General features: G+C 37.0%; 2 protein-coding genes across 8 annotated transcripts; one reads left to right on the top strand and one right to left on the bottom strand.

Moving 5' to 3' along the window:
• The first annotated feature begins 57,347 nt into the window (after positions 1-57,347).
• On the top strand, positions 57,348-117,203 carry LOC106059678 (uncharacterized). 5 transcript variants are annotated; one of them, XM_056028352.1, is made up of 5 exons: positions 57,348-57,686; positions 58,337-59,107; positions 69,167-69,238; positions 110,240-110,695; positions 111,249-117,203. In XM_056028352.1, the coding sequence occupies exons 3-5, from the start codon at positions 69,171-69,173 to the stop codon at positions 112,774-112,776; spliced, it is 2,052 nt and encodes a 683-aa protein (XP_055884327.1). In that variant the 5' UTR covers positions 57,348-57,686; positions 58,337-59,107; positions 69,167-69,170; the 3' UTR covers positions 112,777-117,203. The 5 variants fall into 5 exon arrangements, with proteins under 5 accessions (XP_055884327.1, XP_013072814.2, XP_013072813.2 ...); XM_013217360.2 differs by lacking the exon at positions 57,348-57,686 and having other exon boundaries at positions 58,274-59,107; XM_013217359.2 differs by lacking the exons at positions 57,348-57,686; positions 58,337-59,107 and adding an exon at positions 64,346-64,754.
• A 474-nt stretch (positions 117,204-117,677) lies between these two features.
• LOC106059676 (adhesion G protein-coupled receptor L4-like) lies at positions 117,678-230,726 on the bottom strand. Of its 3 annotated transcripts, XM_056028349.1 has the most exons (22): positions 230,345-230,726; positions 175,463-175,617; positions 172,903-173,042; positions 168,953-169,095; positions 162,415-162,745; positions 159,668-159,729; positions 159,281-159,625; positions 158,764-158,870; positions 157,901-158,086; positions 153,205-153,388; positions 152,929-153,048; positions 152,158-152,450; positions 150,402-150,454; positions 146,682-146,811; positions 144,756-144,859; positions 126,817-126,919; positions 125,060-125,213; positions 124,849-124,915; positions 124,477-124,543; positions 124,262-124,359; positions 123,175-123,343; positions 117,678-122,957 (listed from the first exon to the last, which is right to left on the bottom strand). In XM_056028349.1, exons 1-22 carry the CDS (start codon positions 230,430-230,432, stop codon positions 122,793-122,795), a joined length of 3,264 nt encoding a protein of 1,087 aa, XP_055884324.1. In that variant the 5' UTR covers positions 230,433-230,726; the 3' UTR covers positions 117,678-122,792. The 3 variants fall into 3 exon arrangements, with proteins under 3 accessions (XP_055884324.1, XP_055884323.1, XP_055884325.1); XM_056028348.1 differs by having other exon boundaries at positions 159,281-159,729; XM_056028350.1 differs by lacking the exon at positions 159,668-159,729 and having other exon boundaries at positions 159,281-159,558.
• Between the last annotated feature and the right edge of the window lie 7,932 nt (positions 230,727-238,658).

The raw sequence follows: 238,658 nt of genomic DNA, 5'->3' as shown, positions 1-238,658 counted from the left end.
TTTTATTAATAGTAAAAAAACAGAGAAGAACTTATTACTAAGGAGGAATGTAAATATTTGAAAATATATTAATATATTTTTTTCTCCAAAAATAATTTTATTATTAAAATTATATTACTACTTAGGTTTTTCAGTCATAGGCCTATAAGCTATTTAAGTTTTAAATAAAATGTTTACTGTTGTTTTAAAAGAAAAAAAATACATTAAGTATGCATATATGTATCGAACAGAATTAAAATAATAATTGATAAGCAGTGTTCCATACTATGTAAAATATACTTTCATATAGTACATGAAGAAAGGGTTTCTTCCTTGAGGCCTTGAATGATAGATAGTCTCTGTACAAAGCAATTCAATCAATTAGATAATCATTCAATAACATCAGTTAGGCCAGGTTCACATTGAACCATACCTTTATTAATAGCAGTTCATGGGATACGCAGGAATATTAACAATGCAATTATAATAACATGAATAAATCTCCGTATCCTGTGTGCGGTATCAAGTCGTCAGTCGGATTAACAAAACAACAGTATCGGCAACACTTTCGGAACTTACGCGTCCCTTCTATTTGTATCAACTGAGACTGGGTTGTAGTTGTTGATAGTTTATAGTTCATAGTTGAGATAGGGTTCTAGTTGTTGAGAGTTTGAAGTTCATTGTTTCTGATATCCATCCTGAAAATATTGAAACCTGCCATTTTACCTGCCTGAGTGGCCTACTTCAGGGGTCGATTTGAGTTTGTTTTTCCACACAAACAGTTTTTGTAACATTTTAAATAATAGCTATTGGTTTTAAAAAAAATAGAATCGACACTCATTTTAAAGATGAATGAATCAATGAAAAAATAACCTACAATAGAACATTGGGAATTAGGATGGAAGACACATCCCGGCTGAGGAGTTACAATCCTGTGAAGAGGCTTGGTTCAACTTTGTGAATAGACTTGGTTAACATAATTTTAGGAGCCTTTAAGAAGTCATAGTAAAAAGCTTGCGAGCAGATATTGTTACAAACATGTCAGATGTTTCGTGCAAAGCAGCGTTTCTCAAATTTTCTATAGTGACACCTCCTTAAATTTAAAAAAAAAAATAACGTTCGCCACCTGGCGCCTCGTGGCTTGTCACATAATGGCTAGTCCACAAGACTTTGTAAAATAATTCGATGGATTCTTAACAGAAGAGCTTGATTGTACTTAGCTCATCATTCCCTGCTACGGAAATGCATTCTCTTGGCGTAGATCCCGCATCAAGCGTTTTCTTGGCACATAGCCTATGTTCAGAAAGAAGACCTAGAACGGGTCTGTTTTAGTCCCGCAGAAGACATCTACAGAATGATGGTACGAGATCCTCGGGAGGAGAAACTTAAGGACGTTAGAACGACAAGTAAGTTCTAGGCGCATTGACAAGGACGTAGTGAAATGTTTTCTTGTTCTATTTTGTTGCTGTCTTTTAAATTTGTTTCTGTATCTCAAATCATTGTTTTTGTTTTGTCACATTTTACTTTATCGACATTTATATTTTTTTAATGAATCTTTCGCATTATTACGAGAGACAGACGATCTAGGCACCGGTAAGTGTTATTATTTCCATTTTTTTCTCCAGACAATTTTTTTTACCTTCACATTGTAAGTTCATTGTATTATGATTGTATGTGTTTTAAGTAGTCAAAACCCCACATTTTCGTCTGTTAAATAAGGCTTTCACATTCTGCTGGATTACTTGTTTAAAAAGTCTTGCACAGACATGAGCACAAAATATTTGTTTAATCCCAATTATGACGTTTCTAATTTAAAAAGAACAATAGCGTGGAACAAAGGTGAAACACAAGATTAAAAACTAACACACACACACACAAAATAGCGATTCAAAGTGAAATTCACGTGGCAATGTCTGTACTTGACCTGGTTTACTTTCAGTCATCGCCCCCCCCCCCCCCCTTGCAATGTTGGCTGGCTATTTGAAACAAGACATACAAATTGAGGCCATGTTCACGTGGGATATATTATCACGAGTGTCACATGGAAACCTTACACCGTAATTCTTATTTTTAAGTGTTCGTTTTGACAGTAATGACAAGTCAAAGTTCATCAATGAGAGAGAGAGAGAGAGAGAGAGAGAGAGAGCAATTGGAAATGTAAAATTTAAAGCACTAGATTTTAACTTAGCGATACGATTGGTGTAGAAAAAAAACACGCTTACATTAAAGCGCACTAAAAATTGAAAATAAATGAAAAAGAAAAAAAAAAGCGTTGGGTCAGTCTGGTCTTAATTTAAGTAAAATTCACACCCAACGCTTTTCCCCTCTTCTCCCAAGTGCGTTTTACTGTATGAGTGATTTTATATGTGTAATAATTATATATGTTTATAACTATCGGTTAGACATATATACCACTGCTGTATGAAACGAACTGTATTTTATTAGAAGTAAAAATATTTGTGAAATTGGCAATTGAGACAATGTTAAGAAACAAATCCTATCCAAAGTTTTCAGCCTTTGATTTCATCTTTACATTAACATATATTTTACACTAGTTTTCTTTAATTCTAATCACCCAATTCTCTACACATGGCTTATTTCCCTTAGCTTAGTGAATTTTCTATATAAAACAAAATTTAATAAAGTAGAACTAATTGATTAAATAATTGTTTGATTTTTAGCGGCCCCGAAAGAGGAAAAGACGCTATTAGTTTTCTGTGGTCTGTCTGTCCGTCTCAGAAACTAGAAGAGAAAATGAAAATCGGACATCATGATATCTTAAATCATTCAAAGTTCTGATGCAACGGCTACTTAATTAATTCTTTTCTGAAAACGAAAATCTAATTTTTTAAATCACTTATGCAAGCAGTTTTTTCATAAAAATACACCATTTTTACAACTATTCACTATTAATAGTAACAAATACTAGAGGCTTTTTAGTAAGGGATATAACTATTTACCATTTCTTAACACATTTATGCAAATGGTTTTATATTTTTGATCAGAAAATATTATTTTTTAACAATGGTATAGCTAAGTTAAGTAAGTTCTGTTATACTAACTACTACATTTACAATATAAGATGTTAACTTTTTTTTTAAAGAGAAAAATAATATTTAGGCCTACTATGTAAATAAGTTGGACATAATTCAAAACAACAATTAATAAGTAGTTTTTCATATTATCGCGTGAACTGTAGAGTGCACACATGTTCGTAAAAAAAAAAAAATAAAGGAATTTTTTACGAAGATGTTTTTTTTTTTTTACTGAAGCTTTGAATAAGAGATTGACCCTTTACAAAACAATTAGATACTCATTATAAGACATTAGTTAGGCCAGGTTCACATCTAACTTCACATTCACTTTCACCTATCCCTTGGTCTGCTGGACCTTTGGGGCACCACACAGGATCTGTCAACCTTCTTTCTCCATTCTTCTCTGTCATTTGCCTTTGATAGAATTTTATTATGATATTCTTTCTGAAAATATTAAAAACTGCCTTTTTACCAGCCTGGGTGGACCACTTCGGGGGGCCGATTTTGAATTTGTGTTTCCACACAAACTTTCTTTGTAACCTTGTTTTTTATATTGATACTGTTGTCGTCGAGCGTGAGCCTATATACAAAGTTTGATGACGATTGGATGAGTAGAAGTGGTCGAAAAATTGATTGTAAAATCTAAACACCACCAAGCACCATAAAGTGTTGTAAAAACAGCCTGATTTCCTACAAAGATCTAATATCTATTATCTAGTCGTAATGACTTGAGAATTAGATTCATTGGACTAGAAAACTGTACTGAAAATATCTTTTAGTACGATAACAACTATTATATTAATTTATTTTCTAAAGGAATGTGGTGAAGAAAGACTTGTAGACTAGATTCTCTTGAACTTTACATTCTCTTGTAAAGCTTATATCTTCTAACTATCTGTCTATCTGTCAGTCTAGTACACATTTCATACACATTCTTTCTCCCACTTCCCATGCTCGGATCAAGTTGAAACTTTACAAAATTATTCATTGTTCCTAACAAAATATGAATCAATCAAAGAAATTAAGCGATTAATCAATTCGTTAGTGCTAATTAATTAATTTTGTAATTTTTGTTTGATATTGCTTAAGGGAAATAAACCTTACAATATTGATATTTGTGGCTAAAATATACAGTTCTTCCCTTTTGATAACTTTTTATTTTTTTTATTTTTTATTTTGCTTGTGTTTTTCCATTACAAAAAAGGTTGAAGTTTTTTTTCAAGTCATATTTTTCCGTACAGCGCCACCTGGCGCCTCGTGGCATGTCACATAATGGCTAGTCTCATATTCAAAGGCTCTGCTCACAATTTTTTTTTGTTCTTGAATTTCGTTCTCCATGTTTTTTGACTGGTCGCATGCCTGGCGAGCAGATGTGTGAGGGCGTCATTCCGGTAACAATTTCACCATCAGGAGTAATGGACAGACGAGAGTTACTTTGTTTCTACATCAACCCCCCTACCCCCCTTTAAATACGCATGCCCACTTCATTCAAGCGCGAGGAGAGGCCCGTGCGGGCTAGCCAGCTGCCCCGTGGTCTCCATTGTTGGACGTTGGAAGAAAGCCCCTTGTTTAGATTGAATGAGATGAAGGTCCAGGACAGCCAACTTCATATTAAATAAAAACAGCAATAACACTGATGTATGATTTAAAGGCAGGTAACTCTTTTGGGGAAAAAAAAAAGTCGAAACGGAAATTGATTGAAAGAGGGAAGAGAGAGAATGGGGTGGTGGGTTAGAGCGCGTGGCAGGAAGCAGGTAGGTAGGCCCACATTAAGATCATAGACAATTACTGAGTTCTAAAAGCGCATCCGGTTTAGTGCAATGCGTCCGATACTTAAAGTGCTGGCATTTTTAACGGAAGTCAGAAAGACGCCATTGTTATGATGATAAAGGAATGTCAAATGTTACCACTTGATCGAGGGATTGACATTGATATGATGATTTGTGTGTTATGTCATAAGGCACGTCATGCTGATCAATGAGGCTAATCAGTTCAATAAGTGGAGCTTAAGATACATTGAGATGACTAGATCTATGAGATGACTAGATCTATGTAGAAAGTGCCTTGAGCACGAACCTGAAAAAAAACAACAACTAACAATCCAAATAGTAGGCCTAATAATAAGTACAATCAAACAAGTAAGTCTATTCAAAATAAAATTCTAATTGTACTATACATCTTTTTTTACTCATAATGGGTTCAAAAAGATTGGTGGAAACTGGAAGGACGGGTATATCGAAAATGGGTCTAAGGATTTCCCTATAAATATGGCAGTTTATATATATCTTTTTTAAAAAATACCTATCTAATATTCTAATGTAATATCTACATACTATGCCTACAACTATGTCTACCAACAGTTTGGTCCTAAAAGTCAACGACCGATAACAACACTGATGTTTCACACGTCGACACTTCAGCTTCCAGACTTTTAGCTTGAGCCCGAGGATACTCATACAATGAACGAGACCATTTGTATAGTTCGTCCATCGTGGTTCGATGTTGACCACTTTTGTCATTCGGAAGGGGGGGGGGGGTGAGGGCTTTGCATTGGAGTTTGTGCCTACTCATGTGGCTGGTGAGACATATGCGAGCCCGGAATGTTCGGCTGCACACTGGGCAGGTTATTCCACCTGGAGCTAGTGTCATTGGAATAGCTTCTCTGGCGTTTTTCTTCTGCCAGCGTTGTTCTCTTTTCCTCAGCAACCTGTGCGCCAGTTTTCACAGCGAGACGTCATGATGCTTTGTCATGTGCCTCTGTCTCCCATGTGGCTGGGTCTATGTTGAACGCCTTCAAAGAAGCTTTGAGGGTGTCCCTAAAGCGTTTTCTATGACCGCTTTGTGACCGCTTTCCTTCCCTTAATTGGCCATACAAGAGTCGTTTAGGGATGCGGCGGTCTTCCATTCTGCAGACGTGTCCTGCCCATTGCAGCTGGGACTGCATCAGGATTGTGTGAATGCTTTGCAGACCCGCTCTTCGAAGGACTTCAGTATCTGGTATTTTTTCTTGCAATTTGACATTCAATTTTTTTCTTAGACATGTCTTGTGGGAGTGGTTCAGTTTCTTTGCATGTTTTCTGTACACTGTCCACGTTTCTGAGGCATAGAGCAATGTAGGGAGGATGACAGCTCGATTGATCCCTAGCTTGGTGTTTGTGGTGATACCACGTCTTTTGAGACATTTTAGACAGTCTGCCATAGGATGCACTGGCCTTTGCGATACACAGATCGATTTCACTATCGATCTTTCAGTTTCTGGAGAGTGTGCTGCCAAGCACTGCATTTATATTCTGTTCTTCTGCAGTGAATGTCTCTTACATCCATTCCCTTCGTTAATTTAACATCATTCTATCTGCTCGCACTGGGATAAATATTGCGTTGCATATGCAAGGAGAATAAATTTCTGAAGCTCAGAATGCCGGAAAACACATGCTGCCTTAATTCCTAGACTCTCTAGCTGGCTAAAAAGGGGGGGGGGGCGCAAAAGTACACATTTTTTGGTCTAGAAGGCACCACTAGTCTATGTTTGAGAAACACTGATATAGAATATCATAAGTCAAAGGTCATCTTAACAATATTACGGCGACACTAGATTGAAAAATAAAAGTAACAATAAAAATAAACTATTTTGTTTCATCCAATCACAATGACCTTGGTCTATTTAGTGTTTTTTTAAAAGCTATTTAGGTCAAGGTTTCATGGCTTCACTCCTGACGTGTCGTTACTGACAAAACCTGGTGGTCATTACCAGGCAAGTTTTGTTTTAAGGAGATAACACGACGCCCCGCAGCGCGCTCAACCTAACGTCTTCACTTCTGTCTTAACAGGTTAGTGCAGGACAACAGAAGGTGGGGAGTACCTGTCACGTGAGAAAGGGGGGGGGATATGATGTCATTCTACTGTTAAGAGTTGGAGGCTATTATGTCATTAAACTATTCAGACGCGGGTGGATTTGATGTCATTGAACTTTTCAATGGTCTGGGGATATGAGGTCACTGAAGTGGCCTGAGGCTGGGGATATGATGTCATTGAACGGATATGATGCCCCATAATGTCATATTGTTCATTGCTGTCACCTCTGTAACAAAAAAAAACACAACTAAATGGAGAGTTGACTGATCCAGAAACCGTTGCAGCACTTCAGCTATTGGACTAGTCACCTGAACACTTCGAACATAACACTGAGATACTGAAAACAGAAGGAAAAAAAAGTCAGGTAGAAATGTCAAGCACATAGATCTACGTGCAGATACATTAGTTTGAATAAACAAATGACTCTACTACTATCTGTAATCAAACAAGGGATTCTCAAAGTAGGGACAGGCATCGGCATAGATCACAACTAGCTTGCTAATGATGAGATGTCTAGTCAGGACATCAATGCTTGTATGGCCATGTCGAGTTGGGAAATAGAAGCTAGTAAATACCAGGCTCTGTACTACGATGGTTCATTGTTTCACTACATTCATACTTGGTATACCAAATGTTTTCTGTTTGGACAGAGCTTTGGGCTCATTTGAGGACATACTACTCTTTAATTCCACTCTGTATGACGTGTACACATAACAACACTTCTTGTATTCTACTCTGTATGACTTGTACACATAACAACACTACAACTATTGAAAAAAAACGGGCTCGCTGACGTGCGAGACTTCAGCTTTGATTTGAATTCGTTTTTGTTTACTCACAGCTAAATCGCCGAGGCGCTAAGTCGTTGCGCTTGCTACAGAACACCCTAGTTAACCGTTGGCCTCGAAACAAATGAACTGAATTATGCTCCCTGTGAGCCACAATGGGGACTTTATCTATCTAGACTCAATGCGTCAATTAAGTCTTTGATTTCTGCTACAAAAAGCACAAGCTGTTCTCTAGACTTGACTGCATTTAAAAGCACAAGCTGTTCTCTAGACCTGACTGCATATAAATGCATAAGCTGTTCTCTAGACCTGACTGCATATAAAAGCACAAGCTGTTCTCTAGACCTGACTGCATATAAATGCATAAGCTGTTCTCTAGACTTGACTGCATACAAAAGCACAAGCTGTTCTCTAGACCTGACTGCATATAAATGCATAAGCTGTTCTCTAGACTTGACTGCCTATAAGCCTCAAGTTACTCAACGACTAATCTTATAATCCTACTGTTCTGATTGAGTGCATGTCGCTTCTATCTAGTCACCCACCAGTCTGTTGTTGGGCTGAGCAAATTCGCTAGACATTTATTATACAAGTATTTGGGATCTAACCTGATAATGTAATCTTCAGTCAAGTATCTGCACTAGGTAAGACTTAGCACACCACACACACGCACACGAGTGTGGTCAATGTTTCTTTAATTCCTACAATGTTCTAGTACAAGGTAACTGATCCAAGAAGCTAACCAGGTCAGCTAGCCGCGCTGATGTGACCGGACGATGACGGGAGGTAACCCAATTAGACAAGGAAATGGACCACACAAAGTTATCACCCATCTCAGTTAATGAAACAAAAACAAAAATTTTGGCCATTGTGACGAATGTAATATGTACCCGATGTAGATTGCTGGGTTGAAAATATCTAGGTTTTAGGATAGGACAAAGTTTATGTTTTTTTTTTGGACTGTCAGATAGATAGATGACATACGGTCATCGGGACAGTGTTTGTGATGTAGCTGGAGTTAGGTCATCGGGACAGTGTTTGTGATGTAGCTGGAGTTAGGTCATCGGGACAGTGTTTGGGATGTAGCTGGAGTTAGGTCATCGGGACAGTGTTTGTGATGTAGCTGGAGTTAGGTCATCGGGACAGTGTTTGTGATGTGGCTGGAGTTAGGTCATCGGGACAGTGTTTGTGATGTAGCTGGAGTTAGGTCATCGGGACAGTGTTTGGGATGTAGCTGGAGTTAGGTCATCGGGACAGTGTTTGTGATGTAGCTGGAGTTAGGTCATCGGGACAGTGTTTGTGATGTAGCTGGAGTTAGGTCATCGGGACAGTGTTTGTGATGTAGCTGGAGTTAGGTCATCGGGACAGTGTTTGTGATGTAGCTGGAGTTAGGTCATCGGGACAGTGTTTGTGATGTAGCTGGAGTTAGGTCATCGGGACAGTGTTTGGGATGTAGCTGGAGTTAGGTCATCGGGACAGTGTTTGTGATGTAGCTGGAGTTAGGTCATCGGGACAGTGTTTGTGATGTGGCTGGAGTTAGGTCATCGGGACAGTGTTTGTGATGTAGCTGGAGTTAGGTCATCGGGACAGTGTTTGTGATGTGGCTGGAGTTAGGTCATCGGGACAGTGTTTGTGATGTAGCTGGAGTTGAAGGCACTAAGGAGAAAGGCAGTTGTTTTTTTTTTCTGATAGACTGACTATATTTTTTAAACTGCAGTAATACTTGGTATAAATACTTGATATAAATACTTGATATAAATACTTGGTATAAATACTTGATATAAATACTTGGTATAAATACTTGATATAAATACTTGGTATAAATACTTGATATAAATACTTGATATAAATACTTGGTATAAATACTTGATATAAATACTTGGTATAAATACTTGATATAAATACTTGGCGTGCTATTTTCATTCTAAATGAACACGTGCTATTTTCCTACATAGCTCACGGTGTTCTATTCTATGATAGATCTCTAGAACCTTTTGGTGACTACAGAAAAATGGTGGAGCAGCAGAGTAGCCACCCCTGCATTATTAAACTTGAATTGTAAGTTTTCTTACACAAAATCGTAGGAGACTCCTGAGTGTCTGTCGTACTGGCACATTAGATATCAAATTCTTAAATATTACGATAGAAATCATGAACAGGACACTAAGAGATCATCACTATCATGAACAGGACACTAAGAGATAATCACTATTATGAACAGGACACTAAGAGATCATCACTATCATGAACAGGACACTAAGAGATCATCACTATCATGAACAGGACACTAAGAGATCATCACTCTCATGAACAGGACACTAAGAGATCATCACTTTCATGAACAGGACACTAAGAGATCATCACTCTCATGAACAGGACACTAAGAGATCATCACTATCATGAACAGGACACTAAGAGATCATCACTACAGGACACTAAGAGATCATCACTATCATGAACAGGACACTAAGAGATCATCACTACCATGAACAGGACACTAAGAGATCATCACTATCATGAGCAGGACACTAAGAGATCATCACTATCATGAACAGGACACTAATCATCACTATCATGAACAGGACACTAAGAGATCATCACTATCATGAACAGGACACTAAGAGATCATCACTCTCATGAACAGGACACTAAGAGATCATCACTCTCATGAACAGGACACTAAGAGATCATCACTCTCATGAGCAGGACACTAAGAGATCATCACTATCATGAACAGGACACTAAGAGATCATCACTATCATGAACAGGACACTAAGAGATCATCACTATCATGAACAGGACACTAAGAGATCATCACTATCATGAACAGGACACTAAGAGATCATCACTATCATGAACAGGACACTAAGAGATCATCACTATCATGAACAGGACACTAAGAGATCATCACTACAGGACACTAAGAGATCATCACTCTCATGAACAGGACACTAAGAGATCATCACTATCATGAACAGGACACTAAGAGATCATCACTCTCATGAACAGGACACTAAGAGATCATCACTATCATGAACAAGACACTAAGAGATCATCACTATCATGAACAGGACACTAAGAGATCATCACTATCATGAACAGGACACTAAGAGATCATCACTATCATGAACAGGACACTAAGAGATCATCACTATCATGAACAGGACACTAAGAGATCATCACTATCATGAACAGGACACTAAGAGATCATCACTATCATGAACAGGACACTAAGAGATCATCACTATCATGAACATGACACTAAGAGATCATCACTATCATGAACAGGACACTAAGAGATCATCACTACAGGACACTAAGAGATCATCACTATCATGAACAGGACACTAAGAGATCATCACTATCACGAACAGGACACTAAGAGATCATCACTATCATAAACAAGACACTAAGAGATCATCACTATCATGAACAGGACACTAAGAGATCATCACTATCATGAACAGGACACTAAGAGATCATCACTATCATGAACAGGACACTAAAAGATCATCACTACAGGACACTAAGAGATCATCACTATCATGAACAGGACACTAAGAGATCATCTCTATCATGAACAGGACACTAAGAGATCATCACTATCATGAACAGGACACTAAGAGATCGTCACTCTCATGAACAGGACACTAAGAGATCATCACTATCATGAACAGGACACTAAGAGATCATCACTATCATGAACAGGACACTAAGAGATCATCACTATCATGAACAGGACACTAAGAGATCATCACTATCATGAACAGGACACTAAGAGATCATCACTATCATGAATAGGACACTAAGAGATCATCACTATCATGAACAGGACACTAAGAGATCATCACTCTCATGAACAGGACACTAAGAGATCATCACTCTCATAACAGGACACTAAGAGATCATCACTATCATGAACAGGACACTAAGAGATCATCACTATCACGAATAGGACACTAAGAGATCATCACTATCATGAACAGGACACTAAGAGATCATCACTCTCATGAACAGGACACTAAGAGATCATCACTCTCATGAACAGGACACTAAGAGATCATCACTCTCATAACAGGACACTAAGAGATCATCACTATCATGAACAGGACACTAAGAGATCATCACTATCATGAACAGGACAATAAGAGATCATCACTCTCATGAACAGGACACTAAGAGATCATCACTATCATGAACAGGACACTAAGAGATCATCACTCTCATGAACAGGACACTAAGAGATCATCACTATCATGAACAGGACACTAAGAGATCATCACTCTCATGAACAGGACACTAAGAGATCATCACTCTCATAACAGGACACTAAGAGATCATCACTATCATGAACAGGACACTAAGAGATCATCACTATCATGAACAGGACACTAAGAGATCATCACTATCATGAATAGGACACTAAGAGATCATCACTATCATGAACAGGACACTAAGAGATCATCACTATCATGAACAGGACACTAAGAGATCATCACTCTCATGAACAGGACACTAAGAGATCATCACTCTCATAACAGGACACTAAGAGATCATCACTATCATGAACAGGACACTAAGAGATCATCACTATCATGAACAGGACACTAAGAGATCATCACTATCATGAACAGGACACTAAGAGATCATCACTATCATGAACAGGACACTAAGAGATCATCACTCTCATGAACAGGACACTAAGAGATCATCACTATCATGAACAGGACACTAAGAGATCATCATTATCATGAACAGGACACTAAGAGATCATCACTCTCATGAATAGACTTGTCCGGAGAACAATCTGTAACTAGAACTTTGTCAGCTTGTCAAAGAATTGATTTGGTCCTTGTCTTGTGGTGTATGGCTCCACTCTGTTAATTTAACGTCGTGAGTGTATTCATTCACTTAATACAGACATTTCAAGAAAGCTCAAAATGCTCTTTAAAAAAATTAATAAACTTGAATTTTAATTAACAACAGTTTATAGAAGAGAATGTCTATTTCAACACTAGATCAATTACACATTGTGAATTGGTTGAAACAAATGCAAGACGGTCCAAAAGTAAGTTTACGGTTATGACGTAGACTATTTGAAAATTGGACACTAGAACAGCGGGAAATGTGTCACACATGTTATACATAAAGATAAACATAAACAATTGAATCTCTTAAATGTATGAGTTACATTTATACTCTGTTTTATATTGGTATTACTAAGCAAGCGACTTCAACCAAATAAAATGTAGTTTAATGACTGTAAACCTACTTTTGGGCCACCATGTACATGTATTTCTGAACTCAAATGTTCTGTTGGTCTCACTATACAATCTTCTCGCATCTTTTCATGTATGTCATCAACTGGCCTCCTTTTTTATTCACTGCGCATGCTTCAATCCTCGTAAAAAAATACATCAGACACACACACACACACACACACACCATAACATAAAGCACTGTTGAATCTTTAAGAGCTGGCTAAAGAAAGGGACTTAGTGGCTGCTGTCGAGTTCAGACAGTTACCCAAGAGGAACTGCCTTTGCTCACAATCTAAGTACCCCCCCCCCCTTTTTTTTTTTTAAATGCCTATTATTTGTTTACATTTTCTTCAAAGGGAGTTACAATGTAAAAATTGAAAGTAAAAAATGTCATTTATTTCAAGCTAAGATTTCACTCAGTGTATTATGGCTAGATGGCTAAGTGGACAGAGCGTTATGCTATTACCACGAATGTCAAACGTTCCAATCTCATACTTGCCCTTTTTTTCCTTTATTTTTTTTATGATAAATAAAAGGAATATTACGTTTACTCTGCTATTTGAACATAGGTAGGAATTTATTTTAATTTAGTTTTTACTGATGTTTATACGATATGCAGATTTACATAATTAATGTTAAATTCAAAGACCAAGCGGCCATGCTTCCATGTGTCTCGCTTATGTGGTTAAGAAGAATTTGAAAAAAAAAAAACTGCCCTTTTTTTCATTTTGTTTAATAATTGGTTTACACATGTTAGCATACAGTTTAAATATTGTTTCAAAGTTGAAACTATTTCGAAAACGATAAAGGTGAAGGTGAAATGGAATTTTTATAAGAAGTAGTAGTCTTAGAGATCTAAACATGGCAGACATGATCGTCTATATAGTATCGGTATCCGCATATGGGAAGCGTTAATAAAATAACATTAACTTTGACACGAGTTTATGGTGCAGAAGGAGATTTCTCAAAAGTGATTCTTCAAATGTAGGTTTGCAGTTGTACGGGAGTTCAGTTTTACAGTAAACTCAGAAATCCCCACAGGGTATAGAAAAACGTGAATGCACACTAAGGATGTTGTCACAGTGACTACCACAGTCTACAACTTTGACATAATTGATCAAAGTGTTAAGTGGACCGCATCGACCTAGTTACACAATGTGAACCACCTCGTAAATCTAAATTTGACTATGTCACGTACTAAACTATGGAACACCGTTTGGGTCATCAACTTGGTTAGCTGCGTGAATGGGGTAATGATACTCTTATTATGGATGTGGCAAAGAGGATCTCAAAAGATAAGTAATAGGAAAGCAGAGACATGTCAGTATAGAAACTTAAGAGAAAAGTTGACAAATGAAAACACAAATCAATAATTTTAGCAAGTTTAAACAGTTTTAAAAACTTCCTTGATCCTTCAAATGTCAATGTAAAATACTTTTATTTGATCTTTTCAATGTCAGATATGACAAAACATGTAGATCGCAATGGGCCTCATTGACCAATCGTAAATACACACATTTAGCCACGTCATAATATGGATAAAACTATGAAAAATACGTATCACGTGACAGACACTATGAATGGCATACTTCGTATAGAATATAGAGAGAATCACGAGGCTAAATGTTGTTTGTTTACGATTGGTGAAGGAGGTCCATTGGCTCGACATATTTACGTGAAATATTAGACTCACCTTTAAATATTGGACTGGAAGAAAATATTTTTTTTTTATTCTAAGTGACACGACTTGAGAAAGTGCATTTCATTTTTGTGGTGTCCTTGTTTTAGTGACATGCATCGTTTTTGTCACTATGCTTTGTTTTGTTGTTGTCAAATTATCTTTCTTGTTGCTAGGGCGAGTTGTTGTTAATTTGTTGCTAGGGCGAGTTATTGTTACTTGCTGCCAGGGCGAGTTATTGTTATTTGTAGCTAGGGCAAGTTATTGTTACTTGTTATTAGGGCGAGTTGTTGTTACTTGTTGCTAGGGCGAGTTGTTGTTACTTGTTGCTAGGGCAAGTTATTGTTACTTGTTGCAAGGGCGAGTTGTTGTTACTTGTTGCTAGGGCGAGTTGTTGTTACTTGTTGCTAGGGCGAGTTGTTGTTACTTGTTGCTAGGGCAAGTTATTGTTATTTGAAAACTTATTCTCCTCACTAGTCTATTATCAATCATCATGTATCATTATCAACTTCGACCTTGTAACGAATTGCTAGCGTTTCAGAATGGTCATAGATACTTGTCTATTATAAGCCAAGACTAGTCATTGCTACTTGTCTATTATAAACCAAGACTAGTCATTGCTACTTGTCTATTATAAACCAAGACTAGTCATTGCTACTACATTTATGTCTTAAGATTGGTTTCTTTCATTTTTCGCTTTCCACCCAGGATCTAGGTTTGTTTCGTTTTTCTGCAACTGTTTACATTCTACGATTGTTACATCTGACTTTTAACCTTTTCCCAATTTATTTGCCCCTAGTTTTCTCCCTTCATAGATTCACTAGCAATAAACTTTTATAAATCACTAGCAATAAACTTTTATAAATCACTAGCAATAAACTTTTATAAATCACTAGCAATCATCTTTTATAAATCACTAGCAATAAACTTTTATAAATCACTAGCAATAAACTTTTATAAATCACTAGCAATCATCTTTTATAAATCACTAGCAATAAACTTTTATAAATCACTAGCAATAAACTTTTATAAATCACTAACAATCATCTTTTATAAATCACTAGCAATCATCTTTTATAAATCACTAGCAATAAACTTTTATAAATCACTAGCAATCATCTTTTATAAATCACTAGCAATAAACTTTTATAAATCACTAGAAATCATCTTTTATAAATCACTAGCAATCATCTTTTATAAATCACTAGCAATAATCTGTTATAAATCACTAGCAATAAACATTTATAAATCACTAGCAATCATCTGTTATAAATCACTAGCAATAAACTTTTATAAATCACTAGCAATAAACTTTTATAAATCACTAGCAATAAACTTTTATAAATCACTAGCAATAAACTTTTATAAATCACTAGCAATCATCTTTTATAAATCACTAGCAATAAACTTTTATAAATCACTAGCAATCATCTGTTATAAATCACTAGCAATAAACTTTTATAAATCACTAGCAATAAACTTTTATAAATCACTAGCAATCATCTTTTATAAATCACTAGCAATAAACTTTTATAAATCACTAGCAATCATCTGTTATAAATCACTAGCAATAAACTTTTATAAATCACTAGCAATAAACTTTTATAAATCACTAGCAATAAACTTTTATAAATCACTAGCAATAAACTTTTATAAATCTACTCTACTTCCCCCCTCCCCATAAAAAACACCTTTAAATTAAAATAAAAAAATGACCACTGGACATTAGAAGCCAATGTCTAAATAGACCAGCCGCTAATTCCACGCTCAAAGAATGGCTTCTGTTTTTGTCAATTGCATCCCCCCCCCGGGCCCCCTTTCCCCTCCTTGTCGTTGTTCTTGATGTCTAAACAGACGTTACAGATCTACGAACTTTTTTTTTGACATGGCCTGATCTGACAGTACAAACGACCCACCATGACCCCATTACTAAAAATAAAACACTTCAGAGCTTATTGAGGTCACAGTGTGTGTGTTTGTATGTGTGTGCAAGTCACTGTACCTAGATGGTAAATGGTTGTATTAGTAATTTTACCAAAAATATGACCAAAGTTTGCTTTTTTTTTTAACGCAGATCTACCACCGCCCCCACCATCTTAATCAATATTAAACGTGTACATGGGAGACAACTTCAGCAAGAGATAAAAATTGCTTGCTAACAAGGGAGATTAATCTTTAAAAAAAAAAACACGAGAAAGTTGTAGTATTAATTTACTACGTCATCGATGGCATCAAAAAGACAGTGTGGGTATTTCTTCAAGTATATCTCACATTTATTTTTTTAGCTCCGAACATTGTTTTGTAGAGTTATATTCTTTTGATGCTGCTTAATATCGTGAATGTACGATTATTTTAAAGGCACTAATACTGGTACATTTCTCATTATCTATAAATATCAATGGGGCTATTAACAGCGTTCCGGTATTACGTTCAGAATATTGAGAAAAGGTTAAATATCTGTGAGGAATCGTGTAAGATCTGGGAGAGAAAAATCTAGATTATTATCCTATCTTATTAGGTATATTTTTGGTTATTGTTTCATTTAACAGTAGAAATTCATTTCAAACATTCGTGTGAGCACACACTAACTAAGACTGGACTCTCCCTCCCCTTTTGTTTTCACATCCAATGAGCTTCGTAGAATAATAGTGTCACATTAGTGTGCACAAGAAAAGTGCTCCGTCGTTGTGATAACCACCGTGATCCACGTGACGTACACGTGACCTCCACGTTAACTTTCACATAGCTCGCGCAGTCGCGAAATTTGAAGGTCTCTTGGAGTTTGTCACAATATCCAACTCCGATAATGCAATCCTCAGTCCAGCATCTGTAATATGTAAGACTCAGCATACACACATGTGGTCAATACATCGCCAGTATGTAAGACTCAGCATACACACATGTGGTCAATACATCGCCAGTATGTAAGACTCAGTATACACACATGTGGTCATTACATCGCCAGTATGTAAGACTCAGCATACACACATGTGGTCAATACATCGCCAGTATGTAAGACTCAGTATACACACATGTGGTCAATACATCGCCAGTATGTAAGACTCAGCATACACACATGTGGTCAACATTTCTTTAATTCCTACCACGTTTCAGCGCAAAGGTAATTGTCCCAAGAATCTAGCCAGGTCAGTGATTATTAAGTCGTACTGATGTAATCGGACATCACCACCATGAAACAATTCCAGGTATTCACCAATACGTGCCTGAGGAAGATTCTTATGATCCGCTGGCCAGACAAAATCTCGAATGAGGAACTGTGGCAAAGAACAAAGCAGCAGCCCATCGAAGTAGATATCTTTCAGAGACGCTAGAGATGGATGTGTTACACCCTTCGCAAGCCTGCATCCAACATAACAAGGCAAGCTATAACCTGGAACCTCCAAGGAAAGAGAAAGAGGGGACGGTCTAGGAATACATGGCGCCACGATTCGGAAGCAGATGTCAAGCAGATGGGCAAGACGTGGGGACAGTTGGAGAGACGCCCAGAACCGAGATGCCTGGAGGAAGCTGGTTGGTGGCCCATGCCCCAGAAGGGACAACAGGCAGAGATGAGATGAGATGATGTAACCTGACAATGAGAGGAAGTAACAGCCATAAGTAAGACCAAGATTTTAGCTATGGCTTTCTATCGGCTCTTTGATTGCCTTATCCCTAGGTCACCCAATCAAGTATTCTATTTCTGTGACTACAAGTGCGTTGCAATGTTATTGAATCATACGAAATATATAAAAATATAAATCTATCTACTGATCCCACCTCAGGCAGGACTATATTCATGAAACATTTTAGGTCAAATAATTGTACGATAATGAATAAATCCCCCAATAAACTTCTTTCCTGGTGAATCACGAATAGATCTGGAGAGATCTGCCACAAGACATGTCCTTGTCGTATTAAGACAGGTGTAGTCTTAAACCGCTAAGTCATGTTTCCCATTCTCCTGCTTCATGTGTGCGGCTACCAGCGAGCGAGTACCTACAAAACATCTAAGGGAATCTAGAGGAACAGGTTAATTAGGTCGTATCTCTCATCATCAATCGATGTTAATTAGGGCGTGATCGGTTAATGAACTGCGCTTGGGTTTAGTAGACTGAAGACCCTCTCAACTAAATCATGACGATGTTATCGATCTGAGTTCGATTTGCACTAAACTTGGCAAACAAAACCTAGAAACTCACTTTCCTACTGCTATATTTAGATACACACACACACACATACATATATATAATAACAGTGCTTTTTTTTTTTTTTTTTTCAAAAACAAAATAGGTGCCGGTACTCAACGATGGATTGCCTTATTAGTAACTACTAATAAATTAATAATAAACGTTAAAATACAAGTAAAGTAATAATTTTTCCCCACATTGAAAAAGGTGCCGGTACGCCGTACCGGTGCGTACCGTCACAATATATATTTATATATATATATATATATTTATATATATATATTGTGGGTGGAGGTCATATAGACAAATAGGGGTGGAGGGGAGTTTTAAGAGACAGAGGGGGAGGGGGTAAGCAGACATATCAAAGTTTAAAGAATAGTACATGGTATAAAAGCCTATAAAGTTTGTTGTATATGTAGATCATGTGATTCTTTGCGTGGCATTGAGGACTTGAAGACGAAATAAGTACACTGTACAGCTCAACGATAGACTGTCTGGTCTCACGGTATAGACAGGTATTGTTCAAACTGAAACTGATTCATACAACGTGACGGTTTTGGTTTCAAGCATAAATGTTTTACAATGATAAACTGCTACATTGATTAATGATATCTTTAGACGTGTGTCTTCCGAGTCACTTGAGAGTTATTTCAATGAATCTGATAAGACATTTACTTTCATTGAGAAATGACGGATAGCTCCAATAGAAATACATACTTTTTTTTTATTGGGGTGGAGGGGTCCTCTAATTCTTTTATTGTCTTTTTTTTCTTTCTATAAACAGAACGTATTCCACGCCCACCAATGAGGTCTTCGGTCAGTTGACCTGTGTCTACTTAAATACCCAGAGCAGTGACCGGCCAAGTACTGCTGGACAAAGTTTGCTAATTGAATGTTTGTCCATCAGAGTGTGAAATAGTGTGACTCTGTTTAAACTCAATATTTACCCGTCCCTACATTGGTTTCAAACAATACCTTCTACTCAGCAATACATTGTACATTAGATCCCACTGTAGACCCCACAATAGGTAATAGGATCCCACTTTAGACCCCACATTAAGTAATTAGATCCCACTGTAGACCCCACATTAGATAATTGTATCCCACTTTAAACTTAGACCCCACATTAGATAATTGTATCCCACTTTAAACTTAGACCCCACATTAGGTAATTAGATCCCACTTTAAACTTAGACCTCACATTAAGTAATTAGATCCCACTTTAGACCTCACATTAGGTAATTAGATCCCACTGTAGACCTCACATTAAGTAATTAGATCCCACTTTAGACCTCACATTAGGTAATTGGATCCCAATTTAAACTTAGACCCCACATTAGGTAATTAGATCCCACTTTAGACCCCACATTAGGTAATTAGATCCCACTTTAGACCTCACATTAAGTAATTAGATCCTACTTTAGACCCCACATTAGGTAATTAGATCCCACTTTAGACCCCACATTAGGTAATTAGATCCCACTTTAGACCTCACATTAGGTAATTAGATCCCACTTTAGACCTCACATTAGGTAATTGGATCCCAATTTAAACTTAGACCCCACATTAAGTAATTAGATCCCACTGTAGACCCCACATTAAGTAATTAGATCCCACTGTAGACCCCACATTAGGTAATTGGATCCCAATTTAAACTTAGACCCCACATTAAGTAATTAGATCTCACTGTAGACCCCACATTAGGTAATTGGATCCCAATTTAAACTTAGACCCCACATTAAGTAATTAGATCCCACTGTAGGCCCCACATTAGGTAATTGGATCCCAATTTAAACTTAGACCCCACATTAGGTAATAAGATCCCACTTTAGACCTTACATTAGGTAATCAGATCCCACTTTAGACCTCACATTAGGTAGTCAGATCCCACTTTAGACCTCACATTAGGTAATTAGATCCCATTTTAGACCTTACATTAGGTAATAGATCCCATTTTAGACCTCACATTAGGTAATCAGATCCCACTTTAGACCTCACATTAGGTAATCAGATCCCACTTTAGACCTCACATTAGGTAATCAGATCCCACTTTAGACCTCACAATAGGTAATCAGATCCCACTTTAGACCTCTCATTAGGTAATTAGATCCCACGTTAGACCTCACATTAGGTAATCAGATCCCACTTTAGACCTCTTATTAGGTAATTAGATCCCACTTTAGACCTCACATTAGGTAATCAGATCCCACTTTAGACCTCACATTAGGTAATCAGATTCCACTTTAGACATCACATTAGGTAATCAGATTCCACTTTAGACATCACATTAGGTAATCAGATCCCACTTTAGACCTCACACTAGGTAATCAGATCCCACTTTAGACCTCACATTAGGTAATCAGATCCCACGCAACTTACAACAAACGTGAGCAGATAAGAGTAGAACTAGCTTCAGAATGAACGGAAAGTGTATATCTATTGGTTTATCCACTGTTGTATTCATGGCACTAAAGCCACATACCATGTATGTTATTGTGACCAATAGACCGAGCTGTTCATTACAACTAAAGCCACATACCATGTATGTTATTGTGACCAATAGACCGAGCTGTTCATTACAACTAAAGCCACATAGCATGTAATTGTGACCAATAGACCGAGCTGTTCATTACGACTGGCGGAGATATTTGTTTTGCTCAAGGAGTAACAGAAGTCCTGTATGAAGAACAAGTAATTTGAATCATCCAGTAGAAATCATGTACAGATTTAAACAAATAATTTAAATTCAACAATAAATTCATAAAAAGTAGAATTAATATAAAACTTGATAACTGAACAGACAAATTTGTGAATCCTGAAACTCGCTCGTTTCCTTTATATCTAGTAGGCCATAGACTTATATATACTAGATCTAGACTGGACATGGGGATTTTTTGAACACTACAAAAAATGTCGTGAAAATGTTTTAGAAAGTTGGATCAAGGCGTTGTTTTGTAAAGTAGTTAAAAGAAGTAAACGCTTACTATAAGCTATCCCGACAAGACCAACGTCTAATCTATCGACTCAGGACCGGACACAACAGAATGCGACATATATATATATATATATATATATATATATATATATATATATATATATATATATATATATATATATATATATATATATGTCTGTGAATCGATCGATCGCGGATAAGAATTTATTTCCGGTTTCCAGTCTAGATATAATATATAAGTCTATGATCCAGCTAGGCTTTTAACCTACATGAAACGAATTATTTCCCTTTCCTATCTTTTGTTTAGAAACTTGAAGCGTCAAGATAACAATGTGACACTAAGAATTTTTTTTTTTTATATATAAACAAATATGTGAATTTTTACAAAGCATATGTGAACTCACTCTGTCTGTCTGTCTGTCTGGTCAAAAGTTTGTGCACGTTATTTCTCCCACAACCATTCTCGGATTAAATTAAAACTGAACAATTATTAGACAAGATACGAATCAATTTACAAAAAAACAAACAAAAAAAAAACAAGATTACAAAGACAGTTTGTGTGGAAACACAAACTCAAAATCGGCCCCCGAAGTGGTCCACCCAGGCAGGCTTCAATATTTTCAGAAAGAACATCCAAAAGAAATTATATCAAAGACAAATGAGATATAAGAATGGAGAAAGAAGGTTGACAGATCTTGTGTAGTGCCCTAACGGTACAGCTGATCAAAGGATAGGTGCAAGTGAATGCAAAGTTAGATGTGAACCTGGCCTAACTAGTTCCCCTTTCAGACCTTGTGGTCTATAGGGCAGATGATGTAAAGTTCATCTGTTTTTGTGGCCTACGGTTAACGAGGGTGTCATGTAGCCAGCACAACGACCAACCGCCTTTACTTTTCCCCAACTAATATCAGGTACCCATTGGAGCTGGGTGGACTCAGAGGCGCCTAAGGATTCCGAAGTAGAAAATCCCAGTCTTCACCAGGATTCGAACCCGGGGCCCCAGTTCGGAAGCCAAGCGCTTTACCGCTCAGCTACCGCGCCTCTCCTGGTCTAACTGAAGTCTTATAATTGATGTAATTTTTTGAAAAGGCTAAATCTCTTATTCGAATGCTCAAAAAAAAATTTTTTTTTAATTTCGCAATAAAAAAAAATTTACGAAAATGACGTTTACTAGATTACTATTCTTTTTAATTTAGGTCTAACTTATAATGCATACTAATTAGCTTTTTCTCTTTAAAAAACTGCTTGCATAACTGATTTTAAAAATTAGATTTTTCGCTTTCAGAAAAAAAAAAGTATCCATTGCATCAGAACTTTGAATGGTCTAAAATATTGTGATGTCGGATTTTCAATATCTTTTCTAGTTTACGAGATCTAAACGGGACGGACGGACAGACGGACAGACATTTCGCACAAAACTAATAGCGTCTTTTCCCCTTTCGGGGGCCGCTAAAAATCATTTAATTACTAGTAGTTAAATATTTTGTTTGATACCAACAAGGTAAAATAATCTTTCAGTATTTACACCTACGGCTAAATTTGAAGGGTTTCTTACTCTTAGATAACAGGTCATTCTCCCACACCCATTCTCTAAATTTGCTTAAAATTTTGCAAAATACTGATGTCCACAGTATTTGTTGTTTTTTGTCAGAAACAAAAGCAGAAATGCTCTTTAGGACGCACATTGTAATGATCATTTTGCTCCCAAATAGATTTGGTCTTCTCAGCAGTTCAGATAACATTAGTTTTAAATGCTACAATGATCAGAAGCTACTATCCCCCCCCCCCTCGCCGCCAAGAAAGTGTTGAAAATTATCAAAACAAACATTGCTCAACATTTCATCTGTCAAGATGCAAACAGTCGATGTACTGAGGGGGGGGGGAAAGAAAAGTGAGGTCATGGAAGGTCTGCTTAATTATGTTGGAAAGGGGGGGGGAAGAAAAGTGAGGTCATGGAAGGTCTGCTTAATTATGTTGGAAAGGGGGGGGGAGAAAAGTGAGGTCATGGAAGGTCTGCTTAATTATGTTGGAAAGGGGGGGGGGAGAAAGGTGAGGTCATGGAAGGTCTGCTTAATTATGTTATGGGGGGAGGATAGCTGGCGGGAGTCCCTCTTCGTGTCCTGACTGACTGCTTTGGTCACGTCACTTCCAAAAGGTCACCACGGGGCTCTAACAGTAACCAAGTGGTTGGGTTGCGCACCAATGACTTCTAAGATTACATCCAGGCCGTCATCATCCGCGTTCCTAACCGGTCTTAGCAGTTTATGAAAAACATATTTGTATCAAACTATGTGCCCTAAGGGAGGGAGGGGGGGTACATTTTCTTTACAAAGGCTTGGAGTTGGAGGGGGGGGGTGGGGGAGCGTAGGTGACGCCGAGGTTAAAGGGAGGAGCAGGGAAAAAAAAGAAGGGTGGTTTCGCATGACTGAATCCTGGCGACCTTTTTATGACGTAGGCCCTGACCTGCAAGTAAATAATGTTGAATGCAACTTGTCATGACCTTGACCTCACCTCCCCTTCCCCCCAATAGTTGAAAAATGATTTCAAACAAATTCACGGTCGATTAGCAGTGCGTCGTTAGGCTTCTACTTCTCTGACCCCTGAGGTCAGGATTATTGTCTTAACTGGACAAAGACTGTCCACCCGTGGGGCGGACTCGTTGACTGGATAGGTTCGCCAATTATTACCTTCATTTTAGAAAAAAGGAATAGCATTAAAAATAATGTGGTAGGTCGCTAGTGATGGATCGAAACTCGAAAGTGAAAAAATACCCCCCCCCCACCGTGACGTGGTAGAGAATATTGTCATTCAAGAGACAAAGTTTACAGAGCTCATAGGTTACCATGACTACACACACACACACATAATGTTCTTTATTTTATTTTTATTCTATTTTTTTTAAACTTATATTTTGAATAAACTTGAAATTTTTATAAAGAATCGGAGCTCATTGGTGATTTTCATAAATAAAAGTAAAAAAGTAAAGTTCCAGTCTCAGACCTTGTGGTCTGTAGGGCAGATGATGTAAATGTCATCTGTTTCTGTGGCCTATGGTTAACGAGGGTGTCATGAGGCCAGCACAACGACCAACCACCTTTATTTTTCCCCCGACTAATGTCAGGTATCCATTAGAGCTGAGTGGACTCAGAGACGCCCAAAAGATCCCGAAATTAAAAATCCCAGTTTTCACCAAGATTTGAACCCGGGACTGTAGAATCTAGCGACTCCCCCTGTAGCACAATGTAATGTTTGATATTTAGTTGGAAATTAAAAATCCCAGTCTTCACCAGGATTTGAACCCGGGACTTTAGAATCTAGCGACTCTCCCTGTAGCACAATGTAATGTTTGATCTTTAGTTGGCGACACTTTCAATATGGCCTCCTTGATACTGTTTATAGTTGGTCTTAAGTTGGCGATACTTTCAATATGGCCTCCTTGATACTGTTTCTAGATGGTCAGTTTTGTGCAGGATTTCTCCTCAATATTCATCTTTTCATTTTCTTATTTATTTAAAGGTGGTTAGCTTATGTCGCTCCACATTTTCACATATCGCTTTCTCTTCTTTTTATATGTTGGTGTATTTTATTTTAAAAAATTGGGGGGGGGGGGGGGGGAGCCTTGAGATGAAAATGTAAGGAAAGAGCAGATTACTGTTTTCAGTTTACTATAAAAATCTCTCAATGAAAATTGTGGCGCCATTTAATTCGGCCACCTTGATGAGCTTTCACGGGTCAGGTTACATAATTAGTCAAATGTGACATTAACGTAGATCTCGACTTATTGAAGTATGGTTGAGTCACCCCCCATTGGTGTCTTAATAAAGAAAATGACGGCGTCGCGGAAAGAGAGCAATGGAGCTCTTAATCTAATTACAGTTCTTTGAATATGATCAATCAAATACCACCTCTTTAAATGTGATCAATCACATGATATATATTTGTTTTCAAGAGCTTTTGTTTTACTGACAACAGATTTAGAAGAATATCACTTCCAAGAATGACATAATGCTCAGTTGTATACAAATATTTCATTGATCATGGAGTTAATTATTCAACAAGTTGACAACTGAGTTAGGAGACGTAGGTCAGACAAGGGTATATCAAAAAGGATGAATATTAAAATTACTGAAAGGGAAAAAAAAGTAGTTTAGACATTTCCATGATAACGAAACAAAACACTAAAAAAGGAAAGAAAACGAAGACAATCCCAACATACAACTTTCTTTATAATTTAATGTGTGTGTATGTGTGTTTTAAACAGATACAATATCTCTGTCAGAGGTCCTCAGTTCAACATCCACCCGTGTTTAATATTCGGCCACTTCACCAAAGGCATTAAATTTAATGACCTATTTTTGGTGTTACAGGTGAATAAAATATTTCTATTTCTAGACTTGACATTTTTAAAACCAGATCATACATTTGGTTTGTACTATTTTTGCACTGCAAATATCAACATAGGGCCTGATAGAAATGTACAGAACTGCTAGTGGACCTGATAGAAATGTACAGAACTGCTAGTGGACCTGATAGAAATGTACAGAACTGCTAGTGGACCTGATAGAAATTACTGATCAAACCAAGCAGCAAGAATATGGACAGAACACTACCTGCCAAACAGACGATGTTGCCCTGGTCTCTCTACCATTCTTCCAGTTTTGGAATGCCTAGATAAGCTACCGAGACCTGATGATCTTAAAAAAAGACAATAAATTGGATGAAAAATAGAAACTCTCCAGGAAGTGTTGGCAGTTGGCATCAGAACTGAAGTAGTTAAGGTCAACCAAACACTCCTGCTCTCAGGATTGTTACCCGGCCAGACAGAACTGCTAGCAGGCTTGTGGGCCATTATAGAGCTTAACAAAACTGCTAGCAGGCCTTAAAGAACTACAAAGAACGCTATCAGGCCTTAAAGAACTACACATAACTGCTAGCGGGTCTTAAAGAACTACACAGAACGACTTAGACTTAGGTCCTCCCGCGCCGTTCGGTGCGTTGGGCGGCAAGCTGTCTCCACAAAGATCTGTCATTGGCAATATCTGAAGCCTCCTCCCACCTGGTGTCCACTGCTCTGAGTTCCTCCGTGAAGGTGTGGCGTCAGGTAATACGAGGACGTCCCTGTTTGCGCCTTCCTCGTATTGGCCTCCATGTCATCGCAACTCTTGGTATGCGTAATTCATTTTGTCGCAGAACATGTCCCGCAAACCTCATTCGACGCTCTGTCAAAACCTCCCAGTTCGGCATAGAATTGTTTGAGACCCGATCTGTGTAACTGACTCCCAAAATCCGTCTCAGCCATTTTTGTTGAGCCACATTTAGTATTTTCTCAATTTTGACAGATGACACAGAACTGCTAGCGGGCCTTAAAGAACTACACATAAGTGCTAGTAGGCCTTCAAGCACTACAAAGAACTGCTAGCTGACCTGACAGAAGTGCACAAAATTGCTAGCTTGCCAACCTTAAAAGTTTACTTTGTTCGTTGAGTGCCTGTTATTTAGAGAGTACATTTTATTTTTTCCCTTTTTTTTTAAATGTGATTTAATTTCTTCCTGGTGAAGACTCGTTTTGGTTTTGCGCAGGGCGTACATGCCAACATCTCCATAGTGCGTTGTTCCTGTGTAAAGAAATAGTTCAGAAACTTTAGATGTGAAAATGACTACAAAATACAGTCATCGCAAGGTAACGCGTTCGAGTCGATAATAAAGTTACATAAATATGTGTTATTTTATAGTTAATGGATACTTTTTTTTTGTACAGGTAACGTAATGTCTAAACTTAAAATAATATGGAAAGATAAGGGCTTAGCCCTCGGCACCAAAATCAGACTGATGCGTTCTCTGGTCATGGCCACATTTTTATATGCTTGCGAGTCATGGACGTTGAATGCAGAGCTTGAGAGGAGGATCCTAGCAATGGAATTGAGATGCTACTGAAGGATCCTAGGCATCACATTCAAAGACCGCATCACAAACCAAGAAATCAGAGACAGGGTTACTGTAGCGATCGGAGACCATGACGACCTGCTAACTATTGTAAAAAGACGAAAGCTTAAAACCTTTGGCCACATTACAAGATCTACGGGGCTCGCAAAGACCTTCCTTCAGGGAACAGTGCCAGGGAAAAAAGAATAAGAGGCAGACAGAAAAAGCGATGGAAGGACAACATTAAAGAATGGACAGGCCTGCCATTGAGAAAGGTTCTAAACAAGGCAAAAAAAGAGAGGAATGGAGAAAGACGGTCGACAAGTCTTGCTTGGTGCCCTAACGGTCTAACAGACTAAGGGATAGGTAAAGGTAAAGGTAAACGTAATGTCTCAAGCAGTTTGTCAAAATTTCTGCAATGTTCTCGCTGGTCATATTGAGGCAAGTGGCCAGTGGACTCTCATACATTTGCTTTGATCTCATACAATACTATTTTTTTAGTGTACCTTTTATATGGAAGAAGATAGGATTGTACTTGCTGATGGGCTTGTATCATAGTTACTGATAACACAACGTGAAGGTTTCCTATGACTTTTGTTAACCCCCCCCCCCTAGACACTCTTAGTTCTTAATAGTTTACAGTTACTGATGTAAAAGTAAAAAAAAAAAAAGCACAACAAAACAAAACAAAACAACGACAAAAAAAAAAAAAAAAAAACAAGTGTAACTCCATGCTCGTCATTCAATGAAAAGCTGACTTTGACATGCACTTCTTACCAAACAAAGGACCCACGGGGGCCGCCTACGAGTTTATGAGAGCATATACTTTTTTTATTGTTCTGTTATCTATTATTATAAAGCTTATATCAACTCACTCTGTCTGTCTATCTGTATGGTAAAAGGTTTTTACGTTATTTCTCCTACACGCAATCTTGGATTAAGCTGAAATTTTGCACAATTATTTTTTTTACCTGACAACACAAGAATCAATTTAGAAAATTAACCAATTAGTTAACTAACTATTGGAAATTATTATTCTTTTTTTTTTTGGCATCTTGAGCAAGGAAATTGTACTTGCCAGATTTGGTGGTATAAGCTGAATTAGTTCCCTTGAGGACTCTTGAACCTTGAGTGAACATTTTGTATGCATTTAAAAAAATGATCGTGTAATCTAGAAACATTCAGCAAGATACCCCCTTCTCCCCTCCCCCTTTCATAACTGACCCAGACAAGTGCTAGGAGCATAGAGCAATGAAAAAGCTTAAAGCTAAACAACAACAATTGGTAAAAGTATTTCCATCGCACAGATTTCTATGTCTAGGACACTGACATATATAAGGCCATGACTGATTCGAACAAATTGATGCAATTACACATAATATATACTTACAAAAAAAGTATTTTTAAAATGTTTTTTATTGTTTTATATTTATTTCATTATAATATTTTATTGTGTTAACACTTTTAGTCAACAGTATATACTCTAAATAAATAGAAATGAAATTTTAATTATTGAGCAGATAACACAACGAGGAAAAAAAAAGTTCTATTAACTCTTTCTCTCCTAATTGACGATACCAACGTCGATTCAACCCCATTAAATTAAATTAATTTTTGGTTTCATGAACTTAAATTTGCATTTTGTAAAAAGAGCATGCAATCCTTTTTTAATTCTAGACCTAGTAAAACATTTTCTGATAACAAACAAAAGCAGCTCTTGACGTTTCACCAAAACAGGATAGCGAAATACAATGGAGCAAAATGAATGATTCCATTGGAACAGGGGAAATAATGACTGCTAGAAAAAGTTAAAACATATCTCCATGTTACATCACGAGCGGGACTCGAAGACCGTTAAGGAAGACATCACACTCTGCTCCCAGGTCCACGTAAGGACAATGTCCAGAACTGACCAGAGAGAACATAAAAAGGGGGGGGGGAGGAGGCGCCTGTGTAACCACCTTTAGGAGGAGGTGACGTGAGGACAAATGTCAGCCGAATGTCCTCACCTTCGACCTTTACCGCCGCAACGATGGCGACCCTTGACCCCTAAAGCATGATAATTGCCTGGGCAGGTCCATATTCCCACAACCTCCGCGGACCTCCATTTCGTCTGTAGCAACGCTGGAGACTGAATCAAGCGATCGTCTTGACCACCAGGAGAAAAAAAAAGAAAAAAGGGAAGGGGTGGGGTGGGGTGGGGGGGTAACGTTAATCCAGGTATTGAAAAGATGCTTTTTGTGAAACCTGTCAGTGGTGCAATTGTCGTCTGCTAGTTGTTTTTTCTTTTCTTTTTTACAATGCACCCTTGACGTCTGCTCCAAGCTTCCCACACTTTTGGTGCACCCGGTCATCAGCCTTAAGAGCTTGCTGTGTATATCGCCTGAACTTGCTTTTTGTAATAGACCCACAGTTTTTTTTTCCTTGGTTCTTCTTGGGAAAAAATGATTCTCAAAAAAACATCTTTTATGGGCTTTTTTTCTTTTCTTGATAAACACAACTACTTCCGTTGTTTTTTTCATGGCATCATGGGAAGAAAGGCAAAGTAATAATTTTTAGATTGTATTACTTTTTTTTTCTTTTTACGAACTTTGACACTCACATGCACATGCTCACACATACACACACACACACACACACACGTTCATACTAATATACACAAGCAGCTGATTGTATTTTCAAAACATATATTTTGTTTTCAGACTTCCACTTCCGGTTTGTGTGATTATTTGAATTAAAAAAAAACATGAGTGACAAACTTTGATCGTCTGCTGTTCTCTGACATGCAGAAAGAAGTAATCGATACTAAACTTCAAAGCCCTTTTTTAAATAGACAAAAAAAAAAGTGTCACTCCTTTCTGAGGTCTGTGACATCTCTAAAATATTGCCGCCTCGTCTTGTCTAATGCAACATTTGCAGTAAAGTCGTATGCTCATTGTAGTGGCCACATGACACCCTCGTTATACTTTGTTTTGATAATAGATGAACCAGCACTTGGTTATAAAGGTTTCGGATAAAAAAAATTCAAAATGTTTTTTGGTACTTCAATCCCTTAGATATTTTTTTTTGTATATTTAGATTGATTTGTAGGCGATTTGTCTTGCTCTGAAGCTTATCAAAAGTAGGTCTATTTGAGTACCATTATGGTGACGAACAACAGAAAGTACTTAGTGGCTATTGGGACTACTGGTGTTGTTAGTGGCCACTGTGATTATTGGTGTTGTTAGTGGCCACTGTGATTATTGGTGTTGTTAGTGGCCACTGTGATTACTGGTGTTGTTAGTGGCCACTGTTATTACTGGTGTTGATAGTGGCCACTGTGATTATTAGTGTTGTTAGTGGCCACTGTGATTATTGGTGTTTTTAGTGGCCAATGTGATTATTGGTGTTGTTAGTGGCCACTATGATTATTGGTGTTGTTAGTGGCCACTGTGATTATTGGTGTTGTTAGTGGCCACTGTGATTATTGGTGTTGTTAGTGGCCATTGTGATTATTGGTGTTGTTAGTGGCCACTGTGATTATTGGTGTTGTTAGTGGCCACTGTGATTACCGGTGTTGTTAGTGGCCACTGTGATTATTGGTGTTGTTAGTGGCCACTGTGATTATTGGTGTTGTTAGTGGCCACTGTGATTATTGGTGTTGTTAGTGGCCACTGTGATTACTGGTGTTGTTAGTGGCCACTGTGATTATTGGTGTTGTTAGTGGCCACTGTGATTATTGGTGTTGTTACCGCCTCATTCAATAGTTATTGAGATAAGACGGCCAAGAAAATATGGTAAAACAAAGATATGCTGCGATGAAGATAAGCTTCGACAAAGACTCGAACTCCAAATCCCTCTACATGGCTACTTTACCTAGAGGAGACACGTGCACCGAGCTAACATGTGACTGGACCATCTAGGACTTTTCAAGACTGTAGATTTATTAAATATTTCTGTGCAGCCAGAAAGAAACGAGTTATCCTACTTGCTTGACCCCCCCCCCCCCCCGAGCAGACTACTGGTGATTCGTGTCATTTTTCCTATAGGCAATGTTAATTTGTGTGTGTGTGTAGCATACACGCACTCGCTTGACACTTCCTCACCCCCTCTCCTCTTTATATCGATGTCACCACTGGATGACAGTGACAAACATTGTTTGACATCACGACACGGTGACACGCAGCCTCCCCCCCCCTCAAATATTCAAATTGACCTGCTGTCCACTTAAACTGTTAATCGTGACAGACCAACCGTCTCAGGCCCAGACAACACAAAATAGCTCGCATTCCAATGTCCAGTGGGACAGCAGTTCTTAAGTGTGTGTGTGTGTGTGTGTGAGTGAAGAAGTGTTGAACCCGATACGAACCGTCCGGATTGATAACTAGATCAGGGGAAAACGTCTTCACCAGGTCACGCTCCACTAAACACTCACTCGTTCAAGCACGACTATTTAAACAACTATTCCGAAGTTTGGAAAAAAAAAAGTGGGGGGGGGCTGTAGGAAAAGTTTTTAAATAGCAGATTTATTTTCTTACGTTTTTTTTGTTTTTTTGTTTTACAAAGCGTCTATCAACTCTTTCTGTCTGTCTTCTAAACGTTATTTCTCCGACACCCAATTTCGGATCAAGCTGATATTTTGCACAATTTACCTGACAACATAAGGATCTTTAAAAAATTAACCAGTTAGTTAATTAAACGTTGGTAATTACTTTTTAATCACTTTTTAGATGCTATTTAATTTAATACAAAGGGGGATTCAGACTGAATTAAGACCCATTTTTAAAGACTATTCTTTTAGACTCTAGTTCTTAGCCCTCATCTCCCCCCCCCCAAAAAAAAAAAAGGATTTAGAGCTCACAGATCAGAACATCTATGGTTCTAAAATAATTAACCCCTTAGAGCAGTGGTGGCCAACCTTTTGGTTCCATGTGCCAAATTTTTTTCACTTCTGATTTAGATGCGCCACTTAAAATGTTAGAAGTTTCAGTCCTTGAAAATATTTAAATTTGTACATCTTTCGTTTGCCATACACATGTGTGTAATAGTAGAGGAGGGTATTTTAGAGAAGAAACAACTTTTACTTTATATTAAGTCTGACCTTGTTGACATTGTTAGTTTGCATTTATAATTTTTATTTATTATTTCTGTATGACCTATAGACTAATTATAATTTGTGACCACTGATAGCAGTTTTGAATTTCATAAAATATAAACTTAAAGTTGAATAGAGTATCACTTCACTCTCTGCTCCCACACAGTATCACTTCACTCTCTGCTCCCACACAGTATCACTTCACTCTCTGCTCCCACACAGTATCACTTCACTCTCTGCTCCCACACAGTATCACTTCACTCTCTGCTCCCACACAGTATCACTTCACTCTCTGCTCCCACACACTATCACTTCACTCTCTGCTCCCACACAGTATCACTTCACTCTCTGCTCCCACACAGTATCACTTCACTCTCTGCTCCCACACAGTATCACTTCACTCTCTGCTCCCACACAGTATCACTTCACTCTCTGCTCCCACACAGTATCACTTCACTCTCTGCTCCCACACTATTTGGAATAGGAAGAGCTCATTTCCTGACCTCGGTTTGTTTTTGATCATTTTTATGAATGAAAATACTTGCTCGCATCAGTGTGTCTGTAGCAAGATTACAGTTTCAGTAACTCTACCAGTCATTACTTTAGTTAACTTTATTTAACTGATGATTTCCTAGACATGACTTTGCTTCCTCAAATATGTCTGAACATCTGATTTTTCCTTAGAGTGACTTAGGGCCAATACGGTGTTTAAAAATGTTGAAATTTTCATCATTTAATGACAAAAAGCTTAAATAAGTAACATAAAAAATGTCCAACGCTAACGAAAAGAAAGGCATATAGATTCACACAAGAGATCCAATGCTAACAATTACACTAAACCAACGTCTTCTTTGTTTTTTGGTCTGATTAGTTTTATACAAATTCCAATCAATTCGCGCGTTGTAATAGCTAGTAAATTAAATTCCTGTGAAACTTTTTTTTTCTAAAAATTGCTTACTTTTTTTTTTTGCGAAGTCATGTTTTTTCTTGATTTTTTTCTCGGGTGAAATGCGCCACTTGTAAGTGTGCAATGCGCCTCTTTAGGCGCATGCACCATTGATTGACCACCCCTGCTTTAGAGCGTCTTTGATTCTGTTAACCCCTATGATATTTTTTCAATGAAACAATTCATTTTTCCTTTAGATCTATAGCTAATCTGAACATTCCTGAATATAACTATAATCTGTCTTTGTTTTCTAAAATTAATAAAAGTTTAATGTGTCAGTTTTGTCAATGGTTTTTTGAACACAAAGCAAATATTATATTCGGGCTCATCAACCCAGAGCACTTTCACAAAGAAATCAACCAAAGCTGTAGATTTAGTATAGTTTTCATTAACTGGGACATAACATTTTAGAAAAAAAAGTTTTTAAAAGTTTGAACATGCATGCCCACTGGTCAAGATCTTACAGTTTTTTTTTCTTGACAATAAAAAGTTGACCACTAGTTGTCTGAGCTAAACCAAAACTCTATCCTGGACAATCTCTAGTTTGAAGAACGTGTGTCTAAGTGTTCTCTTTGTCAACTCGTGAATTTCGGAAGGAAAAAAAAAGATGAAAATCTCCTAAGGACTGACTGCCAGACGGATACTTTTTTTCTGTTCTTTTATCAACATGTAAACTAACAAATATCATTTGACCAAAAAACAAAAGTCAATGTGCTATTGAGCCACTCCCAACTACCCATCTCTCTAGTATGTGTCACTAAGACTTGAAAGTCTGGATGTTCTCCATGGTTCTGAAAATGTTCTCCGCTTGTTTATATCTGACGCCACTGTCGGCCCACTGTCCCCGTGTCAGGCAAGCCGAGTACTCACTGTCGGCACACTGTCCCTGTGTCAGGCAAGTCGAGTACTCACTGTCGGCACACTGTCCCTGTGTCAGGCAAGTCGAGTACTCACTGTCGGCCCACTGTCCCCGTGTCAGTCGAGTACTCACTGTCGGCCCACTGTCCCCGTGTCAAGCAAGTCGAGTACTCACTGTCGGCCCACTGTCCCCGTGTCAGTCGAGTACTCACTGTCGGCCCACTGTCCCCGTGTCAGTCGAGTACTCACTGTCGGCCCACTGTCCCCGTGTCAGTCGAGTACTCACTGTCGGCCCACTGTCCCCGTGTCAAGCAAGTCGAGTACTCACTGTCGGCCCACTGTCCCCGTGTCAAGCAAGTCGAGTACTCACTGTGGGCCCACTGTCCCCGTGTCAGTCGAGTACTCACTGTCGGCCCACTGTCCCCGCAAGTCGAGTACTCACTAGATGAGAAAGTATTTCAAAACTACTTCACCAATCAAATGAAATGTTTCAAGGTGATCCCAGTGTGGACCTCCGTGCAATGTGTGCATGTGTAGTTTCTTTTCTTTCAAATTGAACCTCTTCCCTCCTGACTACTTGGATAGTTTTAAACCTCATCACTCCCCTCCCACCTTTTTAAAAATATCGTTTTGGTTGGTGGTCATTAGTTGTTGTTTTTTGCTTGGAAGGTTATCCTGGGGTCATCGTGTCACTTCCGCTACCGGCAGTTGATAATACCGAGCCGGGAAAAGGGGGGGGGGTAGGTAAGAGAATATTCTTACACATCGCCTGTATCATCCCCACATCTCTTCTGTCTCCTGGGACCCTCCCCCCTCTCCTGCCACACGTTTTTGTTTGATGTGAGAGAAGAAGGGGGGGGGGGAACAAGGGACAGCACTGGACGTCAGGGAGGACAGACAAAAAAAAGGAGATCCACCAAGTGGTCAGCGAAAGGTGAAGTGTGGCTTTCATTAGTGTCCGCTATACGGTCAATTACCGTCCATTATGAATATGTTTTGTCACACGGGCCCAACGGGGGTGAAATATTCCCCGACACGTTCTGCGTTTCCCAATAAATGCATGGGGCGGGAGAAAAGACACACAAAGGGCGCCACGAAATGTAAGGGGGGCAAACTAAACGTTTTTTTTTCAGACTATATCGTCGTTAATAATATGATAATGGACGTCACGCCGGTCAGTCAATTCGCATACGTCTTTTCGAACTCCATGCGAAGTCTTCGCGGGTCACCCTTGACCATTCCTTTTTTTTCCAACGCGTTGTCCATCTTTCCAGACTGAGCTTATGACACGGCGCGTTCGGGCCACTGGTCATCTTTCATCGTACGGCGAATCGCCCTGCGACAGGCTAAAGAGATGGCATCGCTAACTGTATCAACGCAAACATCAGTTTCTTTATCAAGCGAAACTATTTATCTTCAAGCCTAGAGAGCTGGACCCATAAGTCCCAAGTGTCTAGAGAAATTGGTTCCATTGAGTCTAGATGGATCACTATCTCCAAGTAGTGTCTTGATATTGTAAGAAGTTTTGTCGCCACAAAAATATGAACATCTAATACAATACATAACTTATGTAGATTAGTGTGTTATAAGTGAAAGGAATTACGCTTAGGATACGTTTAAAGAAATCTCTTTCTTATTTTTAGCGGCTTCCGAAAGGGGAATAGACACTATTAGTTTTGTGTGGTCTGTATGTCCCATTTGGATCTCTAGAAAATTATTCAAAATCCGACATCATGATATTTTAGACCTTTCAAAGTTCAGATGCAACGGCTACTTTTTTTCTTTTCTGAAAGCGAATAATTAATTTTTTAAATCAACTATGCAAGCAATTTTTTCATAAAAATACACAATGTTTACAACTATTCACTATTAATAGTAACAAAAATGGGAGGCTATTTAGTAAGGGAGATGACAATTTATCATATACTCTAAACACATTTATGCAAACGGTTTTAAATTTTTTATCAGGAAAATATTTTTTTTGACAAATGTATTGCTAAGTTAAGTTAATTCTGTTATACTAACTAATAACTTTACAAAAAAAATGTTTTCTTTTTTTTTTAAAGAGAAAAGTCTGTTTAATATGTATATAATTGGAACATAATTTAAAACAGCAATTTATAAAGTAGTTTCACTTATTATAATATGAACTGCCACGCCACTTCTCTCACTGAAAAGAATTTTTTTTTTTTTTTACGGAATTATTTGTTTTTTTCTTTGAGGCTTTGAATAAGAAATTGACTCTTTAAAAAACAATTAGATCATCATTATATGACATCAGTTAGGGAAGTTTCACATTTAGCTTCACCTTCACTTTCATTTATCCCTTGGTCTGCTGGACCGTTGGGGTACCACACAAGATCTGTCAACCTTTATTCTCCATTCTTCTCTGTCATTTGCCTTTGATAGATTTTCATTCCGATATTCTTTCTGAAATATTGAAGCATGCCATTTTACCTGACTGGGTGGATCACTTCGGTTACCGATTGTGAGTTTGTGTTTCCACACAAACTGTCTTTGTAACCTTGTTTTATATATCAATTTAATTTGTCATGATGTTAACAAACAGTTCAACAAATTTTGCCATAAAATAATTTTCCTTAGGCCACTATTAGTCACAAGAATTTCTAATGACGAACTGGCGTATAGATATTCCAATAACTGGTGGAAGTATCAGCCACTCGACAATGGTTCGTTGACCAGCTCATGACTTGAGATATTGAACATCTGTATATGAACTAGGTCATGCGGGGCAGGGCGGTAGGGTTGATGTCTACTATAGCAATTGAACCTGTCTGTAACCCCTGGCACCCGACTGTACTGCATCCCCTACCCTATCCGTGACACCCTCCCAGTTGGCCTGTCAGTCGGTCATACTGGACTCTCTTTGTCATCCCTCTTACCAAGTACGTTCTGTCCATTCACTCCGGCCACTGGCGCCCTTGCATCTCTTGGTCCTCCCCCACAGCATTGGTCACACTGCATCTGCACTCCCCATCCCTCCACACGCTGTGATTTCACTCTCACACACACACATACTTCCATTTCCCCTTCCTGACAATTAAATGGTATTATCTAGACCCATCTATCAAGCCCAAGCGGGTACATGCAACGAGATATTAAAAAGCAGGGGCCCCTGGGGGAGGTGGAGGGCTTTATGCATCTCCCTCTCCTTACCCGTCATTCATCAGTCACACGGAGAGGGGGGACAGAGAAGTGCGAGGTACCCATTGTCAACTCTCAACCTATTCTTGTGCGTATGTTGTCTTCAATGCTGGCGCATGGATATCAATTTTACCATTGTTCCTGCTTATATTTTTTTTTGCCGAAAAATACATCCGCCTCCCCCCCCCAAAAAAAAACAAAACGTATGGGGTGGGTGTAAGACGGGGGTTGGGGCGATTCTAAATCTACAATCCACCCAGTCTTTCTTCTTTCACCCCCCCCCCCCCCCGATCGTATGTAAGGAAGAGGTTGCTTCCCTTTCCCTTGACCAATCAAACAATAAACGATTGGTCCGTATCCAATGACTCTTTCGCCATTGTGGCTGTAGGGCAGATGGTAAGAAGAACCGGCTCACAAATCTGCGATTGTGCTGGCAGCATCTATTATCTCCCTTGTCCCATGGACCGGCTGGGTCGGACCATGGTATTCTCACTCAAGCGGCTGTATATTGACCATTAGTGCCAATGTCCACTTGAGCGATTCTAGAATGTGGTCTTTGAAGGCTGAACACGTCCACGTTTTATTCTTTCCTTAAAAATCGACCTACATACAGTGTACATCATTAGCTAGTTGTCTTACCAAAGTCTTACATTGTCACACCTAATTATCTGCTCTTTTGAAGGCACGTCTCTAATCCCTCCAATATATTTCAGATCAATCTCTGGACATGAACAAGTGTGTGTAGGTGCTGGAGTGGCTTGGTTAAACATATTAAGGAAATGTACTTGCTGAGTCCAAATCTAGGTACACACTGACTAACGAAATGGTTCATTTGATTTGTCTATAAATCCAATAAGAACATAAAACTTGGTTAGGCCAATAATAGAATATGCATCCTCCGTATGGGACCCCTCAACTCAAGAAAACATTAAGAAACTGGAACAGACACAAAATAGAGCAGTGAGATTCATAACAAACGAATATTCACATTTGACTAGAGTAACACCTTTAGTAAAATCACTAAATTTAGAAAGCCTTCAGGACAGAAGACTCAAAAGTAAAAATTTAATAAAATACTCTGAAAGACACAAAGATAAAGGCACATTCCTCGTCCCATATGCTAGGACAAATTTGTACAAATACTCCTTCTTCCCTAGTGCTATTAGAGCATGGAATGGGTTGCCTGAGCTAGCCAGGAAAACCAGTGACTTGGCAGAATTTAAGTCATTGGTTAATATGCATGACTAAATGCATGACGCGTAGGACGTAATCATCTTCTTTTTTGAAGTAACGTCTGTATTATATAAGATAAGAGTCTAGCTCAACGTTACGCTTATAGCATGCTCATTGTTGTGGACCGGTGGAAGGGAGGGGGGGGGAGTATCTTGAACTCAAGGTCTTGAGCCTCCATGATAAAAGGTCTACGTTCTAGACACTAAGCTAATCAAGTGCTAAAAAAATATAAGGCTTTATAAGCTATTGTTAATTAAATTTTTTTTAGCGAAAGACCTAACTCTCTGTACAAGTTGTATCTTCCTTAGGCTTAGTACACTTTCTATGTAAAAGTAAATTAATTCATTATGACTAATTGACTAACTAATTCGTTAATTTTTCAAATGTATTATGTGTTTTTATCGGTTCCCCTTCAAAATATCGCGGATAAAATATCGCAAACAAAATACCGCCGTCAAAAAAAAAATAATACAAACATCCGAAAAATATTTTTCAGTCCTTTTGCAAGAAATACTTTAGGAATACTTTCATATTGTAAAATATGAATACAGTCAATATTTTTTTTTACTTTAATTTTTATGATTATTTTTATTTTTGCAGGAAACACTTTAGATATTTTAAAATATAAATAATCAAACATTATGTAAGAATTATAATAAGCTAAACTAAATAATTTCAAAATATAGAATTTAGTTGTGTTTCAAAAGTGCATTTCGAGACCATGCAAAGATATACACCCATACTAGTCAGACACACACACACACACACACACTTTCACAAAGTAAAATTGTATGTAATGTCACGTAGAAACTCGATCACTGGCTTGTTTCGTACATTGGCAATATAACTTCAAGACGTCTGTTAAGTTGGAGGTACTTTGTCTTGCAGCTTTACTTCGTTCTCCAGCATTGTAGCTCAGAATCTTGTTCTCAGTGTTCTGTTCTCTGAGGAAGTGAGAGATTAACTTGTAGACATTAGGGTGATGACCGTCAATAGACAGCTGAAATGCATGGTGCCATCCCTCCACTGAATTGTTTGTTCGTGGGAGATTGTCCTGCACACGATCTCTAACATTCCATAATGCTATTGGAAATCTTGGAGTCGCTCTGAGTTTCCTCTCTGGCGACCAATATAGTTGTCCTCCCAAGGTACGTGACGTTTTGGCACATGGGACGTTTTGGCGCGAGATTTAATTTAATTATAATTTAATAAGCACGTAGCTTTTATAACAATGTTTATGTCTCTCTACCATATCATTGTACGTATAGTATGAATTCTATCACCGTCAAGCGAATTTTTTTTTTGGTTTTACTTATTTCATGAATATATAATAAGTCAGATTCCTGCATGGTAATGACATGCTATCCCCTCCCTTTTAATTATATGTGAGTTCTGCTAAGCGCACTTTGATATCTGCCCAAAGGACATTAAAAAATACCCCAAAAGACATTAAAAAATACCCCAAAAGACATTAAAAAGTACCCCAAAAGACATTAAAAAATACCCCAAAAGACATTAAAAAATACCCCAAAAGACATTAAAAAATACCCCAAAAGACATTAAAAAATACCCCAAAAGACATTAAAAAATACCCCAAAAGACATCCGAACACGCTAAGATACTCTTCAAAGATATTTTGTTTGAGAAATTGGGATTAGGGGTGATTGGGTTGACACATCTCCCTTTGACGTAAGTAAAGGCAAACAAATGAAGACAAAACCAGCACCGAGCACTGGTCGTTGGCGTCATGCGTCTGGCGATCATCTCCTTCGGACTGGTCATTACCTGTGACACCTAATCTGCCCCCTCTCTTCTGGGCACATTTTCCTCCTTCTATATTCTCTTTACCCCCCCCCCCCTTTTTTTTCCCCCTCTCTCGCTGGTAAGACGACACAATATCTATCAGTCTGTCCATGAAAAAGACGATCCACACAAACACAGATACAAAACAAAGAGATGTCTCACACAAACACAGATACAAAACAAAGAGATGTCTCACACAAACACAGATACAAAACAAAGAGATGTCTCACACAAACACAGATACAAAACAAAGAGATGTCTCACACAAACACAGATACAAAACAAAGAGATGTCTCACACAAACACAGATACAAAACAAAGAGATGTCTCACACAAACACAGATACAAAACAAAGAGATGTCTCACACAAACACAGATACAAAACAAAGAGATGTCTCACACAAACACAGATACAAAACAAAGAGATGTCTCACACAAACACAGATACAAAACAAAGAGATGTCTCACACAAACACAGATACAAAACAAAGAGATGTCTCATTCTTTTTAAAGAAATAATTCAATGAACGTAAATAATGTGATCAAAACATTTCGCGCCAAAACGTCTCATGCGCCAAAACGGCTGCGCCAAAATGTCATTCGCGCCAATACGGTTGCGCCAAAACGTCATGCTTCGGTCCTCCCAATAGTCCTACAAATTCCCTACAACATCTGGCCGAGCATCATTTAGTTCTTCTAAGGCAATATTTACATCAGCAGGTGGAACAAATGAGATGAAACTAACATTTGGCTAGATGCTCGCCAGCTTATCTACTCCTGACACACCTAAGATTGCTGTTGTTGCGGCAAGAGACGCCCTGGTTTCATGATGCCGCAGAAAGTCAAGATTTCTGATTATACTTTTTAACTCATGTGTAACACACACATTATTATATACCTAACCCTTGAAAGGGCACAACACTTCAAAATCATATTTTTTTAGCAAGCTATACATTTTAAAATTGGTGAAAAAGGAGGATGAGATAACATTTTAAAGTATTCTCTTTCTCTGCAAATATGGCATATACTTTTGGATATATTTATATGGAAGAAGATAGAGACCTCTCAACAAAAAATGCTGCCCAGGACCTTCATTTACTCAAATCTGGTACTTTTATACATATTTCCCTCTATTTTGTCTTGCGCTATTTTGTCGGGAAATTTCGCGCTTTTTTTGTATGTGAGCGCTTTGTTGTCCGCACTATTGTATCTGGTCATCTTTGTTATCGACACTGAATAATTGTAAAGTTTCAACTTGATCCGAGAATAGAAAGGGCAAGAAATAATGTGGTTCCACCCAGACAGACGGAGTGAGTTCATACAAGCTTTGCAATATTGGTTAAAACTTTCTACATAACACTTAACCTTTAAGCCAAAACTTAGTCTGAAAATAAATGACTTGAGGTGTTCAATGAAAAATTTTTAAGGCGGACATTTAAAAAAAAAAAGAAAAACAATAACTTTAAATGAAAGTAAAAAAATGTTTCTACTTTGTTGTTTAATTTTCGCTAATTATGAAATTTATTGCAACGATATGAGGACACTGCAACATATCTACAATTTTTTTTTATTAAATTTGATACAAGATGAAACTGAACAGCGGTGCACGTCTACAGCACATCAAAACATCCTTCATTGAACTGAACAGCGGTGCACGTCTACAGCACATCAAAACATCATTCATTGAACTGAACAGCGGTGCACGTCTACAGCACATCAAAACATTCATTGATCTGAACAGCGGTGCACGTCTACAGCACATCAAAACATCCTTCATTGAACTGAACAGTGGTGCACGTCTACAGCACATCAAAACATTCATTGATCTGAACAGCGGTGCACGTCTACAGCACATCAAAACATCCTTCATTGAACTGAACAGCGGTGCACGTCTACAGCACATCAAAACATTCATTGATCTGAACAGCGGTGCACGTCTACAGCACATCAAAACATCCTTCATTGAACTGAACAGTGGTGCACGTCTACAGCACATCAAAACATCATTCATTGAACTGAACAGCGATGCACGTCTACAGCACATCAAAACATCCTTTATTGAACTGAACAGCGGTGCACGTCTACAGCACATCAAAACATCCTTCATTCAACTGAACAGCGATGCACGTCTACAGCACAACAAAACATCCTTCATTGAACTGAACAGCGATGCACGTCTACAGCACATCAAAACATCCTTCATTGAACTGAACAGCGATGCACGTCTACAGCACATCAAAACATCCTTCATTCAACTGAACAGCGATGCACGTCTACAGCACATCAAAACATCCTTCATTCAACTGAACAGCGATGCACGTCTACAGCACAACAAAACAACCTTCATTGAACTGAACAGCGATGCACGTCTACAGCACATCAAAACATCCTTTATTGAACTGAACAGCGGTGCACGTCTACAGCACATCAAAACATCCTTCATTCAACTGAACAGTGGTGCACGTCTACAGCACATCAAAACATCCTTCATTCAACTGAACAGCGGTGCACGTCTACAGCACATCAAAACATCCTTCATTGAACTGAACAGCGGTGCACGTCTACAGCACATCAAAACATCCTTCATTCAACTGAACAGCGATGCACGTCTACAGCACATCAAAACATCCTTCATTGAACTGAACAGCGGTGCACGTCTACAGCACATCAAAACATCCTTCATTGAACTGAACAGCGATGCACGTCTACAGCACATCAAAACATCCTTCATTGAACTGAACAGCGGTGCACGTCTACAGCACATCAAAACATCCTTCATTGAACTGAACAACGGTGCACGTCTACAGCACATCAAAACATCCTTCATTGAACTGAACAGCGATGCACGTCTACAGCACATCAAAACATCCTTCATTGAACTGAACAGCGGTGCACGTCTACAGCACAACAAAACATCCTTCATTCAACTGAACAGCGGTGCACGTCTACAGCACATCAAAACATCATTCATTATACTGAACAGCGGAGCACGTCTACAGCACAACAAAACATCCTTCATTCAACTGAACAGTGGTGCACGTCTACAGCACATCAAAACATCATTCATTGAACTGAACAGCGGTGCACGTCTACAGCACATCAAAACATCCTTCATTGAACTGAACAGCGGTGCACGTCTACAGCACATCAAAACATCCTTCATTCAACTGAACAGCGATGCACGTCTACAGCACATCAAAACATCCTTCATTGAACTGAACAGCGGTGCACGTCTACAGCACATCAAAACATCCTTCATTGAACTGAACAGCGATGCACGTCTACAGCACATCAAAACATCCTTCATTGAACTGAACAGCGGTGCACGTCTACAGCACAACAAAACATCCTTCATTCAACTGAACAGCGGTGCACGTCTACAGCACATCAAAACATCATTCATTATACTGAACAGCGGAGCACGTCTACAGCACAACAAAACATCCTTCATTCAACTGAACAGTGGTGCACGTCTACAGCACATCAAAACATCATTCATTGAACTGAACAGCGGTGCACGTCTACAGCACATCAAAACATCCTTCATTGAACTGAACAGCGGTGCACGTCTACAGCACATCAAAACATCCTTCATTCAACTGAACAGCGATGCACGTCTACAGCACATCAAAACATCCTTCATTGAACTGAACAGCGGTGCACGTCTACAGCACATCAAAACATCCTTCATTGAACTGAACAGCGATGCACGTCTACAGCACATCAAAACATCATTCTTTGAACTCTTTGACGTAAGGAACAATGTAACATCTATCTATCCAAAACAATCTTTATCTCCCCCAAAACAATCTTTATCTCTCCCAAAACAATCTTTATCTCCCCCAAAACAATCTTTATCTCCCCCAAAACAATCTTTATCTCTCCCAAAACAATCTTTATCTCCCCCAAAACAAACATTTTGCACCCTAACCACTCTTTAAAATGTTAAAGCACTTTCTTGTTTCAAAGAGTTCTCAGTGTAGGGCTAACACTAGGGATTCTTAAAACCAGACGCCCTTTTTTTTTTTACATTTTTGTTACAGGCGTAAAACTATACGTGAAAAATCCTCTTTGAACTCATGTTTCTCACATGACCTCCTGACCACACGATGACCAAAACGGTGACTAGATCCTGTTTTGTCGCGCCTTTGTTTGTTTCATGCCTACTCTTTCCTCTTTTCTTCTTACCCAAAAGACACTTGCCTATATTCGTGCTTTCATGCAGGCAAGAGTTCGCTTGGGAGAGTTGGAAAAGGAGGGTGGGGGGTGTACCCAGTTATTTGATCTATCATAAAGCAATTCCCAGGAAACAATCGTAGAGCACAAGACAAAGACAGCCATGTCTGCATTCGCTTTGCAGCAATTAAACGGAAGACAAAGTAAGTACGCATGCGTGGACTGAACTCTCCCCCCCCCCTTTCTTTGCCCCCTCCCTTCTCAACAACAAAAAAGTAAAAAACAAAAAAAAAAACTCCCCAAAACTACTGGCTTGGTCCAGCTGTCAGTACAGATGATGTAGACATCATAGACCTTCAATCATGGAAGTCTCGGTGACCCTCTCCTCCCTCCGTAACCCGGTTTGAATTATTCTGACCAGGACCCCCTCCCCCACTTTTATTTTTTGCCTGCGCGCTATATCTACTCTTAACCCCTACCCTCCTGGCTCCCCAACCCCCTCCCCCAGGCCATGCATTACCCATCACCCCATCTACAGTCTTCTCACGCTTATCACAACTTAATAAGAGTGAGCACCACAGGGTGACTCCACCCTCGCCTTCATTCGTCACCATGCCGCCCCCCACCCACCCAACCATTCTTCATTACAATCAAAGTAAAAAAAAAAAAAAGAATAAAAAGCAAGATAAAGAAGACGCAAAAAAAGAAACCGGGTTTCGTTACAACTAAAGCCGGCTCTAAAAAAAAAAAGATTGTCTTTTGTTGACCGGCAGTTGGCCAATGAGGAAAGGTCAGTGGTGAAAAGTCGTAGCAGTGACCTCTCTCACATGCGGAAAAGATTGGAGTGAGCTGCCCCTGGTGGATGGAGAGAGTGGAGGTAGAGAAAATAAAAAAGGGAGGTAACAAGAAAAGATAAAAATATGGATAAGAAATTTTAACCAAAAAAATCAAATGGTATTATTATTGAAATAATTGATTGACTAGATTGTAGATCAAGACAATGGATTAAACATTTTTATTCCCCCCCCCCCTCCTTTTTGTTTTTCATTTTTTGTCTCCAAGGTTTCAGTTTCCTATGAATGAACTCAGGACGTCATTGTTCCAATACCAACATACAGAGAGACACTTCCCACAGTTGCCTCATCTGAATATCCACTGTACAGTCACCGTACAATCATAATTTCAGTAGGAACACAATATTTTCCTTTTAGATATAGCCTACTTAAAAAAAAATGAACATAACAAAAACAGATGAACAAACAGATGAACAAAACAAAAAAAACAGATGAACAAACAGGTAAACAAAACAAAAACAGATGAACAAACAGGTGAACAAAACAAAAACAGATGAACAAACAGATGAACAAACAGATGAACAAAATAAAAACAGATGAACAAACAGGTGAACAAAACAAAAACAGATGAACAAACAGATGAACAAAACAAAAACAGATGAACAAACAGATGAACAAGACGAAAAGGGGCCCTTCTATTATTGCCTGTACCTCTATTCAAGTCAAAGCTCTATGGAACCTGGATCTAGGAACCTGGACAGCTGATCTAAAAAAAAAAAACGCTTATAACGATTTTCCTAGAAATTCAACAGTTGAGGTATATAGCTGAGAATAAGAATTACTTTTCGTTGGCCACACGTGGGAAATCTCTAGTTACACCATTACAACTTTTTCCAAGTAAAAAATAAATAAATGTACATTTGGCTGGGGACTATTGTCGGTGCGTAGGTTATGGTATTATAGCACCAAAGCTTATTAAGTGCACAATTTTTGAATGCACTTTCTTGGTTGCCTTGCTTGTAAGTTTATGGAGTGGTTTTGTTATTATGCTGGTGTAACGTCGTGTGTTTGAGATTCTTCTGTGTTCCCCTGTTTTAGGGTGAGTATTTAAGGCATTACTACATTTCGAAGTTGTTTCGCTGCCTTAGAGTTTTGGGACTAGAACTTTCAATGTGTCTTTTCTTATGTCTCCACAGGGAGTTAGTTATGGGATTATCAAGATTTACATTGGAGTTTATTATCGGCAGTGGGCCAGTGTTGAACGTACTATTGTGTGGCGTTGTGTGATAGCAAGGTGCAGAATTATTGTTTAATTACTATCACCACAATATTAGAATATTTTTAGACACAATGTCATTACTCCATCAGTTGTCATTATTACTTATATTCATGTCATTAAACAGTTACATTGTTAACAGTGAGTCAATTATTTAGTGTAAGCACGAAGGTGCCTGTTGAATGTCAGGGGCCCGGGAAAACGAGCTAAGGCTTTAACACAACCCTGACAACTATATCTAGGTCTAGAACCAACATGGCGTAGTCAGCCGTATTATCGTCATTATGCCATAACTGATTAAATATAAAGTTGCGTATTATCTAGCATCTGATGGTGTCACAGGTTCCATGGGCGTAGCCAAGGGGGGGGGGGGTTCTTGGGGTTCAAACCCCCCCCGAAATGAAATCCCCCCCCCCTGCGGGGGGGGGGCGGAATTAAGTGACTGATTTTTGCTTTCATTTTGTTTATTTTAGGTGAGATTTTAATACTAAATCATCACTTACCACAGCACAGCCGAGGCAGTTTTGAGTTAAAAACCCTCTAGCAGGGGGTTTTGAGTTTAAATCCCTCTACCAGGGGGTTTTGAGATTTTAAAAACACCTATCAGGGGGTTTTGAGATACAAATCCCTCTACCAGGGGGCTTTAAGTTTAAAACTCTCTACAGGGGGTTTTGAATTTTAAACCCCCTACCAGAGGTTTTTGCAGTTAAATCCCCCTCTTCTATAAAACAAAACAAAAGAAATGCAAACAACAATCCCCAAATTCCAACAGCACAGTTGAGGAAGATTTTGATTTTAAAACCCCATCCAAAATTTACGATAACCCCATCTTCAATATACAAAAAGCAAATTACACACTCAAAATTCTATGAGCGTAGCCAAAGGGGTTTTGAGTTTAACCCCCTCCCCCTTCCAGTTGGGGTTTGAAGCTAAAAAGTACCTCGTCAATATAAAAAAAAGCAAATTACACACTATAAAATCTATGAGCGTAGCCAAAGGGGTTTTGAGTGTAAATCCCCCTCCTCCAGATGGCTTTTTCTTTAACGTTTAAAACCCCTCCAGATGGTTTTGAGTTTAAAATTCCCCTACAGAGCGTTTCGAGTTGAAAACCTCTCTCTTCAATATTATTTTAAAGCAAACTACAGTCACCAAACTCTATGATCGTAGCTAAATGGGGTTTTGAAAACAAAACAAAAAAAAAAACAGATATTTTTTAGTTTAAAACCCCTCAACAGATGATTTGACAAAAAAACTTTCCTTTTCGATATAAAATCTAAAGCGAAATACTGGCATGTAATTCCAAGAGCGTAGTCAAGAGAGGTTACAAATTTCTAACAATGGCTTGGGCTCCATTAATTAAGTGTGAATAGTCTTCTGCCGAAATTGAAAATCATTAAATGTGTCTCAACAAAGATGGCTAAGACAGATTTTAGGAGTCAGTCATAGAGATCGGGTCTAAATCAAAGAAATCATATGCCGAACTGGGAGTCGAATCCTTAGTAAGGTTGTGACGCATGAGGTTTTGCGGAACATGTTTTCCTACAAAATGAATTACGCAAAATAAGAGTTGCGGAAACAGCGAGAGGGTCTAAGTCAGTAAGAATAGCACATTAGGTTTTTGAAATAAAACTTTTTAATAGCAAGATAATGCACTGTAGATACCTCAGAATATGCATTTTGTTGGCTTTCAGTACCAGAAATAGTGCTCGGCGGCGGAGCTTCGCCCCGCGCTGGGGGAGCGCTGCGAACTCCCCCAGACCCCCTTGCTAGCAAGGGCGGGGAGTCTACAATAATCAATAAACGTCTTCCGAAAGGGTCAGAATGTAATAAAGATTAATTATGTACACACACACACACACATATATATTTTTTTTTTCGCGGGGGGGGGGGGGGGTCGGGGGGGGGTACCAAAACCCTCCCCGAAAAAAAATCCTGGCTACGCCCATGACAGATTCGATACCTGAATTCAACTGAAATTTTTTAAAATGATTTTATTATATTTAAAGATCTTACCAAGTTCTGGTGCAGCGGCGACTTTTTGTTAGGGAAACAAAACGTTTTATTTATACATTTAAATATGCAAGCAGTTTTTTTTTCCATAAAAATACACCATTTGTACAACTTTTCTCTATCAATAGAAAAAACAGTACTAACTAACAAAGACTTATATACAAGGAATATATTTTTTAAATGAATTTTTTTTTCTAAAATAATGTAATGCTAAAAATATTTGTATTACTAAATTAAATGTTTCCTCTTTATCAAGATACAAACATTTACAATAAAATGTTGACTTTTGATTTGAAAACAAGAAAAACATTTGAGAGAAAACAAAAGATTTCATTTTCATGTAAGTGGACTATATTTTAACAACAGCGTTTCAATTCGCGTAGTGGTTCCTATTGTACAAGTGAAGTACAATGTACATTATGCCACTACTTGTCACTCTATTAGATAATCATTCAATAACACCAATTAGGCCAGATTCACATTGAAACATATCTTCATAACAATCAGGTCATTGAATACATATGAATATTAACAATGTAATACTAATAACATTAATATATTTCCATGTGGTATCTCATCTTCATTTTCTATTGGAGGAGACAGGGTTGTTGTTGTTGTTGTTGTTGTTGTTGTTGTTGTTGTTGATAGTTTGTAGTTCATTGCTTCTAATTTTCATGCCGAGAATACGGAAACAACCTCCCTTTTTATCAGCTTGTGTGGACCACTTCGGGGGCCGATTCTGAGTTTGTGTTTCCTCACAAACTGTCGTTGTAAGCTTGTTTTTGTTTTTAATTATATTTTGAAACACATCTTCTAACAAGCTGCACATACGAATACATTTGCTTATTAACGCATTAGAAACATTATGACCGGCAGGCTATGAACTAAAAAAAAAAACAATTTAAAGACTTATGGAAAACAGTGCACGAGTGAAACAAAAACATAGGTCTGTATATATATATGGGTTCTCCCCATGTACAATATTTGTACGTTCATTAAAAACCGGCCTCCACCCCCGCCTACTTTTTTTGTATAAAAAAATCCCATTAGACTCTGAAAAGAATTTCAATGTTTAAAGGTGAAGTTCTTCTCTTGCCGCTCAGCATATCCTCATCGGCTAACGAAAGATTCGAAGCACAACATCAGAACAAAACTACATTCACAAGGCGATAAATAGTGTAGAAAAAAAAGTCACACTGCTAGTTACATCAGTGTTAGGTCGACAAAAGTCTTGTTTGGGTCATTCCCTGTGTGTGTGTCTGAGTGTGTATGTCTGTGTCTGTCTGTCTCTGTGGGGTATCTCTCGGCTTAGTATTTAAGTGATTGCAAGGTGTTACAACGATGTCATGGGGTAAATAGAGTGAATAGAAAACAAAAAGTCTTCAGTTCCTACCACAGAGTGATTCTATTATAATCTACAGTTTACAGTTCCTACCACAGAGTGATTCTATTACAATCCAATCTTCAGTTTACAGTTCCTACATAGAGTGATTCTATTACAATCCAATCTTCAGTTTACTGTTCCTACCACAGAGTGATTCTATTACAATCCAATCTTCAGTTTACAGTTCCTACATAGAGTGATTCTATTACAATCCAATCTTCAGTTTACTGTTCCTACCACAGAGTGATTCTATTACAATCTTCAGTTTACAGTTCCTACCACAGAGTGATTCTATTACAATCTTCAGTTTACAGTTCCTACATAGAGTGATTCTATTACAATCCAATCTTCAGTTTACTGTTCCTACCACAGAGTGATTCTATTACAATCTTCAGTTTACTGTTCCTACCACAGAGTGATTCTATTACAATCTTCAGTTTACTGTTCCTACCACAGAGTGATTCTATTACAATCTTCAGTTTACTGTTCCTACCACAGAGTGATTCTATTACAATCTTCAGTTTACTGTTCCTACCACAGAGTGATTCTATTACAATCTTCAGTTTACTGTTCCTACCACAGAGTGATTCTATTACAATCTTCAGTTTACAGTTCCTACATAGAGTGATTCTATTACAATCCAATCTTCAGTTTACTGTTCCTACCACAGAGTGATTCTATTACAATCTTCAGTTTACTGTTCCTACCACAGAGTGATTCTATTACAATCTTCAGTTTACTGTTCCTACCACAGAGTGATTCTATTACAATCTTCAGTTTACTGTTCCTACCACAGAGTGATTCTATTACAATCTTCAGTTTACTGTTCCTACCACAGAGTGATTCTATTACAATCTTCAGTTTACTGTTCCTACCACAGAGTGATTCTATTACAATCTTCAGTTTACTGTTCCTACCACAGAGTGATTCTATTACAATCTTCAGTTTACTGTTCCTACCACAGAGTGATTCTATTACAATCTTCAGTTTACAGTTCCTACCACAGAGTGATTCTATTACAATCTTCAGTTTACAGTTCCTACCACAGAGTGATTCTATTACAATCTTCAGTTTACAGTTCCTACCACAGAGTGATTCTATTACAATCTTCAGTTTACAGTTCCTACCACAGAGTGATTCTATTACAATCTTCAGTTTACAGTTCCTACCACAGAGTGATTCTATTACAATCTTCAGTTTACAGTTCCTACCACAGAGTGATTCTATTACAATCTTCAGTTTACAGTTCCTACCACAGAGTGATTCTATTACAATCTTCAGTTTACAGTTCCTACCACAGAGTGATTCTATTACAATCTTCAGTTTACAGTTCCTACCACAGAGTGATTCTATTACAATCTTCAGTTTACAGTTCCTACCACAGAGTGATTCTATTACAATCTTCAGTTTACAGTTCCTACCACAGAGTGATGCTATTACAATCCAATCTCTCAATGATACCAAACGTTCTGTTGTTTGTTTTATATGTTTTGTTCTCTACAGAATGGCAGGGTATGGAAACAGGCAAGGTTTGAACTCTGCAATCCGAAGCGCAAAAGCTATAAGTCTACTCAGCCATCGAGTATTTGACAGCACTTGACCTACAATGTCATTACCATTAACGTATTGTTGTAACTCTAGGTTAGGCACTCAACGAATAGGCATGCAACTCAACACAGTTTAACAGGAAATAATAGTTGTGTTTATTCACTAGGGTAAACACATAACATGATGATTCATCCTTCAGCTTACTCAGAGTCTCACTACTAAGTATACCAGTCCTTTGCTACTTAACCCGAATGTGGACCAACGACAGCCTTCCCCGCTTCGCTCCAGGTCCCTACTACAACCTTCAGGCAGCACCAAAAGCTGGCTTCTTCTTAGTTTCCCAAACATTCAGACTCTTCACAATCCCTGATGCACTGTTATTCTCTCCGTTCTAATCTCTTCCTGTTTACGTTCACTAGTGCGCTAGTGCGCACCTCAAGCACTGGTGCAAGGCAGGGTTACAACAGTATTAACAAATAGATCTGCATTATTAAAAAAAATACGCACTATGTAGTGAGGATGAAATAGATTTATTTCACACAAATCTAGTTTAGACTGGGCCATCAGGAGAGACTGACCTATTGACTAGCGAGCTTCCAGCTCCCTCTGTACGTTCTCAGTGGAGACAAAACAAAGAAATCATGTTCAATAGGTCGGGACTGAGTTTCTAGTTTCACTTCAACCAACTTCCGCACTTTAGCATAGATACATAAGGAAGTTGCCTTCAACTTCAAAGTTTTTAATGCAGGCAAAAGTTAATAAAAAAATTAGTTATAATGTTTTGTTTTATTATTAATTGATAGCTAGCACTACAGAAGTCTGTAGAGAGAAGGGGGGATAAGGTGGACATTAAGGTAAAGGATTAATTACGTGTCATATTGTTAGAAGAATTATAGATATCATATAGCTTTAAATAGAGAGACAATGGGAGAGACAGAAAGGCCAAGAGAGAGAGAGAGAGAGAGAGAGAAAGAGAGAGAAATGCGTCATGCACGATAACTAAAGAACAATACTCTCTTCAAACACACTAAGCACAAATAAATAAATAAATAAAATACTTTAAAAACAAACCTTATCTAAGGGAAATAACTCCACATGTACAACTATATTTCTCAATAATGTAGAAGTTATTTACCTTTTTTCGATATCAAACAAAGTAATTAACTACCAGTAAATAATTGACAAATTATTTAAATTTTTCAAAATTGATTTATGTTTTGTTAGGTGTAATAAATAAATGTTTGAAGTTTCAACTTGATCCAACAATGGGTGTGGAACAAATAGCGTGTACAATTATCTAAGGGGACAAAGCCCCACATATTTAGCTATATATCGGAATACTGAAGGATCAATTTCAATTGTTGGTATCAAACAAAATAATTAATTACCAGTAATTTTATCTTGAATTGGTTAATTTTTTTATTCATGTATTGTTAGGTACAATAAATAATTGTGTTAAGTTTCAACTTGATCCGAGAATCGGTGTGGTAGAAATAACGCGTTCAAACATTTTACCAGGCAGACACAGTGAGTTAATAAAAGCTCTGAGAAAATCGAAAAATATCTTCAGTGAATGTTTTTTTCTTTGTGAGTTTCAAAATATATTTTTTCCTCGGCCAAGGGCTTCAACTGAATTGTTTGCGGAGGGGCCTATCTATGAACATTAAGTTGACAGGGACACAGAGCCGCCTCTGTCACTTGTTTCATAAATATTTCATAACTGTCTGTTAAGTTCATTAACATATTACCCAGAAGTGGCGTGTTACTGGGAAGGGGGTGGCAGACGCTTTGAGCTATGGACTGACAGCAACTAGAGCCGGACTAAATCATAAAATTACATAAAAGTCCATACCATACCAACCAATTATAAAACATGAATTTAAATTATCCATGTAAATCAATTAGGACCATATGTAATGTACCAGGCCTTGGCATAGTTGAGCTAATTCACTATTAATCTACGATATTTCATCACTAAAAAGTGGTGACTATATTTTATTTCATATACTGTTTTTAAAAATCTTGTTTATCTATATGTCAGTGTCGTTCTGTCGGTGAGCTCTATAATAATTATGTCATATTGGAATATTTTTTTAATGCAGGCAAAACTTAATAAAAAAAAATAGTTACAATGTTTTGTTTTATTATTAATTGATAGCTAGCACTACAGAAGTCTGTAGAGAGAAGGGGGGATAAGGTGGACATTAAGGTAAAGGATTAATTACGTGTCATATTGTTAGAAGAATTATAGATATAATATAGCTTTAAACAGAGAGACAGTGGGAGAGACAGAAAGGCCGAGAGAGAGAGAGAGAAAGAGAGAGAAATGCGTCATGCACGATCACTAAAGAACAATACTCTCTTCAAACACACTATTCTACGCTATTCCAAGTTACTGCACATCTTTGTAGCATTGCCAAGGCGACATGACTGTTTTTCAGCAGCTTCTCATGAGACATGACGCATAACAACAGCAGCTGGTGCTGGAGGTCAACATATTGAGGCGAAATGTTCACTCGCCATTGCACAGAAATACAATGACATCTTTCAGAAGTGCAGTGGCTCCAGAAGACACGAGTCCTACACCTTGCATTTAAAGTCTGACGATCAGACATAACTGCAGAGCTGAAGCTTCACTTTTGACCAGCGACGAAAAGCAGTTCTTTCCCCTTTTCGTATAGAACAAGAAAACATTAAAAAAAAAAACAAAACTTATACCAAGTGTAATTGTATTAACTAGTTTGGATCAGTCATATAATTCAATTTGAAATAGACCTAGACCAACACTAATAAATCTGTGCGATTAGAAATAGTTTTTTACCAATTGTTTTTGTTTAGCGCTATCACATGCTTTTAGTAAAATGGATTGACCCGTTAAGCAGATACATTCATATCTAATATATAAAATGTTGGAAAACGGGTTTACCCGATCTAACAAACACATAATATCTATTCTATAATAGAGATAAATTTAGGTATATTTTTTTGCGGGGGGGGGGGGCGGTTGTGAGAGTAACATTAAACATACACTACGGTCTCCGCCATGCTCCAAGAAACATTTATGTCAAGTTTTACAAGATGTGTCAAACAGTTCTGATTTTTATATATATATATATATATATATATATATATATATATATATATATATATATATATATATATATATATATATATATATATATATATATATATATATATATATTATATATATATATATATATATATATATATATAAGAGAGATAGATAGATAGATAGATAGATAGATAGATAGATAGATAGACAGATATATATATATATATATAAATATATATATATATATATAGATAGATAGATAGATAGATAGATAGATAGATAGATAGATAGATAGAGAGATAGATAGAAGTCTACTTGAAATACTCTAAAGTGAACTAATTACTGCCTTATGACTACCATATCCGAACTTGCAAAGTCCTCACTGGGCAAGCGTATAATTACTGACGATAGACTCCCTTGGGCATGGTTGACGCTTAACACTAATTTGCTCTTCATAACACTCGCCCTTCTTGGTGGAGGCGCCCCTTCCATACCCCACTCTTTACCCTTGTCTCCACTCGGGGCTGGAATGAAGTTAACGCTCTTAGCCAATCACGCTGGACACATGATAGAAACTGGACACTAGTGGACACCGTGGGCTATGCCCAGTTTCATCTGTAACACCACCAAAAAAAAAAGGGGGGGGGGGTAGAGAAACGGGAGGGGTACAGTATCATGTCTTTTCTCACGTTCAGTTCAAACCCCTGTTTTCCCCATATATATTTTCGAGTCTCGCTAATTACCCATAACTCTGACAGTCAGTGAGTACATCATTATCTTCTCCTGTTTGGGAAAGATGGCGCTCGCGTCATTAAAGGGAAAGAGAGCCTCCTTATAGTGAGTCTACAATCATTTCTTTTTTTGTGGGGAACAGATCTCTTTAAATATGGCGGGAGAGATTTGGGCCCACCTAAAGAACAATTGACACCCCTGTCGTGTTATTGGTACTTAGCATCTTTAAAATAGGTTCATTAATTAATTTGTCAAACGGATCAATCGATTTCCAATAATGGACTCCATCCATTTTTCTGATTACCTGATTATCTCACGAAATAATCTGGATTAAATCGCTTGAAAAGCAATAGATTCTTGATTTTGGAAATTATTGTATTGTTTGAATCATGCCATTAAATTAAGCTTTCTTTTTGTTTTGTTTTTTTTGTTACAGGCCTGCAATTGTTTTCAATGTCCTATGACTGGGGAAGGTGTATTAGAAGGGTGATGGGCGATTTACTCTAAAAAGCCAGCAAGTGGTCAACCCTGAAAGGATGTATCAGTAGCTAAACTTAGTCATATTTCCTTATTTGTTTCATCTTTAGGTAACAGTGAAGCAAAGTCCCAAACCTTGATTAATAAGGAGAGTTCTTTATTCCCTACAATGGAAAGTATATAGCTCTCGATATTTATGTCCCTTCAAAATGTTCCAGAAAAATGGTGAAGACACGTGACTTCCATAATGTTCAAGTTGGTAGTGACCAAAACAACAATACAAAATGTGTTTATGGCACAATCAAACCAAAAACCAAAACTAAACTGTTTAAAACAAGTTCAAAATAGTTTCTAAATAAAAAAAAAAGCTGTTTGGTCACCATGAAGAAATGGACCTACTAGTTGGCCACCATGAAGAAATGGACCTACTAGTTGGCCACCATGAAGAAATGGACCTACTAGTTGGACACCATGAACAAATGGACCTGCAGGTTGGCCACCATGAGAAATGGACCTGCAGGTTGGCCACCACGAGAAATGGACCTACTAGTTGGCCACCATGAGAAATGGACCTACTAGTTGGCCACCATGAGAAATGGACCTACTAGTTGGACACCATGAAGAAATGGACCTGCAGGTTGGCCACCATGAAGAAATTGACCTACTAGTTCGACACCATGAAGAAATGGACATACTAGTTGGCCACCATGAAGAAATGGACCTACTAGTTGGCCACCATGAAGAAATGGACCTGCAAGTTGGCCACCATGAAGAAATGGACCTGCAGGTTGGCCACCATGAAGAAATGGACCTACTAGTTGGCCACCATGAAGAAATGGACCTACTAGTTGGCCACCATGAAGAAATGGACCTGCAAGTTGGCATAGAAAAAAGTTACTTCTGGTTGGCCATAGAAAAAAAAATTACTTCTGGTTGGCCATAGAAAAAAAAATTACTTCTGGTTGGCCATAGAAAAAAAAATTACTTCTGGTTGGCCATAGAAAAAAGTTAATTCTGGATGGCCATAGAAAAAAGTTAATTCTGGATGGCCATAGAAAAAAAAAAGTTGCTTCTGGTTGGCCATAGAAAAAAAAAAGTTGCTTCTGGTTGGCCATAGAAAAAAAGTTACTTCTGGTTGGCATAGAAAAAAAGTTGCTTCTGGTTGAAATAGAAAATAAGTTACTTCTGGATGGCCATAGAAAAAAAAAGTTACTTCTGGTTGCCATAGAAAAAAAAGTTGCATCTGGTTGGCCATAGAAAAAAAGTTGCATCTGGTTGGCCATAGAAAAAAAGTTACTTGTGGTTGGCCATCGTGAAGAAATAGATCTCCTGGTTTCTTCGTACATTAATCCGATGAATTGAAAATCTTTGTTGCCTGTGTGATAATTGTGAGAACCCTCTTTAAGTCAACAGTTTCTTTGCATAAGGACCGATTATATTAGTGCACTGAATCAATTGAAGGTCAACGAACAGCCGAATGTAGGTTTTCCCCTGTATTTTTTCCCCAACCAGTTTCCAAACTATCGACTCACCAACAAGTCATTCACGTGGATGTTTTAGTGGAGTCCATTTTTGTTTTTGATATCTCTCCTTTAGTTGTTCATAGTCCGTTCAAATACAAATAGTCTACATTTGTTTCCGATAGTATTAGACGTTGTTAAACTGAATGTAAATGATGACCCGTTCTAATTTTAATTTGACAGAAATCATTTCCACATCAGTAAGGACTAGAAAATAAATAATCTTAACCCAAGGATACTTGGTCCTTAGAGTACTTTGTCATAGTCCTTAGAGTACTGTGTCATAGTCCTTAAAGTACTTTGTCATAGTCTTTAGAGTACTTTGTCATAGTCCTTAGAGTACTTTGTCATAGTCCTTAGAGTACTTTGTCATAGTCCTTAGAGTACTGTGTCATAGTCCTTAGAGTACTGTGTCATAGTCCTTAAGAGTACTGTGTCATATGTTGCACTTCTTGTCTGTATTAACAATACAACACACATTATTACATTATTTAGTCTATTATTATTACATTATTACATTAGGTACAATTAGTGCCAGTTTGAACAAGTCATTCAATTTTGTTTTCTTTGAAGTGATTTTTGTATTTTATTTTTTTTCCCCTTCCTCAGCATTAGACAGTGGCGAGAGAGCGGGAGATGCGGTTGTTTGAGGCTACGCTTTGACCTGCCGCTGGACCACCTTTACGCTAAAGTGTGTGTGTGTTTGCAGTTGGACGAAGCGATTCGAAGGGGTAGGGGTGACTAGCGGAGGAAGGAGGAGGAGGAGGAGGGGTGGTGTTCAAACTCTACTGCGTCCAGCGGACCTGCCGGTTGGTCTTCTATCCAGGTCAAGAGAGTTCAACATAGTTAAGTTTTGGTTGTATTCACCCCCCCCTCTCTCTCTCAGCCTCACGTTTTCTCATTTTCTGTCCATCATGGCAGTTCTCTCCCCTACCACCCACATTTGTTCGCATGTTACCCCCCCCCCCCCGAAACTTAGTGAGACCTAAGCTTTGATCTATCAGTCCGCTAGGTCACATCGCCTCGGACGCGTGGCTTATGTCAGTGTTAGTCCATACTTCTGTTTCGGGCTCTACCTAGAAGTGATGTCACGCTCTCAATGACGTAACACAAATATCTCACCACATTTTTAATGAAATAAATTGTCATCTTTCTTGATTTGATTTAGTTCTAATTTCATTTAAGTCAAGGACATTTAATATATATATATATATAAAAGCAACAAAACACACAAACACACACTTGACTTGTGAATACATTGGAATTGTGAATTGTGGACAATTTGTTTCGTTTTATTCCAATGGATGGACTTATTTTTTCACTTAGCTCGTCTGCATGTCAATGACGTAGATGAGTGGAACTTTTTATTTTACCGTATTAGTAAGTATAGCGCACACATTATTATTATTATTATTATTATTATTATTGCTATTGTCAGCGTGTCTTCCATGCTGCAGTAGCACCTTCGTTAGGTTTTGGTCGAATTCTTTTTCAATCGTGGAAAGTTGGGAGAGGGAGTATCTGGGAGGAAGTCACAATGCATTGTGTTCCAAGATACGTAGTTATAAGACACCGTGAAGACAGCTTTAATTAAGACACCGTGATGACAGCTTTAATTAAGACACCGTGAAGACAGCTTTAATTAAGACACCGTGAAGACAGCTTTAATTAAGACACCGTGAAGACAGCTTTAATAAAGACACCGTGAAGACAGCTTTAATTAAGACACCGTGAAGACAGCTTTAATTAAGACACCGTGAAGACAGCTTTAATTAAGACACCGTGAAGACAGCTTTAATTAAGACACCGTGAAGACAGCTTTAATTAAGACACCGTGAAGACAGCTTTAATTAAGACACCGTGAAGACAGCTTTAATTAAGACACCATGAAGACAGCTTTAATTAAGACACCATGAAGACAGCTTTAATTAAGACACCATGAAGACAGCTTTAATTAAGACACCATGAAGACAGCTTTAATTAAGACACCGCGAAGACAGCTTTAATTAAGACACCGTGAAGACAGCTTTAATTAAGACACCGTGAAGACAGCTTTAATTAAGACACCATGAAGACAGCTTTAAGACACTTATTCATTTACCCTAAACACGTTTGAGACATTTTTTCTCTGCCCAACTGGTTCATTTTAAATTAGACACGCCCTATAATACAATTTTAACACTGTTAATCACGGTATGCGTCTATATATGTCTGTGTCTGTATGTATGTGTCAGTGCCAACAGTAACAATACTGATGCAATATTAAACAAATATGTTCTATACATTTTCGGGAAGAGGTCGAAGACTGAGGTCCAAGATGAACACAGTTTTACAAGGACACCAATAGAGTTTAGAGAAATGTTGTCTATATGGGAGTCCAATAATGTTTGCAAGGTCAAACGGTAGTCATTTTTTTTGGGGTGTATTTTTCCCAAATGATCGAAATCTAAATATAAAATTATAAATAAAATGATTTAAAAAAAATGGAATTCAGGAGCGTCCTGAATCAACGGATTAAAATTTCAAGGGTTTTAAACTCGTAACCATCGGTTCGACATCCAAGCGTCTCATCAGTCGGCCATCAAAAGTTCCAAACGATATGAAATAGTTTTTCCTTTGATGTTATGACGTCATTGTCTAATTCAGTTATCACCCCAGAAACACATTTCTAACTTTGATACTTGCAAACTAAATACCAGTCATCGTCTTGTAGGGATCACGAGATAAATTGTCAAAATAATTTTAAAAATAATAATTCAAGAAAAACTTCCTCAAGGTTCTATGGAACTTTAGACTGGAAATTGGAAAACAAAAAGTTGCAAGACTAATGTCGACTTTGTATGCCAACAGAAGTACAAGTTGACAAAAGTAGGCGTGTGACAAGAAAGAGTGTAACAAAACTAGATAAAGAACAGTTTAAAAAAAAAAACCAACAGAGCTTACATCAATTAGTTTGATCAGTCATGTAATTAAATTTGTAATGGATCTTGACTAACAATAATAAATTAAATATATGCCACTAGAACTGTTTTTATTAGAAAGCTTGTATCAACTCACGCTGTCTGTCTGGTCAAATATTAGCTCTAAGATGTGGTGTAATGATTTTATGTGGGTAGCTGTATTAAAAAGGGTGAAAAGGGGGGGGGGGGGGTCTTTAAAATACAAGTTATTTATATATACACTCACACACGCGCGCACGCACGCACGCACGTTTAAACGTAAAAACCTGAAGAATTGATTTTAAAAAATGTTAGTATTTGAATTTACATTGAATGTGATTCCACCCACTCTTAGAACTGGATTGATTGATATTTGCTCTAAGATGTGATGTAATGATTTCATGTAGGTAGCTGTATTAAAAACATCAACTAATTAACTCAAACAAAAAAGTGGTAGTTAAATTAGAATCTTTCGAAATGTTTAGGAGCATTTTACAATGAAACGAAAATTGCGGACGGCGTTCGTGATATTTACTTTCTGACGTCATCCTCGGTTTACGTCATCCCATTCATAAACCTAATTACAAACTAGCATTACAAATGAATATAATTTTAAAAAGTGCTAAATAGATGGTCCTACGTACAGGAGCTAGTTAGGAGTAGTCTGGAAATAAGTGCATTTTTTTTTCTTAAGTCTGCGTATTTCGTACAGGAACACATGAACCGAGCTATTTCAAAGCAGTCAATGTTCTACTGCAACTGATTCGCCTCATCTGGGCTAGAGTTCATATGCAGCTTTGTGTCCAACTGAACCGCAGGGGCCGCCTACGAGATCACATAACATAAATTCTTTTTTCTTATTTATTTGACATGTCAATAACATCTTTCACATCAGCCCTAAATAAAAGGAGAAACGTTATGACAAAAACCACAATAACAACAACAACAATAACAACAACAACCCTAAACAGACTTTTCGATTCTTTTTACACAAAAAATTTTGTAGATGTTTCTCTATATTTATTATTATTTTTGTTTTGTTTTAATTTTGTTCCTACCTGATACATCAACAATCTCTAATAGACACAGTTCGTAGCACTGCATGGTCCAATCATTCACGAAAACAAGGTGCAAGATAAAAAGAAAAAAAAATCGGAAATGACTGGCTGAAATAACTGTTCTAATTCAATACCGGTATATCATTTGTTTCGTAGAAAAGTTTTTATACACATAGAAACACATTAGAACGAGGTAAAATGTTTTTACTTTTTATAATCAATCAGCTCTTGATCTACTTTGTAGTTGGTTTAGACGAAATCTACGCACTCAAAAGTATTTCATTATCTAGCCGTCAGAGTGCACTCTAGTTTATATTTCATTATCTAGCCGTCAGAGTGCACTCTAGTTTATATTTCATTATCTAGCCGTCAGAGTGCACTCTAGTTTATATTTCATTATCTAGCCGTCAGAGTGCACTCTAGTTTATATTTCATTATCTAGCCGTCAGAGTGCACTCTAGTTTATATTTCATTATCTAGCCGTCAGAGTGCACTCTAGTTTATATTTCATTATCTAGCCGTCAGAGTGCACTCTAGTTTATATTTACTACTAGCAGGATATAAGCCACGGCCAGGGGGTCTCACTTTGCGTATTTCTGATCTAGTGGATCCTATTTAGATACGTAAAAATGGGTTTACCCGATTAGTTAAAAAGTTTCTTTCTGGAATATTTTAATAAATATACATTTAGTTATTTTTCTATTTTTAATGCGCCTTGGTTTTGGGAGGGACATTGAATCTATGCTTCGGTCTCCGCCATGGTCTAAGGAACATACATGCTAAGTTTGATCAAGATTGGTCAAACGGTTTTGATTTCTATACGGAACATATATACATACATACATGCATACTCCTTACATTGTGCTTTATATATTAGATTTTATAATGTTTCTGTCTTCCCGTATCTCATAACTATATATATAATATTGTACATATATTTAAAGTATTCTAATTTTATTTTATTGGAGGATTTTGCGAGCCTTGAAAAACGCAATGACTTTCCCTAGCTGAGGAGACATAGTGCATCAACTCATTGCCTTGCAGACCACGAAATGGAAAACATTTTGGAGCTTTAGCTAAAGTCCAGGAAAACAAAATGGACATTTGTTACACTTGGAAAATAAAAACAAAGACCGATTTGGGGGGGGGGGAGGGGTATTAGAAGATAAACTTGTTATCATCATGGGAGAAGCAGATGAGTATTATTGAGCTCATTTATGTCTTAAACAAGATTTTTCACTAGCAGGGGAGTTTACTTTTTTTTTTTTTTTTTTTGAAAGGGAAGCTTTTTTTCTCTCTCCAAGTTTGATCTAAATGAGCTCGTTACGGAAGTGAGTAAACATACAGCTCTAGATCTCGCCACGCATTACGTTCTTTCAACTATTTCCAGAAGTGTGTGAATCATGGTGGAACTCGGATTATAAGCTTGTAACTCGCGTGCTCGTGGCCAGGCCTAAAGTCTCGTCAAGTTTTTACCAGAAATATGTTTCATTGTATATATATTACATTGCCATATTTTTCATGTCATATGTCTCAAAACATATGTCTCATGTTAAATGTCGCATGCCCTATGACTTATATCATATGTATCATGTTAAATGTCTAATGCCATATGTCTCAGTGTCATCAATTCTAATATCTCTATCATCGCTTAGACTTATCATTGAACTGGGAAATAATGCTTGGAGCCAAGTAACCTCTTTTTGTGTGTGTGTGTGTGTATCGTTTCTAGCGTAGTAATTTTCATTTATATTTAAAAACAATCTAAATTATTGCTGACTCTCAGCCTCTCAGGGCTGGTACTTAGAGCTATGTTCTCAAAGAAAGATCATCGCCATTTTGTCTTCATTCGTCATTGACGTCTGTTAAATCCTGTACATTCCGGAAGGCGCTCAGGCGTAGTGCAAATTTCCTCTCGGTCTTCTGCTACTTCTTTGGCGGCCATGTTGAAATGGACTTCCGGGATCATTTATGCCTTGCAATGGTTTTGTCGATGTGGCAATGAATGCTGGGTAGTAGATCTCGGTTCTAGAGTTCTCTGGGATTACTTCATCCTCAAGCTTCTGGGATTGACAGTAAAGGCAACTTAAAAATCTACACCTACATCATAAAACAAATCGTCTGGAAATGTGAAGCAGGGTTGTCCCTCAGTACCATGACGACTTGGATTAATGTGAATTGTCAATAGCAGAAGGCTAAATTGAGGACGGGGCAAACTCAGCTCGTATTGAGCGGAATGCCGGTAATATTGACAGTGTGCGGGCGTGTGTGTGCGTGCGTGCGAGATTTTTTTTTCGACAAGTTCTGCCGGTATCTTAAGATAGAGAAATGGGAAGTAGTGAACTGGGGCAGAGGTGGCTGAAATCGACAAGGTCCAACATGCATGGGCACCACCCCTCTTCCTATCCACTCCTGGACTCATGCTCCCAGCCCTCCCCTTTTTCAAGAAAAAAAAACAGCTCTTTTCCCCATTCATTCACGCCAGTGTAACGTGACCTAATTCTAACCAGAGTTGTGGAGAAATGAGGTCAAGTTCTTTCTCCCTCTCTCTCTCTCTCTCCTTCTCTCTCTCCCTCTCTCTCTCTCTCGTATCGTCACACGGTGCGCAATGCGAAACTGTGTACACATACGTACAAGAGGTCACCAGAGGCCATTGCTTCACGTAGCGCCGACAGGGGGCTCCCAGCAACTACAGAAATTTGTTATCTTTCCAATTGGACTACTTACGACACGCAATAATAAATAAATAAAGATGAAATAGCAAGAGAGGACGGAGACCAACACACTAAACGCCTCATCTATAAACAACATCAAAATGTCTCGTTAAAGTGCTCTCACGATCAGTGCTTGCAGATACGAGAGAGAGAAAAATATATGCATCTAATATATAAGATCTTGGAGAATAGTTGCCAAGAGTTGATACAATAGTGACCTTTTGAACTGTTGTTAGAAAATATCGCAAAATTACTTCATTAATGTTGTGAATAGTTCAATACATTTTCTCATTAGCTTGGATCTAAACTAACAAGCGTAAGTATAATAATTAATTGGTGGAAATGTGTACATCGTTGAAATATTTGAATCTGGTTTTCTAAACAGCGTTTAATTTTTGCGTGTTTTATTTATTTTACTTTAATTGTGAAAAACAAATTATAATATTTTTGTTTGATTTTTAGTAAATTCAATACTTTAAAATTCATGTGCATGACTTCTGTTTAAAAAATAGTGTGCACAGTGCAGTATTATCTAGATTATCCTGTATAATCCTGAGCTATTTATCTGTAAACTAATCAGATTCTCCATTTAAAAATGTGTACCAATTGTCATGTAGTTGTCCAAGCGATTGTTATATAATGACAAACATTGTTGCCGAAAACAACAAACAACAAACATAGTGACAAACTGTTTGGAGTCAATAAGTTACGGTCTACTACAGACGTAAAGCAATTGAAACAATTTTCAACAGTAAAAAAACTAAAAATAAAAGAACTTCAAAACAAAAAAAAATCGAAATATTATTGGAAAGGAAAAAAGAAGTAAGCCCTATGACATTTCTGTTTCAAGCGAAACCTGTCTTTAAGAAATAAAACGTGCCGTCTCTACCCTATATCAAACAATTCGACAGCGGTCAGCAAATAGTCTACACTTACGTATCTCTGACTTGCTTCTCAAAGTCAATTTTTAAGTTGAAAAAAAATAAAAAAATTACCAACATTTTTTAAAAAGGAGTAAAAATTTTCTTTAAAAAGTAAAATAAATAAAAATTAAAATCAGTCCATGAAAATAGAGCAAGAATTGTAGTCAGCCTAACAAGCAGACATACAAGCAGACATACAAGCAGACATACAAGTAGACATTGACTGGACAATAGACACGAACAATCACATTTGGAGTTTCGACTTCTTTCTTAGGATGTCTATAATTCCAGTTCTGTTGCTTTCAGATTACTTGCATGTCCATGAGTTTCTTTTTCCATTGAAAAGTTTGTATGTTTGTATTACACGCGGACCCAGGGGAGGCCACCACTAGACGTCAAGTCTGCTATAACATATTTAAAAAAAATATTTTGTTTTTGATAGGTAAAGTAAAATACCCCCTCACCCCCCCCCTTTTTCCCGCCCGATATGTCATTTAGTTTTTCTTGCAGGAAATCGAAACACACAAAAACAAATTAAAAAACAAATATTATATAAATAATTGTAATAACACTATTTAAGCGCAATGATTTATATAGAGGACCAACATTATTCTGAACTTGCCTCTATTGTATTTTTATGAAGTTTATATCTGTAATCTTGTGTATAATTTTATTTTCCTTAGTTCAAATATGTGAAGCTATTTTCATCTCCAAAATCATCTGTTACTTTTGTTATCACGCAGTACGAATGACTTGGTAATCTCCCTTGTTTGTAACTTATACAATGATTCTCTCTAGGATTGTTTCCACTTGCCTGATAACAAATCTAAATTTACATTCTAACTGCGGCTCCACGAATGACGCATTCCTAAATCCTTACATTTTTGTCCCGTCAATATCTAGGGGGGTATATTTGTGTTCCGTCATTCTTACCAAATCAGAATCTGACATACTGCTTTAAATACAATCTATTTGAGAACCATTTCGCCACATCATCTTATTGTAGACCTGTAGTCTAGTCATTGATTAGCACGGCAGCGTTTTAAAACAACATTTCCGTCTCTGTCTCCACTTGTTTTATTACTCCACAAAGTGTTCAGTAAATCTTCTATTGACTTATTCATATGGTTAGATAAATGTCCATGCGACTAAACAATATACCTAACATATGATGATCCTCCTTTATATTAAAAAAAATAAATAAATTATAGCTTTCATATAGCGCTACTTTCATGCCAAGCATGCTCAGAGCGCTAAGGTCCAATCTCTTTTGTGGATCAGTGGGCGGGGGGGGGGGGGAAGAGGGCATCTGGGAGGAGGTTTTCCGTGCTGCCTTTAGACGCTCAGTAAACACAACTCTGCCCGAGCGGGGTGTCGAACCTCGAGCCCCCTTCAATGGTAGCCAAAGGTATTTGGGAGATGTTACAAATATTGTTTCAGACTTGCAAGTCTAATTGGTTTATAGATTGTAAACTTGCAAAATATAAAAAAAACAAAAAAAAACAATCATAATCAATCATCAGCTTATCTAAAGGGTAAGAACTTTGTCCTTAAAACTATATCACCAATAATGTACAAGTTATTTCCCTTATTCGGTTTCAAACAAAGTAATTAATTACTAATAATTATTTAATTAATTGAGTATTTTTGTTTATTGATTCATGTTCTGTTATGTACGATAAATAATTGTTTAAAGTATCCACTTGATCGGAGAATGCGTGCGGGAGAAATAGCGTTAACAATTATTTAAGGGGACTGAACCCAACAAAATTAGCCATATCAATGAATACTGAAGTATTAGTTTCCCTTGTTGCTATTAAACAAAATAAATATTTACCAGCTATTAATTGTCTTATTGGTTACTTTTAAAAAATTGATTCATGCCTTGTCTATGTCAAAGAATAATTGTGCGAAGTTTCAGCTTGATCCGAAAATGGGTGTGGAAGAAATAACTTATATGTATGTCATGCCAGACAGACAGACAAAATGAGTTGATATAAGCTTTGAACAAATGTAATGTAATCATGTGTGCAAAACTAGAAATTTCATTAAGAAATAGTTGACTTTAAAAAAAAAAATTAGCATCGTAATTAAGAAATATATATATAACCACTAATTGATTCACTAATTGTTTTTTTTTAATTGATTCATGTGTTTTGAATAATTGTGCAGAATTTCAACATGGTCCGAGAATGGACAGACAGACAGACAGTGAGTTGACATAAGTTGTTTTTAAAAGGTTGGGGGGGGGGGGCTGGTCGATGGGTTTGAACATCTCTAAGTATACCTACCTCTTATACTACAGACTTTTAAACATTTTTTTTTTGGTATTTTATTTCACGTTAGAATAAGGTAACTGGGGGGGGGGGGGGTGAAGAAGGAGGTGTAGCCCCAAATACCCCCCCCCCCCACACACACACCTGCACCGTGATGCACTCTCATTTTGTCTGTTGTCTTCCTTCTATTTGAGGCGACACGACCTGAGAAATGCTGACGTGTCCTAAGCCTTCAGAAAACATTCACGTCAAGAAAATAAAATATCTTTGCACTGAAACAAACTAACACAGGTTCTAGTTACATAAACATACAACAAAAAGATGCTATTACCGCCACAATCTTATCCTGAAATCTGATAGAAATATTTTGTTATGGGTGCTGTGTTTCTGATCAGAGTTAGAACCGTTGAACCTTGTGTGTAGTGAAGGGTGAAGAGAATAACATCACAACAATTGAGTAATAGTGTACTATTGCTGGGAATTCATTCTTAACTATCGACCAATCATGTTTCGTAACTCTCTGGTCCACCCAGTTAGCTGGCGGAGTTGCTTGCCCCTGTCGCACTTTTAAAGCGGTTGCATGAAGGGAGAAAAGTGCTTTTATGTTTGTTTTTAACTTTTGAAATCTTTCTCAATCCTCTCTCTCTTCTCCCCTGCCCCACCTTCTCTCTCTCTCTCTCTCTCTCTCTCTGTCATTTCCTCTCTAACATTATCTCAACAGTCGATAACCACTCCTGTCTCACTCGCACTCTATAGTCGATGCCATTACGTCATCGACACATCCTTTTTTTTTTTTTTAACCTGTTTCTCCCGAGTCTGTCCCCTCCCCTCCCTGTGATCTCCCTCTAAATACGCCGAGCACTCCTCCCCGTCTAGTCGTGGCTTGATTGTTATTTGGTTATCTCCTCGTGGAAAGGGAGCCACCACGATCTTCTTCGTCCAATTGCGCAACAAAAAAAAAGTCCCTCAATTTGTGGCGGAATCATATTTTTGGCGCATGGCTCTGACGTAACCAGATATATATATTTTTTACCGTCTCTCTCTATCTCCTCTCTTTCTTCTCTCACGTTCTCTCATTGCTTTGAACAGTTTCTCTCCCCCAATCGCTGTCTCTCTCCAATTGTTTGATAAATCAGACAAAAGTACGACCAGAGAGTTGGGAGATATGAACGACTAAAGACTTACTGTATACTAATTGAGGAAAGAAAAAAAAAAGACCAATATCTTCAAGAGGTTGTTATGCAATAATCTGGTTATTACTGTATCGTCTGGTGCCGATCTCATTTTATTTATGACAAGACTGCGTTGCGTTTGTAGACGTGGATTATAAACATTGAGGAAACAATGTTCAGAATGGACTTACGTATTGAGAAACATGGTGTGTAATCAGTGCCGTGTAATATGTGTTGTGTAATCACTGCTGTGTAACATGTGGTGTGTAGCCTTTTGTTATGTAATCAGTTTAGTGGTGTGTGTATAATTCACACAATGTGTTCTAACTAGTCTCCTTTCTCTGGTCATCTCTACAGAGACATGCTTGCCTGTGATACAACAGCCACTGGGTTTTCATCTCCTAGAGACGCATTCGCGCGGTATCTCAGGTGAGTCATTCTCATTGGTCTTCAACTCATCCTCCAACATCAGGTGTAGATTTTCTTGGTTTTAACCCATTCCCATCTACATGTAAAATCTGTTTTCACGTTACTTTTCACTTAGAGTAAACTCTAGTTTCTAATAAACTTGAATTGTTACTATTTTATTTTATTTATACATCAAAATGTTAAATATTATATTTCATTCTTTTCTTGTAACATTACATTCTCTATTACACATTCAATCATACATCTAACACTCAATCTTCCACTTTATTCTCAATCGTACATTCTTTATTCAATCTGACACATTATATCTTACATTATGTATGCAAGGTTACATATTCAATCTTACATTTTCAATCTTACATTCTCAATCTGACATTCTCAATCTGACATTCTCAATCTGACATTCTCAATCTGACATTCTCAATCTGACATTCTCAATCTGACATTCTCAATCTGACATTCTCAATCTGACATTCTCAATCTAACATTCTCAATCTGACATTCTCAATCTAACATTCTCAATCTAACATTCTCAATCTGACATTCTCAATCTAACATTCTCAATCTGACATTCTCAATCTGACATTCTCAATCTGACATTCTCAATCTGACATTCTCAATCTAACATTCTCAATCTAACATTCTCAATCTGACATTCTCAATCTGACATTCTCAATCTGACATTCTCAATCTAACATTCTCAATCTGACATTCTCAATCTGACATTCTTAATCTAACATTCTCAATCTGACATTCTCAATCTGACATTCTCAATCTAACATTCTCAATCTGACATTCTCAATCTGACATTCTCAATCTGACATTCTCAATCTAACATTCTCAATCTGACATTCTCAATCTGACATTCTCAATCTAACATTCTCAATCTGACATTCTCAATCTAACATTCTCAATCTAACATTCTCAATCTGACATTCTCAATCTAACATTCTCAATCTGACATTCTCAATCTGACATTCTCAATCTGACATTCTCAATCTGACATTCTCAATCTGACATTCTCAATCTAACATTCTCAATCTGACATTCTCAATCTGACATTCTCAATCTAACATTCTCAATCTGACATTCTCAATCTAACATTCTCAATCTGACATTCTCAATCTAACATTCTCAATCTGACATTCTCAATCTAACATTCTCAATCTGACATTCTCAATCTGACATTCTCAATCTGACATTCTCAATCTGACATTCTCAATCTGACATTCTCAATCTAACATTCTCAATCTGACATTCTCAATCTAACATTCTCAATCTGACATTCTCAATCTGACATTCTCAATCTGACATTCTCAATCTGACATTCTCAATCTAACATTCTCAATCTGACATTCTCAATCTGACATTCTCAATCTGACATTCTCAATCTAACATTCTCAATCTGACATTCTCAATCTGACATTCTCAATCTAACATTCTCAATCTAACATTCTCAATCTGACATTCTCAATCTGACATTCTCAATCTAACATTCTCAATCTGACATTCTCAATCTAACATTCTCAATCTGACATTCTCAATCTGACATTCTCAATCTAACATTCTCAATCTGACATTCTCAATCTAACATTCTCAATCTGACATTCTCAATCTGACATTCTCAATCTGACATTCTCAATCTAACATTCTCAATCTGACATTCTCAATCTGACATTCACAATCTGACATTCTCAATCTAACATTCTCAATCTGACATTCTCAATCTGACATTCTCAATCTAACATTCTCAATCTGACATTCTCAATCTAACATTCTCAATCTGACATTCTCAATCTAACATTCTCAATCTGACATTCTCAATCTAACATTCTCAATCTGACATTCTCAATCTGACATTCTCAATCTGACATTCTCAATCTGACATTCTCAATCTAACATTCTCAATCTGACATTCTCAATCTGACATTCTCAATCTAACATTCTCAATCTGACATTCTCAATCTGACATTCTCAATCTGACATTCTCAATCTGACATTCTCAATCTGACATTCTCAATCTAACATTCTCAATCTGACATTCTCAATCTGACATTCTCAATCTGACATTCTCAATCTAACATTCTCAATCTGACATTCTCAATCTGACATTCTCAATCTGACATTCTCAATCTGACATTCTCAATCTTACATTCTCAATCTGACATTCTCAATCTGACATTCTCAATCTAACATTCTCAATCTAACATTCTCAATCTGACATTCTCAATCTGACATTCTCAATCTGACATTCTCAATCTAACATTCTCAATCTAACATTCTCAATCTGACATTCTCAATCTAACATTCTCAATCTGACATTCTCAATCTAACATTCTCAATCTAACATTCTCAATCTAACATTCTCAATCTGACATTCTCAATCTAACATTCTCAATCTAACATTCTCAATCTAACATTCTCAATCTGACATTCTCAATCTAACATTCTCAATCTGACATTCTCAATCTAACATTCTCAATCTGACATTCTCAATCTAACATTCTCAATCTGACATTCTCAATCTAACATTCTCAATCTGACATTCTCAATCTGACATTCTCAATCTAACATTCTCAATCTAACATTCTCAATCTAACATTCTCAATCTGACATTCTCAATCTAACATTCTCAATCTGACATTCTCAATCTAACATTCTCAATCTGACATTCTCAATCTAACATTCTCAATCTGACATTCTCAATCTAACATTCTCAATCTGACATTCTCAATCTGACATTCTCAATCTAACATTCTCAATCTGACATTCTCAATCTGACATTCTCAATCTGACATTCTCAATCTAACATTCTTGCATTCAATCTGACACGTTGTTCTTAACATTTACGCCTGGTTCGTGAGCGCTGATTATTTATGTTCCTCGCAGACTAAAGTTGTGGTCCTCAAATCTTTTGAACTGGGGACCATTTCAATGTCCCTTACAGAGTAAATATTTTAAAACTGAGGGCCATTTAAATGTCGTACACGCATGTCACGGACCATGTCACCAAAAAAAAATCGTTGGATTCAATAGAGCCAAAACTTCAGCGGCTATATTATGCGATGCAAATAGAGTTTTCTAGGACCACGTCACGGGTCGGATATGGTCCGCAGGCCGCATTTGGGCATTACTAAGTAAAAGACTTCTATTTGTTTAGCTCTTGCGTTAGCTTGTTCCCATTACAGTCAGCTTCTTTGAAGTGTTTTAGTACCAACTATAGATGCAGCAGTAGCGGCATTAAAAGATCTATTAGAGTTTGACAGTGCCTCATATTTGTGACTTTCTTTTTTATGGTGATTGTCTTCATTTTGTGACTAATTGTTTTAATTTTATGGTACATTATTTTAATTTTGTGACTAATTGTTTTAATTTTGTGATACATTATTTTAATTGTGTGACTAATTGTTTTAATTTTGTGATACATTATTTTAATTGTGTGACTAATTGTTTTAATTTTGTGATAAATGTCTTGTCCAACAAAATAGCTTCAAATAATTCTTGCATGTTAGTTCTTTGAATACAAACATTTCTTACTACACAAGACAAGACTCTCTGATGTAATATTTATGTTTTAGTCTTAATTCTCATATACTTTAGAGTGTACATTTATTACTATTCCAAAATGATTGTTAAGGTACAAGTTTAGCAGGGTTACTATCTTCAAGCCCGATATTTTATAACTTTTGTTGATTGGCCGATTGGATCAATCAAAATACTCGATAATTCTTAGACCATGCGTTACTCGAAGAAAGTGGCCGCCTTCTTTATTTTGAAAGCACAAAGAAAAAAAAAAAAAAAACAACTTCTGACGCACACAAGTCTGACGTAATAAGACGGAAGTGACGTCAACGATTGAACAGCTAGAATGACATCTAGAATAGCAGCAGTCTTGGGGACAAAATTACCTCAAACTTGTCACGTTTCTGTAAATAATTTTTTAAAAGTTTTTTTTTTTTCTGCTGAGAGTGTGTGGCTGTGTGTGTGTGTGTGTGTGTGTGTGTGTGTGTGGGTGTGTACGATTGTGTGTATGTTTGAGCGTCTTGAAAGCACATCGTTTGGTGTTAGGATTTCCAACATTGTCTCTTTTAAACTTTAATTTGAGAAAAGTGGTCCGCTTGACCATATTGGAAGGTAAAAGAGGGGTAGAGTACTTTTTAATCTCTTTATTAGCCATTTGTGTGCAAGCCACGCCCTCCCCAGCACCCCTGGCTCTCAAATTACATCATAATAATTACAACTGGGATAGGAAGGCCAGGAAGATTGTCAAGTGCATTCCCCCCCCCCTCCTGTTTTAGAAACAGTCACTCTTGAAATAAAGTCTTATTTGACCCAACCAGTCCGGTTGTGTGTTTACTAGGATACTAGTAGGACACTAGTAGGACACTAGTCTAGTAGGACGCTAGTAGGACACTAGTCTAGTAGGACACTAGTCTAGTAGGACACTAGTCTAGTAGGACACTAGTAGGACACTAGGGCTAACGTCATGCTATTGTGTTGATGTACAATGGTTACAGCGGTAATTATTCCAGCTATTACCATCCCCAATTGCAAGCCATCTAGTGATAATACCGCACAATGTAATGCGACTGGTCAACAAAATAGCAAACCTATGTGTACTTAATGGGAGACTGTTTATTGAGACCAGATAGTATGGGTAGACAGATGGGGCCCACGTTGTCACGAGATATGCTAATTACATTGTAGATCTCGTCTACTTGGACATCTACATTCTGACTGACAACAGCGGCAGCGCTTGAGGTAACTAGAGAAGGCTCCTCTCCTGTTCCGCAATGTTCGAATAGCGCTCATAATTTATTGTAATGGAGGCACAGTTAACGTTTATTTGCAAGATAATTGTTGTATGACTCCCAGACCTTGCCCTTCCTAATGTTTGGTACCCTCATGTTGTTTTTTTTTGTTTTCTAAGCCTTTTTTTGGACACATGCGCCACAGTTTGTTCTTTAGTTCTAAAATATTGTACAGCGCAGGGAAAACCTAATCCAGACGTAACAGATGGGCCACTAGTAAGAATGATTATTGAACAATTAAGTTCGCCATTTCTTTTGTTTCTATGGTGACGCATTTAATAAGACGTGCATAAGTTATAGAAAAATTGTCACATACCTATATACATAAATACATAAATAAATAAATAAACATCAATAAAAAACAAGCAAGTAATTAGAAACAGGTTGTCTCATCATTAGAGAGACTAGCTCATATACTACAGCACCAGTAACTTAATGCCTAGATATGTATGAGGGAATTAGTCATTGTTCTGTAACTTGAAGCCTGCATGTCAGCGCATAGGTCAAAACGAGGCTGTCATCTAACAGCTCCCATGTCTTTGCGACTCATAACTAAAGTTAGCAGGGCAGTTTTGTAGTTTCTTTAGAAGGAGAACTGACCAAAATGGCCATATAATTTTCTTATATTAATAGATAGATAGATAGATAGATAGATAGATAGATAGATAGATAGATAGAGAGAGAGAGAGAGAGAGAGAGATAGCGAATGAGCCTCAGATACATGGGTGGAGAGAGAGAGAGAGAGAGAAAGAGAGAGAGAGAGAGAGAGTACGAATTGTTAATTGCACTTAGTTTTCAATGGTACAGAGCCAGCATGATTCATGTCTGGTTTTAAAACTGCAAATGAAACATGTTGACCAAATATGGGGACATTAAAACGATTAGAACACAATACTAGAAGGCAGTGGCGTAGTAACCAAGGCTTGAAGGGTTCTTTGCGCCCATGCCCATATCTAGCGAGAGCCCTCAGAAGCCCTTGAAAAATTTAAAACACCAGGTGTTTATTATTACCTGTAAGTAGAATTACCAAGCATTGATTATCACGACACTCCTACCAGTAAGAGGTCGTTACCGCATTAAGTTCATTGACTCGATTACTTGACAAAAGTAAATCCTACATTTGAATGCCTATACGTGTTGGGACATTCAGGATAACTTGATTTGGTTTCTTGTCAGACTTTTTTTTTCACATTTCTTAGGGGGACATATCATATTCTTAAAGACGGACCCACGGGTACCTTGCTACGGCACTGCTAGAATGAGTAATGAGGCAATTATTATTGTATTATTTTACGTTTTTACTAGTGTTGGGTATTGACCCCCTTCCACTTAGCTACACACATCAACACACTATTCCCCTGACATTGTCATTCCGAAACTGATTACGTACTTTATATAACATATATAACAAACGAGTTACGTAATAGACAATCACACTCTCAGACACACAAATCCACAGACACACTCTCAATTGATTAAACTGAAACTGTTGTACATATATAAATAGATATATGTCTCTCTACACACTAGTGGCCTTGAACTTTAATTATGTAATCTCGTACAACTTCTCGAGTTCTTTGTTCAGACGAGTGTTGCTTTACATAATGGAACGAGTTACGTAAAAATATATATCTTTTAAAAAAAAAACTTATCATTTTTCAAAGCTGTGCTATTTTTAGCCACTTCTTACGTAACTTGCGAGGTTCTTATTTCATCTCGTCTGCTTCCATTTCGTTTCAACTGTGCATTTGTTCATAAACTGGACCATTTAACAGACTAGACCAGATCCAAGTTCTTTAATGAATATAATTTAAAAAGGGGACATTACTCGCATCAACTTTAGGAGACAAGCATACGATATTGGAGACCATGTTAATTTTAGTTAAGATTTAGAAATTAGATACGAGAGTCTGTAAACATGTCAAACAGTTTTATTTGAATTTGTTTTCTCTCAGACAGCCTAGATCTAGTGGTCTGCAGACCATAGGTTGAGAAGCACTAGTCTTGTTAATCTGAAATGAAATACTTCCAATGTTCTAGTCAGTGGACAAAACCTGTGTTAAACTAAAATGGAGGAAAATAAATGAAATTATCTTCATTACTAGAGAGTGGCTGTCACGTTGGGTTAAATCATTGTTTTGTGACAGTTATTTTTTTTAACAGGATCTGAAAAGGTGAAAAACCGCTTTTAGTTGTGTGCAGTCTGTCTTTACGTCCGTTAGTCTGTCAGGTTCAAATTTCCAAGACTAACAGTACAATGGAAACTCCGAATTCAGCATTTTTGAGGGTGTTTAAAAGAGGGGATACGTCTAATTTTTTTTTCTGCTCAAAGGGAACTTTCTTTTTGTGTTTGTTTTAAAATTAAATATACAAACAGTTTTTTTTTAATCTTCACATAAACAAATATTACAACTCTTTTAAAAAATATATGAGTAAGTATAGGTATATATATATTTTTAAAGATATATGCTAAACATTGGAAGATAAGTGTTTCTCAATCTCTGACCTTGACGCTCCCCTAAAACAAAACAAACAAAAAAAAAAAAAAGACAAAATTATTTCTATTAATTTGAAATTATTTAGGCCTTAGGGTATTATTAAAAAGAGAACTATTTTGAGATCCATGAACTAGATCTAGATAGAAACACGAACACAACATTTTGCCAGAAATAAAATCATCCAAAAAAACCTGAAAGTCAAAATGTGTGTCTTCTGCTTCAGGTTTCTCTGGATGAATCAACACTACATTCGTTACTTTGTCTTGAGGGTATGCTCGCATTAAGTGTGTGTGTCTTTGTCTGTGTGTCTGTCTGTTCTGGAAGCCTCGTTTGCAGAGAAGATTAAAAAAAAAAGGGGCGGGGGAGTAAGAAATGAGGATTATGAGACTGTACAAATAATATGCATGTGCTTTGTAAGTACAAATTGAGTTGAATCTTACTTGGACTAAGTCGATACTAATCAGACTAGATAACGGTGTACTATTATTTAAATATAAACACGTCTGTAAGTTGTTGCTTTTTTAAGTAGCCCCCACATCGTGTCGTCAGTTTTTCTAGAATTAGTTCATTGTTCAAACCTACAGCTCGAGAGACAATTTTTCAACTCTCACACAGTGACTACTCGCTAGCTTACGGTATTTTATGACGACTAGAAAAAGTTCAGAATAAAACAGCTGGAAGGGAGATTAGTAGTAAAGTTAAACACCTGTTTAATGTACTGCAACAATTATTCTTATAGCTTTACTTTGTTAAACCCGTCCTGCACTGTATGCGCATGGCACAAATGTAAACTGTGGGTTGTAAGAAAAATAATGGTGTAATTTTAAAAACATTTTATTTTATCTTGGCGCCTGGCGGTATTACTAAAAAAGTCACTGCGGTAGCGTAGCTTCTGTTCAAAAGATATCTTCACAAAAAGGTGACCCGCGTGTAAGTTCTTGTAGGTTTCGTTTATACCGATCACCGCCGATGACCTCAAGGCAGAGGTCAGTCTCCTGAGATGACCGCTTGGGCACCAGGAGGTCACTCTAGTCCTACTATCAGCTAACTGCGTTTTTTTTTCTTTACTTTTTCTTTTTACCGCGGAGCATGATGGAATTCGTAACGGTCCGAGGAGGGAGGTCACCTGGTGACGCAAACACTTCGGCCGCATGTGGTCAGTTTGTGAGAGGGGAGGCAATTGGAGAAAATAAAGGGGGAAGTAACCGGTCATGTTTTCATACTTTTTTTTAGTTGTCCTTGACCTGCATGTAACTCCACAGATTTGCAGAAAAAAAAAATGGTTGCAAATGTTCATAACTTGATCTATATATCATGTCATCGATCCACGTATCATGTCATCAATATTATCATATATATATATATATATATATAAATCAATCACATAATTAAAGTTGATGTCAGTTGTGCGTATGTGTGAACTTTAACGTGTGTAGTCTACTTATTCCATCTATGTATCAATGAGCAAAAAACATTTATACAACTGCACCATTATAAAGCGTTGAATCATCACTTTTTTTATTTCTGTCTGTTGGGTGTGCAGCTAGACATGCCAGGTTGACAATATGTTGCATGTTACCATGTATCGCAACTTGAGGTAACCAATTGAAAAAAAAAATATCTATACAAAACCTTTGGTCATAGTGAATTATGTCACTACTAAATTAACTTTTATTTCTATTACTATTTTTTTTAAATCGCTTTTATCATTTAAAACACTTTATAATTTTGATGAGTTAAAAACAACAAGCCATCTGGTCAGATAGAATGTTTTTGTTTAAGTTTTAAACCTAACCAACAGTTCACCAAACAGTCTTACTTAGCTGCTGGTCTTTGGGTGTGTGTTTATAAAATGTCGTTCCCACACTGGTGCTGCCCCTTCCCCGCACTGACCCGACTGACCACCGAAAATGATGAACATTTTAAAAAATCTTTTTAAAAATTCATTTTATTTTAAAGCGGACACATTGAAAGTATAGAGTCTAAAGACGAATTCGAGTGAACATGAATACAAGAACATAGACACTATAGTTATCTTATACAAGAACATAGACACTATAGTTATCTTATACAAGAACATAGACACTATAGTTATCTTATACAAGAACATAGACACTATAGTTATCTTATACAATAACATAACATAGACACTATAGTTATCTTTAACAATAACATAACATAGACACTATAGTTATCTTATACAATAACATAGACACTATATTTATCTTATACAAGAACATAGACACTATAGTTATCTTATACAAGAACATAGACACTATAGTTATCTTATACAAGAACATAGACACTATAGTTATCTTATACAAGAACATAGACACTATAGTTATCTTATACAAGAACATAGACACTATAGTAATCTTATACAATAACATAACATAGACACTATAGTTATCTTATACAATAACATAGACACTATATTTATCTTATACAAGAACATAGACACTATAGTTATCTTATACAAGAACATAGATACTGTAGTTATCTTATACAATAACATAGACACTATAGTTATCTTATACAAGAACATAGACACTATAGTTATTTTATACAATAACATAGACAATATAGTTATCTTCAAATTAATTCAGAAATTCTATAACGACAATGTCTAAGAAAATCTTTTTTCCCTTTTGAAACTAATCATAGTGTGGAAAAATAAGCGAAATGTCTTCAATGGTCACTTCCTAAAGCAGGTGGACAACGACTGACCTAACCCCGTGTCCATTCATACCTCACAATGTTTTATAACCCAATCTTTAAGGGTCAGTTCTCGCTTTTTTTCCAGACGTTTTATTCTTTTTCTTTCTTCGTTTTTGTCAGTTTGAAATATAAAAAAAAAAAAGTCCAAGGTGAAGGCCGTCAACATGCCCCAGTCTTCCATTCAGGCAGACGTTAACTAGTGTCCGAAGTGATGGCGGATTAGATGGCTTGAGTAGTAGAATATTATAACCCTGGCACACAATGAGAGCCTTCCCTGGGGGCTACATGTGGGGGCCACGCGCCCCCTTCGACATAGATGGACAACAAAAAATAGGAAGCTCCCTGGCATGTCAGCGACCTTCAAAAAAAAAAAAAAAACGGAAACCAGCGGCCCGTAAAACGAAACGAAATATGAACATTTTTCTATAGCTAGATTTTAATAAATTATAGCGAAGGGGCGGGGGACTGAGCCTCGCGTGTCTATAGGAGGAGGTATTTCATAGCAGTTTTAAGAATGGCGGGGTGGGGGTGGGGATGTTTGAGGGACACATCATTCTTGGTCATGCATTAGTCATTAGTGTATAGCTCGTTTGGAGCTTCCTGCCCCCACCCACCCTCCCTGTTTCGCGCGTGAGTGGAGGTGGCGCCTCACCCACCCTTTATAGTGACTATCTCGCGCTGACTTGACAATAGAACATAGCGGTGCGAGCGACCATTGAAAATAAGAATATGAAAAAAGATTTACTAGCTCTGACGTCTCGGCCATCCCATAATATTTCCAGCGATCAATACTGATTGTTATTTCATGTTTATTGTTTCAACCCCCCCCCCCCCCTTTTCCCCATCAACAGCCCATCTTCTTCAGCACCCCCCCCCCCTTTTTTTTTTATTTGGTCTTTTAGTTTCCCATATTGTTAGAAATTCTCTGACTCTGTTCTCTTTGCTTTCAAGGCTTTGTCTTTAAGCCAAGGCATCGTCTGCGGGTAGACATTGGAATAGTGACGCACAAGCAGGCCCAAATATGTCTTCTTTTTTTCTTTATTCCCTTACTAATTATTTGCTTTTTCTAAAAATCATTTAAATGAAATATCTCATATCCTGACACGTGTTGTTATTTGATCACTTCCGGTCTCGTGTAGGGCAAGGGCAGGAAAGCGAACTACCGGGGAGTTCAAACAAAGTAGGTCCACTGAGCGTGGTGTAGAAGATTGATGGAACAAGACAAATACAATAGGAAAATAAAAAGAAGCATTCGTGTAACTGTGGTGTATCTTTATATCTACTGACGTGAAGGTTTCGCTCTATTGGAGGTTATTAAATATGTGATACGATTTTTAAAACCCTTAGAATCACATAATCTATTTTATTAATGTCTTTGTTATCTGATTAGGAACTGATATTAACGTGTGCATCTATTAAATAGGCGTCTCATCTATGAATTATCTTCTTATATAATACAGACGTTACTTCAATATTACAAGTTTACAATTGTATCTTTAAAGCTACTGTGGTCAGTCGACACAGAAAACTTTTTAATTTAACAGATTTATGTAACCACTGCAATAACTTTGTCTTAGAGAGTTTTTTTTTCTTTAATCACCGTATAATAAGGAATGAATCTAATCAGCTGCACAACTTGTCCATGCTCTGGGAACTGAACATTCCTTCGAGTGTTGGTACACGTAGAGAAGAGAGGACTTCCTCTGTCCTTCTTTGTACTCTTGCTTGATTCAGATTCAATCTCCCAATGGGATCTAGACCGAGGTTTTAACTGGACTTTCCCTGAGCAAACTTTTAAAAAGGTTACATCTACTGGTGACGTCATCTTTCCATTCCTTTGATAGTTCACAGCAATATGTTTTTGTCTAAACGCATTTAACCTCCGCTCCAATCAGCCACCAACCTCGAATCATCTTTTATGTATGAGATAACACTTTTACCTTTCACTTTAAGATTGAAGAGTTTTCCTTTTAAATTCTTTGTATTTTTTTTTTACTCTTGCTTGTTTAAAAGAACTCTGTTATCTGTTACGTCCCGTGTTATTTGTTACGTCCCGTTTTATCTGTTACGTCCCGTGTTATCTGTTACGTTCCGACAGTCAAGAAAAATAACTAAATAAAACGAAACAGAGCAATAACAGACTATTGGCCCTGGATCTACGTATGAGCAAACAAAACTAAAGCACCGCAAGGAAAAGTATCAAGTCAATAGACTTTTGGTCTATCTACAATAACAATTTGTTTATGACTTGCAGCCGCACTGACCAGGACTTCTTATCTTATCTGTTCACGTTCGCACGCTAACAGGGACAGCGTGTGATGTTAAATTACTACTTCATTAGCAGAAGATCTACAAGATTCCAACCCGAAATGTGGGAGAGATGGGGGTGGGGGGGGGGGGGGACACGAGCTCAGACCATGATGGACAAAACGTTGGACTTCTATAGGTACACGGACATCAAAAAGGAAAGTACCTACCATCAAAATGGGGGAGGGGGAGGGGAATTCGCAAAGACTTATGTCAATATTTCAATTATGTAGCTAAAAGGAAATTGGGGGGGGGGGGGTGTTATTCGAAGCAAAACAACTGAAGAGAAATGTTTTACTAGACTAACAGCTCGAGATATTTAGACGCTGGGAGACATAAAACAACAACAACAAAGGTTGATGCTGACATATTTCATGTCGGGGTTCAGGGGCGTAGATAGGGTAGGGGGGGGGAAGAATTTGAAAATCTCCCCGTGCCACCACGTAAGGCGGGCCCAAATGAGTATTTTTTACAGTATAAATATTAAATATTACGCAAAATGCAGGGCCCCCAAAGAAGTCAAGCCCCCTGGGCCCTCAAATGATGGCAAATTCCTAGCTACGCCCCTGTCGGGTTTGTAATTTTAAGCATGTGTTCGTCTGCCAGCCCCCTTGACAGTCTATCGATTGAATACAAGTAACGCCAATACAACCCTTTATATTATGAAACACCAGGCGTTAACTTAAGGAATGTTTCATGTTATGATATGTACATAGACAAGTGAGGATTAAAAAGCAAAGGAAAATGTGAACGATGTAATACAATAGTATGCCATACATGAATACGTTTATGTAGTATCACCTTCGTAACCACTTGAAATGTGACTCCAAGTGCCCACACTGCCGTCACTTCTCTCCTCCTGTTAGCGAGAGATTGCCTTGACATCATTAGGAGCTGCCTCGCTCTTCGCTGGACTAAGATGTCCAGAGTCTTTCGGCACTAGGGACTACTTATGACTATTTTAGTCCTCAAACAAACACGTGTAAAAACTAAATGGGTGGTAGGGATCAAGTGATCATGCACCCCTTGAGATGTATCGCCCCTGAATACCTATGACCTCATTGCGTTGTTATCCACTTGACTTTACGGTGACGCTAATTAAAAGAAGGCAGTTGTTTACCTGGTTGGGAAGAAAAACGCGCTGATACGTTACAGTTATAGAATACTTTGGCCAAGACCATTCTGCCCAATCCAAGATCAACGCGACCCTCTCCCATGATGCCCATCGCCTGGCTCTGCTTTTAATTAAACCAGTGGGTTAATGACCTGGCCAATCAGCGCACACACATAATCCAGCGTGACTTTTGGTAAACATGTTATTTCATTGAAGCCAATCACTGCTATGATTTCACGAGGAACATCAAAAATATTTACCATTTCTTTCTTCTTTTTTTTTCCCCCTCTTGCAATTAAATGTCACGGCGACCCCTACTGTAAAAGTAACTGTGCACTTTGACCTTCGATTACGATACACCACCGCCCCCAACCTTGTTTTTTTCTCTGTTTTTTTCTCCTATGAAACTTCAAACGAATACCCCCCCCCCCCTTCTCCCCCAATTAGTTTTCACTTTTTAGTGACCAAATGGAAATAAAAGGCGGGAAAGATTGAAGGATATGTCTTAGTGTCAACGTGTTTGTTGCAGTCAACATTGCTGATTTTGTTGACATGGACATTGAACAAACTGTTGGTATGAACCATTTAAACTGGAAGTCTTGGAGTTGTCATTTTGTTTTTTTGTGCGTCTTTTTTTTTTTGTAACGTGCAGTTACATTTGTATTGAAAGTTACCCCAGAACGTTTCGTTGATCAACTGGAGGAGCGAGGGGGGAGGGAGGAGCGAGGGGGAGGGAGGAGTGAGGGGGAGGGAGGGGGGGGGGTTCGGAGATAGGAATTATGCACCCTTCCGCACCCCAGACTGTACACACGTACACATCAACAGATTCTTAGAATCACGTGACAATGTTCCTTCAAACCTCAAACAACACGAACACTCACACAGCCAAAGAGGAATGTCCGGCAATACCAGTGGGTCTCAATCAGATACGTCTGTTTCCTCGAACAACTGTTTCAACAATTATTTTTTCTCGAATTCTTAAGAAATTGATAGATTGTTGTATGATAATAGAATACTAAACATAGGTGGCATGGGTGGGGGATTCAGACCTAACTACGAATAGAAAGGAGGGATAGACTTCTCAATATAAAAGTGACTTCTTCAAAATATTTTATAATTATTTTATAGTATGTATCATATATTCTGTTATTACAGACAGCTCCTGTGTCAAAATCTTAATGACCCCCCCCCCCGTCTAATTGTACAGTACGTACAGTACACAGTTTGAGAAACATTGCCTCGTGACATAATCTTAATGAACCCCAGTCTAATGATACAGTACAAAGTTTGAGAAACATTGCCTCGTGACATAATCTTAATGAACCCCAGTCTAATGATACAGTACAAAGTTTGAGAAACATTGCCTCGTGACATAATCTTAATGAACCCCAGTCTAATGATACAGTACAAAGTTTGAGAAACATTGCCTCGTGACATAATCTTAATGAACCCCAGTCTAATGATACAGTACAAAGTTTGAGAAACATTACCTCGTGACATAATCTTAATGAACCCAAGTCTGATGATACAGTACAAAGTTTGAGAAACATTGCCTCGTGACATAATCTTAATGAACCCCAGTCTAATGATACAGTACAAAGTTTGAGAAACATTACCTCGTGACATAATCTTAATGAACCCCAGTCTAATGATACAGTACAAAGTTTGAGAAACATTACCTCGTGACATAATCTTAATGAACCCCAGTCTAATGATACAGTACAAAGTTTGAGAAACATTGCCCCGTGACATAATCTTAATGACCCCCAGTCTAATGGTACAATACACAGTTTGAGAAACATTGCCTCGTGACATAATCCTAACCTTTAGTCAATGGACTTCGACGTAAACAAATCTCCTGGGGAAATAAAAACCTAGGAGAAAAAAAAAAACCCAACATTATTGCGTGTTGTCTACTTAAACTTGTCAAAACAGATACGAGCTCTAGCAGAGGGGGGAAAAACACAATAGAAAAAAAAAATTCTAATACGTAATAACGTGATTGTGACGGAACTAAAAATGTAGGTCACTTCTGACGGATCTCGTTCAGTGTTGAAGGGGGTCTTATAATCTTACAACTGGGCATCGTTGTTTTTTTATTTATTTTTATGACATATTTCTAAAATTCATAATTGAATATTATTACATCCTAACTCAAACCTGGCACAGAACGGAAAGGTGGTGGCGGTGGGCAGGGTTCGAACCCGGCGTCATCGAGATGATAGTTCAGAGCACATACCAAACGACCAAGCAGCCATGTATGTGTTGTCACAGATCCTAGCGCTGCGACCAGAAACATGATGCATGCAATTATTCTAATAACTCTGTTCCATCACGCACGACTTCTCCATATTTCGAAATCCTCGTGTTATACTACTTAGAGTAGGTGGGAGCCATCATTGTCCAGAATGTTCTCAATTTGAGGTACACTCTATATTTGGATGCATTTTTTTCTAAATAAATATTTTAATGGCATTGGCTTCATCTCTTTTAAGGGGGCAAGGGACTTCCGGAAACAAAAAGAAAAGACAACTCTCTCCTTTTGTCATCCTCCTATGAAGTACAAGTTCATGTCTCTTGTAACGTCTAATAGTTTTTAGATCTTTTTTGTCGACGTCTTCAGCACTTTAGCGTCTAAACTACAAGCGTGACGGCTTATGGTGATACATATGATAAAGATCTCTATAGCAGACGACATTGGACAAAACACCTGTTCATTCGTTCCGTTGACACTTTTGTGCAACAAAAACATCGACCAGACGTTTTTTTTTTTTTCTCTTCTAGTTGACTTTAGATCGTTTACGAAACAAATCTATTTTTAATGACTTTGCAACGGTATGCTTTAACCTTACTTTAACCACTGCATACGATTGGTCGAGGAGTGTGCCGGAAGTGTTAGTGAGGAGGTTGGGGGGCCAGTCCATTGGAAGAGGTTGCAGGGCAGGATGGGACCAGCTATTTGAAGGAGGGTTCATTGAAAGGAAGAGCCCACTGCACTTTAACGCTAACAAAAAATAAGCTTGACAGTAAAACACTTCTCTCTTACAATGCACTTTGTTTGTCTGCAGATAACAAAGAGGTCAGGGTGAGGCCAAAGGTTAAATGTCTTTGATGATTATTGTTAGTTACCTTTTTTTTAAAAGTGTAAACACAGTTATTGCAAAGTAAGATCATTTCAAGATATTGATACAAAACAAAAAATGTATAGAAAGAAAATAAGATGAATGAAAGAATCAGAAAAGATGTCTAGATTAAACCCAAGAAGAACTCACGAGGGAGACTTTGCAAAACGACTTAATATTTAAATTCACAAATATACAGGTTGGTAATTCAATAGCTTTTATTTCATATCAAACCAATACAAATAACCAATATATTTCTCATCAATGTATCATATAAAATGTAATAGCTAATAAACAAACAGAGTTGGCCTTAGGGGTGGCGAGTGGGGTAACTGCCCCATGTCACAACTGAGGTGGGAGGGGCGCGGTAGATTCCAATGTCATCGTCAGCTTCGGAAACCAGACCAGTTCTCATAAACTAGGATTTCTTACTCAATTTTGGAAAACCTTTTCCGGCATCTATAGGACACACATTTCAATGAAAGATTTTAACTTGACACTTTTTGTTTCGAAATACCGTATATCTAGTTTGTATCAACCATGACAAGCCCAAGAGCCCTGGGATGGACTTTCTCACTTTCTTATACTTCTCTCATGTAAGACTTTTGGTTTCCACAGTATTTCAAGACCCTCATGACAATTTCAGTAAACGATCGTAGCTCAATAAATTAGATCGAATGGAGCTGTTTAAATATTTTATTTCATTAGTTTGTTATTGAACACATTTTACGCTACAAACACTTCCACAAGCAACAACACAATAGAACAGTAGCAAAACACACACACAAATATATATAAAATTCTACGCGCATCACTTTTAAATATACAATATTGTATGCATCATATATCTGTTTATATCAAATATCACATGATGGGTCTATTAAAAATCTACGGTAAATATTGTACAATATTGTCTCAGCATATTAAAAAAAATAGTTTCCACTAGAGAACTCACAAATTTTCATGTCAATTTTTGACAAACTTTCTTCTTCACAGTTTAAATGCGGTTTTAACTCTTTTTCTCCGTAATTGTTCTCCTCGTTCCGATAGAATTATTCATTTTGCTCATTTGTATTTCACTAATTTGATATGATAAGACTTCAATAACGTTTTTGTTTGTTTTCAGTAAATGTTATATTTGGTATTGAATTATAGGGGAATGCATGCTCTTTTAAAAATACCCAAATTTAAGTTTATAAATCCAAAAATCAATTTAATGGGGTCAATTCAACGTTGGCATCGTCAGAGAAAGAAATAATAATTTTTAATGCGTATATCCCCCTGAAGATGACGACGTGCGCACCATACTTTCCCCCTGAAGATCACGACATGCGCACCATACTTTCCCCCTGAAGATCACGACATGCGCACCATACTTTCCCCCTGAAGATGACGACATGCGCACCATACTTTCCGCCTGAAGATGACGACATGCGCACCATACTTTCCGCCTGAAGATGACGACATGCGCACCATACTTTCCGCCTGAAGATCACGACATGCGCACCATACTTTCCCCCTGAAGATCACGACATGCGCACCATACTTTCCCCCTGAAGATGACGACATGCGCACCATACTTTCCCCCTGAAGATGACGACATGCGCACCATACTTTCCCCCTGAAGATGACGACATGCGCACCATACCTTCCCCCTGAAGATGACGACATGCGCACCATACTTTCCCCCTGAAGATGACGACATGCGCACCATACTTTCCCCCTGAAGATGACGACATGCGCACCATACTTTCCCCCTGAAGATGACGACATGCGCACCATACTTTCCCCTTGAGTTCATTACGTTGAGAAGAAGGGAAATCCTCAAGGTTAGAACCTACGTCCAAGTTTGAGGACCATTGATCTGTGTTTGATTACAACGAATGCGGTGCTGTGGAAAAAAAATGTATTAAGATGTAAATTAGCCTGTAGATGTGGGGCTAATCTTTGAAAACATGTTGACTGTGCATGAAGGAAAAGGACGGCCATGTCTGCTCATGTGTAGAAGAAGAGGCTAAGTCAAGCCACCATCATTTCAATCAATAAGATGGCGTCCGCTGTTAGGACTCGACTGTTCCCTTACAGTCACGTGATGAAGGGACATGAGCTCATTGCAACGGAATTATAAGTCTTCTAAAAACATTGGGGGTCGGGCTGGGGGGTTTGAAAAAAAAGGCAGAGGCGGAGACAGGAGTGCAGAAGAATGATCTCGTGCTTAAAAAAAAAGCCATTTTTTAATGTTGTCTGGAAATAGTTCTTTTCTGCAGGTGTTAATTGGAATAGCCAACATTTGTAGTGACGCTAGTAATACCAATATTCTTTTGTTGACAGCCTGAGTTTGACAAGTAACTTTTGATATTATTGATCATGTACTTGTGGTGTTATATATTTTTTTTTTTTTTTAAAGAACAGAAAAAAGAACACATTCAGTTTGCTCACCTCATATATATATGTGTATTATGTGTGTGTTTATGCATGTGAATGCCTGTGTATATATGTGTGTATGTGTGTGCCTGTGTGAGGTAGATTTTGCTTTTTAAGTCCACGTGTACCTTGTGGTTGCAAACATTGCAATCAGTGACATAATGAGTTCATGACTAAATAGGTTAATTAATTAATTTCTCTCTGTTCCTCCTTCTGCCCATCCCGCTCTGCATGTCCCGCTATCCTTATTGGACTCGCTTTTTTTTTTCTTTTTTTAATTAACTTTTTTTTTCGTTAATTTTCTAATGTGCAGCAACTCTCACTCAATCTCAAGTGGTAACTTTATAAGTTCTCTCCCTTGTCCAGCTTGTTTCGGTAACATCCCTTAGACCCGGGTTTTGACCCATCTCTGGACGGTGGGGGAGCGGGCCTCCAAGTAGGACGTCTCGGAAGTAAAAGGAACATACAGATTTTGTGTTTTCTTAGTCAATCAACATTAGTCGAGAGTAGGCTCAAATGTACATTACTATTTGGACTAACTGTAGAAAGACCAATGTCCACTCGCAGAATAATACCATCAGGTTAATGTGACAAACATTTTACAGAAGAATATTTAGTTGATAATTTAAAATAAACAAAAAAAAATTTCAATGCGAATATTTTCCTTTAGGCTTCTTTATATTTATTCCAAGAGAGAATGCTTAAACAAATAAACAAATATACTATTTAATGTCACTTAAAATACATATTGTTTTACAGCAGTTCAAAACTAGCTCTAAAAACATAGATATAACTAAACACAAACATAGATCTAGTTTTAATAAACATAGATCTAGTCACAATAAACACAGATCTAACTAAATAAACATGCTAACGTAAAAAAAGAAATGGAAATAAAATCGTTTGATTTCCAAAGAAAAAAACAAAAACCTAAAAACGTCTAAAAGTTTGAACTAAATATTGATTTTTTTTTTACTAGACGTAAATGTTTGTCCCTTGTTGATTTCCTGAGGCGCAACAGAAGCACATAAAAACTCTAGGAAGTCAAAGTATTCTGTTCAGTTCTACCAATGATTGTTGGCAGTATTCTGTTCAGTTCTACCAATGATTGTTGGCAGTATTCTGTTCAGTTCTACCAATGATTGTTGGCAGTATTCTGTTCAGTTCAACCAATGATTGTTGGCAGTATTCTGTTCAGTTCTATCAATGATTGTTGGCAGTATTCTGTTCAGTTCTATCAATGATTGTTGGCAGTATTCTGTTCAGTTCTATCAATGATTGTTGGCAGTATTCTGTTCAGTTCTATCAATGATTGTTGGCAGTATTCTGTTCAGTTCTACCAATGATTGTTGGCAGTATTCTGTTCAGTTCTACCAATGATTGTTGGCAGTATTCTGTTCAGTTCTACCAATGATTGTTGGCAGTATTCTGTTCAGTTCTATCAATGATTGTTGCCATTTTCTGTTCAGTTCTATCAATGATTGTTGGCAGTATTCTGTTTAGTTCTATCAATGATTGTTGGCAGACAGATCTGAATGGCTCAATGGCTCAGATCGTCATAGTGACAATCCTTGTGAAAGTTGGAAATGTTACTGTCTGATGAGGACCTGAATCACAACGCCTGCTTGTGTCATTGATGAACACATTCCATTTCATTCTTGAGTCAATGACTCGATAATTCCATTTCATACTTGAGTCAATGACTCGATAGTTCCATTTCATACTTGAGTCAATGACTCGATAATTCCATTTCTTACTTGAGTCGATGACTCGATAATTCCATTTCATACTTGAGTCACTGACTCGATAATTCCATTTCATACTTGAGTCGATGACTCGATAATTCCATTTCATACGTGAGTCGATGACTCGATAATTCCATTTCATACTTGAGTCGATGACTCGATAATTCCATTTCATACTTGAGTCGATGACTCGATAATTCCATTTCATACTTGAGTCGATGACTCGATAATTCCATTTCTTACTTGAGTCACTGACTCGATAATTCCATTTCTTACTTGAGTCACTGACTCGATAATTCCATTTCTTACTTGAGTCGATGACTCGATAATTCCATTTCTTACTTGAGTCACTGAATCGATAATTCCATTTCTTACTTGAGTCACTGACTCGATAATTCCATTTCTTACTTGAGTCGATGACTCGATAATTCCATTTCTTACTTGAGTCACTGACTCGATAATTCCATTTCTTACTTGAGTCACTGACTCGATAATTCCATTTCTTACTTGAGTCACTGACTCGATAATTCCATTTCTTACTTGAGTCGATGACTCGATAATTCCATTTCTTACTTGAGTCACTGACTCGATAATTCCATTTCTTACTTGAGTCGATGACTCGATAATTCCATTTCTTACTTGAGTCACTAACTCGATAATTCCATTTCTTACTTGAGTCACTGACTCGATAATTCCATTTCTTACTTGAGTCGATGACTCGATAATTCCATTTCTTACTTGAGTCACTGACTCGATAATTCCATTTCTTACTTGAGTCGATGACTCGATAATTCCATTTCATACTTGAGTCGATGACTCGATAATTCCATTTCATACTTGAGTCGATGACTCGATAATTCCATTTCTTACTTGAGTCACTGACTCGATAATTCCATTTCTTACTTGAGTCTATGACTCGATAATTCCATTTCTTACTTGAGTCGATGACTCGATAATTCCATTTCATACTTGAGTCGATGACTCGATAATTCCATTTCATACTTGAGTCGATGACTCGATAATTCCATTTCATACTTGAGTCGATGACTCGATAATTCCATTTCTTACTTGAGTCACTGACTCGATAATTCCATTTCTTACTTGAGTCACTGACTCGATAATTCCATTTCTTACTTGAGTCGATGACTCGATAATTCCATTTCTTACTTGAGTCACTGACTCGATAATTCCATTTCTTACTTGAGTCACTGACTCGATAATTCCATTTCTTACTTGAGTCACTGACTCGATAATTCCATTTCTTACTTGAGTCGATGACTCGATAATTCCATTTCTTACTTGAGTCACTGACTCGATAATTCCATTTCTTACTTGAGTCGATGACTCGATAATTCCATTTCATACTTGAGTCGATGACTCGATAATTCCATTTCATACTTGAGTCGATGACTCGATAATTCCATTTCTTACTTGAGTCACTGACTCGATAATTCCATTTCTTACTTGAGTCGATGACTCGATAATTCCATTTCTTACTTGAGTCGATGACTCGATAATTCCATTTCATACTTGAGTCGATGACTCGATAATTCCATTTCTTACTTGAGTCGATGACTCGATAATTCCATTTCTTACTTGAGTCACTGACTCGATAATTCCATTTCTTACTTGAGTCGATGACTCGATAATTCCATTTCTTACTTGAGTCACTGACTCGATAATTCCATTTCTTACTTGAGTCACTGACTCGATAATTCCATTTCTTACTTGAGTCGATGACTCGATAATTCCATTTCTTACTTGAGTCACTGACTCGATAATTCCATTTCTTACTTGAGTCACTGACTCGATAATTCCATTTCTTACTTGAGTCGATGACTCAAGACCTCAATTTTATATTTAAAAAGGCGAAGTTTTATGAAAACAAAATATTTAGATTATATAAGAGAATGATTTGATCTAATCTGACCTAGAACAAAACAAAATATTTAGATTATATAAGAGAATGATTTGATCTAATCTGACCAAGAACAAAACAAAATATTTAGATTATATAAAAGAATGATTTGATCTAATCTGACCTAGAACAAAACAAAATATTTAGATTATATAAGAGAATGATTTGATCTAATCTGACCTAGAACAAAACAAAATATTTAGATTATATAAAAGAATGATTTGATCTAATCTGACCTAGAACAAAACAAAATATTTAGATTATATAAGAGAATGATTTGATCTAATCTGACCTAGAATAAAACAAAATATTTAGATTATATAAGAGAATGATTTGATCTAATCTGACCTAGAACAAAACAAAATATTTAGATTATATAAGAGAATGATTTGATCTAATCTGACCTAGAACAAAACAAAATATTTAGATTATATAAAAGAATGATTTGATCTAATCTGACCTAGAACAAAACAAAATATTTAGATTATATAAGAGAATGATTTGATCTAATCTGACCTAGAACAAAACAAAATATTTAGATTATATAAAAGAATGATTTGATCTAATATGACCTAGAACAAAACAAAATATTTAGATTATATAAGAGAATGATTTGATCTAATCTGACCTAGAACAAAACAAAATATTTAGATTATATAAGAGAATGATTTGATCTAATCTGACCTAGAACAAAACAAAATATTTAGATTATATAAGAGAATGATTTGATCTAATCTGACCTAGAACAAAACAAAATATTTAGATTATATAAGAGAATGATTTGATCTAATCTGACCTAGAACAAAACAAAATATTTAGATTATATAAGAGAATGATTTGATCTAATCTGACCTAGAACAAAACAAAATATTTAGATTATATAAGAGAATGATTTGATCTAATCTGACCTAGAACAAAACAAAATATTTAGATTATATAAGAGAATGATTTGATCTAATCTGACCTAGAACAAAACAAAATATTTAGATTATATAAGAGAATGATTTGATCTAATCTGACCTAGAACAAAACAAAATATTTAGATTATATAAGAGAATGATTTGATCTAATCTGACCTAGAACAAAACAAAATATTTAGATTATATAAGAGAATGATTTGATCTAATCTGACCTAGAACAAAACAAAATATTTAGATTATATAAAAGAATGATTTGATCTAATCTGACCTAGAATTTAATAGCCAAACCAGTTTAATTTTAGAACCTATTGATTGCGGATCACTTGAAAAACATTTTTTAAAACCTAGATAGCTTCAGTAACAGGAGTTACAGCAGCGTATTTTGATCTGTTTTGTTTTGTTGTAACTGTGGGGGTTAAGGTCACCGGATGTTACAGCAGCAGAAATATGTTTTTGTGCTTTCAGGTTGGTATAAAATTCGATAAATATTTTTTATTATTATTTCGGCGTGTTAGTGAAACATGGTTCTCATTGACCTTGACTGACACATGATCTATAGTCTCTTGAGAACTAGGGCGCGGTAGTCTCTCGTAAATAGTTTCAGATAGAAAACATAATACACAAGGGAGGGGGTTGCTTAATGCCCGTAAGGCGCCATGCTCGTGTGTAGATTCTCATGCAACCAACTCTGTATAAGTCTTTAGACTCAATTAGAAGAGGGACAGCAGAGGGAGTCTCATGGTTAAATGGTGGATGAGAGATAAAGCGCTGGTTTAAGAAATGAAGCCTCTCGTTAGTAGCTCGGAATTGAAAATCTTTATCTCATGAATAAAAGGGTTGGTACTTGGACTGTGGCATTTTTTTTAGAGGTTCAAGAAATACAGATTTGTTTTTAAAAATCAAAATGTATTTTACACCCCCCTCATTTTTATTTTTAAACAACATTACAAACACACACACACCATCTTTTCGTATTTGGATTACTTAGAAAAAACGTTTGGGTATTTTAAGTTGTAGGCTCCAACCCTCCCCCAAAACAGTTCTCTTTTAAATTGACTACAGTGTAAAATGGTTAGACTAGCACATAAAAACAAAATAATTTGACGCTAAATCATAGTTTAAAATAGAAACAAAGGCGTTGGTGAGGCTGCACTTAGAGAAAAGAAATCTTGAGTTGGTTTTTGGTATTGTGAAATAGGCTTAACTAACATCATACTCTCAAATATTTGTTTCTAATTGAGCGAAACTATTTTTAACTACAAAAAAAAAAAAACAAAAAAAAAACTCGATTTATTTTCTTCTATTTACAACTTATCTTGCTATAAAGCATGCCAAAAATAGCCCCTAGAAAACAGGAAGTATGTCTCAAATATCGGAGTTTTCTCTTTATGCATTGTAAATAAATCAAAAGAAGACATTTCATGAAGAGCTCAAATTTAAAAAGTACATCTATACCAGGGACATATACAATACAGGCTATAGGTATGTCTAAAATCTCGACTGTGTTTTTCTTGTTATTTTAAACAACCTTAAATATGTTTAAATATGTGAGCATCAAACAAATAACGGCACAGAAATAAAGTCAGTACTTTCTATCGGAGAGAGAATATTGTCAAAGTGTACTCTCTGGCACCTTGTTGATACTCTGGTGATATGGTCTCATACTGAAACTAATACCTTGTCCCTCAAGCTCCAAGTATTACACTCTGGCACCTTGTTGATACTCTGGTGATATGGTCTCATACTGAAACTAATACCTTGTCCCTCAAGCTCCAAGTATTACACTCTGGCACCTTGTTTATACTCTGGTGATATGGTCTCATACTGAAACTAATACCTTGTCCCTCAAGCTCCAAGTATTACACTCTGGCACCTTGTTGATACTCTGGTGATATGGTCTCATACTGAAACTAATACCTTGTCCCTCAAGCTCCAAGTATTACACTCTGAGCCTATAGTAATTTTTTTGTTTTGTTTTTTTACCTAATTAGTGAGAAATTGTGCTATTGACGAAGCTATGTCTACATGCGTATCGCCGGATGCGCAGCCATCAGTCACATACATGTTAATATTGCTACTGCTTTGAAAAAAATATCAAAATTAAAAAGTTAAAAACACAACTTGGTTCATTTCAATTGATTTAAAATTTGTTTCGTCATTTCACATTTGCATGCAGAATTCAGTCTATGGCAGAATTGTGTGTGACTTTTTAGATTGTCGAAAACATGTTCAGCGGTCTCAGAAAGACGGGAATAAAGGCAGCTAACAAACCACACGCCTACGCGTGTATCCATCCGCTTCAATTGAAACAAAAAATAGCGCCGCAAGCAAACGAGGTCTTTTGAATGGCATGAATGACGTAATTTCATCTCCTCTATTTATTTTATCTGCAACTACATTTTACATCATTGATGTTTATTTTTTATAAGATTAAAAATAAATGCACATAGAAAAAAACAAACCCTATAGAGATAGAAGCATGAAAATTTAAAGGTTTTCTCCAGTATAAGACAATGTAAGCTCGTAACACAAGAGCAAGCAGATGATGTAATTTTCTGTATTTAGACATTACGTCAGCCATCCGAGGATAGCGGAATAATAGATACTGTGGAGCCAGAGGGGTGGGGGAGTCAGTTATTTTTATAGAACGCTATTATTGCAGTTTATTTTTTTCTCTTTCTATTTGCGGCGCGGCGACATTTGACCGGCTGACATTTACCGAGTTCCATCGATTGAATTGACAGGCCACGACGAATTTGAAGAAACTCCATTCAGCTTTTAATAATAGTTGCCCACATAGCTTAGCATGTAAATGTTTTTTTTTTGTTGTAACTTTAGTTTACATTTTATTGATTGATAAAACCAAATTGTGCGAAAGCTGGACACTATAAGGATCGATTCAATGTTTTAAAATATAATTTTTAACTATACATTGAAATAACATAACATTTTTAATTATGTATTGCAATTACATAACATTTTAACTATACATTGCAATAACATAACTTTTTAAAGTATATTTTGCAATAATATAACATTTTTAACTATACATTGCAATACCTTAACATTTTCAGCTATACATTGCAATACCTTAACATTTTCAGCTATACATTGCAATAACATAACATTTTCAGCTATACATTGCAATAACATAACATTTTCAACTATACATTACAATAAAATCCCAATAATTTTTTGTGCACGTGGACAGTACATCTTTGAGATTTGACGTGAAAGAAATGTAAATCTTTCCATGTTCACACTCTATTTAGTCTATTTCTATAAAACTATTGTATTATATTTATATATTATATTATTATTATATAATACTTGTATCATTATTATATGATATTTATAACAGTATTATGTCAAATTATTATTATAATATATTTATATCATGTTATATGTATATGATGGCTAAGTAGGTTTAAATGTTTCTTAATTATATAATATATAAGTATGTAACGTTGGAAGCAAGACTTTCATCTTTTCTTTCCTTTTTTAGATATTTCCTGCCTCTGACCTTTTACCTAAAAAAAAAAAGATAATTATATGCACACTGGTGCTCAAAAAACATGACCGAAGCGGAAGTAGTCACGCCAAGTGCAAGGGGCAGCTAACCGCTAGGTTCTTGTCTGCCCCATCATGACTGAATGCAGAGCATGTTAGGTGTGTGCGCGCATGTGTGTGAGAAAACGCTAGTTCGGGTCACCGGGGGTCAGAGTTACTTTTTTTTTTTACTGACCAGACATTAAATATGGACCTACAGGCATGGTGGGAAAATGCTTGTTTCAACTTCTTTCTGTTGGGTACGCCTATGAAAGAGCGTGTAAAAGATAAAAAAAAGTTAGGAGGGAAAATTAGGGGGAAAAAAGGGGGAGACAAGAGGTTTTTGTATTTCTTGAGATTTCAGATTATTTGTCATGGACTATTGTTTAGTCCTTTGTTTTAAAGTGTGCATTCATTGGTTTCTACTCCACTCATACGTTATGTCATTGACTCATACGTTATGTCATTGACTCATACGTTATGTCATTGACTCATACGTTATGTCATTGACTCATACGTTATGTCATTGACTCATACGTTATGTCATTGACTCATACGTTATGTCATTGACTCATACGTTATGTCATTGACTCATACGTTATGTCATTGACTCATACGTTATGTCATTGTTCTCCTCCCCCCCCCCTCCAACAACAAATGGTTCAAAATTAATGCACTTTGTATATGTCGAATAAAAAGAAAATAATAATAATAATAATAATAATAATAATAACAATGATGATGATAATAATAATAATAATAATAATAATAATAACCTTTATTGTTTGTATGGAAATTTGTCTTACAATGTGTGCATTACACCAAACAAAAAAACATTATAACTCTAAGAAACCAAAGTGTATGTCATTCTTCATCATTAAGTTTGTAGTATCTTATAGATTATAGATCTACCTGCAGAATTAGCGATTTATTATTTGGGGGATCTCTAAAGTATCATGATGTTTGTAGTATCGTGAGATCTGCTGTGATATAGTTTCGTGAGATCTGCTGTGATATATTATCGTGATATCTGCTGTGATATATTATCGTGATATCTGCTGTGATATATTATCATGATAGCTGCTGTGATATATTATCGTGAATAGATGCCGTGATATATTATCGTGATAGCTGCTGTGATATAGTATCGTGAATAGATGCTCTGATATATTGTCGTGATATCTGCTGTGATATAGTATCGTGAATAGATGCTGTGATATAGTATCGAGATATCTGCTGTGACATAGTATTGTGATATCTGTTGTAATATAGTATTGTGATATCTGTTGTAATATAGTATTGTGATATCTGTTGTAATATAGTATTGTGATATCTGTTGTAATATAGTATTGTGATATCTGTTGTAATATAGTATTGTGATATCTGTTGTAATATAGTATTGTGATATCTGTTGTAATATAGTATTGTGATATCTGCTGTGATATAGTATTGTGATATCTGTTGTAATATAGTATTGTGATATCTGTTGTAATATAGTATTGTGATATCTGCTGTGATATAGTATTGTGATATCTGCTGTGATATAGTATTGTGATATCTGCTGTGATATAGTATAGTGAAATCCGTTTTGATATAGTATCCTGATATTTGCTGTGATAAAGTATCCTGATATCTGTTGTGAATGTAATATAGTATCGTGATATTGCGGCAAATTAAACTATTTCAGTTACTATTGATACAAGAACTAAAAGTGTTCAGCTGGCCATTCCATCGTAACTTTTTGTTTCTTTATTTAAGGAATGGTCCTATGATTAAAATTCGATTGTCTTTATAAAGTTGTTTTTTTTAGGAAATATCTTTATAACAAATTTAATGCAGTCCAGTTCTATCACACACCTCTTTTTATTTATCTGTGGACTTTTTTTTTGCGCACAATTTATTACACAGTGTAAGAGAACTAATGCTAAGCGGACCATCGACAGCCCAACGCCTGGTTGGGGCATCCGTCTAACCAAAGATAAGGATGTCTAACACAAAGTATTACCATGGATGGCTTCTAAAGGGTCGCTTTTCTATGTCTACACTATGAAGTGAATAGAGTCTTTAACATCGACCATCCCTACACGTGATATTACTTTTGTGTTGGAATTATTTTAATGTCACGAAATTTCTTATACGATTCCTAAAAGCTCACAGCTAGTCTAGCTACAGGCAGACCAGTAGGCCTACATCAGTTTGGTGAAAATACATTTTGAAAAGCTATTTATAATTTAAATTACATATAACTTTTTTTTCCTTAACAATTTCATTTTTTTTTGTTTAAAATTATCTTGGCCAGAAAGATTTAATGCAATTATAAAAAAACAAGAAAAGAAAAACAGACTTTTGTATAAGCTATTTAAAGAACTTGAAATAAAAGAAAAAAAATCAATTTTACATGGGGGGCGAAAACGGATTATTTATTTAGAGGCGGCAGACTTTTCTTGTTCCATTGACGTCATAAAGTTATTTGTAGCAACAGATTACACAACTGCTGAGACTGTTTTACTCCACTGCTATCTAAATCGAGGCAGTGACATTGAACTTCCTAAAGAAGGCTGTGTTCGACGAGCAATCATTCTAGAGCGACTCAATTCAGCGCACGCAAACCAAACTCCTGAATGTGCTTTGATATTAGCTCTTTACTATATTAAACAGATTGATTTGTGTAGCCCCATATGTTTGCCCTAATCCCCGTGCGTCGTAATTTGTATTTGTATGTGAATATTTCTCTCAGCATCTTTCCCTTGACTTTCGTCGTAGTGGAGCTGTGACAGTTTGTGTAACCAAATACCTGCACTTTTCCTGGTCGGCAGCTGTTCTTACCTGGATATCAAGAGAAAAGCTGGTCCGTTCTTTTACACTGTTCAGCAGCTTTTCTTTGGACGACCCTTTCTTCGTGCTCCCTCCACTGGACCTTGAAGGATGACTTTAGACAGTGACGTCATGTCTTACAGTAGGACCAAAAGCAGCCCAAAAGTTTTTGTCTCTTCACAACATTGAGAAGTTTCTTTCTTTGTGCCAGCCATAGTGTTGACTTGTAAAAGTATAAACTCGCTTGTCTTCTATTCCTGGTATCTGATACCCAGCATCTTCTGTAGCATTTAGTCTCAAAGGTTGGAATTCTTCTTTCAGCCTAAGCGTTCAGTGTCCAACTTTCACAACCATATTGAAGTACAGAGACCACTAGCTTAGTTTTAATTTGACTTGAAGCTAAAGTTACTCTACCAGATTTTCCACAGCTTACAGAGGTCATTTGAAATACTGCATTCACCATTAATGTTCGGAATCGAAGACGCTGCCTATATTTTTGGGGACTACATATAAAACACAAAATTAGACACACTTGTATTAGCGGTTTTTAAGAAAATAAAATGTATCATTAAAGACATAAATTTCTTTGCTCATAATTTACGAGATCCTAATAATCTCGTCAATCTCGTTGCCTGTTTGAGGGCGGCACTGCTGCAGATCTGCCACATCACCAGAAAATTTCTTAATGTACACTGTTAAAGGGACTGCAATGCATTTTGTTTCTCTCTAACTCAAGTCAACCCCGGCGGTGTCAGAGAATCAGGTCAACCCCGGCGGTGTCAGAGAATCAGGTCAACCCCGGCGGTGTCAGAGAATCAGGTCAACCCCGGCGGTGTCAGAGAATCAGGTCAACCCCGGCGGTGTCAGAGAATGAAGTTCGTCTTTCACAGAATAAAATAGCAACACTTCTATAGTCATATGTATAGACAAGGAAAAACCTTTGTCAAATGTATCTTCTAAAATTTAGTAAAAGCTATTAGTGCGGTAATTTTACATTTTTTACTAAAATCCCCTAAGTTCTTAGTGTACATTTTTAAGGGTCATTAATCATCTGAGAAGGTTAAAACAGCATTAACCAAACCAAATAGTCATTGACCAAACCAAATAGTCATTGATGGTGTAATGAACTGTGCAATCGTGTCATCGTTTTACCATCAGATCGTCACCTGGTCTGTTACATCTGTTCAAGTGACCACATTCTAGTGTGATATACAGATCTAAGTAAGAAAGATAGTCATGTGTGACCATCACCAAAGTACACTTTGTATCATAAACAAATACATTCTGTAATATTGATCTACTCCCCACCCTCCCCGTGTATGACTGAAGAGCTTTTCCTTGAATTACGTTGGAGATGTATCTATCTATCTATCTATCTATCTATCTATCTATCTATCTATCTATCTATCTATCTATCTATCTATCTATCTATCTATCTATCTATCTATCTATCTATCTATCTATCTGTCTGTCTGTCTGTCTGTCTATCTATCTATCTATCTATCTATCTATCTATCTATCTATCTATCTATCTATCTATCTATCTATCTATCTATCTATCTATCTATCTATCTATCTATCTATCTATCTATCTATCTAACTATCTTTGACTGTATTATAAAAAACAAGTTTCAAATAGTTACACTAGTACTGACCGGTACAGGTAACCTCATGCCTACCTCGCCCCTCTCCATTTGTACCTCACACATATTTGTGAAAAAAAAATGTCCTCCTTCCCTCCTCCGCCCATTACCGCTCCCTTTGAGCCCGTCATTTCAAAGTTACACCACAACCGGGACCGGACGACCGACTGTTGCAATGCTTTGGAGAGCAAGCGCGATGACCTCGCCATGACCCCTCAAGTCCAGCTCCTGATCTAGTATTATTTTTTTAAGAGAGGGAGAGAGAGAGAGAGGTGAAGAGTAGAGAGAAAGAAAGAGAGTCATGCGGGAGACAGAGGATCAATACGATTGATTTAGCCTCTCCCCTCAAACTGTATGTAGGTCAGCGTACAAGTGTGTCAGTCTGAATGCATTATACGGACGTGTTTATGTGTGTGTGTGTGTGTGTGCCATACTGCTCGCTCATCATATACTATGAATGGCGCTGAAAATGATGCAATGCTACTTAATATAGACGTCGACTTCAAGGCGTGCCGATGCTAGCAAATACATCTAAAAATAAGATCAAAATGCTCGTCTAAACTCTGTAATAGCTCTAGTTATCTTCCCGTTTTAGACAAATATCTTACTCGAATTAGATTTGGTGGCACTACAGTGCTTTGTGTCACTTAGCAACGATATATGCAATTATAGATTTTTTAAAATGTTATTTGTAAAACTCCAAAAGTATTTATGGTTCATGATCTATTTCTAGAGTTGAAGTATTTCCGATTCTCACGTGTTGATCTGTTGTCTACGGAAAGATTGTTTGCATTACATTTGTGTTCTACACTTTCGGTGTGTTGCAATGTATTTAAAGACAAAATCGGAAATAATTTTGTGGTTCAAATTAGGTATTTACTTGGTCTATGTCAATATGAATATAATAAATATCTTTAGAGCTTCCGTTGAAAATATAATTTAAAAAAATATTTGTCGTATTAAGAAAGTAGCTTGCACTGGCCATGTACTATCATTATAACTTTATATTTCAGTGAGTGGGAGTGAGCTTTAGTTTGACACTTTTGGAGACCGTTCTATTACTTTCTGTCTCGGTGGCCCCTATAAAAAGTGATTGTAGTAGTTTTTGTAGGCTTGACACATTTTCCAACCTACAGTTGGCAGGTCCATAGCTAGTCATCAGCTATGTCAGAGAGTATTAAAATCTATACATAAATTCATATTTACATTTTACTTTAAAAAATAAAGAAGTTCTAATTTATAATTGGAGGCGCCGTGGCTGAGTGGGTAAAGCGCTTGTCTTCTGAGTTCGAATCATGGTGAAGACTTGGATTTTTAATTTCGGGATCTTCGATTCCACCCAGCTCCAATGGATACCTGACATTAGTCGGGGAAAAGTCAAGACGGTTGGTCTTTGTGTTGGCCACATGACACCCTCGTTAACCGTGGGCCATAGAAACAGATCACTTTTTTTTTTTAGATCATCTACCCTTAAGATCGCAAGGTCTGAAAGGGAAAATTTACTTTTTTAAAGTTAGAATTAGAATTTAGATTTATTCTGGAGTGTTTTCTTTATCTCTATTTCACAAAACGTCTGTAATTGAAGTTAGATATGCTGATATCGCGTGATACGATTATTTTACTCTTAATAACTAATGAATGATATATAAATTTTTTAATTGAACATTTTACACCCCCCCCCCCCCAAAACAATCCTGGTTAAGCGAATGTACAAATTTTAAACTCTTAGGGCCTCAATGCACAAAATGTTCCTGAATGTCTTGTGATGTCTACAACTCTTAGGGCCTCAATGCACAAAATGTTCCCGAATGATGTCTAGTGATGTCTACAACTCTTAGGGCCTCAATGCACAAAATGTTCCCGAATGATGTCTAGTGATGTCTACAACTCTTAGGGCCTCAATGCACAAAATGTTCCTGAATGTCTATTGATGTCTACAACTCTTAGGGCCTCAATGCACAAAATGTTCCCGAATGATGTCTAGTGATGTCTACAACTCTTAGGGCCTCAATGCACAAAATGTTCCCGAATGATGTCTAGTGATGTCTACAACGTTTAGGGCCTCAATGCACAAAATGTTCCCGAATGATGTCTAGTGATGTCTACAACTCTTAGGGCCTCAATGCACAAAATGTTCCCGAATGATGTCTAGTGATGTCTACAACTCTTAGGGCCTCAATGCACAAAATGTTCCCGAATGATGTCTAGTGATGTCTACAACTCTTAAGGCCTCAATGCACAAAATGTTCCCGAATGATGTCTAGTGATGTCTACAACTCTTAAGGCCTCAATGCACAAAATGTTCCCGAATGATGTCTAGTGATGTCTACAACTCTTAGGGCCTCAATGCACAAACACCTGCTGACGTATTTGTTCAAGATAAAATGTTCAAGTACAAATTTAATTTTACAAAATATTAAATAAAAATTATAACGGTCAAACCAGAGTTCTCACATAGTGGTCAATTAGCTAGTATTTCTTTTCCGAAGATATACATCAACTGTCAAAGTTCTAGGGAAATCGTTAGAGCCTTTTTCGTGATCCGCGTCCAGGTTTTTCTCCGTTCAAAAGGAATTTGCAAGCTGAATAGAGGAATTCAAAAAAAAAATTGCTTTAAGCAGATGTTATTACTTTTCCTGGTTTCCACTAATCTCACTAGTTCAAATAAATGTACACTGACCCCCTTACCTCCCCTGAAACTTTTAATTTTAACAAATAACCTGGTAACACCCGCCACCCAGAGGTCAACATTCGATCCCGTCCTGGATTGAAAGGAATCACTCACAGGGTAGATAACAACACATAATAATTAGCAGGAATGTTCAGATAAGAGACATACTTCTGCTCGAGCTCTTGTAGTATCGATACAGCTTCCTGTAGTATCGATAAGTTTTAGTCTCTGTAAAAACAATGATCATGTATTAAGTTAGGGGAAAAACAACAACGATATTGATCATTTAGTCGACTACTTCACTGCAGCTCTTTCAACATTGTCTCGGAATGAGATCGCTACAATTTAGAAACGAAATGAGTTTTATATTAAAACTATGGATTCTTTCCATACATTTTTCTTTGTGAGTTGTCGCGAAGTGTAATTTGTTTTTCTATAATTGTTCCCCCCTTCCCTCCCATGCAATTTATGGTTTGTCGGACCCCCCCCCCCCACCTTCCTTTCCTATCTAGAATTAGTATTACTTCTGCCTTAACCAGTATATCATTGGAAGTGAATGCCCTGGCCATGAACTCTGGAGCTTATTCTTTTTGTGTGTGTGTTTGTATCCTCCCGTAGATCACTCTCCTCTCCCCCCCCCTTTTTTTTTACTCTTCACCTTCTCAAAGCTTGTTGCTTCAGCGCCTCTCATTCTCTCTCTCTCTCTCTCTCTCTCCCTCTCTCTCTTGTATGTCAAATATTTCAATCCGCCTCCTCAGCCCTCCTCCATTTACTTTTTTCCCCTTCACAGTCCTACATAAGATATCTAGGTGTGTTTGTGGTGTTTGTAGAGAGTTTGTCTGTTCAGGTAAAGTCGGCGTAATATATAGACTCACGAGAGAAAGAGAGAGAGAGAGAGAGAGAGAGAGAGAGAGAGGGCGAAAGAGCAGAAAAGGGGCAGTGTTCCGAGTGAATGGACAGAATTTCAAAGACTAAATGCTATCACCCTCAGCTGGTAGTAGGGAGTGGCTTACTTGCAGTATTGCTCACAATGGATACAGTCACTCCCCACTCCCCTTGCCCTCTGTGTACCCATCGTTTGAGTTTTTCTTTTTTTTTTTATTATAGACTTAAAACTTAACGAACAATCGAGTTGGTCTCCTTAAAAAGAGCACATGAAAAAATGTTTTAAAACGCTAGCGGCCTGTCCCACACACAAGTAGAGACGACATTGGAATACTGTTGTTACAGACGTAGTGCCAAAGTCCAGTAAAAAAGTAAAGTACCCCTTGCGATGTATAGGGCAGATGATATAAAGGCCCTCTGTTTCTATGGGCCATGGTTTATGAGGGTATCATGTGGACAGCACAACGAACAATCGCCGTTACTTTTCCCAACCTATGTCAGAAACCCATTAGAGTTGGATGGACTCAGGGGCTTATAAAGACTTAATTGACTTTACGAAAATACTTCATTAATCAATTGGTCGTCGCTAGGGCTTATCAAACCTTTGGTTTGTCATTAAGAGAAAATCTTCAGCGTTTATTTCGTTTTAATTGAATTTATTCACTCAAATGTTCACTTTTAACTTCATTGGAAAATTAACTTGACCTTTTGCAGGAAGATGAAAAAAAAACATCAGTCAGCGTCATTTGAAATCAAAAGTACATGGAGAAGTGCGCATGTCTGGATGTTGTGTCACGTGAATTCAAAGACATCACTGACCTTTAAATTTTCACTGATTTCTATGATCTTGATTTCTTCATATAAAAAAAAGGAACAAATATGATTTTTTTAAAAATTATTCTATTCTGTTGTGAATTGGGGATGAAAACATGAAAGGTTAATTCAATCAACATGTAGGATTTGAAAAACAAAATTCTTTATGTATATATGTGTATATATATATATATATATATATATATATGACATAAAAAGAATAAATCAAGATTTTCCAATACGTTAAAATAACCCAGTAACTTTAAAAAAGTAATCATAGTAAAAAAAAAATCTTTTAAAAAATGTGATAGACTCTAGACATTGAAAACATGTGATAACATAAGACATGTGATGACACAAGATGTGATAACATAAGACATGTGATAACATAAGACATGTGATGACATAAGACATGTGATGACATAAGACATGTGATGACATAAGACATGTGATAACATAAGACATGTGATAACATAAGACATGTGATGACATAAGACATGTGATAACATAAGACATATGATAATATAAGACATGTGATGACATAAGACATGTGATAACATAAGACATGTGATGACATATGACATGTGATAACATAAGACATGTTATAACATAAGACCCAAACTGACCAATGGGTAAAATGTGATCGTTCTTTGTGAGGGTGGACAGACGTTCATTTTGGTCTCAGAATAAGTCATTTTACAAAATCCATAAACGCAAAAAGAAAAATGAACTAGGTCAATACTTGATATACAATCAATAGACGCTGTTCATCTGTACCAGCTGACACTTGTCCGGGCCTTTGTGGGGCGAAATCTTTCACCTGACAGTACACGAGACTAAGCATAGATCTAAAGCAGAAACAGTTAGATCGAAAGTAATGGCAGTTAGATTTAAAGTAGATGCAGTTAGATTTTTCTTCACCTTATAATAATTTTTTTTTTTTTTTTTTTTAAAGTTTTTTTTATTATCATCACTATTTAAAAAAAGGCTCTCTCTTCCAATTTGATAATTGTACCATGCATAAAAAATGACTTGAACTTTTCCATTTACTATGACTTAAGTCAATATAATTGACCTCTGAATCCACCCCTCCATGACAACACACACACACAGATGAACACACAATCACACTCATAGTTTTGAGCCAACTCAACGAGTCTTATAGTGTCAACAGGTAGAACCCGCCCCGCCTCGTTTCTTACCAAGAAATCAATCGGAACAAACAAAATGATTTATACCGCCACACGTAGCCTACATTAAGTTTTAGCGTCAAGATTGAGGTCGTTCTAGGGTTGACGTTGTAAATAGGGCTGGATGAGGGTTCTAAGATATTCCACGATTGAGACCTACTGACATAGGTCAACGAACCTCAGTTCACCGCCGTCCCTTTCTCACCCTCCCCTCTGAGACTCTCAAGACTTGTGTAGGAATCGATTACACGGTAATCCCTCGTAACGTATCGAACTGGCAGTAAAGTAACTTTACTATTACCTCCCTGAAGTACCCCCCCCCCTTTCCTAGTAGCCTTGCGTATACATCCCCACTCTTCTATTTCCCCGCCTCTGGTAACATCAGCTGAAGAAATGAGTCATGACTATTTTTACCATCTACATTCTGGAGGAGTCTCAGCTTGTTGGTTTCAGTGGGCCACAGGTCTATTCGTTTCTCACACAATGGGGGGGAGGGTATTTTTTTGTCTTCCTCCTCTTCTCTCTCTCTCTCTCTCACACACACACACATACAAACAAACACTCGTTTTCGTTCTCTGTCTCTTTATCCATCACTCCTTCTCTCTATTTGTACACATGTACATTTTTATTCTCTCCAAACTGTATCTGCTTACAAGATCGTCATTCTCAATATGTTATGAGTACTTCTCAACTTGTTCCTTTATGTAATTCATGTACTTCTGAACTTGTTCCTTTATGTAATTCATGTACTTCTCAACTTGTTCCTTTATGTACTTCTCAACTTGTTCCTTCATGCACTTCTCAAATTGTTCCTTCATGTACTTCTCAACTTGTTCCTTCATGTACTTCTCAACTTGTTCCTTCATGCACTTCTCAACTTGTTCCTTCATGCACTTCTCAACTTGTTCCTTCATGTACTTCTCAACTTGTTCCTTCATGCACTTCTCAACTTGTTCCTTCATGTACTTCTCAACTTGTTCCTTAATGTACTTCTCAACGTGTTCCTTCATGCACTTCTCAACTTGTTCCTTCATGCACTTCTCAACTTGTTCCTTCATGTACTTCTCAACTTGTTCCTTCATGTACTTCTCAACTTGTTCCTTCATGTACTTCTCAACTTGTTCCTTCATGTACTTCTCAACTTGTTCCTTCATGCACTTCTCAACTTGTTCCTTCATGTACTTCTCAACTTGTTTCTTTATGTAATTCAAGTACTATCAGTATCTATTTCAATTTCATTATGCCCATTAATATTTCTTCTATTATCTATCTGAATGTTTTGTCTTCCAAATATTCACCTTCTAAATCCTCCATCTACTTCTCTTATCATATCGACCTTCTCCATCTCTCTACGTGTTTTTCTTTTTCAATTCTCATACCGCCATATTAGCTCCTCCTTCTTTTCATCCTGAAATCAACAGGACTCCGTAACATCCGGTGTTAACTGGCAGACGTGAATCTATTATTTTGTTGACGCTACTTTTGTCAAAGAATTATTTCCCCTTTTTTTTTTAGTCTTCCCACCAAAATATGTTTATGTCCTATGGACTGCAGTGTGTCAGCACCTAGTTTTAATCATGTTTACTCCGTAGTAAAATATCTAACTTAAACTACTAATATGTTATGTTACACTGTCTGGTTTCACGCGCGCATAATTCTTAGGAGTTTTCTAACCTACTTTCTGGAGTTATGCAAATGTATGATTGAGCTTCACCGTAACAAACTTAGCGATTACCTGGGGGACAATGCCAGTTTCGATATTGTAAGTTTTCATGTGATTAGCATATTTATGCAAATGTTTGAACACCTATTTAGTAAAACAATCAAATAGCGGCTCGGTCTTCTTAAAAAGCAAAGGAAATGGTCTCCTGCTGACAAAGGGCGCAACTTTGTCCATTTTTTTATACGATAGTAGATGAAAGAACTACAAGCAAGATGTAGGTCAGTGGTCTCTGTGGATGTCTATTGTGTATTGATGGTTGAGCTCTCTAAATCGAGTAGAGAAAGGAGACTATTAGACTATCATTTGTTTTATTAATTAGTATATCAGACTACTTTGTATTCGCTTAAAAAAAAGAAAAACTAGAATAGGTTTTAGTGAGTCCAGTGAGCTGGATAAAATAGAACAGGTTTTGTTGACTCTAGTGAGCTGGATAGAATAGACTTTAGTGAATCTAGTGAGCTGGATAGAATAGACTTTAGTGAATCTAGTGAGCTGGATAGAATAGAATTTAGTGAATCTAGTGAGCTGGATAGAATAGAATTTAGTGAATCTAGTAATCTGAATAGAATATAACAAGTGTTTAGTGATTCTAATGAGCTGGAGAAAGATTCGCTACAAGTGAGACTTCTGTTTGAACAATACTTTGCCGGCGTCGAAAACTTTCTGTAGTTTTTTTTTTTTATAGCAAAAACTTTTTGTCTTAAAGTAAAAACAAAATGTGTAAAGTTGTAAAGAAATAAATGCACTCCATCTGCTAGCCATGATTATTATTATTAACATGATCAGTTTGCATAATAAAATTGTCATTAACATTCAACCTGTCGCTATGAGTATTGTAATAATTATCGATTGGAGCCGCATCTAATTTGGTTTTATTTAGCGGGGTACTTTATTGTGCGCACTGTTATGAACAAAGTGTATAATACATTCAATGAAGTAGGTCAGTGGATGTTTGACTAGTTTGTACTTTAATCTATTCTAGTAGAAGTAGCGGTCTTTCAAAAACATATTTTGTATTCTAGTCATGACACACTTATGTCAAGTTAGTGCTAACATGCAGCATTTACAAAAATGGAGTCTCGGAAATGTACTTCTCAACAGAAGAGTTCATTCCAGGAGAAAGGATCGAAAGCAACCTTATTTGTCTGCAAAGAAAGGAAATATTAAAATTAAAGCTGTTTCTAATTTCACCATTATTACGATTCTAAAACTAGAATTCTTAAGAAAGGTGTTTCAAACCTTGCGATCTATGGGATAGATGATGTAAAGGTGGCCCTCGGTTAACAAGGGTGTTATGTGGCCAGCACAACGACCAACCGCCTTTGCTTTTTCCCCATCTATTGTCAGAGCTTTGTGGACTCAGAGGCACGCTGAAGATCTCGAAATTAAAAATCCCAGTCTTCCACCAGGATTCGAAGCCGGGAAGCGCTTTGCACTGAGTGATGAGATATTGCCATTTTTATGCAAGAGGTGCTCCACCTGTTTCGGTTCAGGGATCTAAAAAATTTCTGACACCTATGTTTCTGACCGCACGTAGATGCCAAGAATGCATAGATCATGGGCAGAAGTTTCTAGGAGTCCGATGAAAAGACGTCAATACCGGATATGGCACACGGGTCGTAGTTTGGGTATGACTATTTTAAGCTATTGGTTTTGAAAACTTATGTAAAAGTTTGTAGTTAAAACAAACGAAGCAGAAAACTTTGTTTTGACTATTCAATAGGAGAATGTTGTGTGTTCAGCACTGTACTCAACCACATTGACATTACATGGATTTCCAAATATAATGCTAGAAAACTTTTAAGTGTAGATTGAGCTAAAGTACTACTCTCGAAGCTATTTTGTTTTGACAGTCATGCAGCCCAGTCATCTCCTTCTGGAAGCTTCTTTAATAGACCGGAACGTTCTGCCTACATCAAATCTTGTTAGCAGTGAATAGCAGCACCAATGACCACTGACCAATGCTCATTGCACGCTCCTGTTTAAACACTCTTCTGCGACACACCAAATCACATTCAATTCTAGTCTGAAGAAAAACAAAAGTTCGACTAACTTTTTGGTTTTGGAAATTTAAATACTCAGAACTTTATTTATTTATTTACTAATGTCTATATTTATTTTGTATCTGTGTTTCAGAAAAGAGACCTACCATTCTGCACGCGATCTAAGTCACTTTCAAGTCATGTATACGGAGGGAGAACTCAAGGATCAGAAACAAAGTTCCCCGCCCTCCCCACTCATCGCTTCGGTCACTCACGGATCTGAAGCTCCCCAGCAACCTTCACCGGAAGTCCTTCCTCCGGCGTCAGCCTCCCACTCTTCGCCGATGTCGCAGCTGCCATCCTCCGCCCCTATTTCCTTCGCCACCGGCACCACTAGCGTACCATCACCCCCGCAGCAACAGCAGCAGCAGCTACCTCAGACGTTGCCGACCCAGCTTCAGAAAGGCGAGCAACACCAGGGCCTTTACACTGCACCCCAGCATCATCACCACAGTCTTCAGCAGCAGCAACAGATTTACAGGGAGACGGAAAGCCACCACAACAGCGATTCCGATTCGTCTAGCGCATTTGGTGTGGAAGGAAATCGAAGGTAGGTAATCATCTATGTTCGATCATCTGTGTTCATTTCATTTCCACCTACACCTAGCACATTATGTGTTGGGGCACCACACATGAACTGTCAACAGTTTTTTTTTCATTCTTTTCTGTCTTTTGCTTGAGTAGAATCTCTTTCAGTGACAGGCCCGTCCATTCTTTGATTTTTGTCATTCCATCGCTTTCTCTGCCTGCCTCTTCTTCTTTTTTTTCTGTTAATGTTCTCTGAAGGAAGGTCTTGTATTAATAGCCCTGTATTGTCTTATTAAGCTTTTATACTTAATTTCAATTGAGGTACATCGCCATGATTATTAGGTGTCCCATGATTGCCATCTTTTCTAGCTAAATCTAAATCAGGCTGTCTTTATTTCAAGCTCAACTATGACATGACAATTAATATAAATTACATTATATGTTATTACACTTTAGACAAGACTTTAGTTGTTAAGTAACAATAAATTTATTTGATGAATTTATTTGAACAAGAATATATTTTGAACAAGAAAGCATTTGAACAAGTTTGTCAAGAACTTTTCATTTTGTTTCAGATATCGAGAGTTTGTTCCAGAGGAGCAGAAGGATTCTCAATACTGGGAGAAGAGACGCAAGAACAATGAAGCGGCCAGGAGATCACGCGAGAAGCGGCGTATCCACGATCGTGTTCTGGAAGGGAGGATCAATATTTTGGAAGACGACAACAGCAAACTCAGAAGAGAGTTGCTGGCACTGAAGAGGAAGTTTAATCTTCCAGACGAGCAGGCTGGAGTTGAGGACAGTATGGACGATGAGCCTGTCACTCAGAAAGGGAACTTGTCACCGCATCACGTACCTAACAATGGTATTCCTTCACACACCTCTCCTGTGGGCGGAGCTCCTAAACCCCCGGGACACGCCCACATGCCCTATAGTTCCCCTCCCCCTCTTCTCGCCGTATCGAGCGCCATGCACATGGGCGTGGCTATGTACTCCAACAACAGCTCGGGCGGCCTCCCGTACTTTTTGTCAGAGGCGGCATCCCGCGCCTACCAAGAAGGCACGATAAGACCTCAGGTTGGCATGCCGTCGGCTCATTATCACTATCACCTCACCCAGCATCAGCTGCCGCCCCAGCACCCGGCCTACCACCCTATGGACTTACTCAAGCACGAGCCCATTGAGGAAGGGGAGATACGTTCTCGCGAGAGGAGTAACTCCAACGTAGAGAGACGCTCGGCTTCCTATCATTTGGAGTCTCCAGACAGCTCCCTATTTAGGCGCGGAAGCGTGGGGAACTACAACCAGTATCGTTCCCCCGTTAGCCCACCCATCCCCGCCCAGAGCGCTTACCACTCTGGACACGCCCCTTACATGCAGACCAATTTTGACAGTTACTCCAGATCATCTTGGTCTCAGGCCTCCCCCGTCACCAGCCACAGCAGCGACAATGAGGAACCGCTACAACTCACTGTTCGCCGCGACAGCAACGTAAGCGGCCGGAGTAACAACGGCCCGGACGACAGCAGCGTGGAATCCGAGCACAGCGTGACGCCCGCGGAGAAGACGCCCACCTCTGTCAGTCCACCCGCCTCCTCCTTTCCGCTCAAGCTGCGCCACAAGCTCCCCAACCACGACGCCAGCTACGCCAAAGATTCTTTCTCCAGTTTGCCCTCTTCGGCGGTGACCGTAACTCCAGCCCCATATTCCTCGCATCCTTTCATGAACGGCCTCGCTCAACTGTCCGACATCAATCTCGCCCAGTCCAACCCATTGTCCCTCAGCAAATCGGACAGCCCCGCAATGTACCGGCATAGAAAAGACAGGTCAGGATCCAGAAGAGCGCCTGGCGACATCAAGTATCTGGATCCCAAATATCTCGAAAGACGGCGCCGAAACAACGAGGCCGCCAGAAAGTGCCGAGAAAACAGAAAGACTTTAACAAAAATCCGAGAAGCCAAGTCCGACTATCTGGAGACAGAGAACAGCAAATTGCGGGATGAGCTCACCAGTCTGCAGGAGGAGATGAAGCAGCTAAGGGAGCTAATCGAGAAGAAGAGGCTGGAGCAGGGCATCAAAGATGAACCTAATTCGGAATCATGAAAACTTTTTAAAACCAAATAAATGCTCAACTTGGACCAGAACACTCAATTTCTGAACTATTTTTTATCTTCACTTATAGTTCATTTACGAAACTGCCAGAAATATTTTGGACAGGATTCGATGACCAATGGGGGAAATAACTGCTCAATTATTTTAATTATAATTAAAAGATGAGTTATGCTTCTTGAACTCTATGAGAGAAGACAGATTGAGATTACTTCTGCAGCTCTGTTTTGTTTCAGTTCTGATGCGAACTATGAATGTTCTGTACACACAAATGAAAGGGATGTATTTCATCTAGAAACAAATGTTCTAATTATTCCAATACGGGTTTCCCCTTTTTGCATCAATTTTTGTTTTAATAGGTTATATTTCAATGGATTAGATCGGCCTACAGGTATATTAGTTATATTAGCATTTAAATATATCTGTAACATGTAGCCTCTGGTATTTGTTATAAATGTGTCACTTTAACCACATGAGTGATATATAATACAGCAGTTACATTTAGAGAATTGCTGCTCAGTGACTAAATGATACTTTCTGAAGTATTACTTTCACCATTTTCAATCTAAAGACATTGTGACCTGCATGTGTCTTCAACGAACTTATTTTTGGAGACATTTATATGTCTTTAAGACCCTGCACTGTTTCTTAATCAACAGGCCAAAGAGAATTGACATTAATAAACAGTCTACTAGTAAATGGAATGGACAGCCTAAGATTGGCTCTTCTAACACCAGTCAACAACATTTAAAAAAAAAATACCAATATAAATAATTTAAAGCTAACTTAACAGAAATAGCACTTATAAAATTAATCTAGAACCAGACACTGGCTCAGAAATGACCTGGTCCACTGGTACACTTTTGATCTCAAATCCTGAAAATTTACATATTTAGAGATTTTTCCTTTTTTTTGTATTGGAATTCTAGACACAATTACTTTCCACTGAAATGCCAACTATTGTTGTATTGCCCATAAGCAAATGGGCTGCTAATAATATTGTTTTATTGGTGACCTACATTTTTGATGATAGCTTACATTCCTTAGAATATTTTAAAATAGATTTGTTACAAATAAATTGGATGCTTAGAAATAATTTTTTTTCTATTGTGATGTATTATCACTAGATGGACTTTCTTTAACTAGAAGACCTTAACAACTAGGTCATGGAATAATAGTTCATAATTGGTACGTGTATGACTTTGACACTGACCAATGATACATACCACACCCACACTCAGAAACACATCAAACATACACACACACATACAGCACACACACATACACAGATCTACCCCATCATCACTCTATGTAAAAGTTCAGCTCAGCTGGAGGCCAAGGCCATTAATACTTCATTAAGTGATTAGACTGTAATAATATAATGTAATTAGTTCATTTATTAATATCATTGTTATTCCCCTTTATTTTGTTCCTCGCCCTTCCCTCAACCAATGGTCATGTGACACCCTCAAATTGTATTTATTGTCTAAGATTAGTCCTATTTGGGTGATGATGTGACATATGTTGGTGATGGTGTGACATATGTTGTTGATGATGTGACACATATTGGTGATGATGTGAGATATTTTGTGACAGTTTCATTGTAGCACTAATTCATATATTCATGCATCCATTATACATTCATAATACCATGTATATCAATTATTTAATAAACTGTTCTAGTGTGTCCAATTGTGTACTCTTGTATTATTGTTACTATGACTACCAGATTATCACTCAACCAAAAATTTCATCTGAAACCTAGAAGACAATGTTTTATACAAATAGATCTTTAGTTTGTTAGCCAAGTTTGTAAATTTGTTGCTATTCACACAACTTATGTGACTCTTCTTAATAATGTTCCCAAATGGTGGAAAAACAAAAACATTTGTCAGTTTTTTTTTTTTTTTTTATGTTATAAATTATTAATTAAGTTGTATACTCAGCTTTGTTTGATTTTTTATACAAGAGAGATAACTAAAACAAATACAAATATTTTTTTTTTAAATCAATTCAGATCTCAATGTAATTTTCTATTTCTTTTTTCATTATTATTATTATTTTTTATCATTTATGTTCTCTTTTATTTTCTTATAAAACTTTTCCAACCTGGCAACATTTTAATTTTAGTTCCACCACATACTAAGAAAAGATTCATGGTCCTCATTTAATACCCTGCCCCTTTTTTCAAGGATAAATGTCCAATTCATAGGAGCCTACTTTAAGTCTGGTTCTCTCATTTGATACATTTTTTCTGGAGGAGTTAAAAAAAATGGAATTCCTAATTGTTCCTGATTCTGATTTAAAAAGAAATTGAACCACCAAAACATAGTCTGTGATTGTACCTTCTGTTTGGTTCACCCTAAATTAATCTGGAAAGACTCTCTCTATTTGTTTCACTTCTATTTATACCTTGTATCACATTCTTCTCCTCATTTACCACAGCTTGAAGCATTACATGTTTGTATTGACTGAATTATCAGAATCATAAATTATTATTAGCCCTACAAGTTTCAAAGAATTTTTCAGTTTTTTGTAATCTGAATTTATAAAAATATGATATATAGCTTGTACAAAAATAGGTTTTAAAATGCTTATAGAATAGAGTTTATAGAGTTTTAAAGTAAATGCCAGGTAATCTTTTAAAACATTCACTAGAACTGTGTAGCAGAATCAGCTTATCTGTTTTTCAATTCTAGAGGGAAGCAGACAAAGTATTTGAAATAGAAAGTAATTTAATTTAAGAACATTTTCTGTCTTTAAATCATAGCAATTCAGATTGATTGTCCTAGATGTTTCAGAAGTAATGTGTCCCAACTGAAATTCTTTTTTTTTTTTTTCAAAATTTTGTTTAGTATGGAATAAGTTTGTGATGTTCAGCAATTGCAATACTCTTAAGTTCATGAAATGATTTTATTAGGATTATCGCAAAACATGAACTTCAATTGATGAATAAATATGAGGGGTGAAGTGAAGGGTAGAATAAAGAAACTGTCACATGTCTTTCTCAATGAAAAACTTTTTTGAAGAATAATTTACGGGTAAGATGTCAAAGTGCCAGTAAAAAAAATTATTTCTTGATAATATAACTGTTGAAACTTTCATGATATGAAAGAAAAGAAAATGTTTTTTCTTTTGTGAGCTTGTTAATGTCATAATAAAGTTTGGTTGCATATGCATTTTTGAGAATTCATATATCATAAAAGAAAAGAGACTACATGATTATGGTTGTTTTGTTCTCGGCCTTTCTCACTATTTCTGTTCCTATTTTTGTGTTAGTAGGTTCAAAATTTTATGCACAGAAACCTGTTTTAGTACTTTCAGCTCTAGTGTTCTGTCTACTGGATAAAGTTGTAAGTTAATACTCTAACCAAGCACTTCAACCTCTTTAAATTTTATCTTTGTTTGTTCTTTGATATAGAAATATCTGGAAAGTTTATAATTAGCTGTGAAAAAAAACAGTTCATTTTTTGAGTTCCTTAAGCATTTTCTACTATATACACACAATATATTCTATAAATATATATTTATTTTTTCTAGGCTATTGTGTATTGAATTGGATGTCACTGGATCACTGCCATTATTGTTTACTTTATATAGCCCACAGATAATGCACGAGTCATGAGGTTGCCGCAAGCTTACCTTACACAAATCCAATTGTTAGGTGCTCTGTGTGGAGATTGTAATTATTTGTGATGTAGAATGCATTTTTTTAAAATCCTAACTTTATTTCATATACACAAATGAAGTTGTGACTTTGTTAGAAGACTTACAAAATATTGTTCCAGTTCACATTCTTGAGCTTCTTGTTGTGTCTTGTTCTTTTTGTTTATTTCATTACTGTTTCAAATTTCTAAATATTAACGATTATGTCCATCTCCTTAGTGGAGTGCTAATGAAAACTGAAATGTCACGAACAGAAATAAAAGCATTTCATTATCTGTAGATATAACTGAAAATAATTTTCAAAAGTTGAACCTGAGAGTCTGAAACAAACTAAATTGGTTATATGCCAAAAACTGCAAAAAGAACTCAAATTAAAATAGTAAGCTTATATATGAATAAATTTTCATTTAAGCACAAAACAGAAGCTACATAAGTTTTTTTTGTTGCTTTTCTTTCCATTCTTTAGTGTCCAGTTTCTATTTCATTGTTCTTTTAATCTTAATTTTCCTTTTGTTAAACATTTTTTTGAGACCATAATGAATTGCTTTTGTTTCTGTTCAGGGTTATTTACCCTGCCATTTCATTAATGCCAACTTTACAACATTACTTTATGGGCTGGACCAGTCTAAGTCTGGACTAAACAAGTTGATTCAAACTTTACGGGTTTTTTTAACATTTACATTTGATGGGTTATTGTGTTAATACTATTGATTCTGAATATGATGGAAATAAAAAAAAAATTGAAATGAAACTTTTGTTTGTGTTGGCTGTTCTTCTTTACAAATATGTTTGTGTTGGGAGTTTTTCTTTACAAAATTGTTTGTGTAGTTTTGAAATGTTTATTCATTCGTGAATCTGATCATTTTTTCAAATTTTTCATGAACTATGTTCTGTATTAATAGTTTAACTTCTATCAGCACTCATAAAAATATATATATCAGTATTGATATTTCTTACTGTAGAAATATAAAGCTAAAGAAATGACTTGACTTCTAAGTATGTTATGTCCTAGTCCACATCTCCTGCAAGTCAGCAGGGGATGGCAGTGGGCTGGGTTTGAAACCAGGACAATCAAGGCAACTTTGGAGAGCATACCACTGAACCAGGCAGCCAAATAATTCTAGAAAAAATATGACAGAATAAAATTTCCTCCTGAGAATCAATATCCACAAAGTACACTAAGTCAAAACTCTTATAAAGTGTAAAAAAAAATTAATTAAACACCATCATTTTCAAAACAACATTTAATACTTAGTGATGTTTGATAATGCAAACCAAACCAATTAGCCTGTTAATAAGCCACATTGTAATATACATACATTATGTCTATATTGTTGTTGCCCAGACAGTTAAACCAAAATTTGTTTTTCTTATTTTAAACACTCAGCAATTTAAACTTAGTATTATAAGAACTTCATACCTCAAAAACATTCCAAATAACCCAACTGACTTAGTTCATAGGAAAGATAAAATAACCTAAATTTATTTTTGTTCAACATGTAACCCACTTTCAATATTATCTTATAAATATTTACAAAACATTTGCTGCATGTGAAAGAAAGAGGGTACAAAATATACAAATTAAAAAACAAAACAATGAATAGTCTTTTTCGGAAAAAAAATTTCTTGACATAAAAGTTTTATTTGAATACAAAACAAATATATCGACTAGAGAGGAATTTATTCGTGATAAAAACTTGTAACAATAGGGCCCATTTTAAAAAAAAATGTGTTCAAGGCTGGGCAGCCTTCACCTTGTCACATGTGCTTCAAGAGTCCAAAGACTTTTTGGATTTTGTCCCAGCACTGGAACCATTTTTCCATTTGTTTTTTTTTTATTATTGTCAAATTCAAATAAAATTAAAAGGCACTTGAAAAAAAACAAAAAACTAAACAGCTAGAGCAACGAGATATACACAACTTTGTTAGTACCCTGAAGTTTTAGAATCTCCTATCAGGTCACTTTCTGAACACTAGAAAAACAAAAAGTACAAATCCTCTAAATCCTTTACTGGCCAAAGTATCTTAGCTGCTATGACAAAAAGACTGGTTTACATCAGTTGAAAAGAAAAAAGAGTTACAACACAGTCTTTGAGAAGCCTACTATTTAACTACACAGAGGACAGGGGCGTAGCTAGAAATTATCCATCATTTGGGGTCCTGGTGGGTGTGACCTCTTTGGGCACTTGCATTTTGTGAAATATTTAATTTTTAGTGTAAAAAACACTCATTTGGAGACCCCCCTCAAGTGGGGGTCTGGGGGGATTTCACATTCTCCCCCCTCCTCCCCCACCCTAGCTACACCACTGACAGAGGAATAGCTTACTTTTTTTTTAACCTTACTAAACTAAACAATTAGTGACAATTTAACCATGTTCCTTAAAAGCCAGCTACACACCAATACATTGTTGCTGCACATAAGATTGTCATGGAAACATAAAAAGTAGTATGAGCAAAGAAAGAGAACAAAATAACCAGAGGTTATTTATTTACATCATAATTAAAACAACATACTTTTTAGACAATAAACAGTCACAAGAAAAGCAAGAGGTTTAGCCTAGTCTTGAACTCTCATTACAAAAAAAAAAGGTCAACCCTATGCTTTAATAAGGCCATTGAAATTTTTAATTAATATGACATCATCTATTTATGTGTTATAGTAAAGCTAAAATTAGCTCAGGAACTTCCTGTGAATTCAAGAAACTTGCCAGAAAGATCAGGAGAAGACTAGAATAAAATCACTTTATAAAAAAAGCAAGGATAGTTTCAAGGTTCCTTTTAGTCTAGTCAATTTAAAAAAAATTCTATTCAATTTTAATAGAATCTAAGAATATTGTTGACTTTATTCAAATGTTTGAACTTCAAGTTTTGGAATATATTCTGTTGCTTTATTTATTATGGAGTTCAGATTTGAATACAAAAATCTATAATTCATTGCAGCTTAACTATTTAGCATAGCACAATGCTACAAACAAAAGTTCAAAGCATATGAAAATATATAAAGCATGACATAAATAGCTATTTCATTCATCAACATTCTTCTTACAGTTACGAAAATATTCATATTTCTTGTGACTTCTTTTCACACATAGTTTTGTGCTCTTTTCTGTTTCAACAATAACTTATTTTTTAGAAGGAGAGTCTGTAACTCACTAAATAACTTTTTTGATAATTTTTTTAGTATTCTTACCTGGCCATGAGGTAGACAGATTTAATACAAATTTAAATCAATTATGAACAAGAATGACTAGATCAACACATAAATAAATGCTCCTTCTTCCCTAGAGCTATTAGAGCATGGAATGGGCTGCCTGAATCAGACAGGAAAACTGATGATTTATTTGACATCTGTTTTGAAGTGTAATGTCTGTAATTTACAGGATAAGATAAGATAAATGAGAGAGAGATACCTTTCTTCACTTTAAGTTACATGAAAATATCATTTAATCTTATCAGAATTAAATACTGGCCGAAGGAAAACAAAATATGGATATAAAATCTGTAAATTTAAAGAATGAGAAATGTCAAATAGCTGGAGATAAACCTGCTGTTGTGTTCCTCTTATGATTTATTCAGATATTTTTGATATTTTGAGTTTTTGGCACATTGGCAAAATTTAGGCCATGCTGTGCCCTATGGTTCATTCAAAACCCAGTAATGAGAAATATCAAACAGCCAGAGATAGACCTGTTGTTAAGCTCCTCTCATGATTCATTCCAAAACCTAGTAATGTCTGAGCTTCTCTTTGACAAACTCTTTACTTTTAATCTCAAATGACTCCCAATTATACTCCATGCTAACAAATGCATTACACTTAACTTCATGTGACTCATTAAAACAAATACAAATAAAAAAAATTGTGTAAAACTATTTTACAAAAAAAAAGTAATTTGGAAAAGTTCTTTAAGAAAATGTACAACGTTGAATCCAGAAAACACATATACATAAAGATAAGATAAATATGTATCAAATCAAGTATTAAAGTAAAAAAAAAGTAACTGATAAAATATTTTGGAAAAATAAAAATCCTAAGTACAGAAAAACTTTCTATAGTCATTTAAATTTTAGGTAAAAAAGTCACATGGATTAACTATTTCTATTTGAACCATTATTTTTTTTCAATATTTTTGTAAACTATGCATTTAATTATCACAGAAATTGTATATTTATATTTTAAATTTCGACAAAATAAAATAGAAGAGGTGGATTAAAATATAATGGTAAAAAATACATTTTTACTTTCTACTGGATAGTAAACATTTACCAATCATGATAGATGATCTAAATATTAAACAATCTTGAGTTTTTTCTCCTCTTCCTAAACTTTCTAATAACAGAGAAGTAAACAATATTTTCTAAACAAATGTATATGTATTCTATTTCTCTTGCTAAACTTTGTGCTTTAAGTAACTGACTGTGTTGGAAAAAAAAAAGAATATAAAAAACAACTGAGTTTCATTAATATCTCAGTGGTATCAACAGAAACAAAGTTGATAAGATTGACTTTGTAAGCTACAATCAATCCATAGAATCAATCCAAAGAATGCTTTAAGCAGAGGTGGTGGGAATGAAATGGTGAGGGAAAAAAAACCCTAACACCATTCAAAAGTAATATACATAAATAAAGGGCAGCAATTCACACCAAAATGGATATAAAAATGAACACACTCTCACACACACACATAATTCCCATGATGAGTATTATATAATGTCCAATAGAAAATCAAAGGAAAAACAATTAACAAAGCAATAAAATCGCCATCTATTTTTAAAGTTCCAATTATTCATCCATTAATTTTTCTATAATTGAAATAATTAAGTCTCATCTACAGCACATATAAGCCTATACTTATAAGTAAAACATAAAGAGCAATTAGCACAGTATGAGGAAAACTTCATGAATGTTAACCCAATAGCTCCTATTTCCGGTTCAAAAAACCCCTTTGAAAGTCCTAAGCAAGGAGGGATAACTCCGTATTTAAAAAATCCTAAAAAATATGTATTTTGAAAAAATAATCAAATTGAAGATCTAATACATATAAACAAACAAACAGCTTTAAAAAATAGAACTATATGTCTAGTTTTAAAAAATATATACGTTTAATACCACTAGAATATAAAAAACTTCAAAAATACTCATTACTTCAAAAATACTCATTTTCCCACGAGGAGCTTATACACTGGGGCTATGGGCCTGTTCGTTTGAAAAATTATTTAAAAAATAAAAACCTTACCGATTGTAATAAAAACAGAATCGGTAATCTCCAAAATGCTTTGTATTCACGCTTACAACGAGACTAGAAGAAATCTTCTATTTAAAAAGTTTAAATCAAGTATATTGAATAGGGGGTTTTAGAAACATTTTACAACGGTTTAGGACAAAAACGGGAAAACGTTTCCAACTGCAGAAGGAGCTAATGGGTTAAGGTTTACTTTTTTATTTGATTACTCAAATACTCAAAATCATCTTTGAAAAAAATTCTAGGTTGAAAAATAAGAAAATGTGCCCATAAAAAATGTTAACGATCTGTTTTCTGTCAACCTAAAATCATCAAATACAAAATTTTATTATCAAAAACAAAAAGTATTCAGAATTTAACTTGTGCAACAATTTACAAATGTTGTTTTAGAAAAATAGTTATAACGTAAACCCTAGTTAAAATCAGGGGCAGGCTGGATATTTGGGCATTTAGGCAAATGTATGGGGCCGTAAACCAGTGTTTGTTTTAAACCATAGTAGAGCCCTTAAAATATTATAGCTTCTTTTAAGATGGTCCCATAGACTGTCATGATTGATCTTTTATTAAAGAATTTTTTTTTTTACAGATTTTTAGGTGTAATTCTAGCTTTACACATGATGGAAGTGTCTTCCTATAATACAATACTTTATCAAGTGTAGTGTATGATACCCCATGATGCATAGCTGAGGGTTATTAATAAACATTTAGGCCATTGATCAGTTTTGATGCATTATCAAATTTGACAAAGGTGGACAGGTATGAATTGATGCTCATCCTATTCCCAGGCCCAATTTTGCCACCAGTCTGCCCCTGGTTATAATAAACTGTATTTTTGTTTCCTAAACTACAAAAATCCACTTGCAATGCATGCAATACATCATTTAAATTATGAAAAGCATAACAGTTGATGTGATTTAAATGAAAGCCAAATACTAATAGATTAGAATATGGCTTGATTGGTCAAACATTAATTTATAATTTTTTATTTGATGTCTTGTGGTCATGTTACTTAGGCCAAATGGTACATGTTGATAGCAGTGCCTTGATCCAATCAGTGGCAGTCAGTAATCTAGGCTTTTAGGAGGCACTTGGTATGTTGGTCTCTTAGGCCAATGAGTGGCTGTTGGTACTGGTCAGACGCTGGTGGTGGCTTTGGTTCATTTCATGGCTATGTTGGTTGCTGCGCTTGGTCAAAGTGGAGTGAGTTCCAACGCTACTGGATGATCGAGAGACGACAGAGTGAACAACACTGCGATACTCTTTCTGGGCCTGAGGATTGATAACAAAAAATAAATAAAAAAAAATATGAAGATGTAATAATGTCTGACCAATTAAAGCCACCTTTGTGGCCATTGGTCTGTCTATTGACTTTTAAATGACCTATTAAAAGACCATAGTCAATAAACATGTAATTTTTCAGAGACTAAATCATCTGTGTAAGCAATTTTTTTTTATTCTCCTCAAAAATGAAAGCTGCCAAATTTACCTTCTTATTGAGAACACAGTGGAAGATGAAGATGAAGAGTCCCTGCAGAGAGTTGGCAATACAGAATATATAAGCCATTGGGATGCTAGCATCACTGATGGAAAAGTAGCCTAAAGTCCAAGTCAAACCCAGAAGTATCTCCAATGCCAAGGCTCCCTGAATCCAGGCTCTGAAATAAGAAATTGAAATGGGTGTCTATGCAAAAACAAAAGTATAACTTTGTCAATAATATGAAAAGTTATTGTCTTCAACATAAATAAAAAATTAATTCTTATCCTGAGTCCACTCAACTCTAATTGGTACCTGACTTTAGTTGGGGAATGTAAATGTGGTTGGTCATTGTGTTGGCCACACAACACCCAGATAATTAACTGCTGGCAATAGAAATGGATGGCCTTAATATCATCTGCCCTAAAGATTGCAATTTTAACTTTTATAGCCAGGAGCGTGATGCCCCATGCCCCCCCCCCCCACCCCCTCCACATTATGCCTCTTACTATAGATCTTCCATTCAGCTCTAGCAAGAAGTCATTATGTGAAGATTAAAGTCAGTTATTTTGAGCTGCTTTGAAGGCAATATCCATATAAGCTTTAACCCAAACAACTGGATAAGCATTACATATATGTTGTAATCACTCAATAGTAAGATGCATAGACGTTTGGGGTTTAATTGGCTATTTCCTTAGTGACACGACAGTACATTAAAAGCTTTGAATGGAAATAAGTTAAGGGCAGATTAACAGATGAAGGTTGGACTTCTTGTAGTAACGCTTAGGAAAAGACATGTTTTCTTTAACTGACGACTGTGGATTGTGCTCTTATTGTTTGCATAAATGTTATAGTCTATAAGGCTGAATGAATTTATTCTACCTCAATTTGTTCGGTTGGTGTGTTGAAATTAAGAACTGGTGACTACAAGTAAAATCATTTCAAGTCAGCACACTCACAACTTGTTCAACAACAACACCTCCAAACAACTGCCAACCATTAACAGTTATCAAAGGGAAACAACAACAAAAGCTAAAACTATTGAAGGCTATTTAATGATTTTTGAATACATTTGTATAATTGAACTCAAATATTTTACCTGATTCCACTGCCAGTTGTTTTGTCTTTTGAACTGAAGACATACTCTGAATGTCGACACACTGTACTCATTGCGTAAGCCAGGAACAAAGCATTGACCTGAAAGTTGTAGACAAAATGAGAGACAAGTTGGGAACTTTATCTGACATCACTATATTTTATATCTCAAGCCACTGCATTCTTGCACTGGAGAATCAAAAGTAAAATGTGTCTTACCAGAAGTATAATGGCTACTGGTCCAGCAAATGCCCAAATAAAGTATCGATCTTGTTTTAACCAGCAGCTGTTGAGAATAAAACAAACATTAGAAGTTATTTATTTTCTCTGAAGTAAATTTAGACATACAAACTATTTCTCTGAAGTAAATGTAAATATTTAAACTATTTCTCTGAAGTAAAGGTGGACATATAAACTATTTCTCTGAAGTAAGGTAAACATACAAACTATTTTTCTTCAGTAAATGTGAACATTTTCAAACTATTTCTCTTCAGTAAATGTGAACATTTTCAAACTATTTCTCTTAAGTAAATGTGGACATACAAACTATTTCTCTGAAGAATTAGTTAAAGTAGCAACAAATCTATTTACAAATTTTCTGTCCCGTATCCCTCATAGTAGAACAAACACGATGCACTGACCACAATCAAGGGAACACCTGAATGGAAAAAAATAAAAAGAAAGATAACCATGACTTTACTTAAGCCACATCATTTTGCTGTTGATAGCTTCCCTTAGACCACATTATCTTTATGTTAAGTGCATCGCTCAAAAAAGAACCAAAAAGACTATGAGCACTTACCATAGCCAGCAAAATAGTAATAGGGAAGTCGTGACCGGCTGGCATCAAAGACTTGAACCAACATGAAGATAATGTGAAGTCCTTCCAGAAACATCCACATGAAGGCAGCCAGAAAGAAGAAATGAAGGAAGCCAGCTATCACAGAACATAGGACCTGAGAAGTCAGAGTACACAGTAGTCGATCATTACAACAATAGCAGTTATAGTAAGCATCATGTACCGGTAACTAAATCTAGCACCAGTGTTATTCAATATAACAAAAGATACTAAATATTTTACTAGATTTTAATTAGATTGAAATAAACATACGATCCAATTAGGATCAGTTGACCCTTTCAACAGGGTCGGCCTTAGAAAATTGGAGGCTTTAGGTAAAGTGAATACGGTGGCCCCAAATGCAATAAAAAAAAAGACAAATAAATACGCAATGAATTAAAAACCTTCCTGTATGTAGATCTATATCTAAATCAATAAATAATTTAAAATCATATAGCGCTATTTCCGTAGTATTAAATTAGAGTTCCGTACAGATACCATAAACCGATCTTTTAGCACAATTCAAGCGCCGTTAGAACTAATGTGCTTCGTGGACGATTGTTTGAGTTCTGTGCGAGGCGCCCACCACTCGGAGGTCTTAGGCGGCAGCCTAGTTTGCCTATGCCTATGACTGCCCTGCTGTCAATTTATCATTATTTGTTGTTGGCCTGATGGGAAGGGTTCATTTCGTAGAGCATTGTTTCCTGTGACTGTACAGCCGTTTTCTCGAGAGACATTATTATTCATTTAAAACGCAGGTTAGGGTGGCATTAGGCATTTTTGCTTTGGTGGTAAAGGAGCCAGCCCATTTTCGTTTGGCCGGCTTACAATGATGATATCGGAGGTGAGGACGACCAGTTTTTCTTACGCCCATCGCGCGTTGTCCGTACATGATACCTTCATCCTCCATCCGAAGGACATAATCAAGCCAACGCGGGTGGATTTGTCTGAGGATTGTTAAGATGCTGGGAAGATGTGTTTCTTGTCCTTCAATTTTCAGTGTCCTCTGGAAGCAGCGAATTTTCAGGGTCCTCTGGAGGCAGCGAAATTTCAGGGTCCTCTGGAGGCAGCGCAAGTGAAATAGATTTAATTTATTTTCGTTTTTAGCTTCGCTCAAGTAGTCCACGACTCAGTGCCCACAACACATCACTGTAAGCTTGACATATCCCGCTCAAGTAGTCCACGCCTCAGTGCCCACAACACATCACTGTAAGCTTTACATATGTCAGGTTTTGAGCTCTAATGTTATGCAGTGTACACAACTACTTGGACTTGGCATTGGGCGGCAAACTGTCTCATGGTATATGCGCAGTCGCAAAGGGCCCCCACATTTAAAAAGATACAATTTTGAAGAAAATATGCATATTAAGGAAACTAAAATAAAGAGAAATGAGATATTCCCAAGTTCTCTATTACTCTCTTTAGAAATACTGTAAATGGTTGTTTATGTAATGACAGTTTGAGGCCCTATAGAAACTTTCTATAACATGTTATATATTAGACCAATGGATGTCTTAGTGCATGTTAGTTCCTGTATGTATCATATATGGAAAGACTACAGTTCAAGGTTTATGGACAAATTTCTAATTTTTGCCACTCATAGTTGTGCATAGAAAATGTATTCTATTAGTGGTAAAAAAAAATTTTAAACGATCATACTCTACTAGAGAAATAAAATAATTCAAAGAGTAAACTTTCTTGTTCTTTATTTAAATGTTTACCTTTTGATCGTTCTGGTCGATTCCAGCCACGAAAATTATCTCCGCAATCAGCAGGCAGACGACAAGGTTCTTGTGGATAGAGTTTCTCTCCCCTTGTAGTGAACTGTAGACAAAATAAAGCAACATTAGAAATAAAAAAAAATATTAAAAAGTTATAGGTCAGTGACACTTATCTCCACGGTAACTCCACAGCTTTAGTAAGATGGCGCCATGCTAAGAAATTGTAATGAGTACGTGTTTGTGTCTGTTACGTTTCATCACGCTGTTTCTCACATACATATACAGAAGTAAGCACATTCAATTCATTCAAGACTGGCCTATCGTTCCAATATCCATTTCTTTATGTCATGTTTATCCTGGCATGCCTTGGACTCTGTTGTAGGAAATGATTCAAAGTTCTAGCGCCGATGTTATTATTTATTGTCTTGAAACATTTGTCTGTATACATTTTTAATTGAGCCCAGGTTTCTTTTTAAGACAGTACAAAATAAATAAAAAGTTAAACGCCTTGAACGTAAGACGTTTGAACTAGTTCTCTGGTTAAGAATTGATAGCTCTAATGGGCACCATCATTTTACTTACGATAAGACCTTAAACCAGCTATTGAAAACAAAAAAGTCAACCAGATCTGAGTAGATCTAAATATTTCTCGTATGTTACGGTCAACAAATATGTTTGGGACATAAAACGCTTGCTTCCTGGCCATTTTTATGTGAATGCATTAGACATGGATCAGGCTTCAGTCAAAGGATCAGATTAGACAACCACGTAACAAGCTGTAGATATTGGGAAAGATAATTATGCAAAATTTCAACTTGATCCGAGAATGGGAAGTGGGAGAAAAAAACATGTCAAACCATAATAAGGGGATACAATCCATATATACATCCACGAGTCTCATTAAGTAACTTTTTTTTCTTATTATTTCGATATCGAACAAAATAATCAATTGATGATTAATTAACTAATTGATACATTTACTGATTCATGTCTTGTCTGGTTCAATGACTATCCTCGGTTCATAGATAACTCATTGGTGACCACTGAACATTTGTTTTTCTCAGTTTGAAAGCGCGAGCTGATGTTTTCTATTAACAATATATTCTTTTTTTTTTTTCTTTCCCAAGGTATTATAAAAAAATATCGCAAAATAAATGTTCTCAAACTTGATCCAACACGCAGTTGTGACTTGCTGGCAAGTTTCAACATTGACTTTTTCATATTCAACAAGTTCAGGACAGATGTGAGGTGGGGCATGGGAGGGCGATGGGCTCCAGACATTGCATTCAAATGGAGAGAGAAATTCCAGACGAGTTTTTTTTTTCCAAATTAAAAACAATTACGTGAACGAATGTCATCTGTTGTCTATGGAATGTTCCAGAAGATCTGGATGCAGGAGCCAATGTAGAGCGTCTATTAATAGCATCAGAATAGAGGTCAAAGGGAGGTAAAAGATTATAAAGATGGCATCAGGTAACTATCGAACGTAGAATTCATCATTTGTGTCTCATTCTTGTAGCTGCTTAACTACATCTCGTGGTCTTAGTGGATAGGTCACTAGCTGTGAGGTCTCCATTTCATTGACGGGTTCGAATCCCTCAAGTCTTGTTCCTAAAACTTCTCTTAGTAACCTTAATACGCACGTGTGTATTGACCATATTAGTGACTAGCGAACTTGTACATCCAGTTTCTCTTTTCTTTGGCTAGCGTAGACCATCCATTTCATTTCTTTCTAAAGCAGGTGTATACAATCAAATCTTTTCTTCAGTTTGTCTAGACTACTCAGACTTCTCCACAGCTAAGTAACCTACCGAAGTTTAACCTTATTTATTTTTAATAGAATAGCCAGTGCAGATAGGACTTTCATGTTCTTTGTTTGTGTATTGAATCCAGCAAGACAGAGAAATCAAAACTTCAAAATCAATAAGTTTATGGTTTTATCACAAACGTACTTGTAGATAAGATAGATAGATAGATATAAAACATTTCCTGTAAACTTCATGACGTTTTCAACCTATCACTTTAGACCAACGAAGACATGCCTTCAGACAGACTAGAAACTCATTTTGTGTTCTCATTCGTATTGTATCTGTGTCTCGAGTATAACCTCCAAGATGTACACTGGAATGTCCCAGAACGTGGCACGTGCTACACACTCGCTATTTCGAGAAGAAACTCTGTTCCCTTTAGTTGTTGCAGTTGTTACTTGTTAAGATACAGACATCAACACCAGATGGCAGCACGCTATGATTTTTGTTTCAAGCTGAACTAACGTCGAAATGTATGACGATGCTGACAGCTTTATCTTACATTTCTATGAATTGTTTCCCTTGTTTCTTCGTCTGCTTTAAATATGCTGTACACAAGACGTTTGTTTCAAACTGAAGCTCATCTTTCAGGTAGTGCATGAGTGAAAACAAAGTTGGATGTCAAAGTCTTTGAAGATGTTAAGAATTGTTTGATGTTAACACATCATCAACATTCCCAAACGCAAACCAAATTGTTCTAGGAATTGAGCAGCTTCTGGTATGTTGTGTAGAGAGGGCAATAACTCAAGAAATCTCGCTAAAGATGCAAAAAAGTCAAGAAACTCTCACTGAGTGCTATTTTTTTTCCTCTGCTAGACGTCTTACTTATCTTGAAGTAGGACATAAGAAACTTCTAGGACATTGGTTTGTGTGTAATACAAACTGAAAACACAAACTGATACAAATGTCCAGCAGATACTATTTACGTCTTCTACATGGTTCAAAAATCAAAGCAAAAAAAAACAAAACAAAACAAACTGCAACAAACAAACAACAAAGCAACAACAACTAAAACCTAGACAAATTAATTCAAGAAGAAAATGAAGAAAGTGAATGATTCGGTTACAAAAGATAAAATAATGGTCGATAAATATTTGATTGCGTACCCTCATCTCGTCTGTTTCACCAAATGCACAAGATAATTTACAGACACAACATCAAGGAATGATGGGGAATGAACTTTAAAATTGCGGTGCAAAGTGTAACTGGCTCTGTTAAGTACTTCAACAAAATGTATCAATATTTTGTTTTTTCAACCATTTGTTTTAGAGACGCGTTTATTTGAAACTTATTGCTAACAAGTAATTGAATAAACTATCGTGGTGTCATGAAAAAGGCGAGATGTGGCTATAAACAGGTGATTAGCATGACCTGACCTCGGCCACTACGTCATACGTAGCTATTATTTCAAGAGATAGAGCGAAAAGAAAACAAACATGGGCACATATGATAAAAGTTGGCAAGACAAATAGATCAACAGTCCAGTCTAGGAACTGGCTTATGGAAGCGTGCCAAATGATACGATTTACATTTTTTTTTATTTTGGATATGGTCTAACAAATGGTATTTTGTTGCTTTTAATGACACCTTTATGATTAGTCTTTTGCTGGTTTTATATATTTGCACTCCTTATGTATACAGCAACTCTGGGACTCAATGTATACTTAAAAAATTCATGGAAATAGGCGTAGATCTAATTTTAATTTCCGTATTGTCCAATTAGACTTGGAAAAATGGACACGCCCACGTTGTGTCAGGAGAAAAAAAAAACTTTTCCCACTAGGCTCATCTCAAGGGCAGTAAATCTTTCTCTATTTGTTTGTTATCTCCCATTTATCTCCAATTTACATCAAATCAAAGTGACAAGGTTAAAAACAAGCATTCCACTTGGACGTCCTTAAAAACTAAATTCAATGAAATAAAACAAAACTAGAAAGGAAAAAGGGGGAGAGAACTGAGACAAGAGCTTCCAGTGAACGTGGCTATCAGCCAGGAGATATCAACGGAAAGTGTGTCAGCGTGAGTTAAGTCCCTTGAGCTGAAATTTATGGGGAAGATTTGCAAGAAAAAGATGGAGATAGCCAGGAAGTCAAGGGAGGAGAAACAAAGGAGAGAGAAAAGAAAATGTCTGAAAAAGAAGAATTAGAATTATTCAATGAGATCATTTAACTGACATCGTCCTACTTAAGTATATATTTTATGACAGTGCATTTCTGCTCACGTAATAAACTAAGTACTGTAGAAACTAAGATTGTATATTTGTTTCATGCAAAGCATCACACCCTTGGCACATCCATTTGGAAATAATTAGATCTCTTTTAAGTGCGATGCGAACACAGGTAAGCACAAATAGCATCCATGGTGTATCCATGGTGTATCCTTACCATCTTGACTTTCGTCATAGGGGGGCTGTGACAATACTCGTAACTCCCTCCACTTTAACCAGGTCAGCAGCTGTTCTTAGCAGGATATCAAGAGTGAGGCCGGTCTATTCTTTTACATTGTCCAGCCAGCTTTTCTTTGGACGACCCTTCATGCTCCCTCCACTAAACCTTGAAGGATGACTTTAGACAGTGAGTCATGTCTTACAATGACCAAACCAGCTCAGCTTTCGTCTCTACACAGTACTGAGGAATTCCTCCTTTTTGCCTGCCTTGTAAAAACACAAATCCATTTTTCTTCTATTCCTGGTATCTGATACCCAACATTTTTCTGTAGCATTTACTGTCAAAGTCTTGCATTCCTTCAGTCTTAGCGTTAAGCGTCCAACTTTCACAACTATACGGAAGTACAGAGACCACAAGCGAAGTTTTAATTTTACTTGGTAGCTAATGTTACTCATCATGATTTTCCATAGTAGGAGTAAATCCTTCTAGAGTTTCAATCAAGGTTTGCTCCAGAAATTAGTTAAAAACAGCTGGAGAGAGAATGCATCCTTGCCGCACCCCAAAAACTTTCTCCAATTTGGTTGATCAGAAGTACTGAGCTATTCGCATTTTGATATAGGGCAGTGATAACATCAATATTGTTTTGATCTATGCTGAACTCTCTAATCACTTGCCATCATGCCAAACCCGGTCAAAAGCTTTTTTATGTTTTGGTGTTGAATGCATTTTTCATTTAACAGTCCGATGTTAAATATTTGTTCCACAGTGGTGCATCCATGTAAAAACGAAAGTATTCATGTGTATTTAATGTATTTATGTTTTATTTTATCAATGCATTTAAAAAAGCATGTTTAATTATTTTCGTGAATTCTATTTCAAAGCACGCTTGTTGCACAAAGTAATTGTAACAACATGCAGATGGTACGATGTGTTGTTATGCCGGGGATTTTACTTGAATTCAATAGTTATAAAGAATGACGATCTAGAATCACAATTAACGATTCTTTGATAAAACAAAACTCTGGAACTTTATTTAAATACAACGTAAGTACAGTTTATGTACAAATTACAAATCAATGAGCATGAAACATATTACAAAGGCTTTTCAAACAGAGCTCCTAGAAACGTGACTGTCTATAAGGACATTATTTTATCGACTGGCGTTACTTTCTTACTCCCGCCAATTCTCTGGCGCTAATTCTTTAAAAAAATGTCTTTGTTTAATTTCAAATCAACCAATAGATTTCAAACATACTAATCACGTCCCTTGGGTAAATCCTGACGTGCTGTCAAGTGTCTAAATTTGAGGGGTAAATCCCGAGGCTCATGTCGAGGGCTTATATTTCTTTCAAATGTGAAATGTACACACAATTCTATAATGTAATCTGTGACAGTAATATTTATGACAAGCATTTAGTTAGAGTGACCTTTCAATCTCGTACTTGTGACAATGTTTCGTTTGTCTGACTCCTATGTCTCCTAATTGCTCTCTCTTTTTTATTTTCCAACGTTTTTTCTTGAGTAACCTTCATATTGCCTCCACATTTCTCTATATTGTTTTCTATTCTTTTTCTCTTTGTAGTTTATTATTTAATGATTCAGTAATGGATTCTGTCAATACAAATGTGAACTAAGAAATGATTCTGTATGAAATTCTCCTAGAGTCCAAAACTAAAATTTGGTCAACAAATCTCGACTCTATTCAGCGTGAAGTTAAAGTTAGAGCTTCTTCTCTGCATTGCATTTATAGGTTTCAGAAATCACGCCCAAGGTGTCGGTGAAGAATCGAGGCTAAAGCCCCCTTTGAGATCCTTTCAAACAGTGGAAAGTCCTTTTCTGAAATGAAAGATTTGATCTTCAATGACTTCCCTTTCTCGTCAACTGATAAATAACAAAACGACTTCTTAAGATTCACTAAGTTCCCCGAGCTGATGACAGAGGTTAAGCGTTTAGATGCCAATATTTTTTTCCACTACTTTGGAAGGACAGCCGAAAGGAAGCCAATATAGGATTTAAATTGCCTCTTGTTTAAAACCCCAATCTGTGCTAAGTACTTCGTACTGTGGTATTGGGCATAATGGGGGAAGGCTTCGTTTCACTTTCTTGACATGCCCTGTTCTTTTGTTTTTTTTTACAATTCATTTCCATAAACTTCTACCTTATCCTCTTTTATTGGTGTTTAAACACCACAGCCTAGAGGCTTGTGTGGCCAACAAACACTACAGTCTAGAGGCTTGTGTGGCCAAACAACAATAAGATGGGTTCAGTGTACTAAATGAACCTATATTGAAAGGTTAAGGAGCCGTTGTTTTATTTTGTTTACTATCATAGAACTCCGATATCAAATCAATGCAAATCAATTTTGTTGATAAATATCAATTAAATTAGCAGAATAATATTTGCTCCACCGTTCTTATCAGACTTAAATAACTACATAGGTCTGTGTCAGAAGTTCACATTTTATCAGGCATCAAACATTTGTTCAAGTACTAAATATAGTAGTCAGTTTAAAAGTACATTAACTGGGAACTCTCGCCACTTGACCTCACTAGATAGCCACACCCAGAACACGCCACCTGACCATCGGAATCACACAAATCCGTCATCAGTAGACCTGGACGTGAGGCCTGGACGAGAAACCAGGTCGTGATGCCAGGCTTATCTCATATCTTTGGCTTTCAACAGCTTCTGCTCATCTTCAGGTTCATTATGGACACCGCCCTTTCCTTTCAAATGATTCTCAAATTTGAGTGTCTGGATCTCAAAGTGAGTTTGTGAGAAAGAGGATGACATTGACCGGGCTGTAACAAAGCACCAGACAAAGCACCAGACAAAGCACCAGACAAAGCACCAGACTTTCGTTGTCACTAGAGGATCAATGTAAACGAATGACAACAGCCTTTTAAAACATCTTCAATATATTTTCTTGTATTAGAATAGGTTTGTATTATCATGCAAGATAATAATATTTCTTCTTCTTCTTTAAATTTCCAGACATTATTTCAAAATATTCAACTTTTATTGAAAAAAATTTTACTGAAAGAAAAAAAAAAGCTTTAATCATTGCTTTAATCATTGACCACTACCTCATAACGTTCAAAAACTTTTATATGAAATAGATAAAAAAAATCACAGGAGTGTGGCAACTTTAGAAGTTGAATAAAAAACTATAATTAAATATTAGTCTTAGGGCATTGTGACTACTGACCTCAATGACTTTTGGGAAAACACATTTCAGAAAATCAAACTCAAGAACAAGAAAAAAAAAACCTAGCTTATTTGAAGTGTATTTGTATCAAATAGCTTGGATTAGTCATTTATTTAAAATTGTAACAGATCTCGACTAACAACTAAAAAACTGCGCCATTAAAAATATTTTCCCCAATTGTTTTTGTTTAGCGCAATTTCATGTGTTTAGCTTTCTCGATGCGCTATGATCCTATCAACCTGTCTCAATGCGCTATGATCCTATCAACCTGTCTCAATGCGCTATGATCCTATCAAGTTGTCTCAATGCGCTATGACCCTATCACTTGTCTCAATGCGCTATGACCCTATCACTTGTCTCAATACGCTATGACCCTATCACTTGTCTCAATGCGCTATGACCCTATCACTTGTCTCAATACGCTATGACCCTATCACTTGTCTCAATGCGCTATGACCCTATCACTTGTCTCAATGCGCTATGACCCTATCAACTTGTCTGGACCAGTTGGAAAAGGGTAAAAGAAAGAAAGAAGGAGGTATCGGGGAGACCTCTAAATAAAAGTATTTATTAAAACCACTCTGCCAGCGAGTCGCTTATGAAAATTGATGGTTTTATAGTCATCTATTGTTAGCTTCAAACTTTAAAGCGGTGACCTATAAAGGGGGCTAATTCAACTTATAAAAAAACATCAGTCAAGTACATTTCTTTTTCTTTTGCGAGATACCCAACAAAATAATTTATAACCAACAGTTAATTAACTAATTGATTTTTTTTTAAATTAATTCTTGTGTCGTCAGGTGAAAGAAATAATTGTGCAAACTTTCAGCTTGATCTGAGATTGGGTGTGGGAGAAATAACGTGTACAAACTTTTGACCAAACAGACAGACAGTGTGAGTTGATATAAAGCTTTGTAAAAACATACTTCAGAAAAACATACTCAAGAAAAACATACTTCAGAAGATTGTTGTCGTCAGCCATGTGAACAATGATTCCCCAACTGCACATTGTTAGGATATCTTCAATGACTTTTGTTAGGATATCTTCAATGACTTTTGTTAGGATATCTTCAATGACTTTTGTTTTCCTTTAACGAACCTAAACCCTGGCAGGCAGTGCCAGAGAATGATTATTAGCTCCTTTAGCTCCTGATTCTTGATAATGTTAAGATAAAAATAATGAAAATAGACAATTGCAAACACCTTTATGTAATGCGAATTTTACTTTAGTTTTTTTTTTTTTTTTTTTGTTTTTTACTTTCGTTGTGGAATTGCAAAAGATCTTAAAGCTGAAAAGCAGAAAAAAAGTTGGTAAGAAGAATCGCTGTAGAAACAGACAGTCTATAGAGTTCATGTGTTGTTTGAAAAGTCTGGCATTTCTGACACAATGTCAGAGCTGTTCCCAGAAATCTTGCGTGTCTTTGTGCTACGTAGCACATAAAAAATTATCCCAACCATTTCAATTTAAAAAGAAAGAAAACAAATAACTCAACACCATCAGTTAATCCTGTCAGGTTTGACATTTCAAACTTTAAAAAAAAACACACTATCAGACGACTAGGTGAGTTCACTTAGGTCATTAAACTCACATCAGTGGAGCAGCACCCTGTCATGGTGCTATCTTTTAATCCTGCCATATACTTGCATCAAATTGTGGCTTGAAGAAAAGTCGCGGACAGAATAAAAAATGGGAGCAAAGGTTTTGAATGAATACAACGAAACAAAAACAAAAAACCAGAACCGATTTGTTTCCGATAACTCCACAATTGTCAAGTGACATGGGCGTTACTCCATGACTTCTTGACAGTTATGTGACTTGAAATGTTGACATTTGTGTGATACTGACGCCAGGGTGAACATAGTCCAGTGACGTACCTAGAATTCTGAAATTCTTTTCTATTCTAGACTTGTACTTTTTGTTTCAATTTAATCTGTAGTTTAAAAAAACACACACACACTTCTACTTGTATCCATTAGTTGGGTTTAGTCCTGTAATTAAATTTGGAATAGATATAGACCAACAACACACACTTCTACTTGTATCCATTAGTTTGGTTCAGTCCTGTAATTAAATTTGGAATAGATATAGACCAACAACAATATATCTGTGCGATTAATAATATTGCTTAGCAAAAGTTTTTTGTTTAATTTTATTTCATGCATTTAGCTTCCTCAATAGGATATGATCCCATCAATCATGTGGACAAGGTGGGAGGGAAGGGGGGGGGATGGATATCTGGGTGATTTTTTTTTTTACCATAAAGGATTTTTAAAAACATAAAAAAAAAAGGAACAACCTGAATTTGAACTCATGGCTCACGCCTCCTCGTGCCAACGCGCTACCACTCTGCTAGTTAGGTTCTTATGATTGAACAATTATATGTTGTTGTTTTTTCAATTTAGAGCGGCGTCCTATAAAGAGGACTGATTCAGCTTGTATCATCACTTCAGTCACTTGTTCAAGATACCAAACAAAATAATTAATTAACAATAATTAACCAATTGGTTATTTTTTTAAATCATGGATTCTTATTTCGTCAAGTAAAATAAATAATTATGCAAAATTTCAGCTTGATCCGAGATTGAGTGTTTAAGAAAAAACGTGTACAAACTTTTTACCAGACAGACAAAGTGAATTGATATAAAGCTTTGTCAAAAAATGAACATCCCATGACCGCACAAAGAGTAACATATTAAACTAATAGAGAAAAGAATTAGCACCAAAACATTTAGCAGCATAAGAATTCTGAAAGTTAAAAAAAAGGACCCAAAATTTTACAAACAATACAGCACCATGCAGAATGTTAAAGTAAAACAGCATCACAAAGATTTCAGAAGTAAAATAGCATCATTAGGATAGAAGAAATAAAAGAGCATCATTAGGATAGTAGAAATAAAAGAGCATCATTAGGATAGTAGAAATAAAAGAGCATCATTAGGATAGAAGAAATAAAAGAGCATCATTAGGATAGAAGAAATAAAAGAGCATCATTAGGATAGTAGAAATAAAATAGCATCATTAGGATAGAAGAAATAAAAGAGCATCATTAGGATAGTAGAAATAAAAGAGCATCATTAGGATAGAAGAAATAAAAGAGCATCATTAGGATAGAAGAAATAAAAGAGCATCATTAGGATAGAAGAAATAAAAGAGCATCATTAGGATAGAAGAAATAAAAGAGCATCATTAGGATAGAAGAAATAAAAGAGCATCATTAGGATAGAAGAAATAAAAGAGCATCATTAGGATAGAAGAAATAAAAGAGCATCATTAGGATAGAAGAAATAAAAGAGCATCATTAGGATAGTAGAAATAAAAGAGCATCATTAGGATAGTAGAAATAAAAGAGCATCATTAGGATAGTAGAAATAAAAGAGCATCATTAGGATAGAAGAAATAAAAGAGCATCATTAGGATAGTAGAAATAAAATAGCATCATTAGGATAGAAGAAATAAAAGAGCATCATTAGGATAGTAGAAATAAAAGAGCATCATTAGGATAGAAGAAATAAAAGAGCATCATTAGGATAGAAGAAATAAAAGAGCATCATTAGGATAGAAGAAATAAAAGAGCATCATTAGGATAGAAGAAATAAAAGAGCATCATTAGGATAGAAGAAATAAAAGAGCATCATTAGGATAGAAGAAATAAAAGAGCATCATTAGGATAGTAGAAATAAAAGAGCATCATTAGGATAGTAGAAATAAAAGAGCATCATTAGGATAGTAGAAATAAAAGAGCATCATTAGGATAGAAGAAATAAAAGAGCATCATTAGGATAGTAGAAATAAAAGAGCATCATTAGGATAGTAGAAATAAAAGAGCATCATTAGGATAGTAGAAATAAAAGAGCATCATTAGGATAGAAGAAATAAAAGAGCATCATTAGGATAGAAGAAATAAAAGAGCATCATTAGGATAGTAGAAATAAAAGAGCATCATTAGGATAGAAGAAATAAAAGAGCATCATTAGGATAGAAGAAATAAAAGAGCATCATTAGGATAGAAGAAATAAAAGAGCATCATTAGGATAGAAGAAATAAAAGAGCATCATTAGGATAGAAGAAATAAAAGAGCATCATTAGGATAGAAGAAATAAAAGAGCATCATTAGGATAGAAGAAATAAAAGAGCATCATTAGGATAGAAGAAATAAAAGAGCATCATTAGGATAGAAGAAATAAAAGAGCATCATTAGGATAGAAGAAATAAAAGAGCATCATTAGGATAGAAGAAATAAAAGAGCATCATTAGGATAGAAGAAATAAAAGAGCATCATTAGGATAGAAGAAATAAAAGAGCATCATTAGGATAGAAGAAATAAAAGAGCATCATTAGGATAGAAGAAATAAAAGAGCATCATTAGGATAGAAGAAATAAAAGAGCATCATTAGGATAGAAGAAATAAAAGAGCATCATTAGGATAGAAGAAATAAAAGAGCATCATTAGGATAGAAGAAATAAAAGAGCATCATTAGGATAGAAGAAATAAAAGAGCATCATTAGGATAGAAGAAATAAAAGAGCATCATTAGGATAGAAGAAATAAAAGAGCATCATTAGGATAGAAGAAATAAAAGAGCATCATTAGGATAGAAGAAATAAAAGAGCATCATTAGGATAGAAGAAATAAAAGAGCATCATTAGGATAGAAGAAATAAAAGAGCATCATTAGGATAGAAGAAATAAAAGAGCATCATTAGGATAGAAGAAATAAAAGAGCATCATTAGGATAGAAGAAATAAAAGAGCATCATTAGGATAGAAGAAATAAAAGAGCATCATTAGGATAGTAGAAATAAAAGAGCATCATTAGGATAGAAGAAATAAAAGAGCATCATTAGGATAGTAGAAATAAAAGAGCATCATTAGGATAGAAGAAATAAAAGAGCATCATTAGGATAGAAGAAATAAAAGAGCATCATTAGGATAGAAGAAATAAAAGAGCATCATTAGGATAGAAGAAATAAAAGAGCATCATTAGGATAGAAGAAATAAAAGAGCATCATTAGGATAGAAGAAATAAAAGAGCATCATTAGGATAGAAGAAATAAAAGAGCATCATTAGGATAGAAGAAATAAAAGAGCATCATTAGGATAGAAGAAATAAAAGAGCATCATTAGGATAGTAGAAATAAAAGAGCATCATTAGGATAGAAGAAATAAAAGAGCATCATTAGGATAGTAGAAATAAAATAGCATCATTAGGATAGAAGAAATAAAAGAGCATCATTAGGATAGTAGAAATAAAAGAGCATCATTAGGATAGTAGAAATAAAAGAGCATCATTAGGATAGTAGAAATAAAAGAGCATCATTAGGATAGAAGAAATAAAAGAGCATCATTAGGATAGTAGAAATAAAAGAGCATCATTAGGATAGTAGAAATAAAAGAGCATCATTAGGATAGAAGAAATAAAAGAGCATCATTAGGATAGAAGAAATAAAAGAGCATCATTAGGATAGTAGAAATAAAAGAGCATCATTAGGATAGAAGAAATAAAAGAGCATCATTAGGATAGTAGAAATAAAAGAGCATCATTAGGATAGAAGAAATAAAAGAGCATCATTAGGATAGTAGAAATAAAAGAGCATCATTAGGATAGTAGAAATAAAAGAGCATCATTAGGATAGAAAAAATAAAAGAGCATCATTAGGATAGTAGAAATAAAAGAGCATCATTAGGATAGAAGAAATAAAAGAGCATCATTAGGATAGAAGAAATAAAACCACCATTCCGCCAATCTGTCTTTCTTAACTGAAATCTGAATACATAGTTCTTTCTTATACTATCGTGAATCTGAATATCTAGTCCTTTCTTATACTATGGTCAATCTGAATATCTAGTCCTTTCTTATACTATGGTCAATCTGAATATCTAGTCCTTTCTTATACTATGGTCAATCTGAATATCTAGTCCTTTCTTATACTATGGTCAATCTGCATCCCTAGTCCTTTCTTATACTATGGTCAATCTGAATATCTAGTCCTTTCTTATACTATGGTCAATCTGCATCCATAGTCCTTTCTTATACTATGGTCAATCGGCATCCATAGTCCTTTCTTATACTATGGTCAATCTGAATATCTAGTCCTTTCTTATACTATGGTCCATCTGCATTCATAGTCCTTTCTTATACTATGGTCAATCTGCATCCATAGTCCTTTCTTATACTATGGTCAATCTGCATCCATAGTACTTTCTTATACTATAGTCAATCTGCATCCATAGTCCTTTCTTATACTATGGTCAATCTGAATATCTAGTCCTTTCTTATACTATGATCAATCTGCATCCATAGTCCTTTATTATACTATGGTCAATCTGAATATCTAGTCCTTTCTTATACTATGGTCAATCTGCATCCATAGTCCTTTCTTATACTATGGTCAATCTGCATCCATAGTCCTTTCTTATACTATGGTCAATCTGCATCCATAGTCCTTTCTTATACTATGGTCAATCTGCATCCATAGTCCTTTCTTATACTATGGTCAATCTGCATCCATAGTCCTTTCTTATGCTATGGTCAATCTGCATCCCTAGTCCTTTCTTATACTATGGTCAATCTGCATCCATAGTCCTTTCTTATACTATGGTCAATCTGCATCCATAGTCCTTTCTTATACTATGGTCAATCTGAATATCTAGTCCTTTCTTATACTATGGTCAATCTGCATCCATAGTCATTTCTTATACTATGGTCAATCTGCATCCCTAGTCCTTTCTTATACTATGGTCAATCTGTATCCATAGTCCTTTCTTATACTATGGTCAATCTGCATCCATAGTCCTTTCTTATACTATGGTCAATCTGCATTCATAGTTCTTTCTTATACTATGGTCAATCTGCATCCATAGTCCTTTCTTATACTATGGTCAATCTGAATATCTAGTCCTTTCTTATACTATGGTCAATCTGCATCCATAGTCCTTTCTTATACTATGGTCAATCTGCATCCATAGTCCTTTCTTATACTATGGTCAATCTGCATCCCTAGTCCTTTCTTATACTATGGCCAATCTGAATATCTAGTCCTTTCTTATACTATGGTCAATCTGAATATCTAGTCCTTTCTTATACTATGGTCAATCTGAATCCATAGTTTTCTCTTATACTATGGTCAATCTGCATCCCTAGTCCTTTCTTATACTATGGTCAATCTGAATCCCTAGTCCTTTCTTATACTATGGTCAATCTGCATCCATAGTCCTTTCTTATACTATGGTCAATCTGCATCCATAGTCCTTTCTTATACTATGGTCAATCTGCATCCCTAGTCCTTTCTTATACTATGGCCAATCTGAATATCTAGTCCTTTCTTATACTATGGTCAATCTGAATATCTAGTCCTTTCTTATACTATGGTCAATCTGAATCCATAGTTTTCTCTTATACTATGGTCAATCTGCATCCCTAGTCCTTTCTTATACTATGGTCAATCTGAATCCCTAGTCCTTTCTTATACTATGGTCAATCTGAATCCCTAGTCCTTTCTTATACTATGGTCAATCTGAATCCCTAGTCCTTTCTTATACTATGGTCAATCTGAATCCATAGTCCTTTCTTATACTATGGTCAATCTGCATCCCTAGTCCTTTCTTATAATATGGTCAATCTGAATCCCTAGTCCTTTCTTATACTATGGTCAATCTGCATCCCTAGTCCTTTCTTATACTATGGTCAATCTGCATCAATAGTCCTTTCTTATACTATGGTCAATCTGAATCCCTAGTCCTTTCTTATACTATGGTCAATCTGAATCCCTAGTCCTTTCTTATACTATGGTCAATCTGAATCCCTAGTCCTTTCTTATACTATGGTCAATCTGCATTTTATTTGTTTTTTTTCTTCAATTCTTCTAGTAAAATAATAAGGCCTTCTTCTGTACTACTGTCCCTTTAGCCACAAACAAAAAATTAACCCAATCCCAAAAAATCCTTCTCTGTCAAGCAAACGTAACCAGTTCGAGTCTCGATCTATAGACATCTACATGTCTGGTCGTTGACCCAGTGATAAGAGCTTATTGTCGTACCTTGTCACTTGTCAAATAACAAGACCAGAAGGGGGACGCTGGCTATCTGATCTACTGCAGATACAGGCGCACATACTTGCCTGACCTAACAAGCCCACAGGGGCCGCACTTTGCATTACAAAACATATTTACAGTTTCAGCGTTATCACGCATGTAGCTTGTATTCTTTTATCACGAGCGTTATCTAGTGTGATGGCGCTGCAATCTGGGAGGTAGGGAATTATGGGATACATGCCTGTCACGTGCTTGTATCAACATAGAAAAGATTGTCCCATGAAATAATGGTTTTGCAAGCAATGTTTTATATCAGCCTATGGCATATTGTTAGATGAAATGATGCAGATAAAAAGTTCAAAAGACACACACACACACAAAACCCAGATACAAATAAAGGGGAATAATGAATACGGCTTGAAAATAGTTGTACACCTATAATGATAGATCGCACTCTTGGGAAAATGCGAGAGATTTAAGTCAATATACGATTAAAATTTAAAAAATATAACTAAGTCATAATGTTTCAATAATTATTTAATTGTTCTGAATACTAAAAACTCACAATATGTCTATATACTTTGAGCACACACAAACAAAATATATTTCGTGACCAGCTGCCGCGAGCTTTCAAAAGGGATATAGTCCCCTTATAAACAAAAATTTAAAAGAAAAAAAAGGGTGTTGGTGGAAAAGAATGAAATAGTTATCAGAGTTGAGAGCATCTTGTTAAGATACGTTGTTTCCAACTTGCTGATGGATGGGCTGCTCTGGTTTACTTTGGTAAGAAGAAGCTCATCTGTACATGTTTACCCATAACTCACAGGAAGATAGCAGTAATGTATACACACTATTAAATTATAGCATTTCTTTTCCGAAGTTTTTGTAAGAATTACCTCCCTTTCGTTAGAGCATAACAGATGAACTTGACATTAGCACAAAGGTCTAGGTCAGTGTCATGGGAGCTGTGACTTCTAGGAAGCGAGTGATGCCACGGGGGCATCATGGGGCATGCATATGAGATGGATGCGAGTCGCCCAATATGTTTGTTTGTTTACACAAATGGACCACTCTTTCCCACGGCGATGACTGGATCCAGGGGGCGCGCATTGCATTTCAAATAACGTCAGAATGATCCAGATATGTGACTCAACGTGGACGCCCGATTAGAAACACCTGTACACCCAATAATATCAAGAATTGTTTCCAGCAGATGTGTATGTGTCGATCTGTGCACGCACTTTTCAAATTTATTAAAGAACGTGTCTTAGTTAGTAACAAATTAAAGGCGCAATATGAGAAGGCTATGTGACAGCTATTTAGCAGCTACCTAACAGCTACCTCGCAACTATGTAGCATCTATGTAACAGCTGCATATCAGCTACGTCAAAACTATGTAACAGTAATGCAACAGCTACCTATCAGCTACCGGTACGTCAAAACCAGGACTTTTTTGTGACGGTACGCACCGGTACGGCGTACCGGCACCTTTTTGAAAAAAAAAAGAATACTTTTCTTGTATTTTAACGTATATTATTAATTTTTAGTAGTTAAAAGTGAGGCAATCAACTACTGAGCACCAGCACCTAATCACAAAAAAAAAGCACTGTTAAAAACTATGTAACAGCAATGTAACAGCTACCTATCAGCTACCTAACAGCTACCTAACAGTTACGTCAATTGTGCTTTAAACTTTGAAAATCTACCTTCAACCCGGAAATTCTACAATAAAACTCGAAATTATTTTTAGATTAAAAATGGATACTAAGAGTGACGTAAGTTGACAATTGATACGTAGACGTGTAAGATGGTGACAGTAAAAGCTAGGGATGTTAAATGTAAGATTAGTCAAGACGTCCAGTAACATGATTCAAGAAGTTAAGTGTAAGATGATTCAAGTGTAAAATGATTCATAATGTCAAGTGTAAGATGATTCATAATGTCAAGTGTAAGATGATTCATAATGTCAAGTATAAGATGATTCATAGTGTCAAGAGTAAGATGATTCATAGTGTCAAGTGTAAGATGATTCATAATGTCAAGTGTAAGATGATTCAAGCGTAAGATGATTCATAATGTCAAGTGTAAGATGATTCATAATGTCAAGTGTAAGATGATTCATAATGTCAAGTGTAAGAGGATTCATAATGTCAAGTGTAAGATGATTCATAACATCAAGTGTAAGATGATTCATAATGTCAAGTGTAAGATGATTCAAGTGTAAGATGATTCAAGTGTAAGATGATTCAAGTGTAAGATGATTCATAATGTCAAGTTTAAGATGATCCATAATGTCAAGTGTAGATGATTCAAGTGTAAGATGATTCAAGTGTAATATTATTCAAGTGTAAGATGATTCATAACGTCAAGTGTAAGATGATTCATAGTGTCAAGTGTAAGATGATTCAAGTGTATGATGGTTCAAGATGTCAAGTGTAAGATGATTCAAGATGTATGATGTTCAATTCAATTACAACTCTTCTTCTACTCCTGTTGGTTGCACTTACCTGAAACACTGGAAAGTGACCCAACTAGCCAGTAACGCTGTGCAAGAAATCACACATCCGATGATGGTCACTAGATTCAACAAAGATTCATGGACTTCATTGACCTGAGGAGCAGAACAGTGACCGCTGGACTTTACAGTTCATTGATCAAACATTGGTTGTGATACGTTAAAATAATATTACAGAGGGAGGTGGAGTGATGTTACCTGGGAATGTGATGGTAAAATGTCACTTCGATAAAGAGGATGTGTTATTACTTAGAAATACGATGTCACCTATGGACTGGGGGGGGGATAGGACGTAACCTAGGGATCAGGTATTGATTGTTGGAAGCTTCTTTTTTTTTACTTTAAATAATTCATGAACGAACATTTAAAAAAAATCACTTTCGTTTTAGTTTTAGGAACATCAGCGCCCTGGGTGGCCCCAGTTTATCGCCTCGAGATGGTTCTTATCTCTAGTTTAGTTCATAGGTGAAACAAAGTGGCTACCCGTTTAGTTGAATGTATATTTAGACTCACGCATTTTCTTGTTTTCAATGTTACATTACTGAGATAGAATTAGGCAACAGTGTCTGGGGCTGGAGAGAGACATAAATAATGCAGATACCGGCTGAACCTGCCAACTCTTATTGCAACAGCCTTCAGCCTAACACAAATATACAGGCCAATTACAAAGAGAAAGCAGCTAAACACTGACTGAGGCTTTCTTAATATAGGGAAAGGAGTGTAGAGAGAGATAGAACAAGTCTTGAGGGAGTGGGAGGCTTTTGTAGATGTTTTCAACATGGACTTTGGTTAAGTTTTGCTAAATATTCCAGATTTCCTCATGAAATGTCTTGGCCTATCATTGTCTTTAACACCATTGTTCTTATTATTTTGTAAAGCAAATAGAAATATCTGTGATGAAGGTGGACAGTGAATAGACGACTAATTGAGTTCAAAGAAATAGATTAATTTGAAACAGATAAATGATAAAACTAAAAGAAAATAAAAAGAAATAATAAAAAAATGTTTAGCTCTACTAGTCACGTGTTCATTTGTCTATTTATTAAATCTATTACTACTCTTTTGTATAAATTGACAAGCATATTGCATTCATACTTTAATAATACAAACAATTTATAAGGAAAACAACTACATACATACTTACATACGTACATATATATATATATATATATATATATATATATATATATATATATATATATATATATATATATATATATATATATATATATATATATATATATAATAGAGAGAGAGAGAGAGAGAGAGAGAAAGATATCAATACTGCAAATTATATTTAACTTTCTCTATATAAAACAAAAGGTGTAGTCTTCAATGTTAACGTGCATAAACACAAAATCACCGAGAAACCAACCAGAAACCTAAGCACGAATATTGTGACATACAAGGTCATACGACTCTAGTAGTCAGCATTAAACACACAAGATGCATAGAAAAGTCCTTTTCTGAAAGTGCAATTCTTAGTTTCTAAACCTATGACATGTTTCTTGTTCAAGACAAAAGAAATATCTGAACCATGGATCCAAAGCGTAAACAAAAATTGTCCCTGGAGTTTCAAAAAATTGTCAAAGACTATAATAATACTAAATGTCTGTCAGCGGAACAATTAATCAGAATTTTCGTTAGATTAACAAACTTTCTAACATACATTTAGATACGATAGCACCGCGTTGCACAACAGCGGAGCCTAGGAACAGGGGAAGCCGACTAGCTTTAAGTCTTGGTGACCATCGTAATAGTTTCTTCGATAAAGTCTCGGCCAAACTCTGCTTCCTTTATTTTCTAGTATGAAGTTATTTGTATGGCATGACAAGTGACCGGAGGGTTAGTGTCAATGTTAATGTCACTCAACAGATGCAAGACGTAGCCAGTAAGACTTTTGACCAGTCCAATTTACCTTCAGGCCGTGCACGTCCAGCAGGATGGCGAAGCTGGTCATGTGATCACACTGGCACGTTGTGTGACTCATGTTGCTTAGTGACTCCACTCTTAGGCAGCCTTCCTGCGACCAGAAGCCCCCAGCCTCTCTGGTGAGAGAAACAAGTTATCATTTTGTCATCTTCATTTTTTTAAAGTCAAAGTTTAGGCAATAGTTTTAACCTCTACAAAAACGTCTTGAGGCAAGTTTTTACCAACATAGTAATATATAAACATATTATTAAACTAATAGCCTTAAATATGTATTTCATTCATAAGACCAATTATTGATTTCAGAACGAAGATGTATCCCCCAAACAACAAAAACAAAAAAAAGGTGCGAAGTCTCTCTTGTACTGATCACGTTCAGTGCTCACGTTTAGTTTCAATTTGATCTGATAATTAGTTTCTCCTCATTAGTGGAGCTCTTCACACCAAGAAAATCATTTTTAAACATAAACTGTTTTGAATGTACTGACGTAGGAAATAATTATTTGACACGAGAGCAAGCCAAAACACAGATCATTTGTCAAGAATCTTGTGCCAGGAGTTCTAGGGAATTCTACAAGTGAAAAGTTAAACCAGAAACATTAAACTCAGTTTCTTCAGTTTCGTGGAAGTTTGCCAGATAGGATTTAAAAATAGAAACGAACTAATTTTATTTCACCTTTAAACAGATGATTCTAATTGTCATAGCAGACCAAAACTTTTTTTTATGGTATTCATATTACTTTCTTATTCAGATCGGTTAGAAAATTCACAGCTCTAACTTACTTATAACTTATATGCCAACTAATTCATAACTCTTATTACTTATAACTTGTATGTCAACTAATTCACAACTCTAATTAACTTATAGCTTGTATGTATGAAAATTATTTATTCATCTTAAATTTGAGATCAAAAGGAAATCCACTGCCGAGGACAAACGCAGAAGGCGAAAAGAAAATCTGAATCGACCACCTGCGGACAATAGTTATGCTTGCCCTGAGTGTGGCAAAATATGTAGGTCACAGCTGGGGCTGCGCATCCAAGGCAAAAATTGCATTCCTCACTAATCTTCGGATTCGAAGAAAAGCCTTAGTATTATCTTAAATACATCGAGGCTTGCTTGTCAGTCTTTTTTAATATATTTTATTTAGTTATGGTCGTAAGTTCTAGCTAATATAAGAACAATAACCACAACAACAACAACCCAAACACTTGTATTGCCAAAATATGAAAACTAAATCTACTTGTTTCCAAAGAACTACAACGAAAATAACATTATTGGAGGACATTTCTTCCACATGATATTCTCTGTATATTTTGTTATTGAAACTGCAACACTCTTTAGTTTTTTTGTTCTCTGAGAAGTTCCAGATATCATTACAAGAGAAATAGTGTGATAAAAAGTTCATGATAAGTTTTTAGTTTAAAATGTATAGTCTCTTTAACAATGTGCTAAAACTAGGTCACGACTGGAAATAGCGCGTGGTGTAACGTAAACTAAGTGGATAAAACAAGGCCGATAACATTTAAATGTTGTAATCATAGACATAAATAAATATAGACTGGAAAAAGGAAGTAACTTCATGTAACTTGAAAACATGTAGATCTATTGTATTCGGATTTCCGAATTATGAAAAGTTGCATGATCTCCATTCTTAGAGATTAAACAAATCTACACTGCCTCCTTATATACAATATATATAGGTGTGTATCAAAGTTAAAAAAGCACTTTTATACTGCTCATAAATGCTTTATAATAAAATACACAAAATTGCAAGTCGCAAATTTTCGTTTCATAAAACTCTTTAATTGGCCAGTCTATATTTATGTATGTCTATGGTTGTAATCTATTCATTAATAATGTTCTTTTCAATTAAAGTTAAAAATGTAAATAAGGACTTCATTTACTTAAGTAGAAAAATATTTGCTATGGGGAAAAAATAACAAGACATTTAGAGGCCAGGTCTCATTGATATCTATTATAGGGGGGGGGGCTACTTATATCTTTATACAACATAAAATAGTCAAAGACGAATCAGATGGGAAATTAATGGTCAATATAATGTTATCTCTTGTCTCTTATTCTATTCCAGACATTAAAGTGTATCTAGGGAAGAATATTAAGAAAACGTCTAGCTTTAAGATTAATTTTGATTTATATAGATGCTTATGTAGATAAATGTAAGCTTATGTAAATATATGTAGACTTATGTAGAGAGATATAGGGTTATTTACAAAGATGTGGGCTTATGTATAGAGTTGTGGCCTTATGTAGAGAGATGTGGCCTTATGTAGAGAGATGTGGGCTTATGTAGAGAGATGTGGGCTTATTAAGAGAGATGTGGGCTTATGTAGAGAGATGTGGGCTTATGTAGAGAGATGTGGCCTTATGTAGAGAGATGTGGGGAAAAAATAACAAGACATTTAGAGGCCAGGTCTCATTGATATCTATTATAGGGGGGGGGGCTACTTATATCTTTATACAACATAAAATAGTCAAAGACGAATCAGATGGGAAATTAATGGTCAATATAATGTTATCTCTTGTCTCTTGTTCTATTCCAGACATTAAAGTGTATCTAGGGAAGAATATTAAGAAAACGTCTAGCTTTGAGATTAATTTTGATTTATATAGATGCTTATGTAGATAAATGTAAGCTTATGTAAATATATGTAGACTTATGTAGAGAGATATAGGGTTATTTACAAAGATGTGGGCTTATGTATAGAGTTGTGGCCTTATGTAGAGAGATGTGGCCTTATGTAGAGAGATGTGGGCTTATGTAGAGAGATGTGGGCTTATTAAGAGAGATGTGGGCTTATGTAGAGAGATGTGGGCTTATGTAGAGAGATGTGGCCTTATGTAGAGAGATGTGGGCTTATTAAGAGAGATGTGGGCTTATTAAGAGAGATGTGGGCTTATTAAGAGAGATGTGGGCTTATGTAGAGAGATGTGGGCTTATGTAGAGAGATGTGGGCTTATGTAGAGAGATGTGGGCTTATTAAGAGAGATGTGGGCTTATTAAGAGAGATGTGGGCTTATGTAGAGAGATGTGGCCTTATGTAGAGAGATGTGGGCTTATGTAGAGAGATGTGGGCTTATGTAGAGAGATGTGGGCTTATGTAGAGAGATGTGGGCTTATTAAGAGAGATGTGGGCTTATGTAGAGAGATGTGGGCTTATGTAGAGAGATGTGGGCTTATGTAGAGAGATGTGGGCTTATGTAGAGAGATGCGGCCTTATGTAGAGAGATGTGGGCTTATTAAGAGAGATGCGGCCTTATGTAGAGAGATGTGGGCTTATTAAGAGAGATGCGGCCTTATGTAGAGAGATGTGGGCTTATTAAGAGAGATGCGGCCTTATGTAGAGAGATGCGGGCTTATTAAGAGAGATGCAGGCTTAGTCAGATAAATGTAAGTTTATAGAGAAAGACGTAGACCTGTGTATATAAATGTAGGCTTATGTAGAAAAACTTAAGACTTCTATTTTTAAAGATATTGTAAAAATGTAGACTTGTGTAGGGTAGATATTTGCGCTACATTGAAGTCTTTAGAATCCAGTAGCTGTTCAAACTAAAAGCTAAACGCAGTTTGTTTACACTTGAAAGATCATGTTGACGTTCTTTAATACCCCCTGTGGCCCCCAATAGTCATGAGCCTAGGAACCTCTTTGCGCCCCATGGTTGCTGCATCGCTGATTATCTACTCACCCTTGGCTTACGTTCCAGAATGAGCACAGAGTAATCTGATCATGTTTCTTTGCCTGGAGGAAAAAAAAAAGTATTTATTACAATCAACGGCATGATACAGAATTGTGTGACCAGACAAAATAACGCGGAGAAAATAGCGCCGACAAAATAACGCGGAGAAAATAGCGCGGACAAAATAGCGCCGACAAAATAGCGCGGACAAAATAGCGCGGACAAAATAGCGCGGACAAAATAGCGCGGACAAAATAGCGCCGACAAAATAGCGCGGACAAAATAAGATACAGACGCTTGATTTGTGATTAAGATACAGACGCTTGATTTGTGACTAAGATACAGACGCTATTATTAGAACTAATGTTTGGTAGATCGTAGCCCAGAGAGCAAACAGCATCGGGAATACTTTCACTAACACTGTGTCTAAAGCTTGATACAGACATTGCCCTTAGTTATTTCTAGCCTCTTTATTTAATATTAATAGAACTCGATGGAAGCTCTATTCTGATTAAACAAAAATGAAATTTATTTTCCCTTTGCGCAGGTCCACCTCCCGGGAGAGGGGGGGGGGGAACAGTACTCAAATAGGACATTTTGCAGAAGAGGGAGGCTTCAAGCTTTTTTTAAATGCATCTTGTATACGCATCTGAAGGTTTTTGGCAAGCGGGGTGAAGGCAGAAGGACCCACACGTACCCAGCTGTCTCAAGGCCCCAAATATTTCTAGCGGCGGGTCTACTTTGTGAACTGTAAAGAGGGAGTGGATCTGCCTTGTGTTTGTTCCATAGCCATTGGGCTGGCAGAGGCGGCAATACACATTTGGGTGGTTAAAACTTACTTTGAGCCATGATTCCTTTGCCATTATTATCCTATAAGGAGAGATGCCCAATTTTTATCGGCCAAGGGGGCGAAATAAATACCCTGTCACGGGCATTGTCACTGCAAAGGATCGTCCGATAGAGCTGCGTCTCTGTCTGTTGATAGATTTTTCTTGGTTGGCAAAGATTTTGCGGAATGGAAAGCATCTCGTTACGGCCTAATGCGGCCGGAGAGCCGTAGTTTGATTATCACTTCTATAAGAGGTTACTTACACAGCGCTCCCTCGTCTGCATGTGGAACTCATATGATGGTCAGAAATAATGACCACACAAGTCTCTCCATACGCCAAAGGAAAGGGTGTGTGACTACACGAAACTAAAAGCTATGATCACCTAGAGCGGCTTGCAACCCCCCCCCCCCCAACACACACACACAGCGACACAGGTCAAGAGTTCAACGAAGGATTGAAGATTGAAATATTTGGTCGAGGAAAAGCTCTGAAGTTTTATAGAGACCCAGGACCTTCAGTTTACAGCCGAGTTGCTGCATTGAGAGACCTAAGACCTTCAGTTTACAGCCGAGTTGTTTCATTGAGAGACCTAGGACCTTCAGTTTACTGCCGAGCTGCTTCATTGAGAGACCTAAAACCTTCAGTTTACAGCCGAGTTGTTTCATTCTAAATCATTTTCTTAGAAATTTTGATAACTCAATAGACAAAACAACGGGATGGTTCCTTGTTACAATTGAAACACACATAGATTCAGTTCTAATTATGTTAATTAAAGCGACACAAAACATCAGGTTTTACTTTAAGAGGTTAGCTAGGCTCCTGTGTGATTGTGTAGTATAACCAGACACCTGGACCTCCATAAGAGACAAAAAGAGGACAACAAAAGACATGTAATACAATGACTTCAGTTACAACTTATGAATTATGTAAAGTACCTCAGTTAGTCTCATGGTGAAGGTAATTGGTTTAGGTAACTTCCTGATGTGTCCATCTTTCCCTAAGGACGCACTGAGGATATAACTGGCTATTCGAGGCCTGGATTGAATTTCTTCAACTTCATTTTCACCATTTGTATTATCAGTCTCCTCATTGTTTGACTCTTCCTTGCTCTTCTCGTCTGTCTCATCATCATCTGATAAGTTCTTCTCTTTCGTTTTTTTCTTGGACATGCCACCCAGTAAACTGGACATAGAGTAGTGGGTAATGAAGACAGCTTTGGCCAACGAGCCTGTAGGAACAAATAGTCGTGGACATTATTAAGTACACTAGAGGGCTAACAAACAAACCTAAATATAGAACTATACAAATCTTAAAAGAGCGTCCCACTTCGGTTTGAGTAGAGACTCGAGAGCGGTAAGTTCAATTCTGATGAGTAGATTTGTTATTTTCAGTTTGTGTGTATTTCCTTACGTACTTTAGAATTACATGTAATGTGAAATGTATGTAGAGTAATGAAAATCAATGTCTAATATCAGCAGTCCAGATAACATTTCCATCAGGAACAAATAAACAAAATGATGGTCAAAACAAATCCAAACAATGTCAACATTGTGGGCAAACAAACAATATAACCCCGATAAACAAGAAATCAAACCCACAATGCCAGAGAATATGTTATTGTCAAATCAGACGAACATCAGTCCAGACCCAAGTCTTCATCATCAACAACAATGATACAAATTGATGCAACATCTTCGTTGTTTTACCTTCGCTTTGATTGACCAAAGTCTCTTTGGGTATTGACACTGTAGCAAAGTCTGAATTAGACTCATAGACCAATTCTTGTTGCTCCATTTTTGTAACGTCCACAACTTCCAGTCTAAGATCTGAAATAAAAATTAATTCATTTGACTACACAATTTTTTTTAATGTAATTGAGAATGGTCAGCGTCTAGTATTTAACTACATCTATCTATCTACAAGTCGATTTCATTTTAGGTTAACTGTCTAATTGAATGACTAAGTCTCCACTAAACACCTACCTATATTGTCTGTCTTTGTAGTGATTACTTTTGGCTCTTTGATCTCTTCCACCAATGATAGCGTGGCGTTCTCCATGGCAACCAGTAAGGTGGAGGCCGATCTCACCTTGTCATCAGGCGACATCTTTTTCCAGACTTTTGCCTTCTTTTTAGAAACAAGAGTGCTTCCCACTTTTGCAAAGTTCTGAGGAATTCGCAGAATGTAACAAATAAAAAAAAGCTGTGATAATAATTAAGTTCAATAAAGACTGTCTTCCCACACTACAAAATCTAATCAACATCCACTGGTGAACTAGAGAGATGATCAACTCTGTGTACATTCTGGAACGTAAGCCAAGACCGAGTGCATCAGTGAGGTAGCAACTATACATCTAAAAAAAAGGGCGCTGGTTTGAAAGTTTTCTCTCTTAAATAGTGATAATATTAATAAGCGAGAAAGAGAGAGAGAGAGACAAAGTGACAGAGAAAGACAAAGAAAGTGAGACAGAGAAAGAGAGAGAGACCGAGAAAAAGAGAGAGGGTGGGACAGAGAGAGAATGAGACATTAAGAAAGAGACAGAGAGACACAGAGAGAGACAGAGAGAGAGACAGACATACAGAGAGATAAACACAGAGAGAGAGACAGGCAGAGAGAGAGAGACAGAAACAGAGATAGGCAAACAGAGAGAAAGACAGAGAGAGAGAGAGAGAGAGAGAGAAGCAGTGAGTTCAAAAGAGAAATTGTAAGCTACTAACGTCAAATGAATTTGAATTGTGATGTTAAAGGGAAGTATTTCACCTTTATTGCTTCTGAGATAGAGCAAAGTTTTCGCAGGAAACACTTTTCTCATAACTTAATGAGCCAATATTCTCACTACTTAATGAGCCAATAATATTCTCACTACTTAATGAGCCAATAATATTCTCACTACTTAATGAGCCAATATTCTCACTACTTAATGAGCCAATATTCTCACTACTTAATGAGCCAATATTTCACTACTTAATGAGCCAATATTCTCACTACTTAATGAGCCATTTTCTCACTACCTAATGAGCCAATATTATCACTACTTAATGAGCCAATTTTTCTCACTACCTAATGAGCCAATATTCTCACTACTTAATGAGCCAATATTCTCACTACTTAATAAGCCAATATTCTCACTACTTAATGAGCCAATATTCTCACTACTTAATAAGCCAATATTCTCACTACTTAATAAGCCAGTATTCTCACTACTTATTGAGCCAATATTCTCACTACTTAATAAGCTAATATTCTCACTACCTAATGATCCAATATTCTCACTACTTAATGAGCCAATATTCTCACTACTTAATGAGCCAATATTCTCACTACTTAATGAGCCAATATTCTCACTACTTAATGAGCCAATATTCTCACTACTTAATGAGCCAATATTCTCACTACTTAATAAGCCAATATTCTCACTACTTAATAAGCCAATATTCTCACTACTTAATGAGCCAATATTCTCACTACTTAATGAGCCAATATTCTCACTACTTAATGAGCCAATATTCTCACTACTTAATGAGCCAATATTCTCACTACTTAATGAGCCAATATTCTCACTACTTAATGAGCCAATATTCTCACTACTTAATAAGCCAATATTCTCACTACTTAATAAGCCAATATTCTCACTACTTAATGAGCCAATATTATCACTACTTAATGAGCCAATGTTCTCGCTATTTAATGAAACAATGTTCTCACTACTTAATGAGCCAATACTTTTCTCACTACTTAATGAGCCAATCTTCTCACTACTTAATGAGCCAATATTCTCACTACTTAATGAGCCAATACTTTTCTCACTACTTAATGAGCCAATGTTCTCACTACTTTATGAGCCAATATTCTCACTACTTAATGAGCCAATGTTCTCACTACTTAATGAGCCAATATTCTCACTACTTAATGAGCCAATATTCTCACTACTTAATAAGCCAATATTCTCACTACTTAATGAGCCAATATTCTCACTACTTAATGAGCCAATAATCTCACTACTCAGTGAGCCAATATTCTCACTACTTAATGAGCCAATATTCTCACTACTTAATGAGCAAATATTATCACTACTTAATGAGCCAATGTTCTCGCTATTTAATGAAACAATGTTCTCACTACTTAATGAGCCAATACTTTTCTCACTACTTAATGAGCCAATATTCTCACTACTTAACGAGCCAATGTTCACGCTATTTAATGAACTAATTTTCTCACTACTTAATGATCCAATATTCTCACTACTTAATGAACCAATATTCTCACTACTTAATGAGCCAATGTTCTCACTACTTTATGAGCCAATATTCTCACTACTTAATGAGCCAATGTTCTCACTACTTAATGAGCCAATATTCTCACTACTTAATGAGCCAATATTCTCACTACTTAATAAGCCAATATTCTCACTACTTAATGAGCCAATATTCTCACTACTTAATGAGCCAATAATCTCACTACTCAGTGAGCCAATATTCTCACTACTTAATGAGCCAATATTCTCACTACTTAATGAGCCAATAATCTCACTACTCAGTGAGCCAATATTCTCACTACTTAATGAGCCAATATTCTCACTACTTAATGAGCCAATAATCTCACTACTCAGTGAGCCAATATTCTCACTACTTAATGAGCCAATGTTCCCGCTATCTAATGAGTTATTATTCTCCAATACTTAGTGGGCATCAATGAATTCAGTTACTTTAACTCAGCACACACAAGTAAGCCTGAATTAGTCTACTGTCAGTATCTATGTTTTAGCCCTAGATAACATCATCAACCAAGGGGAGATAACTTCCCGCTGATTCAAGATGGGAGATAAGACTGCAGAGTTGAGTATCTTGACACATCAATACATTAACCTACACAAGTGTTCACGAGTGAAGATTTATTGAAGCTAGAGATTTTTTTTTTCACGGGCAGTAAATAAATAATAAATACATACAGAATCAAAGATGAGTTTTTTTTTTAAATAAATATATATCAGGTCAGTAGAAATTGTATTGCAACGAAGGAAAGTCCAAAATGTCCACTACAATATAGAGTAGTTTATGCTATTCGGACACCTATAGGCCCAAATTTGAAAGCTTGACTTTGACAGCGCATTATTTTACAATGGTTTGACATAGAAAAGAAAATGACGTATCAAAATCTTCTTTAGTTAATGGAGAATAAGGATGACTACTTATATTTGTTCCCCAAACCTATATTTGTTATTATATTTAAGGTCAAAGAGGCCGTGTGTTTTCATTTAAATCGGACACATTTGACCCACATTATTTGATTCCCGACACCATAATTTATTTCGGACAGTCTCTATATTTAGGCATCAATAAACTCAGATTTTAATTCTATATTAACATTAACTAAATTTTAAGATCCCCAGGCATAGCCTCTCATATGAAATCATTACGATGTTTTCAAACTATGCATAAATACGAACACAAAAAATTAAAATATGAACACACTTATTCTACCAAAATTAGGTCACTGGAATAGTGATTTCTGCACAGACTTTTAGACTTATTCTATGTTTGTTTATTTTATGAGTGTTGAATGTTTGTGTTTTTTGTTTGTAGTATAGTAGGCCCCCTACAGGTTACGATAGCCATTCTTGCCTAACTGAATCCTCTATATTCTCTCTATATAAATCTAGATCTATCTAGTAGGTCTAGATCTAAGCATTTAACTTCATTCAATGTACCAATCTCACTCCAAACATTTGCCCATTTATTCTCTATTAAAAAAAACAACAACAAACGAACAAATATAATATAAGATCATTTTTATTGATGTCCAAAACTGGCTGTCCGAAATAAATTTTGGTAAGAAAATCGTAATTTAATTCGGACACCGTATTAATTTTTTTTTTGGTATGGAATTAGAAAACTTGGCTTATGAATCAAATAAAGTATCTCCAAAAACAGAATAAATATTGCCAGGCTCATTATTATAGACTTAGCTAATCAAAAAATATAGTCTTAACTCTAGGAAGAGGTAAATTCATCCTGGTAACATAGGAAAAAACAACAACCTGACTAACAAATTTGAAATTCGTTTTTCTTACATAAAAAGACAGCTAAATGGAAGGAAATTGGGTTAGAATAATTGGAAAATGGACAAGCACATTTATACAGCGTGATAGTTTTATAATACATATTAAAATAATTATTTAATGACCACAAAAAACAGCGAATGTCCGAATTCATGTAATGTCCGAAATAAGTAAACTACTATAAATACCAACCAAAAAAAAAAGAAAAATATAGGTGACTTTTAGCTCACTACACCATTGCTGAAATATGAATAAATTCAAGGCTATATCTCACTTGACTATATCTCATTCTAATGATACATCTTCATTTGTACCATTCATTTAATATATGTGGGAATGTGCATAAGCAGATTTGCATATGTAAGTATCAAGAAGGAGGTGGCAAGGCTCGAATGTAGAAGTAAGCTTTGGTTTGTTGACATATGTTTTGTATTGCCTATTAACATTTTTATTTGTAAATCTGAGTCTGTAAAAACGTAGTACCCAGCTCTCATAAACTTTTCATTGCTTGGCGGGCTCTGTATTTACATAAAGAATAGACTTACATCAAAACCACTTACATGAACTTAAACACATCAAAACTCAACGAAAAACATTAACGTCAAAACACAAAGACTTACATCCACAATAGTTTTGACCTCTGAGGCATTCTGGATGTTGTCCACCTTCATGGCGTAGGCAGACATGATCTGTGACGTCACGAGGATATCCTCGAAGGTAATGTTCTCGGACTGGGTCACAGTCACCAGCTCTGCACTCACGGCGATGGTCTGTTGCACGTCTACGGAGTTATTTTCTGGCACATTCTGACCCGAAAAAAAAAAGAGAGAATTGCACATTGTATCAAGTTGTTGTTGTTGTTTTTTAAATACTAGAAGTGTAAACATACGAATATGAAATATGAACTATTTTATTGAAAGAGGTAACAAGTTGGAACGAAATAGTAGATACAGAACTGATAAAGAAATAAGTTCGTTATTAAAAAAACAGACATGAAGGTTAAAAACTACTTTGGGAAATAAAGGGAGACTATTTGGAAGTAAAAGAGATAACAGCTATCAGTTTACAAATTTATCTTATCTTTTCAATTTACCCATTTTTTTTCAAATGTAAACACAGTTTTCTAGAAGGAGGCGCGGTGGCTGAACGATAAAGCGCTTGGTTTCCAAACTTGGGTTGCTGGGTTTGAATCCTGGTGAAGATTGGGATTTTTAATAATGGGATCTTTGGGTGTCTCTGAGTCCACCCAGCTCTAATGGATACCTGACATTAGCTGGGGAAAGTAAAGGCGAACGGTTGTTGTGCTGGCCACATGACAGCCTCGTTATCTCTGGACCATAAAAACAGATGACCTTACATTACACAGAACAACGAAGAATGCAGTATTTCCCGTGACAACGCAGCCACGCCTGTGACCTACATATTTTTCCACATCCAGCGCAGGCTAGGACAAAATATGTGAGCAGTCAAAACATATTCTCACCTGAATGATTGCCTTAAATATTTTTGAGGCGCAATCTTGGACATCCGAAGCCTCACTCCAACATGTTACACCTTTGCCATTATTTATACAGGGCCACGTAGCAAACCCTAAATGTAGTAGAAAATAAAAACACAAACATTAGACAAACATAGGCAAAAGTCAGAAAATATTTTAGACATATGCTACAGAATTTCAAAAATGTTTGTAAGAAGTAAAAAAAATCTTTGGTTCTGATAGGTGACCATTGTAATGACGTCATTTGTCGACAGCAGACTCATTCCATTTCTTTCCCTACTCTTTCTCACAATTTCATTCTGTTTTATAGTTGTATGATATTTTAAACTTTTCAATGAAAATATTTCCAGCAACATAGAGATAAGTGGCTAGATGTTTTTGGTTGGATTTGAAACAAATAGCCAAGACGTAAGATTTCACTTTAGCAACGAACATGACAAATATCCAGCTAGTTGACAATAGTAGTAATTAGCCATGTTTACAATTAATTAGAGTTACCTACCTTCACCACTTGAGCAATAAGTTTGAGCTGTTTTGCCTTCTCTTGTTTCTTCCCAGGCATATGAACTCGCTCGTGTTTGTGGACACGTCTGACTGCCAGCTTTGTAGAACTCTCTGGCAGACGCGACCCGCTCCATCTGGCTCCCACCAGTGCCTGGTATGTAGCATCTCTCGTACATCTTGGCGGCTTCTTCCCAGTTTTCAGTGGTAGGTGATGGAGGCCTCACGTCAGCAGGAGGTGAGGTAGGGGGGGTCGGTGGTCTTCGCGTTGTTGTTGTGCTAGTGGTAGATGTGGTGGATGTTGTTGTGAATACAGACGTGGTAGAAGTAGATGTTGATGTGGTAGAAGTAGATGTTGATGTGGTAGCAGTAGATGTTGATGTGGTAGCAGTAGATGTTGATGTGGTAGCAGTAGATGTTGATGTGGTAGTGGATGAGCTCCTAGTTGGCCTACAACAAAAATGTTCGACTTTTTAAAACAAAAATTAACATTTTAATTTGCATTGACTATTGAGTTGACATTTTCTAGTGCCCCCAAGAGTTGATAGTTACCAGTGCCCCCAAGAGTTAATATTTACCAGTGCCCCCAAGAGATAATATTTACCAGTGCCCCCAAGAGTTGATATTTACCAGTGCCCCCAAGAGTAGATATTTACAAGTGCCCCCGTGAGTTGATATTTCCCAGTGCCCCCGTGAGTTGATATGCACCAGTACAACTTCAAAACTCTATCATCAAAATCACATTATTAAAGATTGAAATGTGTTAAACTATGTAATTACTTATTTACAAATATGTAGGTCACACCTGGGTCTGCGTAGGGACCTGAATGACTACACGCTGCTTACTCAAAGACGATTCTGTCAAACCAATCAAATTTCAGGTATTTGAAACTGACCTACACAAGACTATAAAACCCCTACTTGTTAGAGTAGGCCTACACGTGCTATGTGAATATCGCCATCATTTGGTTGTTTCTTGAGTTGAAGCTGAACATAGTACAGTCTAGTGTGTCAAAGGCATCATTATTTGCTTACTTTTCAGGACAACCTTAGAGGGTTGCTGGGGCACAGCTGCAAACATTTAGACATTTCATGCTTCTGACTTTGTCACGCAGACTTCAGCTATCGGCCTTTCTTTTATTTCTTGATGAAAATATATTTTTGTTTTAAATTTCAAACTTTATAGTATAGGAAGTTTACGCTTCACAAAAACTCGTGGGTGGCCCCTTAGGGCATGTGGTATTCACATATTCTGTTGTATACCAATATTCATAGGTAGCATTTCAAAGAAAAAGATGAACACTAACGTCCTACAGGTAAAAAAACAAAAGGTTTTGTCTGTTGAGGTAATCAATATCTAGAACAGGTTTTAAACTACACAAGTGTGACATTGTGGAATGCCAAAAGTAAAAGTGACATCTTGGGCTCACATTTAACATTTTTACAAATGACACTTATTTGGGAGATAAAAATAAATTCAAAAGTCGTGTATTTTTACATGTATATGCATTGTTAGCAATTATTTAGCACAATTAATATAAAAAAAAAAGGTTCATTTTGAAGACCAAAGTCATATCAACACTTACAAACGTGAGGCACATGCAAGATGAGTTTTCAAATTTTCAAAAGCTCTTATGTTTTTTTGTTTTTTTTTTACAAAGTTTATATCAACTCAATCTGTCTGTTTGTCTGTCTGATGAACTTGTACACGCTATTTCTCCCACACCCGTTTTCGGATCAATTTGAAACTTTGCACAATTATTCATTAGCAAAGAAAAGACACAAATCAATTGAAAAAAAACAATTAGTGAATTATTTACTAGTAATTAATTATTTTGTTTGCTGCTAACAAGTGAAATTAATCCTTCAGTATTCACATATATGGCTTAACTTGTAGGGTTTTGTCTGCTTAGATAATTGTTAACGCCATTTCTCCCCTACACATTATCAGATCATGTTGATACTTTAAACAACAATATATAGTTCCTAACAAAACATGGATCAATTAACAATTTATTCAATTAATTATTGGTAATATTTTTTTTTGTTTGATATCGAATAAGGGAAATAACTACATTATTGAGATATAATTGTAAAAGCGGAGTTCTTCTCCATGATATTTTTTTTTGTTTAACAAAGCTTGTATCGAATAACTATGTCTGTCTGTCTGGTAAAATGTTTTTACACGTAATTCCTCTTGAACCAATCTCGAATCAAGCTGAAATTTCGCACACTCATTCCTTAACCTCGTAACACAAGAGTCAATAGAAAACGAATTAATTATTTTGTTTGGTATCGAACAAGGGAAAGCAACTGTACTTGACTGAGGTGGTGGTAGATAGTGGATTAAAGAAAGTAAAGTTTTCCCTTTCAGACCTTGAAATCCATGGGAGCAGATGATGTTAAGGTCATATGTTTCTTTGGCCAACGGTTAACAAGCAGGGTGCTATGTGGCCAGCACAACGACCAAACGCCTTTGCTTTCCCCAACTAAAGTCAGGTACCCATTAGAGCTGGGTGGACTCAGGGGCGCCCTAAAAATCCCGAAATTCAAATCCCTGTCTTCAACGAGAATCGAATCCTGGACCTCAGATTCGGAAGCCAAGCGCTTAATCATTCGACCACCGCGCCCCCATAGTCCCCTAGGCAGCTCGCCGCTTTAAAGTTTAAGATTGGTTAAAGCGTCGCCTTGAGCCCTCCAGTACTAATTCACGTCGCCCCCCCCTTTTTTTTTCTCTTTAATAATGAATTTAAAAGCGTTTACAGTAATATTTATACAGATACCCCTTCAACCCACCCACCCCTTTCCCAAATGGTCTGAATAAGTGATAGGATCGTAGCATATTGAGAAAGTTAAAAGCATGAAATAGCGGTCAACAAAACCATTGGTCAAAATATTTCTAATCGCACAGATTTAGTATTGCTAGTCTAGATCTATTACAAACTTAAATTTCACGACAGATCCAAATTGATGCAATTACACTTAATATAAGCTTTGTTTTTCTTTTTTTAAAAAGTATTTTAAAAATATTTTTTTGTTGTATATTTTGCTTGTTCTGAAATCTAAACGTGACAAATAAACCAAGAATTAACAGCTATTGACTTCCATGGCTGATAAGAAAAAAAAAAGACTTACGATTTAGAATCATTGATATGTGTTGTGAGGTTTAGGGTTTGCAGTGTTGCAGCTGTAGTCTCTGCCGCGGTGGTGCTGGTGGTAGTTGTAGCCTCTGCTGTGGTTGAGCTGGTGGTAGTTGTAGTTCCAGAAGTGGAAGTGGAGTTGTGTGCTTGGCTTGTCTTCGCAGACAACTTCCCTCGTGCACTGCCTGTAGGAGTGGAGCTTTTAGAACCAGAACTGTAGCTTGAAACTTTCTGCGTACTATCCGTGGAGTCACTCTCTTTGAATGGCGTTGTTGTATTGGTGTCATCACTCTCCGTGGTTCCGTTTCCAGGCGGTCGAGGTGTAACTGAAAATTGAAATATGACATTTTGTTTTGAGTCTTGGAAATTTCATTTACGCGGTTAAATTCTAAATGTTTTTTAACAAACCGAAATGAAAGTGTTTGCAGCTGTCTTTGATTAGTTCTATTTCTAACTCACTGATAAAAGTTGTCTTAATAAAAAAAGTTTTTATTGACTATTTTATTTCCTGAGCTAAACATAAAAATATGTAATGAAGTCTGTGTTAGGAAAAAATATGTGTTTTCAGATAGGTGTAGACGAATTCTGCATTAATTACAAGTGTAATGTTTTGTAAGCGTCATCAAAATTTAATTTTTTACATATTTTCTTTTTTTTTCTGGGCGGGGGGGGGGTGTCTTGGTGTAGATATTAAAGCTAACGTTACCATCAATGGCACTCTAGGATCACCCAATTTTATTTGAACAAGAAATGTAATGAGATCGTTTATATACGCTAGTTTTAAAAGTACTTGTTTAGTTTTGATTGAGCCTGTTTTGAATGTGTCAAGTTATAATTTGGCTGAACTCAACTTCTCACAGTAACAATTAGCTGTAAAACAAACATCAGTTCTGACAGAAGCATCGGGCCAAAGATCCAAGCAGAGCTGTTGTGTCAAACTAACTACAATCTAGAGGGCAGAGTGGTAAAGTGGATCAAATACATTTTACCATTTAGTACAATCAGATGTACAACATTGTAACAATATTTGATGTTTGATTTATTGATTAACAACCCCACTAAATTTCCTTAATAACCCAATATTTATGTAGAAAGGCTTCCGTTACGTAACAATCATATATCTGTAGTAGTTGTAATGTATCTATAGTAGTTTTAATGTATCTGTAGTAGTTGTAATGTATCTGTAATAGTTTTAATGTATCTGTAGTAGTTTTAATGTATCTGTAGTAGTTTTAATGTATCTGTAGTAGTTTTAATGTATCTGTAGTAGTTTTAATGTATCTGTAGTAGTTGTAATGTATCTGTAGTAGTTTTAATGTATCTGTAGTAGTTGTAATGTATCTGTAGTAGTTTTAATGTATCTGTAGTAGTTGTAATGTATCTGTAGTAGTTGTAATGTATCTGTAGTAGTTTTAATGTATCTGTAGTAGTTGTAATGTATCTGTAATAGTTTTAATGTATCTGTAGTAGTTTTAATGTATCTGTAGTAGTTTTAATGTATCTGTAGTCGTTTTAATGTATCTGTAGTAGTTTTAATGTATCTGTAGTAGTTTTAATGTATCTGTAGTAGTTGTAATGTATCTGTAGTAGTTGTAATGTATCTGTAGTAGTTTTAATGTATCTGTAATAGTTTTAATGTATCTGTAGTAGTTTTAATGTATCTGTAGTAGTTGTAATGTATCTGTAGTAGTTGTAATGTATCTGTAGTAGTTGTAATGTATCTGTAGTAGTTGTAATACATCTGTAATAGTTGAAATGTATCTGTAGTAGTTGTAATGTATCTGTAGTAGTTGTAATGTATCTGTAGTAGTTGTAATGTATCTGTAGTAATTTTAATGTATCTGTAGTAGTTGTAATGTATCTGTAGTAGTTGTAATGTATCTGTAGTAGTTGTAATACATCTGTAATAGTTGAAATGTATCTGTAGTAGTTGTAATGTATCTGTAATAGTTGTAATGTATCTGTAGTAGTTGTAATGTATCTGTAGTAGTTGTAATGTATCTGTAATAGTTTTAATGTATCTGTAGTAGTTGTAATGTATCTGTAGTAGTTGTAATGTATCTGTAGTAGTTGTAATGTATCTGTAGTAGTTGTAATGTATCTGTAATAGTTTTAATGTATCTGTAGTAGTTGTAATGTATCTGTAGTAGTTGTAATGTATCTGTAGTAGTTGTAATGTATCTGTAGTAGTTGTAATGTATCTGTAGTAGTTGTAATGTATCTGTAACCTCAATGATCGCTTAAAGCTCAGCTAATTAAATAGTCAATGCACTCCATAACTTTTTGTTCTCTTCTTGAACTTGAGTAGTGAGCCCAGCATGTTGAGATTGGCTCTTCTTGAGCTTGAGTAGTGAGCACAGCATGTTGAGATTGGCTCTTCTTGAACTTGAGTAGTAAGCCCAGCATGTTGAGATTGGTTCTTCTTGAACTTGAGTAGTGAGCACAGCATGTTGAGATTGGCTCTTCTTGAACTTGAGTAGTAAGCCCAGCATGTTGAGATTGGCTCTTCTTGAACTTGAGTAGTAAGCCCAGCATGTTGAGATTGGTTCTTCTTGAACTTGAGTAGTGAGCCCAGCATGTTGAGATTGGCTCTTCTGACCATTTTCTTCTTGTTTGTAATTCTTTAAGTTATCGTGTGCAGAAATTTAGTTTTGTTTATTAGTTTTGTTTATTAGTCTTGTTTATTTGTCTTGTTTATTTGTTTTGTTTATTAGTCTTGTTTATTTGTGGTGCAAGAAACTGGATAACTTTTAACAGGATATTGCTTTCTAGTTCAATATCCAGAATGATAATGATTTAAAACATAATTTCTAATAAAACTGAACAAACCTAATATATTTTAACTCTAAAAGTTTAAAAATATAATAAACTTGCCTAAATGTGACCCTGCCGGACGTACGGTTCACAGGGTCACATATATGCATGGTTATTGTATTTTCAATACAGTCGTTTACACTCTTTGTTTTTGAGTCTTAAAGTTTAACCAAAAGTAAAAAATTTGAATAAACTTTTCATCATTGATGAACTCTATAAGACTAATTACCAATCTCACACTAAACATGAAACTCTGGACACATGGTGTTAGCTAGAAGAATAAAAATATATATGACTTTATTTCTCAAAGCATTGTTATAGACAGTACAGTAAATAAAAAATATAATATTTTAAAGCTCTGTTAATATATTATTGATTCTGTTAATACATAAATACATCTACAAGTATCTTTTGTCCAAACAATGACATAATGTCAACAGTCACAAATCTTTGGTTAGGATGACACACAAATGTACTAGAGTGTATCGTGTGACATAGGTACATAAAACTATTTGGTCCAAATGTACTAGAGTGTATCGTGTGACAATGTACATAAAACTATTTGGTCCAAATGGTCTAGAGTGTATCGTGTGACATAGGTACATAAAACTATTTGGTCCAAATGGTCTAGAGTGTATCGTGTGACATAGGTACATAAAACTATTTGGTCCAAATGTACTAGAGTGTATCGTGTGACATAGGTACATAAAACTATTTGGTCCAAATGTACTAGAGTGTATCGTGTGACATAGGTACATAAAACTATTTGGTCTAAATGGTCTAGTTAAGTCTGGAAGTTACTAATTTAGTCATAAATGAAGTGCAAGTACCAAGTGTTTAGTGATGTGTCGAGCTTTGAGCAGTGACGTGACAATTTCAATTAAAATAAGTGAGACTTTGTGTGTGTGTAAATGTGCAGAGTAGTTCCACAACCAAATTTATGTTTTCTGTGACATACTATATATATATGTGTCACTGTAATCGTCAATATATATAAAATAAATTATGCCTAATTAGGTTATTTTTTGAGATTTAGAAACATGACATAAATATGTTGCCCCAAAACTAATAGATGTGTCAATAGATGTGTCAATAGATGTGTAAATGATGAAAACAACATTATGTGTTTGTCTTGCAGGATGTGAATTGTAGAAAGTGAATCAACATTTTTAAACTGACATTCAAATGTCCACCCTTAAGCTCAGTGTTTTGATCCCGATACATTAATAGCGACTGACAACGATATGGAGCTGCCCGATCTAGTCACAAAGAGCACTTAATATTCCATACACACAATTATTCTCTTTATCTCTCTATCCATCGCTCTGAACTCATTTCGCTTTGTAGCTTCTTTGTTGTTTTCTTTTTTCACATTGATATTGTTTTATCAAAATAATCTATTTCCTGCATCAAAAACTAGTCAGCTATAATAGTAATGTATCTATGTCTGGCAGAGAAAGCATAACATACAATTAAATTTAATCTATTTGTAAAGTTAAGTTTTAAAAAACTGTTTTCAATTCTGTCATCGCATTAATTACAAAATCAAGCCAATAAAAAATTAAACTTCATTTTGATATGCAGTAATAACTAATTATTGATCTCAGCGCTACAAGTACATAGACTACACAAGTGAGCACAATTTGGTCAAGGCACGACTTTGCGACATCTAGAATTGCACAGTTTACGACTACTTACATACAGCAGTAGAAACAGTCAACTTGTTCTCAAAGTCTACAGGATGTACGCAATAGAGTCAAATCAATAGTTCATTCATTCGTTTGAATAGTTCTATTAACAATTAGTAAGAAACATAGCAAGGTAACTACAGCTTTTTAAAAAAATTGTGATTGTAAAAAACAAAAAAAAAACAAAAAACAAAAAATGAAATAAAACATTAAATTAACATTTTTAGAATTTTGTTTTTGAATCTGCTTGATATCTATACAAACATTTAAAAATAAAAATATTGAATATTTCAACAGAAATGCGATGTTTGGATGAAGCTAAACAAATGTTTCAAGCACTGATTATATTGGTAGTTCATTGTGAGACTAGGTGGCTCCTTCACTTCTGATGACGTGAATTATGTACAGGTTAAAGGTTGATTGAGACGATCTATCTCAAGACGCAGTTTCTCTCTGGAGCTCTCATAATACTGGTTCTGTTGCTGGAGAGCTGCTTCGTACAGCCCGGCCACTCTGGTGTAGTAGGCCATCTTGGCCACATTGGCGTTGATCTCACTCTGGAGATACTGCTTGTATAGTGGGTCGTCCGCGCTGTGCAGTCGTCTGATGACACGCCCGTAGTCCGTGTTGTCACTGTCCACGGCGCATGGGCTACTCTCTGTGACAGTTTGTGGCGTGACTGCTGGTTCTTGAGGCGCGGGCGAGGCATAGTCACGCTGGACGTATGATGGCTCATTGTCTGGTTCGTCCGAAGTTTGGATTGCTTCTGTAAGATCAGCTGGTTGAAATGTTGAAGCAGCAATGGACACTCGCTGAGACACTGAGGAAGACATGTAAAAATTGCCCTTCTGACAGAAGCCTTGGTCAACACTTTTGTCCTGCATGCTTCAACATCATTCAAAAGTTAGTTTTTGGGTGAGTCAATACTTTGTCCAGACATGCTGCGTAGGTTAAAGCGTGAATTAAAAAAAAAAGCGACCATTTTTTTTTCCTCAAAAGATCGCGCAGACCAAAACGACCATTCGAGTTGCACTAAATGTCAGTCGAAACTTCATCAAAACTTTAAAGTGGAACAATGTAAATGAAACAATTCATTACGGACGTCTGTGTCCATGGAATAGAAGGTTTACATTGTAAATAGATTCTTATAGTCCAAATTTAAATAGTTAGTACAATTCTAGTCGTGCAAAAAAAAAAAGGTTTCAGTTTTTTTTTGTTTTAAAACGTAACTATGTGACAAGATCTAGGTAGCGGGGATTTTAGAACGTAACTATGTGACAAGATCTAGGTAGCGGGGATTTTAGAACGTAACTATGTGACAAGATCTAGGTAGCGGGGATTTTAGAACGTAACTATGTGACAAGATCTAGGTAGCGGGGATTTTAGAACGTAACTATGTGACAAGATCTAGGTAGCGGGGATTTTAGAACGTAACTATGTGACAAGATCTAGGTAGCGGGGATTTTAGAACGTAACTATGTGACAAGATCTAGGTAGCGGGGATTTTAGAACGTAACTATGTGACAAGATCTAGGTAGCGTGGATTTTAGAACGTAACTATGTGACAAGATCTAGGTAGCGGGGATTTTAGAACGTAACTATGTGACAAGATCTAGGTAGCGGGGATTTTAGAACGTAACTATGTGACAAGATCTAGGTAGCGGGGATTTTAGAACGTAACTATGTGACAAGATCTAGGTAGCGGGGATTTTAGAACGTCCATGGATTCTTTGTTTCGTTCTCTTGTCATGGGTTTCAACACAAATTTATGTTTTATTTGGTGAACAATGCAGCTACTTGTAAAGTAATATTATTTATCGAATAAGAAAATCTGTTCACTTTCACGTCTGCCATTGACTAGAAATAAAAAAGATTTTTGCACACATTATGTAGCAGCAGGAGAGAGAAACAAAGAGTTGATTTACTGACATGAACTTATTCTCGTTGTATCAGCTGACAGCTTGGCGAAATTTAAAATTAAAACTCTCAATTGTTTGTGGCTGTAATAAAAAATATAACATGTAAATTTACCTTTGTGAAATTCACAAATGAATGGGTATATAACCTCTTGGTCATCACGGAAGTCAGATCTTAAAACTAATCTGCCAGAGTTGAGTTCGATAGTTGCAGAGAGTTCCCCTTTCTTAGTGCTTTGACTGTTTTGGAACCAAGGACTGAAAAAAAAAACAAGAATGATATTTCATAATGTACAGTCATCAACGTAGGTCTACTAAGTGTATACTCGTGTACAAAACCATCTTCAATACGTAATACATGGAGACTTTAAAAGTCTTATTTCATTTCAACGCCACGGACACTTTTACAACGACATACTTTGGAGACAACACTATTACATTATGTAACAAATGTAAACATAGTCGACCTTCACCTTATGTCTCGCACGTTCTATCTTGTGACCTACCACAATGTTCATTTTCCTGACTTTCTGAATAGTATCCATCCATTTTAGGGCAAAATAAAATATGCCCTGACCACGCAAGCCAGTGGAGATCACACCCGCGCCATTCTTAATGTTGACCATCACTATGTATCCACAAGGCAAGCTAGACAGAACTATTACCTCATGTTCCCGGCACCAAAGATACAGCCGATCGTATTTATTCGTTAATTCTCTATGTATCTATCACAGGCATGTCAAACTCATTAAGGTGTATGGGCCACATAAACAACTTAATATGACCTGAGGGGCCGCAGCAAACAAATCAGTTGCAAAACAGTCTACTAGTTTTATGTAAATTAGAACAATATAATAGATTACAATAATTAATGGCATACCTGTCCCTTAGCTAAATTTGTAGTACTACTTGGTAATACAAAATTACTATGATTATGCATTATTTTCTTTGTCTTAATGCTTGACATCTTTTCTGGGATACAAGTATATTAATGTCAGTTTGATGTTTGTTTGCCAATGACACTTTTATCCAGTGGCGTCACTAGGGTAGGTGTCACCCGGTGCGGTCATCTCAGGGTGTTAACCCCCCCTACCCCAAAAAAAAAAAAACAACACATTTCGTGTTTTTTTTGTTTGTTTGTTGAGCCATCATACACATACCTTATTATTAACTATATTCATTGATTGTTAAACAACTATAAAAAGAGGGTCAGTTAATCAGGCAATAGATCTTAAACTGCGCCTCTAAAGGCTATAATTTTAGAACAAACAAAAATTTCCATTGTACCAAATATTTTAGGCAAGAAGCATTTTCTGAAAAAGAATGTTGACCACATTAAGTGAATGTTATACATATCTATTAAATAGCTTTTCTGTTGGTTCTTAAAATTTCATGAATTCCTTGTAGGCTCCATACACCAAAGCTAAAAAAAAAGTAAAGAACTCCTTTCAGAACTTGCGATGTATGGGGCCATCTGTTTCTATGACCAACGTTTAACGAGAGTGTCATGTGGTCAGAACAACAACCAATTGCCTTTACTTTTCCTCAACTAATGTAAGGTACCCATTAGAGTTGGGTGGACTTTATGACTCCCAGTCTTCTCCCAGTCTTCACCAGGATTCGAACCCGGAACCCGGTCAGTCACCGTGCCTCCATACACTGAAGCTACTTTTTTATAGTTCGTATGAAACGAAGTCACAAAAAGGATAATTGAAAGCATCTAATAACGATTCCAGGTGTAGGACATATGGCTGTTGGTCGTGCGGTTTGCGCGCTGGACTGTCGTTCGGATTTATCGACGGTCGAGGGTTCAAACCCTGCCCAATCCCATCCCCCGTCGTCCTGCGGGAGGTTTGGACTAGGAAGTAAACTATCTTCAACCCTGCAGGAACATCCGAAACATGTAAAGCAGTTTACAAACATTTTACATATTTACCAAATGTTGCAGCCGTATTTAATGTTTTTAGTTTCTGACACGTTGAAACGTGAACAAGATTTTCTTTTCATATTTGGTTTATCCACAGCCGTAACTTTGCTTCTAAGCACTTCACACCATCACACGCAGTTGTGACAATGTTTGTCTTTACCTTGACGTTTCAAATTCAAGTCTTGCACGTGACCAGTTAGATCAATTGCAAATTCCAAATCCTGAACCCATTCGTCAGTTTGGAAATGTTCAACAAGTTCACCTTTCATGTTCAGAAACAATACAATTTCCTCACGCGGTGCAAAAAATCTCTTCAACACTTTATGACATGAGAGCCAGCGGACTTCTATATTGTAGAAAACACAATCAAATTCGTGTCCAATGTCATCCAGGAACATTGAAAATTGGCGATGATTTAAACCACGGGCACGAATAAAATTGAGAGCGACTGAAAACGGTCTTATGACATGTTGGAACTGTAATTGCTTTGCGCAGAATGTTTCTTGGTGATTGATGCACTGAAAATGGACACATTTAAAATTAGCATCAGTCTAACTTATTTTTGCAAGTAGCTTTTTATCAAAACCATTTCATTTCATGGTTGGTGCGCCATCCGTTGTCAGACCAGCTAGCTTTACCAAAGATTAATTGTACTGCAATATCACCTCCTGTTATTTCTCAAAAACATCTTCTCTTGTTGTGGTGTTATGCATAGAACAGAGCTCAAATAGCTCCTCATGTATCTCAAAATTCCTGTCAAAGGCCATTATGAATATAGCCAACTGTGCTATACCCTTTACATCAGTTGACTCATCGAGAGCCAATGAAAATAATTCAAAATCAACTATTCTATTCTTTAATTGTTCCCGCAAGTTGACTGACATGTCATTTATTCTATCTGCCACAGTGTTCCTAGATAACGCTATTTCTTTGAATGCTTTCACCTTTTCTGGACAGAATTACTTCGGCTTTAACGACACACTCCTTCATAAAATCACATTCACTCAATAATTCGCTATGGCTTGCAATGAACAAAATGTAGCTGCCTTTCACTGCCGACTGCAGAATAGTTTTCAATTCAAGTAGCTTGTCATCTCTTATTTCGCAGCGTAATAGTTTAACATTATTTTGATATTTTTAAGGTGGCCACGCGGGCCGCATGCTAAGTGGTCGCGGGCCGCATGCATCCCCCGAACGTTTGACATGCCTGAATCTAACGAATATTAAACATTTGGGATGTCAAAGTTCTCCTTTCAGACCATGCGGTCTTTGGGGCAGATGATGTTAAAGTTATTTGTTTCTTTGGCCAACGGTTAACGAGCAGGGTGTCATGCTGTCAGCCAACTGAAGTCAGGTACCCAATAGAGTCGGGTGGACTTAATGACTCCCAGGCGCCTTAAAAATCCCGAAGTTCAAAATTCCAGTCTTCACCGAGATTCGAACCAAGGAACCCAGGTTCGGAAGCCAAGCGCTTAACCACTCAGCCACCGCGCCCCAACTTTTCGTATATTTTAATAAGAAATAAGATCTTTGCTCGCGTTAAAAAAATAAAACACCTTTGGTATAGGCCATTTATAAGTTTTTTCTTAAATTACAAAGAGTTTTCATAGTGTGAGCGTTCGTTTTACTGTGGTAGCTGAGTGTTAAAGTTCTCGGCTTCCGAACTTAGGGTGTTTGAATCTCGATATAGACTAGGATTTAAATTGAGGGATTTTAAGAGGCCCATGGTCCAACAAACTCTAATGGGTACTTGACATAAGTTTGAGAAATGAAATTGGTTGGTCGTTGTGCTGGGCACATGTCAGCCTCTTCAACATTCCTCGTCCCATATGCTAGGACAAATTTGTACAAATACTCCTTCTTCCCTAGTGCTATAAGAGCATGGAATGGATTGCCTGAGCTAGCCATGAAAACCAAAGACCTGGCAGAATTTAGGTCATTGATTAATATGCATTACTAAATGCATGACACGTAGGACGTAATCATCTTCTTTTTGAAGTAACGTCTGTATTATATAAGATAAGATAAGATAGAAATAGATATCCTTTACATCGCAAGGTCTGGAAGAGGCGCCATAGTACTTTCACTTTCTGATTGACTGTAATCAAATCTTATCCATCAATAGGTCTAGAACTTACGTTATTTTCGTATCAATTTGTGTACGGCCCTTCTCAGTCCATATCCAGTTTGATCCAGTATTTTCTTCTCTGGTCAGCCCCACCCACCACTTCTTGTCATTTATTTCATCGTTCGAGATCAAATACTGTTGTACATCATCCTGGAGAGTAGAAGAGAAAATAGTCAGTGGGATACCTACTGTAGTGCTGACATATAATATTGTGTGTAGCTATACACTATCTATATAATGCGTTTGTATTTATTTGTATTTTCTATTTGCTTGAAATTAAATAAAAACATCTTTTGATGGCTGAAGAACGTTTGTTCAGCCAACAGTTTTTGTGTATAAATATCAGGAAGGAAAGAAAGCAATACTAATGTACAGTCCTTTTTTTTAGCGCCCCCCCCCCCCCCGAAAGGAGAAAAGACGCTATTAGTTTTGTGTGGAATGTCTGTCCGGCCGTCCGGCAACCTTTTTCTCCATTCTTCTTTGTCATCTGTCGTTGATAGAATTTCATTCTGATATTCTTTCTGAAATTATTGAAACCTGTCTTTTTACCTGCCTTGGTGGACAACTTCGGGGGGCCGATTTTGAGGTGCGGTACTGATTGATGGATTGCCTAACTTTTAACTACTAATAAATTAATAATAAACGTTAAAATACAAGAAAAGTATTAATTTTTCCCCCATTGAAAAAGGTGCCGGAACACCTTTAATATAGCAAGTTACAAGACGCTACGTTTCGGCTCGGTTCAATAGAATGTATTACTTCAAAGATGTGGGAAGAATGTAGTCCTCTGCGTGTCTAAGCAGTCCCAGTTGCGACCGACATATTTGATCACAAGTAACGCAGACAAAGCCGTTGTTTAAAGGTGGTATATATATTTACAAAGCTTCCATCAACTCACTCTGTCTGTTTGGATGGAACTTTGTACACGTTGTGTCTCCAACTTCTCAATCTCGGATCTACTTGAAATTATTCATTGCCTCTAACAACACGTGAATCAATCGAAAAATGGACCAATTATTCTAACAATTAGTCATAATAAATTAATTTTGTTTGATATAGGGTCAATACTAGTACTAAATACAGTACTAACGGGCTATTACCCTTGTGTAGAGAATTAGGTCATCGCCTAAAAATGTGTTACTAACAATTGATAAATATAACTAAAAAACCTTATATTTTCATTAGCACTAAAGGAAATGACCAACCAAAGTGCCAGATTGAGGGTACTAGAGTCCTCGAGTTCGAATTCAAATCGAGCAACTTTAAAAAAACAAAATGGCTTCTCCTCCCCATCCCTAGAATTCCTCTCCCAGTTAACCAAGTGATTGGATCAGAGCACACACTGAGCAAAGCTAAAGGCATGAAGTTGCGCTAAACAAAAACAATAGGCAAAAAAAGAAAAATATTTTCAATCCTTTAAAAAACAACAAACCACAAATCTAAGGGAAAGAACTCCGTAATTACAACTATATCTTTCAATAATGAAGAAGTTATTGTCCTTATTTAATATCAAACACAATAATTAATCACCATTAATAGCTGATTTATTTTTCATTGTTTTTCATATATTGTTAGATAAAAAATATTTTTTTAAAATTTTAACTTGATTCTATAATGGATGTTGGAGAAATGTATTCAATTATCTGACGAACCTACAGAATTAGCCGTATCCCTGAATACTGAAGGATTAATTTAACTTATAGGAAAACAATTAATAACCAGTAACTGATGGACTAATTTTTTTTTTTTTTTTCAATTGATTCGTGTCTTGTCTATGCCAAGAAATAAATTAAAATTTCCACTTGATCCAAGAATGTGTGTGAGAGAAATAAGTTCTAGCATGTACAAACTTTTTACCAGACAGACAGAATTACTATAAACTTTGGCTGTAGTTGTGATGACTAAGACTACAACTGCTTCATTCATCGGATTTCATCCTGATTGGAAATTTGTTGAGATTACAAGGACTCTTTTCTCAAAAATAAAAGCGACATTCCACATAAAAAGAACAGACACAACAGACAGAGAAGTTTGTTGAGTGACTACACATTAACGTCTTGATCTTTTCACGTGTCTGACAGAGCAAGGAAAGAACGAGTTTTTGTACTGCTCAGTTTTAGTCTTGATGGACCGAAGTCGCCCGATTCACTAAGACTTGACGAATGAATGCACATACATCGAGAAATACTTTGTGCTATTGTCAGAGTGCTGAAATGACATTGATGTGATGCCTTTCGAGTGCTGAAATGACATTGGTGTGATGCCTTTCGAGTGCTGAAATGACATTGGTGTGATGCCCTTAGAGTGCTGAAATGACATTGGTGTCATGCTATCAGAGTGCTGAAATGACAGTGTGATTCTGTCAGAGTGCTGAAATGACAGTGTGATTCTGTCAGAGTGCTGAAATGACAGTGTGATGCTATCAGAGTGCTGAAATGACACTGGAGTGGTGTTAATTTTTTACCTTAACTCTTTCAACAGAATTTTATTTTATTTCCAGATTTTGTTTTTTGAAGGCTGGGCTTGTATTTGGTAGAAAAACAATAATCTAAATATAAGTTCCCACTTACCTTCTCAGTTTGACTTAATAGAACAGAAAGTTCAGCATTGTCTGATTGACATTTCTCTACAGCATCAGTCCATGTTGCTTCTTCTTCCACAAATTTATAACATCCTCTGTGGAGTTTGGTCCAACCTACTTGACAAGTGACATTGATATCATTCTCTGTGGAAACAAGTTGTTTCTTTACATTTCTAAAAACATATTTTTGTTGACGTCAGCTTCATACCTAGGTATTTTAAGATAATAATTTCTTTTTTGAGAGTTTTTTTTTTGTTTAAAGATGAACTAAAGTTTTCAAAGCATGGATAATTTGGACTAAAAAACAGTTTGTCAGATCGAAAAAGCGTATAGAAAGTGAGATAAATGAAGAGATAGTCCAACTTTAATAAGAGAAATATTGACTAGATTTTTTTCTGCAAATACTTAAGAGTTTTCACTCTTCTATTAGTCAAATAAAATATCAAGGCCAGATATGAAAATGTTTCGGGAAATCCCGAATGACTGAAGTGTCTGAACACTCGTAGATTTCTTCTTAATGAGCTTCCTGTTAAGCGTCCATGGCAACAAGATGGCCACGAGAAGAGATAATACAATCGCGTTCCTGTTTCCCTTATCGCGCCGTCTGGTCATAAGTCTGCCAAGGGGAGAGCACAACTTCATATTTCATGAGAAAGAAATAGGTTCCAGTAATTTTGTTTCCCTTCTTTCCTATGTTTAGTATTATGTAAGTGGTCATCTAAAATACTGAAGAGAGAAAACAGCCAATAAACCCCTAGTGGTTTTTTTTTTGTAGTGTAGAAAATTATAAGACCATATAAACATTTAACAATTCTAAATGCTGATAGTAAGCTCATAGACAATGAATATTTTGAAGTTTCCAATACACAAATCTGTCTCATGATTTTTAACATCTTACCGTCACACGCACTGCCGTAAATCCGAAGCGTATTACGAGCATGCTGCAAACGTACACTTCTTAATTAATCACAACATTTTTGCCAACCGTAGAAATGAGAGAAAAAAGTATAGAAAAAAAAAAACAGCTTTAAAGTTTCTGACCAGTGGAAATTCAGATATATTTTTTTCCCTTCTATGGAGGCCCCTTTCTTACGGATTCCGTAGCCCCATCTGCCCTTCCTTAAAGCAGGCCCTAGCTACCGCACACATTATGTGTGAGATCATTTTATTTATAGTTGCTGAAAATTTCCAAAACATTTTTTCAACAAAGAAATTCAAGCTTACCAAAACTTAATGACAAACACATACCAACACACACACACACACACCCAAACAGGAAGAACTAATGTACATGTAAACATCAGCTTGGGTTTTGCTTGGTATTTTAACTTGTTCTGTTTTAGCACCAATCAGAGGAGCAGAAATACCGGCAATAACCAAAAGGCAGGCGACCCAATGGCAGACCAGGAATACAATGGATTGATGATGTAGAGGCAGATCTGCAACAACTTTTAGGAATGAAGAAGAATAGCTCAAGAGAGATCTGAATGAAGGATGTGTTGAAGTGGAATATGGTGGCGTGTGTATCTCTCTACCACTTTGATGGATGGACTATTATGCTGAAATTCTGAAAAAGTCTACCCTGGTGGACATCTGTGTGCATAGTTCACAACATTGAGACATGTAAACATTGAATATTCGACGTTTCGGAGTAAGCCTTTGTTTTCTTTGTTGATTTTCTACCCGCTACTTTCAATGTTTCCCCACTCTCACACCAATCAGCTGATAGTCAGACAGTTAATTCTAAGAACAATTAAGTTTACTCATTAAGTATGACAGCAACACAGGTCTCTATTTGTCCAGAGACACTTTACAGTACGCACAATGACACACTAGCAATGGTTATAATAATAGTGATGAGATGATGATCATAATGATAATGATGGTGATGATGATAATAATGATGATGGTGATGATAATGATGGTGATGATAATGATAATGATGGTGATGGTAATGATAATGATGGTAATGATAATGATGAAGATAATGATGAACAATATAATATTAAATGTTTCATTTACCATTCAAGCTTTACTTAAATCATAAAACAACGAATGGCATTTAAAAGCCAATAGAAAGGGAACGTGAAGACGCCTTTGTTAGTGTGCTATGAAATGACAAGACTAGTTTATCTTTTTCTTTAAAAACAAAATAATTCCTTTCCAAATTCCTTACAAAATGTTCTGTCAGCATTCGAATTTTCTATAACATTTTAGACTCTTTCTGGCTTCCTAAACAAATCTGTTCAAACTTCTGCGCCCACATAACCTCATTAGCTACCTCCACCCTCCCAAACAACACTGATACAAGTTCTGTTTTGTATTTTACTGTTTGATTCAGCTCCTGAGTTAATTTGACCTCTGACATCAACAGCTGCGACCTCGCAAACGCCTTCCACATGTCTACCCCTATTCGGCCCTGCTTTAAACTTTTTTAAAAATTCTTCATTACATCAAGCGTGCTCTTGTCAGACACAGTGCCATTGACACTGTGGGAATAACAGAATGGTCTAACTCAAAATGTGGCTTACAACAAAAATAGTCGACTTGAGCCAAGTACTAAAAGAGAGAAGTCAATTGACGTGTTAATATTAAAGCACAAGAACATTTACTTATTTATTTATTTACACACTTTTTCCCCCTTCAAACTTGTATGGAGCCAATGTTAAGCAATACTGCACATTTTCTTTGATAGGGACTGAAAGGTTGCATTGCTCAGGGTAGTTATTTATAACCTGACGTAAAGGGCGTTTTGAAAAAGGGACATAATTGAAAAGCAGAAGAGATCGGTGTGACATCGTTTTTATTTTTTTTACCATTCACTCTGTCTGTCTGTCTGTCTGGTCAAACGTTTGTACACGTTATTTCTCCCACACCCAATCTCGGATCAAGCTGAAATTTCACACAATTATTATTATTACCTGACAACACAAGAATGAATAAAAAAATTAACCAATAGTTAATTAATTATTGCTAATAAATGACTTTGTTTGGTATCTCAAACAATGGAATGAAATAGTACTTGACTGAAGTGGTGGTGTAAGCTGAATTAGTCCCCTTTATATTAGGCTGACGTCTTTTGATAAAGCTACACTAAAGAATCAGACTTTTTTTTTGGTCAGCTTTATGATTACAATAGCAGTCTAAATGTTGGCACATACTGGTTTGAACAGATGTTTCTTTGCAAGATCTCTCTCTATAGTACACATTATGATTTATATATTCTGACAAGGAGCAGAAAAGGATCATTAAGATATAAGATTACAAGATGTCTGCCAGCTCTGTCTTATGCTTTGTTCACAAAATGTATTTGCAGAAATTTTTTAAAACATAATTATTTTCCCGTAGATTTCTGAATTGAGTCTCTTGTATCCGTGTCAGAAAGGTGATATCCATTCTATAGTGTTTATCTTTCATGGCGCCCTAGCTACTGCTAGAACGGCGTTGAATGATGGGTATTTGAAGTAGAAGAAGATTTAAAAATAAAATGGCTGCTTAGAAAGTCGACTTTCCTTTATTCCCATGTTTCCACATCAACACCTCCCTTTCCCCAACTCAATCGCACACAATGCTTTAAAGTTTCGCGGCAAATCCGTAACGGAAACATCTTGAGCAGACGTAAAGATTTCTTTCAAACAAGGTGGAGTTGGAAATGATAGACTTATGACGTAGTCACTGAAGGAGGCAACACCCACTGGTCGACTGCTTGGCTGGGAATGTTGATTCAATTAGTACCAACGTGCTTCACTTGTTGCAGATAGCAAGGATGTCAACTCAAACAGCTGGAGAACCTTTGAATCCCAGGAGATGTTTTTACACACACACACACCTGAGATAGAATAGCTCACACTCATATTTTCTTCTAACGTAAATGAAAAATGTATAGAAGAGGATAATGTTTACATGATAAGTACCTATCCTTGATGATAAATCTCCCTAAAGATAGGCCCAACTTTATCTCAGTGTACAGCGTGTTCAGAATGCGCAGTTTTTAATCAGCACTAACCCATATCCTTTCAGGAAACAGATAATCAAGCATTTCCTGACATTAAATTTCATTGGTGATTCTCATAATCATAGTTATCTTCTCTTTGTTTCTTATTTAATTTAAAAAGATCTTGCTTACTTTCTTTAAGCAATAAAATACCTTAAGAAATAAAAGAAGAGTTAGCGATAAGAAGAAATGTGGTGGGGATGTAATGCAACTTAGAGAAAAAAAAAAGGTAAGAAAATGAAAAGAGGAAGATCGTGAGAGATTTTGAAATAAATCTAAAAAAACAAACAAACAACAAAAAAAAAAAAAAACAAACAACACTGCCAATGAAATTGGATTTAAAGATTGCTAGTGAAACTAAATACTAACAATAATTGTATCCTTGTTGATGTCTAAGAGCTGAGCCGAAGGCTCTTCGAGCTCTAAGTTTGAAAAAAAACCTGCTTGGACGCCAAACAGTAAAAAAAAAAAACCTGTGTGAACACACAGTTCTGTTTGGGAGAGACCCTAGACAATGCCTATGTAAGGCATTGCTGTTTACCGATGCGTTCGGCCCCCGACACGTGGACTAGAGACACGGCCGAAGGCCGGGACTGCACCGGGGACTTCTGCCATTTTCCTTCAATGTACCAAGCTAACTGTGCGGGATCCGCCATTTATGTAACGGTCCCTTTGAGGAACAGCGCATGGATTGGTGACGTGTTTGTGGGGACTTTGTTACAACCCCGCCCGTGCAAGGGGTGGACTCTCGTCTACCCGTGGGCATCCCCACGGGAGTCCTGTTTTGCTACCCATTTCGCCTAGCCATTTCCTCAAATGGCCGTTTCCACGCGGGCGCCACGATGAGGCAGGGCAGCGTGCCCGCGATAATTGTATCCTACATGCGCAATAGTTCAGAACGTCCATTCAGAAGTGCTCAAATGTACACACACGACTTGATGCTTTTTAAAATGCATAACGTTTCCTTTTCCAGTATTTTGAAAACCGGATACACCAAAGCCTCCATTTACAAAATAATCCTTAGACAAAGAGCATAGAACATGTACATATCTTTACATATGTTTTGAAAACAACTTTGTTCATTCGTTAGACGAGGGGTAACACATTGGTCAGACTTTGACCAAGAGTGCAGCATGGGGTTCAGTACACAAAAAGGAAATTCTATTTTTGGTTGTAAATGTGAAGGAAATTGTGAACTCTCGTGAAGTATAACATACCAGAAGATGTGTATAATGTGCACACAGTCATTTGGTAACAAATCAGTAAAAGGTTTTCGAAAATGTCCAACACTAAATTTTGTATAATTCTATTTAGAGTGGGGGGGGGGGAGATTCGTATTTCTAGACGTTAGAACACTTAAGTTCGTGAAAGTTTCTGATCCACTAGGTCTCACTCGGATGATTACAATTAGTTTATATTAAAAATCCACTTTCATTATCATCTGAGATATCCATTGGAGTAGCTCTAAACACATCAGAAAGGAAACACTTAGTGGAATTGTTCAACGCCCGAGAATGTCTTTAAAAAATGCCAGTGAGATTGTGAAATATTTTTGTAACGGAAAGTCTTTGTTTATGTGCATACATGTATGTGTGTGTGTGTGTAAAATGTGTATGTGTGTATATTTCTCGTGGTGTACACGCCAAGGTCCCAATAAAGTGTACACAGGAAGTTTATTTATACATTCGCTACTCGAAAGTTCGAGTTTATACAGAGAAGAGGCTGCGTGGTCGTGCTGTATGCGCGCCGGGCTGTCGTACGATCGTCTCGATGGTCATACCGCTGCCATCCTCTGGCTTCCTGTTAGAAGTAGATTATTTTTTTTTTAAAAAAAAAAGCTCTTGTATTTCGAAAACGGCTCTATCGATTTTCCGAGAAATTTGGCATTTTATGTTGGGGGAAAATATCACTATCGAACTGAAGGTAAAACTTGTTCATCTGACCTATATAATTATTCACAATTATTTCATCCTCTTCAAAGGAAATTAGACTTACGTTGTTTTTTTGTTCAAAGACATTGTTCCGAACGAAGTCAAAGAAACGAATAGTTTTGGACTCACTACGTCACTACGGTGAAAATAGTCCTTGCAAACATGAAGCATTTCAAGAACTAATGCTAAATGTCAGGCCACCCTCAGCTTTATCAAGTAGGAATTGATTTAAAACAAAAACTTTTGTACTTTTCTCGCCTTCCTCCCTGTAGTTGTAAGTTAAGAAAAAAGAATCAACCTGGAGGTGAACAGATCTAGGAACGGATCACTGCAATAAATCTGCTTCACTAACTCTTGTCGACACAAGATAGACAACTGTGGGAGATGACAGCTAAATAAATGGTTTTAAAATGCTGCTGTTGCAAGTTTTTTTTTTGAAGAAGGATCTACCACGTGTCGAAGTGTCGTCTCATGGAAAGTCGTAGTAGGCATTTAATAGAGCTAATACTTTACGTGGAATTTGAATAACTTAAGTTTATACATGTGTGGCAGGGACTTGAACCTTGGCGGATCGAGAGAAGAGTGTGATCAGGGAGAGTCTAAACAGAAGGAAACAACTCCACTGCTTTGTGATTTCATGATTTCTGGACTTAATTGAAGATTTTCAAACATGGAGGAAAACCTAAAAATAGCACAGCGTGTTGGTGTCTCCGGTGTAGAAACTAAAGGAGGCGTGGTTAAGCTTTGCTTTTCAAAAGGTACACCATCAGTTTCTGTGCACACTTTAACACTACAGAATGAATTTCTTTAAGCACTTTTGTTTGTGACTATTATTTACTTGGCAATGTTTAAAATCCATCTAGAGTCATTGACATTGTTTAGTTTATCGTGAAAATCTCCAAATATTTCCAGTGATCTTTTTTTTAGTGACTCGAGCTTCTTTTGTTCATATTGCTCTTGAATTTTGTAGTCACGTGACATAATTAAGTGCCCACACGCATATAGAATATCTCGCTAATACCTAAATGTGTCACAGTGTGAAATTCGATTATTTTAATCGAGTCGTGGCCATACATATCATTTTCTTTTTGTTCAAGAAGGACAACTCTAAATGTCACCACGCCTACACTATACGAGTCAGTTCTTTCCCTTTGACGAACTCCTATGAACCCTAACCTTTCTAACTCTAGTTTGTTGCATTGTTCCTGATGAAAGGAAATCAAGACTTCCTCCCCTCCGTGAGTCCTCGGCTCACCTTTCTATTGTTCCCCCACAACCAAGTGTGAGTACAAGCCTCTTTGTGCTGACATTAAGATGAGCTGATTGTACAAATGTTGTATCCAACACGTGGTTTCCCGTTATGACGTAAGTGGCCAGGCAGCAGAGTCAGGAAACTGGCAGTCTGAGACCAAAGTTCTTTGGCAATCAAACACAAAGGTAGAGGAGGCGTCCACAATAGTTCAGGAATTAGATTTAAAAATAGTTGTATCCAGCCCCAAACCACGTGTCTGTTTGTGTGTCCACTAGGTGAGGTGAGCGGCGTCATGCGGGAGATCTAGCTAGCATGTCATTTTAATTTTAATTTCTTATGGAACTTCCGAAATCTATCCAATAATAAAACCGAGTATTGAGGAAGTATTAACAAAGTATTGACACAATATTGAAACATTTACAAAGTATTGACAGTATTGACAAAGTATTGACAAAGTATTGACGAAGTATTAACAGCGTATTGACAGTATTGACAAAGTATTGATAAAGTATTGATAAAGTATTGATAAAGTATTGACAAAGTATTGACAGTATTGACAAAGTATTGATAAAGTATTGACAAAGTATTGATAAAGTATTGACAAAGTATTGATAAAGTATTGACAAAGTATTGACAAAGTATTAATAAAGTATTGACAAAGTATTGATAAAGTATTGACAAAGTATTGATAAAGTATTGACAAAGTATTGACAAAGTAATGATAAAGTATTAAAGTATATTACATCTTGATGTGTGTCAGTTTGTGAAAGCAACAATCACAACCGTCATTGCCTAGTCAGCTCCAGGTTCCGTCTCTGTAGTCACACGTTTAGGCGATGAACTGCAGTACTCTGCACTTGAACTTAATTGAATTTCCTACACGGCTAACCCCGCCCCCCCCTCCCTTTCACCTATCTTTCTGGCTACATTAGCACAGCCCCCTCTCCAGGACCAAGAAACACTTCACTTTCTGTAGACTGTCTGTCACGGCCGTTCAAGTGGCCACTAGTCTCCTAAATATAACAGCTATATAATCTGTCACTTTTTAAAAACGTTCACCAGAGCACGCGCCGACTGCAACGTAGAAAGGAGCACATTGTAGCTGTAGTCTTTTAGTTTGGGTTGAAGTCAAATTTACTGGGAGAAAGCGAATTTAAGATTTGCCGTGTGTGTGTGTGTGTGTTTCTGAAGTAACCATGAGTAAGTCCAGTGGAGGTGATAAATAGGGGAGGGGGGGGGTGAAAGTGTGAGTACAAGCTGGACACGACTGACAGAAAGACCCTGGAGTTTAAGCTTTGTTCAATTGTTGAGATACTATTTCATTTGTGTTACGACATTGGGCCTACATGTGTCTTGAAGTCTTGCTTTAATCAGAATTATATTCTCCCAGGCTTTCCGGCTCATTAGGGCGGCACACTCTCTCCATATTGAAGTCACAACTCAGTTCAAAGCTGTCTATAGTATACACTATACAGTATAAAAATAAGTTATACTATAAAAAAGGTATGTTTATTTTTTTGTTTAAAAAACGGTTACGTTGGACAAGTTGTTTGGAGCTACAACCTAACGACCACAAATCCACACGATATTAATAGCATCACAACGAGAAACTTCGTATTTAGCTAACCAGCTTTATATAGGCTACTAACTTTAAACAAAACAAAGTGACGTACTATTGAAGGCATGTAGGCATAATAAAGCTGGTGGTAAAGGATGAGAGGCCGTCTAGACTGCACATGACCTATGTATAATAGACTACACATGACCTATGTATAATAGACTACACATGACCTATGTATAATAGACTACACATGACCTATGTATAATAGACTGCACATGACTTGTGTATAATAGACTGCACATGACCTATGTATAATAGACTATACATGACCTATGTATAATAGACTACACAGGACTATGTATACAAGACTATACATGACCTATGTATAATAGACTACACAGGACCTATATATACAAGACCATGACCTATGTATAATAGACTACACAGGACCTATATATACAAGACCATGACCTATGTATAATAGACTACACAGGACCTATATATACAAGACCATGACCTATGTATAATAGACTACACAGGACCAATGTATAGTTTATGGTGTAGCTCTGTTTTTAATTAAAGCAGCAATGTCTTTTTTTCCCCGCCATATTCGGCTAGAGACAAAAAAGGCGTTTGTCTCAGCGTCACTTCTGACCGAAGTACACAACGAAGCCGAGTGTTTTCATTCAGATCGTTGAAGTTTTGAAATGGTGAAGTCTGTGACAAATATGTGCCAGAAAATGAGATGTCTCTCTAGAGTCTAGACTAAAAAATCTGGGCATCACTGGTCTAGTAGCATAAAGTAAATTGGTCTGTGTGTATTTATGAAGGTCACGGTCATATTACTAGTATACTTCTTTATGTACTCAGGATTTTGCGTATCTTATTTTGTTTTTTTTTCTAAGTGTTTTGTTTCCATTTGTACGAAGTAACAGAAGATCCTGTTCCCCTTTTAAAAAATGTAATAATTAGATATATGAAAGAGATATCCGTTGTAGCATGAGAGATAACTCTTACAATGAAAGTGGGAATGCTCTGACGTTGACAAGAAGGAGCCGAGTCGACCTAGAATCAAGATAACTCCAGCTTTCTGGCAACAAAAGGAACAACTCTCGAGTATAACCTTTGATAGTTAGCTCCCTTAGATAAAGTCGTTAAAGTGAATCATTTGCCAAGTTGCCAGCGAGCGGAGATTACGCTGAAATCATCTGCCAGGTTTGTAGGCCTGATGAAGGTTAAACTTGAAATAAAAAACAGAATCTCGAGTTGAAGGTAAAAAACACTGCAAAGTGATGCCGCCCATCTTGTGAATGGAAAACACAAAGCCAAATGTCTCATTTCAGCATTTTGCTATTCGGTTTCTATTTTAATGTAGAAAGGGCTTGGCAATTAGCTTACAGATAAAATGCTATCGCATGGTCAATAAAATGTGACTATAAGAAGTATCATCCTCTATGGCCCTTGACCAGCCAAATTAAGTGGCTACTCTTTGACAAGCTACCTTCCTTTTAGCTACAAACTACGGGGAGGAAATAGAGATATCTTTAGGCGTATGTCAGGAAGGAGGGGGGGGGGAGAGCTTATCTTTATTAGTTCCGACAGAGGACGAAATAGGATAAGAATAATAAAGGGCAAGCGATAGTGTGCAAGGGGCGTTTAAAAATAGATGCATCAAGCCAATGAACATAGCGACGGACGTTTTCACGCTGCTATTATAGTGACAAACTAAAAACAAAACCTAGAAACTAAAGACAAAACCTAGAAACTTAAAACAAAACCTAGAAACTAAAAACAAAACCTAGAATCTAATAACAAAACCTAGAAACTTAAAACAAAACCTAGAAACTTAAAACAAAACCTAGAAACTAAAAACAAAACCTAGGAGCTAAAAACAAAACCTAATTAAATATATGCAAGAATTATACTATCCTGAAGATTAAGGATAAGTGCAGTATTTCAAATGACCACACAAACAGTTACGACCTGCATATTTTACGCCACATCCAATTATGATCCAATGCCAACGTTTTCGAGGAGTGTAACTATACAAGGGTTAGGGTCAAGGTTTCTCTTAAATTTAAACTACGAAATCACGGCCATAGCTCTACCAGTGATGTCACAGCTCGGAGTAAAAACAACAAATTCTGGCAACCTTCAACAGAATAAACTAAACCTAATATACGTCGAGTTCAAGGATTAGAACATGCCAGGTATAGCCAGGACAGTGATCCAATTCGTTTTTGTTTTTAATTTATTATTATTATTTCTTTTTTTTTTTTTTACAAACTATGATTATGAATAGCTTTTTGTGCAAAATAAAATCCTTCAGTTCTAAGTCTCAATTCATGAAGTAAATGGCAACTTCAATTTAATATTTACTTGGTCAGTTATTTACTTGGTGACTGGTGAAATAACATCCTGGGGCTTAAGTACCGTCGCCATAGATATCACACCGTAATCATAAAAAAAAAAAAGTTGAGCCAATGTTTGAGGCAACTCTAAATGTTCCAAGGGCGACAACTCGCGCAGCAGATCCAGCCTGGAAATGATGCACTTGATGCTCCTGAGCAAGCTGACCTTAATGAGGCGTACATCCATACGTACACCTCCTCATACAGACACACATATACACTAGAATGTACATCCCCATCCCCAGCCACATACAGACACACATATACACTAGAATGTACATCCCCATCCCCAGCCACATACAAACACACATATACACTAGAATGTACATCTCCATCCCCAGCCACATACAAACACACATATACACTAGAATGTACACCCCCATCCCCAGCCACATACAAACACACATACAAACACAATTCAGTTGATAACCAAATGTTTGCTGATGTTTGATGTTCCAAGAGCCAGGTGGAAAAAAAAAAAAGACTAGTTTATTGGCTGGTATATATTTTTAGATATAAATCTGTACACCCTTAGATCTTACATGTAGACATGACAGTAACATCCATGATATTAAATTTAAAAAAATAAAAAGAAATGGTAAAACTTAAATCTAAGTGTTTATCACTTAATTGTATTTCACAGAACCATGACGTGTATTGTAAAAAAAAAGGGGGGGGGGTGCTGTGGAGCTCACGCGTCGTGTTATCTAGTCAGATATATCTGCACTAACTTTTACGCTGGATTCTAATCAAAGTCATTTTCTTCTTTATTCGACTGTCAATTTTGGCTTTTCCCCTGTGTTTGTAGAGCCACACACTCTTCTAGTAGCATTTTACGTACGTCAGAGAAGAGTGTGGATGTTTGTAATGTTGTTGTTTTTTTATTTCACTCGACCATTTAAAATAACATACCAGCACAATGTACCAGCACAATGTACCAGCACAATGTACCAGCACAATGTACCAGCACAATGTACCAACACAATGTACCAGCACAATGTACCAGCACAATGTACCAACACAATGTACCAGCACAATGTACCAGCACAATGTACCAACACAATGTACCAGCACAATGTACCAACACAATGTACAACGCAATGTACCAACACAATGTACCAGCACAATGTACCAACACAATGTACCAACACAATGTACAACGCAATGTACCAACACAATGTACCAACACAATGTACCAACACAATGTACAACGCAATGTACCAACACAATGTACCAGCACAATGTACCAACACAATGTACCAGCACAATGTACCAGCACAATGTACCAACACAATGTACCAGCACAATGTACCAACACAATGTACAACGCAATGTACCAACACAATGTACCAGCACAATGTACCAACACAATGTACCAACACAATGTACAACGCAATGTACCAACACAATGTACCAACACAATGTACAACGCAATGTACCAACACAATGTACCAGCTCAATGTACCAACACAATGTACCAACACAATGTACCAGCACAATGTACCAACACAATGTACAACACAATGTACAACGCAATGTACCAACACAATGTACCAGCACAATGTACCAACACAATGTACCAACACAATGTACAACGCAATGTACCAACACAATGTACCAACACAATGTACAACGCAATGTACCAACACAATGTACCAGCTCAATGTACCAACACAATGTACCAACACAATGTACCAGCACAATGTACCAACACAATGTACCAACACAATGTACCAGCACAATGTACCAACACAATGTACCAGCTCAATGTACCAGCACAATGTACCAACACAATGTACCAGCACAATGTACCAGCTCAATGTACCAACACAATGTACCAGCACAATGTACCAACACAATGTACCAGCACAATGTACCAACACAATGTACCAGCACAATGTACCAACACAATGTACCAGCACAATGTACCAACACAATGTACCAGCACAATGTACCAACACAATGTACCAGCACAATGTACCAACACAATGTACCAGCACAATGTACCAGCATTAATTGTTTGATTAGTAGTGTTTTAACGATTATAAAATACAATTAAAAAAAAAAAAATGTCAAACAAATACAATATAAACTGTATTATTAGAAAAGCGAAACAATGTTGCCAGATGTCGTTTGGTGATTCTTAACAAAGGTCACGTTAGAGTTAGAATAAAGCTGTTTCTAGACCAAGAAGGATGCTTTCCACACACACATATAAGTGTGAGCAGTCACAGAGATGTATAGATTGCTCTCGCAACAATGTGCCTTGTGTTGTAACGAAGGAAGACACGTGCGTGTCACGCAGACGACTTAATAGTCTGGTTGGGATGTTAGAGTTTCTGTTCCTGAATGCTGGGATTTGTAGTCAAGTTCTGACATTTTTTGTTCTGTGTATCGATTTTTTAAAAATTGATTTTCTTTAATATATTTGTCTTTAGGGTTTTGATCTGATTAATATCTAATTTTTCTTAACATTAGGAATCGCAAATATTACAACAAAGTCCAAACTTATTTTTTACAAAAAGTAATATCACATGTATGTTAGACTTTGCCATTGTCAATTAAAAAGAACTGGTAAGGTTAATGTTCTTTCAGCCATTATTCAAACTTGAGAGAAGGCATGGATTAATTCCAAGCCACACCTCCGTACCTCAGGGCTCACTCTATCTGCCAAAGCTTATATCTTTTAGACTCCAGTTTAGAGCCACGTATTTAGACAATTAAGATTAGAGTTACGTATTAAATTTAGACAATTAAGTTTAGAGCCACGTATTAAATTTAGACAATTAAGTTTAGAGCCATGTATTAAATTTAGACAATTAAGTTTAGAGCCAAGTATTAAATTTAGACAATTAAGTCCCAAGATGGCTGAGTACAAGTTTGCATTCAATTCCTACTCACACTTTAAGTAATTCTAAACCACAAATACAAAACTCAAAACCGAAAGTCGAATCATTTGAATCTTTTATTATAAGTTAAAATTTGACCTTAGTCGTTGAGCTAATGGACCTCATTCGCCAATCGTAAACAAACAACATTTTGTCATGTGATAATATTGATAAAACAGCGGAAAAAACTCACGTGATAGCCATTGTGTATTAAAAATTAGATCGTATTTTCTATAGAAGAGATAGAGAATCACGTGGCTAAAAGTTGTTTGTTTACAATTGGTGAATGAGGTCTATTGGAAGAGGTGTTAGAGCGTTGTGCTATTAACTCGAATATCGTGCGTTCGATCCCCATACCGGCCATTTATTTTTATTTTTCAATGACGAAGAATGAATGTTTAGTTTACTGTATTATTGGAAAAAGTATGAATTTAGTTTACTTATTTTAGATTATTTTTTTAGTTCTAATTTTAGAAAACCAAATGTACATTGACCTGGCCAAGTGAATGTAGTGTTTATGACGTAATGTCGTACATGCCAGATATGCTAACATACTTCATTATCTTATCTTTACAAGTTTTGGTCCCCCGACCCTAGGAAACCAAAAAACTTATCTGGCGCTCGCTACATGCCTGCCGTCTCAAAACTAGACTGCGAGCGTCAGAAGAGATAATAGTCTAGGTCCGGCATGATCAGCACGCGCTTCTAGAGCCACTGCGTTTGCGCAAGCAGACGTAGTAAAATGCAGTAGTTTATCTCTGAATCTACACGTCATAGCGTCGTGTGTTACGTGGGCATTCGCTGGAGTTCATTTCCTGTCATTGCAGACGAGATAATCAGTAGTCCTCGTGTGTGTGTGTGTAGGTGTAAATTATGTAACGAAGATAAGTATAAAGGTCGAATGCGATGGCTGCTTTGAAACAGGACAAACTTTGAACAATGCTGTGCTGATGCGTGACTTGCTAGCTAGTGCTCCAAGAAAGGGAAATGGGATAATATTTGTTGCTATAAAGTGAATGAATCCATTCTTTACTGAGCTTTGTGTATGAAGTGTATGTGTTTGTGTTGCTGATGTAACTCTGAGGAAAGTAGGGCGGATGTTTTGGTTGTGTAGGCGGAAGAGTTTCTGACGAAACCACGAGGTGGACTGTCGTAATTAAAGTTAGTTTAAAAGACTGGCGTAAAAATGAAAGAGGAGACGTGTGTTTGTTGTGAGATTGTGCTTAAATTATTTCATTAGTCTTAATACATAGATCTACCTTCTAGCTGGAACTGGGTATATTTATAAATATAAGTTTTGTTCAAACTTGTTTTGAAAGAAGTCTGTTCAGGTTTATTTCGAATTTAATAATCGAATTAGTTGCATTAGCCATTTTGGAGCTACAAACCAACACAGTGTTAATATTGCCATTGCCAATGCAGAGCAGGAGCACTAGATCCCTTGTTATTCTCCAATGCATCTTGTTCAGCTGGTACGGAGACACTTCTCCTTTCTTTATTGTAAAACATTTTTTTTAAATAGCATTCTGTAAACTTGTGAAATTCTGTTGAGGCTTACCTTTACCTCTACAATTGCCACACATCGTCTGTAAACACAGGGCCGGTCCTACAGATTGCGGGGCCCTACGCGAAACGGAATGCGCGGGGCCCAGTCTAGGTAGGGATAAGGATAAGAAGTGAAAATTAAGATTTTGTATTAGAAAATAAATTCGTCTTTGCATTTTATTCATACTTTAATAAGTACAAAATCACTTTCAAATGAATTATACGAGCCATCTGCAGTAGATAGTAGTTTACCAATAAAAAGCCGATAAACATTCAGACCTGATCTTTCGATTTACTATCGACTAGCTAAATATCGCTCTTTTCTTTTTGAAAGAGGTCGAGATAGATTTAGATTTATATATATATATGCCAGTAACTATTAAAGTAAATTAAGTCTTTGAACTTCTTGTTTTGGTTAAAATTCGCGTTTTCCATATTGAATGAAACCCCGAAACGACAATTTAGTCTATTTTTTTAAGGAAATTTACATGAGTTTTCAGAAGATATGAATAATTTCAGGAGCTTTTATGACTTTTTCGTATATTTTGCAATTTCAGGAGAATTCCACGAACCCTTTAATAATAAGTTAAATTTAAATTTAATAATTTACACATAAAATTCGCGCGGGGCCTATGAAAGTGCGGGGCCCACTGAGGACGCATAGGTTGCAGTGGCCTAAGAACGGCCCTGTGTAAACAAGGTCAGTTCAAATGATCGAATTCTCTTAAGCAGTACGATAGTAAAAGATAATAAATACCGGTAACTCTGTTTCAGAAGTTGACCTTGTAACCCCCAAAGAGTTTGTTCCCCTTGCAAATGCTTTGAGATTACAGGGTGTGCAGAGCCTTCTATTTCTCGCTGAACTACGAGAGACATTTTATAGAAACGACTTTGACAAAATGTTTGTCTTATAGAAAAACCCAACAAAATGATAGCCGATATCACAGCCATTGAACGTAAGTAAGGTTAGAAAATGGCCGATCCTGGACGTTTAAAAATGTGAGTGTAAAGGAAGAATGAGTGATTAGCGTAAGTGAAGCAGACTCGAGCTGTAGCATTCAATGTGTCCACATTCCAGCTGGCATTGAAACACTCAGACAAGAATGGATCAGAGTTGAATGTGTGTAAATGTGTGTAAATCTTAGTTTCTAGATCTAGTTGTTGGAAATGCCAATCATTTTGTTTTCATCTGAAGACTATATACATTTCCGAAACACTTTTCACCGACCTATTGAATCTTTTTTTTTCCTTAACTCTTTTCTTTAGAACAGATTTCTTGTGATTCATAAATTCTTATCTAGACATAAACATAAAATAATAATGCTAGTTACAAACAGTAGTCAACCTACAGTCATTGACGGTATATTAATACTACAAATGAACTCTGACAACAACAAAAATTACATAAGACTATTAAAACCTATTGTCAAAAAAAAAGTCTACATACAATAGAAAAAAAAAGCAAGAAAGAAACACAAAACATCTGGTTTCAATTCACTTAACACTTGTACTGATATATATTTTTATGTGTGACTTCTTGAGACTCCATTAAGTGTGACCTGATCAAATGGCTTGCTTCCAACAGAACCAGGGGGGAGGGGATACTTGAGAGGTCTCTTTTAAAAGTACTTAGAGGGTGAGACCACTGAGTTTAGGGCGTACGGAGTAGTTCTAAAACTGGATTCTAGTGTTCCCTAGATTCACTACTACAGAAATACCTGATGCTGAAGTCCTTTGAGAGCGGGCCTGCAAAGCATTCACGTTAATGAATTTGTGTGTGTGAGAGTTTCTATGGTGACGGTGGGAAGAGGTTAGCAATTGGTTGTGAATGATGCAACATAGGTGGCATTGTCGTCACTTGATCTTAGTTAGGACAGACGACCCCAGAACGTAAGACTGAAAGGTTGTGTTATTGTAGTGAGTTAGATTTTGTTAAAGAATATTATGACTAAAGTCTACTACACAATATTATGACTAAAGTCTACTACACAATATTATGACTAAAGTCTATTACACAATATTATGACTAAAGTCTACTACACAATATTATGACTAAAGTCTACTACACAATATTATGACTAAAGTCTACTACACAATATTATGACCAAAGTCTACTACACAATATTATGACTAAAGTCTACTACACAATATTATGACTAAAGTCGACTACACAATATTATGACTAAAGTCGACTACACTATATTATGACTAAAGTCTACTATTATGACTAAAGTCTACTACACTTATTTCATCTCATTCAAACAAACCGAAGTGCTCACATGGTGGACAAAGAAAACGTTCCAGGCACCTCCGACGGAACCAGATGTGACGATATATGTTTGAGTGCCAGATGACAACGATGTCTTTTGAGACTGATTGTCACGATGTGTTACTTGATGTCACGATGAGATTGTATTCATCAAGCAATGCGTTTCTGATGTTATAATTTTGCAAAGATTTCTCCTTTATTTAAACAACTACCGAACACTCAATATCTTGATGTCGGAGATACAGATGTCAACTATAAAATAGGACATAATAACGAAGATTGTGATAACAAATCTATTCTCCACAAATAGTTCATGTACATTATTGAACAAGTGTTCAGAATGTAAGAACTACTTTATAAAGAGTTTGATAAGCTTCAACATTTTAAACGATTTTTTATTTCCTTACACAGAACTTTATCATCTACAAAACACAATTTAAAAAAAAAAGATCAAAGATTTAATTCTAGAAAAAATTGTTCCGCCGCTGGACCACCCGCCACCCACAGCAGTGCGTATCCTAGGCAAAAGTCTGAGTCGGAGTGTTGAGCCCCACCCCAAAATGTTGTCCAGATAAAGCCCATGTGGGCCACTTGACAGAAAGCTTTGTTATCGAGCTACTCAAGAGAATAAGGCCACCGAACCATGTGCATACGGCCATTAGTGGACTAAAATATTGCTTGTTCAAGTTGCAAATACAAAAAGAAAAAAAAAACTCGTTTTCATCTGCTCTGATACTGCCAAGACTATCTTGCCACACTTAGCGATATCTCTCATTCTGAGGGCTTGCTCCCGAAAATAACAAAAAACCCGTAATCAGCGCATGCGCAACTCCAGGACGGAAGTCAATGAATATTCTCGCGTACTGTGGAAGACAATCTACGCGTTTAATTCATTGTTTCCAAAATAAAGCTGAAAGGTTGTAAACTTTCTCATTTTGTCGAATCTGGAACTCTAAGGCGTCTACACACGGGCGTGGAACTTTAGAGATGGAGAGATGGAAGCTAATAGGCAGCTATTTTGGGAACCATCAGATGACTTGATGTTCTCCGAAGATAACTGGAGTTGATGGGGCGAAAGAAATGGGAAATGATTGAGAGTCTAAAAGAATATGAAAGATAAGAGTGTTGATGAAAAAGTAGAGGATGGCAGGTGCAAGGGCGGATTTAGTTTGCGACCATGGCCCAGATTGAAGTTTTTGTTATTTTTTTTTAAAGTCTACTAAACTCTTTTTTAGGCTTGGTAAAAAGTCTGATAAAAATTTAAAATGCATGTAATCTTTAAGGTTATTAGTTTGCTTACAATTTGTTTTTACTTTTACAGGTATTATAAAGGTGAATGTGATGTAGATTTTAATAGTTTAGCTACATTATAGCATATTTATAAGATACATCGGAGCTAAATCTAAGCATAGAATTCACATTTATAAGACACATCTGAGCTAAATCTAAGCATAGAATTCACATTTATAAGACACATCTGAGCTAAATCTAAGCATTCAATTCACATTTATTAGACACATCTGAGCTAAATCTAAGCATAGAATTCACATTTATAAGACACATCTGAGCTAAATCTAAGCATTCAATTCACATTTATAAGAGAAATCGGAGCTAAATCTAAACATTCGATTCACATTTATTAGACACATCTGAGCTAAATCTAAGCATAGAATTCACATTTATAAGAGACATCTGAGCTAAATCTAAGCATTCGATTCACATTTATAAGACACATCTGAGCTTAATCTAAGCATTCGATTCACATCTATAAGAGACATCTGAGCTTTATCTGTGTATTTACAAACATCGTGTTATTCTGAAATAGAAGCGCTGTTTGCTTTAAGAGCGACTGTTACGTTTATTTAACCACGAATTAATTAATTAGTTTTTGATTGATTCACGTTTCTAAGGGACAATGACTAATTGTAGATAGTTAAAACTTGATCGGAGAATGAGGAGACAAAAACTTGGACGAAATGTTGTACCAGACAGACAGGCGGAGTGAGTTGATTTAAGCTTTGTAAAACAAAAAATAAGTTTTGCAAGCGAGCACTAGTTCCAAAAGTTGATTTGACATAGTTTTAAGCAGTTTTTCTTCTGGTTAAATCCACCAAGACCTGACCTCTGAACCTAGTGTGCAGCTTCCAGTCAGGCAGTGTGTTCGAGTATCAAGTCACATTGTTGAGAGTTCACGCTTCAAAAACGTTGTATCTCTTACATGGCAGCTGCACCAAGGGCACAGCACTCAGTGTGGGAAGAAGACTCTTATTTCCCTATGCAATACGAAAGAATGCTGATTTTAACGCGAAATATTTGATGAGTCTTCAGGAAATTTCTCCTGTTAATTTGCAAACCTTCATAGAGAACTCGACAGTTTAAAATCGCAACCAATATGGCGGGTCTCATTCATCCAGTTACTGTTTCTCAGAAAGCAAATGAAAAAAAAAACAAAAAAAAAACGGCACCATTGACAGAGTATATGTTACTCAATTTCTGAAAATATATGTATACATTTGCTTTCAAAGTTTTAGCTATGAGAGATTAAATAGTGACTACATTTTAGTCAATGACTACATATATATGTATACACTTGCTTTCAATGCTTTACCTGAGTCAGATGGTGACTACATTTTAGTCAATGACTACATGTATATGTATACACTTGCTTTCAAAGGTTTTGTTGTTAATGCCAGATAAACTCGTAGTGTAGACTCTAGATCAATGGTGCCCAAGCCATCACCCGCGGGCCTGATTGGGCCCGTGACGTGATGATATCCGACCCACTTCAGCTCCTCTCTAATAATAATAAGGCTTGTGTTCAATTCCGAAGATTAATATGGAATGCAGTATTTCTCTTGGTTACGCAGCCCCAGCCGCGACCTACATATTTTGCAGTCATAGCCATTGTCCGCCGGTGGTCGATTTAGATTTTCTTTTAGTCTCAAATGTGTATCCCCGGGCCTTTGTAAGTGATCTCTAGCTGTCACGTTCTGAAGCCGCATGCAACCAGATCCTCTCTTCTATGTCTTCTCTATGCTAAGATATAAGCTACTATAAGACAGATGTAAACATTTTCTGTTCCGAGAAGCATCACGTGACACGTCTATGGTACCTAAGCCGCACACAATTTGTCCAGCAGTTTTAAATCATTGTCAAATAATTGTTTCTCCGCCATATTGGTCTACATGTTCAATATCTGCTAATATTTGTGTCTGAAGAGACCAGAAAACGATTTCAACAGCCGGCATAAGTCACGTTTACAACTTGTAGTATTGACACGTCAGACTTCAATTGTAATTATTTGTAAATGAATAGTGTGAGCAGCTGTACATATGGTAATTTCGAAAATGAAATTGTAACTATGACAAATTGTAAAAAACTCGGTATATATTGTATTTCTTTTAAGTTTCTACAAAAGTTGACCTATTCCGCACTTCAATCTATACTCATATTTCTTAGTTTATTGAAAGAAAATATTGATACATTTTAAAATATTTAAAAACAATAACAATATTTTTTTATTATTTAATAATAATTAAATATAAAAAAAATACGCTTTTTAAATACCTTATCACTATAGTAACAAACAATTTAATAAGTTGTTTCCCTTAAATTCCAAATGGGAAAGATTTTAGATTAGTAATATCTGTTCAGACAATAGGTTTGAAGCTTCTCTATGAGCCTATTTATTTTAATGTATAATTTGCTCTTGGATTATAATGTGAATTATTATGTAATACATAGTGTGCGTTCCTTCTGTTGATGATTTCTACTTGAGGATTCTAATGTTTTAAGTCGTGAACAAGAATTTTGTTATTTCTTCAACTCAAGAAGTCTGCCCGGCTTACAAAGTGGAGTTTTGGGTTGTCAGATTGACCTTCTGAAACTACCAGGACGTACTAACCACTTTATTTGCTTGTAACAAATTACTAGCCTATAGAGGCAATGGAAGAGAGGCTATGGAAGCAATGGAAGAGAGGCTATGGAAGCAATGGAAGAGAGGCTATGGAAGCAATGGAAGAGAGGCTATGGAAGCAATGGAAGAGAGGCTATGGAAGCAATGGAAGAGAGGCTATGGAAGCAATGGAAGAGAGGCTATGGAAGCAATGGAAGAGAGGCTATGGAGGCAATGGAAGAGAGGCTAAAGAGGCAATGGAAGAGAGGCTAAAGAGGCAATGCAAGAGAGGCTAAAGAGGCAATGCAAGAGAGGCTAAAGAGGCAATGCAAGAGAGGCTATGGAGGCAATGGAAGAGAGGCTATGGAGGCAATGGAAGAGAGGCTAAAGAGGCAATGGAAGAGAGGCTAAAGAGGCAATGCAAGAGAGGCTAAAGAGGCAATGCAAGAGAGGCTATGGAGGCAATGGAAGAGAGGCTATGGAGGCAATGGAAGAGAGGCTAAAGAGGCAATGCAAGAGAGGCTAAAGAGGCAATGGAAGAGAGGCTATGGAGGCAATGGAAGAGAGGCTATGGAGGCAATGGAAGAGAGGCTATGGAGGCAATGGAAGAGAGGCTATGGAAGCAATGGAAGAGAGGCTATGGAAGCAATGGAAGAGAGGCTATGGAAGCAATGGAAGAGAGGCTATGGAGGCAATGGAAGAGAGGCTAAAGAGGCAATGGAAGAGAGGCTAAAGAGGCAATGCAAGAGAGGCTAAAGAGGCAATGCAAAGAGGCTATGGAGGCAATGGAAGAGAGGCTATGGAGGCAATGGAAGAGAGGCTATGGAGGCAATGGAAGAGAGGCTATGGAGGCAATGGAAGAGAGGCTAAAGAGGCAATGGAAGAGAGGCTAAAGAGGCAATGCAAGAGAGGCTAAAGAGGCAATGCAAGAGAGGCTAAAGAGGCAATGCAAGAGAGGCTATGGAGGCAATGGAAGAGAGGCTATGGAGGCAATGGAAGAGAGGCTAAAGAGGCAATGCAAGAGAGGCTAAAGAGGCAATGGAAGAGAGGCTATGGAGGCAATGGAAGAGAGGCTATGGAGGCAATGGAAGAGAGGCTATGGAGGCAATGGAAGAGAGGCTAAAGAGGCAATGGAAGAGAGGCTATGGAGGCAATGGAAGAGAGGCTATGGAGGCAATGGAAGAGAGGCTATGGAGGCAATGGAAGAGAGGCTAAAGAGGCAATGCAAGAGAGGCTATGGAGGCAATGGAAGAGAGGCTATGGAGGCAATGGAAGAGAGGCTATGGAGGCAATGGAAGAGAGGCTATGGAGGCAATGGAAGAGAGGCTAAAGAGGCAATGCAAGAGAGGCTAAAGAGGCAATGCAAGAGAGGCTATGGAGGCAATGGAAGAGAGGCTATGGAGGCAATGGAAGAGAGGCTATGGAGGCAATGGAAGAGAGGCTATGGAGGCAATGGAAGAGAGGCTATGGAGGCAATGGAAAAGGGTCAAAGAAAAAGGAGCCACTTATTTACTATTCTATCAACATCCACACATCAACTCGTTCTCAACTTTCCACTCCTGAGATTTGGTATCAACACATGAAAAAATCCTCACTTCTATATATATATATATATATATATATATATTGCATTTGATATTCTTCTTATCTTGACTCCATTCATGAGGTGCGAGAGACAATCTCATTCTGTGATCCCCCCTCGATAAGCCATTGTCTCATGCACTGACAGAAGACCGAAGATAAAAACTCTATTGCGCTGTTATCTTGGCATGATAGGAACTTACTGGATAAGTAGGGTGGCTTATATCGTAAATTATGATGAGAACTGTAAAGTATGCCATATAAAAAATGTAATGTTTCTATATAAAAACAGTGTTTATGAAGCCTAAACAGACAGAATTAGGCTCACGATGTGTCGCATAATATGCGCTTTAAAAAAAAAGTGGAAGGGGGAGGTAGAGAAAAAAAAAGATAAACTTGAAACTGCGTGACAATGTGGTTTATGTTTTTAACGTTTGCCAGTAAGTTATGAAAAGATTTATTATTCAAACGATAAAGGCTGGAAGAGGAAAAAAAAGGGGGGGATGGGGTGCAAGGAAAAGCAATCCCGCCCCATAGTTTCTCAACTTGGGTTTAAACAAGACATTGATTGTATCCACTTATCTGATGCGAGCTGGGATTACTGGACATTTTGGAAGGCAGTCAAGAAATACCCATAACTTGGATCTAGAGAGATGTTGTTTAACTTGTTTTTTTTTTTAATTTCACAACTAGATCTAGAATTATAAAAAAAACAAGGTTACAAAGACAGTTTGTGTGAAAACACAAACTCAAAATCGGCCCCGAAGTGGTCCACCCAGGCAGGCTTCAATATTTTCAGAAAGAACATCGAAATGAAATTATATCAAAGACAAATGAGAGATAAGAATGGAGAAAGAAGGTTGACAGATCTTGTGTGGTGCCCCAACGGTCCAGCAGATCAAAGGATAGGTGCAAGTGAATGCAAAGTTAGATGTGAATCTGGCCTAACTAGTTCCCCTTTCAGACCTTGTGGTCTAAAGGGCAGATGATGTGAAGTTCATCAGTTTTTGTGGCCTACGGTTAACGAGGGTGTCATGTAGCCAGCACAACGACCAACCACCTTTACTTTTCCCCAACTAATGTCAGGTACCCATTAGAGCTGGGTGGACTCAGAGGCGCCAAAGGATTCCTAAGTTGAAAATCCTAGTCTTCACCAGGATTCGAACCCAGGACCCCTGGTTCGGAAGCCAAGCATTTTACCGCTCAGCTACGGCACCTCTCCTGGCCTAACTGAAGTCTTATACTTGATGTAATTGTTTTGAAAAGGCTCAATCTTTTATTCGATGCTCAAAAAAAAAAAAAAAAAAGGAAAATAAAGTTTACAAGATTACTATTCGTTTTAATCTAGGTCTAATTTATAATGTATACTAATTAGCTTTTTCTCTTTAAAAAACTGCTTGCATAACTGATTTTAAAAATTAGATTTTTCGCTTTCAGAAAAAAAAAAGTAGCCGTTGCATCAGAACTTTGAATGGTCTAAAATATTGTGATGTCGGATTTTCGATATCTTTTCTAGTTTACAAGATCTAAACGGGACTGACGGACAGACGGACAGACATTTTGCACAAAACTAATAGCGTCTTTTCCCCTTTCGGGGCCGCTAAAAATGAACCATGTTTTCGACATGAACAGAAACTAGATCTAATTAGTGAACGTAGTTTTACAGAAACATAAAATAACAATTATAACATACTCTCATCCAGCGGCGGACTGGGTGTTAAATCTGGCCCGGGCATTTCTAAACTATTCGGCCCTTACATTGTATATTATATGATGAATATCCATTTCTAGGTCTACCTGTCCTCAAAGTCATTATGTTAAGGTTGATAATGTATTGATACCTGAACGATAATGCACTCTGTATCTTTTTAAGAAGTATAGCAGGCCTTGCGTTGCTTTTTAAGTGCTAAAAGTGTGGGCCCTAAAAGGATGAAGCCACTAGTAGCACTGTCTTCAGATGTAGACTATTACATTATTTTGGAAAATGTGTTAGATTAAATTAGCATTATACTATAGTCTGTACGAATTTTTTTAAAAACACGACGCCCAGAGGATCTCTTTTACAATAAAATATTATTATTATTAAAAAGCTTAATATGTTCTATAGTGGCATTCATGAGACCCTTTAAGTTGCCCTACCGGTCCATTTTGGGTACCGGGCCACCGGGCATTTGCCCGAACGCCCATATAGCCAGTCCGCCCCTGCTCTCATTCTCTGTTTAAAGCATCAGTTTATATACAGTAAATAATTATTAATAATTGTATGTTCCTATAATTCTTTATATTGAAATATACCCCCGCATGCCCTCCCTTATCTCGTAAAAACAAAGTTTAAAAAGATAGATTTACAAACAGCATGCCATGATATGATCAGATCTGATCTTGACGTACCATCCAAAGAGAAGACAGACTTTCCACAAAGATGATCTCTCAGTAAATAAGAACTACACAATAAACATTTGAAGAAGTACAAAACGGTTTAAAATGACAGAAAATAAAACGGTTGTTGTCTAAAGTTGGCGACCAACGTTTTGCTCATTCGACTAGCACTTCGTTATGTGGTGACGCCAAGAGTTGCACATCAATGCGTCTTAATGCGACCAGCGAGACAAACAAATGAAATAACGTCTGCTGAATCTTTGCAGCAGATCTAATTCATCTGTCGTCTGCAGCGAACCGACACGTCTTCTCGTTTCCTACATTTTAAATTGGACAGCAATAGAGTTTGTCTTCTTACAAGACACACAAAGAAACGGTCTCAGCCGTGTTTGTAGGGATCGTGAGGCTGTGCTGATTGTGCTGTGTGTTGATGAATACTTTGTGATATTAACCCAGCTGGACCACGCCCTGGCACTAGGTAACATTTCACATTATCTATACTTCAACATACTGTTACGTATTTCTGAATCTTCTGGCTAGATGTATTAGTTGGCACACAAATAAAAACACAGCAAAGAACTTGACGACTAAACTTTCAGTTTCATATAACTTTAATGACTATTAACTCTAACAATTCGTTACTGTAACATGTAGCGTAGAAGACTGTACAATATCTGTCAGTTTACAGTTAGCTATACTTCGTTGCACTGCATCTCTTCACTTCGTTGCAATTCCTCTCTTCTCAATTTGCATCGAGCCGTATTCCACAGAACAGACCAACGACACACTTCCCAGTGTCGCTCCAGGTCTCCCAAAGCTGAACCAAGTCGTAACAGACCAACGACACACTTCCCAGTGTCGCTCCAGGTCTCCCAAAACTGAACCAAGTCGTACTCTAGTCTACCACATCAGAGCCGCACACGTCTTACATCGACTGTATCGACTGTAACGGCTCAAGTCCACTGTAGTTCGCTGTATAGACTTTAACGACAGTAGTCCACTCCAGTTAACTCTACCCTAGTTAACTTGCATCGAGTCGTACACATTTCTCTTCCACAGAGCCGCACACGTCTTACATAGTCTGTATCGACTGTAACGGCTCACTCACGACTCCATACGACTGACTTTCACATTAACTTTCTGGCTTATATAGAGTCCCTAATCGCTTCTCCAAAGTTGCACAAACACTCCTAGTATTCTCTGGAATAACATGTCAGGAAACGTCACATCCTGTCTTTATTTATACACGTAGATTCCAGAAAACACTCGCTGCAGTGTCATCAAGTCGGGGTCACACGTAGTGACCTTTATCTGTCACTGTTCATTAGTAATTGTCCCCCTACTTAGATCTGTTCGTCCCCTGGAACAACACGTGTGGACACGTCACATCCTGTCTTTGTTTGTACATGTAGATTCCAGGGAACACTAGCTGCTGTGTCATCTCGCCGGGGTCATACGTTGACCTCTACCTATCACTGTTCATTTGTAACACTGCCCCCTTCTTAGATCTGTTCGTCCCGAACAGATTCTACTTCATCACGATACTGATGAAATCGATCGACGATCAAGTAGGAAGCTTTGGAGGTTGCCCCCTTCTCAGAGATGTTCTTTCAATCTGGCCGTTGTCCATCTTCTTTCCATAGAAGAATGGGAGCCAAATCCTCATTTTTCAGCAGTTCCTCACAAATGTTTTCATCAATCTTGGTATGGAAACATCGACCTTCAGATGACGACATTGGGCACTCTTGTCGAGAAAATTCATCAGCATTCTAACGAGTTCGTGCTTCACTGGCTGAGTTTTACATTTTCAAGCATCTTTTTACAGATGGGTTAGGGCTTTTTCCAGAGCTTCTTCAGAGATGACCAGGTTCATTACAGTACAGCATTATTCACATGTTCTTCTTACAACAGCAACTGACTTTGGGTTTGTACGATGCCTGTTGGGTTGCTCTTCTCGCACAGTTTTATTTGTACAGTTCTATCTCAGATGGTTACTCACTTCACAGTTCTGGCATCTTAAACTAGTTCTGTCATTCTTGCTTCTGACTTGATTATCGTTCTTCTAAAACCTCTGTTATACTTCATCAAACCTATTCTAATGAGGAATGTTCTTAGATTATTCTTTAGTGGCTTCATACTTTCAACTGATTCGTAAGGCTTTCTTCTTTGGTCTGATGGTTCCGGACAGAATCTTTCTAACAACATGGGCTATGGTCGTTAGTGCAGGTGGGGGTCTATCAGTGGGAGAAGTGGTGGGCCTGTTTTCTAACAATATGGGCTATGGAGTTTCATAAATGCAGGTGGGGGTCTATCAGTGGGAGAAGGGGTGGGTTTGTATCTTGATCTTGTTGGGGCCATCCACATTGCACTCTGCATGTGTCGCTTTCTCCGCTTCCTCCATTTGATATTTCTTTGGTTGCGTTGATGTCGTTGTCTTACTCTCTTGTCAATCAATGCTGATGGCAGCCACATAGCACATAGGAAGGTATTGCATTTCATGGCTGTAGTCATCAAGACTGTTGATCTAACAAGTTGTTTCAGCATTATTCTTCGATGGGTGCTTTGCGAATGAGCTGCAAGTCCACTTGAAGGCAAGTTGTCAAACACGTCATCACCTTCATCCGAGTCTGGAGGACTCGACTGTGGGGCAGGTTGATAACATTCAACGTGCAAAGGTCCATCAACTTCAGCATCAGTTTCTATTGTAATTCCTTGACTATCACCAGGGCTTCTCACGCCTACCTTGATAGCTGCACAAGCTTCTGTTAAGTCTAGAGCTTGTTGGTGTATTTCTTGGCATTCACAATCTTCTTGCATAGCTACGTACGTACAGTTCTTGTCAAACGCATGAGTGCAATAATCAAGCTTCGAGTTCCTCTCGTAGACACTGGCAGATAGAAGACAGAAGTCTTTAAGGCCCACAGCAACAGGCTTGGACGCAGACCCAACGTTGTCTTGATCTGTTTGGCTGGTTGAGGTACTCATATCAGGTTTATCTGTAGCTAAAGCTTCGGTCAAACTATAGGTCTCTTCTATTGTTTCTTCAGCGGTCTCATTCTGCTTTTCGTTGAAATAGTAACAGCTACCGTCTCTTTTCATTTCTTGTGGGCCACATTCGTTTGGTTTACTATCACAGTCACAGACAGCACAACCATCACCAGCATCCCTATCGTAATTGTCTGTATCGCCACATTCTTGGTTGGACAATTGTTCGCTGTTCATCAATGGTGTAGTTCTTTCATCTGTCGACTCAATCTGATACTGCTGAGTGTTCAGTAGCTCGTTCATCATGATTCTCGTTTGATCTTTTATTGTATCTGTTTGTTCTTCAGTCTTGTTGGGCGTGGTAGCTATTTGTTCATTCTCATTCATGACTTTGATCAAATGGTTAAATGAAGAAAATCTAGTGTTGATTTCTGATTCTATCTCCTTAATGCTCTCTTTCACCGAGTTCATTTTGTATTGCAAAGTTCTCAGGAGCTCCATCGTATTAGGTTTGATTTCAAATTGGCAAGTGTCTGGATTCTCATCTTCCTCCAACAGGGCTAGTCTGAGACGTGCTGTTAGCGTTTCCTTATTTCCGTTAAGCTGTAGACCTCTTTCTCGAACCTCTTGTCTAAGTTCTTTCATGTCAAGTTCATTAAGAAGTTTGATGGAGCACATTCTAGCCAGAAAGATCCCACTTCTGACACCAATTGTTACGTATTTCTGAATCTTCTGGCTAGATGTATTAGTTGGCACACAAATAAAAACACAGCAAAGAACTTGACGACTAAACTTTCAGTTTCATATAACTTTAATGACTATTAACTCTAACAATTCGTTACTGTAACATGTAGCGTAGAAGACTGTACAATATCTGTCAGTTTACAGTTAGCTATACTTCGTTGCACTGCATCTCTTCACTTCGTTGCAATTCCTCTCTTCTCAATTTGCATCGAGCCGTATTCCACAGAACAGACCAACGACACACTTCCCAGTGTCGCTCCAGGTCTCCCAAAGCTGAACCAAGTCGTAACAGACCAACGACACACTTCCCAGTGTCGCTCCAGGTCTCCCAAAACTGAACCAAGTCGTACTCTAGTCTACCACATCAGAGCCGCACACGTCTTACATCGACTGTATCGACTGTAACGGCTCAAGTCCACTGTAGTTCGCTGTATAGACTTTAACGACAGTAGTCCACTCCAGTTAACTCTACCCTAGTTAACTTGCATCGAGTCGTACACATTTCTCTTCCACAGAGCCGCACACGTCTTACATAGTCTGTATCGACTGTAACGGCTCACTCACGACTCCATACGACTGACTTTCACATTAACTTTCTGGCTTATATAGAGTCCCTAATCGCTTCTCCAAAGTTGCACAAACACTCCTAGTATTCTCTGGAATAACATGTCAGGAAACGTCACATCCTGTCTTTATTTATACACGTAGATTCCAGAAAACACTCGCTGCAGTGTCATCAAGTCGGGGTCACACGTAGTGACCTTTATCTGTCACTGTTCATTAGTAACTGTCCCCCTACTTAGATCTGTTCGTCCCCTGGAACAACACGTGTGGACACGTCACATCCTGTCTTTGTTTGTACATGTAGATTCCAGGGAACACTAGCTGCTGTGTCATCTCGCCGGGGTCATACGTTGACCTCTACCTATCACTGTTCATTTGTAACAATACATTCACCAAACATGCTGGAACCATATCAGTGAAAACACTGGGGCGTAGGGCACAACAGTTTTTGAACGACATAAGCTCCCTCTAGGACCGAACATTCCCTTTGCCACACAGGGGGGTCAGGGAGGTCAACGATTCTGTTGTTATGTGGCGGTGGCAATGATTGAGAACAATGAGAATTAACACACTAGGTTTTAACAAGTTTTTTTTTCCCGAAACTATTCTACTCTTTGGCAAACACACACGCACGCACTCAAAAACATAAAGAAGTTTGATTGGTGTTTAGGAAGGGCAGGAAGGGGTGGGGTGCACTAATGCGATTGTTTTTGTAAAGAGGGGGCTTAATTATTCCAATCCTGATGGTAGAGAAGTGTTTAAATGTTTATTGGTACCAAGTGTGAAGGTCAAGTGTGTTGTGAAAAGGAGGAACTAAATAGTAAAACAAAATGTCCACGTGGTTACGATTCTGTCAAAGATTTTTTTAAGCCACGTGTTTGACCTTCATCTCAAGTAGACAGACAGACAGACAGACTATACAATCAGTTTGGATGAAATCATGTTATTGGGAGTTACTGATTTGTTTTTTGTCTTGACGCTTAAGACTCACCCTTCTTAACTCACCATTGTTTTCTTGTACGCGAATCGTTCAGGGGCAAGATAAGCCCCACTCTCTGATACAGTCATTGACCTTGGATAAACCTTAGCAACGGCTGAGGCAACAACAGCATCAAACAACGGCCTCCCTTATGAGAGAGACTTGAGTCGGGGGTGGCAACTGACTACGCCCTTACCTGCTCCCTGACGCCCTTTCACCCTCTCCGTCTTTCACCTCCTGACTCTTGACTCACGCCAAACGTTTCATTTATTTGTTTACCTCATTACCTCGAACTGAAACAAAACACTTTAGGTTGCTTCCTGACCTATGACCTCCTCCTCCTCAGAACTCATTCCCCGTCGGTCCATGCTGTCAATAGAGTGACGAGGTGAAGATAAAATTTGTAAAGCTGCAAATTGCTGTTTGTTCCTTTACAACAACACCGGAACATTGAGTCCAACTTTTGATTTACCGGAAGTAGTTCAGGGACACGAGATGCACCGTAGACAACGACATTTCGTGGAAATAACAAATACAAACGCCGAAGATTAACGCAGAATTTCTCGCTGGCTTAAGCTCTATGGTCTATGGTAGCTATAGTATCTGAGTCGATAAACTTATTTTGTTTAGCCGGGGGGCAATATACCTTTAGGCAATATAAGTTAAAGCTTAGGGCCCCAACTTGGTAGGGCCCCCACCCCAAAAAAATTCCAGGGATTGTTGCAATCATTTTGAAGAAAGAGCAAAGATAAACACAAATCTTAAGGCCTTATCAAGTTGAACAATCAAATATTTGGAAAGAAAATGAGAAGAAAAAAAAACACAAGTGTGAGGCAACTAATTTTAATTTTACACCACTCCCCTGAACAAAATAAGAATACAAAAAGCCTGAAAGTTGTACATGTTTTTGTTGTACACTTTATTTTGGTGTACATCGTTTTCATGTAGTGTCACGATCTGTTGTTACACTGTTTTCTGTTACCATGCGACGACTTAGGAAACAGAGAATCTTTTACATGTTTCTGCACACACACTGCACACACACACACACTATATATATATATATATATATATATATATATATTTTATATATGTGTGTGTGTGTGTAGAAACGTGTAAATATATATATATACATATATATATATAGTGTGTGTGTGTGTGTGTATTGGTGTGTGTGTGTGTGTATTTATTGCTTTGTTTAGCTTTCTTAATTAAAGAGGCCAGGGTTGTTGTTTTTTGTTACGTGTGATTACGTGTGTATGTGTGCGTGTGTGTGTGTATGTGTGTGTGCCAGGGAGTGAGTATGTATCTTTACCTCGTGAAAGAGAGCCGACATTTGCAAGCAGACCGCCGACGTTATTGACATCTCCAACAGCTGGTCTCACAAAGAAACAAAGACACTGAGGCTGTCGAACAGGGGCGGCGGTTGGTGTATCCATGGAGTGGTTGAATGAACACGTTAACATGCAGCAGACAAACTGGGCGCCTGTTCAACAAAATATACGCCCTGTTGCAACCCGCCAACATTCCCTTCCAAATTTAAATCTCGTGAGTTTTTTTTTTTTTTTTTTTCTCATTCACTTTCAGGTAGCAGAAGTTGAGTAGAAAACTTAAAAAAACAACTTCGGACTAATCTAACGAATCAAATTTTAGTTAGAGGCTAAAGACTAGCTTCTGTGTTTATGAATGAACTGTACAAGATTGAGATCTAGTTTTCTTGTTAATCTTTCAATTTCCAAAAAGATTGTCTAGATTCGACCTTACGACATTCGAGTTTCGTCTTAAAAAGAGATCTTGAAATTGGTCCAAATCGCCCATACTTAATTAGTAAAAATCATTTCTGTAGATCAGTGATTCCCACAATTTTTTCTAACCTGCAAGCCATATACATTTCTGACAATAGATTTGAAAGCAGAAACCAAGCAGTTGGGAAAGTCGTAGGGACAGTTGAAGAGACTCGCCAAGAACTAAGACGCCGGGGGGGGGGGGGGGAACTTGTCGATTTCCTATGTCTCAGACAGGGCCACAGGCAGAAATGCGACACGATTATGTTTCGTTGAGTTTCCCTTTCATTTAACACTTACTGTAGCGAGGAATGCATTGCTTAAGCAGGATATAATAATTGATCCACTTTAATCTTGGAGCGTCCTAAGAACATTCTTGTAAAGTGGCAAAGACATCATTGTTATTGAAGCAGCAAACATCCAAATGTAGAGAAGAATCTCTTTAAAAAACGTGATTGGCAATGAGTTTGTTTCAGACATTAACTCCGTGGGAATGTAAAAACAGCACTCTTCAAACAACAACCATAGAGACAGACAGACAGACAGGCGTGCTAAGTACAAACTAATAAAGCTGACATTAGGGCGTAGTTATTTTATACCACCCTCTGCCTATTTGTTTAGACATAATGTCCATAACATTGCCTCCATAATAGACAGACAGACTTGTGGCCGTATAGACGAAATAACAGATAGATAGATAGATCAGATTAGATAGATAGATAGATAGATAGATAGATAGATAGATAGATAGATAGATAGATAGATAGATAGATCAGATTAGATAGATAGATAGATAGATAGATCAGATTAGATAGATAGATAGATAGATAGATAGATAGATAGATAGATAGATAGATAGATAGATAGATAGATAGATCAGATTAGATAGATAGATAGATAGATAGATAGATAGATAGATAGATAGATAGATAGATCAGATTAGATAGATAGATAGATAGATAGATAGATAGATAGATAGATAGATAGATCAGATTAGATAGATAGATAGATAGATAGATAGATCAGATGAGATAGATAGATAGATAGATAGATAGATAGATAGATAGATAGATAGATAGATAGATAGATCAGATTAGATAGATAGATAGATAGATAGATAGATAGATAGATAGATAGATAGATAGATAGATCAGATTAGATAGATAGATAGATAGATAGATAGATAGATAGATAGATCAGATTAGATAGATAGATAGATAGATAGATAGATAGATAGATAGATAGATAGATCAGATTAGATAGATAGATAGATAGATAGATAGATAGATAGATCAGATTAGATAGATAGATAGATAGATAGATAGATAGATAGATAGATAGATAGATAGATAGATAGATAGATCAGATTAGATAGATAGATAGATAGATAGATAGATAGATAGATAGATAGATAGATCAGATTAGATAGATCAGATTAGATAGATAGATAGATAGATAGATAGATAGATAGATAGATAGATAGATAGATAGATAGATAGATTAGATTAGATAGATAGATAGATAGATAGATAGATCAGATTAGATAGATAGATAGATAGATAGATAGATAGATAGATAGATAGATAGATCAGATAGATAGATAGATAGATAGATAGATAGATAGATAGATAGATAGATAGATAGATAGATAGATAGATCAGATTAGATAGATAGATAGATAGATAGATAGATAGATAGATCAGATTAGATAGATAGATAGATAGATAGATAGATAGATAGATAGATAGATAGATCAGATTAGATAGATAGATAGATAGATAGATAGATAGATAGATAGATAGATAGATAGATCAGATTAGATAGATCAGATTAGATAGATAGATAGATAGATAGATAGATAGATAGATAGATAGATAGATAGATTAGATTAGATAGATAGATAGATAGATAGATAGATCAGATTAGATAGATAGATAGATAGATAGATAGATAGATAGATAGATAGATAGATAGTTGCCTGTGTTAATATTAAAATTAACATTGACAAACAAATACAATATAATTAATGTTTCTGTTTTGTGAATTAAAATAAATCATTCAGAATGTAAAAAAAATAATTTCTTAAATCATTAAAACCTAAACAAAGATTAATGTATTCATTTTGTTTTCACTGGCCTATACTACAGAGGTGAATGAATGTTGCACCTGCGAGCAAGACGGTGTAGAGATTATACGATCTTAAGTCACGTGATATCAAAGTCAAAGGAATTTTTTGTAAACTCTAAGATTGAAGAACACAAAATGAACGTAAATGTGTCTAAGATCTGCCTTAAAGTTGAAACTAGAGCGTTAAACTCGGGTTAGAGGTCACGAACTACATATGTTTATGAAGAGAACATTTGTGCTATCTCTGGTCTGAAGTTCCTCAAAAGAAAACTACCCGACATTCCCTAGTTTCCAAGCCGGAACTAATCAACTTTCTAACGTCTGCTGTTACTTTCTTTTCGTTAGGTTTAAACAAAAAGAATTTCTTCTTCTAACCATTCTTGTTATTGTATTGCATGTTTTATGGGATTTAAAAATCTTTGGAGTAGTATACAACATGTTACAGTTTTCTCAGACAAGTTGCTCAAGCTTAAAAAAAAAAGGCCAGGTAACAATTGTTTAACAAGTTTTATATTCTTTTTTTTTAAAAAGTAAATGCACATTTTATAGCAAAATTGCATTCTTTGATAAAAAAAAAAGAACTTGGTTTAAATCCATGCTTTAAATCACATTTGCAATATTGTCATATATTCATTCTAATTTTAAAAAAAGCTTGTCGGATTACACAATATTACAGTTGATAAAAGAATCAATGTATTAAAAGACATCACTATGAAACTTTTTAAGAAGACTTAAAAGTATTTAGAACTTTTCAGTATTTTGAAGTTGGTTCCTCCAAGCCCAAGGTATCTACAAGACAGAGAGTGATGTTCTAAAAATATTCTTGCCATCGACTTGTTATTAGTACGCAAATTGTTTTCATTTCGTTTCATCAAGGCTTTCTATCTCCGGTTTGGTATTATACTAAGCCACCAAGAGCGAGAGGATTCCAGCTGTATGGCGGTGCCAGATCTCACCACAAGTTGGATTTGAAACCTGACCTCGAGATACAGTAGTGAACAACAAGGATGTGACAAGATCATCTTCTTCTCTTGCATCTAAATAACCAAACTGTGCATTTCAGTAAATAATGTAACCCCCCCCCCCCTCCCGTTACAATGACGTTCTTGTCAGCTAGAAACACACATAAGGGTGTAGCATTCTGTGACCTCTCAATGAACCCGTCATTTCAGTGACATCAACCAAAAGTACAGGGACTAAATAAATTGAACAGAAGTATCTATCCAGATAAATGTACTTGTGTTTTGTTACATGTCACTGCATTCACAGCATGGCTTTCGTTCTTTAGTTTGTTTCATAGTATCCCATTGGAGATTGTCATTTAAAAAAAAAACTCAAATTTCTCGCTTTGTGGTGTATCCGCGATGTGCGAAGATGACGTAGGTGTTGGTCAAGACCTACGTTCTCATTTGTGTGCACTTTCTAAGCTCTTCATTTCAAGTAAAAACTTATTTCACTCATGAAAGATTGATCAGACGTTCACTTTAGGACGTAAAACTTATTACAAAAACAAATGGGCAACTAACAAGCAATAATGCATCAGATTTGAATTGTTTATTTGGCTGGCCTGTACATTATATCGGAAGTTAAATTTTGCATCCTTGAGATAGTTTACTTTATCTTTTGCCACTCTGCCTAGCTCAATATCTGTCTGTTTTCTGGCCTTAATGCCTTCATGTGTGAGTGTCAATGTCAGATCACTCTATAGGCACGCCTGTCTGGCGTACAACATTTCTTTTAAGACTACGCTTACATGTTCATCTCAAACTATCTGCAACTTGCACCAAGATCCGTGAGCTAAGTGTTTCTATTAGCAGTTGGCCTAGCCCCCGACTTATCCTACCTTCTGCCACCATGCTCTGTTAGCCTTGCAACGTGCGTAATTCATGATTAGAGAGATGACCTAGATATAAGAAACGACTACAGGAAAACAGATTTCTAGAAAGGTGAACGGCCGCCTAAACCAAGCCCCATTTTGATATGGACACTCGGTAACATTAAGAAATATAGTATTTCAAACTCTTTCAATTAAGTCTAGTGTCCAGATTGCAAGTCACTTAGACGGTTAGTTTGTCATATGATAGTATTAATTTAAGCACAAATTAAACGACAGACACTCTGTAACAGTATAGTAACGTTATGAGAAGGTTAAACTCACATATAACTTTCAATCTTGTTCTGGTGACTGGCTTAACTGTACAGAATAATAACAAGCGAAATAAAAAAAAAAGCTTTTAAAAGGGAAGGAATGGCACATTTCATTTAAGCTATAGGCCCTACCTCTGAATATAGCAATATTTATTTACCTTTCTCTATATTAAACAAAAAATAATCAATTAATTTATTTATTAACTGGTTAATTTTGTTTTTTATTGATTCATGTTTTGTTAGAGGCAATGAACAAGTTTCAGCTAGATCCATGAATGGGAAGTGGGAGAAATCACGTGCACCAAACAGATAGACAAAGTGAAGTGATCTAAGCTTTGTACAAACAGGTAGAAGTTAACCAAAGTTTACTTCTGGTAGTGAATATGATAAACTATCTTGATCAGGTCAATTTAGTTGCCTTTGTCCACTAATGATGCTTAAGATATTCATAGTAACAAAGTTTTTGTTTTTTTCTATTATCGCGTGCAATACTTCTGCTCATTTCAACACTGTAATTAGTGATGACCTCAACATGACTAGGCTTGTTTCCATTGTACAATGAGTTCTATAAATAGAACCACTAGTTCCTTGCGTAGCAGGAAACTGATGATGTAAAAATAGATAGCCTCAATAGAAATACAGATTAGGAAATTATTTCTCCTCAACCGCCAGAGAGTTCATATATTCGTACCAAGACAATGATCTTAGAATCCCCAAAGATCAAATGAGATAACACAACCAATTATTACGTGAACAGATTTCTAACATAAAATTTCCACAAAACAGTCGTCATTTTTTAATTTGCTTACGAATCTATTTCTTTCAATAATCATGAACTACGGATATTAGTTACTAGCAAACTAGCATTTCTATGCTATGCTATGTGAACATGGCTGGCATGTAAGCTATGCTATGTGAACATGGCTGGCATGTAAGCTATGCTATGTGAACGTGGCTGGCATGTAAGCTATGCTATGTGAACGTGGCTGGCATGTAAGCTATTGTTACAAATGAACAGTGATAGGTAGAGGTCAACGTATGACCCCGGCGAGATGACACAGCAGCGAGTGTCCTTTGGAATCTACATGTACAAACAAAGACAGGATGTGACGTGCCCTCACGTGTTGTTCCAGGGGACGAACAGATCTAAGTAGGGGGACAGTTACTAATGAACAGTGACAGATAGAGGTCACTACGTGTGACCCCAACTTGATGACACTGCAGCCGATGTTTTCTGGAATCTACATGTATAAACAAAGGCAGGATGTGACGTTTCCTCACGTGTTATTTCAGAGAATACTAGCCGTGTTTGTGCAACTTTGGACAAGCGATTAGGGACTCTATATAAGCCAGAGAGTTAATGTGAAAGTCAGTCGTATGGAGTCGTGAGTGAGCCGTTACAGTCGAGACAGACTATGTAAGACGTGTGCGGCTCTGTGGAAGAGAAATGTGTACGACTCGATGCAAGTTAACTAGGGTAGAGTTAACTGGAGTGGACTACTGTCGTTAAAGTCTATACAGCAAACTACAGTGGACTTGAGCCGTTACAGTCGATGTAAGACTTGTGCGGCTCTGATTCGGTAGACTTGAGTACGACTTGGTTCAGCTTTGGGAGACCTGGAGCGACACTGGGAAGTGTGTCGTTGGTCTGTTCTGTGGAATACGGCTCGAGGAAAGTTGAGAAGAGACGAATTGCAACGAAGTGAAGAGATGAATTGCAACGAAGTATAGCTAACTGTAAACTGACAGATATTGTACAGTCTTCTACGCTACATGTTACAGTAACGAATTGTTAGAGTTAATAGTCATTAAAGTTATATGAAACTGAAAGTTTAGTCGTCAAGTTCTTTGCTGTGTTTTTATTTGTGTGCCTACTAGTACATCTAGCCAGAAGATTCGGAAATACGTAACAATTGGTGTCAGAAGTGGGATCTTTCTGGCTAGAATGTGTTACATCAAACTTCTTAATGAACTTGACATGAAAGAACTTAGACAAGAGCTTCGAGAAAGAGGTCTACAGCTTAACGGAAATAAGGAAACGCTAACAGCACGTCTCAGACAAGCCCTGTTGGAGGAAGATGAGAATCCAGACACTTGCCAATTTGAAATCAAACCTAATACGATGGAGCTCCTGAGAACTTTGCAATACAAAATGAACTCGGTGAAAGAGAGCATTAAGGAGATAGAATCAGAAATCAACACCAGATTTTCTTCATTTAACCAGTTGATTAAAGTCATGAATGAGAATGAACAAATAGCTACCACGCCCAACAAGACAGAAGAACAAACAGATACGATAAAAGATCAAACTAGAATCATGATTAATGAGCTACTGAACACCCAACAGTATCAGATTGAGTCGACAGATGAAAGAGCTACACCATTGATAAACAGCGAACAATTGTCCAACCAAGAATGTGGCGATACAGACAATTACGATAAAGATGCTGGTGATGGCTGTGCTGTCTGTGACTGTGATAGTAAACCAAACGAATGTGGCTCACAAGAAATGAAAAGAGACGGTAGCTGTTACTATTTCAACGAAAAGCAGAATGAGACCGCTGAAGAAACAATAGAAGAGACCTATAGTTTGACCGAAGCTTTAGCTATAGATAAACATGATATGAGTACCTCAACCAGCCAAACAGATCAAGACAACGTTGGGTCTGCGTCCAAGCCTGTTGCTGTGGGCCTTAAAGACTTCTGTCTTCTATCTGCCAGTGTCTACGAGAGGAACTCGAAGCTTGATTATTGCACCCATGCGTTTGACAAGAACTGTACGTACGTAGCTATGCAAGAAGACTGTGAATGCCAAGAAACACACCAACAAGCTCTAGACTTAACAGAAGCTTGTTCAGCTGTCAAGGTAGGCGCGAGGAGTCCTGGTGATAGTCAAGGAATTACAATAGAAACTGATGCTGAAGTTGATGGACCTTTGCACGTTGAATGTTATCAACCTGCTCCACAGTCGAGTCATCCAGACTCGGATGAAGGTGCTGACGTGTTTGACAACTTGCCATCAAGTGGACTTGCAGCTCATTCGCAAAGCATCCATCGAAGAATAATGCTGAAGCAACTTGTTAGATCAACAGTCTTGATGACTACAGCTATGAAATGCAATGCCTTCCTATGTGCTAAGTGGCTGCCATCAGCAATGATCGACAAGAAAACAAGACAACAACAACGACATCAACTCAACCAAAGAAATATCAAATTGAGGAGGCGGAGAAAGCGACATATGCAGAGTGCAACGTGGATGGCTCCAACAAGATCAAGATACAAACCCACCCCTTCTCCCACTGATAGACCCCCACCTGCATTTATGAAACTCCATAGCCCATGTTGTTAGAAAACAAGCCCACCACTTCTCCCACTGATAGACCCCCACCTGCACTGATGAAACTCCACAGCCCATGTTTTTAGAAAGATTCTGTCCGGAACCATCAGACCAAAGAAGAAAGCCTTACTATCAGTTGAAAGTGTGAAGCCACTAAAGAATAATTTAAGAACATTCCTCATGAGAATAGCTTGATGAAGTATAACAAAGGTTTTAGAAGAACGCTAATTAAGTCAGAAGCAAGAAGGACAGAAAAGAAGTAGTTTAAAGATGTCAGAACTGTAGTGAGTAACCATCTGTGACAGAACTGTACAAGAAGATCAACCCAACAGACATCGTACAAACCCAAAGTCAGTTGCTGTTGTAAGAAGAACATGTGAATATTGCTGTACTGTGATGAACCTGTGTATCTCTGAAGAAGCTCTGTAAAAAGATGCTGGAGAATGTAAAACTCAGCCAGTGAAGCACGAACTCGTTAGAATGCTGATGAATTTTCTCGACAAGAGTGCCCAATGTCGTCATCTGAAGATCGATGTTTCCATACCAAGATTGATGAAAACATTTGTGAGGACCTGCTGAAAAATGAGGATTTGGCTTCCATTCTTCTATGGAAAGAAGATGGACAACGGCCAGATTGAAAGAACATCTCTGAGAAGGGGGCAACCACCAAAGCTTCCTTCTTGATCGTCGATCGATTTCATCAGTATCGTGGTGAAGTAGAATCTGTTCGGGACGAACAGATCTAAGAAGGGGGCAGTGTTACAAATGAACAGTGATAGGTAGAGGTCAACGTATGACCCCGGCGAGATGACACAGCAGCGAGTGTCCTTTGGAATCTACATGTACAAACAAAGACAGGATGTGACGTGCCCTCACGTGTTGTTCCAGGGGACGAACAGATCTAAGTAGGGGGACAGTTACTAATGAACAGTGACAGATAGAGGTCACTACGTGTGACCCCAACTTGATGACACTGCAGCCGATGTTTTCTGGAATCTACATGTATAAACAAAGACAGGATGTGACGTTTCCTCACGTGTTATTTCAGAGAATACTAGCCGTGTTTGTGCAACTTTGGACAAGCGATTAGGGACTCTATATAAGCCAGAGAGTTAATGTGAAAGTCAGTCGTATGGAGTCGTGAGTGAGCCGTTACAGTCGAGACAGACTATGTAAGACGTGTGCGGCTCTGTGGAAGAGAAATGTGTACGACTCGATGCAAGTTAACTAGGGTAGAGTTAACTGGAGTGGACTACTGTCGTTAAAGTCTATACAGCAAACTACAGTGGACTTGAGCCGTTACAGTCGATGTAAGACTTGTGCGGCTCTGATTCGGTAGACTTGAGTACGACTTGGTTCAGCTTTGGGAGACCTGGAGCGACACTGGGAAGTGTGTCGTTGGTCTGTTCTGTGGAATACGGCTCGAGGAAAGTTGAGAAGAGACGAATTGCAACGAAGTGAAGAGATGAATTGCAACGAAGTATAGCTAACTGTAAACTGACAGATATTGTACAGTCTTCTACGCTACATGTTACAGTAACGAATTGTTAGAGTTAATAGTCATTAAAGTTATATGAAACTGAAAGTTTAGTCGTCAAGTTCTTTGCTGTGTTTTTATTTGTGTGCCTACTAGTACATCTAGCCAGAAGATTCGGAAATACGTAACACTATGCTATGTGAACGTGGCTGGCATGTAAGCTATGCTATCTGAACGTGGCTGGCATGTAAGCTATGCTATCTGAACGTGGCTGGCATGTAAGCTATGCTATGTGAACATGGCTGGCATGTAAGCTATGCTATGTGAACATGGCTGGCATGTAAGCTATGCTATGTGAACATGGCTGGCATGTAAGCTATGCTATCTGAACGTGGCTGGCATGTAAGCTATGCTATCTGAACGTGGCTGGCATGTAAGCTATGCTATGTGAACATGGCTGGCATGTAAGCTATGCTATGTGAACGTGGCTGGCATGTAAGCTATGCTATGTGAACGTGGCTGGCATGTAAGCTATGCTATGTGAACATGGCTGGCATGTAAGCTATGCTATGTGAACGTGGCTGGCATGTAAGCTATGCTATGTGAACATGGCTGGCATGTAAGCTATGCTATGTGAACGTGGCTGGCATGTAAGCTATGCTATGTGAACATGGCTGGCATGTAAGCTATGCTATGTGAACATGGCTGGCATGTAAGCTATGCTATGTGAACATGGCTGGCATGTAAGCTATGCTATGTGAACGTGGCTGGCATGTAAGCTATGCTATGTGAACATGGCTGGCATGTAAGCTATGCTATGTGAACATGGCTGGCATGTAAGCTATGCTATCTGAACGTGGCTGGCATGTAAGCTATGCTATGTGAACATGGCTGGCATGTAAGCTATGCTATGTGAACATGGCTGGCATGTAAGCTATGCTATGTGAACGTGGCTGGCATGTAAGCTATGCTATCTGAACATGGCTGGCATGTAAGCTATGCTATGTGAACGTGGCTGACATGTAAGCTATGCTATGTGAACGTGGCTGGCATGTAAGCTATGCTATGTGAACGTGGCTGGCATGTAAGCTATGCTATGTGAACGTGGCTGGCATGTAAGCTATGCTATGTGAACGTGGCTGGCATGTAAGCTATGCTATGTGAACGTGGCTGGCATGTAAGCTATGCTATGTGAACGTGGCTGGCATGTAAGCTATGCTATGTGAACATGGCTGGCATGTAAGCTATGCTATGTGAACGTGGCTGGCATGTAAGCTATGCTATGTGAACGTGGCTGGCATGTAAGCTATGCTATGTGAACGTGGCTGGCATGTAAGCTATGCTATGTGAACGTGGCTGGCATGTAAGCTATGCTATGTGAACATGGCTGGCATGTAAGCTATGCTATGTGAACGTGGCTGGCATGTAAGCTATGCTATGTGAACGTGGCTGGCATGTAAGCTATGCTATGTGAACGTGGCTGGCATGTAAGCTATGCTATGTGAACGTGGCTGGCATGTAAGCTATGCTATGTGAACGTGGCTGGCATGTAAGCTATGCTATGTGAACGTGGCTGGCATGTAAGCTATGCTATGTGAACGTGGCTGGCATGTAAGCTATGCTATGTGAACGTGGCTGGCATGTAAGCTATGCTATGTGAACGTGGCTGGCATGTAAGCTATGCTATGTGAACGTGGCTGGCATGTAAGCTATGCTATGTGAACGTGGCTGGCATGTAAGCTATGCTATGTGAACGTGGCTGGCATGTAAGCTATGCTATGTGAACGTGGCTGGCATGTAAGCTATGCTATGTGAACGTGGCTGGCATGTAAGCTATGCTATCTGAACGTGGCTGGCATGTAAGCTATGCTATGTGAACATGGCTGGCATGTAAGCTATGCTATGTGAACGTGGTATGTACGCTTGTAACTTTTAAGCTACTTTGCCTCAACCTCCTTCTCACAAAAACAAACGTGTCCTCTCTATGAGCCTGCATACTAAACTGTCTATGGAGTCAACTGGACATTATGTTCAACTCCATTCGCTCCCCCCCCCACCACACTCGAGTGCACAAAGCAAACAATGTTTTGTGGGTAAATGATTGAGGGCGACGTGACCTTAGCCTGGAATTGATAAGTATGTATTCTGTTTGTATGGGCGAGGTTTGAAAATAATGTAGGCAGATAACTCATGATTGTTTTTCTCATCACCAGTTAGGATTTGTTCCCCTTGTTCCACAGACTGAATGTCTAGAATAGTTTAGACTTGTTTCTCTTTGTTCCACAGACTGAATGTCTAGAATAGTTTAGACTTGTTTCTCTTTGTTCCACAGACTGAATGTCTAGAATAGTTTAGACTTGTTTCTCTTTGTTCCACAGACTGAATGTCTAGAATAGTTTAGACTTGTTTCTCTTTGTTCCACAGACTCTATATCTAGAATAGTTTAGACTTGTTTCTCTTTGTTCCACAGACTGAATGTCTAGAATAGTTTAGACTTGTTTCTCTTTGTTCCACAGACTGAATGTCTAGAATAGTTTAGACTTGTTTCTCTTTGTTCCACAGACTGAATGTCTAGAATAGTTTAGACTTGTTTCTCTTTGTTCCACAGACTCTATATCTAGAATAGTTTAGACTTGTTTCTCTTTGTTCCACAGACTCTATATCTAGAATAGTTTAGACTTGTTTCTCTTTGTTCCACAGACTCTATATCTAGAATAGTTTAGACTTGTCTCTCTTTGTTCCACAGACTCTATATCTAGAATAGTTTAGACTTGTTTCTCTTTGTTCCACAGACTCTATATCTAGAATAGTTTAGACTTGTCTCTCTTTGTTCCACAGACTCTATATCTAGAATAGTTTAGACTTGTCTCTCTTTGTTCCACAGACTCTATATCTAGAATAGTTTAGACTTGTTTCTCTTTGTTCCACAGACTCTATATCTAGAATAGTTTAGACTTGTCTCTCTTTGTTCCACAGACTCTATATCTAGAATAGTTTAGACTTGTCTCTCTTTGTTCCACAGACTCTATATCTAGAATAGTTTAGACTTGTTTCTCTTTGTTCCACAGACTCTATATCTAGAATAGTTTAGACTTGTTTCTCTTTGTTCCACAGACTGAACGTCTAGAATAGTTTAGACCTATTTCTCTTTGTACCACAGACTTTATGTCTAGAATAGTTTAGTCCTATGTCCTTTTGTACCGCAGACTTTATATAGAATGTGAATCCTGTACACCCCCAGACAGCTTTGCAAAAAAAAAATAATTGAAATCCGTTTTAATATTGGTGGGAAACTCTTTGTTTTTATTTCAATGGAATTTAAAAAAAAAGGATGTGAAAAAAAAAAGTTATCGAAAAACTTGTTTTTCTATTGAAAAAGAAAACAAAAACAGGGGAGACTAGTCTGTCTGGAACACGGTGAACCAAACTACATTTCAAAAACTGTTCCCTGTCTCAGCATGAATGTCTGTCTATCATACAAGACAAGTTCCAGAGTTTCTGACAGTTCTCTATACACAAAGACAACTTGAAGATAGCCCGGGACTTCCCTATGATGACTTGTCACACCCCGTGAAGCAACTTCAGAATAAATTAGGATGTGGAACTCTTGTCTGTAGTCTTTGGAAATCTCCGTGGGAAGCGTGCAGGGTGTGGGGCCCGGGGGGGGGGCTGTTATTTTGTGAAGTAACACTCTCTTTTAATTGTTTAAAGTATACGGCTGGGACTATTTTCGTGTTTTATTGACATTTGATTTATGATGTTCCCTTGCGTAGTTTGTGTACTGGGACAAATATTTGTAATACTTGCAAACAAATAAACGCGGGGAGTTACTTGTCCAGTTTTATTTTGTTACCTCCAGAGTGGTGAGAGAAAGGTTGGAGGAAGGTTTGGAGTAAGGGAGGTGGTGGGGGACCGAGGGTCAAGCTACAATCAAAGTGTTACTCTGCTGACTGTAGTCTGTGATGTTCTACTTCCTCCTATTTAGCTCATTATCTCCACTTCAGACTGATATTGCACTTACTATAGAGACAAACGGCAAAAACTTACTATAGAGACAAATGGCAAAAACTTACTATAGAGACAAATGGCAAAAACTTACTATAGAGACAAATGACAAAAACTTACTATAGAGACAAATGGCAAAAACTTACTATAGAGACAAATGGCAAAAACTTACTATAGAGACAAATGACAAAAACTTACTATAGAGACAAATGGCAAAAACTTACTATAGAGACAAATGACAAAAACTTACTATAGAGACAAATGGCAAAAACTTACTATAGAGACAAATGGCAAAAACTTACTATAGAGACAAATGACAAAAACTTACTATAGAGACAAATGACAAAAACTTACTATAGAGACAAATGACAAAAACTTACTATAGAGACAAATGGCAAAAACTTACTATAGAGACAAATGGCAAAAACTTACTATAGAGACAAATGACAAAAACTTACTATAGAGACAAATGGCAAAAACTTACTAGAGACAAATGACAAAAACTTACTATAGAGACAAATGGCAAAAACTTACTATAGAGACAAATGACAAAAACTTACTATAGAGACAAATGACAAAAACTTACTATAAACAAATGGCAAAGTCTTCGACTCCGAAGATTAAAGATGCGTGCAAGTGTTTCACATGACTGCGCAATCCCAGTAGGGACGTGCATGTTCCCCCCACATCAGATTCAGCAGACAAAACCGCCCTGTCCAATCTCCGCGGGTCTGTGTACGTTTTCTTTACGACTTCTGCGCCTGTCTTCTACGAGGGCTTTTTTTTTGGGGGGGGGCCTCACATGTGTGTACCGCGGCTTCGTGAGAGTTCTCCGTCTCTTTCACTTTCAGGTACCATCTGCTGCCAGCTACTTTCTCTATACTCTGTACCAGTGAGGGCAAAACGGCGCCTGGGTTGATCCCTTAGAAAGGAGGGGGGGGGGGAACAGGAACATCTGTAACGCCGTCCGCCCTTAAGCTCGCCAAAAAAAAAAAGATCACCCATGCAGGATAAATGTCCGACCCTACACCAGGGTCCAGCAGAACATGGTCATTTGTAAGGTAGTCCTGCCATTAGGGAGCGATGGAAGCGTTCGAGGACCCTTAGATGCCTTCTGCAGAGCACCCAGGTCTAGGAATCATTTAATACACATGTAATATGCATTGTATAAGACTTTAATTAAGTCAAGATGAATGCCTAGAATTCCGAGATGGACTGCTGCTTGGTCGTGCACTGGACTGTCGTTCGGTTGTCTCGATTGACCCGGGTTCATACCCTGCCTGCTCCCTTCCCAAGTCGTCCTGAGGGAGATTCTGGCTAGGATGTAGATATCTTCAACTTTGGTTTATATTGATTCGGATGTACTGTACATTTTGGAAAGTTCTGGCTAACGTGACTTATCAAATTAAAAAAAATATATTTTACAAAGCTGAATCAGCTCACTCCGTCTGACTCTCTGGTACAAATTTTGTACACGTTATTTCTCCACTTCCCAATGTCGGATGAAGTTGAAACTTTGCACCATTAACCATTGTCCCTAACAAACAATGAATAAAAACAGTAACAACAGCAACAGCAAACTAATTAATTAGCGGTCATTAATTGATTTTATTTGATATAAAAAAGGGAAGTAAATGTCACTGTATTTCCCTTGTGTAAACGTAATTGTATATATATATAAGTTGCCTTTTAGATTTGTAAAAAATGTTCTCATTCACTTTTTTGGCAGAGCCCTGTGATAGTTACACCCTTACCCGCCCCCACATGAGGGTTTGCTATGAAACTGGAAACATACCAATTATTTCTTTTACTATTTAACTTTATCGTGACGGAAATGTCCTTTTAACTTTGGAAATGTCCTGTATCTTTGGAAATGTCCTGTATCTTTAGAAATGTCCTGTATCTTTGGAAATGTCCTTTAACTGTCCTGATGGTTTTTCTTTTTGTTGTTGCTGTTTTTTTTGTTTTTAGGAATGAAAATGAGCAGTTGTCTTCCCTTGATTGACGTACCATACAATTACCCCAGAGTCAGTAGAGCGAGAGAAGGACCAAGATTTGCCATTGTCTATAGTCTCTTATAGTCTCATGATCAGAGTCTGTGCATGTGTGTTAAGTGTGAGTACTTGATGATAGAGAGTTCAAGTCTAAACGTCACAAGAGTTTTGTTGTTGAGTTATCTCGTCCCCACTTCGAGAGGAGAATGGCGACAGCTATTTATAGACATGGGTGGGGAGAAAACAAGGGCAACAACTGTCAGAGCTTAACACAATACATATTTCATTTTCTTTTGGGAAAAAAAATCCTTCACGCCAAGCAGCTTTATATACTCTTAGGCCAATAATTGGTTTAAATCACTGAACTAACAATAAAAAAATGAAATGTTATTGTCAAGATTGGATAACTACATTTTAATATCAATCAAATAAATACAAATCAGAATATCAATCCCTCATACTAAAAACTAATTAAAATTACTTAAGACAATATTATACCTTACTCATTATGTCATACTCAAATTGCAGAATTTTAAAATGTTGCGACTATAAAACAGTGTTTACCAAACTGTGTTCCTAAAAACCCTAGTCTTCCGCCAGCCCTGATTAGGTGTTCCACAAAACCCTATTGTTCCGCCAGCCCTGATTAGGTGTTCCACAAAACCCTATTGTTCCGCCAGCCCTGATTAGGTGTTCCACAAAACCCTATTGTTCCGCCAGCCCTGATTAGGTGTTCCGCGAATTACTGGGATAATGAATTAGCAGTCCATCAAGGGAATTAATCTTTCAGTAAATGCAGGAGAAAATCGATTTTTATTAGTTCTTGTTAATTATAAATTTAAGTCTATAATATCACAATGAACTTTAAGTTCTGAATCTTATTTGAAACAAAGAGACAATAAAAGACCAAACCATGAAATGATTTCTCGTCAAGTTGTTTGAAGAACAACACAACAATACAGAATCCGACTTAGTTAATAGCAAAAAATTTCAAATTCACGCGGCTTTGTGATCTAGTAAACACATATCAGAATAACAAAAAAATTAAAACAATTGAAGAATATATTAAGTTTTCTTGAAAATGTTGACTGTGTTATAGAGTGCGGACGAGAACTCACAAATATTGTTGTCTAGTGCGTTAAAATAAGTTTAAATAGAAACTGAATTTAAGGGCAGGACAGTTACTGACGATTGGAGTGACATCCGCCCATCTTTACTCATGGTGACATCAGAAGAACGCATATCCGCTCCATCACAGTAATTCATATAGAGCTAGATTTAAAATGAATTTCTAAAAATGGTTCTAATACACATAGATTTAGATTTAAATACACAAGCCCTACAGAATTCTAAACACGCTTAGGGTTATGTACTTATAAGATCTAATTGTGTTCGTTTCAGAATATTTTTAAAAAATAAAAGGATCCTATTGCTAACAGATGTCAGCGTTTCGACCTATTACCGATGCGCCTCAAGTTGGTTGCGCATCGGATGTGGTGTGTTCCGCACGCGAGGTGCGCGCGGCGGTGAGTATGTAACACAAGACGTGCTGTACACATGCGTTGAAATTACATCATGTATTGAGACCGTGCAGACAATAGCTACGGAAAAGTGTGTGTGTGTGTTTGGGAGGGACTTATTGGAGCATGGGGTATAAACGAACATAATATGTGAGTGTGCGCTGGAAGCAGCGTTTTGATTAAATACAAGGTGCAGGACTGGCAGGCATCTATTTATAGTTCATCAAGCTATATTTATCTCTCATTGTTTGTCAGATAAAGAAAGTGTTTATTCAGATCAGCAACAAGATGATACTCCATCTCATGAGCAGGTCAGGTCACGTGAGACGTCAGATAGAGAAAGAGGCAACTCGCTATCATGACGTCATAGTTACCTATAAAATGTTTACAAAACTAGAGGTTATGCTTGTATTCTAGTTGTTAAAAAATCACTTTCTAAATTGAATTTCTGATTGTTTTTCACGGAAGACATTATGAATAAATAATTCAATACATCTTTTATTTATAGCTGTCATTTTTTGTGATGTTAGGGATGGGGGCGGCAATGTTCGTCCAAGTTCTGACCCAGATATACCTGTTTGAAAAACATCGAAAGTTGTTCTTGGCAATGCAAACGATTTTGTAGCACATCGCCATGTGACCTCTCAGTCCTTGACTCAGTACATCATATTGTATTCAATAGTAGAATAATCAATATAATAAATGTGCAAATAAACGGGTCAGCGGTTCTAAAATTGAGGAATATTTCGTTTCGGGAATGAAAGATCTATAAACGTGGGTTCAACTAGTATGTATTCATGAAGACAAATATCTAATTAAAATAATTAGTCCACATGTTGATTAACTTGTTAACTAAAGCTTACACAAAGTGTAAAATTTTTGTTTTGTTTTATTGATCTGAGTTGAAATAGTAAAGAAGAAATTGCCTTTCGGAACACGGAAATATGGGAACACGGAAACATGGGAACACGGGAACATGGGAACACGGGAACATTGCATTTCAAAAACTTATTTCCTAAATTAGATAGAGGTAGATTAATACTTCTGAGCTGTACCAGAAATGACAAAATCGGAAGATCTCAGTTTGAATCTCTGTTTCAGTATAACTCTTTGCATGCAGGTGTGTGTGTGTGTGTGCTTTATTCGTGTCATTCCTATTTTTACACTAAGCTACGCACACACAAACTTTCACACTTTCTTACATCGTAAATCAAAGTTAGCGTTCCCATTATGCTATCTATTTGAAAAGAAAGGACAGATAACTACACAGAAATCTCTCATACAGTAGGCGAGAAAGCATGAAACAAGGGCTATAAGAACGCACCTCAATCAACTCACCTGTTTATTTCTGATGTACTCACGTCATCTCCAACTTAATCTCTATGACTTCAGAGATCATTTGGGCGGGGGTTTAGGATCATGTTTTTTTGTTTTTTTTTTTTGGGGGGGGGGGGTCGTGTACTTTTCAACATATGTAGGTAACAAGAGCTAATCAGGGGTGAAGGAAGACACGGTTCCATATAAACATGCCAGTCATAGACTCTAAAAGGGAGTACTACCAACTACAAGCTGCTGTCTGGAGTCACATGGAACGAATGTAAAGGTTTTTCGGCTATTCTTTCGTAAAACAACAAGTTTTCTTAACCTTTTAGCTAAAGGAAAACCCAAGAACTGGCAGCAATCTGTGCAGAAAAACTAGCGTCAATGTCAACAGCATGGGTTCAAAGACAAATAAACAGGTGCGGTGTTGGTAGCAATAGAATTTAGAAAACAAGGCAGAGTTATATAAATTATCTGAATGCCGTCCCAACTTGTGCTATGAGTGCCGCCTCTATAACAAGCAGAATTTTTAAACAATAAAATCGGTGAAGAGTTGAAAGCATAAGAAAGACATTTACATTTAAAACAAAGACAAAGTTTGCTATATTGATCCCTATTGAAAATGTGTTTTGCATAAATAGACAAGAAGCGCCCAAGTAGTTTAAGTTCACTAAGAGTTCGTGTAGCAGAATTAGGTTCAGAAATTAAAACTTTTTGGTAATTGAAAATTTGAAACAGGATCACATTTTCATGAGGACCTGATGACCACTGTCAAAAAATATAAACTAAAACTTTATGACCATATCACAAGATTCTTAGGGCTCGCGAAGACCTTCCTTCAGTCAAAAGAGGCAGACGGTGAAAGCGATAGGATGACAGATATGAAAGGAGAAAGATGGTCAACTGATCATGGGTGGTGCCCCCAACAATTCAAGAGACTAGGGGACAGTTGAGGTGGCAATGTGTGTGTGTTTATGTGTGTAATGAGTAGCTCGACTTTAGACATATGTTTGTATGTGACTAGTTTATGTACGATGTATTCAAGTATTAATCCAAAATATGTGAACATAATAGCCTTCTGTGTGTGCCATTTTATGAAAGATTTTATGACATTTATAAATACCGTCAAAGTTGTTTTTTTTTAGTAATAAAAGAATTTTCATCACTAAAACTGATTTAACAACAATTCAATACACCTGATACCTTAGACACCAGTGTCAGAACCACTCCAGGTTATCATCTTTTGCATCTAATGATGGGGCACAGAAATAGGTCAATTACCTCGTCTTCCGATAATTACCTCGGGAAAACTAAGTCTCGTTACGCTGGACTATAAGCTCGAACTTTCTAGCAATGCAAAACAAGACTAAACTAACTTTAACGCTTTCATACCCAGTTTAAACCCAGCTTGGATTTACACTAACCCTGAACGTAAAAAAAGTGTACGTCACACTCTAATGACAGACTACGACCAAGTGCAAACATTCAAAACGAGAGGAGGGGGGGGGGACTATACACCTCCACAAAGTCTCTGTTCATTAAAATAGTATGTCTATAACATGATTAAAGGGAAGCAATCGCCTCTCTTATTTATCGGCTGTTTAACTCAGGTTTTGATTCTTCTGGTTTCATTGTTTTGCTATTATATATTTTTTCCTTACGATCTGAGCAAAGTCTTCAGCACTGGCTTATTCCTTAAAATATCTTCATAAGCTCCTTTCCATAGAAACAAAAACAACACATTCTGAGCTTTTGAATTGATTCTACTTGAACTGTCCAACTCATGATTGTGTGCCACAGATTAATATGTATTGTAACAAAGTTCGACACCCAATTCATTTATAACAGCAGTGATTCGAATAATATAAAATATAAAAAGTCGCACGTGATGGCCATGTAATATTTGTCACTTTATATAGTTTAATAAGTAGATCTTTTAAAAATATAATTCAAGAATAGTCATCTTTTTGTTGTAACAAAAAAAGAAAAAGTCCTGTCTAGTGACTGTGCCAGTAATACACATATCATAGTCATTCCTCTAGAATTGTGTGTCATTAGTTCTTTCCCCTATTTAGCAGCAAGTATTCTGGTACAGAAGAAAGTGTGCCAGCACCAATGTCCGGATGTGTCACTTTTGACACCGAAACGGAGAAAGAAAAAAAAAACCAGTTGACCTAGCGATTAGGTCACGCCGCATAACGAATGCAGGCAAATACTTAAACCTTCTTATTGGAAGAGTGTCACACCCTTTTAGCAGTGTGAATAGTCAGGTCCACGCGTTTAAAAAGACTTGGGCATTGATCTAATTGAGTTAGATTCGCACTCTTGGGAAATTACTAACGGTGTAGGTTTTGAACTGCGGTCTTCCGATAACAATCTTGTACGCATCGTGGTCAAAGGAGTTTTATCTCTAATTGTATTGACCTCTGTACCCCCAGCCCTTTCTATATTTTCCACCCTCGACAACATAAAGTCTAGCAACATTTATCTATATAAAATGTTTGAACCAAATCTAATACCCTCTTGTATTGACAGTCGTTTGCATTACACAAGAATTTCGATTAATTATTGCGAATGTTTTCTTTTAAGTTAACAAATTCAATTCAGAGAAAGTAAAGCTCAATCTCCTAGTTACCAAACAGAAAACTAGAAAATATGCATCGGAAGCCAAGATATCAACATTGAATAAATTGCCTTCATTAAATGCTACATCATTGAGCATGTTGACCTAAATAACAACACAGATTAACCTAGAAACACTTTTGTCTGTATGTGTTTGGGATTACGAGTGATCGTTACAGGTATTTGGCCTGAACACAGTAAAACAAATATTTAATTTTTTTGTCATTTTTTCCCCTGGTAAAGCCCAAGGACTTTATTATTTTAATTATTTTATCCTTTTAAAATGTGTGATACTAATAATATAATATATAATATTATATTATTCTCTAATAATATTAGAGAGCTTTACAGATACCTAGACACTTAGCCTATAAACAAAACATCTAGATTGACTCATCAAACCGCACCATAAAGTTTCTATTAACAAACGGATGGATTCAGAACATCGTATAGTTTGTCTGACTCAGGAAGCAGACGTGATCTTTCCTTGTCCTAGTGGCGCCAGAAGCTGACTAGCTCGCCTCAGACAGACCACGCACAAATCAATACAAAGGCTTATCTTATGGCCAGTTGGAGCAATATTTTTGACAGCAGCAATATTCTTAGCAGAAATCATGTTACAGGTTACAATTAGAGTAAAAGCAAATACCTTTTTTTTTAACTCCTTAAGTCTTAAACAAAAGTAATTTTATTAGTAGAAATTACTTTTTGTTTTTTTCAGTGATTCTCAAACTCATCCCCGAGCCACTGAAAAAATCTTTATGGAACTTCGCTTAACTTCATCGTCAAAGTAAAATCTAGATCAACAATTCTAAGCTTTATTTATCTAGAACCCATGAATGTTAGAGACTTATTAAGTGCTCATGGACTTAAAGTCTTGATTTCATTTTCTAAATTTAGGTACATTCACTTAGTACACATTCACATGAACAAGATCTACAAATAAAATTATCTTATATTGAGTTTCAGCTGGTGTTTTGACCATTTCAAATTATCCTATGTTATAAATTATCGAAATTCACCAAAAAAAAAAAAAAAAGACAATTAACTCCTTCGCGAAATGGTATGTTAATATGGTCCTGGGTGTTAATTAGAGACTGACTTAAACTCTACTAAGTCATTAATTTTCCTTTTTGAAACAGACACTACCTGTTCTATATTCTAATGGTACTAGTGATGAAGCACTTGTACGAATTTGTCCTTTCATCGAAAATAAGAAATAAACCTTTATCTGTGTGTTTTCTAAGTGTTGTGTTCGCTTATGTCTTTGAGTATTTGTCAGTTATGGTTCAATCTTTCGTATTTTAATTCTACTTTACTTTTTAGCCTTCTGTCGGACATTCTGTCCTGAACTTGAAGTAGATCATATTTACGAGTCTGCCCTTATATTTTCCTAAAAACTGTTAAATAAGCTTTTGATCTGTATAATTCGCCAGTTCAACATTGAGCTAGCTCTTTAAATATTTTTAGATTCTATACTTCAACAGATAATAGATATAGAGACTAGAGGTCTAAGAGATTTGATAGAGTTCAGTCATTTATCATTACTGTCCACTGACCTGCTATAGCGGCCTGAACAAAGTTAAATCCAATCAGCATTAAACAGAAGTGAGAAACCAGGCCACATTTTACACGTGACCTCCCCATTGTTGTCCTATGTGTTCCTCCAGTAACTGTTAGAATAATTAAATCAACCAAAACAAGAATCCACCCCTGTGTCCTTCGAACTGTCTCTTCACTGCTCAATCTGTTTTGAAGTCATACAAGAAACGATCAGAGGAAATCACGTGACTCAATTTTCACGCACCCCACAACAAACGTTTGCAATAAAAAAAAAAATCTGGGATCGTTTGTATACACACACAAAAAAAAGTTGTCTGTGTGGGAAAGACGAGTGAGAGAGTTCGGTCCCCTTGAACTGTTTCTCGGTCTTGCGCTCACAGCGACATCGCGCGCTGATATTACAGTGCTCACGATGTGTGTGTGTGTGTGTGCATCGCGGCGTTAAGTGTGCATGTGTGTGAGTACGTTAAGAAAGCGGGAGAGAGAGACAGGGAGGTGTAATTGCAGAAGGAAGGTAAAGTCATTTAAAGAGGAGATGGTAGATACAAAGTTTTCCAGTTAAATAGGTCCTCTCTCTTATCTAAAGGAAGACATGAGAGACTCGTCTGTGTGTGTGAAAAAATAATTAGTTGACCTTTGTAGTCCTTATTTATACATAGAGCGAAGGTCATTGAACTTTGTTTTGTCCCCCTCCCCCGCCTCCAGGGGTTGCATTTGAAACATTAAACAACTATTATATTTAAAAAAAAAAATTAATGTCATTTTAGTCTCCCCCTCCCCCCCCCCAACACTCGTTCTCTCTCTCTCTCCATTTGTTATTCCTCATTACGTCGCTTTTCATTTCTCTCTCTCTCTCTCTTTCTTTCCATTTCTGTTACTCTCTCTCACTCTTTCTTTTATTTCACTCTCATCTTTTCTTTCCATTTCTCTCTCTCTCTCTCTCTTTCTCTTACAGACGGTACACAATGTGGACAACCCAATGACCCATTACACTGACTTGCTCCTCTACTGATTAAAACTTATATTTCGGTGTCTTGTGTTGAAATTCACTGCAGAATTTGAACCGTGGACTATTGGCTGGATATAGCATCTACATACGTCCCAGTATAACTCTGATTATCAAAAAAAAATTTAAGTCCCATCAGACTTGGGCCTCAAAAGTAGACTTGTAGATCTCAAATTGTTTCGGGCCACCGCCTTCTTTAAAAGAAATCCTTTCCACAAAGCATACTCGTTTAGAACAAAATAGTACAAAAAAATACATTTGACCCATGTATGTAACTGACGCAGAGGGATAGTCCGTGTTTCTGTGGTGCCTGGATTTTGAGAAAAGTGTGTGTGGGGGGGGGGGGAGTACCTTACACTACTTCATACTTTGCCTAAGAATTGCAGAGAATGCCTAAGAATTCTAAAGAAATGATTAACACATGTTAAAGCAAAGCGTGAAACGCTGCTTGAAAGTGTGTTTTTTAAATATTTTTCTCCGACTGTTTTTTTTAGTTCATTGCAGTTTTCAGAACAAATTTGCTGAGTACATACAAGGGTGTAGAAGTTGTTTTTAATTACGACTGTGTTCTTTCCCTTGCTGTGTGGCGCCTACCGGATAATTAGTGTGCAGAGTAAACTGCTAGAGTGTATCTTCTGTATTATATTTTGCTGTGCTGAAAGTGCGAGATTCTTTATTTTGCTAGTATCAGACTCCTGACATTCGAATATGTTTCAACAAAGAATCATCTCAGAACGAGTGAATGTTACCGAGAATAATCCCTAGCTCTAGCCCTCGCTGCTATCTCTCGTCTTTCTGCTGGAGGTCTGCACTTGGGAGGAGATGAACTTTAACTCTGAATAAACATCTGAAACATGTCAAACATTTGGAATTGTTTCCCCTTTACCTAATTCACTAACACTATATAAACAGATAGCCTATAAACATATATCGCAGGAGGGATAGCAGGGTTCGAACCCGGGACCATTGAAACCACTGAACGACAGTGCAGAGCGAAGACCACTCGACTAGGCAGTTAGGTTGTGACTTCTTTTATGTGTAACATCACTTTCTGTGGTCACTGGACCTTGTTGGTCTACAGTGAGTCTACACGTTCTATGGTCACTGGACCTTGTTAGTCTACACGTTCTATGGTCACTGGACCTTGTTGGTCTACACGTTCTATGGTCACTGGACCTTGTTGGTCTACACGTTGTATGGTCGGTGGCCCTTGTTGGTCTATACGTTCTATGGTCGGTGGCCCTTGTTGGTCTACACGTTCTATGGTCGGTGGCCCTTATTGGCCTACACGTTCTATGGTCGGTGGCCCTTATTGGCCTACACGTTCTATGGTCGGTGGCCCTTATAGGCCTACACGTTCTATGGTCGGTGGCCCTTGTTGGCCTACACGTTCTATGGTCAGTGGCCCTTGTTGGTCTACACGTTCTATGGTCGGTGGCCCTTGTTGGCCTACACGTTCTATGGTCGGTGGCCCTTGTTGGTCTACACTCTACACGTTCTATGGTCGGTGGCCCTTGTTGGCCTACACGTTCTATTGTCGGTGGCCCTTGTTGGCCTACACGTTCTATGGTCGGTGGCCCTTGTTGGTCTACACGTTCTATGGTCGGTGGCCCTTGTTGGCCTACACGTTCTATTGTCGGTGGCCCTTGTTGGCCTACACGTTCTATGGTCGGTGGCCCTTGTTGGTCTACACGTTCTATGGTCGGTGGCCCTTGTTGGCCTACACGTTCTATGGTCGGTGGCCCTTGTTGGTCTACACGTTCTATGGTCGGTGGCCCTTGTTGGTCTATACATTCTATGGTCGGTGGCCCTTGTTGGTCTACACGTTCTATGGTCGGTGGCCCTTGTTGGTCTACACGTTCTATGGTCGGTGGCCCTTGTTGGTCTACACGTTCTATGGTCGGTGGCCCTTGTTGGCCTACACGTTCTATTGTCGGTGGCCCTTGTTGGCCTACACGTTCTATGGTCGGTGGCCCTTGTTGGTCTACACGTTCTATGGTCGGTGGCCCTTGTTGGTCTACACGTTCTATGGTCGGTGGCCCTTGTTGGTCTACACGTTCTATGGTCGGTGGCCCTTGTTGGTCTACACGTTCTATGGTCGGTGGCCCTTGTTGGTCTACAGGTTCTATGGTCGGTGGCCCTTGTTGGTCTACACGTTCTATGGTCGGTGGCCCTTCTTGGTCTACACATTCTATGGTCGGTGGCCCTTGTTGGTCTACACGTTCTATGGTCGGTGGCCCTTGTTGGTCTACACGTTCTATGGTCGGTGGCCCTTGTTGGTCTACACGTTCTATGGTCGGTGGCCCTTGTTGGTCTACACGTTCTATGGTCGGTGGCCCTTGTTGGTCTACACGTTCTATGGTCGGTGGCCCTTGTTGGTCTACACGTTCTATGGTCGGTGGCCCTTGTTGGTCTACACGTTCTATGGTCGGTGACCCTTGTTGGTCTACACGTTCTATGGTCGGTGGCCCTTGTTGGTCTACACGTTCTGTGGTCAGTTGCGTTGTTGGCCAAAACGTTTTGTGGTCACTTGCCTTGCCTCACACGTTCTGTGGTCAGTGATCCTTTTTAGCCTACATGTTCAGAGGTCTGTGGTCATTTTGATTCGTCTATAGAAACCAATAAAACTGGATAAGCTCTGATTGATCGCTTTGTCTGACTATTTCTGATTGTGGGAATCAACTCTCACTATCTCGTCGTCATGTAACTCAACAGTGAGATGGCATGGCTTCTGATGATTCACTCACACACATACACGTAGGGAGACAAACACACATAGTGTCCTCATAAGGCGGTAAGGCACGTGGGCGTGGTTCGCTGTATCCATACATCCATGGGATGCATTTTGAGGGGAATAACCTGAGAGAAATGTGTCCAAAGGTTACAGGACTATACATTGGAGGAGACGATATATATATATATATATATATATATATATATATATATATATATATATATAGAGAGAGAGAGAGAGAGAGAGTTTGCTTTAGGATAGGTGTTGTAAGAAGTTGACATTATGAGACAGAAAAAATTGTTGAACGCTAACTTACAGGGAATTTTAAATTTCGATTAATCATAGTACACTGATGAGTACACTGACACTGATGAGTACACTGATAAGTACACTGCTAAGTATATTGATGAGTACACTGACACTGATGAGTACTGCTAAGTACACTGATGAGTACACTGATAAGTACACTGCTGAGTACATTGATGAGTACACTGACACTGATGAGTACTGCTAAGTACACTGATGAGTACATTGATAAATACACTGATGAGTACATTGATAAGTACAAGCTATGACCTTCTAGAAACTGATGTATGCCACTTTTTTCCTGATTGAATGATTGTAATTAAACACGTGTTTGTTCTGGGACTTGCTTGACCTGACCCCGGTTTCTGGAAAGAGGTCACAATATCGATTCGTGAAAGCCAGCACATGACCAACCGCCTTTACTTTCCCCACTAAAGTCAGGTCCCCATTAGATTCTTTTTTTTATGACTTCTTGTACTTCTTTGGAAACTAATCATATTTGTCTATGAATTATTTATAGTGAGTTCCGATGATTTTTGGGTGACTCATTCTGTACCAGATTTGAACTCTAACCCAACAATCAATCAAATTTCGCGCAGCCTCTTTTGAAACACTATAAATATTTTTTCCAATAGATTTATTCTTTTCCAGGAATAGACAAATTTTGTCGAGTACATCAAGCGCTGTAGTTTTAAAATCGCCATCATTTCTATACGCAGCGCTTTATAAAAGCAATAATTTAATTATAATTTTACCTTGGCTTTCTTGACTCTCATCTTTACAACTATAATACTGTATGTCTTTGCAGGCAAAGCTCGGATGTTTGTTAACAAAATGACATTTCAGTTTGTATTGCCTTGACAGACTGAAAATAGAACTTCGTTAGAAATGAGGTGTTGTGGTTGTTCAAGTCCTGCTTCAATTAGTCAAGTCAAACCATAATGGTGAATAATCTTCATTATATTGTTACAAATGAACAGTGATAGGTAGAGGTCAACGTATGACCCCGGCGAGATGACACAGCAGCTAGTGTTCCCTGGAATCTAAATGTACAAACAAAGACAGGATGTGACGTGCCCTCACGTGTTGTTCCAGGGGACGAACAGATCTAAGTAGGGGGACAGTTACTAATGAACAGTGACAGATAGAGGTCACTACGTGTGACCCCAACTTGATGACACTGCAGCCGATGTTTTCTGGAATCTACATGTATAAACAAAGACAGGATGTGGCGTTTCCTCACGTGTTATTTCAGAGGATACTAGCCGTGTTTGTGCAACTTTGGACAAGCGATTAGGGACTCTATATAAGCCAGAAAGTTAATGTGAAAGTTAGTCGTATGGAGTCGTATGGAGTCGTGAGTGAGCCGTTACAGTCGATACAGACTATGTAAGACGTGTGCGGCTCTGTGGAAGAGAAATGTGTACGACTCGGTGCAAGTTAACTAGGGTAGAGTTAACTGGAGTGGACTACTGTCGTTAAAGTCTATACAGCGAACTACAGTGGACTTGAGCCGTTACAGTCGATACAGTCGATGTAAGACGTGTGCGGCTTTGATTCGGTAGACTTGAGTGCGACTAGGTTCAGCTTTAGGAGACCTGGAGCGACACTGGGAAGTGTGTCGTTGGTCTGTTCTGTGGAATACGGCTCGAGGAAAGTTGAGAAGAGATGAATTGCAACGAAGTGAAGAGATGAATTGCAACGAAGTATAGCTAACTGTAAACTGACAGATATTGTACAGTCTTCTACGCTACATGTTACAGTAACAAATTGTTAGAGGTAATAGTCATTAAAGTTATATGATACTGAAAGTTTAGTCGTCAAGTTCTTTGCAGTGTTTTTATTTGTGTGCCAACTAATACATCTAGCCAGAAGATTCAGAAATACGTAACAATATTTTATCTCGACGTTCATTTTTTTGAGAGATCTATTTTCATATTACCTTCAATAACATGATGGCGTATTACTCATTATAAACGTATAAGCTTTTTCAATTACGTGCGTAAATCTTCACCAAATAAATAATAGAAATAATATCTATGATTCGGCAGTATTTATGTATCAAATGATTTGGATTCAGTTGTTCGAACATCTATCCTCGAAAGACAATCATATTTTTTTTAAAAAGTTAATAGCGTTGAAAGATGTGTATAATGTCAAGTTTTTTTTAAAGAAAAAATATATATTTGTTCTTATGGTCTTAGGCGACCCACGGAAAATCACCAATCGAACCCCAAAGGAGCGCGAACCACAGGTTGAGAACCCCTGATTTAATGGAACGTAAAGAAAAAAATAACTTAATTCAATGAAAAAAGGAAGATTATGATAGGTGTTGAAATAGACAAAATACAATTCAGTCCAGAACGGTACATTGAAAGAAACTAATAAAATTACATTTCTGCTACAAGAGAATAAAAAGCAGAAACGTTTAGAATTTCACTCTGCAATGCTAAAAAGCTCGAAAAATGACTAAATGCTTGTTTATTTGTGTAATACTTCTACTTGTTAATATTTCCACATTTCTAACACTGAATACATCGAATTTTGTTATTACAATTGTTTATCTCTATTTGTTTCGTTCAACTGGTCAATGAAAGGAAATGGATTGAGACGTCAAGTACAACAGAGTGAAAGAGGGGAGAGAAGCAGTGCATGAACGTGAATGAACGCGGAAGTGACTGAGAGAAGAAACTGATTTAAAAAGAAATATGTCATCGTATAACTGACAAAAGTAAAAGTCTAGCTAAATAAAGATAGGCCTTGACTAGCCTTGCGCATTAAACAGATCTACAGAAGTTGACTGAGTGGCTGTTTTATGGACTACGCGTGTGTCTTCAAACCCCCCTCTCCTGATTATGGCAGTGGAAAGTGGAACGATAACATTTCGGTCCCTCCCCTGGTCCTCCGACCCCCACCCACCACGCTACACTTTATTTTGGTCCAACAGGCTCACTCTCTCATCTTTCTCTCTCTCTTTCTCTCTCTCTCTCTCTCTCTCTATTTCCTCGGCACCAGCCAGCATCTCTCTGTTTTATTAACTTCTTATGACAACTTCATTTTTCTCTTTCAAATTGAATATGCTTGAACACATCACAGAACGTCTCTCTTTAATGTGCACTCATGCTCTAGTGCTGCGAGCCTCGCTGATAGGGAACGTTTGAACGTCATTTTAAAACTAGGCAAAATCACCAAAACACTTTGTTTCTATCAACATTGTTTTCAACCAATAGTTTAGGAACTAATGTCAAACATTTGATTTCAAACTTAATGTCAAACATTTGATTTCAAACTTAATGTCAAACATTGGATTTCAAACTTAATGTCAAACATTGGATTTCAAACTTAATGTTAAACATTTGATTTCAAACTTAATGTCAAACATTGGATTTCAAACTTAATGTCAAACATTGGATTTCAAACTTAATGTCAAACATTTGATTTCAAAGTTTCGTTGTTCATGACGCAATCTGCAACTTTGAAAGTGACAGCTCAAATTAAATGGACAAGATTTCAAATATTTCAGAAATAATATCAAGATATTTGTTTATATCGGCTCTATTAAGATGTAAGTCTTACACATTATATCACGGGACCATGAGTTCCTTCAGTCCTGAAGCGACTATGGATCATCCATAGAAATGAGGGCATTAGCCCCCCCCCCCCACCCGAAGCCTTTCCTATGTGTGGGTAGAGTTGCAAGGCAGCAAAGGTTTCAATTCAGAGTTTTTCTTTTCCTAGGTGGGTAGCCAGCTGTGACAAAGTGATTCCTATAGTACATACATAACGCATTACCATTTATTAATGACTTCTAAAGTTCTATTATTTCAGATTAGGGACTTCTTATTCAATTCTCCGTTCGATCTATGGATAAAAGAATGTACATTCAATACCTTACACTCGTCTTTTGTGTTTTTGGTGGAAGCTTTTTCAGACATCCAACTAGGCATGTAACATTTTCCCCATCGATCCGGGTTTGAGACTCCCTACAATGTTATACAAGGGAGACAATGACATGACGCAATCTCTGCATCTAATGAAAGCGAGAACCCACTTGACACAGTTCCGCTAGGTCCAGGAGACTTGAAGTGGATGACGTCATGCAGTGTGAACACCATTGCGCCTCTCCCAAGCTATCTTTGCGAGGCTACCAGTCAATTAAGACTAATCAATGTTTGATAGTTAGGGTGTCAATGTTTGATAGTAAACTGTGTTAGGGTGTCAATGTTTGATAGTAAACTGTGTTAGGGTGTCAATGTTTGATAGT

This window comes from Biomphalaria glabrata, chromosome 5 (assembly GCF_947242115.1).
Source record: "Biomphalaria glabrata chromosome 5, xgBioGlab47.1, whole genome shotgun sequence".
Taxonomy (NCBI): domain Eukaryota; kingdom Metazoa; phylum Mollusca; class Gastropoda; family Planorbidae; genus Biomphalaria; species Biomphalaria glabrata.
This window is presented reverse-complemented; position numbering and strand designations above follow the sequence as displayed.

Coding starts and splice junctions, on each gene's coding strand:
- LOC106059678 (XM_056028352.1), top strand. CDS start 69,171: ATGCTTGCCTGTGATACAACAGCCACTGGGTTTTCATCTCCTAGAGAC. Junction 69,239..110,239: donor GCATTCGCGCGGTATCTCAG/GTGAGTCATTCT, acceptor TCTGTGTTTCAG/AAAAGAGACCTACCATTCTG. Junction 110,696..111,248: donor GGTGTGGAAGGAAATCGAAG/GTAGGTAATCAT, acceptor ATTTTGTTTCAG/ATATCGAGAGTTTGTTCCAG.
- LOC106059676 (XM_056028348.1), bottom strand. CDS start 230,432: ATGGGGAGGTCACGTGTAAAATGTGGCCTGGTTTCTCACTTCTGTTTA. Junction 153,049..153,204: donor TACAAAGACAGACAATATAG/GTAGGTGTTTAG, acceptor TTTTTATTTCAG/ATCTTAGACTGGAAGTTGTG. Junction 125,214..126,816: donor TCGACCAGAACGATCAAAAG/GTAAACATTTAA, acceptor CTGACTTCTCAG/GTCCTATGTTCTGTGATAGC.